Source organism: Diadema antillarum, unplaced genomic scaffold (assembly GCF_040938485.1).
Source record: "Diadema antillarum isolate AM-2024a unplaced genomic scaffold, OU_Dant_1.0 seq00000821_RagTag, whole genome shotgun sequence".
NCBI lineage: Eukaryota > Metazoa > Echinodermata > Echinoidea > Diadematoida > Diadematidae > Diadema > Diadema antillarum.
In genome coordinates, this window is record NW_027271698.1 from 359,824 (window position 1) to 627,480 (window position 267,657).

The 267,657-nt window shown below is 37.1% G+C and overlaps 3 protein-coding genes across 3 annotated transcripts; 1 reads left to right on the forward strand and 2 right to left on the reverse strand.

Moving 5' to 3' along the window:
• Positions 1-526: 526 nt before the first annotated feature.
• On the reverse strand, positions 527-37,234 carry LOC139739911 (uncharacterized). The gene is made up of 7 exons (XM_071650512.1): positions 36,884-37,234; positions 12,933-13,149; positions 10,316-10,376; positions 9,427-9,617; positions 4,735-4,825; positions 3,524-3,699; positions 527-859 (listed from the first exon to the last, which is right to left on the reverse strand). Exons 1-7 carry the CDS (start codon positions 37,232-37,234, stop codon positions 669-671), a joined length of 1,278 nt encoding a protein of 425 aa, XP_071506613.1. The 3' UTR covers positions 527-668.
• A 1,637-nt stretch (positions 37,235-38,871) lies between these two features.
• On the reverse strand, positions 38,872-39,468 carry LOC139739913 (craniofacial development protein 2-like). The gene has a single exon (XM_071650513.1). The coding sequence runs from the start codon at positions 39,466-39,468 to the stop codon at positions 38,872-38,874; it is 597 nt and encodes a 198-aa protein (XP_071506614.1).
• Positions 39,469-50,958: 11,490 nt separating this feature from the next.
• Positions 50,959-240,060, forward strand: LOC139739914 (uncharacterized). The gene is made up of 23 exons (XM_071650514.1): positions 50,959-51,187; positions 76,308-76,370; positions 133,320-133,384; positions 162,271-162,333; positions 164,939-165,003; positions 173,122-173,145; positions 186,146-186,189; positions 188,249-188,333; positions 190,972-191,015; positions 196,515-196,577; positions 202,406-202,448; positions 203,569-203,625; positions 207,884-207,954; positions 227,161-227,216; positions 228,620-228,734; positions 229,485-229,500; positions 231,024-231,064; positions 231,819-231,843; positions 233,452-234,183; positions 236,820-236,956; positions 237,664-237,750; positions 238,572-238,721; positions 239,953-240,060. The coding sequence occupies exons 1-23, from the start codon at positions 51,125-51,127 to the stop codon at positions 240,058-240,060; spliced, it is 2,217 nt and encodes a 738-aa protein (XP_071506615.1). The 5' UTR covers positions 50,959-51,124.
• Positions 240,061-267,657: the final 27,597 nt, after the last annotated feature.

A 267,657-nucleotide genomic window follows, 5' to 3' on the forward strand; every position in this document is an offset into this window, starting at 1 on the left:
TAATTTAAGGGGTTTGGAGCCCCTGGGGGCAACCAGGTGGGCCATGGTGCCCATTTGAACAAAGTGAGATCATATCCCCCTAGGGATACTACCTACCAAGTTTAGTGAAAATCAGACATGGGGATCTCAAAATAAAGATAAAAATTTACAATTTAGGCCCCATTACATGTAGAACCTCTCCCCTGGGTCCCAAGGGGGGCACCCCTGATTCCCCCATGAGAACAAACTTGAAACTACAGTCATCAATGTACTAAACTCATAGTATTAACTAAGCCCTATCACTTCTGGTTCTGGTTAAGAAGATTTTTACAGATTCCTTGTTTGGTGAAAAATCGGTCATGGGGTTCTCAAGAAGAAGATGAAAATGTAAAAAGTTTACGCATGACAGACGACGCACGATGCAAGACGGACGCCGGACGAAGAGCGATCGCAATAGCTCACTTGAGCCTTCGGCTCAGGTGAGCTAAAGATCAATTTGCATACTTTTTAAAATGAAATTTTGAAATTCTGTGTAGAATTTCAGTATACCTCTTGATTTACATGCTTGAGGGGAAAGAGATATCATTAAAATATCCATGAATACCTTTCTTAGACAAGTTTAATTTCTATCGAGGTGGAATTACCCTTTCAATGCCATATACCCACACAGGAACATGAAAAGTAAATGTTTACATCTTGGTGATAGGTTTCAACAATTTGAAAGTGTTGTCCAATCCACACAAGTTTATGGCCGCATCCTTGGCATTGTCAGCCCTGCATTTTGGGCACTGGGTTGATGTGGACCACCACTCGTCAAGACACGCAGTACACCCCAACAGGGACTTGCAACAGGCTGATGCTACAGGCTTCTCTATTCCATCTGTAAAAAGTGGATTTACCAAAGTATAAAGTAGAAACAGGTATAGTATAAATACATTAAAATCTGAGTCACTGGCCTGGTTTCTTCATTGTGCTATATTCCACCAAAAATGTTATGAAACTTTCCCCAAAATCAAGCTTTGCTTTCAAGTCTACCACAGTATTCTGTTGATTTTTGTAAAAACAAGGCACTTGAGAGAAACATGTGAAAGCAGGAGAAAATAAGAAAACAAGAGCCTCAGTGGCTCACATGATGTCAATCAACCGTCTGTTGCAAATTAGAAATGGTAATTATTATCAATTTAGCAACTTCAGATCTTTTACCCCTGAAAATGATTCATAACAATTTGGTACGAATTTGAGAGGGCATTTTGAAGAAAAATAGACAAATATGTATTTCCTTTTAAATCTCTCCCTTCAGCATGTTAAACCAATACATGTACAGGGCCCTTATTGGAACCACCCATAGAAATGGTTTGAAAAACGTATACTCTTCAAAAAATCAAGTACAGTTGAACCTCTCTTATCCGGCCTCCCTTTATCCACATCTCTCTATTATACAGACGCAATCTCGACGTGATTTTTTTTTTTAATACAATGTAATTACGGGAGGAAAGGGGGATTCCCAACTCCTTGAGAACTCCTACACAAACACACATGAATTACATATACTTGATACATTTCTTAATAATTATTTAGGTAAATCATCCCAAGAATTTATAAAAGAAAATGATTTCATTCTTGCAAACACAAACCTCTATTTTGGGGTCTGTTACTGAGTGTAACAATGAAAAGGTTGCAGTATACACATTACTACATGTGGTACTACAATGGGCTACATCAGTACATGTGTATGTATGTACATGTATAAAGCATTGAGTCTCCCGTATCCGGCCAAATCCCTTATCCGGATGAGCCCCAGTCCCGACTTGTCCGGATACAAGAGGTTCAACTGTATGTCTAATTTACAACAAAATACAAACACTGCGCTATTTCTGGCTGTTTATTTGGGGGCCCCCTAGGACCACATTTACCAACTTATGGCTTCTCTACCATTAATGATAATTCAACTTAATCTTGTGTACAAATCTGTACATTATTCATTTTGAGGCAAACAATTGAAATGGGCACTTCTTTTAATAGAGTTCTTTCCAGAACGGTACCATTCCTGGGCCCAAATGGGCTACCCACATAAATACCATGAATAACTTATATTCTCCATATATTTGAAGTATCAGTAAACATAGAACATTGACTTGTCTGGAAAATGCCTGAATTTACACATTCTTCTTTATCATTTTTGTGGCCTTCTCAAGGTTCCCTGGAGACCATACGTCATAATTCTTCAACTTTGGGTTCCCTATCCCTAATATAAAAAAAACAATTTTGGTAAAAGTTTGAGCATGTATTCTGTATTTTACACAATTCAGGTTTCCGATGTATTAATCTGAACAAAATTAGTAATAGACTATTTGAGCTATCAACGATCAAAAGTGTAAAACATTTTAAAAACCTAGTTTATGTGTATATTTGTGAGTGAGGTTTTACAAAATATCTGAGGATGTATTGTGATTTACAAGGTAACTAGAAGAAGAGTTGACAAGAGATATCACAGAGTTGCCACTTTTTGCTTAATGGCATGATTACATATTCCAAACTAGAAAAGCACTCCGAGAGCACAGACCTCCACCAAGCAGTTACTTTCTACTAAAAAAATATGATCTTGCTCTTCCACAGAGATAAGTGATTATCACCCACTGAAAATTGCCCCATTTCCGAATAAAGAAGCCTTTGTTACGTCATAAACCCTCAGATGCGCGGCGCGCCTCTCCCCAGCAGAAACTAGAGCATGCACTTTAGTGCGCGCATGCAAACCTCAAATACGTGCAGCCTGAACTCCCAAGTTCATTGACCCTACCTGCCAAAATATCAAAAATCCTTCATAAATTCCCCCAAAATTCTCAGATCACTACCAAAAGTTAATCATTTGGTACTTGTGTCATTCTCAACCTTTCCTGCAAGTTTCATCCCAATCCGTTAACTACTTTTTGAGTTATTTTGCACACGGACAAACTAACTAACTAACGAACGAACGAACGAACGAACACACAAACCAACAGTAACGAAAACATAACCTCCTCCCTTGGCAGAGGTAATAACAATTTTTGGTGCTTGTTTTTCACATGAAATTTTGATATGTTGCACAGGTAACTATATTAATTATAATTACCTCTGCAACAGATCATCCAAATTTCATGTGATATAAAAAAAGAAACACACACACACTCAAAATCATGTTATCAAGACTATAATTACAAGACAGATCCATTTTCTTGCACATGTTTTCAGAAAAGGACAGCTTGAGGACCTAGCCCTTACAGGAAGATAGATGACAGAATGTCACATGGGCGGCTACGCCTTACATACTTGGGATGGCTGCAGAGAGCCTTTGGTATTGCCCCCTTGAACTAATGAAGCGCTGCAAGAATAGAGAAGAAATGATTGTCGCACAACATCAGGATCTCATATGGCACCCAGATTGATTAATTGTGGCAATGGTAGACCCCCCTCCCCCATATATAAGCTATTGTCATTAAGTACTCAATAACAAGGATAATTTCTTTTCTTTTTTTACAAGAAAAATATAATGCACATGTAGCTATACCTTTGCAAATTACACATGACAGTGAGTCCTGCAAATGCCGCATGTCAGCCAGACTGCAAGGCAGCATGACTGACACCTTATCTTTCTGTGCTGCAGCGGAGGCACACTCTACTAACTGGAGAAGAGTATCCTCCACCTCCATCAGAGACTCTGTTGTCTCAGCTAGTTTGGGTTTCCTGCAAAGGTGAAACAAAGAATAAAGGAAATAATTCAAGGAACAATGTTTGCATAGACTTGAAGACATGCAGTGTTCCGACAAGAATTTGGTGTGATAATTTACTTCACAGTGGTTTACCCTGCAGTAAATCAGTTTTTAACAAGACGCAATCCACCAAGCAGCCATTAAAAAAGAGGAATGTTGTCATTTGGTTGAAAGTATGTTTAACACAGACATACCGGTACTTTTTATGTACGGGTGACCCAAAATGACCTTTGACATCATGGCCAAACATTTAAATATTTCATTCCGAGGTCATCACAAGTACATACCCTGCAAATCTTGCGGAAATTGGATTGTTTAAGTTGCATTATAATCCCTGTAACCTTTGACTTCATGACCCCAAAATTTTATTTAAATTTCTCCCTTCAATATAAACCCACCCTGTGAATTCATTGAAAATTCTCAAGTTATCTTGTATCAAGCTTATGACCTTTACCCTTTTACCATGTGACCCCCAGATTCAAGAATTTCTTGTTGAAGTCATGAACACATCCAGCAAATTTAAAGAAAATCCTATCATCCATTGAAAAATTACTGGGATATTAAGATTATCTAATTCACTCTATTACCACTGTGACCTTTCACCTTTGACCTCATGACCCCAAAACTTAATCGTTTATTTCTTACCACATCATACACAAATTGCATCAATCTCTTTTACCTCATTATCAACATACCCTGTCAATTAGGTGAAAATGTGATCCTCCATTGTAGAATTATCACTTGTTTTGATGCATTTTATGACCGAGATTAAACAAAATCTATCATTTTTAATAACATTTTTGTAACAGACCAACAAACCAACGTGAAAAGTGATTACTATGTCTCTGCCAGAACTTCATTCAGGCAAGTCAAAGAGCCCTAGACACAAGCTGTATAATTTTTGACATCTTGCCATATGTTTTAACTTATTTGAATTCACAATTCATTGTACTAAATTACAAACAAAATAAATTTCAATCTTTACACAAAAATATATGAAAATAGTTACTTTGCCCGGCTACTGGTCTCGTTGAAACTGGCAAAGTCCACATCTGACACTGCCTTTAAGATGCGGGATGGCATGGCCCAAAATGCCCTCTCTGAAATTGTTGAATGAATACAAAAATCAGGAAATTAGCTGTCATTTATTACTCCAAATTTTACTAGGCAGGATATCCACTTGAGATGAAAATTAAAAAAAAACCCCACATAATCAGGTGTAAAATTATGATAGTAAATGAGAGATTCAATGCAAAGTTAAGATTCTTTTCATGTAAATTCTAATTATGTACATTGTAGAGCCACCTTGCATAAGTCAACGACGCATAAGTTGAATAATCGCCTAAGTCAAAGGTCTATCCAAGTTCTCTTCTCTTTGTATTCCATTATTTTAACCCCTCATTATCAAATCAAGTAAAAGGTATTTCTTCAGTCCCTACAGATTCAACTTAGGCACAGCGCATAGTTGACTGTATCTGTGACGCACACCTCAAAACGAACATGAAGTCACACACACTGAAAATAAGTGAAATGGGTTAACCTAGCCGAACTTGACTTTTTCATATTTTCTGAAAGAGCGGGTCTTCTTTTACATTATGCTTAAATTTGGTATTCTAAAACGGGCAGGAAAGTATTTTTTTTAACAGTTTATCTCGAACATTTTTGGTAGAATAGTGTGATTAGGTGTGTCTCTAGAATCCCTTTTTCATTTCTGCAAAACCTTGTCCACACTCTTCACTTTGGAGCGTGCAACTGCTTTGAAAGTTGGTATTAATTATGGACAGAATGTGATAAGGAGGCATTTTAATTTCAATTTAATCTGATAATTCCTTCATTGTTGTTACTCTGGTGGTTTACTTCCTGTTTTTTGTCCCATTCATTGCACAGCCAGCATGGTTTGGTAAAGATTATAAAGCGCTTGAATAGACATTGTACTTCAGAGCCTCTTTTCTCAGTTCACACTTTTCCTGAGTTTGTGCTTTCTATCCATTATTTAGATAGGTTAGGAGAGTCCATTTGATTTGAGTTATACATCATTTTAAAGCTTAAAGTCTACTCTTTCAGAATATGGTCTGAACTAAAAATTCATGTCTGGCAACTTTTTATTTGTTTTGAGGTGCAGGGTCACTGTAGATTCCAATTTATGAATCCAAATTTTAAAAGTACTTCTAGACATTTGAACTGAATAAGTGATTTTGATGCCATGGAAAAACAGTGGTATAGACTTTGTATAAAAGCAAGACGCTATAGGAGTTTAATAATACCTGAGCTGAAGGATGAATTTCATGATCAACACAAGCTCACTTTGTTGCAACATCTCCTTAATGAATATTTGCATTTTGGAGAGATGCTCCAACATGTCTGCCATGTAGATCCTATTTGTGCCCCCACCTCCCATTAAAAGAAAAGAAAAATTGATCCAAATATGAGTGCCCAAACAGGGTGAATGTGAGAATTTTTATCTTCAACCTATGAAGGACCTTCATCATGAATAACTTGAATGTACTGTATATGCCATATATTTCGCGAGTCTAAATTTTCGCAAATCCGGAATTCCCGACTGTTTCGCGAGCAGTTAAATTCGCGATCATGGAGTCCTGTACTGAAAGGACATATGTACACGCGATCATAGTCAATATTTTCGCGTGTCTTTAATTTCGCAAATAGGACCCAACTTGCAAAATTCAAAGATCTTCTTCTCATATCCAGAAGCAGATTAGTCAAGTTATTTTGTGTGTAGATACCTGTATAAGTGAAGAATGAAAGTTGTTCATGACAACTCATGGGGTTGCCCCCTTGGAGCCCTATTGGGGATTCAAAGTTTGAGAATAGGGCACTTCAAAGGAAAATTATATTTGTTTACATATTTTGCAAAATACTTGGTCAGATTTTATCAAAAGTTTGTAGGAATCATGTTTATGGGCAAGGGATGTCATTTGGTCCCTGTAGTCCCATGGGACAGGGGGTGGAGGGGGGAAGGGGGGGGGGGGGGGGGGTTGGGTCCCAAGGAACAAAACTTAGATTCAATCAAGAGGTATGTCATCAATTTGAATTATGAAATTCCACACCCACCACCCAGGGGCCCATGGGGCCATTCCAGGTCATGTCATGATTCCTACCAGGTTTAAATAGAAAATGACCACCCATACTGAAAAAAAAAACTCCCTTGAAGTGCCCCACACAAACATATCACCCTCCCCCACCCCATGGGAAGTAACCCAGAAACTGTTATGAACAAACTCAATGTGTACTTAACAAAACACATGTATCTTCATACAAAACAACTTGATTGTTCAACTTTTGGATCAGCAGAAGATTTCAGAGTTTTGCACATTTTGGGCCCTCCCCCTGCACCCCCAAGAGGATCATACAGTACATATCATTAGAACTATGTGTCGCTTGCCTATGAGCAGGGCTCGACATTAGCAATGGCCCGTGGCCACCAAAAATGCATGTGGGGCCACCAAAACGTCAGAAATTAAGATTCTGGGTGGCCCGATTGGGCCACCAAAAATTTGTATTTAAGCACAATGTCAATGTGTTTTCATATCCTGAAAACAGATATCATATTTCTGTGAGATTTCAGAACTAATTAGCTAGCCATTTTGTTGCAATCGGGGCACAGATTCTAATTGTAGAAAGAAATTTGTGAGCAATTTATCACCTGAAACATCAGGTGTTTTCATGATACCCGTACCATTTAGGTATTCAATTTTTTTGAAGTTTAGCAACCGATTTAACTTACATGTTTTTTCTTTATTTCTTTTTGGGCCACCAGATTTCACTTTCATACCACTCAAAAATTAAAATCAATGATTTTGGTGGCCCAATTGTGCCACCAAGAAAAAAAAAGTTAGTGTGAAGTCATGCCATAAGGCATAAGCATGACTCCTACAAAGTGTGGATAAAATCTGACAAGGCATTTTGCAAAAGAAGCAAGCAAATTAGGGAATGGGGCATTTCAAGGTGAAATTATGACAACCCAAAAGACAACCCCAAGAGTTGTGATTAACAACTTTCATTCTTCACTTAAAAGGTGTCTACACACAAAATATCTTGACTGATCTTCGTCTGGATCTGGAGAAGAAGATCTTTGAATTTTACAGAGCTTTGCACATTGGGAGCCCTCCCCCTGAGCCCCCATGGGAGCTACACTTATCATTTGAAGAATTTTGGATCCCCTACCCATAAGGATGATTCCCTGCAAGTTTGGTTAAAATCCATCCATCCATTCTGGAGAAGATGAAAATGTAAAAGTTTATGACGCACAACGGACAAAAACGGATGGCAATAGCTCACTTGAGCCTTCGGCTCAGGTGAGCTACTGAAAGTAACAAGGGCTATTCCATATACTGGGACCCCATCGGGCCTGAACTTATCATTTGAACAACTATGAATTCCTTGCCCATAAGCACGATTCCTATGAAGTTTAGATAAAATCTGACCAAGCATTTTACAGAAGAAGCAAAGAAATACAATTTTCCTTTCAAGTGCCCCATGCCCCCCATTCCCTAATTTTGAATCCCCTATAATGCTCCAAGGGGGCCACCCAAGGAGTTGTTATGAACAACTTTGATTCTCAACTTATAAAGGTATCTACACACAAAACAACTTCACTGATCTTCTTCAGGATCTGAATTTGAATTTTAGTGAGTTTTGCACCTTGGGGGCCCTCCCCTGAGCCCCCATGGGGCTGCAGTTATCATCTGAACAAATAGGCATTCCTTTCCAATAAGCATGATTCTGATAGTTTGGATAAAATCTGATCAGGTCTTTTGCAAACGAAGCAAAGAAATATAATTTTCATTTGAAATGCCCCATTTCCTAATTTTGAACCCCCAATAGGGGTCCAAGGGGGCCACCCCTGAGCCCCCATGGGGGCTGCAGTTATCATCTGAACAAATAGGCATTCCTTTCCAATAAGCATGATTCTGATAAGTTTGGATAAAATCTGATCAGGTCTTTTGCAAAAGAAGCAAAGAAATATAACTTTCATTTGAAATGCCCCATTTCCTAATTTTGAACCCCCAATTGGGGGTCCAAGGGGGCCACCCCAGGAGCTGTTATGAACAACTAATTCTTCACTTATAAAGATATCTACACACACAGAACAACTTGACTGATCTTCTGGATCTGGAGAAGAAGATCTTTGAAATTTACAGAGTTTTGCACATTGGGGGCCCTCCCCCTGAGCCTCCATGGGGGCTACAGTTATTTTTTGAACAACTTTGAATCCCCTACCCATAAGGATGATTACAGGTCTGCAAGTTTGGATAAATCCCTCCATCCGTTCTAGAGAAGAAGATGAAAATGTAAAAGTTCATTGACGACCCTGAATGCACGGCGGACAATGGACGCCGCGGCGCGCCGGACAAAAATGGATGGCAATAGCTCACTTGAGCTGAATGCTCAAGTGAGCAAATAATTAGTAAGATGAAAATTGGCAACTCTCAAACTTGTTCAAAGTGCATACTATTTAATGTAAGGGGCACACTAAGCAGCTCTACATCCTCATTGCTTCATAAGTACTGGCAGAATCTTGGCAGACAAACATCACTTTCTTGTTTGCTTACATCATGACACAACTGATTCAACTGGACTTTCTTCAATAACTAGAAGCATTGCAATTGTAAACACAACAAAATCTCAATGCCTTGATTCCATCTAATAAACCCCAAGATTTCATGAACCATAATTGTACCTCGAGTTGCAGCAGAGTCGACAACCTCCTTGTTTCCTGAATCCAGGAGGATGAAGGCGTCGGGGGACTGCAGCTCCTCCTGAATTTTTTCTTTGACTGTCTCTACGTTAAACTCTCCTGTGCGGAGAGCAAGGAGAAGTATCTTACTTGACCTGAAGTTCCCACCCTCCAATGCAGCAAGATGAATTTTTCTAAAAATGAATGAAAAAATGAGAAACATCATGAACAGTAATGTAAGTTTCATAACACATTTCTCATATTTTCTTCGAACATTATCAAAACACTGAAACAATGCCCCTATAAAGTTTGTACTGTTACACAAAAAAAAAATTCCACAGGAATAACAACTGTGCCCCCCCCCCCACCAAAAAAAATAAAAAATAAAAAAAACATTGGTTTAACATAATATGACAAGCACTTGTACGTTCTGTGAAACAAAAAAAAAAGAAATAAAAAATGAAATGTGTAACAACAAAAGTGAGCTGTAACCCCTCATGCTAGGTAATAAATAAAAAAAAAAAAAATATATATATATATATATATGAATATATAAATATACATGTCATATATATGAAGGGTTTGTTTGCAAAAACCAATAAGACCATTTTTGAAGATTTTGAAGTACGGTTTTTGTAATAATGTACAAAATAATACCTTTTAAATGACATATTGGTCGCTACATATAAAGTTATATTTTTGAAGTTATGGTCAAAAGAAGCACAAATTTTCTCATTATTCTCTTTATTTTTCTTGACCTTTAATCGCAAATATCTCCATTTGGCAAATATGGACTTATCGGTTTTTGCAAACAAACTCTTCATATACATATATATTGTATGTATATGAACTGGCCTTTCCTGGATGATGTCAGTGGCAGAATATAACATACCGCTTTACTGGTTTACTCCCACTTGAGCGATGTGGCTGCATCAGATAGGAAGTAGATGAGCCTGAAAGAGATAAATAGAATTACTCATAGGAAACTCCGAGCAATTTGACTCCATGCAAGTCAACTTGATGCCTTCACCTGTCTTGCATCACGAGTCAAGGTATTTATTATATATCACAGTATCAACCAACCCATAGATATAATACTATGTGCATCATTTCATTGTACACAAAAATGCTTCTAATATTTCCCAATTTTGTTGCGATCAATCGTAAAAGTCAACATTGGCGGAAATCCCTTTCAAAATTTGGAGGTACTAATAAGCCTCCATTAAATCTACAATGAAATATGAATTGGTAATTGCCATGCCAGCCATTGCAACTCACCGGAGGTCAATCAATTCTCATCTATTGTACATTAAACTAATTATAATATTAGGCCCTCACCCGATGCCCCCATGCCATGGGCCACATGCATCAATTTTGTAACTTTTGATCCTATTTCCCTAATGTGTATTTCCTCTGGCACTGTCCATCTTCAGCATGTTACCTCCTGTAGTACAGGGAGCCTATGGGACCACCAAGAGGAATGTCATAAAAAATTCAGTCTTCAAATCATGAAGCATCTACAAAATGTAAAGACTGTGCTATGCCTGGATGTGGAAAAAACAAAACAAAACATTACTTTAGACATAGTTCGGTACAGGAATATGCTCATTATTTCTACAAGCAAAAAATCTAAAAATTTGAAATTTTAATGTGTAATATTTAACCCTTCTGATACGCCAGACGTCTACTCTTGTCCATAGTATTAGTTTCAATTTATAAAGCGCCTAATATAAATCACCCTTAACCCAAGGCTGATACTAGCACTTGCCCGCTTGCCCAGGGCAAGTAAAATTCCATAACAGGCAAGTGTAATATCAAATGTTCAAATATACTTGTCCAATTGGGCAAGTAGAAAGTTGATCATCAAATATGGAAGATAAAAAAATGTGTCCAAAATTGACCTAATTATTCACCATTTCATTTATACTTGGAGCTCTACTATACACGTATATAGATGCCCTGGAGCAGGCTATACAAACACCTTGTTTGTTAAAGTTAATGATGTTTATCTTCTTTTTTTTAATGTATTGCTACATTGTGGGCAAGTAAAGTTTTCATTCACACAAGTAAAAATCTGATAGTGTGATGATTTTACAAAAGGGCAAGTCATAAAAAGGGTTATGTAAATGTATGGAGCCCTGTCTATGTATTATCCCAGTCATTGGATTAATTATTATTCCTGCACTCTTAAAGTACTCATTTTCATCTCCCTTGGGAGCATACATGTACTGGCCAGGCAGCCTCTAAAGAGGAACGCACAACCAAATTAAGCTTCAATAACAATGACATTAATATCCTACTGGGTATCCAATATACTCCTGGGTGAAAAGCAGCAATGTGGATAAAATGTCTTGCTGAAGGACATTAATGGCAGGCAATGGGTGATTTCAAGTTCGGTGCTAGTGCTAGTGCTAGTGCTAGCCCCCGAATAACAGCGTTAAATCGAGCTCCAACACCGACGGTCAGATTAACGAGGCGATACCGATCAAAATTATCGATCACCAGCACTAGGTGTTGGAATCACAGCTATAGCACCGCGAGCTCCGCGGTAATTGCGCGACGAAAAAAAGTGATTGCGCGTGATTACAGTAAAATATTAAAAGATGTAGACAAAATTGCTTAGTTTTAGGGACATAGTGGGGAAGAAATATTAAAATGCCACAAATTTCATCCACTCCCCAAAATACAACTATCTTAATTTTGCTCCCAGGCTCAGATTTATGAAGCCATGTCGAGAGTGTTCGTGTACGTTACGTGGGCGACCACTGCATTAGCATAGACTTTGCACGTAAAACGTGCATCTATTATGGACGTGAATATGAGTCTCGCACGGCAACGCTAACACCAGCACCGAACTTGAAATGACGAAAATGTTAATCCCTAGGGGCTAGTGTTAGTCAATGGTGAAAAAGCACGTAAATCGCTAACACAAACGGCGGAGCTCGGTTCAGCAGACGACATTCAACACCGAGCCCAGCACCAGCAACCGGAAATACGTCATAATTTTGAGGTCAACTCCCAACACCGACGTGATTTCAAGTTCGGTTTTATCACCGGTGCTAGTGCTGAGATAGCACTAGCACTAGCACTAGCACCGAACTTGAAATCACACAGTGGGTTTGAATCCGGAACCATCTGATTGGAAGACTTGCGCCTTACCAATCATACCACAGCACTCACAGACTACAGACAAAAATAGAAGTCCTGGCAAGCCAAAAAAAAAAAAAACAATGCATGCAAATTTAATAATAAAATTCACTTTGTGAAAAGTGGATTCCAAGTGTGATGTGTGTTCCAAATATCATGCCTGGATGCGTTCAGAATGATTACGTCTGGATTTATGCAAGATTTCCTCATAGACATGGGTGGGGGTTGTCAATTAATGCAAGCAAAACATAGTTATGTGAAATGATGTGATTATTTGACTGTTAAAACATGATTATACTGTTACACTAATTGAAATATTATTAAGAACAGCTTGCCATTATGTACTAAGACAAGACATTTACCTGGCACAGATTGGGACCTGTATTGCACAGGTGCTGCGGGGGGCCTCAGCTGGCTCGTGGGGGAGACTTGAGTGCAGGTCCTCTCCTGGCTGCTGATGGGGTTCCCACGCACTCTGTAATGAGTGGTGCTGGACAGTTCTATTGATAAGAACTGTCCATCTTCAGGGAACATGGCCTGATTTGTATCAGACACTAAAAAGATGGAATCCGGTTGTAACTAGTACAAAGAGGGTAAAAAACAACAAAAGGGATCACACTTTGAAACTAGGTATATCACAGGAGAAACAAACATAAATTGATTGAATATGAATTTAGATGGGAATTACTTCAACTTTTATGGAAATTATTGAAGATTGGAATCCATTTTGCATGTTAATCACAAAGATTTAAAATGTAACCAAGGCTGTAAAATGAATTATAGGATACTGTTATTAGAATCTTCCATCAACTGCAAGTACTAAGTAGAGAAATGTGAGATTAAATGTGGTTTTGTCGGCCATTAGATTTTGATTCGAAATAGGTCTAATTGCATTAAACATATGGATGGAAGCATTAGGTTCTGCAGTGAACTAAAAGTGAATAAAAAAAGAACATGAATTCTGTTTTCCCTAAAAAGTCATTCATTGACATATTCAATTATTCAAATTCATTCAAAGTAAAGATTAACTTGATGTAAGATAACTCTAAGATTTTCTTTATAAAAGGTTTTGGACTGTATGAATTACTGGTAGGCGATTCAAAATATTTTACTGAAAAACATTTTTGTGATGTTATGACTACTCACCCCCATAGTAACAAAGACCTATCCCTCGTTCATTTTAATGTTCGCAGCATGAATACAAATTTTGATAGACTAGTTATGCTCCTTAAGAATCTACATGACACATGCTCTGTAATCGGAATATCAGAAACTTGGTTCTCTAGCCCTCCTAGTACAGTTTATGATCTTCCTGGCTATCAACTGCTATTTAACAATCGACATAGCAAACCGGGAGGAGGAGTTGCAATGTACATTCCTGTATCATTGGAGTTTCAGTTTGTATCTGAACTGTCAGTTATGAGTGACGTACTAGAAACTTTGTTTGTTAATATTGTAATTCCTGGGGTAAAGAGCATGCTAGTTGGAGTAGTATACAGGCCACCTGGTGGCAAAGTAAATGATTTTGTGGAAGAAATGTCAAGAATTTTGTCAAACCCAATTGTTAACAATAAAAATATTTTTGTTATGGGTGATTTTAATGTGAATTTATTACATTATGATAATGAAAACTCTGTAAATGAATTCTGTAATTTTTTAAGTACTTTTTCTTTAGTGCCACTGATCAATAGGCCAACCAGAATAGTAGAGAACTCACAAACTTTAATTGATAATATATTTACAAATATGTACCCTCTCCCATACGCTGGTATTGTAGTTTCTGACTTATCAGACCATTTCCCAGTTTTTGCCAAAATGCCCATGACATTAAAGCATATATATGATGCTCCAAGTGATCAATATGTGAGAAAATTTAATCAGGAGAGTATATCAAAGTTTAAGAGAGAACTTGAATCTACTGACTGGAATGAAGTCTTGAGTGAGATAGATGTTAATAAGTCATTTGAAAAATTTATGGAAATGTTTATGTTATCATACAATCACTGTTTTCTATTTGAGAAAAAGCGTAAACAAAATTATAAAACAAAACCCCGTTTGCCATGGATTACAAAATCATTATTGAGGTCAATAAATAGGAAAAATCGGTTGTTTTATAAATATAAAACAAATCAGACTTTTGAATCTAAACAAAAATATATTGTTTATAGAAATATACTGACATCACTACTGCGCAGGGCAAAGAAAGATTACTATCTTTTTCAATTCAATTCTGTATGCAATAATGTAAAGGGAACATGGAAAGTTATTCGGAATGTTTTGAATGTAAACCCCAAAACTTCGGGTATTCCAAAGCTTGTAGTGAATGAAGAAGAAATTGAAGACAAAAAAGATATATGCGAAGCTTTTAATGAATATTTTTCTAATATAGGTGTTAATTTATCATATGCAATTCCAGATATGCAGGACACATACAAAGATTTTCTGGATAATCCAAACCCCAAAACATTGTTTTTAATTCCTGTAGTAGAAACAGATGTGCTTGATATTGTAAGTAGCCTAAAGAGGAAAAAGAGTCCTGGGTATGATGGAATTAGCAATGATTTGCTAAAAGAAATTATACAATATATAGTAAGACCCCTTACTCACATTTATAATTTGTCTATCGTTTATGGTATTGTGCCCGATAAAATGAAAATCGCAAAAGTTGTTCCTATTTTTAAAAAAGGGAATCGTACAGAAATAGGTAACTATCGACCTATATCTTTACTTACAGTTTTTTCTAAAATTCTCGAAAAACTTGTATACTCTAGACTTATTGCATTTCTTAAATCATGTAATATTTTTTCTACTTCTCAATTTGGTTTTCGTGAAAGGCACACAACATCTCATGCTATCTTGTGTTTAGTAGAGAAAATAGCATCTGCCCTAGATAATCATCTTCATACTATTGGTATATATTTAGACTATTCCAAAGCGTTTGACACTGTCAATCATGATATCTTGTTGCATAAGCTCTATTACTATGGTATAAGAGGATCAGCACTTGAATGGTTTAAAAGTTATCTTAGAAACAGACAACAGTTTGTACAACTAAATGGTATTGGTTCTAGAATGCAGTCTGTCACCTGTGGAGTACCCCAAGGGTCTCTTCTAGGACCGCTGTTATTTATTCTCTATGTAAATGACTTTCCAAAATCATCAAATGTCTTTTCTTTCTTGTTATTTGCAGATGACACTAGTATTTTTTGCTCTAACAAAGACCTGCGTGTCCTGTTGGAGACAGTAAATATGGAATTACATGGATTAACTGATTGGATTCATGCCAATAAGTTATCCTTGAATCTGCTTAAAACAAAATACATGTTATTCAGTAATAGAGACACCTTAATGCCTGGTCCTGTAATTTTTGATAATGTTCAGATTGAAAGAGTTATATCAACCAAATTTCTTGGCATCCATATTGATGACAAGTTGAATTGGAAAATGCATACAACTCACCTTTGTAATCTTCTCTCTAGAAATGTAGGTATGATGAACAAACTAAAGTCTTTTCTTCCAAATAGCATTTTGGCTATGCTATATTCATCTTTGATTTTGCCTTACTTAAACTATGGTGTATTAGCTTGGGGTGCTACAGCCAAAACTCGCTTAGAAAAAATTTTGCTTCTTCAAAAGAGAGCTGTTAGGATTATGTCAGCAGCAAATGCACGTGCTCATACTGATACGCTGTTTTATGGGAATAATGTTTTGAAAATACAAGATATTTATCTATTGTATTTGGCATCCCTCATGTATCAGATCAATAATGGTAATGTGCCCCACGCAATAGCGTCCATGTTTGTTAAGAATGATAGAATACACAATTATTGTACAAGACAGGCTGCTTTATATCATTTCACATCAGTCAGAACCCAACTCAGAAATAACACTGTCGCATTGGCAGGCCCAAAATACTGGAACTCTCTGCAATCCTCTTTTAGACAGGCCATTAGCCTATCTGGATTTAAACGTAAGATGAAATCTTATCTTCTTGACAGATACAATGAATCCTGATGGTTTTTTTTTTTTTTTTGTATTACTGTACTTCAGATGAAATAACTTGCATAGTTATAGATACATTTTTGTGCATAATGTGAGTCTGTTTTATGAATAGCAATTGGGACCTTTTTCAAATTGTTGTTTACTGAGGTCCTACTGTACAAAAGATTTGTGTGACATGCAACTTGTGTCAAATATTTTGACCTTCTGTGTATTGAAATTTGAACCTGTACATTTTTTTTTTTTTTTTTTTTTAATTTTTTACACTGAAATTTGTCAGAGGGAATACATACAGGCGTGTACATGTGTTTCCACTGTTGATAAAGTTCCATAAATTGTAATCTTTAAATAGGGCTGAGTGTTAAATTCACATCTTTATGAATAATCAGATATATGTAGGCTCTTTGATATAATCTGCTTTATTGGTTGACATTTTTTTTTTTTTTTCATTGATTAATGCTGAGCTACATCTTAGTTAAGCACTGGATATCTTGTAAGTCATTGCCTTTATTTCACCCTCTTTAGTCTTGTCCCTGTAACTGTGTGTTCAAGTCCAAGTCATTTTTTTTCTTCCCATTATTCAATCCCATATTCTGTTTTAAATACATTTTTTTTTCTTTTAACATCCGTTAGTGTGCTTTCTCCCCCCCCCCCCCCCCACAATTATCATTTCATTTTCGCATATTGTATGTATATATTGTACATAGTTTTCAGGCTGAATTTTCCAGTCTTGTGTATCTGGTGTGTTTTTTGTTTTGTTTTGTTTTGTATTTGTAAATAGGAGTTTCTGCAATTTACAAGCTTTGCTTCTCAGCAGGACTCCTATCTTTTCCACCTCATGTACTAGTATATGTTAACTCTTTTTAGCTATCTGTCATGTTTGTGTAATCATTGATTTCTTGTCTTCACCCAATACTGAGGTATTACAATTTCTGTACTTTGTTTTCTTGGTGGAATTGAACAAATAAATTGAATTGAATTGAATTGAATTGTATCGTCAGATCATAATATACAGAGTAGTTCCAGTTATACTCTTTGAAAACAAAGGCATGAATTAATTCATTTTTTCATGCTCGACATGTCAGGCGCTGGTTAGACTCGTGAATTGGTGCATTGATCTGCTCAAGTTGGAAATAATTATAATAATTGGAATAGGACATATCACAATGAAGTGTTCAATTGACAAATCAAATGACCATGACTTATGTCATGACTGAGTAAAATCAGGCCGATCGAGTGCGGCATGCATGGGGCGCCAAAAGTACCAGTAGTGATTCCGTTACGAAATCAATGATTTTGTAATGAAATCAAGTTTACAAAGTGATTTTGTGAAATGTCACAATCGAAACCAATATCCTCAACTGATTTCGTGACGAAATCATTTTGTAAACTTGATTTCGTAACATAGTCCTGCCCCCGCGCCTGCGGCAGAGTCCGCCTGGGCTAGGTTAAGACTTTGCGCGGTTGCGACATTTAATCAACATCGTGCTCTAAATTAAAGTTTTTTACGACTTTGATGATGAACGATCGGAGTGAAATTTTGTGAGTTTACAATGAAGATGTGAATCCAAATGACTGAGATAAAAATGTTCTAACAATATCAATGTTTAGATTAACAACAATGTGAAGTGCGCTGATGCCTCAGGAGGGCACCGGGGGTTACTTTTGAGGGGGATGGGGTTACTCCTGAGGAGGAGGGGTTAGTCATGCGCATGGCCCCCCGTGTGAGTGGGTTTCCTGGACTGACATGGATGCTACGTACACTAGTACGTACATACGCAAAACACATGTGAAGCAGCAATCAACACCACGAACAACATCGTTCGTTTGGTGATAAAATAATGTTTTTTGAAGTCAATAGATTGATCGTTCAATGTGCCTTGTATATACAATTTTCATAATCATTGTTAATTGCATTTCTGTATTTCAATGTGCTAATCGCTATTTTGTACCATCTACAGACCTAGATCTAACGTTAGACTCTAGTAGGCTTTGAATATGGAAAACTATAAGGCACAAATTTAACTCGATTTGCATTTCATTTTCGGCCCTTTCATGCGAGAGAAAAGTGACGCTGTCGTGTCGGTGTTTAAGTCTGGTGTTTAGCTATCGATCAAGGACAAAGTAGACTCTATAGTTAAATTTACTGGAGCTTAAACCGTCCTAGCCGGGCTAGATCTAGGATTCTAGGCCTCAGCTGTTTGAGCTCAGATTATTAAGGGCTTCGGGAGGCTCATAACACTATGAAACTCTAACACTAACACCATATAGATCTAGACTGTACTGGAAATTACCCATTGAAGATCATTACAGTTTACACAAGTAATAGTAAGTTAGTACGAAAAGAAGTTCCAGAAAGGCTTAATTTCAGAATACCCCCCCTCCCCCATACGTCTTCCAGTGGACCAGACTAGAGGAACTTAATGCATTGAAGTGAATGCCTCGTATAACAACACTGTCTAAGACATATGGTCATTGGTGCAAATTTAAGTACAGTCATGTATTTACTAATGCAGTAATGGGGCCCGGGGGGCAGGGGATATTCTGCAATTGTTCCGGAAATACTCGGTCACAAACCTTGATAAAGCTTAGTCTTACCTTGAATATTCGGGAAAGGTTTTTTGCACGTCACTGTGCTGAAGGGTTAAGCGCAGCTGATCTGTGTAAAACACACTAGTAAACGCCATGATGAACTAGAACTAGCTACCTGCAGGTGGATATGATCGGAGCTGGGTACTTTCCACGTCACGTCGGGGCTAGACTGCGCTGGCTGAGGTCCTATATGCAATGCATACGGTGAGCAGCAGCGCACGGAACTCGGAGGGGACTTTTGGGGATATGGTGTTGCTGACAAAACAAAATTAGCGCGCCAGCGGGAAAGAATAGTCTCTGATCAAAGCCAGTAAACATTAATATTTTTGTGCTCTCAATCCTATTCTATTAAATGATTGAAAGTTAAATTTCCGGAATTAAATTCTGTTAAAGTGAAAAGGCCTAATAAATCGGCATTGGAACTGCATAGTTTGAAGGTACAGAAGAAAAGCAAAAATATCTTCCTTTTTTTGCACATTAAAAAAAAAAAAAAAAAATCATCGCAGAGGGCAGTCTTCATTTATTCGTTTATCCGTTTCACAGAAGCAAAAACAAATAAACAGAAAAACGAAATCTGAACAGGTATTCATTTTTTCATTTTTTAAGAAGTACAACGGAAAATTAAATCAGAAAAACGTGTTTGATTTGTTGATTTACCTGTAGAAAAAGGTAAAAAGAAAAAAAAGATTTAAATTTCTGTTTTTGTAATTTATCATTATTTCATTCCTGACAGAATTATCTACCAATGATTGTATTTCTGTTTGAAATGCCAAAAATGGAAACAGTATTTTAATCAATATTCTGTTTTTCCTTTTTCTGTTTCACAAACGGAAAAACGAATTGTCTGAATGTACCTTGATTACACTGCGCACGATTTCAGTATTCAAATTGGTTAGAAATGAGGTGCGATTGAGTGATATATCCTTTCTTACAAACGATCGAACGTGTTACCGCAAAGGATGAATAATGTATTACAACGAAACCACATCCGCTTCTTCAAAATGTGCTCAAAACATGGAGCTTTACACACTGCAAACATGGAGGTGTATAACTCGTTGATCTTCACGCTCCCCCTCCTGTGCCTCCATTTTCCATAACTTTCATCTTTTGTCATGAAATCATATTGTCGTTGGTGTAAATATCGTTGTTTTTTTCCACTGGGGTATTTATCATTCTACATAAAAAATAAATATATTCATCAAAACACATAATACATCATAATATTTCAAACAAAGTGATTTGTAAAACAGGCAATGAAATACTCAGTAGACCATCTTATCAAGAGAGCAGGTGTCTAAACACACCACATATTTTCGTAGCTTATGATTATTTCTTACAATAAGATTTTCCTTACCATAATATACCCATATACTATCTTAACATAAATCAAAACGAGGAATCATTTCTTTTACTAGTATTTTACAATCATAAATTTCATATCTCACAAGCATTTAGTAATATAATTCAATGCTGAATATTGTTAATACAAAAAAAAAATAATTCATTTTCCGTCATAAATGTTATTTTTAACATTCTAGTATAGAAATACATAATTAATGTATCTCTGAGTTCCATTCACCTCTGTTTGGAGTAAAGTTTATCGTGGCCTCAAACCCCCAATACATCATATGCGCTGTATATATAAATGGATGCTAATATTTCGAAAGGATTCGTTCTGTTGCTGCTACTAGTAAACCCTATTTATTATGTCGGACATATTTTCTAATGATTGTGGTGTTTCTTTCATAATCTTACCTCGCATGTAGCAAAAGTAAAACCACTTTAGAGTGTCAAAATGTGTGACCCAGTGTTACAATGATCGCGACTAGTGAAGAAATATTGAAACGGTTCACTGCAAAAAGTCCGGTGTTAAATAGTAAACACCGAGCTGGTGTTAAATTTTCCGTGCTCATTTATGGTGTTAAATTAACACCTCCGGGTGTCATTTCCAGATTTTAAACTGTTTTTTGAAGAGTTTCTTAGTAACTGCACTTCTTGTTGATTTTTAATTTAAACAAGACGATCAAGAATTTTACATTAAAATACTAGATTTTTGAAAAAATGTGAAAATAAATTTACACCAAAGTAACACCAGCTGGTGTGGTCTCTTATTGAAGCTGGACGGGTGTTAAACCATTGATATTAACACCAACAAATATCAAATCAACACCATGTGGTGTCATTTTTGAATTAACACCAGTACAGTGTCAAAATAACACCAGGTACAGTGTCAAATTAACACCACGAAGTGTCAGGTGAACACTTTTCAACACCATCACAGTGCATTTTTAACACCTGTGGGAGTGGTCCTTTATTGAAGTTTGATCGGTGTTAGATTTAACACCCGTGGTGTTAAATCTAACACCAATGTTTTTACAGTGTTGTTTCATTTCTGGCAGTCTCAAGAACTATAGAACCATTTACCGCTCGTCTTTCAAAATGACATCAGGCAGAACATATAGAACACACTCATAATAATTGTGCATCATGATATTACATGATGTGTCATTTTAGAAACAAAAACAAATGTAATACTAAACATGTTGTTTCAGGACGGCATAGAGCTATCGATACTAGTTATGTTCTTGAGAAGGCATTTAGCTTTTTTCTTCCGAGTCTTTTTTTCTTGTCTGTAGTTTATTAAATGTTGTTTATTGTTTGTTTGTTTTTTGCCTCGTGTGGGCTTGTCAGTACAATAGAAGGTTTTTTGAAGAGATGTCGTGTTAGGATCGAGATAACAGTGCTGTTTTATGCCTACTCAATTAGAATTCACTAATAATCAAATCGACCTATTTATATTCTAAACAACTCCTGTGACAGAGACTATGGCCGCTAAAGAGGATACTAGTATAAGGACGTGTGATTCCAGTCTTTAGAGAAAAAAAAATTCGTGAGTAGTACTATCATGAACTCTGAACATATTGGACACTATGAATGCTCACCTTGAAATAAAAACATTAAACGGAAGGTATTCCTGACAACCGGACGGATTGCCTAACATAGCAATGACTATATACAGCATATCAGTCTGGATTCCAAGAACTGTATAATTTATGTCCGTGGATAAACGGTTCTACAGCTTTATAATATGTTACTGAGCTTTCTCTTGAAAATGGGGAAAAGTGAATGATGATGATATATGATAATAATTCAATTCAATCATAGTTTATTTCCAATCAACGAAAATCAAAAACATAGTACAATGTATACATGTCATTAAATGATATTGTTCAAACGCTTGCAAAAGATTCATGTAATATACGAGACAAATTATAGAACAACATACATGTACAATAATAAAGAGGAACACTGTACAAATACTACGTGGGCGAGCGGAAAATAAATTCGATCATGGAAAATAGTGATCCACTAAAAAGCAAAGCTTGTCGGACGTGGATCGCTAGATAAATAATGAGTGAATGATATACTATTCTATAACAATATACATGTAGTTATTTTGAGATACACAGGTCGGGAAAAACATATAGAATACCAATGCTATAGTGCCCGGACACTGTTCATTGAACCACGTGTACCGGGAAAATATGACAAGGACAATACATTCTTACACACATTCAATTACCCACACGCATATACACTGTTGGACGCGAGACAGTACCGAGAGGAGAGAAGACGGTAACAATACAAGTCTACGAAGAACAATAGACAGGAAAGGAAAAGGAGAGAAGAAAGAAGAAAGAAGAGAGGTCTGCACACAGAACACGCCAAGTGCTGCGACATCAGGATAGGTGAAAGCTCAAGCATAAATTATAGCAATTTAAGTTATCTAAGATTATAAGTAGAAAGTAAATGTTTTCTGAGTTTATATTTAAATGTGACAAATTTGGGGGAATCTTTTAAACTATTATCTAAATTATTCCAAAGTCTGGGTCCGGTATAAAGAAATGTATTTTAGGCATGTGCGTTTCTCATTAACGGAAGATGGAATTCGTCGGATCGTCGCGTGGGATAGTTATGAACATGACTGTTTCGATGAAATAAATCGTGGAATATTTTAGGTAAAAAGGTACTGTTGTAATTAAACATAAACTGACCAAGTTGAAACACATACAAATCATTTACTTTTAATATTTTATGGTCAGAAAACAAAGCATCTGTATGTTCTCGGGTATGTAAATTAAAAACAATTCTAAGCGCTTTCTTTTGCAATAAAAGAAGTTTATCAAGTAACATCTGATATGTATTACCCCAAGCAAGAATCCCGTAGTTTAAATAAGGGAGTATCAAACTAGAATAAAGAGTTAATAATGCAGATGAAGGAAAATAATATTTTAATCTATTCATTACGCCAATGTTACGTGAAATAATTTTACATATGTTATCAATATGATTCCTCCATGAAAGCTTGTTATCAACGCAAACACCAAGAAATTTAAAAGAAGAAACTTCTTCTAAGGGAGTAATATCAAATGTTATATTGCCTGGGAGGCTATCTAAAGAATTACTAAAAAGCATAACTTTTGTTTTTTGAATATCTAATGACAATTTGTTTGCGTATATCCATTGTATGACCTTTATCAATTCTTCATTGACTGTTCTTATTAAGATATTTGGGTCAGGGTGGGAAAAAAAAAGATTAGAGTCATCCGCGAATAATATGAATGATAGTTTCTCCGAGGATCTATGAAAATCATTAATATAAATAATGAATAACAATGGGCCTAATAAACTCCCTTGTGGAACACCACATGCAATTGTTTTACTTTGAGAGTCAAAGCCGTTGACATGTACAAATTGGGATCTTTCTGATAGGTAACTCGTGAACCACTCCAAGGCCTTTCCACGTATTCCATAATGAGACAGTTTGGCGAGAAGTATTCCGTGGTTAATCGTGTCAAAAGCCTTGGAGAAGTCCAAGAAGATACCTATTGTGTGTGAAAGTGTGTCGAGTGCGTGTGTGACTTTGTCGATGAGGGCAAGTAGTGCGTGTGTTGTGCTGTGATTTTCCCTGAATCCAAATTGAAAGTTTGAAAATATGTCGCAGGTTTTAAGAAAACGTACTGTCCTGATGTAGACTATTCTTTCAAGAATCTTAGAAATAGAAGATAATAAAGATATGGGTCTATAGTTATTGACATCATCCTTCTCCCCTTTCTTATAAATAGGAATTACTTTCGCAATTTTCATGCTATTTGGCACATGGCCAGTTGCAAGCGATGAGTTGATAATATGTACTAAGGGATCCACTATTTGAGGAATTATGTTTTTTATCAAATAGTTGTCAATTCCGTCGTGGCCAGGACTTTTACCTTCTTTCAAATTGGCAACAATCTTTATTATTTCTTCTTTATATGTTGGGTCAAAAAATATAGTTTTAGAGTTAGGTATATCTAAAAAATCACTAAAAGATTTACTAGAAAGAGGAATATTTTGAGAAAGATTTTTTCCAATTGAAGAAAAGAAGTCATTAAAAATTTCAGCCATGCCAGCGGGAGTGTTGCTGAAGGCATTGCCCCACCGAACTTCAGAAATATTAGATGAATTGTTAGGTGTATTCATAGCATTCTTTAATGTTTTCCATGTGTTTTTAATGTCATTTTTATATTTGCTTATCTGATTAACATAAAAAAAATTCTTCTGCGTACGCAATAATTTGGTGAGTGTGTTTTTGTATGAAACATATTTTTTCTTATTTTTTTTAGTGGGATTACATCTATATTTATAAAACAAATTATTTTTCCTATTTATAGATCGTAATATAGACTGGGTTATCCACGGGAGTCTTGGAATTTGCTTATATCTATTTTTTATGTTACGCAGGGGAATATGGTTATCGATTTCGGAGGTAAGAGTAGATATGAAATAATCATAAGACAAATTGACATCGGTAGTGTTGTATACAGAAGACCAATCGAGTTCTTTTAAACTGTTTTGGAGACTTGTAAGATTATCTGCAGTAATCTTACGACGCTTATAATAATCATTTTGTTTATTCAGTTTAATTGGAACCTGTGCAAATATAGGAAAATGGTCAGTGATGTCTGAGAGGACGATACCAGACTCAGGAAGTGGAAGAACATTACAAAAAATGTTGTCTATGAGGGTAGCCGATTGGCTGGTGACACGGGTAGGCTTGGAAATTAATGGTAAAAACGAAGCAGACATTAATGTTTCTATAAATTCTTTTGAACTGTTTTGGGAGTTACATTTCATGAGATCGATATTAAAGTCGCCCATCAGAAATGTATCTTTAATAGATATCATGGGATTTTGTACTAAATCCTGCAAAACTGTCAAAAAATCATTCAAATTCGACCGAGGGGGCCTGTAAATTACACCAATCATAATGTTTTTTCCATGTGGATTTATCAATTCAATAAAAAGGGATTCGAGTACATCGCTCATAACACTAATCTCCTCATGTATAATACATTTAAATTTTTTCGAGATGTACAAACCAACTCCTCCACCAACTCTCTCATTTCTATTTCTAAATACAAATTCGAATCCGGGTAAAGAAAATAAATGACTGAGTTCAACCATGTTTCTGTTAGCCCTATGATGGAGCAAGATTTATGATCTGGGTTTTCTAAGAGTAAGCGCAACTTATCAAAATTTTTATTGATACTGCGTATGTTAAAGTGAGCTAACAAAAATGTTTCATCAACTGTATTCGTGATCCGATTTTTATACTGATTTTCGGTCAAACAAACACACGATGGACTCTGGACTGGATCATTTGAGTCAAAGTTATATTCAGATTTTGTGCTGAGGTATTGTATTTATCGGATATGTAATCTTCATATAAACTGGAGATCATATTTGCATGATCAGATTCAGAGTGCCTTACTGTGTTATAGAATTCATCATTATTCAAGGAATTAAAAGCAAAATTTATTATGTCAGCCATGGGTTAGAATATAAAACATTCGGGAATTAATAACTGGCCTCCCGCCGGGTCCTAACTCAGCAGCTACGTGGGGGTATGCAGACCTAAAAGAAGAAAGGAAACCGAAATGCGTACAGAGAAACATGAAACACAGACAGAACAAGGAAACGAACATGAACACAGATGACACAGAATCAACATCGTTGCGGATGGTACACAAGGCCATGGGCTCGTATACAATACTTAACATGAACTTATTTAACAAACAAAGACGTGTGCTACACGTACTAGGCAGCGTCCACGAGCATATTAAACTTCTCGACCACTTAATGACAAAATAAGGAACCAGTTATTGTTGTGGGTTTTTTTGGTAGTCGGATCGCCTATCCAAAATAACTAATTCTTATACCATTGGGATTTATAATCAGTACGAACAATTATATCAAAGTAATGCAAAAACACATACACACAAAAGTGCAATTCCATTGTTATTGTTAAAATTTTCATCAAACTGATATGCAAATACAAACAAAATTGCCCAAAATACGAGTACACAATGTGTAAATACATAAAATAATAGATAGCCCAATCTGTCTCACTGAGTGAGTATACCCTAGATAAAAGAGCGAGGGAGGGAGGGAGAGAGATAGAAAGAAAAAAGTGAGTGAGAGGGGGAATGAAAAGAGAATCTAGACAACAAATCTTGACGAACTGAACAAAACGGCTATGCAATTAACTTATAACATTCGTGGGTATACATGTGTCTACAGGTGTGTGTGTGTGCATAAGAAGGCAAAAGCAAAGCCGAGAATAGATGAAAAAATAAAGGCGTGTTGTCACCTGGGAAAAATGTTTGCACAATTATTACGTCATTACACTCTTGCATAAAAATAACGTTCTGACAACAGAACGCCTCCCAATCTCCAGTTATTTTAAATATGTTATGGCTTTGAATTTTAAATAACTAATACATTAAGACAACCAACGGCAGTCAAGGGGCCAACATCACCTGATATGATACAATAAATTGCCATAACTATCCATGAGTATAAACAGCACCTATAAACAAGCCCAAGTAGTACAGCAACGAAGGTTGCTGGGCGACGGTGTCCCAAAACAGGTGATCCGTGTCCCTCCCCCCCCCCCCCCTCCAGCTATACCGCAAAGTTCATAATAACAACATTCCAGAAATATAACAAATTTTGTCAAACATTACTTCTTTAGTGTTAAACGGATGCATATTTTCCGGCGGTGTACAAGTAACAAACACAACATAAGACAAATTACTGAGACAGCTTCGTGTAGCAGAGCTTTAAATCAATCTTATCGTATTACATTATACTAACAAACATTTTTGTTAAGTATAATTATATATAAAAATGATTATATGAGTTAACTTTCCCCGGAACTGTTACCAAAAACAAAACATAAAATGATAATTCTGATTACCGAGAAACTATTACAAATACAAACATGTATTTAAACCTGGTTGGTACTGGAAAAGGGGGGCTCGTACAACAAATACATATATATCTTAATTTGTGATCAACTTTATCCATTACACGAGCAAACAAATGGGGTTTATGTAGATCGTTTTCCTATTCCCTTTCTTCCTTATCATCTGATTATTTTTTTTTTCAATACTGGGTTTGATCTGAAGGTCATACATGAGAATCAGCATTCCACACGAAAAATAAAGAACTTGATGTCAACATGGACATACATTGTGGAATAGATATTATGAATAAATGCGTACTGTATGTATTACTCTGTCTTGACTAGAAAATGGAAATGAAAAGGGAAAAAGAAAAAAAAACTTCATATTATGCGTATTATGCTTGGAGAATTTTCACATAATGATATTGGTTAGCCTGTTATGAAGTTTTACTATCCTTTTCCACATGAATACGCAGAGCAGTGTATAGGAGAAATTAATCACTAATTTGCTTTGCCTGTGATTGTAGAGATCTTAACGATCATGATGACTCGGGCTTTTTTTTTCTTCTGGGAAGTTGTTTTTTGTTTTGTTTTGTGTGTGTGTGTGTGTGTTAGGGGGGGGTTCTTTATTTTTTTCCGTCTGATATAGACTGACTTCAACCTGTGACGACGATAAATTAAATCGATATAAGTAGTTCTCAAATAGCACTTTATCCTGCCTCGCCCCCAAGAAAGTTGCATGAAGTATAACACTTCATCGATCGATAATGTTTATCCGCACGGCGTAACAGGTGCAGCTGGCGGTTTCCCTCCATTCACGTTCGCGAGAAGTCAAGGTTCCTTTTTTTCCTGGTCAATATTGCAACCTTTTATATATTACTGTGCGTGCAATATCAACGATGCTTTACTTGGATCTGAGTGGGTTAGATCACTTAATTATCGCGTGTACTTTAGTCATGCGGAGACCACTGGACGGCGAAAGAGGACTTTCATGATGCTTAAGTGATGCAGCCCCACGAGATACGGGCGCACAATCCATCGTCCCCTGTCACTCCATTCAGCTGCACTAGCAGATTAATTTAGATAATCTGTTTGCTATCAATGATATCATCATCAACATCATATATTCCATAGTAGAAGACTGATAGTGATACTAAAGATACCAATGATAACGACCATAATGATAGATGATGATGGTGACGATAATGAAGATGATTGCGACAAAATTGATGTAATAAATTCCGTATGTGACCCTGCACCACAAAAGAAACAAAAAGTCGCCAGACATGAATTTTTAGTTAAGACCATATTCTAAAAGAGCAGACTTTAAGCTTTAAAATGATGTGTAACTCAAATCAAATGGACTCTCCTAACCTATCTAAATATTGGAAAGAAAGCACAAACTCAGGAAAAGTGTGAACTGAGAAAAGAGGCTCTGAAGTATTAGTCTAGCAGCCAGAAAGGGTCCCCGTGCACCCCCCTTAAAACAAAATTCTACGATATGTTCGGAGATCGTCAGAACCTGTATTTTCCGAATCCGGTTGTCGCCAGCGGAAAAAAAGGTTGCGCGCGCGTCTAATTTGCATATTTCTAAGATGGGCGCCGCCCGTTGCTAGGAGACGGATTATTTTTGAATAACTTTAGTTAGGAATAACAAATTACCATAAAAATGGTATCATTTTGAAGAGAATTAAATTTCCTACAAGCTGATACCCCATTTGATGGGATAGATAAATGTTGTCATGAAATATTAAGGAAGGAATTATGTTTTTTAGCATTTTTCTAAAAAGATAGGGAATTTGGTTATAATGTTCTTTTCCATACATTTAATATGCATTTACGAATAACATTTGAATTTTCCTATAATTATCCCCAGTCATAGCTATTATCATGTGAAAACGGCTTTCCAATACATCAATTCCTTTAAAAGTTACACGACATTAAAGGGGATATGGTTCAATAGGTTTTACAGCAATATTGAAGGGTTACAATGTCTCCGCGCGCAATTGCGTAGGTTCTGTATGTGGGGTTTGTTGTAGATCACTGCTATCTATTGATCAAATCTCATCGAAATCGGCGAAGAAAGAAAGAAAAATTACACTTTCTATTCCTTATATGAAATAAAAATGTTTTTTTTTCTATTCTGTGTTACCAAACTCAATCCATTCAGCTTCCCATATGAACAGTTTCTTGTCTTTTTGGATTCCCTCCAAGAACGTGAAATTAATCACAACTTATCTGATATTAAAAAGTTAAAGAAAATAAATTACGTGACAGTTTCCTCTTATTGTAAGATTAAAGTGAAAAAAAAAGAAGAATCTTATGCTAAAAGCCCTAAGAAATAAAGAACTTGTTAAATGGCCTTTCAGAGTTTAAAATGAAACATGGCTATCTTATTTTTTCATAACAAAATGAAGGGAATTATCTGTGTAGTTCATGTCGGCCCATACTGGGTTACATCATAAATTCTTCAGAAATGGTCCCCGTGCACCCCCCCCCCCCAAAAAAAAAAATCTACGATAGGTCAAAGGTCAAAGATCAAGTGAAATACATGCTCTCCTATTCATCCAATTAAACCTAGGTCAAGGAAGGTGACCATTCAACACATTTGTGACAAACATGCCATTATAATATTTTGCCAATTTTGTGAAAATGTAATCACACATTGTCCACATGTACTATAGACCTATTAGGAGAATCATGCATTATGGCGGAGGCATACCAGTCGTCATAGCAACATTTCTAGTTTAATATTACAACGAAGATTACGACTACTATTAGCAGTTGGTAATTAAGTGGTGTACGAAGACTAACTCAAACAATACATCATTATTTGAGTGGCTATAATGTACAATTGATAAAAACCCAATAAATCTGTTTTTTTTTCAGGTTATACAGTGCGTATCAAAAAAAGGTAATCCAACTTTGGCGGGCTACTACTTTACAATTGTCAGCTATGGAGAGCTCAATGTTTTAATTCTAATGATATCACAAACCATCGAAAGCTATGCTGCCGGCTGAAAGCAATAACAAATTTACTTATTGTATATTATAGAAAGAATGGCCACGCAAAAGTAACAAGATTAATGCTCTGTTACTGGGAATTTGAAAACAATAATGACATTGTTTCCATTCCTGTTGTGTCGTTGGTTGTTGGCGTGTTTCCTTTCAAAGAGTGAAAGTAGTAGTAGGTTAATAGATGTCGGCGTTAAAGCTTGTACAATATAACAATATTGGTCACAGTTTATTATTCCGAAGGTTCATTTTTTCCCCCAAAGGTTCATTATTCCGGAGATTCGTCATGATATAGATAAACGGGCCCAAATTAGTTATTGCTGAAAGCAATAACAAATTTACTTCTTGTATATTATAGAAAGAAAGGCCACGCGAAAGCAACAAGATTAAATGCCCTGTTACTGGGAATTTGAAAACGATAATGACATTGTTTCCATTCCTGTTGTGTCGTTGGTTGTTGGCGTGTTTCCTTTCAAAGAGTGAAAGTAGTAATATAGTAGGTTAATAGATGTCGGCGTTAAAGCTTGTACAATATAACAATAGTAGTTATAGTTTATTATTCCGAAGGTTCATTTTTCCCCCAAAGGTTCGTTATTCCGGAGGTTCGTCATGATATAGATAAACGGGCCCCAATTTGTTATTGCTGAAAGCAATAACAAATTTACTTCTTGTATATCATAGAAAGAAAGGCCACGCGAAAGCAACAAGATTAAATGCCCTGTTACTGGGAATTTGAAAACGATAATGACATTGTTTCCATTCAAAATTCAAAATGGTCACCTTCCTTGACCTAGGTCTAATTGGATGAATAGGAGAGCATGTATTTGGGAATTTTAGGACTTTAACTTGACTTTGGCCCTTTCATAAGTTTATGCATTAAGTAATTTTCAAGGTATGGAGAAAAAGTGCAATTTTTGTATTGAGTAGAAAATTGTTACCATTTTCATCTGGCCTTTGACCCTGAAATTCATAAGAGAATCACTGTCAGGCAGAACATGCATAAATATGTACTAAGTTTCAAGATACCATGAGCCACTTCCGAGACATGGAGGAAGAAGCAAGTTCAGCACTTTCTCTTGATCCTTGATCTTTGACCTTTTTGGCAAAAAAAAAAAAAGAAATTGCCAGAGAATCTCTATTTTGGGTTATAACATTGTACATGCATACACCAAGTTTAAGTCCTGCTGGCATTGCATAAATATGAGGGAAATAGTAAAATTTTGAAGTGTTGCCCTTGACCTTTGACCCCATGAACCCCAAATTCCCTAGATAATCACTTCCCGTCAGTACATGCATAATATATACTATGTTCCATGAAGATCTCTCTCTCTAGTCACGTAGCATACAAATATGCAGGTGTGGTTCGGATGAGAGAACGCCATTGTCTGCGGTCAGCGGCAGCTCTGGTAGCCTCTGTAATGCTTGCTCCAGTCACCTGTTTGATGTCATCAAGCCAGCTTGCTGCGGGTCTTCCTCTTTTACGTTTTCCCTCAACCATTCCCTGGATGATTGTTTTCTGCAGGCAGTGATGTCTGGTAGCATGGCCAAAATATGTCAATTTTCTGGCCACAATATCAGCCCGTAGTTTCTTTTCCACTCCAAGCTCCTCTAGCACCCATGTATTTGTTCTTCTTTCTTTCCATGGTATTTCATTTCACACACATGCATGTTCACATGCATGTTTTTTTATTTTCATTTCCAATCAAACACAGGTAATACACTTTGACATGATTACATATATTGGAACATAATAATACATATTGGTTCTTAAAAGAACTTCATGGAAATGGAAATTGAGGGGCTGCTAAAAAGCGAACTTGTAGATTGCAGTCCCCTCACTTACGTTACATTACTACAATACATTAATTATATATGACTTTATAACACAATACAACGATACATGTACCGTACAAGCTAATCATTGAAAGTATACAGTTTTCATTCAATCAAATCGGATGGTTACATGAAGTACAGTGTATACGCTTTCACATGTATACACATACACATAGACATACACATACACATACACATACACATACACATACACACACACATACACATACACATACACACAAGCACACACACGTACCCACATACACATACGCACACACACGCACGTACACACACATGTATGCATCCACATACATTGTGCACACACAGAAGAGAGTAGGGAAAGAGAGGGCGGGAGGGGGAGAGGGGGAGTAGAGAGAGCGAAGGGCAGGTCAACATTCTCGATACAGGGTGAAGAAAAAGAACAACAATTCCAAACAGTCAAACTAATCATGGGGTACATATGAGCTAATCAAATATTTCTTTAAATTACTAGAGAATGATTTCAAACTAATGGAATCTTTTATATTTTTCTCAAGGGAATTCCAAAATTTTGGGCCACTGTAGATAAACGTGGATTTTGTAAATAGAGTTCGGGTAAGGGGCAAATGATATTCATCTGTTTGACGAGTGGGGTATTTATGAATATTTTTATTCTTATTAAACATATTCTCAAAAACTGAAGGAAGTGACTTATTATACAAACTGTACATAAATTGACCAAGGTAATAATAATACAAATCCCTTACTTTTAAAACCTTATTCTCCACAAATAATCCGTCAGTATGGGAATATTTGGAGGTATTACATATTACTCGAAGTGCTTTTTTTTGTAACAATAATAATTTATCCAAGTAAGTTGAATGTGTATTTCCCCATACTATAATTCCATACGTTAAATAAGGTAAAATTAACGTTGAATATAACATTAGCAACTTTTTAACAGAAAAACAAAACTTTACTTTATTAATTACACCTATGTTACTGGAAATAGTGCGGCATATACAATCTATATGCTGTTTCCAAGAAAGCTTACTGTCTACAGTTACACCAAGAAATCTAACAGAATAAACCTGTTTTATCACTTCATTTTCAAAAATTATATCATGTGGCAATTTATCAAGGGTATTACTAAACAACACCACATTTGTTTTCTGCAAATTAAGCGATAATCTATTTGCTCTTAGCCATTGCATTATCTTGTTCAATTCTATATTCATGACATCAACTAATGTATGAGGATTTGAATGAGAAAAGAAAAGATTAGAATCATCTGCAAATAATATAAAAGAAAGAACATTTGAAGATTTGGGAAAATCATTGATGTAGATAATAAAAAGTAACGGCCCTAGTATACTTCCTTGTGGAACTCCACAATCAACTGAGCGCAAAGAAGATTTTTCATTGTTTATACAAACAAATTGTTTTCTGTCTTTCAAATAACTTCTGAACCACTCCAAGGCCTTCCCACGTATACCATAATGATTAAGTTTATAAAGAAGAATGTCGTGGTTAATCGTGTCGAAGGCCTTGGAGAGGTCCAGGAAGATTCCTGCAGTATGTTGAAACTTATCAATTGCTCGAGATACTTTTTCAGTGAAAGATAATATTGCATGTGCTGTGCTATGTTTCTTGCGAAATCCAAATTGATATTTTGACAAAATGTCATTTCTATTAAAAAAATCTATAACTCGAGAATATATTATCTTTTCTAATATTTTAGATATATTAGGCAAAAGAGAAATAGGTCTGTAATTATTCAATTCTTCCCTATTACCCTTTTTAAAAATTGGAACTATTTTTGATATTTTCATAACATCTGGTACCTGCCCTTGTGATATTGATAGATTAAAAATGTGAAACAAAGGATCAACAATATAAGGTATTATATTTTTTAACAGTATATTATCAATATCATCATAACCAGAACTTCTTTTAGAAGGTAAATTATGAACAATATCTAAAATCTCATATACTGTTACAGGGGAAAAAAAGATTGAATTTTGATTACCTACATCCAGATAATCATAAAATTCTTTAGTAGACAACGGAATATTTGCACAAAGATTCTGGCCAACAGTTGAAAAATGTGAATTAAATATTTCTGCTATCATACGTAAATCTTTTATTTCAAATCCATCATTCTTAATTTTAGAAATAACATTTCTTTCCTTATGCTTATTCAATGTTTCATTTATCAATTTCCAAGTATTGCGCATATCATTTTTAAACAAATCTAATTTTCTCATATAATAATTCCTTTTTTCTTTACGCAATACCATAGTGAGAGTATTTTTATATGCAGTATACTTATCACGAGATTGCTGTGTTTTTTTAGCCTTACTTACATAATACAAATTATTTTTACGATTAATTGAACGTAATAATGACTTTGACACCCATGGCAATCTTGGATCACGTTTATAACTACCCAACTTCTTTTTAACTAATGGAATATGTATATCTAACAAAATAACAATCTTATTTATAAAAATTTCATAAGCTACATTCGTATCTTGCACCACATATAAGTCAGACCAGTCAATTTCCATCAAAGATTCCTGAAACTGGGCTATATTCTGAGGTGTAAACTTACGCCTTCTTTCATAATTCTGAGGTATTTTCGTCTTTAACTGTAAAGATGAACACATATAAATAGCATAATGATCAGATATATCCGTAAGTATAATAGCAGAATCAGGAAAAGGGTTTACATTACAAAAAATATTATCTATTAAAGTGGCAGATTGTTCTGTTACACGGGTTGGTTTTGAAATCAAGGGTGAGAAATATGCAGAGAGCATAATATTGAGAAATTCCTCGGGATAATAAGAATCATTACATTTACTTAAATCAATATTAAAGTCACCCATTAAATAACATTCCTTATTCAAAACTGAAGATTCTTGTAATAATTCATTAAAATAATCAAAAAATAATTTTATATTACCATCAGGGGGCCTGTATATTACGCCTAATAAAATATCTTTCCGATTAGGCACTTTGATTTCTATAAATAAGGATTCAACAAAACTTTCCATTCGACAGATATCTTTTCGAATGAAAAAATCAAAATTGGATTTAACATAGAAGGCAACACCCCCACCACTTCTATTATATCTGTCGTTATTTATCAAATGATATCCTGGGAGATTAAATAAAGAGGCAGTATTATCAGTGAGCCATGTTTCTGTAAGCCCAATTACAGAAAAAAATGAGTCTGTAAAATTATCTAAAAAAATACGCAAATTTTCAAAGTTTTTATTTAAACTTCTTATATTCATATGCATCAGGGAGAACTTTTCTCTAACATCTTTGGACTTTAATTGATTAACAGTGACATATGGCGAAGAAATATCTTGAAATTTATCATTAAAAATATCATTTGTATGAAAATTAATATCTTTGGATATTAGGTTGTCAAATGACAGTGAAGCAGTAGCATTCTGATTATTTGAATCAAATACAAATAAATCATGAAAATCCTGTTCATTCAAACGACTGAAGTCAAAATCAAATATCGAATCAGCCATTAAATCAATTCAATGCTGGAAGACCCTGACGGTCGTAACAAAACCACCGCACGTCCTGTAATGAGAAATCTACTGACCTGTTGAAAGAAGAGGGAATGAAAAGAAAGAGTGTACATACATACACACACATGGTACATACAAACACATGCATACAAACACATACACAAACATACACTCAAACACACACACACACGTTCATATACAGACGCACACACATACAATGTACTCATACACATCAACGTCATAAGGGGACTTACACATCTATCAATTTAAGGAGTCACATCGGTCTCTCCAAAGGAGCACAGGAGTAAAATAACCTTATGTTCAAACTACAATCTTAGAATTTGTACCGTTCACTAATTTCATTGGTACTTTCATTACCTATCAATAACTATCACACACACACACAAAAAAAAATTAATGTACCATTATTACGTACAATTATTAATAACAGATCTTTCCTGGAAGCAACGAAAAGAAGAAAAATGTTGAAAAAAAAAGTTTGTAATTAAATCTCATAAAATCAAAATTATTATGGGACAGAGAAAAAAGAAGGATATTAAAAAAAGAAAAATAATAATAATAATGTTTCTTACTAAATCAATCATAACTATATCCTAATCTTTTATTGCCTAAGAGGCATATTATGAAAATGTCCTAATCTATTACAAACAGAAAAATTAAAATAAACACAGGATTTATGTGTAATGTCAGGGTTACTGCATATTTCCAATCTATTAACATTACAACTATATTTAAAAAAACACAAAAAATAAAACAAATCTCAATAACAGTACAGACTTAATAAATCGGTTAATTCATACAAAAAAATTAAAAAAATATAACACTATTCTATACTTTAATAAACCAATTTCAATATCCTCAGTATCCTACGATAGCACCACATCTCAAACGAATCCAGTCTCTTCTTGTCTGCTGACTTCATTGTCCAGGATTCTGAGCCATATGATGCCACGGCAAAGGCTGTAAATCTTAGTAGCCGGACCTTGAGGGAGGAAGGGAGTTTACTTTTCCAGAGCTTTGTCATACTTTGTACCACATTCCGGGCCATTGCTAGTCTTCGTTTAATCTCCTGTGAGCAGTCCCCTTTGGTGTTTATGATGGAACCCAGGAACTCGAAGCTTTCCACCTCTTCAATGGCATCACCATCTAGAGAAAAGACACCATCTGCAAAACTCCGTTCTCCATCTACAACCATGATCTTAGTCTTTCCAGTATGCAGCATTAGCCCCCTCTCTTCACTTGCTATTTTTACTGCTCTGAGTAGATCCATCAATTCTCTTCTGTTGTTGCAAACCAGGGTGGTGTCATCCGCATACCTGAGATTTGTTACCCGTTGGCCACCTATTGTCACTCCACCAAGGAAATCTCCCAGGGCATCTCTCATAATCCGTTCAGCATAGATGTTGAAAAGCTGGGGCAATAGTATGCATCCCTGTCTGACACCTCTACCAATCTTGAACCATTCTGTGTCACCTCTGCTTGTTCGTACTGTAGACTCTTGATCTTTATATAGCTTGCTAATGAGCTTCACTATATGGCTAGGAAAACCCATTTCTCTCATAGTGTTCCATAATTTTGCATGACAGACACAATCAAAGGCTTTGCTGTAATCTATAAAGCACAGGTAGAGTGGTACAGAGTGTCCTCGGCAATTCTCAATGATGTTTCTGATGTTGATGATATGGTCTCTCGTGCCTCTTCCTGCTCTAAAACCAGCCTGCTCTTCAGATATCTCATTTTCCATCTGCCGTTTCATTCTGTTGTTGATGATCTTGAGTAGTATTTTGCTGGCATGGCTTATCAAACTAATGGTGCGATGGTTTGAGCACTCCTTTACATTTCCTTTTTTAGGTATCGGGATAAAGACCGCTCTTCCCCAGTCCTCGGGCCATTCTACATTCCTCCAGATTCTGTCACATAGTTTCCACGTGATGTTTATGCCTTCCTCACCAGAGGCTTTCCATAACTCGCCTGGGATATCATCCCAGCCTGGTGATTTCCCGTTCCTAATTTCTCTCATTGCTTGGCGCACTTCCTCCAATAACGGGGGTGGTTCTAACTCTTGTTCCCCTAGGTTGCTGTTGGCAGAGTCTGCCTGGGTCTTCTGCTCGTAGAGCTCCTTGCAGTACTAGGCCCATCTGTTCTTTATGTCTGTGCCCTCTGTTAAGGTGGTACCATTTCTGTCATTGATGACATCTGACCTTGCTGATGGTTTTTGAGTGATTTCTTTGACCAGAGCATACACCCTCTTAGAATCACTCCCTGCTCTTTCTATCTCCTCACATTTTCTCTCAACGAAGGCACGTTGATCAGCTCTAACTGCTTTTGACACTTCTTTGTGTTGTCTTCGCCACTCAGCCATATCCCCTCTCTTCCTCGCATCCTGTCTCTTGTCAGCAAGTCAGTTCTAATGTTGTTCTGGATAACCATGGTTGCTTCTTCTTCTTCTTCTTCTTTGGGATGATCTCCTTAACTGTGCTTAACACTGCTTCTTTCATTCCTTCCCACAGTTCATTGGGAGACAGCTCTTCATCATCAATCTGAAGAAGTGCCTGAAATCTATTGCTCACACTAACAGTGTACTGTTCCGGTATGTTGTCTACATCAAACCTTAATGGTGGTGTCTCTTTCTTCTTTACTTTGAGCTTTAGTTTCAGCTGTGCAACCAGAAGCTGGTGGTCACTCTCACAGTCTGCACCTGGTCTTGTCCGAACACTGAGCAGTGAAGAGCGCCATCTTCTTTTAACGAGAATATAGTCAATCCGGTTTCTTACATTGTCCCCGGGGCTCTTCCATGTCCATAGTCTTCGGGGGTGCTGCTGGAAGAAAGTGTTTCCAACAATCAGGTCATTAGCTTGGCAGAAATCTTCCAAACTATCTCCACGTTCATTTCTTTCTCCCAATCCATATTTTCCGACGATCTTAGACTTGGTCACTGATTTGCCAATTTTTGCATTCCAGTCTCCCATTATCACAAGAACATCTTTGTTCGGAATCTTGTCAAGAGTATCTTGGAGCTGATCATAAGTCTTCCATGGCTTCATCAGATGCAGTAGATGTTGGCGCATAGACCTGGATGACGGAGATGTTAAATGGGTGACCTTCCAGTCTGAGAGTAATAATTCTTTTGCTTATTGGGTTGAAACCCAAGAAAGACTTAGCCGAGTTTTTGTCCAGGATGAAGCCTACTCTGTGTTCCCTCTTTCCGCCGTCTTTGCCTGAATACACAACTGCGTAGCCATCTTCGGTAGTGAAACGACCTTGGTTGAGCCACCAAGTCTCTGAAATACCAAGCACACTGATATTTTGTTCTCCCATTCGGGTTATGATGATCTCCATCTTGTCAGCATTCATTCCTTGAACATTCCATGTCCCTATAATTCTAGGTTTTCTCAGGTTTGTGCTGCTCCTTTCATGCACAGGATTATCGGCAGTATATTCTGCGTCCTTACAGCTGTGCCTAGTCGGTGCAACACGCTCCTCTTCCCCAGTAGCCATTGACGCATCATCTGGCCTGCGGGTCCCACCATCAGATGCCGGTTTTCCACAATGTTTACGAACTCTCATAAGAACTATCGTGGCCAAGAAAATGCAGTGGGTGGCCGGGTCCTTCTGCATTGCTGGATGGCCATCGTTGACTCTCCACAGTCGATACCCTTAAGATAGATCTTGTTTTTAGTTCCACCAGGGTGTCCAGCCACCCTCCTCACCATTCTCCAGTTGGAGACTGGTGGGTTTGCCGGTTTAGTCGCCGACAATCCGACCCTGAAACAGGTTGTACTGGGCTACAGGGTACCAGTAGCAGATCATCCTGACCTGACATGAAGATACCTTGAACAATATCCAAGATACAGAGAAAAAAAGTAAAATTTTAACATTTTCACTTGACCTTTTCACATTTGACCTTAACCTTATGACCCCAAACTTTTTACCAGTGAATTTTAATTGGGTAATACCTGTATACACTAAGTTTCAAGAAAATATCTTTAGGCATTGCAGAGATATGAGGGAAATAGTGAAATTTTAAGCATTTGACCTCGACCTTTTGACTTTTGACCTTGAGCATGTGCACCCAAAAGTTGATAGGCAGAATTTCACCCCCAATACACATACATGCCAAATTTCAGGGTTTTTTTTTTGTTTGTTTTTTGTTTGTTACGCTGTCCACAAAATTCATTACGGACGGAGAGAAGGACGGACGGAAGGACGGACAACCCGAAAACATAATGCCTCCGGCACCACTTCTTGGCGGAGGCATACAAAAGAATCTAGATTACATAGGTGAAGTAATCTTGGAAGATATGTAAATATTGATATGTACGGTATTGAAACTGTCGTGTTGATTATCCTTATGGTACGTTACCACTCTCGTGGAATTCACTAAGCTGGGTCCACTTTCTCGATTCGCCCGAAATCGTGGTCTTACTCGCGGACTAATCGTGCTGATCATCAGATAATCAAACCTTGATGTCTGTCAAAGACATTGTGTTGATCGTAGTAATTTTTCGAACAGTCCAATAATTCTTCTACGATCAACACGATTCATATACCACCATAGACCTCAAGATGTGATAAGCCATGATAAGATCACCACGGTCACTCGTAGACTAAGAATCGATTTGTGGTAGATAGTATACATGTATTAGCATATCGAGACTCGCGACAATGGCAACCTAGTGAAAGTGTTTAACGTGCAATGTCAATAATCTTTTGGGTATCGATCATGCACATTTATAGTTACTCTATCTAAAAAGGACCGGCGGACGAGTAGGGCATGGATATCTGAAAACATTGGATGGTGTATTTAACTCATGCATGAGTTGTTATTCCAGCGGAACTTACATGCGCTCTATAAAGTGGATTGCACGTCAGATGCGCCTATAGCAGATACACTTCAAATCATTTTAGCAAATTTATCTAATTATAATAGATGTCTAATTTCTGTGGAAAACATGAAAATATTGTATTCGTTGTGGTTAAACATTTACACTCTGAATATGTCTAATGTTTAACACATTAGTCATACACAAACATCCTTGAACACAAACACACACAACACAAAAGTATACAAACCTGCATAAATATAAACGTGATATATATATATATATATATATATATATATATATATATTTGTATATATATATATATATATATATTTATATATAGATATAGATATATTATATATACATAGTTATAGTATATACATGCACACATACATACATACACGCATGCATGGTTAATGTTCCCTCAGACATTTCCCTCATGTTTTATAGATCCATGGTCTACTTAACCATAACATTTTTTTTCTCTCTCTCTCATTTTTGTATAATATTGATTATTAGTCACTCCTAACGGATTTAACAACCAAGTTTACGTTGTATTGCATTTAAATCAACCCATGTGATAAAGTTAAGTGCATGAAATCATTTTTTATAAAAAAAAACAGAATTTGAAAGCGACTGGATTTGACTTGGAACTATTCGTTTTTATCAATGCCATTCCTTGGTATTTGTAATCTATCTATTAGTTTCTTGGCAATAATAAACGTGTGAGCAATATGTTTAAAAACCATCAGGCGAACCACCAAAGAATGAGAACACGTATGTGCGATCTTATCTTTAAAAAATAAATTGATTTCCTGCTAGAGCATGGTGAGAAATATTTCGCTTGTGCGGTATACATGTAACTCTTATTTCGACATCTAAATAAAGCATTCGAGTTTGATGTTCCATGAATGCATTAATGGCGTATTGAATAAATTCACGAAATTCACGACTGAGCTCATTTCCCCTGCATGAATGCCTGTGTGTGATATTGGAGGTGTGAGTATGTGTGTGAAGATGATCAGAAGAATGAGAGTTGATGAAGAGAAGTTTGATTAATATCGATATGTTGGAAACCCCTATCCAGGTAAGCCCGTTTCGGCCGTCATGAAATTACACCTCTCGTAAGGCCTTCATTCTATTTGATGAAAAAAGACGTAAACTAAAAGTGAAGCTGAGTAGATCAAAGGTGATAGCGAATAAAAAATTTAATTTGCTTTCATATTCCACAAGATTTAATGATATTTAATCAATAATTTGGATGTAAGAAGTGATAGGGTCTCATACTTGCAATGATTATTATAGTATTACACGCGTTACGCAAGTGCGGCCGTCGACATTACCCTTAAATTTCTGTATAACCGTATTGAACCTTTTCCCTTTAATGTCGTGTAACTTTTAAAGGAATTGGTGTATTGAATAGCCGCTTTCACATAATAATACTTATTTATGGGGTTTAACTTAAGGAAAATTCCGATGTTATTTGTAAACAGAAATTAAATGTATGGAAAAAACATTACTGAAATCTGTATTTCTTGGGAAAAATGTAAAAAAAAAATCCTTCCTTAGTATTTCATAACAACAACTATTTATTACATAAAACGGGGTATCAACTTGTAGGAAATCTAATTCTCTTTAATATGATACCATTTTTATGGTAATTTGATATTCTTAACTAAAGTTATTCAAAAATAATCCGTATCCTAGCAACGGGCGGCGGCCATCTTAGAAGTATGCAAATTAGACGCACGCGCAACCCTTTTTCCGCTGGCGACAAGCAGATTCGCAAAATACAGGTTCTGACGATCTTCGAACACATCGTAGATTTTTTTTTTTGGGGGGGGGGGGGTGCACGGGGACCATTTCTGAAGAATAGTAACCCAGTATGGGCCGACATGAACTACACAGATACTTCCCTTCATTTTGTTATGAAAAAATAAGATAGCCATGTTTCATTTTAAACTCTGAAAGGCCATTTAACAAGTTCTTTATTTCTTAGGGCTTTTAGCATAAGATTCTTCTTTTTTTTCACTTTAATCTTACAATAAGAGGAAACTGTCACGTAATTTTTTTTCTTTAACTTTTAATATCAGATAAGTTGTGATTTTGGAGGGAATCCAAAAAGACAAGAAACTGTTCATATGGGAAGCTGAATGGATTGAGTTTGGTAACACAGAATAGAAAAAAAAAAAACATTTTTATTTCATATAAGGAATAGAAAGTGTAATTTTTCTTTCTTTCTTCGCCGATTTCGATGAGATTTGATCAATAGATAGCAGTGATCTACAACAAACCCCAGATACAGAACCCACGCAATTGCGCGCGGAGACATTATAACCCTTAAAATAATATTGCTGTAAAACCTATTGAACCTTATCCCCTTTAATGTCGTGTAACTTTTAAAGGAATTGATGTATTGGAAAGCCGTTTTCACATGATAATAGCTATGACTGGGGGATAATTTTAGGAAATTTCAAATGTTATTTGTAAATGCATATTAAATGTATGGAAAAGAACATTATAACCAAATTCCGTATCTTTTTAGAAAAATGCTAAAAAACATAATTCCTTCCTTAATATTTCATGACAACAACTATTTATCCCATCAAATGGGGTATCAGCTTGTAGGAAATTTAATTCTCTTCAAAATGATACCATTTTTATGGTAATTTGTTATTCCTAACTAAAGTTATTCAAAAATAATCCGTCTCCTAGCAACGGGCGGCGACCATCTTAGAAATATGCAAATAAGACGCGCGCGCAACCTTTTTTTCCGCTGGCGACAACCGGATTCGGAAAATACAGGTTCTGACGATCTTCGAACATATCGTAGAATTTTGTTTTAGGGGGGGGGGGGGGGGGGGGGGGGGGGGGCGCACGGGGACCCTTTCTGGCTGCTAGACTATATAGTGTCTATTCATACCAAACCGTGCTGGCTGTGCGATGAATGGGACAAAAACAGGAAGCAAACCGCCACAGTAACAACAATGAAGGGATTATCAAATTAAACTGAAATTAAGCATGCCTCATTAACACATTCTGTCAAAAACAAATACCAACTTTCAAAGCAGTAGCACTATCCTTTCAAAAGTTATTATAGTTGAAAGTGAAGAGTGTGTACAAGGTTTTTTCAGAAATGAAAAAGGGACTCTAATGACACACCTAATTACACTATTCTACCAAAAATGTTCGAGATAAACTGCTTAAAAACACACTTTCCCGCCCGTTTTATGATCCCAAAGTTTAGCATAATGTAAAAGAAGACCTGCTCTTTCAGAAAATATGAAAAAGTCAAGATCGGCTAGGTTGACCCATTTCACTTATTTTCAGTCCTCATGCAAAATCAGTGTGTGCGACTTTATGTTCGTTTTGTGGTGCACGGTCACATATACTATTTGCTTCGGTTCATTATCTGAAACATTGATCCGAATTTAATTTCGTAATCATGCATCACTCAAGAAAGACGCCTACCCTGCTCTTGAAATCAAATAGCAGAATAATTGATTTTAACAACAGTATTATGAAGACGTATTATATCACGTACCTCTTTGAACTGCACAATACACTGACAAGTTGTTGTCAAGAGATGGCGCTGTTGAGTATCACGCTATCAGGAATACCAGTCTAGTGCAGTGCGGGCAGCGGGCAGCCACCAGTTGCACTTCGAAAAGTCTGTCAAAAAACCGTAAAGTGCGGCGTCATTTTTTATCTAGTTTAATAGCAAGTTGATCGTGTTCGACTGCAATGTCTTTGTCTGGCAATTTTCGCCTGCTGATGTGATAAACATTATTGAGCAACGACGAGACAATTTCTGCTTGGTATAATTCCGTATGTCCCGTAAATTCAGTATAATTATTATGTTGGCTCTTTTTGCTGATATTTGGACACTATCTCTTATCATTACGTATATCATGGGTTCTGCCATGATAAAACAATTAGCATAAATTCTATCTACCCTTCATTCACTGCAGATTACTTTATAAAAGCAATATCAGTGTATTCATGTTTTGACGAGAATGTGCTGATGTTGTGAGGAATAAAGAGTACGGCACTTTAGTGACATTTCCCCGTTGTTTTTGAAAGTCAGGTGAACATTTTTTTTTGTGCAAATCGAAAGTCGTGGGATTTTACGTTCAATCAGTAATAACTTAGCCTCAAATTCAAATTGGCAGAAAATTAATGATGATGTAATGCATCACCTAACAATTCACGTTCCATCAAACTATCCAAAAAGTAATCTTCTCTAAATTTTCTTTGTTAACACAAAATTAATCGAAATACAAAAATCCTCTGCATTAAGTGCAAGATTGACTCGTATTGAAATGAAGTTTTAACTTTTAACGTTACGTCATCGACGTAAAAAACATGATAGTATTTGAAAGCAATAGCAATTGAGAGTAATTCTGTGTAAAATCTAATAGGAAGATAATATGAAGTAATGACCGTCATAATCACCTAATCTGATTTGTTTGTTGTTGTTTTTTATCATAAAATTACAAAATTCTATCACTTTGTTTTTATGTAGATGTATCCAATTATGATGACACTTCTGTTTAGTCTGTTCGTCTGTCTTTATTCTTTAATTTGTTCAAATCAATATGATAATGAAATTAGATTGCACTTTAAACATGACTTCGTCCCGCTTAGCGTCAAGTTAGTTTTTTTTTGTGTAGCATTCTGGAAACGTATAGGCCGACATTCAAGAAATAAATTTCTCGATTGTCTGCCAATCGGAAAATCTTCACACGCACTCATGCTTCGCATTTTAACATAATTATGTCGCATGCCCGATTGATCAAGTTGTAGGACACAGACCTACATGTGTTTCTGTTCACACCGAGTCAACATAAATAGTCTGATTAATCATTTTATTTCGTTTTATGTCATTTCCCAACACAGATTATAATATTGTACATACAATAACACAACAATGCAAATGAAAAACAAACTCTGAACAATGATTCAATTAATTTTGTATCATTGTTTGCCCGTCAGTTAATCAGCTATGGAATAATCAACTCATTGGTTCCTTATCTATTCTATGTTATAATTCACACACCTCTTATCAATCAGTTGATTGGTTGGTTCATGGTCGGTTGATCAAGTCAATAAATCATCTAAGAATTCATTCATCTATACACAGTGCTGTAAAAAACAATGAAATATCTTACTCGTCTCGTGAGATTCGACGCATGATTTCTCCATTAATATCTCAATATCCCATAAAAAGAGGAACTGATATTTGTTTCCATGTCTGCTTTTTCAACTGCATGTCGCCATGTTTCCTGCGATACTCTTAAAAAACTAAATAAAAGGAAAATTTACACGAAGATTGTAATGTCTCGGGTGTAGGTCTTCTGATATTAATTACACATTAAAGTACCAATATAATATCTGTGATCGGCTGCCATCTACGTTGACCCTATACGTCAATTTCTTTCTCTTTCGGCCTGCCGCAACAGAGATCAGTGGTTTACCGCCAGCTCAAAGTTGGCTGGTCGATTGACTAATATTGCTGCTCTCCACATCAAGGACCAATACTCACTCAAGGCAGAATTTTGGAGGTGACTAACTTGGCTCATCGCCGTATCCTCAAGTTAGTCAGCCGTAATCGTTTCCTGATGGGGAAAGGAGGAATCAAGTTATTTCAATATAAAAACGAATTTAGATTAAAATTGAAAGGAGCATAATACAAAGATCATAAAATAAAAGTAACTTTTACATTTTAATTTCATGCTATTTCTTTTCGTTCACTTTACACCTTCCATACTATAGAGAAACTTAGATTACATAAAACATAACAAAGACGAAGAACAACAAATCACTGGTGTGAGAAATTTTGCTGTACAATCAATGTTTTATAGTAAATAAAAAACAAACAACATACCTTAAAAGAAGAAGAGGCATCGTGAAAATAATAAAGAAAAGTGTTTTTCTATAAACAGAACACATCCCCGTTGTCTTAACCAAAGTCTACTTTGTCTGTATCTTGTATGTTTATGTTTGTGTGTGTTTGTGTGTGTGTGTGTGTTTCATCAGTTTTCTTTATCAGGAACTGACTGCCTTTTGGTTTAGCTGGATTCCTATCGGCATCTTTTCGTTGAGTGGTTCAGGACGGGTAGGTCGATGAACTGTCAACAATGTGATTGTCCAGTTGTCGATATCTAAGCAAGCTCTGACGCCGCTTGAAGGGTGTGTCTGACGGGGAAACTATAAAGAGTAAGAACATATCGACAGCTGTTCCGTCACATTAGGGCTATTTAAGGGCTATTAAAGCGCCCATGTCTTTCGGAAATGACTGACCGACAGGAGTGTGCCTGCATGCATCGACTGATCTTCATTTCACGCCATATATTCAATACAAAAATGTACTCTGTCCGCGATTTCCAATGTAATGGAAATGCGTGTTGGTCACATGCTACTCCTCGTTTTGGCCATGTCACTAATATCATTATCTGCAGAAGGACCAATTGCAGCATTTTTTTTTGTATATATTATATTCCATGCATTGATATCCGCTTCATCTTCCACTTCAAATCATTATAGCATCTTGTATCTTCTTATAATATTTATTGCCTCGTTTTCTTACCTTCCCTCTTTTGTTTCGTCTCAGTATTTTTCTTCTTTCCTTTTTTCGCCCCCTTCTTGTTCATCTTTCATTATACTTCTACTGCCTTTTCTCCAATTTAATTCCAATTGGTGAATATACTGCAGATAACTTCGAATATGCCTTCATTATTATGCCGTCCTAAATCAATCCCATTATGTTGTCTAATTACTTTCGATGGCTCCATGATACTTTATATGAGCTTTTTATTTATAAGAAAGTGGCTCACACCCAGCAACAGGCATGTATTATCAGTTTCATAGCAATATTGACCCAAAAAATGAAGAGAAGTATAGGCGCTACTTGTTATTTTCAAATAATATTCACTTTTCAAACGACGTTGTGTTTGAGATATTAACACAACAAAATAATGTACGGCACATGATGCAGTTTTCTGCTTTCCAAGCTTTGTCCAGTTATGCCCTCTGCCTCGTCTGAGACCAGTTTCTTATCCATCGTTATGTAAACAGTAATGAATTCAGGGTTACAGTACGTTATTCTGAAGGTTTGTTATTCCGAAGATTCGTTATTCCGAAGTTTCTTTTAAGTATTCCAAAGGTTCGTTATTCCGAAATTCGTATATATATAATTCCGAAAATGAAATACACGGTTCCGAAGGTTAATCATTCCACAGGTTCGTTAATCCGAAAACGGAATAAGATTCATAATTTGGAAGGTTGGTTAGTCTGCACCCCCCCCCCCCCGAATTAACGAACCTTATTAGGCTTATTTCATTTCAAGATAAACTAACGTCTATATTTACGGAATCACTGTGTTACTTATTTCATTTTCGGATTAGCGAACTTTCGAAGTAACGAACATTAACCGACCCCAATGCCCGATAATGCAGAAGAAAACTTGAATGACAGGACAATCACGTTCAGTGTGCTACAGGCCTAATGGAGGAATGGGGGGGGGGATATATGGGGAGGGATTATCCATAATAACACAGCACTTTTACTACTATACATCATTACATTCAATATTTTGTCATGCGACTAAATGAAATTAGATGTTACAAACCCGCAAGATATTCAGGCGTCAACGAGAAGAGACCAGCGTGCCAACGAAGTTATTTATAGATTTAGATTCATTATCATGTCATAATCATGATAAAGCAAGTACAGGCTACGCAGAACAACAACGAAAACAAACAAACAAACAAACAAACAAACAAACAAACGCTGTTTACTACTATAGGACTTGCATGCGAACACTGTTATAATACAATAGAGTAAACGATGGCATCATAGCAATCACTTTGGAGTTCAAAAATATCGACTGTTCTGAAAAGTTTGATACACGAGAACATTTCAGAAATTGCAATCAGATGCAATTGAAAGTTCTGTTTGTTTTAAAGTGAATTCATAAACTCTGATCTGATGAGTATTTGAGGGTTAAGACAGTTCTCATCTGAGGTGAAATTTGAATCGGATCTGCAGTTGTTGAGATGGCAATCACATTCATGTGTTTATTATAATCATCGAGTCATACAGATATACTCGCCCTTTTATTTCTCTGCATATTAGGTATATACAATTGTACTACCATTGTGTTAAACAAGCACTTGTACATTACTTTGTAGAACATATATATTTTTTTCTTTATCAACCATAGTTTGTTTGTAAGTTTGATTTATTCATAGTAATAATTTTGGTTAAGTCTTGGTCCTATTCGTGGTCGCGGTGGTGGTTGCGGCCTCCGTGTCGCCGATCAAAGAAATGACTAAGTCTGTGGTTTATTCGTTGCTCTAGACCAACTGCATTTCGTGCACAGTGGAGACTAAAATACACCAATAAATGATAGAGAAGGACGATGTGTTGATGAGGAACTACAGTCAAACATATGGCAAGATAGATTAATAATGAGATAGATAAATATAATAATGATAACGTCTTCTTTTTCCAGGGTAGTCTCTTCAGTGTTGCCACTGCTCTACGCAGAGGGTCCTGCCATTATTATTACCCCAGCGTTGCCAGGTACCATTTACTAGTATACAGCTGGGTCGAGAGGGACATTGTGGGTAAAAACATCTTGTCCAAGGATGTAAAGCACTGGGCGGGAATCGAACTCGGGTGCTCCGACTGGGAGTCGGAAATCTAATTCACTATGCCACAGCGCTCCCTACAAATATACAGATATTGATAAACAGAATTGTGAATATATATATATAAAATTTTATATATATATATATATATATCAAATAATCATTTTTTTAAAGCAACGCTACCGTCTAGATAGAAGAGAAGAGAATATCATATCAAAAACTGAAGAAATTATAGAGCATGTAGACACAAACAAGAGATATCTTTCTTGGACATTTGGTATGAAAATCTGCCGGTGCGTCGACAGAACTTTTCTCAGCTGTTCTTTACGACATAGCAGTCAAATAATGGAATTGAAGAAAGGCAATCAATTTCACTTCATTTTATTGTTTCTGCATGGTACAAGTAATCAACTATGATCACTTTCGGAAATATACACATAATTCATAATCATTTTTGGCTGATTTTGCATATGAAAGGTAAGTAAATCATTGTTACAGAGATTGCAATTAATGCAATAGAACTAATAAAGAACCCGAAAATCGCAACCGAGTGACAACACTTTTAAAGAAAAGAAAAAAAAATAAAGCAAAGCAGATTTTGCTCGTGATCTTCGTTTTTCTTCATTGAGTTGTACACGCTTCCTCAATAGTCAATCTGTAAGTCCGTGTAAGTCGGGCACAAATCACACATGAGAAGAAACTTAATAAGCCAGTTCACAGTTCCACTTTGCGCATGAACAGAAAAAGGGATAAAGCGATAAGCATTTGTGATGGAATGATTATTCATGCAATCCTTATAAATGGTGCTTGCCAGCACATCCACCTGACAGAAAAAAAATGGTATTTGGCAATATCAATAGAAAGAGATTGTTATTATACATTCAGTGCAAAGTATGACGGGATGCTTTTCCAAGTGTTATTTGACGGATCATTCTGACCATCTGGTCTACAAAAGTTCATTCTTTGTTTGAACAGGATTGATGAATCCCATATTGTTATGTAAAGCTTATGCGCTGAAAACGAGTGCAGTGCCCCTAACCGACTGAGAAAAAAGAGAAGCTCATTCGTACTAATGTACCCCGATGAGCTAACTCCGAACTGGCTTATTGAATGGATATTCCAAGTCATTTTGAGAAACGGAATGCAGTATGAATCAAACAGGCGTTTGTAACCTGTGTATTAGTTACAAGGGATAAGTAGGTGAAACGAATGTTGAAATTAGGATCGTCAAGTCATGAGAGAATTCATCCCCTCACCTCCCCCTCCTATTTTGCAAGAATCTCTCCCCTTTGTCAATTAAGAGTAGGCGCTATCTCCTTGAAATCAGCTTGACTTTTTTAAAGGATTACACATGGTTGAAAAATAGAGAAGATATCTTATGATAATAGTGCATTCCTTTAACACCCTATAATGAAAATGGGTTCAAGAAAACAACAAGAGAAAACAAAAATCAAAACAAACGAAGAACGCAGAAACTGGAAATACAATCGTTGTAAAAAATAGTTTTCAAACTTTTGTCTTTGTCAACTTTTTATGCGCGTAGACATGCGCACAAGTCCGAAAAAGAAACGAGGAAGTGCAGAGCTATTTCCGTACGAAAACTACACATTGCTACGCTACGGAAGCTTTCAATTCGATGGCTGCGCGAGCCGAGTTGAAGGGAATGTGTGTCAGTATATAACTAGTAACAGATAAAAGTGACTAATGTAACTCCTTATATGTGTCACTACGCTGATAGACGCTGTTTGATTGCGGAAGGTATCAGGAATACTCGAAAATTACAGTCTTTACAAAATCATGGCGAGTATGGAAGATCCATACAGCTGGAGTGTGGACGATGTCAGCGACTGGCTTCGGCGGGTAAGAACCTCACTAGCTGCCCGGGACTTTCCCGTCCATGAAATACCGCGATGCGGTGTAGCAGGTTGTCAATCATGTGATAACTAGCTTAGCCAGTTACTTAAATACGTCGAGTAGATGAAGACAAGTGCAGTTTTTTGGACGTGCTTTGCTGCTTGACGTGCATGAACTTCTCGGGTAGAAGGAATTAGAATGCAGTCATAGTGCATGCCACTTTGTAGAAAGATAGGTCAACTGAGCAACTGGGACTAAAATCAGGGAAAGGCACAGTGTAAATACACTCTTGTGACATGATTCTGTGAATTACTTTAGTCGGCCCTTTAGTCTAGGCTTATTTCAAGGTCCAGTGGAAGGGGATATGGCCACTCAAGGCCGAAGTAAAGATGTTGAATTTGAATCCTTCATTGGCGTTATTGCCATTGGCGTTGACCTTTACGGATATTGGTGCTTACCATTTAGACCTCTTTTTCTTCATGAACATCATTAAATTAAAATTTAAATACGGTGATACTCATGTATAACCCGTTGAGGATGGGCTGATCTTGCTACAACACGCATTTCCCATTTGTATATAGACCATTGCCCGAGTATACTTGGGACTCGTCCTCAACGGGTTAAAACAAGAGCTTGTAAGAAAAAGAGGAAGTTTAATTGGCATATAAAGATTATCTCCACGTTAGGAATGTTAGTTTATCACTAACTACAAAATCAACATCATATTAAAGTGGTAACAGTAGTGTTGCAGATCACATTATATCGATGGTCATTGTTATATGTGGAAATAAGAAATTATCAGCCAGGGCATCAGTGCTGAAAGATGGCTGATGTAAACACCATTCATGGATGTTTGATTGTAAATAAGAAAGACAATAAAAAGGTTGCAAATTTAAGAGCAAAGAGGGATAAACATTGCAAGATAATATCCATTCTTTAACAGCATGTGCTGAAATATTGTTCATTCATGATAATGATAATAATCATCGAATACAAAAATACGCTTCACAAATATATAGATATTTTATGTTTATTTCTGACAATTTCACAATAGAAGTGTGCGATTGTTGATCTGCTCAGCAGATCTTGTTATCATCAGGCGGGTCAAATGCAGGATGCTGTAAAAGGTCATCCAATGCAGAATATTTTCTCACATGCTTTGTATTTTCATTTGATTAGTAGTGATAATGTTTGTTTGTTTATTTTTCTGGGCTTAATTATTTTATGTTTGTGATAGGAAGATAACAAGAAATAGCATGAAAACATTATTGTATTCTACAGTGATCTCCTTTTAAATTTCTTTTAACCTTTTGTCCTCAGGGGTGATTTTTACCCTCCCCCCTTTTTCGGTTGCAAATCATGCAAATCCCATTCACACACACACACACACACACACACATACACACACACTGCTACTGTCAAGTGAGAAATATTCACGGCATGAAATTGTCATAAATTTGGGCCGACAGCCTTTTTTGCAGCATGGAATTTTCACAAATTGCCAGTAGCATCCAATGCATTGTCCTGTAGATAAGAGCTTTCATGTGCATTTTGATTTCGCGAATATTGGCCCTTGCGAAATTTGAGAAATTCATACGCGATATGTACACAATGTAAGCCTACATGCAAACATTTCTGTTCTTAAAAGTATGCATGTTTCATATTGCGTTCTTGTACATTTTGATCATGTCGTTTGTGTCGGTGATGGGTTCTGCACATCTACTGATTGGATCAAAATACTTGTGTAACACAAATTTAAAGAGGCACACAACAAAATCAATTTCATTAATCATGCACTGCAATGAGTCAGGTGGTTGGACAATGCAGGTAAATGCACTATGAGCAGTCTCATATATATATCTGACACGTCTATATAATTATTCATTCCTTGGAGTTTGCACCCTGTCAGTCACTGATAGAAACTGTGACTCCTGTGTACTCACAGTATTTGCTTTGCTTGTTGTTATTTTAGCTTGTTCTGTTTGTCAGTTTGTTTGTCATGATCCTGACCGAGGCAGAGAGTACAAAGTCTGCCGCCATGGGGTGTACTCTCGAACAGCTGAAATTCAAAGTTGTACCGATTCCAAAATGGCAACTGTGTTTGTCATCAGGAGATAGCCAGGCTTTGTCAGTGGTTGCACAGGAACTAGAGAGACTCAATGAGTGTGCTGTTTGCCAGTATGCCATACATCATAATTTAGTATATTTTTCATTGGCTTTTGTCTCAAAGCTTTCTTTTCAAAGCTGACATACAAATTCTGCCACTGCTACTAAAATTTGTGCAAACTACTACAAACTATAAAGCATCTACAAACTATTACTTCTCATCGTATACCATTTATTTGTTGCATTTTGCGCGATAAGAAACTAATGCAAATCTTTAAACATGCATATTTTCTTGCTTTTAGGTTTAACACTATTAAAATTATGTTTAAATTCCATGGAATTAAAAAGATGCAAAATTCATCTCCAGCTGAGCGTGAGAAGTTACTTCAGCAAATTTCTGCTATTACACTAATATTGCTTGTAAAGCACAAATCACTATCACATTAAAAGTTCCTGTTACAACGCACTTTTGAGAGCATAAAAGTATGAATGATATCAGAGATAATAAAATGTGCCTGTTACATTCATTAGCTCTGATGACAACAGGCTCATTGAGTCAATTGGTTTGCCATATACAGTAAGGCACTTGTTTAGATTTAGTTGACACTACTGTTAGTACTTATAGCTTTCCACAGGGTTAATAAGTTTCTCATCATTATACGATCGTAATTTTTATTGCATGCCTCATCTTGCGGGATGCTGGAGCCATAATGTTTTGTACTGTCGTTGTCTGTCTGTTTATCTGTCTGCATGTTGGAAATCTCGTTAACAAGGTGTGATAAAAACCTTGTGGGTTTTTATGATACTAGTTTGGCTCATAGATTTGCTTTGATATCTTAATGGGAGAATTACCGGTATGACTTCATCACTTATGGTGCAACATGAAGTGATTATGAGCAACTAACTGTTTCAACAAAAAGTACGAGCCTTTAGAATTCAGTGACTACCTTTTCTTAAACTGCTGATTTGGCTAAAACTTGACTGATTTGATTGTGTGACTTCATTACTCTTTATGTAGATTATTATCAATGTAAACATGGAGTGGTGTTTCCCTTTAAAGCTGTACAGTGTAGTGGCACCTTTTTGCAGGATCTTCCACTCTCAATCACTTTTAAACTTGATAATGTATTGCATCAGAATAGTAATGGATTGCATTATTAACACCTATATCACATACAGTTTAATCATAAAAATATCTATACCACATTCAGCTTTGACTGTCATATTTAGAATGAAATCAGACAAAAGACTCGTGATGGTAAAAAGATTATATGTGTCCAGACATAAAATAAGAAAATTGTGGTATTTTAAAGTTTTACATATTTTTGTGAAATGCTAATATTGGTCACAACCACATATTTACCATATTGGCCAGCGAAAAGGCCACAATGGTGGATTAAAGCACCATCCCAACTTTGATGATGAAAAAGAGAAAGAAAAATTCTTAGGGAATTTTGTTCAGAAAGAAATTTCATTATTTTCTAGATGTTATTTTTGATGACAAACTTTGTTGTTTCTACATAAATCCTCATGTTTCCTAACAATAATTTATGTTTGTTTTATCTTCACTTTTTTCCCCAGTTGATGCAAGCTGTGTGTCAGGATTTTGAATATATTTCTGTGTGTAGGGCTCTAATGTGAAGAATGACTGAGCGTGTGTGCACTCACACACACTATTCAATAGTCCAGTACCGGTGTGTCTTCATTCTTACACACTGCAATAGTCAATAGCCAAGTATTTGCGGGAGACAGTGCTATTGTGTGATGTGTGCAGGATTGCAATTACCGCTATGGCTATGCACAACGCAACTTACAATCTGACTGTGTTTTCTTTTTCAGACTTTCTTTTCCAAATTATGAAAAAGAAAAACATGTTGTCACTATTACAGAACATAACATTGCCTGTAAGATTAATGAATTCAGTGGTTGATATTGCGTTGCTCATTGGCATATATGGTTCTGTACATGATTATGTGTGATGATAGTTAGGCTGGTGATTCTCTGCATTGGAAAGACAACAATTTGCTTTTGTTGGCGTATAGGCTCACCCCGACATTACTGCTTTATTTCTGTAAAAAATAGTATGGCGGTATTGCTGGCGAATACGGTATGCAAAGGATAAATAAGTCCACCTTCATATGCATAAGGATTGAGAGAATGCAGCTGTATCAGTAAAACACATCAGTGAAAGTTTTAGGAAAATTGGATAATCCATTTAAAAGTTATGAATTTTTGAAGTTTCAATGCTGCCATCGCTGGATGAGAAGACTACAACATACTACAGCTTGTGATGTCACATGCATAGAACGAAATAAGGAAACTATGAAGAAAATTCAACATATTTTCCCTTTTCTCGCATGATGATAGAGCACTTGACTTGCCTCTTTCAGAAGGCAGAGGGAATAATATTACCCTTAACATATACCAGTAGCGAGTCAAGTACTTTTTTCAAAAAATGAAATTTTGTCGAATTTTCTTTATATTTTCCTTATATCGTTCTATGCGTGTGAGCAGACACAGTTTTATAGTATAGTAGGTCTTCTCATCCAGCAGTGACCGTGCAGAAAATTCAAATATTCATAACTTTTGAACTGATTGTCTGATTTTCCTCAAACTTTCACTGATGTGTTCTACTGATACAGAGACTCCAACCCAAAGCACCTTCTGATCTGGAGATTCTCCCGCCCGAAACCTCTAGCAAACGGGAGACTCCAAGTTGATGTGTGCGAAGCGCGAAGTTCCTAGAGTTCTAGATGTTCTCTGGTGCTGTCTAAGGCTTATTTTTCAAACATACGATAGAAATAAGTAAGAAATCCTTTCCACCTGGAGACACAGAGCCAGGGCGGGAGAAATTAAATCTCAAGCGGGAGAATAGGAGATTTTGCAAAAATGGGCTTTCGGCGGGAGATCTCCCGTCAAAAACAGGGGAGTTGGAGTCTCTGCTGATATTGCTGCATTCTCTCAATCCTTATGTATACTGTATATATGAAAGTGGATTTGTCCTTCAAACTGTGAGGTGATGATGTCATCACCTCACAGTTTTCCTTTTGACCTATTCTCATGGCCAGACATCTGGGTACTTAGGATGTGTTTAAATGCTCAATTTGCGAAGGCAGAATCAGCGTTTTGAAACGTTGATTCAAAATGCTGATTCAAAACGCCGTTCACGGGAGCACTGTTTATGCTCACTTTCTTCGAGCCTTGGAAAGAGCATTTGCAATTGCTTCGCTGACCTCAGCAGAGGCAGGTCAAATTGAGGTGCGCGCTACGATCGGTGGCCTGGCCTGGGAGAGCAGCTGGGAAAGAAATGCGTATGCACAGTACATGGGAAAACTGCACAGGCCAGGGTAGCTGGCTGACCGGGTGCGCGCTTTTTCACGTGAACCGGAAAGGCGTTTAGATGACGTCACTCTAAACGCGTTTAGAAATGCTGTTGCGTTTATGCTTCCCCGTCAAACGTGATTAGTCAGAAACGCCGATCGTAAACGCACCTTTTTGTGCGTTTTGGATCGGCGTTTTGAATCAGCGTTTCTGTCGAAGTGAGCATGAACGCAACGGCGTTTTGCACTAATCACGTTTCAAAACGCTGATTCTGGCCCGAAAAGGGGAAGCATAAACACAGCCTTAGTGGCTGCTAGAGTGAAAACAAGCCCACAATTGGTATTTTGTGAGACAAAATTATCTGCTTTTCTTCCATGATTGGCCTTGAAATTCCATAAAACTGTCAGATATGGTACATCTTAACATTACTGATAGCCACAAGAAATGTCATCGACAAATTTTGTAAAAGAATGGTAGATTGAGGATTTTGAATACAAATGCCATGTCGCCTGTATCAATTAGATTCGTGCGCTGCATGCTTGCACGCATGCACTGCATAATACCGGAAGTGACATATCCCATCATGAGACTACACAAGTCTCTACTTGATTTCTTCTTCAAAATATACTCTGACAATGACAAAATACTTTAGCATTTGCAGCAACTTATAGTTCAAGTGTAACAATCTAACAATAATGAGCTTCTAGGGCTGAGTGGTTATAGTTTCTATAAAATTGTTGAGGAAAGCATTATTTGTAATATCTTTTATATGCACATACAGTGTATGTACACACTACTTGTGGAGGAGCTATGAGGGATACATTGTGACCACATCCGATTGGCATAGTGTGTGTGGTTTAAACCAGTGTTAGGTTAACACATGGGAAACCATGAAAGTTTATAACTCTTTCATTTTATGACGGATTTCGATGGAACTTGTACCACTACCAGTCTGTCATTTGATTTTACTCTACAGAGTGGAATTGCACTTTGAACTGAGACTGAGGGAATTTACACTGAGACCCTTGAAATAGAAAGAATTTTCATAATGCCAAATTAAAATCTGAATTAATGCCAGCCTTGAGAAAACAAATTATCCAGGATATACTGACTTCCTGCACAAAGGACAGTTTTGATTTCATAGTACACACTTAAGAAAATCTGAATGGGTATTTTGAGAGTGGGTCTTTCAGTAAATTTATTGGCAGCACTGCAGAGATTTTATGTGCAGGATACATATCTCTGTAAAACTAGAGAAACACTCTGAGAGCACAGACCTCTGCCAAGCGCCTCATTTCCACTACTGATCTTGTCCTGCAAGTGAGATCAATGATTTTTACTCATTGATGCCGAAAATTGCCTGATTTTACAATCTAAGCCTTTTGTTATGTCATCAACTTCCAGCTGTGTGGTGCCTCGCTCGTGCAAAGCACACACTTCAGTGCACGTAACCTCAGAAATGCGCAGCTTGAACTTCCGAGTTCATTGACTCTACCTGCCAAAACATCAAAAATCCTTCATAACATCCATAAAAATTCCCGGATCATTACCAAAATTTAATCATCTATTCCTTGTGTCATTCTCAATCTGTCATGTATCTGAGTTTTTTGCAAAATCTGTTCACAACTCCTTGAGTTATTTTGCACACAAACAAACAAATGCCAATGGAAACATAACCTCCTCCCTTGGCAGAGGTTAAAAAGGTATTAAAAGAAAAGGCATCTATGTAAATCATCTGGAGACTTGTGAAGCCATGACCTTTTGACCTCACCTAATTTGCATAGTTGCTGCTGATATTACTCTTTCATGAAAACATGTGATATTGTGACATTCCATCATGCTCTATATTCAGGGCTGATTTTAATGAAAGCCTATAGAGCTACCATTTTGTTTGTTAGATATCACTTCACTGAAAGTCAACTTGAATGTAGTTCAGAGTGGCAGTTTATCCCACACTTACATCATGATTAATCCCTTGCATGTTTTGAGTGCTGATTGACACAGAAAACCCCATAGCATTGTACACACTGTACAAAGTCCCTGGCACAAAAAGGGTTAAAACAGACTACTACCTACTGTCATCATTTATGACCCTGCATCACAAAACGAACAGAATGTCGCCAGACATGAAATTTTAGTTAAGAGCATATTCTGAAAGAGCAGACTTTAAGCTTTAAAATTATGTACTCAAATCGAATAGACTCTCCTAACCTATGTAGAGATATTGGAAAGAAAGCACACACTCAGGAAAAGCGTGAACTGAGAAAAGAGGCTCTGAAGTACAGTGTCTATTCAAGCGCTTAATCTTTACCAAGCCTTGCTGGCTGTGCAATGAATGGGGGGAAAAAAAGCAGGATATAAACCACCGGAGTAACAACAATGAAGGGATTATCAGATGAAACTGAAATTAAGCATGCCTTATTAACACATTCTGTCCATAATTAATTCCAACTTTCAAAGCAGTAGCATTATCCTTTCAAAAGTTATTAGAGTTGAAAGTGAGGAGCATGTAGAAGGTTTTTAAGAAATGAAAAGGGGACTCTAAAGACACACTTAATCACACTATTCTACCAAAAAATGTTCGAGATAAACTGCGAAAAAAAAAAACCCATACCTTCCTGCCCGTTTCATGACGCCAAAGTTTTGCACAATGTAGAAGAAGACTTGCTCTTTCAGAAAATATGAAAAAGTCAAGATCGGCTAGGTTGACCCATTTCAGCTATTTTCAGATGTCACACAAAATCAGTGTGTGCGACTTTTTGTTTGTTTTGTGATGCATGGTCACATTTGAGAAAAAAAAGAAGGAAGAAGCAAAATCTGTTGATTCTCGTGAGTGGACACAAGAAAGAAATCACTACCGGTAACTGTTGCGATCCCTGTCATACAAGTATCACTTCATCTTATTTTTTTCTTTTTTTCATAGCGAAAATCCTTGCAATAGTTAACCTTATAAAGTGTGCGTGAATGGCACCTTTATTTAAAAAACAGAGTGTTTAATTCCCAGGATGCAATTTGTCACCCCAAGGTCTGGTGATTGTTTATAATAGGCATGTACAGAGTGGAGATTGAAAGTACTTTGCTTGCAGCTGAGTGTTTTTTTTTTTTTTTTTGCCATGTGTGAATGATAGCAAATAAAATTAATTTTTAATAGCAGTAAGGTCCAAAAACCAATTACTCTTGTGTGTGAATGGGACCGATAATTGATTATTAAGATACCAATTGGATTTCATTAGATTCGCTCATCAGCTTCCTAACTTGGGTAATTGCCTGCTAGGTTGACAATCACACTACAAGTGTTATGTTGTTACACTTGAATAGCATCAAATTTGTGAAAGTGTTTTCACAGTTGTTTGGAATAAAAAAAAACTGATGAAATACATCTTTTGGGTTACAGAGAGCACAGCTTGTTGTCATGTGAATCAAAGAAGAAAACGTGTTAATGAAGAAAGTTGGAATTGCTTGGATTTTGATTTACAATCTTGCTATTTTTCTGAAATAGTTGTTCCAAGCATGTTCTTCATTAGTACCGCATTATATGGATGTATTGTTTTTATCATTATCATTGCTATTATTGAGTTGAATTTATGTTATTTCTATTATTCTTTTGTTTTATTCATTTCAATATATCAATATGGTAAAAAAAACCACTATCAGCCTCAGGACTGTTTTTCAGAGAGTCAGTATACCAAAGTATCCGTTTATATGCAGCATGCAACACACATGATATGGTACAAAGATACAATGTTCCCAACAAGAGATAGAACATTATTATTGTCATTATAAGTATTTTTATGTCATTATCATTCTTGTCTCTTTCTGCAATTTATTCAGTGTTCAATAGAAATTCACTGAATTTTGAATAACTGAGTAGGGATGTTAAGTGATCCCCTTTTCTCTTGACCTACATATAGGCCAGTGACATTATATACATGTATACCTGAGTGGGTTGTCCAACCTCCAGTTAGTAATAATGATATTGTGCTGCATGTATGACCATGGGGGTCATTCTCCATATATCTGACTTGCATTGCACCCGCATAAAAAAAAAAGTGTTTAAAGGGTCTGTTTTTAGATATTCTTTAATCATTGACGTTTTCTTGAAAAAGAGTTTTTTGTTTTTTTGTTTTTTTTTCTTTATGTCACCATTTAGGGGTCTATTAAACAAAATAAAAAAATAAATTGTCATTTGCTACCACATGAAGTGTTATGGAATGTCATACACTAATGACACGTGCTTAACTTAATTCCCTTGCCGGTTTAAAGCATAGACAGCATTCAATTAGTAAAAATGACAATAAGGGTAATTTGTACTTCATGAAAATACAGTAATGAAATATGCCTTGTAATTGGGTTGTGAATTTGGTACTGTAACAAAATACACCATATAGGGTCTGTGTCCTTCCTGATGAATCCATTTTTGGGGTACAAATTTGATGTACCGTATACACCATTTTGGGTTCATTTCTTAGGTGTTTGGACGCGACTCGGTATCGTGTTTGTCTAAGAGTGATCACCCCGTACATAGGAATAGGAGAAGAACTCTTCCCCTTTATAGTGTTGCAAACAATGCGTGAAGCACGATTTGTGCAAATCATCCATTTAATACATTGCCATTGCATTTGAATGTCGCATGAGAAATGGGCGGTGTTAAGAGGAATTTGCGAACAATGGCAGCATCGTGCATCTCATGAACATTAAACAGCAAAGCACGATTTTTGTGGCGACTACTTAAGTTAAGTGTGCCTTCGTGTTTTTGTAACGCCTTCATTGTGTGTCCATTGTCTTCGATCTATGTATAACTGTATGGTGTATTGTGATGATCATGATGATAAAAAGAAACAAAGGACAATATCCAGGTATGCCGGAAAAATTATTGATTCCAAGAAAAAAAAAATTTTGCATGGCAGGTAGAATTTATATATTGTTGAAAGTATCCACTGGCTCAATCATGATGATTTGAAGTCAAATTTGTTGGCCCCCCCCCCCCCCCCCATTATTTTGGTATTATATTTCGTAGAATGACTGCCTGGTAGGTTGAGAGTCTTTAATGAGATACAAATTGTACATGTACCTGTCCTTATAATGTTGAAGGTATCATAAAGTTATGGTAGTTTATTATATTTTCAACATCTTTTCATTGAAATAGTATATGTATATGACTGATATGTTGTTAGGCATGAACTTTCTTGTAAAATCATGGAAATCAGTAAAAAACAAAAGATCATAGTTCACATCAAAGTTGCCACATATCTTACAGGAATGGATCATTGAGAATAATGCTAAGTATATATTGAATTTGATGAAATATTTCATTGTCCACAAACAAAGCTGTGGAAGTATACTTTCCTTTAGTGTTACATACAAGAAATACAAATAATTATCAGAAGAACAAAATATGCATAGCATGCTACAGGGTACATCTGACAAACAGGTCTTTTACTACAATTGTCACAGAAAATCAAAAACAGTTTTTTCATGGTACCCATAATGTATATTACTTGCGTGTTGCCTGAGATCTTGACTGTAATGTAAAGTCAACAGCAACACAGTGCAGGCTGCATAGGTTTGAATTAAACGTACTGTATGTGAGAAAATCCTGCCGTATAATCTATTTGTGACGTTGCCAGGTAATAAGAGGCTTTGACGTATTCATTATGGTTATTTTGTGATAACCTTGGGGTCCCAACAGTGAAGCAAGTGATGGGACTCATTGAATTGCATACAGTGCCAACCTGAAACACAGCTAACACACAAACAAGCAAACAAACAACCAAATTCATCGTGGACAATTGTTAAATATGACATCATTCTTACTCTAAATTGAGCATTTATGGAGGGTATTAACAGAGGGGGAATAGCAGAGATGCCCACCAATATGATTTTATAGAATTTAGTTCAAAAGCATAGTGAATACATTACAGTGACTTTTCAGCGTATGAAAAAAAATGAAGCCAATATAAACCCCAGAAAACTGCAGAAAATTGCAGCAGCATAAAAGATATACTACTAAATTCCTGCATTAACAGGGGTCGCACTTAACTTTTTTTAAAACTAGCCAGGCGGACTACTTAGAATCAATTTTGACACTGAAGCAATATTTTGGCTAGCCAGACGGACTAGTTACTTCAGAATTTTATGATTTTTAGCTAGTCCGACATGATTTTGGGTGGCCAATGGCCAGCGGACCATCGCCAATTTCGAACCCTGCGCAACCCCTACAAGAACATTGAACAACGAGCCTAAATGGGCGGGAAATATGCAGATGCTTTATGATTTTCTCATCAATATTGATAAAGGAGCAACATTCTACTTGCCCGTTCTTACCAGGGAAATATTTTTTCTGATATTTTACTGGCCCAAGGCCAATGGGTTAGTGGTGGTGTCAAGATTTCTTGAAAATCTGATTTTCCTCTCCGTTCTTACCCCCCCCCCCCAAAAAAAAAGAAGAAGAAGAAAATCTGATTTTTTAAGGATATTCCATGTGTGTGTGAGTGTGCTTTTGTTTTGTTTTGTTTTGTTTTGTTTTGTTTTGTTTTGTTTTGTTTTGTTTTTTCATGTCAAAGGAGTTGGCATCTCTGGAATCGTGCAATTTGTAACCTGAGTATTGATATCTGGATTTTGTACTTTGTGTAGAGCTTTTAAGTAAAAAGTTCCTATGAATGAAATATAAGAAAATTATGAAATGAAATACTGGGAGAGTCAAGCTATTTCAGGAATAACATTCAAATTTGAGGCTAATGCTACAAATGTACAAACTATCCGTTTGATTTTTTTATCACAAATGAGAGACATGTAAATACAGCCAGGAAACACAAAAACGGAAACAAAGAAGAGGAAAAAGAAAGAAACTCACCTAGGCCAACAGTTCACGGTGCTGGCAGGATATTGAGGTCAAAGCCAACCTATTGTTTGAAAGTCATGGACGGTCTTCTCTGAGTAATTTAAGATTAAATGGATAGAGCTGTAGCCTTCAGCTGTGTGCATTGTGAAGCATACACTTTCTGTACAGCAAAGATAGTTTTATTGAGATAATTGCTTTGTGTGTTTATATCTGTTCTTTATCTGTTTCGCTTTTCATTCAGCTCTAGATATATATATCTACAAACTATACAAATCAATGCAGATGGTAGAAATGCATATAGAGAGGAGATATCTTGTTAAGTCTATGTGACCCGCTACAACAAAAGGATCCAAAAGTCGGGGGAGGATAGTTTTCTGAAAATGACATGACATTATTCCTTTACCCTTCCTCTTTAATTTCATATATAAAACAACTCATAAAAGTGCTTGGATGTGGAGATATGGATGATGTTATTAGCACATTTCAAGTGGTTTTGGAAATCAGCGTTTCGAGAAATCCACCTTCAAAGTTTTCCTTCTGACGCTGTTATGATCAAGGGGAGGCAAGACAGTTTCCACCTCTTGACAATAGAAGGTATGCTCCTGGCAACCTCTGCGATGCTCATTCAAGCTTAGCGCCTGCGGTCTACACACTACCAATCATTAACCAGGATGCCATGCACAGACCAATGAGATTGCTCCCTCATTGCCAGGGGCAGTGTCTGTATGCGGCACTAAATCCAAATCTTCGGACATGTTCCTGTTCTGTTGAAAGTTGGAAAATCATGGCCCAGAAAAATGCAAATTTCTTGGCTTTCCTTTGGCCATTTAGCTTCAAAATTTTGGCAGATGATAGACAAAGCATTTGACTACAAGATTATGCCAAATGCAGAAATTTGATGGTTTTGACCGATTTTGATGATCTGACTTCGAACTTGATTTCCTCAGCTCAGCCTTCAGCGACTTTTGGATCCTTTTGTTGTGGTGGGTCACATTTTATGATGTGGGAAAAGGATGAGCCCAGATTTAGGTGATTGATTAATTCTGGCCTAGGGAACTGCACATTTCAGAATCACTATTTCACATGCTCTGCTGGCTGGTGCGATGATAAGAAAATGGAAAGAAAGAGAAAAAGAAGAAGGAGGAGAAAGAGTAGAATAGAGAGGAATGCACATCATGCATTCCTTTTGTGTGAAAGGGTACATTTCTCAACTCACTTCTGGTGCAGAATTAAGGTTTCCAAACAACTTTCAGGGAGTTTTTGGCAGTTGATTCATTCAAAACGCAAAGCTGTTTTGATTACGGGGTTGGAAATGTGTCTCTAAAATGTAGTAAAAAGTGTGATCACACACTGTGTTTGAGCCAGAAATGCATTTCTATATAGAGTTGATAAACGCAGTCATTTTGAAATTAATGCATTTCCAGCTTGGACCTCCCATACCAACCACTGCCAACTACACATTCCTGCTTCTTGGGTCAAACTGTGCAAAGGAGTTGCGCAGTGACAAGGCCTCCTAGGGTGTGTTTATGCTCAATTTGCGAAGGCAGAATCAGCATTTTGAAGTGCTGATTCAAAACGCTGATTCAAAACGCCGTTCACGGGAGCACTGTTTATGCTCACTTTCTTCGAGCCTTGGAAAGAGCGTTTGCGATTGCTTCGCTGACCTCAGCAGAGGCAGGTCAACTTGGGGCGCGCGCTGCGATCGGTGGCCTGGCCTGGGAGAGCAGCTGGGAAAGACTTGCGTTCACAGTACATGGTAAAACTGACCCAGCCAGGGTAGCTGGCTGGCCGGGCGCGCGCTTTTTCACGTGAACCGGAAAGGCGTTTGGATGACATCACTCTAAACGCGTTTAGAAATGCTGTTGTGTTTATGCTTCCCCGTCAAACGTGATTAGTCAGAAACGCCGATCGTAAACGCACCTTTAAGTGCGTTTTGGATCGGCGTTTTGAATCAGCATTTCTATCAAAGTGAGCATGAACGCAGCAGCGTTTTGTACTAATCACGTTTCAAAACACTGATGCTGGCCCGAAAAGGGGAAGCATAAACACGGCCCCAGTCAACTCACGACAGAGTTGATAAATGCAACAACTCGAGAAACGTGATCTTTGATAGTGGGTATTGAAACATGTTTCAAATGTGGGGAAGATGATAAATGCAGCCTTGGTTTGAATTAGTGGAGACTGTGCTTTCAGTGGTTCTCTTTTATGAGGTAGTTCAGAGTATTGTGTTATAGATGGAAAATCCATTAGATGCATTAACTTCAGTTTAAAACATCATTAAAGTAGCAAGGGTTATCCTCTTGATGATCAGATTTCTTCCTTTCGATGCCTAGAGCCAGTTACTCTATTGATGTTCATAACCTTCAGTAACACAATTAGCCGGAAATTGCCTATGCCCAAGCCGAAGACAATAAAGAGCTGGAGAAAGATAGTTTCTCTCAAGCTCAGTTATACTGTTAAGTTGCTTGTCATGCAGTGTAGTGGAAAAAAAAAAGGGCTAGAGGTACCGGTATTTAGAACCATGATGTAACAGTCACTTAAAGGACAAGTCCACCTTCATATACATGTAGATTGAGTGAATGAAGCCATATCAGTAGAATACATCAATGAAAGTTTGGGGAAAATCGGACAATCCGTTCAAAAGTTATGAATTTTTAAGTTCTAAAATTTCTGCGCAGTCACTGCTGGATGAGTAGACTACTACAGTGTATGACGTCACATGCGTAGAACTATATAAAAGAAATGAGAGAATTTCACAATATTGTATTTTTTGAAAAAAGTGCACATTTCCTCAACTTGCCACCGACATATGTTAAGGGTAATATAATTTCCCCCTACCTTCTGAAAGAGGCAAGTCAAATGTGCTTTCATTATGTGAGAAAAGTAAAAATATGTTGAATTTTCTTTATGTTTTCTTAATATTGTTCTACACATATGACATCATAAAGCTGAAGTAGTCTTCTCATCCAGCAGTGACTGAGCAGAAACTTCAAAAATTAATATCTTTTGATCGGATTGTCTGATTTTCCTCAAATTCTCACTGATGTGTTCAATAAATATTGCTGCATATTTTATTTAATCCTTTCATCTGTGAAGGTGAATTTGTCCTTTGATAGGTAGCTGCCATTTAATCAGGACTGGGGGGAAGAAGGCACATGTATGGGACAACATCAGGGACACCATCACGGCAACATTTCAAAGGCATATCAATTTTGCTGCTTTACCAAGACAAGACAGTGGTTAATTTGGGCAAATTTTTGATCAGATATTCTTATGAAATGAAATTTATGACATTTGTATATATATGCAAGGGAAGAAATGAAATTAATGCACTATGTAATTTATGTAGCCATGACATATTTTTGAATCATTTGGTAGTCATATAGACTACATGTTTGAAGGATATTCATCAGTAGCTCAGGACATTTTTACATGACAAAGCATGATCTAGTCCACCAAAACTTGTAGGGTCCATCAAAATTCACCTTCAAGTAACTGATAGAAAAAGTACTTGTGGATGAATATGGAATCTGCTCTTGTCAATTATAATCATAATATACAAGAGTGTGCCAGTTACAGTTTTGATGCACACATGTCTTGACTTATAATGTATCAAACTTTTCAAAGAATTCAAATAACTCAATAATGTCTTGTGTCTTTCTTAGGATCGGGACAGTTGCTTGATTATGGACAGAGGTTTTACTCCAGGGTCGTCACAATTAAAGGACAGGTTCACTTTAATAAGCATGTAGATTGAGAGACTGCAGCTATATAGTAGAACACATTGATGAAAGTTTGAGGAAAATGGGACAATCCATTCAGAAGTTGTGAATTTTTGAAGTTTCAGTGCCGCCATCACTGGATGAGAAGACTACTGCAGCTTGTGGTGTTGCATGCACAGAACAATAAAAGGAAAATATGAAGAAAATTCAACATATGTACACTTTTTTGCATTAGAACAGAATGCTTTTTTGTTTTGTTTTTAGAATAATATTACCCATAATATGCATTTGTAACAAGTCAAAGGAATGTATACCTTTTCCACAAAAAAAAAAAATTTGTGGAATTCTGTTTATATTTCTCATCACACGAAAGAAAGATTTTGCACTTGCTGCCAATCAAATTTGAATTTATTGGTATTTAAGAAAAAACATACCCATTAACAGAAAAGCTTTTGAAAGGGGATTTATTGCCCCATTGTCAGAATTGACAATCGTGATTAGTGATTTTCAAGAGTACTTTGAAACCTGTGCAGTGTATAACAGCCTGTGTGGGTTTCGTTCACTGGCTAACTTCGGACATTCAAAAGACATGGTAGTGTAGGGATTCGTGAAATGGAAAGGCTAGCCTGATTTTGGTATATATTAGAGAATCCCCGTAACAAATTGTATACATATTCACTGATGGGCAATTCGATTCTGTCAGGGATGCTTTAGTTGTGGTTTTCTGATGTACCCCAGTGGGCAGCGAATGAATGAAGGTCAGTTCAATCAGGTCAGCCTTCTAGTCTCTCCACATGCTACTGGGTCTTTAAGTCATGACAGGAACCTACACTGGATCCTGTACTGAGTCAGAGAGGAGTTTCGAATCACTTTGAGATTGGGTTTTAGAGGAGCCATTAAGAATCTGGAGCAAAGATGCATTTATGTACAACTATGAAAGCTTATTCTCTGTGATATCTCATATAAGCATTTTTTAATCATTTTTTCAAAAAGTTAAGACCTGATTATCCGTCTCAACAAAAGCTGTACCATGCTAGTAAGTGTGGCTGACAATGACCTGAGAAAGGTGATTGTAAAATGGTAGCCATGAATCAACTGCCAAGTGCCAGTCAAGCTGTATATTGTTACTGTTGATGTATTAACCTGTTGAGGACGGATTGATTTTGCTACAACACGCATTTCCCATAGCCACCTGTCCAAGTATACTATAAAAGAATATATTTTCACGACATGAAATTTTCGCGAATTGGAGCCGACGGCCTTTTTTGCGGCATGAAATTTTCGCGAGTTGCCTCTGACATTCAATGCGTATAGTGTAGACAAGAACTTTAATGTGCATTTTAATTTTGTGAATCTTGCTCTCGCGAAATTCACGAAATTAAAATGCATGCGAACATTCCTCGTTGTACAGTACTCAGGACTCTTCCTCAATGGGTTTAAGAAGTATAGCTATGGGATCGATTCTCAGTATCGCGCTGTATCAGCGTGATATTTCTGTGTTCAATTGAATGCCTTTGTAAGAACTTACAATTCTTTATAATTTTTCATGCATGATACACCCATCACTGCACAAATCTGACCTGGTGTCCCGTTTCATGAAAGTCTCATGAAAGACATTTTATGCATAAGACACTCTTGCAAGAGACTACATGAAATGGATTTTTCTTCTCCTCTTGAAAGTCTCTCATAGCTACATACACGTATGAGCAATCTGGGCCAATTCTGAGACTGAGATTTATGTTAAGACTTTCGAGTGATGACATCATGAAACGGACCCCTGTATTGACATCTTAAATGATGTCATTGGTATGTTACCTCATGATTACAGTGCGAATGCTAACCATAGATTGTCAGGCAGAAGTTGCTAGCAAACAGCGCGATACCCTGCGGCTGGTTGATGCTCGTCGCAAGAGGAAGTTTCTCTCAACAATTACAATCTGGAGTGCAAGTGTAGTTTTTTTTTTTCCCGTTAAGGAAGTCCTAGTGATCCCTGTCTCATAACTAAAGCTCTCTGTGCTGTAGTAAGCTTTGCTTGTGGTTAATAGTGGTTGCTGTCACATGTGCATGCACGCAACCCTCACATACAGTGAAAGAGATTTGTGGCTCCCATTTTATGTAGGCCCATTCACACTAAGAATTAATGGTGTTTGCATTGTGTGACAGTGTGTCTGAACAGGACATAGGGTTATTTATGCTTACCAGGTATTTTTTTTTTTTTGGGGGGGGGTGGGGCATTGTAAGGCTTATGAAATGCGTTTTGTTCAAAATGTGGTCGAGTCCCAACTCATTTTGATATGAGTGCTGTTTCAATGTGCTGATTCAAAATGCACAAAAAGTGGGTTTACGATCGGCAATTCTCCCATAATGCAGTTCTTAGGGAAGCCTATAAGCAAAATCACATATAAAGATGTTTATTGTGAGGTAATCTCAACCCTAGTCCAGTGCACACTAAATGCGGGCATCCAGTCAGCTGGCCCTTTTGAATATTGCACAATGTGCTTTCTAGCTCCCGCTTTCTTGCTTTATTGGTACTGTTTGTAGACCATGAACAGTTTGCTACCAAAGGGGTTTATCATCTTTCAAAAGTTGTCCACAACTTCAATGTATGTTGTATCAATTTGTTACTCGATAGAGATAGAGGTCTTTTGATACTGAGAAACATCAGTGGTTCTAATCATATGGATGACAAGCTATTGACCTTGCTCCCTGCTTGGGCAGAGGCAGAAGTGTTAAGAAGAGCTGAACGGAATGTCAAGGAATAAACCGATATTTGAATGTTTGGCCAGAAAGCTTGAAACAACTTATAACACGTCAAGAAGGAGCAACACGTCAAGAAGGTGATCTCATTGATTTAAACTTTGGGATCATGTCAGATTGATATGACCTCCAAAATTCGATGTTGGAGGATTGTTAAATCATCCTAGTATTGACTGCTTAGAGCCAGACACAAAGTTTACCCAATAACAATACACCAACACTTTCTTATACTTTTGCTTGTAAGCATATCCATGATGTTTTATTCTTGTAAATATGGCAAAATGTTGATAAGAAAATGATAGAAATAGTACAGATGATAATGATTCATCTTACTATATTAATAATCGTGAATATGATTGTTATTACTATGATAATCATAATTATTGATGATAGTAGTTGTACTAATCATTATCAATGTTTTCAAAGTTCACACAAAGTTTTGCAGGGATCTTGGGATCGAAATTAAGAGGCAAGAGTCAACCTCAAAAAGCAGCAATAATAACAAGAAAGAATGAGTTGCATACAAGGGAATCTCATGGTAATAATGAAGGTGTTAGCCTGGTCTCAATGTCACCCAGTTCCTCTTCCTCAGTGGGGAAAAACATAACAGCTAGGATACCAGAAGCGTATTAAACTCCATGAACTAATTTGAAAAGGGTTAATGCGCCATTGGTTCTCAGTTGATGACATACCACATAGTTACCGTCATTTGACAGGCTCGTTAATGAAATCCTTCTAGCACGACAAGTGTTTTCTGCTGATAAATATTAACTGATCAGCTCCTAGAACCACATTTCTGTGATTTCATGCTGCAACTTTGCAAACTTTTTTCAACATTCTTTGGTAGTATTTCAGAGGGTAGATAAAAAAAAATCACATTTTCTTCATATTGAGCTTTATTTCAGTCATGTGTCATTGATTTGTTATGGTTGCTGAAATTTTATATAGCCTCAAAATGTTTCACTTTTATGTGACTGAACTCTGAATCAGCAACACATTTTAGAATCTGGTCAAAATTCATGTTTCTATGTGACAGCTGTAAATGTGACAAATAAGAATTTTTCTGTTCTGATTTTGGGCAGATTAAATGAATTTCAACCCATTCTATCTACTTAATCTTTCTTCAGAATATGTTGAAATGCAATAAATTTAGATTTGCCAATTCAGTGACAGGATGATAGTTTTTGTAGGGAATGACCCAAGGATTCAATGGGCTGTAAATTTAAAGATTCAAAAATGCAACTTTTAATTCAATTTCAGGCTACTAATATAACATCCAACTCTTCCAGTCTGTGTATGGCTGTTGACTTGGTTTTAAAGGCATTGCTTACTATTGGAAGCAGAGATTTAAAAAATTATCACATTTGATGCACATGTGTAGGTCAGTTGTATCACAAAACATCCTACCATATAAAAATTTTGCAATATAACCTACAATATAAGAAGATATCACTATTTCTCTCAATAAACCATAACTGTAGATGGTTTAATTAGAAACAATTTTATCATAACTATTGTTCACATTTTGTATATTAGACAATAATTAACGCTGATTATAATGATTAAATTTTTTACATTGATTATTTCTATCCCTGACTCACATTCTAGAACTATTTTGAAGCACTAAAGCTAGGTTTTTGTTTCATCTGCAAATGGTAAATAATGCCATTAAAGTATACACTTACTCAATGGAAGGAAATGGTTATAAATCTAGTGCAGAACATGATACATACTACACTGTATGGTTACAATGCATTCTGTTATTCAGTGTGTGATGCTGTTTGTCCATAAAGTATTGATAATACACACTATATTAGAAATACTAAACATATTACATACAAAGCCCCAAAGACAATAGATAAAACACATTTTTTTCTTGTCTTTGTTTTTAATGGCCTTGGTACTACTTGTACCAACATTGTATGTGATATGTTCCGCCAAATCGAATAGTGGTATCGAATTGCAATTGAATAGTGCCTAGCGATGTATCTAGTTAAAGTGGTATACGAATTCAGTGCTGCTCAAAGCAGACTGTGTTTATGTCATTTACTGCTGTCAGTTTCATCAACGAGTTCGTCGGAGGTTTTCACCGACAAATTTGCTATCAGCCAATCAGACCAAGGATTTCATTAGCTTTTAACAGTTGTCAGTGTAAATCCTTGCGTCTGATTGGCTGATAGCAAATTTGTCGGTGAAAACCTCCGACGAACTCGTTGATGAAACGCCCCCCTGATATGATTTAGTCTCCTCCACTGTCACATAAAATGTGATGTATTAGTTATTGAATGCACAGTGTGTGCACATGTAATAGTGTATCATTTGTGCTGGAAAGTGACATACTTTGTAATAAATGTGTCACCTTATGAATAAATATGGATGTAAATTTTGAGCAGGATACATAAATTTATTCCTATCCTTCACTCATACAAGGATCTCTAAGTGATGTACCTATCACAAACTCTTCCTTTAGCTCTCTTAAAGGAAACTGAAGCCCAAATGTGATAAATGTGGATTAAGTTAAAGCAGCAATATTAGTAGAACACATATCTGTGAAAGTTTGAGGAAATTGGACAGTCAATTCAAAAGTTATGAATTTTCAAGTTTTGGTGCCGTTATCACGAATAGGGAGGCTACAACACATTATGATGTCATTATAGACAACAATATAAAGAAAATTCAACATATTTTCACTTTACTACCATGATGAAAGAGCACTTGACTATACCTTCTCAGAAAGTAGGGGGATAATATTACCCATAACGTATGTCAGTAACAAGTTGATGGAATGTGTACTTTTAATAAACAATGAGATTTTATTGAAGTCCCCTTATATTTTCCTTATGATAGTGAAGTCATGAAATGTAGCGGTCTTCTTGTCCAGCAATGACAGTGCCAAAACTTTTGAATCAATTGTCCGATTTTCCTCAAACTTTCACTGATGTGTTCTACTGATATTACCACTTTCACTCGATCCAAATTCATATTTGGGCTTCGGTTTCCTTAAACGCTGTGGCATTTTTCCGGGGATGGTGTCTTTGTGTAGCTTGTCCACCTCAAGAAATGTCCCTGGTTTCATTTTCACATGAGCTTCAGGCTTTGCAGCCATCAATATGAGAGACACTGTAACACGTAGGCTTGAAAATATTGTCATTAGATTTCGTCATTTTAAGCACTAAATGTGACTCTTCTAACAAATACATTGTACCGTTATCATTTTTTTTTCAAGTGACTGTAAAAAGGCGTTGTACATGAATAGTTTCCGCATTTAACAGTGCTCTTGTTAAAAATTGTATTTGTATAGCTTTAGCAAGGTAAATCACCTGGTCAGAAGTGACCACCTTGTTGCATAATTTATTAACGATAAAATGGTTTGACCTCATCATGTTATCTTGCTCCTTGTTTCCACTCAGTTCCTTTCTGCCCTGCTCAAAAGGGGGAAATGAAATAAGGTTCACAATTCCAGAGGTTCATTAGCGCACACCTTCTTTCCATTTTCAGATTAATGAACCTTTGGAATGACAAACATTATTTCTTTTTAGAAATGCCAGATAATGAACCTTCAGAATAACAAACTCATTCCATTTTTGGATTAACAAACCTTTGGAAAAACAAATGGTCTTTATTCAGAATAATGAACCTTTATTAATTTCAGAGTAACTGAACTTTCAGAATAACTAACCTCATTTTATTTTTGGACCAAAGAACCTTCAGAACAGTGAACTTGATTTAGTTTTTTTTTTAAATAAGAAATTTCAGATTAATGAACTTTTTGAATAATGAACCATATCCAATTATCCTATTATGAAAAATTTAAGATTTGTGTTAGTTCATTCCTGAGACACTGGAGAATGGTTTGGTACAAACTGTCCTCACAGTGGTATGACTTGAATTTGCTATATCTATTTCAGGACTAAATTTTGTGAAGATAAGTAACTGAAGAAAGAAAAGAATACCATGTTGATGTTCATTGGTCCTTTGTATGTGTGGGGCGGGGCTAGACAGTTTGAACGTGAGTGGGATGAATATTCCACTGATGCTGTGCACAACATATGGATTTAACATTTCTCAGACTGCTATTGATCTGATATCTGATATCACACTTTTCCGTTGCTATCTAGGCAGTATTTACTTTTTGTCACCATTGCAAAGTGTGCATTATTTCTATTCAGTCATTCATACATTGTATTAAACTTTATGATTTGTATTTCTTACAAATTGTTCAGAGTATGATTTATAACAGGTATACTTTGTATTTGTATTTCCTTATGTTGGATGGAAATAAAGCACAATTGAATTGAATTGAAATGAATCTGTCTCAATAGACCTCTGTTTCAGAAAATTCAATCGTATATTTCTATGAGACGGCAAACTCTGGCACGATGCAAAGCCTAGGGCATGTATACAAGCAGACCAGATATCAATGAGAGAAAAAAGAATAAAAACTGGCTGTGTTAAGGTGCTATTTCCGTGTTTGGTATTATTTGGTGAGTCCAAAGTCTACATTGCCCTGTAGAACCCCAAAAGAAGTGGAGCCATATTATGGCAACTATGAATCCTGCTCTTACAAAAATCTTACAAAAATATCGACGTTTGTTGTCTTTGGCCCCAATTGTAGGTTTGTGCATGTATAAGTGGTGATACATTGCATTGAATGCTAGAAATATACAGACATTGCCCCACATGTAAATTGAGACGATGTGACAGCTATGTTTGCTTGTTTGTATATCTTGTTTTCATTTACGCTTTACGAGATTTATTGATGTTGGAATATCATGTGGTCTTCCCAGTGTTGCATTAAATAGAAACATTATATCATACGAACAAGGAACAATTCTGCCAAGAGTATAAGGCATCTAGTGCCAGGTTACACACAAATGTAAAGTATCTTTCTGATTAAAGTGAAATTATCTCTGTGAAAACAAACCATATAAAAAATGTTGTGAATGATTGCAGTGAATGCAATGGTTCATATTTTAAATATGAAGTTTATGAACCAAACATCTAAAGATCCTATGAAAAACTGACATTTTTATGTTCTATGTAAGCTCCTAGCTTGAATTCAGGTGCATGGGACCATCTAGTAGAGGTTGGTAGCTTGATTGTCGGGTTATATGAATTGTGAAGCAAATATAATCCAGATGAAACCTACTCTGTTCCAAGAGAAACCAGTGTACCAACAAATTGATTTGTGGCACTTATTTCCTAGTTCTCTAGTGCTGTGCACAAGAAATGGGACAATTGTTTGAATCATACATACTGTAAAATATTCTACTTTTGCAGCATGAAATTTTCGCAAATGGGAGCCGACAGCCTTGTTGGCTGCATATTAAATGTTTGCGAATTGCCTGTAACATTCAATGCATAATAGTGTAGACAAGATCTTTAGCGTGCATTTTAATTTCGTGAAACTCGGCTCTTGCAAAATTCACGAAATTAAAATGCACACAAACATTCCTCATTTTATAGTAGCTAAGGATATCCATCTATGCAAAATGAATTAACTCTTTTACTGCCACTAATAATCTGTTTGATGTGTACAACAACAGGAGCATTCATGACATGGTGTACATAAAAGGGTTACATTCAGAGACGAACTGCATTAAATGTGATGACAAGGTTTTGGAGCTCCGAGGCCAGTCATGTGAACACTGACTGCATCATGCCAGAAGTGTGCGGTTATGCAGGAAATAATTTCCCTGGTATCGCATTACAATTTGCTCTGCATTTTTCATTCCACTTTGCTACACAAACTATGTTTGTGTTGTAGTTTGCTACCATAGAAGTGTACAGGATACCAAAATACTGTTCATCAGCTGATATTGCTAATCAAATTTTTGTTGGAAAAAAATTATTCCCAGAATGAACACATCAATCATGCAAAAATCCATCTAAAGAGCTTGAGAAATGCATTGTACCTTTTAGAGCTGGCTTTTGAAGTCCCTCAAAGAACTTGTGGAAGCTGTTTACCCAATATAAATTTTTATGCATAACTACAGGTAGTTCAATTTTGTGCCTAAATGCATAACCTGCCTTTTTCAATCTTTTGTACACCTCACAAGTTTGCCATTTTGATTAATGTGTTTACATTTCCTCAAATGTATATCTACAAACTCGCTTGTTTCATTTATAATCCAAAGGTATATAAAGCACATTTACTGAACATGTACATTTATAGAAAATGTGTTACATAAATGTATTATTTTTGTTATTATTATTATTATTATTATTACTACTACTACTACTATTATTATCATTATCACTATTATTATTATTATTACTACTACTACTACTATTATTATTATCATTATCACTAATCATTATTATTATTATTATTATTATTATTATCATCATTATTATTGTCTTGTGCATTATATTTCAGGAACGCTTCAGTGAATTTGTGGAATCCTTCAGACAGGTGCGAGTGGATGGAATAGCATTATATGTAAGTATATTCTGAATAAATTAGTATCCAGGTACACATTTGTACATGTCTTTCCTGTTGTATGATACAGGATATTACAGTTCTTAGAAAAAGGATATAATATGACACGTTTGTTCTTCTTGTGAGTGGGATGCTGATGCAAAGGTACGAACAATGTACAAACAGTGCTAAATCCACTTTTGATGGTAAGGAGAACCTGGATTTTTATTTCACATGCTTCTAAGTGTGTCCATGCAATGACTCCATGTCCTATAAAAGAAAATGGACCTTGGTTATTGATTAAGCTCCTTGTCTACACTGATCTTTAAAGTATCGACATTTTGGGTGGATTTTGTAGATTTGATACCTTTTGGGGAAAAAAAATCATTTTAACACAGTGATGTGCAGCATGTAAAAGTTGTTTAAAGTGACAAGTTTCTTTGACTTCATGTTTTTTTCTTGGCAAAGAACACAACATTCTCCTTAATTTAAAAACTATTGTAGCTATCAAAATTCATGAAATACAGCTACATGTAAGCATTTCTCTCAGTAGCTGTTTAAAGGGATGGTGTAGTTTTAATTGAGATGGTGCGTCAGGTTTCCCACTTTTTGTGAGATAATGAGAAACCTCTTATGAAATATGAAAGAGCATATTATCCCATTAGAGGAATTCAAAGTTTATTGGATGAAAATTGTTTCTGAAATTAGCTTAGATATCAAAAAAAAAAAAAAAAAAGGAGGAAAGGAACCTAATAAAAGATGGGACCCACCTTTGTACCAGGATCACTTTGTTTACTTTGGTTTCAGATATCTCAACCATTTCAAAACCAATTTTCATCAAATGAACTGTGAATTCCTGGTAGAATTGCATGCTTTGTAACTTTCCATCGAGTGGTTTTTCAGTATCTCGCAAAAAGTTAAAAGCTGAATCCTCACCTCAACCAATACTATACAATCCCTTTAATTTCTCTCATTTTGATGTAGGAATTGTTTCATAGGCATCTATGGCATAAGTGACTTCTTTCGTCCAGATATACTTCTTCCAAGTGCCACAGTACCGCATTTGTATGCTCTTATCTTAAGATTAAAGTTTAGTTTTGCGACATGATACAAAAAACTATTATTTCGTGTGTGTGGACACACACAAAGAAAATTGTAATCATCGCGATGCACATCACGATTCAAAAATCAGTCCAGCCTTATTTTATTTTGGAAATTATCACAATAATATGCCTGGCATGACATTGGTGAAAGGCACACAGAGGCATTCTAGCTTTTTTCCTGATCCCATAATGCAACTCAACACAGTAGGTCTGCACACTCGGATGCCATGGGTCTCGTTTCAGTCACTGATGTAATTTTTTTTAAAGACCTCGCAATAGATTCTCGTGAGCCGTGTGTGTGTGCAGAGTGACAAATAGGACTGATTTTTGCATTGTGATACAAAAACCATTAAATCCTGCATGTGAATGCCACCAGTGAGCTACATGTAGACCTCGAGATCTGTGCTTGTGACCTCATCTTATGACAATCTGACGCGTTGGGATTTCCCCTACTTAAATGCAAAGATCAGTGGGGGTTCCGCCTCTCTCCACTCTCACTTGTAAACTGCTGTTTTTCTTCTGGAGCATAGTTAGGTCTGACCCCAGCCATTGAGGTCATCTCATAGCATGTACAAGTATATCCAATTACAAACATTCCAGCATTCTGTTGTGTGCCTGAGAAAAGCTCTTCATGAGCAGAGAGTTTTCATTCATTCATTTCATCAATTTATTTTTCCATTTCCAACAGAAACATATATACATTTTACACAGGTTTCTGTATTTCCCAGCTTCAGTGGGGGATCAACTGACTATGTCAAACACACAAATCTAAAAGCATCAAACATACATTGTGCCATCTACAGTGTACTCTGCACTGCAGTCATTGAGAATCATTTATATGATTTTGGAGATCTCTAGAATACTTCCCTAACCATCATGCTATTTTTTTTTTTTTTTTGGATACAAAGTAAAACAACATGTTGAAAAAAGGAGATACCCTCAGCCAAGATTAGAGAAGGCTATCAACTGTATTAGTATTCTGAATCAGGAACATCCACCCTTTAAAGTAGAAAAATTGTTATGCGTTATTGGGTAGTCAGTATATGTGGTTGATTTAAACTTGCATCTTCGCGTTCAAGCAGCCTTCTTGGTTTAATAAACATTACGATGATGAAATCATTTTGATGGGAGGTGGGGGTAGTTTCTCTACTTTCCCGCTTTAAAATTCAACTGGAAAATTATGCCCTCGCTCGCTGATCAAGGCACCGATATCTAACAGCTGTCGGAAAAATTTAGTTGGAGTGCCCTCTATAGATATTATCTTGACAGGGAGTTATTTCTGGCTCTGGTTAGAATGTCATTCTCTTTGGTAATGTCAATGGGGTAGGACATGTGCATGCAGAAGATTTACTTGGACAAGTTCTGAATATTCAGGGAATATCTTGAAGGCCAAATGATAAAGTATAACATTAAATCATTTCTGTAAGTGTCATCTTTTGTGACTTATTGTTTGAATAAAGGTGCTCAACTTTCACCTCCTTTCAGACATGAGTATTGTGTAATTCAAAGATGTACATGTGTGTGACATGTGGATATGAGACTTTTTTAAGTGTCTCAGTGCTCTCGAATCGATACATCATAAAGTAGGTAGAGCTTGTTCATGATGTGCACTATGGCTAGCATGAACAACCAGATGAATGCAACGCAATGTGATAAAAACACAATGCACAAAGCCCGCTAAAGTTTGTAATACACACAGGAGAGACTCAACAAGAGCTGCTGATGAAACGTGACAGCTAGTGCAGGAGGTCTGATGCTAGCTGCCATACAGTGATTATACGATAGGACATTGTGTTTGAATTATAGTTCACATACAAATGAGCCTTGACGTGAGAAGAGGGCCCTTAGCGCTGTTGCACATAAATGCCGTAAAGTGGTGTGAAAGTTTGACAAACCAATGCATGCAAACTAAAGATCAGCTAGGTATTGAAGCTGCACACACATTCAAAAGAGGCAGGATTTGGACAAAACATGCTTTTTTTAAATGTCATAATTGGGGCATTTAGGAGTAGAATGTCAGGAAACTGTTTGCATATCTAAATAAGTTCATTCCACAATGTGGCGATAAAATTTCATTTTCGGTATTTTATGTCCTGAGGGCCCTTTTCGCGCATCACGGCCCAAATACATTGTATGTATTAAAATCATATGAATGTATACAATAACTCAGTGTGTTTGATAGCAGTGCTACCTGACTAGGTAGTTAAATGCTTTGAGTTAGACACCATTTAAAGAGATAAAATATGATGATTTCTTTTTGTTGTGTCAATATTAAGAAGTAGACTATGCAGGTGTAGGTGCCTTCATTCCTTTTGAAACGAGAGAAGCACACTCTCAATTATGAGACCTCTTCATCACATGAAACTTAGGGTCTAAAAGTGTCCAGTCTGAAGTACTCTCTCAATCTCACTGACCTACAAGGAGATAATTTATTCTTTGTGACCGAATGTAGGATGCACCAGGAAATGACTGCCTTGAGTCATACAGAAAGCCAGCATACATATTGATGAGACCATTCAGACACATTGTCCTGATATAAATTATAATATTTAGATCTGTGTCGGGTCTGGGCTTTCCTGTAATATTCCGAGTGACTATCGCTTGCCTTCGCGAAACTGTCCGCACGACCGTGGAGGCTTTCAGGGAGCGTTTGAGCAGAAGAAGAGGAAGTGTTACAGAGAGGAGGGATGTCCTGACGATGTCTTGACGACAGTGCAGACAAGCTAGTCGTCAAAGGTGTAAGGAAGTCCATTTCCGCTTCCAAATTTTGGTCTCGATCATAAATTTGGACACGGAAATTTGTCCTCTCCGAAAGTGTGGAAATGCTTTGAAGTGTTTAGGAATGATAAAGACAATGAATGAAATCTAAGAACACATGGAGAGGTTGCCAAATGATTGTGGAATTACTAAATTTGCATTCCCCGTTTTGTCCGCTCCCTAGTGGATGCCAGGTTTTATCCGTCTACTTGCAAAATAAAGTTATAAATAGAGTGAAGGGCCTCTTAGGAAATTGCTAGTACCCAGTTTATCAGAATTACTTTTTAGTTTGTTAGAGTGCTTTAAAAGGTTTGTGTTTTAACATGTTAAACGTGATCGCTACAAGTATGCATTTATGCATGCTGTTTACAAACCTTTGCAGCAGTACCACACACTCTACCTAAACCGCTAGACTGAGTAAACCACACGCTTTAGAGCATGTACATGTATACAAACCTCAAATATGTGCAGCTTGAACTCCCAAGTTCATTGACCCTCTCTGCCAAAAGATAGAAAATCCTTCAAAATTCATAGAAATTCCCAGATCACAACGAAAATTTAATCATATATGTTGTGTCATTATCAACTTTTCCTGCAAATCCATTCTTAACTTTTTGAGTTATTTTGCACAGAAAAAAATAAACCAATACTGGCAAAAACAACCTTTTTGGTGGAGGTAATTATGCTGCAGAAGAATAAAAGTTTGGGAGAGAGGAAAATCTTGTTGACAAGTCATATTACATAGAGGGTGTTCAGACGCAAAAACGGTACATTGAATTTGTATGTCTGAATGCTGACTAACGAAATGACGTATAACAAAACGAAGGTCAGAGCATCATTTCGAAATAGGACTCGATGACGAATCAGCATTCTGTGTATGTCTGAACGGATGGCGATGTACCATAGAACAGTATAATTATGGGCAGGGCTTATGTGAGCGTGCATGAAAGGTGACCCTATTCCTCTCACTAGCGGTGACGTCATGACCATAACAACCCACGCAGTGGGAAATTGCGCATCTATATAACGTTTTCCAGAGCAGTCGAGATTAGCATCCGAACGGTCTGTCGGCTATACGATGATTCCTTATGCGACGTTTCTTTATCGAATTTTGGTATAAACTGGCTTGCGTCTGAACAGGAGGTATAAATGTCCTGCAACATAAAACTCACAGTCGAATGCAAATTTGTGAAATTAGGGCAAAAAAAATTGGTTCATCAGTTTTTATTTTTTTATTTTTTTATTTTTTTCGATTAGACTTTCAAAACTGCACCATCATACAAGTGGCATATGACAACGATTGCATTTTGTTTGTGTGTGCTTTACAATGTTGTGTTAATGTGACTTGTCCAAAGTACATTCAACATTCATGAATGACGAGTCTGCACTCATTCAAGCAAGGCCTTGGCATTGATTATTGACTATCCTTTGTAGTGAGTCATGCACGGTTTTCAAACATGATAAATTTGTTGGGTTTGTATGTCATTTCCTTGAAAGGATTATGAGAACTTGGGGTTTCTGTGAATGCTCATGTGCCACTTCAGACAAGTTGTGGCTGTAGTGACATACCTTGAGCACTGTGTATTATGATATACATACTAGGTGTTTCAAAAAACATTTCCCACTTTTGATCATTAATAATTCTAAAACTATTCATCCGATAAAACTGTCATTGATATGAGTAATAGCTGAATAGTGTACAATTTTGTTGAAGGTAATTTGAATGTGAAAGCATAAATCAGTTTCATTAAATCTAAGATTGATTTTGAAGTAAGGTTTCAGATTTTGGTCAAATTTTAACCCTCTGTACAAAAATGAACTTTACACAGAAACCGATGATGTGTATGTGAGTGTGTGCTGACAATGGCCCTGAACAATGGACATGCCTGAACCACCTGTTCACTAGGCGTCAGTCTGGGCTCCCTGGCACATGAATGCTTAATCAATAATTCATGTTGATTGCCCTGGGCACTGCTAGTCTGAATTCATGCACGGTAAAGGGTAAAATGCATGCACATGGAAAAAGTAAGCACATGTTTCCATGTGCTTGCAAACACCACATTTCATTCCAGCTGGCAATCATTTTCAAATTTTGCTTCACATATCACTAAATTTGGGATATAATTAAGCATAAATGATCTAAAGTTCCTCATTTTTATACAACTGTCTACTAATTAAATAGTCTGACAAATTTTCGCCTTTTCGATAAAAAGAGATCATTTTTGGTAAAGAGTTCAGCAGCATTTATCATTGGGACGATTTGTTTCACAGTAGATTCGTTTAAGGCTCCATATACACAAGTGTATACTCTAATTGATTTTCTTTGCTTCCTGTCACCTTGTTTGTGATAGAACAGAAGGTATTCATTGTAATTTCGTTTTTCAAAAGTAGGGAGAGCACTGTCGCGACTCAAAGACAGTATCGGCAGGTCGCACTTTACACAGATACTGCCAGAGGCTGAATAAAGACTAGTTGTGACAGTGGAATTTCTCATGAATAAATAATGAAGCATTTAAACCCTGGCCATTGTTCAGGACCATTGTCAGGGTGTTAACCACACACTCCCATACACACCCATTGACCCCTGTGCAAAGTGAAATTTTGTACAGAGGGTTGAAAATTGAGCAAAATCTGGAACCTAACTGTGAACTTAATCATTGATTTCATGAAACTGATTTATGCTTTCATATTTAAACCACCCTCAACCAAATTGTACAGTATTCAGCTATCACTCATATCAATGACAGTGTTATTTGATATATAGTTTATGAATTATTAAGAATCAAAAGTGGGAAATGTTTTTTGAAACACCTAGTAGGTGCATACATAGTGTTTGGTATATCTGTGACTTGAATGAAACGTGTCATCCGGTCTAAGTGGGCACACTGCTGAACCCTTTGAGAACGGACTGATTTTGCCACAACATGCATTTCCCATACACCCCTGTCCGAGTATACCCGGGACTCGTCCTCAACGGGTTAATCGGGTAAAAATGATCTGCCCAACACTACCCGATAAAGTGGAGACAACTGTAATACCACTGCGAAAAAATGGCATTAATACGAAAAGGTTTTCATCAGAACCAGTTTATAATGACAATAAACTCTCTTGAACAAAGAAAAGCATCATGTAAAATGCAGTGATTCACAAAGATCCTATTTCATTTTGTTGTTGTGAAATGGACCATGTACCAGTTAATGAGACTCTCTTTGTAATTAGTGTGTTCATTACACAAATAGTTTTTAAATGGTTAAAGTTGTGGGTGGCAGAAAAAAGAAGAAACTGAAGATATTTTTCTACTACGTGGGAGTAAAAAGAAAATGGATGGATTGTTTAAATCTGAATACCCCTTGAGATATCTTAACCATGGTGAAATCATATCCAAAGACAGAACACTTTCAGTTCTTTTGATAGCTTTAGTAGCTTATGACAAGACTCAATATTCATAACAATATTCATAACATTCATAAGGATGTTTCGAGAAGCCAGTTTTGAGTACCTCATTGTTTCGGATCACCCACATACAGGTCGACAAATGTAGCACGCAGCATTCACAACAAATTTTGGCAGACACATGGATTTTAACTTTCCTGTGCTTGTTTTGTCGACTGATGAGGCAGTCATTATTTCTTTCATTTTGAATGAAATGATCTGGAGCAGAGACTATTAATGGTCTCTTCATGTGGTTAAAATCACAACTGGAGGGAAGAATGCATACACTGTAGCTTTTCTGGGACTGACATTCAATTGTCTTACACTTCAGATGTAAGAGGACACTGTGTAATGCACATACAGTGGTAGACATGTACGTGGTTGAATACTTCGGTGAAGTTGGATTATAATGTGATCAATGCGATCTCTGCATTATACAACTGTAGGCTATCAGATCTCTTCCATTCTCTCTGTTTTATACCTTGTATATTTGTTTAAACCTTTAAATGATTGAAGGAAGATGAATATATCTTGTAGAAATAGAACATGCCTTTTTATTTAGATGTTGATAGGTATTTGAAGTGTTTGCATTTAGTTTAGGCAACTAAACTTCTTTTCCCTTTTCAGTGATATTAAGAGAATAAAAGGAATTTCACAAATATTCATTTTATAGGACTTTGAAACAACACATGACATGGCTTCTCCAGAGGGCATAGAAAATGATGTTTGCTTTGATATCACTTCATAGTAACAAGTCTAAGGAATGTGTTCTTTTTACCAAAATATGACCATTTGTGAAATTCTCTTTATATTTTCTTGATATGTTGCATTATTCTGAAGTCTCCTACAGGTGTATGATTCTAATCTTTTGTAAGCATGACATGTTTTGCCAAAATTCTGAAAATTCATCTCTTCTAGATTGGATTGTAGATTTTCTTCAAACTTTCACTGATCTTTCTATATTAACTATTATAATGTATAGTATAATGTACATGTATTTGTTTGGGAAAAATTTCTGTGAAATAATGATTTTAGTTTCTGAATGCATGAGCAAATAATTATTTTACTCACAGACATGATCCTTGAATCAGCATTTAACCCCTTTAATAACTACTAGAATAGTCCTGAGAATACTCAGACAGGTGTCTATGGGAAATGTGTGTTACAGCAAAATCAGCTCATCCTCAACATGCTAAAGAAAAATAACAGAGCAGTCAGTAGTGATATTAAGAGTGCCCTCTATTGTTCACTTGTAGCCATGCTAGATGGTACCTTTGGACCAAGAATCCATTCTTGCAAGTAGATGGGGCCAGAGGGAGAAGTGTCAGCCACTTACAGCCAGCCAGTGTTACACTATCCTCGTTTTGACTGGAACTCTTACTTTAAGAAATAATGTTATCTTGAAGAAATTTGTTTCATGAGACAAAGTGGGATTTGGAGAGAAAAAAAACAGGAAAATTTGTCATATCGTGCTATGGTAGCTGCTGTATTCTGTCACATACAGGAAGGATATCTGTCATATCCACTCCAAAAGGAAACTTTAATTGCTAATTCAATTCAACTTTTTAACTCTTAACCGGCTTCTGCTTTTTTTGGTCAGTGATTCCAACACAAACAAAGTCATCGTGGAGACATGCGCAAGTGCCCCAAAGAAGAAAAATGAGGAAATTAAAGATACAGTGCCGACCGCGGGAAACGTCACGCTTTTCCGAGATCTGGACGAGGCCACTGACGCGTATCCCCGCGGGTACCCGCGGGTATACGCGTTCAGTGGACGAGTCCATCCGCCCGCACGGAAAATCCATCCTCGGGAATATGCGTCTCGATTGACGCAGGTTGGACGAGGGTGGACGAGGGTGGACGAGGGTATTCAAGGGCACATTCCCGTTAAGCTTTATTTTGACCGCTCAATCAAAATACATTTCATGGAGTTCCGACTTTGCCCATTTTCATCAAATTGCGATTTCAGGGGCTTCTTTTCGATTTAATCACACTCTGATGTCCACTGCCTTGATTGTTCGCTACTTTCTAAAGAAGTACACCTGCGGAAGTTGTGCACATGCGTTCATCACTCAAGTATCAATAATTATTAGAACATATCGACATCGGTTACGATCATCTCGCTATTCACGACTTTTAACGACCTGCGCCACCAAAATTTCATTGCTGAAAATTCGGTGGCCCAATCGGGCTACAAAAAAAGTCGGATGTTTGCCTTTACTTTTGGAAATGAACAGCGGTAACAGTCGGCTCCGTAAGACGCAAAAATGAATGTCGCATGTTTACTTTTGATTTTAGAAATGAATCACGCTGACATTTGACTCCGTATGATACTGGAATAAATACCGAATGTTTGCTTTGGCGTTCGGAAGTGAATGATAATATTCAACTCCGTAAGACGATAAGATAAATGCCGGATGTTTGCTCTTACGTTCGAAAGTAAATAGCAATAACATTCAGCTCCGGAAGATGCTTGAGTAGGCTATATGTCGAATGATCCCTTTGACGTTCGGAAATGAATAACAAAAATATTCAACTCCGTACGATGATAAAATAAAAAGACGGATATTTGCTTTTACTTTCGAAAATAAAAAGCAATAACATTCGGCTCCGGAAAATGCTAACATAAATGTCAGATCTTTTACGTTCGGAAGTGAATAGCAGTAATATTCTGCTCCATACGATGCTAAAATAACTGTTGGATGTTTGCTTTTAGATTTCGAAATGAATAACAGTAACATTCAGGTGCGTTCGGTGGTAAAATTAATGTTCAATGATTGCTTTGATGTTCGGAAATGAATAACAATGACATTCAACTCCGTATATACGTTGATAAAATATACAATGTATATCTGATGTTTGCTTTTACGTTCGGAAGTAAATAGCAATAACATTCAGCTCCCGAAGATGCTAAAGTAAATGTCGAATGATCCCTTTGACGTTCGGAAATAAATAACAAAAATATTCAACTTCTTACGATAATAAAATGAATGACGGATGATTGCCTGTACTTTCGAAAGTAAATAGCAATAGCATTCGGCTCCGGAAGATGACAAAATAGATGTCAGATGATTGCTTTTACGTTCGGAAGTGAATAGCAGTAATATTCTGCTCCATTATACGATGCTAAAATAACTGTCGGATGTTCGCTTTTAAATTTCGAAATGAATAACAGTAACATTCACCTGCGTTCGATGGTTCGGAAATGAACACAATAATATTCAACTCCGTGTATACGATGATAACATGAATGTCTGATGTTTGCTTTCATGTTCAAGAGTAAATGGCAATAACATTCAGCTCCGGAAGATGCTAAAATAAATGTCGAATGTTTGCTGTGACGTTCGGAAATTAATAACAAAAATATCCAACTCCGTATATACGATTTTGCGTTCGGAAGTGAATAGCAGTAATATTCTCCTCCATACGATGCTATACTATAGTACCTGTCAAATGTTCGCTTTTAAATTTCGAAATGAATAACAGTAACATTCACCTGCGTTCGATGGTTCGGAAATGAACACAATAATATTCAACTCCGTGTATACGATGATAAAATAAATGTCTGATGTTTGCTTTCATGTTCAAGAGCAAATGGCAATAACATTCAGCTCCGGAAGATGCTAAAATAAATGTCGAATGTTTGCTGTGACGTTCGGAAATTAATAACAAAAATATCCAACTCCGTATATACGATTTTGCGTTCGGAAGTGAATAGCAGTAATATTCTCCTCCATACGATGCTATACTATAGTACCTGTCAGATGTTCGCTTTTAAATTTCGAAATGAATAACAGTATGCATTCAGCTGCGTTCGATGGTTCGGAAATGAACACAATAATATTCAACTCCGTGTATACGATGATAACATAAATGGCAATAACATTCAGCTCCGGAAGATGCTAAAATAGAATGTCGAATGTTTGCTATGACGTTCGGAAATGAATAACAAAAGTATTCAACTCCGTATATACGATTTTACGTTCGGAAGTGAATAGCAGTAATATTCTGCTCCATACGATGCTAAAGTAACTGTCGGATGTTCGCTTTTAAATTTCGAAATGAATAACAGTAACATTCACCTGCGTTCGATGGTTCGGAAATGAACACAATAATATTCAACTCCGTGTATACGATGATAACATGAATTTCTGATGTTTGCCTTTATGTTCAAGAGTAAATGGCAATAACATTCAGCTCCGGAAGATGCTAAAATAAATGTCGAATGTTTGCTGTGACGTTCAGAAATTAATAACAAAAATATTCAACTCCGTATATACGATTTTGCGTTCGGAAGTGAATAGCAGTAATGTTCTGCTCCATACAATGCTAAAATAACTGTCGGATGTTCGCTTTTAAATTTCGAAATGAATAACACTATACATTCAGCTGCGTTCGATGGTTCGGAAATGAACACAATAATATTCAACTCCGTGTATATGATGATAACATAAATGTCTGTTTGCTTTTATGTTCAAGAGTAAATAGCAATAACATTCAGCTCCGGAAGATGCTAAAATAAATAACGCATGTTTGTTGTGACGTTCGGAAATGAATAACCAAAATAACTCCATATATACGATGATAAAATAAATGTCTGATATTCAGTTTTACGTTCGAAATATAACAATAACAATCAGCTCCGTTCGACTTTCGGAAATGAATGATATAATATTCAACTCCGTACGATGTTTAAATAAATGTCGGATGCTTGCTTATAATTTGTATTGCTATGTACTTTCGCAAATAAATAGCAATAACATTCGGCTCCGGATGATTGCTTTTACGTTTGGAAGTGAATAGCAGTTACATTCTGCTCCGTACTATGCTAAAATAAATGTCGGATATTTGCTACATGTGTATTACATTTCGAAATGAATAGTAACATTCGGCTGCGTTTGATGGTAAAAAACAAAACAAAAACAAAACAAAACAAAACACACACACACGCACACAAACTGTCTGATGTCTGCCTTGACGTTCAAAACTCGGCCCCGTACGATATGATGAAATAATTGTCAGATGACTCATTTCACTTTCGCAAGTGGACAACAGTGACATTCGGCTCCGTACAATGATAAAATAGATGTCGGATGTTTGCTTTTATATTTGGAAATGACTAACTGTTAAATTCTGCTCCGTATACGACAGAGCTGCCAACCTTTCGAAGCACAAATTAGTACTCAGCAGCTCCAAAATTCGTATTATCCACCAGAATTCGTATTTTTTCAATCTCCCTCTTTTTGCTATGAGGCCTACAGGCTCTAAACATAACGTTATGACACATGCCGAAGCATCCAGCTGGTCACCAGCACGATAAAGATTCTAAACTACGCAATGTTCAGCGTTGATTGATTGCTTTCTCGCAATGTGTACAAGTGCAAGTTTGTACCTCCAAAAACTTTCTGGGCTGATTATGGAAGCTTCCACTTTCTAGCAGGGGACGGGGAATGCTTGATCTTCTCAAGAGAGCTTCTGTGTGAGCGGATGCAAAACTCTGTTCTGTGTTTCCAATTATGTACTATCAAAACATAATCATGCGTTGTTTTCAGGCTTTTTTCATTTTACTGGATTTTAAACATCAGTATTTTTCGAAGTATTCCAATTCCTTTTCCCCTGACTGGAATCGGAAAGTCTGCTATAACGATGATCGCAAAATGCCGCGCTGTGTGTGGAAGCGCCGATGTGGTGCAAACACGTGGCTTCATTTTCAAGTTTAAATGAATGCGCCATGTGCTCCTGCCTATAAGAGGTTACTGCAAGTTCGATGGATCGAATGCGCCATAGCTGAGCTGAGCTGAATGGCTTGTTTACGGTAAACATGCAGTTTACGTTCGATATGAAGAAATCATTACGTCTTTCACGAGGGAAAAACACACAAAACAAACAAACAAACAAAATACACCCACGAATGAATGTTGATAGCCAAAACTTTGAAAAGTAATAAGCAGTTTTGATGCGCGTGAACTGAAATTAATTGTCATTACACGTTGTATTTTGCTGTCTAACCAAGTGATGACTGCATCTCATTGGACCTTCTCGTAGTGAATTTGTCTGGGCATACGAGACCTTTCATGTATTTCTGTGATTGCATTTTTAATTGACTGAATAATCAATCCTTTTTTTTTAATTGTTCAGGGAACATTAGATATTCGATCAAGTACACTATAATCGACTGTTCGATGTTCCCTACTATGCGCCAAAAGAAAGGCTATAGACATAGAATCATGATATCTTTGGAATTATTCCTTTAATTCAACTAATGAGCTGGTTCTTCGATCGATATTTCCAGGACACTTACACGCTGTTTATTCCAATGCGCGCATTCTTTCGTCTGGCACGCACCTGGGTGTGGCACCTGCTTTTGTGGAAATTTCCACGATGGAGAGGGGTGGGGTGTCAAGTTTCTTTGAGCCGAAGAGACTGCATACACAATCTCTTCGCTTTTATTTATTGTCATTCGTGTTTTCGCCTTATTCTTTGCTGATATTGAACATTTAGATTTAACTTTACGAAAGTTGCTATAGCACATGGTTCGTTTTGTTGTGAGGTGTACGTAATTTCTTTTTTTTTAATCATTCTTGAGAGGGGAAAGAAGAGTAAGGGGGAAAGAAGACTAGAGGGAAAGGGAAATAAAACAAACGTCACGTACGCTAAGCATTCACAGGAAGCCGTCTTTTTACACCAGTCACCACCAGCATAGTTATCATCACTATCAGACATCACTCAAGATCATTTTAGCCTTTTCCTATGATCAACATTAAGAAACACGCATAACCCCTCGAGATAAATACCTAGGAAACTCAATAATAAATACAAAGTATCAACACCTCCCAACAACACAAACATTTAGAAAAGACAACAAATAGCACATCGAAGCGGCTGGGATCAAACTCCGTCGCTTCGATTGCAGCGAAGCGGAGAAATCGCCGTTACGAAAATAACAGTGCGAGACACTAAGAGAATTACGTTTAAATACTTCAAAGTATAAAGGGAACGGATAAAGTGATATAAAATGGAAGAAATCGTACTAAACGAGGTGTGAGAAACGACGGAAATAAAACGAAGTTTAGTAGTAAGCTTAGGCCCTAGTAACCGCAGCAGCGACCCCATACGGACAAATACGTACCGTAAAGGGGTCGCACAGCAAACCTATCCTGTCACGGAAGCACCTGATATGGCTAAGCATTTACGTGACCAGAGACCAAAATAGAGGGTTTTATACCGAAATTAGTGGCCTTACTCTTAGATAAGATACTTACAATCACGGCAGGCGAAGTCGATTTACAATATGATCTGTTTTGAGAGCCCTGTGAAAGAGTTTATCCGAGGTTTTTATAGTCCTACCGCATTTCGTATTGTTAGTATGACTTACACAGCGCATGCGCTAATATGGATAAAACGTAGCACATACTGTAATACGCAATGTATGCGTGTGGAAAAAAACCGGACGGCTCGCTGAGAACTGAAATGAATATTCATGAGACGTAACGAATAGAATGCATGCTGGGCTATGATTTACTATCGGGCCTACCGGCACCTATTTATTTCGTTTTTAAAGCGCATTTCGAATGTGTGGTTCATTATTTATTTGCAATAAAGGAAGTGCACACATAATGAACATCTGGAGATGTGAAGGATTAAGAAAATAATAGGTGATTTTCATGATAGAGGGTATGTTTTGTTTTGTTTTTTATTTTTTTCCCCAGTCTGCAGAGGAAATGCCCCAGATGTCTCATCTATGTAGATCAAGTTTCCTTTCACACTGTACATTATAGTTTTATTAAATGTTGTACATTCACAATGGGCTCCACTCACAAGCTCTGCTTCTTGGGGACTCATATTCATTTTTGCTTCATGTTCATTTTCTACTGTGATTTGAATTGAATACACTTCTGTTACATACATGTTTTGTTTATTTCCAATAGTTGAGAATTGTTTGATTATTTATTGAGAGACCTTCCCCCCCCCCCCAAGACTTCTATCGCATGAGAGGAGATCCTTCCTGTCTTTCTTTTTCTGTCAGGCTTGTCACTTTCTGTTTGATTGTGTGTATGTGCGTGTGTGTGTCCGCGTGCGTGTGTGTTTCATAATTATTGTGTGTAACAAGTTGGAAGAATTGGAAGCTAAATTTCTATGTACTGTGACATACAGATAAATAAAATTGACTCTTGAGTATTCATTCATTTTCATTCATTCATTCATTCATTCATTCATAGCAATGGGACAAGAAGTGTCTTCTGAAAATTTTTGAAATTTCAAATGTCATAACTTCCTTATTTTTTATCCGATTTTTATCATTCTTGCACTGTTCTGCTGGATTTTTTTAATCATTGTCGTGAAATTGATAAAATTTTAGATTGGCTTTCATCTTAAAGGCATAATGGATTGGTTAATGAAAAACTAGAAATTAACCCTTTCAGATCCATCCACATGGTCATTGGGATTGTATTCCATTGCTCCCCATGGCTTTTTTTTTTAATGTTGTCTTGCTTGATCAATACCCTTTTAAGCCGTATACATACGTGTATGTACAATACTGCTGAAATGCATGCCGGTATTCCCCAACGCGTTTACATCGTTCGTTTGCTTGCGATCGGCGGTCATGCCATCAGACAAGGAGTATGTATTCGTAGAGGCGCACGCATTTCTGTGGTCATTTCACTCATGCCTTTTTTTAACCCATGATCCGATCCCGGCTTTGCAGCAGCGTGGCAGATGACATGATAGAACGAGTTTACTTGTGCAGATTTTTAGAAAAATTGAAAAAAATTACAGCAGTATAAAGATCTGATTGCGTTTGTTTTCATTTCATTCCTTCAGAATGGTCTCATAATGAAGATAGGCACAAAAGGGATAACGAAATTTGTCCTGTTGTTTACCTTTCAAGAACGCATGCACAAAATGTGACGAGAAAAAAAAAAAAAAAAATCATAAAATCATCGCAGTCCCGTTGAAATTTGCGGAAACAGTAGGCGCGAAAAGGATCTTGAATTCGGTCCTGCATGCCATGTTGGTTATCAAAAACGCATGCACAAATGCGAAGAAATTATCGGGTAAAAAAACTATGTACTTTCAATCCTTCTTGTGCGTGCATCACAACAGATTACAGCCGAAAGAATTCACGAAATCATCGCAATCCTGCTGATATCTGAGGTATAGAAATAGGCGCAAAAAAATCGTGATATTCGAATAGTGCGAAGAGATTATTGGGGGAAAAATAAAAGACACATTTTCAACCCCTTCTGGTGGTGCATCATAAAGATTACAGCCGAATATCAAATCATGGCAATCCCATTAAAATTTGAGGAAATGATAGGCGCAAGAAGGATATCGAATTCGGCCCTGAATACTGTCTTTCAAAAAACGCATGAATAATTCCGAAGAGATTTTCGGGAGAAAAATAAAGAATGTTTTTTCAACCCTTCTGGTGTGTGCATCACAAAAGATTAGAGCCGAAATAATTCATAAAATCACCGCGATGCCGTTAAAGTTTGAGGAGACAATATAGGCGCAAAACGAATCATAAATTCGGCCGTGAATACCTTCTAATCCGAGAGGACGCGCATTTACGAAATGTGGGAGAGAATATCGGTAAAAAGTATAAAAGGACACATTTTCAACCCCTTTTGGTGTGTGCAAAGTAAAAGATTACAGCCGTAGGAATTCATGAAATTGTCACAATCCCGCTGATATTAAATTGATAGGCGCAAACAGGATCATGAATTCGGCCGTGTTATGATCTTTCAAGAACGCATTTACGAAATTCGAAGATTTTATCGGGGAAAAATAAAGAACACATTTTCAACCCCTCTTGGCACGTGAATCATTAAGATTATAGCCGAATAATAATCCATGAAATCATGGCAATCCCGTTGAAATTTGAGGAAACAATAGGCGCAAAAAGGATCGTGAATTTGGCCCTGCATGCTGTGTATCTTTCAAAAACGCATACCGCATGCACAAATTCGGGAGAAAAATAAGACACATTTTAAACCTCTTTTGGCGCGTGCATTATAAAAATTACAGCCGAAATGATTCATGAAATCATCACAATCCCGTTGAAGTTTGAGGAGAACAAGAGGTGCAAAAAGAATCATGAATTCGGCCGTATCATTTCTTCTAATCCGAGAGGACGCATTTACGAAATGCGAAAAGATTACCGGAGCAAAATAAAGGGTGCATTGTCAACAATTCTGGTGTGTTCATCACAACAGATTACATCCGAACAGTGATCCGAAGTAAAGTTCATGAAATCGTCACAATCCCGCTGATATTTGAGTTAGAAATAAGCGCAAAAAGAATCGTGAATTTGACCCTGATGCCGTATGCTGCCGTATATACCTTTCAAGAGCGCATGCACAAATGCGAAAAGATTATCGGGAGAAAAATAAAGAACCCCTTCTGGCACGTGCATCAGAAAATACTACACAGCAAAAATAATTCATATAATCATTACAATCCAGCTGAGCACCAAAAATGTGAAAAGCGCAGAACTTAAGTAACGCGTGTTACTCTACGTGCGCCGATGTTGACAAAAAGTCACAAACGCATTTGATACCATCTGATTTTGTTCATAATCATTTAACACTTTGATTCACAAACATTCAATTCTTTTAAAATGGTTCTATACACGAAGAAGAGATAGGAGTACAAAGCATTACCAATTCGACCCTGCAGTGTACTTTCAAGATTTTTGCGTGATACGTTCAAAACGGCGAACGGACAGTATCTCGACTAGACGGTCTCAAAGATGACTATTTATCTTGTTTTCGGAGGTAATGGTGAGAAATACATAGTCGTTTCTATTGTTCAACAATAATGGTTTTATATCATGTGGCTTTTCGTTGCGAATCCAAGTGTCCTTTTGAGCGGTGAGTTGTTTACGTGTTGCAGTGCATTTGAGTGCTTCCTAAAATTGCATGGGTTGCTTCGGGGCGCTGTTACTGTGTAACAGCGCCCCGCGACGGGGTTAAGGCCCTAGCAAAAGTTTTGCAGCACCGAAAGCTACGCGGAAATAAACACACATATAAAACTCGGTATTGCGACGAGATCCTATGGGATCAAGTCAATAAACGATACAAAACAAAGGAAATTGATTCATTTTGACCGGAAAATAGTTTGTTATAAGTATTCTGTTATATGAGATCTCCTTTAATAGGCCTAGAAATAATCGAGTTTCCACGATACTCGGGAAAGAAAGTTCGAACGCTTTTCACCTGCACATATACTGCAGAGGGCAGTGCACATCAGTCATCAATACACGAACAGAAACTCACCTCTACAACTTCCTCGCAGAAAATGATGCAATAGCGTTATAAAAAAACACACAACACTCTAAAAATCATTTCGTACTTGGGAGGCAAGGGACAAGAGGATGAAAAGAAGAGAAAAAGAAGCAGACATTGCACAACGGGACGCTTTCACCCCGCCTCATACGGTACTGTAGTGGCAGCTGGCTACAGTGTGTAGACAATCCCCAGCCGGCCGGCCACACATGGGGATACCACGGCGATCCATGTAAACATCCAGGGTCCGTAGGCGACAGGGATTCACGCGCGCGAAGTTCTGTTCGGTGTACACAGTACGCAAGCAGCGATATGCGTGTGCGCACATTTTTCTATTCAGCGCTTTCCACATACGGTGCGTACGCGTTGCATCGATATCCCAGCTGAATACAGATAACATGGCACATGCGACGTGCGTTTGCTATATTTTTACCCATTATTTTTCCCCACTGTGAATTCGTACTTTCTAAGGACGTTTTCATATTGTCGTATTCCCTTCGATTTTTCGTATACGAATTTTTCGGAACGGTTGGCAGCTCTGGTACAATGCTAACATAAATAACAGATTATTGCTTTCACATTTGAAAATGATTAATGGTATAAATAGGCTCAGTATGATGCTTAAATAAATAGAGGATGTTTGCTTCACATTCGGAAATCAATAAGGGTAACATTCAGCTCCATAAGATGCTAAAATGAATGTCGGTTGTTTGCTTTTATACAGTGTATTTGAAAATGATTAACGGTAATATTCAGCTCCGTAAGGTTCTAACATACTATAGTAAATGTTGGATGAATGCTTTTACAATCAGAAATGAATAGCGGTAACTTTCGGCTCTTCACAATGCTAAAACAAACAATCTGGAAATGCTCCCACTTTCTCATCCCAAAAGTAAGCTATGACCACCTAATAGGCATCAACTTTTATAATTATCTATAAGCCTATTTGCTAAATCTTAGAATTCAGAATAATAGTGATAAGATGATCTACTTTTGTATTCATTTATTTTAGACATGGGTACCTGTCACGTCAGTAATGCTTAATAATTGTTTTTAGCAGGACCGATTTAGTTTTTCCTATGTTTTTCTTGATTTTTTTGGCCACCAAAAAAAAAAAATAGAAATCAATGATTTTGGTGGTCAAAAAATAAAAATTAGTTTGGAGCCCTGCGATATCATTGGGCTCATCATTACTTAATCTTTCCCATGATACGCTAATATTTATATCATCAACCTTTTGACGTCATCCGACAATTCATGATTCAAACCTTTTTTTTTCATCGTCCGTAACCCAACTTTGAACACAGACAGGGTATTCTTTCTCATTCTAGAGTAATGAAGGAGCGCACTTTCGGCTGTGATCTAAGTCCTATTATCATCATGAGTTCATGTCGCCGTTTAGTGATCTAAACTTCAGCTTTGCTGAACTGTTCAATGTCTTGAGCAGGAAGCGAAAACAATGGCTGGACTAAGGAACCTTCGTTTTTAAAAGGGGGAAATAGAAACAAAAAACAACACTGAAACCGAACAAGCCGGCCGAGCATTGTTTAGGTTAACCACGCGTGGTGATAATCGCGCCCATTGATCGCTCTGTCCAGTTGGCTTAACCCTATTCTAACTGGGAGGAGTTTTTACTGGGAGGAGTTTTTACTGGGGGTGACCCCCCCCCCCCCTTCAGATCTCGGCCACCGATCGCGCGATCGCTGCGAAATTTTTCCTGAAGATAGAGCTGGATGTCAACTACAAGATTACATGGTCATACAATAGAAAAATATTGCCTTTCTATTTTTAATAAATTGATTATGCAAAGTTGTGCATGAAATCATATTTTCACCTATAACTCCATAAAAAAGACTGAAGTATTGCTAAATTTTTGTGTCAAAATTCCTCAAGACATATAAACCAATTTTCATTTAAAAATAAAGCACAATCAAAATCAATTTCTTTTGTTTTTTATTGTTTTGTTAATTTCTTATGTATTTTATTGTTTTTTCGACCTTTTGTTTTCTGTTGTTTTTCAAAATTTGTTGCAGGCACTTTTTCAGGCTTATCTACACTAGAATTGATTAATTTCAATGGTTCAAAGATGAAATACTCTAATTTATATAAATTTAACCAAAAAAACACAATAATAATTATGCATTCAATTTGCACACGATATCATGAATTTGAGCTGTTTTCCGGTTGACATGCATTTGCATAACATTACGTAACTTCAGAACGGTGTACTCAGACGTCGCAAATTTGGTCTCAAAATATGCAGAAGACTTCAATGAAAAAAGTTGTGAAACGACGCGGCAAAATCTTTGCGCGTTGCAGAATCGTGGCGCGAAACGTGGGGGGGGGGGTCAATTTGACCCCCCCCCCCCCAGTTATAATAGGGTTAAGAGTATGCATATTGACCAAAAATAGTCAGAGGGATGCTAATTTACTCTTACAAGCTATCGCTACTATTTAAGTTGAAAACTGGAACTTTCTGAAAGGTTAAAGATGATCGTAAAATCAGTTCTGGCTACAGGATTTTATAATAATTATAATAGCATACAACATGTACCAAGTTTTCATCGTTTACCTGTCTAGAAAAGGGGGGAATACACCCTTTCGCAATTACCCGTACTTTGCCTCATCTTTGCCTCATCGTTTTATTTATTTTTTTTATTAACAGTTGATCGTAATATTTACAAATTGTAAAGCAGTCTGCTATTATACAGTAATATAATAGTGTTACATTCGTCACTTGAAATTGGTCGGGTGACGCTCACAAAAATGTTTGAAAATCGCGCGATTATGTGGCATTTTGTTCGTTAGTTGGCGTCTTATCACTCCAAAGTAGTTCAGCTTAACTGTTGGCTTATAGAAGTGATCATCAATCGGTAAGGATTAGTCAGATGAATTCATGAATTCACTTTATGCATCACGGCTAATCAAACTATTCAACATCGTTGAAGTAACCATACTTTTTTATTTTCATAGTTCAAACTATTTCTTAACATTTATATGCAAAACGAAAGTACTCTACTCGTTTTTCAAAATGTTCAGATGTAATGAGTCAATTCCACAAAGATTGCATTACGGCAACCTTTACTGACCTAAACAAGTTTTCTATAGAGCTATCAGTTCTATTATAATGGCATTCTGATAACTTCGACTGCGTTTTGAATTCGTACCGAGCACAGCATTCAAAACAACGGGTTCCTCAGGTCCTCTTTAGGTACTGGTATACTTGCTAAAAGCATTCTCTTTAGTTTCCATTGACAACAACATGGGAGGAGAATGGAAGCGATCAACTTTCTCGGTAAATGAGGCTTTTCGTATATAGCACACATTGCGTGCCTCTTTCTTTTTTCTGTTTCTGTTGTTTCAAACTACACTGCAGCCGACACACACACAAACACACCAAAGTTTACATTCAGGCAACCGTATTTTGGTATTGGTTAGAATCGAATTATATCTGTCTTGTGATTGACTAATTATCTGTAGCAAAAACAAAACAAAACAAAACAAAACAAAAACAAAAACAAACAAACACAAAAATGCTGAAAACTGCTTATCGAATATCAGTGGCGTGCCAAAGGAGTAAAATGGAGTCTATACTCTAAAGGGGCCTGAGCTTTTGGTTCCAGAAGAATATTCGTCAGAGGCAAAATGATAATCAGGCAGGGAAAGCAATCACATTATAAAGAAGTTCACACAACACGAACAGTCAGGGACAGGCTAGGGACACGGAACAAAGAAAACAAAAGGAGAGGATGGGAGGTCATGGGCAAGGAGGCCAACAGGTGAAGGGAGGGGGATTAAAGCAGGAGGGTGGATAGACAAAAGGCATAGGAGGGTCAGTGATAATCCTGAGTGCCATGGCGGTGCATCCATTTAAGAATGAATTTTCTCACACACCCAAGCTGTCGCCATTTATGTGTGTGCGATGAAGCGTTAACGCCGTCGCTAAGCAGGACTGTTGCATCATGGGGGGGGGGGGGGAACGGGTTGTGAGCTTGAACATAACCTGAACTTTAAGGGCGATTTTCTTTTTTTTTTTCTTTTATGACTTCTAGGGATGCGGAAAGGGGTTGTTTTATATACTATTGTAAAGATAAAACTATACAATGTATGTAGAATTCAAGTATTTATATATACATGTGTAGACATGCCTAAAATTTCGTTTACTGCGACATACGCATTTCGACCGAGCGCATCACGACCTGTATGGACTACGCACATATTATATTCTTTTATCTTGCGCTCTGCTTTTTTGGGAATTTCTTCAAGCATAGGTGTCAGGTTTTCCTACGTTACGTCTGCGGTCATTAATTCCGTATTTGTTAGTTTGTCTGCTTTCTTATTCTGTGTTTTATGCATTTTACTTGAACTTAAAGGAGGTCTAGACATTTCGTTTGCTAAATGCACGCGAGTCACGTTGCATTGTATGATGTATTTTGTTTCGTTGACCATTCATGAGAAGCGTTTCTTTGAGCAAACTCTCTTTTCACACCAAAATCACTTAGAAGGTAGTCATCCACATTGGTTATCAAAATAATAATTCTGTCATTTTCCTGTCGTTCTGAAACAGGAATCAGAATTCTCAACACGTCATCCACATTGGTTATCAAAACAATTCCGTCATTTTCCTTTCGTTCAGAAACAAAAATCTGTTATTCTCTACACGTTATTACAAAAATTACATCTCAGCGATAATAGGGCCTACTAGAACCAACTCATCGCCGCAAAATGACACATTACGGTTACGAGGACATGCACAATGCTTGAACAAATTACTTTGCTTCAAAATGTAGAAACAGATGAAGTGACGTAACAAGAGAAAGGGCGCACCGAAAGAGGTACACTGTATCAAGATCAACTAAGATAAACTCTAACAAAAAAGAAGAAGGAAACTATCCCCCCCCCCCCCACACGCACACACATACACACAAACGAGTAGATACACAAAGGTCATATGTTTACCTTTGGGAGCAGTGATTTAAAAGATGTTTTAGATATCACATGTGATGCATAATAGGTCCGTTGTGCAAAGCATCCTACATATTTTTTTTTTTTTTTGTAATAAAGCCTAGAATATAAGGAGATATCAGTATTTCTCTTATAGATTGTAAAGAACCTTCGGAATTAGGACCTTTGTTTCATTTTCGGATTAACGAACCTTCGGCATAACGAACCTTATTTCATTTTTTTTGATAAATGAACCTTTGGAATAACAAGTTACAAACCTCATATTTTCGGATTAACGAACCTTCGGAATAGCGAACTGTAACCGTTCACATTGTGTACTGTATTTTCGATCATACGGATTCAATTTTTTTTTTTTTCCAGCGGTTGTTTCTATCCCTATAACTCACATTTCAGAACTATGGGGGTTTTGTTTCATGTACGTGGTGAATTAATACGCCTTTAATGCAAGAGCAAAAACATGGGAAAGCTTGAATGCTTTTCACGTGCACATCGTCACATAAAGAGAATCAGGTGCTGACGGACCATAGAAGTGTCTCAAAATCAATACTGCCATGCAGCTTGCACCAAAATCACAAGAAATACTACATGAAGATTCTGATAGGTATTATCCCGTAACAGGGGCGGATCCAGGAATTCCGTAAAGTGGGGGCGCGTTTACAAAATTAAAGGGGGGCGCACGCACCCCTCCCCCATTTTTTTTTTTTTTTTACATTTCTTTTGTTTCAACAAAAAAAATATATATAAAGGGGGGGGGGGGCGGGCGCCGGTTGCGGTCCTCCCTGGATCCGCCCCTGCGTAACCAAGTAAGTTTGAGAGAGAAAAGTTTGAGCCAAAAACACAGCGTTGACAAGTACTACCACAAATTGCATTTTAAATATGGTATATAGTGCACAGTACGAGAAAGTATACAGCACGAGATCTCTAGTTTGATTTTCATTTCGCTTCGAATAGTAGACGAGCAGTGACAATCCGTCAAAGTGCAAACTTATACAGCTAGGGCCTAGCGGCACAGTTTACAGGTCTACCTTCTGTTCACTGCATGGTACACATAAACAAGAACAAAAGCGTTTTCTTCTTTTGCATGTTAGCATGGGGACGATAGTGAATTAAGTTCACCAAGATTCAATGTTTGTAAACAAGAAAGCAGCGCGGAGCAAAGACCTCAGATCGTTGTTAAATATAGCACACGTGCATCTATTGTGGTAACATTTTAATCAACGCACTAACACCATCTGAACATACTCTACGATCATGCCACACAATCACTGTGAAGGGGAAATGTTCAGCAACAACAAGAGCACGAGTATGTAGCCTACCATACTGTACGCGCATTCATTCCGTGAGTGCCAAATACAAGCTAGAAACACACGCAATAAAGAAACATCGCAAGTTCATAAACTGAGGGCCGTGGGAACAGCAACGAAATCGGGGCAACAGCGTCTCGTAAAGAATGTTTGACACTGCCATATAAAGACCTTTTTTTTTGTCTTATATCTTAACAAGATAAAGACGTGATTTCGGGTGCTGTTCGTTATTCCGAAGGTTCGTTATTCCGAAGGTTCGTTTATCCGAAACACACAAATTCCCTAAACCATAGAGGTTCGTTAATCCGAAAACGAAAAAAGGTTCGTTAATTCGAACATTTGCGGCGTTATTTCGAAGGTTCGTTAATCCAAAAATGACATAGGGTTCGTCATTCCGAAGGTTCGTTAATCCGAAAATGAAATAGGGTTCATTATCTCGAAGGTTCGTTGATCCGAAATGATATAGGATCCGAAATGATATAGGGTCCGTAACGAACCTTCGAAGTAAGTCGAGCTTTGTTTCATTTTCGGATTAACGAACCTTCGGAATAACGAACCTTATTTCATTTTCGGATTAACAAACCTTCGGACTAAAGAACCTTACTAACGAACCTTCGGAATAACGAGCTGTAACCGTGATTTCATATCCGATTTGTTTAATTGGACCTTTTAAAAGCTATGATTGTATCGAATCATTGAGAGCAATGAAATTTAACGGCCTTCTGTCCGCCGTATCAAAAGTGTGATGATAAAGGGGATGTGCGCATTGTCATTCGAAATACATAACTACATGTAACTCTACACTTAAGTAATTAGTCTGATTACTATAGCAACTGATTCTGGGATTGATAGTCACTACTGACAGTTTTTATTCTTGTAAACGGCACCTGTCAATCTCACAGGCCTCAAGTCGAAGCACTCACACGTCATGAATTGACCATAACGTAAAAACGACAGAACTCAACACACAAGAGTTCTGTGATAAAAACACGCTGGGCACACAAGATGAGTATGTTGGAACCACATGGCGCACTCACTGCTGGCAGGGCAAGCACGTGCTTTGCTCATCGAACTGATCGTTTTTATAGCGATCATAATATCGCTGCACAGCAGAGATTCGTATTCCAATGCACAGTAGGCCTACTCTCTCTCTCTCTCTCTCTTAAAAAAAAAAAATGAAAACATTCACACTTGAAGGGGTGGATACATTTAAAACGGAGTCAATTTAGAGTGAAATTGGAGTGAATTTTGAGTGAAAATGTTCATTTTCACTCGGAGTGACCTCCGGGATCACTCGAAGATTTTGGAGTGCTATTGATGTAGCGCGATTCCGCTGCTTAAATGCATTCAGTTTTGCTCATAATCATTTCATCCTTTTTTTTTTTCTTGGAAAGCAAGCACTCCTTAAAGAGGGAAAACCCCGATTGGACAAATTGCGACGTAAACATGCATTGATATAGTTATGTGATACGTATAAACAATTTATCATGAAAGGAGAGAAGGGTACCTACAGTACATGTATCCAAGATAAACATTATGCATGCACGTGTAGTACCACTTCTCGGGGACTCGAGTAAAGTTAAACCATGGAGCTATTCTGTTAGTAGCTCCATGGTTAAACGCAGCTTTGTTGATTACATAATGCCACTCTGGTGGTTTCGCCATACCCTTCTCTCTCTCCTACGTTTTCTTTGTTTTCTCCCTCTCTTTGTCTTTTTCTTTTTTCCCTACAAATCGTGTACTTTAAGAATAGACAGACGGTGTTAAACTTCAACTCAAGTGGCTTCTTAAGATCTGCGCCTCTTTCATCCATCTTAGGGACCGTGACACTATTGTGAATGACACAATTAAAAGCATCACACAAAGACTTTCACGCCTCGTTAGACCTTTAAGACTCAGATCTTTTTCTTGTGTGTGTGTGTGTGTGTGGACGTGGACGCCATTGGGAAATATCAAGCTCGAGACAATAAGTGGCCACTTACAATATAATGACCGACCGATGTTGAAGGTAGATTAAATCAGTAACTAAGTCAGATATTGGGGAACCAGTAAATAAATAGGCAGCAATCGACACTTCGACGGTTTGCCAATCTAATGTGCTGCGATCGACGTCGAAAGTGTCAATCAAATACGTTATTTACGGTCGACGTCGAAGGTTGATAAAATCAGTAAGCAGCGATCGATGTCGAAGGTTGATAATCGGATGGGTGCTGTTCGTAATATTCCGAAGGTTTGTAATTCCGAAGGGTCGTTAAATTCGAAACACACAAATTCCCTAAACCTACAGGTTCGTTAATTCGAACGTTTGTGGCGTTATTCCGAAGGTTCGTTATTCCGAAGATTCATGAATCCGAAAATGAAATTAACGGAACAATATACCTTCTGAATAACGAATCTTCGGACTAGAGAGCCTTCGGAATAACGAACATCGGAATAATAGCTACCGATGTGTAAGGTTGATGAAATTATTAAATAGCGACCAATGACCAAAGTTGATTAGGTCATACCGTCCGACGTCAGTGATCGAGAAAACTATAAAGTAGCGGCTGATGTCGAAGGTTGATAAAATAAGGACAATTAAATCAAATAGGTATAGCGTCCATAATGTCGAGATCAAATAAAATTGAGCAGCATGCAACGAAGTGTCGAAGGTTTATGCAATCAACTTGGTATCGCACGACGTCGAATGTTAAGCAAAATTATCTGATTTATCCGACATTTGTTTTAGCATTGTAAAGAGGCTAAAGTTACCGTTATTCATTTCTGATCGTAAAAGCAATCATCCAACATTTACTAGTATTTTGACACCTTACGGAGCCGAATGTTACCGTTAATCATTTTCAAATGTTAAAGCAAACAACCGACATTCATTTTAGCATCTTACGGAGCTGAATGATATCCTTTTTCATTTCCAAACGTGAAAGCAAACATCGGCTATTTATTTTAGCATCTAACTGAGCCGATTAATACCGTTAATCATTTCCAAATGTAAAAGCAACAATCTGTTATTTATTTTAGCATCGTTCGGAGCAGAACATTACCGTTATTCATTTCCAAATTTAAAAGCAAACATCCGACAATCATTTTAGCATCGTACGGAGCCGAATGTTACTGTTTTTCATTTTGAACGTCAAGGCAGACATCAGACATTTACTTTACCATCAAACGCAGCTGAATGTTACTGTTCTTCATTTCGAAATGTAATAGCAAATATCCGACATTTATTTTATTATATGGAGCAGACTGTTACTGCTATTCACTTCCAAACGTAAAAAGCAATCATCTGCCATTTTTTTGGGCATCTTCCGGAGCCAAATGTTATTGCTATTTACTTTCGAAAGTAAAAGCAAACACCCGACATCTGTTTAATCATCATACGGAGTTGAATATTAGTGTTATTAATTTCCGAACATCAAAGGGATCATTCGACATTTATTTTAGCATCTTCCGGAGCTGAATGTTATTGTTATTTACTTTTGAACGTAAAAGCAAACATCCGGCATTTATTTTTATCATCGTACAGAGTTGAATATTATTGTTATTCATTTCCGAACGTCAAAGCAAAGATCCGACATTTATTTTAGCATCTTCCGGAGATGAATGTTATTGCTATTTACTTCCGAAAGTAAAAGCAAACATGCGACATTTATTTAATCATCGTACGGAGTATTATTGTTATTCATTTCCAAACGTCAAAGGGATCATTCGACATTTGCTTTAGCATATTCGGGAGCTGAATGTCATGGTTATTATTTTACTTTCGAACGTAAAAGCAAACATCCGGCAAATTACTGATACTTTTCAGAAGATTTTCGCGGATCGATTTCAGCTAATTTCCTTCATGTAGCCGATGGTTGACGGGAGAGTTTGATTTTCATATCATTAATTCCGCGCTGGAGCGCTCGGGCAAATGCGGGTGTTTAGACGAGCGTGAAAGTGCGGGCGACTTCCCTCGTCTGTACGCGTCCAAACGCCCGCATATAAACTAGTACGCCCGGACGAAAGGGCTTCCCGCATTTGCCCTAGGGGTTTGCGTGACGTTTCCCGCGGTCGGCACTGTAATCTTGACATGCTGCCTTTTTTGAAAGATGTCCAACTTTGCTGATAGGGAGTTTGTGCAGTTGAATAACTTTTGACTGTCTTTCATCAGCTGCAGTAAAGTTTGTGCCTCTTTACGAGCATAATTGAAGTTACAGACCATCTCCCTTTCTATGGCAATTTATGGAATGAAGGGAGGATGACCCAAATGAAAGGGATATAATTAGATTGTTTTCCAGAAAAATACAAGCTCTTTTTGGGGCTGATAAGAGCTTTAAAATATTGAACGGACTTTACTAGAAAAGCACTCTGAGAGCGCAGACCTCCGCCAAGCAGCTACTTTCCAATGGTGATCTTGCTCTTCCATAGAGATCAGTGATTTTTACCCATACGTATGCGTGCTGAAAAATTGTCCGATTTCCCAATATACACGGAGAAGCCTTTATTATGTCGTAAACCCTCAGCTGGGCGGCGCTTCACCCTAGCAGAAACTAGAGTACGCACTTTAGTGCGCATATGAAAACCTCAAAAATGCGCAGCTGGAATGCCCAAGTTCATTGACCCTTCCTGCCAAAATGTCGAAAATCCTTCATAAAATCCATAAAAATTTCCGGATCACTACCAAAATTTAATCATCTGTTCCTTGTGTCATTCTCAATCTTGCCTGCAAGTTTCATCCAAATCCGTGCCCAACTTTTTGAGTTATTTTACACACGGACAAACAAACAAACTAACAAACTAACAAACTAACTAACCAACAAACAAACCAATGGTAACAAAAACATGACCTCCTCCCTTGGCGGAGGTAATAAAGATAACGAATGAAATTGTAATGATAATATGATGTTACCAATAATGATGATGATGATAATAATAATAATAATGATAATATTACTTATGACAATACTTTTAGTACTATTATTATTAGGAGTAGTATCTTTAATATCAATGTAATTCTGTGTATGAATGTGAACACTACTTTCATGGTGGAGCTTTGAGGACATAGATACTGTATACCATGGATATGAACACACCATTATCATGTTATGGCATCTCAGACAACATCTCCATGATTCTGTGAATGGGTGATAAAACACGCACACAGACCAAGGATCCCTGTGTGATGGGTAGAAGTTCATCAGAATCTCGCCGTTGTTCGGAGGAAGTCGGGAATGAAATACAAGTAGGTGACTTCCCGACCAACTATGACGCGCAAAGCTAGGGGCAAAGTTATAGGACATTACCAGTGTTTGTATGTGTGTGTGTGAGTGTGTGTTTGTGCATGATGACCCTGTCACTGGGGAGTTTCTCTCAAAAAAAAGAAGACCTTTTTTTTCTGTATATCACTGTTAAAATGCACATTTGCGATTGGTTTCTCTTACTTAATGCCTTACATTCAAACATGGATCATGGATGGGATGTGGCAGGGAAGAGGAAAAGCATTAGCAGTAAGTTTTCAGAATTGCAACTTTGCATGTGCCTTATGAATAACAGATTCTCTTGGCAACCAAGAAGCTGTTCAAAGGCTTGCCTGACATAGTACCATCAAATGCATACAAACCTTGTAACAGTAATTGAAATCCATGTAATCAGAACTGATTAATTAATCAGAATAAATGTTCTCAGCTCCCCCTCCCCTTGCAATGCAAGAAGAAAAATAAGAAGAAGAACAACAACAAACGAAAAAAAGAATCCTGATATAACCCATTGAGGACAATTCCTGAGTATACTTGGGCAGGTGTCTATCTCTATGGGAAATATGTGTTGTAGCAAAATCAAACCATCCTCAACGGGTTAAAATGAAATCTCTCGCTTCAAAACTTGTATCATCCTAGTCAGCTCCAGCAGATGCAATTGTAGTCCTACATGATAGCGGGCGGTGCGTTGCGAGTAAACTGGCCCACTTCTTGGTTTGATTGGCTCGGATGACACACTTTGATGTTCTCAAGGTCTAGCCAAGGAAAATTTTTCAGGAAGTTGGTCTGTATATCCTGGTGTGTTAGCCATGACCACAGAGCCAAGACATATTTGCCCATGCCCGAAGTGCTAATAAAGTACTGTCTGCACATAATCACAGAATAATATTCTGTCTATGATGTTGTCTCTGCTATTTGTTTCACGAGTTATAGTATACAAGGAACTATGACACATATCCCTAGCTGTCTCCAATGGACTAGTTTGTCTGTTTGTTTGTCCGTGTGTCTTACTAAACCAATGTCAAGGACAGAAAATGTAGTATGAAGAAAAAAGTAAGGTGGATTAAACATACAAATTTGCCCAAAGTGGAACACATATAATGACTATATGGTCCCAAAGTAATCAGTTCAATGCTTTTTATACCCCCGCCAAACGAAGTTTGAAGGGGGTATATAGGAATCAGCGGACGGTCGAGCGGTCGGTCGGGCGGTCGGTCGGGCGGTCGGGCGGTCGGGCGGTCGGGCGGTTGGTCGGGCGGTCGGGCGGTTGGTCGGGCGGTCGGGCGGTCGGGCGGTCGGGCGGTCGGTCCGTTGCAAATCTTGCGTCGCGAACTACTTCCTCAGTTTTCAACCGATTCCCATAGAACTTGGCACAGATGTGTGCCTTGGGTTGTAGATGTGCAAGACATATTTTTTGACAGTACCCAAAAGTACGTTGCCATGGTAACGGCATATTATGGGCAAAAATGGGTACAAATCTTGCGTCGCGAACTCCTCCCACAGTTTTTGATCAATTTTTATGAAATTAGGTACAGATGTTCGTCTGAATATGTTAATGTGCAAGACACATATTTCCGCAGTGGCAAAAAGTGCGTTGCCATGGTAACGGCATGTTATTGGTAAAATATAGGGCAAAATGCTTCATGGCAAAACTGCTTCATCAGTGTTCTTCCAATTCTCATGGAATTCATATTGAATGTTTGTCTTAGGATATAGGTCAGCATGACACATTTCTTGACAGTGACAAAAAGTATGTTGCCATGGTAACAGCTCACATATTATGAGCCAAAATGATGGAAAATTTTGTGTTGCAAACTACTTCCTCAGTTTTCGCCCAATTTCCATGAAACTTGGTACAGATGTGTGCCTTTGGTTGTAGATGTGCAAGACGCATTTTTTGACAGTACCCGAAAGTACGTTGCCATGGTAACGGCATATTAATGGCAGAAGATCAAGGAAAGATCTTGCGGATTTAACTACTTCCTCAGTTTTTTGACCAAAGCTTATGAAATGTGGCACACACCTTGATCTTGGTGGGAAGATGTGGAAGACATATTTTTCGGACGTGTCGGAAGCTGCGTTGCCATGGTAACGGCATATAAATGGCAGAAGATCAAGGAAAGATCTTGCGGATTGAACTACTTCCTCTGTATTCGACTGAAGCTCATGAAATGTGGCACACACATTGGTCTTGGTGGGAAGATGTGCAAGACATATTTTTTGGACGTGTCGGAAGCTGCGTTGCCATGGTAACGGCATATTAATGGTGGAAGATCAAGGAAAGATCTTGTGGATTGAACTACTTCCTCAGTTTTTGACAAAAGTTTATGAAATGTGGCACACACAATAGTCTTGGTGGGAAGATGTGCAAGACATATTTTTCGGACGTGTCGGAAGCTGCGTTACCATGGTAACGGCATTTAAATGGCAGAAGATCAAGGAAAGATCATTCCTTGGGTAAGACTGTCGTCACGGGGCGGAGGTATTAATCACCTTAAGTGATATTTCTTTTTTTTCTTACATAGAGAGATTAGTGGAAACATTATTTGTATAAGTAAAAAAGTAAATTATGTTAGTAAGTCAGAGATCTTGCAGCATGCAACACAAACGTTCCAGCCGAAGCCACTCAAGGTGGTGTACCATGGACACTAGTACTGATGATCTCATGTGACTGAAACAGATTGCGTACTCTTCCAATTATTGGTGTCATAAGAAATTTTGGTGACTTCTAACTTCTTGGAATGAGTATTCACTCAATCAGTGTGTGCACCCTGTCAGAGACTCCAATCTCAAGCATCTCTTAATCCCATTGAGGACGAGCTGATTTTGCTGTAACACATAATTCTCATTGATATCTGCACGAGTATACTTGGGACTAGTCTTCTGTGAGTTAAAGTACAAGTTCACCTTCATAGACATGTAGGTTGAGTGAATGCAGCAATAAAATAGTAGAACACATCAGTAGGATTATGAGGAAAATCGGACAATCCGTTCAAAAGTTATGAATTTTTAAAGTTTCTGCTCAGTCACTGCTGGATGAAAAGACTACTATAGCTTGTGATGTCACATGAGTACAATGATATAAAGAAAGAATAAAGAAAATTCAACATATTTCCATATTTCTCGCATAACAAAAGAACATTCCACTTCTCTTTTTCAGAAGGCAGGGGGAATAGTATTACCCTTAACATACGTCAGTAACAAGTCAAAGAAATGTGCTCTTTATTCAAAAAGTAAAGTTTTCTGAAATTCTCTTTTTATTTTCCTTGTATAGTTGTACGCATGTGACATCATACACTGTAGTTGTTTCCAGCAGTGACTGTGCAGATACCGGTACTTAAAATATTCCTAACTTTTGAACGCATTGTCCAATTTTCCTCAAACTCTCACTGATGTGTTCTACTAATATTGCTGCATTCTAGTAGACGGCGAGTTGTAATGTTCTTAAAATTTTCTGTAGATTTTGATTGTTTGTGCTATTTCCCCTATTTTGGGGGTGCTGAACACGAATCCACTTGTTGCCATTTTTCTAACCGACGTCTTCACCCGTTGCCATGGCAACACATTATTTTCCTTAAAAGAACATGTATTCTTCATTAAACATCATAAAAACATGATGTAAACACCAAAATATGTCATTATAAATCATTTTTAATCAGACTTGAGAAAGTATACAATATTCATAATCTCATGGTTGCCTTATAGCAATGACGGTTACCATGGCAACAACTATTTATAGAGAAAAAATCATATTTTTCATGAAAGAGTAAGAAAACATGACAAGATTGAGTGGAATATTTATCATAACTTACTATCTAGATTATCAGCTTATTTTTCCACTATGTTAATTTCACATCATTTTCGTTGCTATAGCAACAGCATGACAAAAGCTTCCCTTTTAAAGAAAAATAAGCATTACGATTGAAAGAAAAGCAAGAATACGTCCATAGATGATAAATTTCTGTACAGTGAGATTTTTTCAGCTATTTCCTTTATTTTGTCGGTGCCAACCACGAATCGATCTATTGCCATATTTCTAAATGACATCTTTAGCCGTTGCCATGGCAACAAATGATTTTCTTTGAAATAACATGTATTCTTCAATAAACAGCACAAAAGCATGCTAAAACACCAAATAAGTCAACATAAACATATCACGCTTCAATCAAATTAAAACTCACAATTTCCGACTGTCACAGCAACCTCATAGCAATAACGGTTGCCATGGTAACAGCTAATTTTTAAAAGAAAATGATTTTTTTCATCAAAAAGCATGAAAAGATGGAAAGTTTGAGTGGCATACTCATTACAAATTGTTATGATAATTATCAGCTTTTTTCACTACGTTCATGCCACATTATTATCGTTGCTATGGCAACAACTTTTTTTCCCCTAGAAAGGAGAAGTACCCCAGTAAAAGAAAAACTAGATAGATAAATGATCAATTTTTGTAGAGTTAAATTGTTCGGCCCTTTTTTTTTTGTACTCTTTTGGGAATGCTGAAAAGGAATCCACCTATGGCCACTTTTCTAAATGAGGTCTTCAGCCGTTACCATGGCAACAAATTATTTTCTTTAAAAGAACATGTGTTTTTCATTAACATCATAAAAACATGTTGTTAAGGCCAAAATATGTCATTATATACAGTTTTCCTCAATTAATAAAAACAATCCTTTTTTATTACATTGATACCTCATAGCAATGACAGTTGCCATAGCAACGATTCTTAAAAAGAAAATACTTATATTTTAAGGAAAAAAATGAAAAAGTGACGAGATTGAGTACAATATTCATTACAAATTACTATCAACTTTTGTTTTCACAACGTTCATTCCACATCATTTCTGTTGCCATAGCAATAACATGAGAAAATGTTTTTTAAGGATTAAAGTTCTATAGCAATCTGTTGGAAATTACTATAGAGGAGGTATCATCGTCATTTAAGATTATCAAATGTCTTGGAGACATTAATGCTGAAACAGAGTACATCATGACGAGAAAATTGGAACTTTTGGGGAGGTTTTTAGACATTTGTATTGCTTACTATTTGTATTTTATGTTTCCTGGGTATATCTATAGTTTTAAAAAATCTATTCCTTAACATGTTGTTGCGATATAGGAACAGAAATGATGTGAACAGAACTATATATGGCTAATAGTCTTGCTCATTTGTAATACTTCAAAAGTTAGGCCATAATTTCACATTTTTTTCTTGAAGATTTTTTTTCTACAAAAATTGATGCATTTCCATGGCAACCATGTTAAATATTAACCGTTATTTCGGATATTTAAGATTTTAAAGGTGCAATGTGATCAGAAATTCAGGAAGCTGACTAAACTTTTTGTGTTTTTACTTACTTGTTTTTTGTTTAGTGTATTCTTTCTTTCCTTATCTAATGAGTAACGTTAATTTTTTTCTTTAAAAAGCAGTTTTCTCATGTTAATTCTATAGCAACAAGAACGAAGTGGGATGACTATAGTGAAAAAAAAGGAACTGACAGTAATTTGTTATAAATATGTTACTCAATCTTGTCATTTTTTATGTTTTTCATAATAAATTGTTATTACCATGACAACTGTCATTGCTATAAGGTAACCATGAAATTGAAAAATCATGATGTTTTACTATTAAAGAGACATGTTTATCTCGACACATTTTGGTGTTAACAGCATGTTTTCATAATGTTTAAAGAAGAACACATGTTCTTTTAAAGAAAATAATTTGTTGCCATGGCAACGGCTGAAGACATCATTTAAAGAAATGACCACGCACAGGTGCATTCCTGTTCACCATCCCCAAAAGAGATGAAAAAGCACAAAAGATTTAAACTTTTTGAAATTGATCACTTGTTTATTTTATTCTTTCTTTTCCTTTTTAATGAAACAGTTCTTCTTTCTATGAAAGAAAGTTTTCCTTATGTTTTTGCTGTAGCAACGATAATAATGTGAGATTAGCATAGTAAAAAAAAAGCTGACAATCATAGTAAGACCCTAACTGGTAATGAAATAACTTTTTCAATCAATCTTTTCATGATTTCATGCTTTTTGATTAAAAAAAAAATCATTATTTTCTTTAAAAAATAGCTGTTACCATGGTGACCGTCATCACTATGAGGTAGCTGTGATATTCGGAAATTGTGATATTAAGTTTAATCAGAGAAATATGTTCATATTGACATCTGTTGGAAATTACAATAAGTTTTTATAATGTTTAATGAGGAATACATGTTCTTTTAAAGACAATAATTTTTTGCCATGGCAACGGCTAAAGATGTCAATTAGAAATATGGCAACGGGTGGATTCGTGTACGGCACTCCCAAAATAAGGGAAAGAACAAAAAAAAATCTAAATCTTACAGAAATATATTATCTACGGATTTACTTCATTCTTACTTTCCTGTTAATTGAAATACCTATTTTTTTCTGTAAAAGGCAGTTTTTGTCATGTTGTTGCTATAGCAACGAAAAGGAAGTGAAATGAACAAAATGGGAAAGAGGTGATAGTCATGATAGTAGTTAGTAATCAATATTCCACCCGATCTTGTCACATTTTCTTGTTTTTTTATGAAAGTATCACTACTTTCTTTAAAATAGTTGTTACCATGGCAACCATCTTTGCTATGAGGTAACCATGGCGTTATAAGAATTGTGATTTTTAATTTGATTAAGGAGATGTTTAGATTGACTTATTTCGGTGTTTACTGTTTTTATGATTTTTTGATAAAGAATACACGTTCTTTTAAAGGTAATAATAAAAAAATTATATGATTATGATAAACAAAAATTTATCACTTGTTTATGCTCCTTTCTAGGGAAAAAAAAGTTGTTGCCATAGCAACGATAATAATGTGGCATGAACGTAGTGAAAAAACTCATAATTATCATAGCAATTTGTAATGAGTATGCCACTCAAACTTTCCATCTTTTCATGCTTTTTGATGAAAAAAAATCATTTTCTTTTAAAAAATAGCTGTTACCATGGCAACCGTTATTGCTATGAGGTTGCTGTGACAGTCGGAAATTGTGATTTTTTTTATTGAAGCGTGATATGTTTATATTGACTTATTTTGGTGTTTTTAGCATGCGTTTGTGATGTTTAATGAAGAATACATGTTATTTCAAAGAAAATAATTTGTTGCCATGGCAACGGCTAAAGATGTCATTTAGAAATATGGCAACAGGTCGATTCGTGTTTGGCACCGACAAAATAAAGGAAATAGCTCAAAAAATCTCACTACAGTTTACAGAAATTTATCATCTATGGACGTATTCTTGCTTTTCTTTCAATCGTAATGCTTATTTTTCTTTAAAAGACAGCTTTTGTCATGTTGTTGCTATAGCAACGAAAATGATGTGAAATTAACATAGTGGAAAAATAAGCTGATAATCTAGATAGTAATTTATGATAAATATTCCACTCAATCTTGTCATGTTTTCTTGCTTTTTCATGAAAAATATGATTTTTCTTTATAAATAGTTGTTGCCATGGTAACCGTCATTGCTATAAGGTAACCATGACATGAAAATTGTATTCTTTCTCAAGTCTAATTAAAAAGGATTTATAATGACATATTTTGGTGTTTACATCATGTTTTTATGATTTTTAATGAAGAATACATGTTCTTTTAAGGAAACTAATGCGTTGCCATGGCAACGGGTGAAGACGTCGGTTAGAAAAATGGCAACAAGTGGATTCGTGTTCAGCACCCCCAAAATAGGGGAAATAGCACAAAAAATCAAAATCTACAGAAAATTTTAAGAACACCCCAATATTGTGACAACTGGTCGTCTACTAATTCTCTCAATTCTTATGTATATGAAGGTGGACTTGGAGGTTTGCCCACCTGGATCCCCTAGCTAACTTGAGACTCTGATGACATGAAAATGCTCACAACATTATGTGCACTTATTAGCACACGTCACGAGTGGGAAGCGCAATATCCCTAGCAGCTTGGAGCTCTGGGAAGCTGTAGGGACATAAACATGCTTACTCGAACGCTATCTTAGCCTTAACCCGTTGAAGATGGGTTGATTTGGCTACAACATGCATTTCCCATAGACTCTTGCCCGAGTATACTCGCGACTGATCTTCAAGGGGTTAGTTTTGAACGTGACAAACTTAAAGTTGGAAGGGGAAAAATACATCTTAACCAGGAGACACACAGCCTGAGTGGGAGGATTTCAAACTCAACCAGAAGAGCAAGAGATTTTTAGAAAATGGCTTCAAAGTGGGACACTTCCCGCCAAATGAAGTTAAGTTGTAATCTGTGCCCTGGATCATGTGACGCTGTTAACTGTTCTCATTGTCAATGATAATTGTACCATGAAGATGCAAGAAATCAAAAAATAAAAGTCTTAGTGTTCTCATAGCTAATGATAAGCACATCATAAACATCAAAGACAAACAATGCATAAATGACATCATAGTCATGTGGCCAATGTGGTAAAATGTATATTTCAGTTGCTTATAGATTTTAGGATTCAATTAGCTGACATTTTAACAGTTCTAACTTTTCCATGGGTAGTCTGGTTTTGCTCTAGTATGGATCTGGTGTTTGTATGAGATTCTTTTTATTCCGAACAACTACCTCAACTTTTGTAACCTTCATAATACTAATAGGTAACTTCCTTAAAATTTTGCAGGGTATGTATTAACCTCATGGTAAGTGTCTATGGTGCTGGTCTATAGTGACTGTATTGATATGATCTTTGAGCAGTCATTTCATTGCATTGCTCATCTGCACTCTCTTTCTATTGTGGACAGCTGGTCCAAAATATGGGAAAAGTGGTTTTGCAATTCTGAAGTTGGCATCATTTTTTCCTATTTTTGTAATTTCCTTTCAATAACAATATGGTCAGATACGATAAAGTTTTTCTTGTGATCCCTAAAAATCTGTTTTCAAATTTCCCTTTCCTCTGAGGTCAAACGTTTAGTAGGTCACAGCAGGATTTGCCCTTTTAATTGTTTTCATGTGATAAGTAAAAGTAGGCAAGATTAGCAGTAATTTGTAGTATAGGCCCTGTTAAAAGGGAATTTCCCATAACATATTGATTCAGCAAAAAGACAAAAATTGGGGTTCGAAACACTAGGTGAAAGTATGAAGGTAAGTGGGTAATTTGTTTTAAAGTTTTGACTTGGCAAGTTTGCAATTCCATGCAATGGGAGCTCTATTATTAATTTGTGATATCACAGGTGCAGAACAATTTAAAGAATTGTATATGAAAAAAAAAACTGTCAAAAATCTTGCCTTTTTTCTGAGTGAGAAGTACACATTCCCTTCACTTGATACTGGGATTATTATGACAGGTAAATATTACTTTCCATACCTTTTTGATGAACTAGTTGGAGTGCCTTTTTGTGTCCTTAAACAAAATGAATGTTTCTGAAATTCCTCTCTTACTGTACATACTATGACGTCACACATTGGTTATGCACTTCCCTTGAAAAGAGGATGGGGCATGGAATTAACAAAGAGATTAAAATTTCATAACTTTCAAACAGATTTCTTTTTATAGTTTTCCTCAACTTTCAAGTGTTTTCTGATTTCTCTGTTTTTGATGAATCTACATAATTATGTTTGGGGAAATTTACCTTGGACCCTCTTTAGTTGATGCCTTTGACCCTGCATATATCTCAAGCTTTGCCCCCATCATTATTTCAGGGTAGTCACTTTCAGACCATACCTTGCATCATATCATCATCAATCAGGGCTCAAAACCTCTTCCACAAACTTTACTTTCTCTAATAAACATCATTTCTTCTTTCTCAGTCCGACATTTCCATTTCCTGATTACATTAGAAGTAAAACAAAGAATATGGCCCAAAAGGTTTATAATGCTATAGACTGAAACTAACAAAGGAACAGAATCTCCCATAAGTGAGTGTAAACATAATTTGAAGTTATTTGTCTTCTGTTCAGCACATCTGCTTTATAAATATAGATGCCTTGTTTGCCAATCAGCGTAGATATCCTAGACCCGAAACAAACGGGGATTATGTAGTCTTATTAGTTCGTATTGCATCAGAGTGGTGTTGATCGAGTAGGTCCATGATTTGTTAAACCTAATAGGAATTGTGTAATGTTAATACAAAGCTGCCAAGTTTTACTGGGAAATGAAACAAAGGCCAGCAAAAGCTTTTGGCAAGGTGCTGCTGCTGTTATGTAAAGGAGCATTTATGAGCACAGCAGGGATTAAGTCATCAGATATATGCATTTGTGCTGCTCGGGATTTGGGAGGTCTGTTATGGATAAAGTAATTTCCACGTGCACAAGAAAATAGCATAATCAAACGTCGTTAACAGTCACCATACGAGATTAAACATCTCTCTTTCAAAGAAATAAAGCAGACAACATATTTGCAGGGAGGTTGGTTCTGGAGGAAGCTGCAATGAATGACGTAAGAAAAACAGAACCAAATTTTGCGTAGCGGTCAGCCTTGCTTAGGACGTGTCTGGCAAATTGCAAAGTTCCTCACTTCGAGGATTACTCTCCGCTGAGAAAATAACCGTGGTGGTTGGATATGTATTATTTATAACAGAGAGAGAGAGAGAGAGAAGGAGAGAGAATCCTGACATTTGACGTAGTGTGATAGGTGTTCCACTCCTCGGTAGGATTTCAAAGCAATGCAACGCAAACCTCAACTGGGACCAAGTGGTCACAACCCCCTAGCTGGGAGCGTCAAAATCACGAGACCTCCTCGCCTCACCAAATGCCAAGCAAGCCCCCTCCCCCTCGCTCCTCTGCACAAAAGTGGGGGCAATGCTGACGGAATATCCGTGACGTTTTACGGAGTGCAAAACTTCTCATGTCGAGTTCATTGTCTAGTCACTTTGAGAAAATGTGGTAATGCGTGGCCAATTTCTGTGATGTAACTGTCCACCATGTCTGCATAATTATTTCAAGGGCATCTCTCTCTCATAGAGACACGGACAAACTTGAAGGCGTGTGTGATTTCCGCTGCATTGTGATATAAGTCAAATATATGAGTCCCTTCCTAAAGGAGTGCATTGATTGAGACTACTGAGATTAGTCCGTATTCTGAAATCATATTGAAAGAGAAAAGCCACACGCACTGGCACGTTAACGACGAACGTGATGACTGTTAGTATGGCTTCCCACACCATGGAAACAAAGTGATGGATTTTCACCTCGGATTCTACGGTCTGCACTATTAATCGTTGTTTAAGCGCGGCTATCTGACAGACTTTCACTGAATTTGGTCGCTGGCTTTGCTGGAAAGTTTTACTGCTAGTGGCAGTCCTTCAGGACCCATTGGAATCCGATAACTCTGGGACGAGACGCTGGATCGTTACTTGTTCTGCTCAAAGGAGGAAAGACAGGGTGAACCTGAGATGGGGAAGGCCAGGAAACTCACGCTGATCTTTTCCAAGAGCAACTCAAGGAAGCACGAACAAAGGCAGCGTCGCCAGTCACGAGTTTCATGTACAGAGGTAGTGATCGATTCCTTGGTTTATCTTCATACCTCGTTAACATGTGTATACCTTATCTGTGTCCATTACAATCATTTTAAATGTTTTTTTTTTGTGGTATGAGAGCGTTTTTGCTTTGTTTACAGAATTATGTAAACTCTATCTGTGTTATCTTTGATGATAGAGTTACCAGTTCATCTTGTGGTCTTTGTGAAAAGGTTAATAACGCTTTTCAGGGTCTTCATTTGCCATGGCAACAGAATTGCCATAACCAATCAGATGTGACTTTTATTTTCATTGTTGTGACAAACATAATTTATTTTGGTGACAAGTTTTCACAGGAGTATTTAGAGAAATGTTGAATATCAATTATTAAGTTCTTCACTCGAGAATAAAACAAGACCCCTTGACAGAATTATATTAAGAAGAATATACTGCAGGCATCAGTTTTGTGTTTCTTTTTGTTTGTTTTGTTCTAATTAGATACAGGTTGATATTGAAATCTCTAAGAGTAAATGATGATTTATCTGTATTTCCTTTTTTTTTTTAACTTGACTACTTATGAACATTTTCAGTACACAAAAACAACAACATAAGCTGAAACAGATTAGTTTAGCTTTTAACTAACTGCAGTGTGTATTAAGACTGACATTAATGGCTAAGATATGTAGCATCCTACGCCGATGAAATAGCGGTCTTGGCACAAATTTTCTTTTAAAAAAAGAAAGAATTGTGCTGTTGTATATAAGGTAATGAATTTGTGTGAAAAAAATTGAAATATTCTTTTTAATACCTACTTGCATTGAACACCACATTGACTGACACTAGATGACTGATGAAATTCACACAGTTATACATTTCTTGTTACTGGAGAGCCAAATTTAGTTAATTATTTTCTGATCTCTTTACTGTAATTCTCATGACTTTAGGTAGACTCACCTTGAAGGACAAAATTTCCTTAAAGCTGTGACATGTTAAGCTTGTACTTTCTGGATGTCAGTCTTTATAATCCCCGCTCTATATACTGTAAATGATATCTTAAGCTGTTTCAAGATATCTAGGAACTATCAAGTAATAGGATGAATCAAATAGTATCAATAGTAGTCTAATGCGTTAATCTGGGTTTATTCTGATTATCCCGTGCTTGATTTGGTGCAATTGATCTAGGTCTGTTATTACTCAATCAGAATTGGGAAAGGAGGGAACTGACACCACTTGTGAAACTTAAGTATTCTACTGTCGTCGCTATCGATGAACCTGCAATGTATTCACTTGTTGGATTTTGGTTTTATCGGTGGATTACTGCACCGATGCATATTCTAACTTTTATCATGTTTTCAGTAAATGAGTGCTAAAATCATATCTCCTTAGAACATTGACCTCATTTGACATTCCAACCCACAGCAGAAACATGTATGGAGGTATTATTGTCCATATGTCCATAGATGTATGTACATAATTTGTAAACTGTCCAGTTAGATCCTGTGTAGCCCGTACTATCAACTCATGTTGCAACCAGGACATGAAATTGAAATTGTTATCTTGTATCATGCTCTGGATGTAAAAAGAACACGCACTCAAAATTCATGGCATCAGTATGAGAAATGATAATGAAAATAATAGTGAAAGAGATAATAATAATGATAATGATAATTATCACGAATATGCATTTGTGCAAAGTGGGTGTGGCCTGTTCGGCCTACATTGGAGAAGAGGATGGATCAAGACGGGGGGGGGGGGGGGGGGGGGGGGGGACGATGGCACGATGGCACGATGGCACGATGGCACGATGGCGCTCGGGGGCGAGGGGAGGAATAAAGTTTTCTTGTTACTTTAAGTTTGATATCATGTTGGGGGTGATTTTTTTTTTGTCAGAATGTGTGACATGTTGTTGTGCCACTAATACTTTCTTCCCTTCCATGATATAATGATAATGATGATGATGATAATGATAATGATAATGATGATGATAATGGTAATGATAATGATAGTGCCAACGATGATATGGCCAAAATTGCCCAGAGACCAGTTTCTTCAGTATCAGCAATTAATGATCTTCAAGATGTTCTTGCCATAATCCAACCTACCGTAGTAGTCTAATAAAAGATATTCATAATAAATGCTATGCTTGAATTTTTGTTTATTGTCCCGAGCTGAGATTCAATGCATGATATTATGACGTTATTATTGACGGGATGCAAAAGTAAAAACATATTTGAAGCATTTAATAACAGAGAAAAGATAAGATATGTTTTAAAAACCTTAAGGTTGTTAAGAGGCAATGTCGCAGCACATTCAAGTTTATTTTGATTAACAAAGCACAATCTTACATACAAGATAGTAGAAGTTCCATTAAATGTGAATAATAAAGTAGGAAATCATTCAGCTTTATCTTTTCACAGACAACCATATCTGCAAATAATATGGGATGATGATATATTATCATCAAACTCTCCCATGACTTAGTATAGACAAAAACATAGAAGCATCTAGCTTTTTTTTTTTTTTGTGGGATAATGTAGTAACTACACCCCATCCCATCTAGAATTTAAGCAACAGTTCATGATTCCAAAGGTTCTTTAATTTGAAAATGAAATAACCAATTCTGTTATTCCAAAGGTTCATTAATCTAAAAATGAAATTAGGTTCTTTATTCCAAAGGTTCATTGTTCCAAAAATGGAGTAAGGCTCTTTGTTCCCCAGCTTCGTTAGTCTGAAAATGATAGAAGGTTTGTTATTCTGAAGGTTTTTTAAGCCGAGAACAAAATACGGTTTGTGATTCCGACGGTTTGTCAGTATGCACTTTCTTTTTATTTTCCAATTAACGTAACTTCTGAATAACAAACATCACCCAAAATTTCATTGTTACTATATGTTATTCCAACACAAGAATAATTTTGTGGTGTAAGACACAGCCTTTCTTTTGAGATTTCATATCATGGAGGAAAATTTGAAGATTTATAGGTAGGTCACATGACCAGGAGGCTCGTGAGGTGGTGATGTCATCACCTCAACTGCTTTGTATCTTGTTTTGGTGATTACTGTAAAAGTGGATATATTGGCGCCACAATTTTTCGCATTTGGCCGGGTAATAAGAGTTCCGTGTGTTTTTAATTGCGCGGAATCAAGACATCAACTACTGGAGCATATGGCAAGCAAAAATATTTGTATGCTTTTATTTTCGTGTTTGGCCGGGTAAGAAGAATTTCGCGTGTTTTTAATTCCGCGGAATCAAGACATCAACGCCGCGAAAATTTCCACTTTTACAGTAGCCCATTGAAGATACATAAGTCCGGAGTATACTCGAGCAGGTGTCTGTGGGATACGTGTTGCATCAAAATTTGCTTGCTTGTCCTCAATGGGTTAATGTCACTCTGTCATTTTACATTGCTATAATTTTCTGATTTTTAGTTGTATTTTTTATTTATTTATTTGTTGTTGTTGTTTTTTTTTTGGGGGGGGGTCTTCTTTGGGTGGAGCATTTATGATTGCATTTCAGTTTTTTCTTCTTTATGGAAGTCAATGTGATATTTGAGTGGAACAGCACTCTCTAGGGAAAATTTGTTTCATGAGTTATCATCTTATCATATCATCGATATTATTTTATCAAATTGGCATATATCTTCAAAATTCACTATGGGGCATCTTATCATTGGGCAAAAATTAAATGGAACTTGTGAAATTCATTTAATCTGCACAAAATTAGAAATATTCTAACAAAGATTCAACTGAAGAGGAAAAACACAAACTTTAATCTTATACAAATGTGTTACAGCCAATTTAAGCATCTGTCATAAACTTAGCGATTGTGAGGTTTTTGAAAATTCAACATGGTGCTTATACAGTAGTTAAAAGAGAATTTTTAACTCTACTTTTATATGAAACATAACATTAACAATGAATGTAAAAATTGTATGGATAAAGAGATGTATGCAGTCGAAACCAAAGATATATGCAGTTTCTTTGACTCGATCATTACTCTATGCTAAATCCACATATTGTTAGTGTTTTAGAATGTCCTCACATTCTCATTTCTTTGTTAAAGGTGACTGCAAATAACTGGAGGCATATGGTGTATAAATTACAACCTCTTGCCACACTGGCAAAACTCCGCAAATTTGACGTTCTCAAAGTTTGGCCAGTCTGAATTCAAACTTCCTGAACACTTCTCGTGAAACGTCCCACTGAAACTAAAGGGAAATTTCTGGAACCCCTTGCAGATCTTCTCGAAATTTGTGCAGTCTGCATGCACGCACTTGAAACTTTGCGAAGTTTGTCATGTGACCAGTCCACTTCCTGCCTGTGGTACCTCCGAGGCTGTCGGACAGAGCGAGCTTTCTTCTTCGTTGCCCATGAGCACCAGCGACCCAAACTGCGAGAATTAATCGAGAAAAGAAACTTTGAGAAGCTTGGCCACCGTGGTGAATGGACAAGCAAACTTCTCAAAGCGTTCTTGAGGTTAAACTTGTCAAAGTCTTGCCAGTGTGACCTCCGGTACAGACACTGTGTGCGGGGGAATTAGTCTCCATGGTGATATTACTCACGGCAGCGCGTAGTTGGGGAGGAGGATCAACAATGGTAGTTGCAGGGAATGACAGTTAAAAGTGAAAATCCACTCTATATTCAATAAAAGCAATGCCAAATCAATCAATCAAAACAGAGCAAGTTTGATTTAATCCGCCAAAAAGTTGATATCATATAGTTATGGAAATTTCAAATTTCACATTGTTTGTTTGTTTGTTTTTTTGCAAAACAGACATTTTTCTCATGTAAACATGAGTGCTAAAAAGTGTTTCTTATCATTGTAGAATGATGATTCTAGGACTGGCCTCCCTTACTGACCTTTTGCCAGGAAGTTTGAATAAAGACAGTAAAAAAATCCAGGGTTAAATGGCCTGCCAAAATAACACTGTTTGAACAAAGAACTAAATAAACCTTCAAACATTTTTATACCATTTTGTCATGACATCTGCCTGCAGCAGTTGCCATATGGTGACTGGTAATAGCAATGGTAATGACAATAATGTTGTATTAAAAAAAAGCGGACTGAAGCATTTATCGTAATTACACTGTAGGACCTATTTGCATTGAGAAACATAGTGATATTAACCTGTTGAAGACTAGCCCAAGTAAACTGGGGCAGGTGTCTATGGCAAATGTGTGATGTAGCAAAATGAGCTAGTCTTCAACAGGTTAAAAATTGCAGTGTTTGGCCTTTCCATTCACTCTGCAACAATGATTTTTTGGCACTTGGAAAAAAAATCAGAAATTTTATCCCATTGTTCCCATGTTTCCTGTGTGCAACTACAGCTATGACATAGCATTGCTGGCTAGCTGCATATTTTGCATATCATACACGTATATGACAGTGGGGATTTTGCTCAATATGGAAATTATGAGTTGTTTGTGGCGAGGGTTCACACTGCTAACTGTGGCTGTAAGCTTCACTTATTTTGAAGCATTGGACTCTTCTATTCTTCCATGTGGGTTGGAATTTGCTGTTTGACTGCAAATCATGACGATTATTAATAAACCTTGCCCAGACTTCAGCATTTATGGGTTAATTCTTACAAATTTCGCATAAAGTTTGCCAGTCACGATATGCAGCTCAACCTCCTCATTGCAGAAATTACACTCCATTGCACAGTTTTTCTGGCAATGTTTTGGACTGCCTTTGGGGTGATCGTCCAGAAGGTCTTGATTATTTTACCATCACAATTTTTCAATGTCAGCCTGAATAGCCTTCCACTACATCTTTTAACCATAGCAAGAGGATGAAACTAATGTGATATGAACATTACGAAATCGTATTGTGTTAGTCAAAAGAAGGGAACAAAGGACTGTTTGTTGAAACAAGAATGTCTTGAAGTGGTCCAAAACCCATCATAAATCTTTTGGTTCTTAACAGAGTGCGAGAGTAATTGGTTTTATATTTATCTATGTGTAACCATAGACACCTGTACATTCATTCAATAGTGGCCCAGGTGCTTCCTAAACTAACACTTCTTGATTGTGCATGGTACGGACAGTGATGAGTAACCATGAAAGCATTCAAACCATGTATTAGGACACAATACGTCATTAGCTGTAAATGCCCGTTCATGTACCACAGCATTGTACTCTAACAGGTTCAACGTTTCAGTCTCTACTTGACCTATGTACGTTGTTGTTGCTGTTTTTTCAATTCTCTTCTGGTTTTCTGCATACTATCTTTACCTTACATGCATTGATGTATGCTTTGTTGTATTTACATGCTATTTTTATGACAATTATTATTACTAGTATTTTCTTAACTATTACTGTCACTCTACCCAATAAATCATTGTTGCAAAATTGTTGCAATGCTAGAATCATATGATGCAATTAACAAATAACTTTTTTTTGCTTACTTATAAATTCCAATTTTGAAAAAAAAATGTATACATATTAAAGACTTATGTGTAGAATTTCTGTTCAGTACAAGCTTTGCTATGTTATCAAATGAGTTAGACACCGCGGTAAGTTTCAAGTTCTGTATTGTAGCTGATACCAGTTGTCTTGAGCTTGTCTGTGCGCCTGACACAGAAAGATTTGAACACCGTTGATCGTTTGATACAGATTTATGTCAGAGGGTGAGCAGTTGTTCAGCATTTGCAAAGTCGTGATGGATGAATTCAATCATCCTTTTCTTTTCAATGGCAAAATAAAAAGAGAGAAAGTAAAACTTGTGCCTTGTTTCCAAGAAGGGATTAAGTGTAGACTGGGTGATTTAATTGAGGGTTGAGTATTTTAGCTGCCATGACTCATGCGTAGAATTTTTCACTTGCACGTCGTTCACAAGCAAACTGGTTTCTAACCCCCACTCATAAGACACACATTTTCAAGGGACACATCAGCTCCATGCCATACGATATAATATAATACAATACAATACAATACAATATTTGTTGTTGACTATGTCTGTGTCGGTGACGTTGGCTACGGTACATCATGTATGAGGAAGTTAAAGTTATGGTCACACAGGAAAATAGAGCAAGAGATAGATAGATACTGTAGATAGATAGATAGATAGATAGATAGAGAAAGAGAGGGAGAGATTGAGAGAAAGAATGTGTGAGTTCCCTATGTGTACATGTTGTGTAATTGATACAGGATGTGATATAGAAATTCTAGCTGCGGAAATATACTGTGGATGTTAGAGTAAGTGTTTGTACATACTGAATGTTAGTGTTTCGGAATGGTTTTCTTCTCTGTGCAGATATATTGTTATTCCCCAAACAAACTTGAGAATTACTCTATGTAGAATTACAATTCTTGCATGTTAATGATAAAAGATATTTAAATGTTTGTTCTGTCTGTTTGAAAATTCTGTTCCTGAGGGTTCTTGAGGGTTTGACTAATTCTTGAGATCACATGTATATATTTAATTCAACTTTCTAAATGTAATTGCTTTGTACAGTAATATCACATTGACGAAGTAGTTTTTAAATTGAAATTGCTTCCCCTTTCATTTGAACTCCAAGTTCTTTTGAATTATAAATGACATGCTCTTTGAGCGGATGTCAGAGCAAACTAGGCACATTTTTTTTTTCACTGTTGAAGAAGCATGGACATTTGTGTGTATGATATTGCTCTACACCATGTTCCAATTTTCATAAAAAAGAAGGCGACGCTGGGGCGACAAGACCTTGTATCTACAAAATGTCAAATGTTCAGGAGAGCAAAAAAACATGGCAGCCAAAGCACTAAATCAAATGGGAGAGACTCTCCTGTGACATGCCGTGATGGCTTTATTTTTGGGGTAAGACAGCTAGGATTTGGACAGATTAAAGGCACATGGTCCCCGTGGTTTAGTCGAATGCGTACGCGGGCACACGGCACAAGTTTCCTATAGAGACCTACGCTATCGACTCCTCTTAGTGCTTACGCTGTGACCCATTTCCCCGAGTCCGAAGAAGTCCGATCCACTGTAGACAGTGGTCCGATCACAGTTCAACTCATGATTCCGCCAGGGGGATGACAGCTTTAGCAAAGTTCTTTTGTGATGTCATACTAAGAAGCACATATGCACGCACCCTGGCATTACTGCAGACTGCGTGATGCGTAGAGAAGACAACAAAGGCAACGTTACCTAGCAACACTTACGCGCGTTACTCTTGATGACAGCTCAACTTCGGCAATCTTTGTATCAATGCTAACGGTGATCGGCACCATCATTTAACAGCGCCCTCTACACTACCGGGACTATGCGCCTTTAATAGATTATCTGACCATTAATCCAAGAAAGTCATTTTCACCAAAATTTCAGATACGAGGTCTTGTCACCCCAGCGACGAAGGTCATTTGTGACAGTCCCTATACAAATCCAATTTCCACCTGAGTTGTGTTTTGAGATTTTTAAGTCAGTTGTCATTTGTGTAGGGTTGGTAATTACTGAAATACAATTTTGTATACTATGTCATCAGTTTTCACTACTGTTTTATTTGCATTGACAACTTAAAATGGTTTATATGGGGATTATGTTAAAAAAAAAACACCTCCGTACAGATTTGAATAATTTTCCACATTTGGGTGTTTGATGTGCTATACATAAGTGTCAGACTAACGTTGTCTTCTGGAAGCTGGGGAAGGGGGAGGGGGTTGCCAAAAAAAAAAAGATGTTTCATAAAGATGGTAGCTTTTAGTAACAGATTATGTGTTCAATTCCTGCTGGAAATTATCAGTGTTGAAATATTCTATTCGAATCATTCTATTTGAATGCTCTTGAAGTCTTTTGATCAATAATTTGTGATTATTAGGAGCCAGAATTAGCAGTTCTATGACAATAATGTAAGTGCTACTGGCTGCATGAAGAGTTTCCTGTGGCACGGAGCTGTCATTCTTGCATCAGTTATTCCTGCTAGTTGTTTGTTTGACTTCCCTAGAAAACACCCATAGTTTTTAGGAATGAGATGTCCCATCTCTAATTCTTTGTAGGTGATTTCATGATGTAATAACATATAATCTCCTTCAACGCCTGCGTGGGTGTTCTTGGGTCTTGTACCGAATAAGTTAATTCTAATATTTGGTTTTAGAATACCATGTTAAAACCTCTGTCTTCATGTACACGGATGAGAGGCAGTTTCAAGTTCACAAGAGAGGGAACAGAGGAGAAGACTTATTTCTTCCATCACATATACATACCTTAATCATTCAAACACTTTTTAATCTATTAGTGGCCTCATTAAAGGTCCTGTTTACCTTTGGGAGCAGTGATTTAACAAATGTTCAAGATATCACTTTTGATGCATACGTGTAGGTCATCAGTTGTATCGCAAAACATCCTACTATATGAAATTTTTGCAATAAAGCCTAATATATAAGGAGATATCACCATTAACAGTTTATTCTGGAAACATTTTTATTATAACTACTGTTCACAATTTGTATATTTAACAATGCTGAACATTGATTATACTGGTAACAATTTTTATATTGGTTGTTTCTATCCCTAACTCACATTTTAGAACTATTTTGAAGCACTAATGCTGGGTTTTTGTTTCATTATTATCTGCAAATGGTAAATTATGCCTTTAAGATAGATTTGCAGCAATGACATAACCTGGGTTTGTTATGAAGTTACTCGCTATGGGCAGATGACCAAACTCGTGCTTTGATCATTATGTAACTATCGTGCAATTACTGTGTCTCGCAGGTAAAAAAAAAAAAGAAGAAAAAAAAATCCCTTCTCACGTGTGACTCAGCAGTCAATTAATAGCCGTGACTAGTGCTACCGTACACTATCATACAGAGGTTGACCCATTTTCACCAGCGGGCATGGTTAAGGTCTCAACAGGAAAAAAATACTTAGACAGTCCTGTACTCCCACTCCCACCCCACCCCCCCCCCCCCCCCCCCCCCCCGCCAAAAAATGATTATTATCTGTGTGAGGAAAAGACTGCTGGGGTGCCCAATATTCAGACACGTCTTTTTATCACGTTTGCTGAGATGGTTCAAGAAAAGTCGGGACCAAATTTTGTCCTCTTTGTGGAAAGGTTGCTAAAAATCCGGTTGCCATGTTAATGTTGACTTCCTGTCTGGTCTACTCGACTGGCAATAATGGCCATCTGACACTATACTGGCCCTTCACACCATGGTTGTGACACTTCCAGATTATCTTCCTTTTTTATTTTATTTGCCAGCTGTTTCTGGACTTCTGTCCAGCAGACAACATCTAGGGTGACATTGACAGCAAGTTGTGCAAGACGTATGCAATGATGGCATCTGAGAACGGCTCATGCGTCTCCTCACTGCAAGAATATATGTCAATATACATGTATGTGGAAGGTACTTTCAACTTGCATAGCTAGCATGGTGCCTCAAAATTACGGGATGAGGGCATTGTAATCCGTGAGGCCGGATCTTCCGCTTTGAGCTGTTCGCGTCGTCGAATCACAATTCCGTCACAGTGTCCTTGCTGCGAACAGATGTAGCGTATTGTTGTCTGTTTTATATGTGAGCGTCTGTCGAGGATGTCATGTCCTTATGTGCCATCGCTGATTAGCCCATACACACACTTTATCAGCTGGTATATATATGTACGATTCCCTGGTTCGTACTCACCAGCGCTAGTTAGTGGGTCACATTTTGTCTGTGAGCCACACGACTGTGTACAGTACACATCAGCTGTTCTTATGACGTTATACAAATGTACCTAAAGTTTGTTTCCTCAGGGACGGGTACAGCAACTTTTGCAATATTTTCTGAATATGATGCTGTATTATTTACAAATATTTCAAAATATTTCCATCGCAATATTTCCGCCAAGCAATTTTGCCTGTGATCCTCTCCGCTTTTTTGAATCATGGTACAACAATAAAAGTTCAAGGCAAGTCCATACACCATTCCTTGTCAACGAATGTTGACACACATATCATTTCGCACACACGTACACACCACACATTAAACACTCACTCAACACACACATTGCTCATACCACACACACCACTCATGCATCACACATACACACACACGCACACACGCAACATGTCAGGGCTGCCAACACTGGAAACTAGTTGAGAGTGAGACTCCCATAGGCCAATGCTATAATTTAGGAGTCAAAATGAGTGAGATCAATAGAAATGCATGCAAATGAAATAAAGTTTTAGAGTGAGAAAGGACCAAAATGTGTGAGTCTCACGCTCAATGCGTGAGAGTTGGTAGCCCTGACATGTACACCACACACCGCACACTACATGTCACGCAAACCACACATGTACAAATACATTGATATGGGATGACAAATGGCAGAGACAATAATATTCACTGGTATCTTTCTCTGCATTTTTTCTCCGACTGTGTAATTGTGTTTCTCACACGTTTGGTGAGTGAATGTACCCTCTTTAAAGCTAGAACATTGTTGTCAGAATTAAGGGCTTTCAAAATTCATCTTCTGCCGTTTGGAATTTGCTTGCAAAGGTTCTACCAAGAAATTTTACATGGCTAACACAATTTGCCAGGATGATGAGTTGTGTTAGAGTATTCATTTTTTAGATCAAAAGTGCAAAATAAGTTTGATCGTAGTTCACAATTTTTATTCCAGAATAGCCCTCCCCATTCAGCATTGTTGGACTGTAGAATATTGCGTGATATAGATATTGCCCTTGCAATCACATTTTCTTACAGGCTGCGTGCAATTCACGATTTGTCAATTATCAACAATCGATTATAGAAATTATGTAGCAATCACAATCGGGTAATCTCTGAGATTGCGGACTTCTAGCGAACCTTTTCAGCTAATATTTCACATTTTTGTGATTACCCAACTGAAATTGTGTTATTACAATTATGTACAGTGTTACATGTATTTCACACATTTCTTATGCAGACGTGTACATTTAAGAGCAATAATTGACAGTTCTGCAGGCATAAGAGAACTATGATTTTGCTTTAATAATTTCACAGCTGGAAATACAATTTACTCTCTTTAAACCCATTAATTGATACCCAGAAACCACATATCTGTGATTTGATGTTTATCATTTATTGTAATTTTAATTTTTGCTACCATTTCATTTTTCGTATGAGTCCTATTTTTGGTCTTATTTTATTGTTTATGTTGGTTACAGAATTTTATCAAAAATATTGCTAAGAATTTTTAATCTAACAACATATTTTTGAAGAATAACATTAATGTGTCTGTCTTGAATTGTCAAATTTTAAAATTTTAATTATGATTTTGTGCATATTTGATAAATGAAGGCAGTTCTACTTAATTTTCTTCAGTGTGGGACAGCAGTTAGTAAAATTAATTGTTGCCAATTTGATGAGGGCAAAGTAATGATTTCTGCAGCACAATAGCCCAGGACTTGCGAGGTTGAATGACAAATATTTTGTATACATGTTTTAATAATGAGTTTCAGCCAAAATGCTGCAATTTAAATCCATTCTCTAGGTTGATGATCACTATGAAAATGTTCACAGTACTAACGTCCCCCGCAGTCCTCTACCTAGAAAGCAACCACACAATGTGGTTGGGAAATGGGTCATGACATGACAGGCTTCAGCCTTCCTGTTAGCCTGTGTGTATCTTTGTTGGGACCTTCCCATGACATTTAAAGGAGGCTTTCCCTATAAGGAGAGAGAAGGTGTGATTTAATCCAGTCAAGGCCAAAACTTATAAGAATATCAAGCAAAACACAGACAATTATTGAGATGGGCAGAACTGTTGCCAATGATTCCACGGACACTGTTTACATGTGGACTGATGAGAAGCACTGTGTATTTTCTTTGATATTTACTTTTAACATCTCAAACATTACTTGTAATATTTTTGTCAAGAGATTACTTTTCCATAAAAGGTAATATACAATTCATTCTTTTAATGCAACTGCTAAGCCATTTTTTTTTTTAATTGAGACAGTTGTTTTGATAGCACATAGCAGGTAATCTTTTTAGTTGATTGCCATTGGTACACAAGTTGTAACAAGTTTTGATATCTCTGTCAAATTTCACTGGGATATCCCCACAACTGTATCTTTTCCATTCGTACCTTCACAATTTAAATATATCTTTCTTCCTTAGGATTAATCTTTTTGATAAATGTACTTGTTTTGTATCACTTGTTGTAGAACTCTATAGTTGTAGGTGAATTGCTGGTGGTTTAGGGTAATGAACATCCTGTTCGGGATGTGGAGAGGAAAATTTGCCCCGAAGTCATCCTGTTTCAAAGAAAAAAAGATTGATAAAAAGCATGGAACTTGGTTGGGACTCCCCCTCTGTCAGCAGCTTCCTTCGGCGTATGATGTATTATGTATGAGGAAATCAGTGCTCTGTTGGTATAGAGCTAAAGTTATGGTTGTGTTAAGCTGTTTAATAGGTAATCAAAACTGTAGTCAATGGAAAGGTGGTCAGGTATGGAGTGACTTGGCCTTGTGATGACTGTTTATTACTGTCACAACGGAAAAAGACTGTCATTGGTTTTTTTTCCCCCATGAGCCCACAAACATTCTCAGTAAGACTGATTTCATGATGATTGCAAAAACAACTAATCGGCAAATGTTTAAATGTATCTGTATAATATACAGCAGAACTATGACAATGAAAAACAATTGATGAAACTGCATTTAAAGTTTGCAGATAGGCCGAAGTTCTGGCTGCTTCTAGGCTTGATGTAATGGTAATTTGTTAATTTGGACTATTTTTCATTAAGAAAGGATTACACACTGCACAAAGTGAAGGAAAAGTTACTTATTACATATGACAAATGCATGTTTGAATATCAATCATGGGGGAAAATTTGTAAATGCTTTTTTCATGCTTTCAACATTAACCATCTTTACCATCAGTCCATTAATTAGTTCTCAGGTACCATAAACCTTTTGATATGATTATCATTTTTTCTCTCTCTTTCCTCTAATTTCCACATTATTTGCAAGTGAACTAATTATTTGCAAGTGAACTAATTCAAGAGCTCTCATCAATTCATTTGTGCTCAGTAGTTCTATTTTTATTAAACCATTATCATTTACTTGTTCTGTGTGCAGTGGGTTTACATTCTGTGAGCTTTAGCAACTTATTTTTTAAATTTGTGAGTTAGGGTTTATGTTGTAAGGAGTGTGATGAAATTTTGGGTCATACCATTGATATTACATATCTTAGATATTTTGGCCTTCGGATTTGACATTTGATACTTTATGTTACCTTGCTAGCTTTCTCATAGATCTGTATCATTCTGTGGCAGCCATTTTTATTCAAGAGCAACTTTTAAAAAAAAATATCAAAGTACAGTCATGGAAAGTTTGATTTTTGAAAGTACCTTGTCTAGATTAGTGAATAGTGGGAGCATGCTTTGGACTTGTTCAAGATGGGCTAATATTTTGTAGGAAAAATGATTCTCAACCAAGGTAACACTAGGTAAGGCATAGTTTGCGATATGATCTTTCTTCCTTGTTTTCACACAAAGACAAAGGGGGAAGAACTGTCAAGGAAAGATTGAGTGTGAAAGATTACAGAATTACATTTCAAAGTTTGATACCTCTAGTAACTTAACAGATATAGTTCCAATATGAGGTGATCTCCAAATATTTTGCCACGAGTATCTATATCAAAGGCTGAGTGATATTCATGAGATGATGGATAGAAACAGCCTTCTTTGGGCTAAAACAACAGATATCTCAGATGTTTTTCCCCAGACCCCCTGATGTTGGCAAGATTCACCCCCACCCCTTTTATTCAAGGCCAGTCGATGGCGCAGACCAAGCCATTACAGAAGGGGGAAGCTGAAGAGGAAAGGCCTTTATTAGACGCAACCCTTGCCATCCACGTCATAGTTCCTAGACACCTTCCTCCCGGGCTAACCCATAATCTTAGCAACTCTCCCCCCATCATTCCAGCTCCTCTCTTCTTGTTCAAGAATTGGCGCCCACGCATGCTCCTGTGGATCTGGCTGATTTTGTAACACGCTCATCTCTTTAAGTGTGTAAAATCGTGTGTCTGTGTGTGTGTGTGTGTGTGTGTGTGTGTGTTTGTGTGTTGGGGTAAGTTTGTGAATCGCACACGCACAAGGGGGGGGGGTAGACAACAAAGTGTGACTCGTACGTTAACAGATCTCCCCCAGTGCTACACACCCTGACTTGTCCTATTCGTATCTCTTCCAAGCACAACGTGCCCCTGCGCTAGAACTGAAGGGATATTTTCGGCTGAGACGGCAAAAGGAACAGCAATGTACCATAACGGCTTTTGCATGTACAGGGCAATTACTATCGCCAGGATGTTGCACGTTGTGCCGTAAATGTAGCCACATAACCCAATTGCCGACCGTGGCAAACTCCCATGTAATTTACTGTCTGTCCGAGGCGTGCAGACTTTGCCTTTTAAGGCCGATCGCTGAAAGGTTGTCCCCGCTCTCACCCGTACGTGCAGTGACCGGGTACGTCTCCATGCTTACTGTGGATGAGACATGACAATTGTGTCCTCTTTTATCATCTCCCCTCTCAGGAATTACAAAAGGAAAAATTCGACTCCCTGACCCGGTCATCTATGGGTAGAGACGACAGAGCCAGGTAAGTTTTTGATCATCAAATTCATTATTTTACGTCAATTTTTCGGTATTCTGTTGCATCAAAAGACTCGTCCTTGTTTCCTGAGTCTTTCCTTCTTTCTACTCTGTGAATTGATACCATAATTGTTTGTATCTTGTAAAGCAATCATCCACAACTATAGTATCGTCCTGCTCATATATATTACTGTATCAAAGTTGATTCACGTAGCAAGAAGTTATGAGCAAACGGAGTGCTGTGGACAATGTTTAGAGTATTTCTGGAAATTGCAGGAAATGTTTGATATGTTTCATCATGGTGAGTCACAATGAGTGTTCTGAGAGGTCAGATTGTAGAATGGGTTTGCCTCAATTATACCTTAAAGGGTGATGGTTTTATTCATCGCCATTTACTTGTAGTTTTTAACAATTTCTGTGCACTCTGCACTGCACATGCAGATGCCAACAACATGGTTTGTTGTGCAAAAGTTGCCTGGCAGGCCAGGCGACGCGTGCATACTCTTGTGTTTACGGTAATGCATTTCCTGTTGGTGGGGTACGGGCTGGAAATGGCTCTTTGCGCCCCGTTGGCCGTCCACGACAGGCAATCTTATCAATCAATCTCTGCTAGTCTTGACGGGCCCTGGAGTCCTGTAAGACGTCAGTGCCCGGCAGGAACTGTGGCAGGGACGTTGGGGTTTCCAAGGGAAGCCATCAAAGTCAAAACGAAGACACTAACTTCAGCAGAGCCAGACGGCGCATGGTTGAACTTTATGAATATATGCCTCAAGAGAAGAATAAAGGAGATAGTATGAAATTTTGAGCTCTTACCTTCAGAGAGCCTTGAATTGTGATTAACTTTTTGTACCACCTGATGTTCAAAGTTTATTCTTGAATTCATTACTGTTTTGAATTTTTGGATTGATTACTTTAAGTCCCATGTGTCACCATAGTTTCCATTAGAATGAAACCCATAGCAAAGTCAACTTCTTTTCTTTTTTTATTTAAGTTTCAGTTCGAATCTATTCAAGTTATTTTCATTTTATGAATACAATACTTTGCTGACAACCTGCAATCTGAATGTTAGGCCTATGCAATAATATTTCAATCCTTATGTCAGTTAGACAGTATATTATGGGGTATGAGTTTTCTTCAATTTGTCTCCCTCTGTACTTGCTTTCATTTAGTAATTCAATTATATTCTGAAAAAGAAAATAAATAAATGAAGGAATGGACACTTAATGTATGGAAAATGGTTGGAAACTGTGCATCCCTTCAAGTCTTGCCTTGTATTTTCTTCAAATGTAGCTTGTCAAATCCTTTGACAAACTTGTATATCATTTGTTTATCATAATCTTTCCATATACTTGTGTTTGCCAGGTATGGGCTACTCCAAGATAATGATAATTATAATAGAACTAATGATAATGATAATGATAGCAATAACAACAACAACAACAATAATAATAATAATAATAATGATAACAGTGGCTACTTGTACAGCGCACAGGTCCACCTTTCGGTGCTCATGGTGCTTCAAAAAAACGAAAAGATAGATTACATGTTCAGACAACGTGATGCAGTGGTCACACTATGCTTAATAAAAGGGTACAGTTCAGTTTTTTTACGTACCTTTGATACTCATTCCTCATCATGTAGGGTGCTCAGTTCATGTTTTTGGATGTTCATCTGTCCATCCCATATCCTGATATAATTATTGGAATGGCTGAAAAAACAAACAAACATTCAATAGATTATCATCATACTTGGTCTCTATGGCCTGAATTCACGAAGGTGGTACAAATGAAACCATGGCTTAAACCAAGAAATTGGTCATTTCGTCGACAAAATGACCGTTTCGTTAACGAAATCATCATTTCGTGGACGAAATGTTCATTTAGCTACAAAATGTTGTCATTTCGTTACAAAATAATAATTTCATCGACGAAACAATTGATTTCGTAACGAAATATTCCATGCGACACTTGGCGCTCCATGGTTTTTGTCCATGGTTTAAACCATGGTTTCATTTGTACCACCTTCGTGAATTCGGGGCTATGTGTTGATCAAATTTTTCTAGACTATCAAATCAAGTATTGGAAGAAGTGACAGCAGATACAATATGTGACCCTGCACCTCAAAACAAACAAAAAGTCGCCAGACATGAATCTTTAGTTAAGACCATATTCTGAAAGAGCAGACTTTAAGCTTTAAAATGATGTATAACTCAAATCAGATGGACTCTCCTAACCTATCTAAATATTGGAAAGAAAGCACAAACTCAGGAAAAGTTTGAACTGAGAAAGAGGCTCTGAAGTGTAGTGTCTACTCAAGCGCTTAATCTTTACCAAACCGTGCTGGCTGTGCGATGAATGGGACAAAAAACAGGAAGTAAACCACCAGAGTAACAACAATGAAGAGATTATCAAATTAAACTGAAATTAAGCATGCCACATAAACACATTCTGTCCATAATTAATGCCAACTTTAAAAGCAGTAGCACTATCCGTTCAAAAGTTATTAGAGTTGAAAGTGAAGAGTGTGGACAAGGTTTTTCAGAAATGAAAAAGGGATTCTAAAGACACACCTAATCACACTATTCTACCAAATATGTTTGAGATAAACTGCTAAAAAAACACACTTTCCTGCCCGTTTTATGATACCAAATTTTAGCATAATGTAAAAAAGAAGACCCGCTCTTTCAGAAAATATGAAAAAGTCAAGTTCGACTAGGTTGACCCATTTCACTTATTTTCAGTCCTCACGCAAAATCAGTGTGTGCGACTTTATGTTCGTTTTGAGGTGCATGGTCACATATGATAAATTCAACAAGAAGAAACAATAAGACTAGACATAACAAGATGAGACAAATGAGAGTATGAAAAAAGAGTAAATTGCATCAGTGCTGTAAATGTGGGGTTTACAAGAAGCAAATAATTGCAAAAGCACTCAGAGAGTGCCAAGCCTCTACCAAGCAGCTCATTTCCACCCATATTGTGATGTCCCCACAATGAAGAATCTTTCAAAAATTCAAAATAATTCCTGGATCTAGACAGTGATCCTGATCACTACGAAAATTCAGTCATCTCTTTCTTGTGTCGTTATCAACTTTTCCTGAAAATTTCATCCAAATCCACTTTTTGAGCTATTTTGCAAACAAGAAGACAAACAAAAACCATCACTGTCAAAAACATAACCTCCTTGGAAGAGGATATGAAAGTTTGTGGACCAAATTTGTCGATTGGAGGGGAGGGGGAAAAAAAATCTATATATACATCTTTACTAGTTACAATAATCATTTGCCGAGGATGATACAAGAACTGTTGAGATGTGATGTAAAGAAAGGCAATTTCAACGCTTTTTGAGAGCATCATCAAATTTGTTCCAAAATGTTTGGTTATCATTCTTTTTAAATCTATGTTTTGTGGCATAATCATTTATTGTGCAAAGTCAAATACAGTTCTTGATATTTTAAGATTTTACTTAAAGGGATTTTAAGGCAAGAATTTTGGGTTTATGGACCTCTATGTTTGTGAGGAAGTTTGATTTATTTGATGTTAGATAGCAGTTTAACAGAAGTGATTGTAACTTTGGGATTGCAAGCAAACCTATCACTCATCAAGGATAGACATGAGAGAGAAGACAGCTCGTGTGTTTCTGGCTGATTGCTCGTCTTTTGCCCTCGACTTCCCATTGTTCGCCGTTAGCACCGGGGAAAACAATGGAGAATGTGTTATTTATCGTGTCATCCTTGTGTGCCTGTGTGCCCTGAGTCAAAGTGCTGTCGTAGTTTCGGTACTATTTGAAAGTGCCATAGGCATGCATGCATGTGTGTTAGCACTGCATTTAGCAGTGGTGAAATGCTGCCTTACAACCTGTTAGTGTGTAAATGTTTGTCAAAATACCAACAACATATAAATTTGAAGAGTGTGGTAATCATGATGGTGACATAAAAAAATGCTGCAAATAATAATAATGATGATAGTAGTAGTAGAAATAGGAACTGCAATTCTGATGATAATGTTGACATAATGGGAGTACAGTAGTAATAATGCTTACGATGATAATAGTGATATCTCGATATCTCGATATCTCAAGTGTGCACATTTGAAAAGCAAGACACTCTTGTTGTGCAGTTATTGAAATATATTTCTTAAACAGAAAACTAGCAAATAACCCGGACAAGCATGTCAAAAGTTATGTCTGGTAAATACAAAAAAATAGGGCTAAATTGCAAGGATGATATGAACCTGGCAACCGAACACACACATATACACACACATATGCACACACACGCACACACACGCACATAAATACACACACACACACACACATATATATACACACACACACACACATATATATATACACACACACACACACACTGAAGGGTGCCTATGGCTGGTTTAGAAAGTAGCAGCTTCATTTGTTTCTATGATCTCACGATAATCAGCATGATATTATACAAAGTGTTACCCTAACTTTATTGGTTTCTTTTATGTTCTGTGAGAAGCGCCTGTAAAAAGAGACTTGGTAATTAACACTCAGACAAGTAGAAGTCTTAAAGGGATGGTACAGTATTGGTGGAGATGAGAATTGGGCTTTTAACTTTCTGCGAGATACCAAGAAAACACTTATGAAATAGTACAGAGCATACCATTTTAAGAGGAATTCAAAGTTTACTTGATGAAAATCAGGTTTGGAATAACTGAAACATCCAAAAACAAAGTAAAACAAAGCGATCGTGATAAATTGTGGGTCCCACAATTTATTAGAATTGCTCTGTTTTGGATATCTCAGCTATTCCAAAACCAATTTTCATCAAATAAACATTGAATTCCTCGTGGAATTACATGTTCTTTCATATTTCATAAGAGGTTTCTCATTATCTCACCAAAAAATGATAGAAACCTGAAATTAGGTCTCAACCAAAACTATACGATCCCTTTAAATGTTCCTCTGGGTTCTGTGAAATGAAAAGTTTTAATCCTGTGATCATGCATAGTTCACATCCAAAATATGTACAAGATGAAAGAGAGATTTACATACATTTTAAAAAGTGTACACTGATTTGATTAGAATTTTTGTGGAGTGCCAGACTAATGTAAACTCATTGAGACTTGGGTACATTCCCTTTTATATACTTTTTTTGAATATTGCAAGTGATCATAATTTGCATCCATGCTCTGGATATTGGAAAACTCAACAGTCACTTACTCCTCAGACTCAGATGATTTGTCAATATCAAACAGGGGCAAGTCAGGGGTTCATCGCACACAGCGGCTTGTCACAAAACAGCTGACTACATTGCACAGGCTGATGTGTCCGTCTTCGCTGGAAGCACCGAGCGTTCGTAAAGCAGTCATCACAAGGAAGTCACATGGTCGCATGCCAGACAAACTCTACATGCAGGAACGACTTTTTTCTCTGGCTATGATCGTCACATCTACCCCTTTAAAACTAATATTATGTTTATGTGGACTCATTCATAGTGAGCAGGATTTGTATGCTCAGTATTCATCAACATCCCTTCACATTATATTTTGTCGCCAAAAAATCAAGTGAGTTGGTATAGATTTTGCTCTTCTAAAATTGGTGAAATGGTAAAATTATCACCATTATGAATTCACTTTTGAGGTAAACTTTACTATGAGGTAAAATTATGCCCTGTAATATGGCACAATTCCTTTAACCATGACCATTCACTCTGTCCTGTTGATAATAGAAGAGTTGTTATTCTCTTGAATGGGTGATGTTCATTATATATTCTGAAGGATTTTTGTTTTAAATTAAAAGGTGAAATAAGGTTCATCATTCCAAAATACACAAATTCTGTATACTTTATGTTCACCAATCCAGAATTGAAAAAAAGAAATGTTTGTAAATCCCAGCATTTAAAGCATTATCAATAGGCTCATTATTCCGAAAATTAAATAAGGTTTATTATTCCAAAGGCCCATTTACCTGAAAATGAAATTAGTTATTAGTTATTAGAAATTAATTATTCTGAAGATTCATTAGTCCGAATTAAAAACAAAGTTTGTTATTCCAAAAATGAAATAAAGTTCATTATTCCCAAAATGAAGAGAGGGTGGGTACTTTTAAATGAACTTTGGAATTACAAACCTTATTTCATTTTTGGATACTGAACTTGGTAATAATGAACCTTTTTTCATATTTGTTTTCAGATGTATAGACCCTTGGAATAAACAGACCTTATTTAATTTTTGGTTTAACAAACCTTTGGAATAACTAACTTTGTTTCATTTCCAGAATTAGGAACCTTTTGAATAATGAACCTTCGGAATAACAAACCTCACTTCATTTTTGGAATTACAAACCTTCCAAATAGGGAACCTTTGGAAGAACCAACTGTAACCCTCTTCAACATGTAAAGACTGTCAAGAGGAAGCTTTCACTATGTACTGCATAACTCCAGAAATTTTTGCATGCATGAAACTTTTGCAAATTTCATGAGGAGCCAAGATTCACAAAAATGATATGCCTGCAAAAGCTTTTGTCTAGACAATGCATTGCAATTCATGAAAGTTCATGCTTTGAATGTTTCTGGTTTTACAGTACTTAAAGGGATGGTAGGCCTACAGTATTGGTGGAGATGAGAACTGGGCTTTTAAATTTTTGCGAGATACCAAGAAAACACTTATGAAATAGTACAGAGCATACCATTTTAAGAGGAATTCAAAGTTTATTTGATGAAAATCGGGTTTGGAATGACTGAAACATCCCCAAACAAAGTAAAACAAAGCGATCGTAATAAAGTGTGGGTCCCACACTTTATTAGAATCGTTCTGTTTTAGATATCTCTGCCATTTTAAAGCCAAATTTCATCAAATAAACTTTGAATTCCTCATGGAATTACATGCTCTTTCATATTTCATAAGAGGTTTCTCATTATCTCACCAAAAATGTTAGAAACCTTAAATTAGGTCTCAACCAAAACTATACGATCCCTTTAAGATATTATATTGTTGTTGTATACAGTGCCTTCATGTGTCAGCTTGGCACAGTACCTCATTGTAATAGGAGCATGTTCATATTGGATACATAACATATACAATTGAACAACATACAGTAATGTGTGATATCAATTGTTTTGTGCAGTCAGAACACCAATTTTCTTTCAGTTTCATTCATTGTTGGTTGCGCTATAGTATGTAGTGAGGCTTATATTTCCATATCCTTGCATAAAGTACTGGTGTGAGATATCTAGGAAATTGTCAGACTTCTAACATACCGTATTATGTGAAACTTTTATTTTGATGCTTGTTATTAACAATGTGTGTCTACTTAAAAAACCCCAAACATATGAATTTTTTGGAGATGAAATAATCAATACGCTGTAGGGTAACTAAATGTTGAATGATATGGACCATTTGCTGTAGTGGTATTGTAGCAGCAAACAGAAGTAAGGCCTATTGGAGTGTTAGAATGTCATGCATTATGCTTCATTTCTTAAATAATTTTGTAGTGGATACTGTACTCTAAAACTATATATTAAGCTTGAGAGGTGTATGTATTACATTCATAGGAAGCCTTTAAATTCCGAAGCTATCAAGCTAAAACAATCACCCCATCATGTGGACCCTACACTATCAAAGAAAAAACAGAAAGGAGAAATGTATGCATTGAGAGCCACCAGGGGGATGTTTCTTTGTTTGTTTTTGTTTAATCCACACTAAAACACTTAAGTTTGGATGTGAGTATGGTACATATGCGTGTCATGCAGAGTTTACAGTTAACAGTTTTAGGACAATATGGCCCGGGAAAGGTGAAATCGTGCCAGATATGTTCAAGCATATAGGAAGCAGTGCTTAGTAGCTCTTTTTAAGACAGAAAAGTTTGTAAATCAAGTTTAGATCAAACCACCCTTGTACAATTGCATAGTTAAAGGGATGGTACAGTATTGGTGGAGCTGAGGATTTGGCTTTTAACATAGGTTTGCAAGATATACCAAGAAACCACTTATGAAATGGTACAGAGCATGCCATTCTATTAAGAGGAATTCAAAGTTTATTTGATGAAAATCGGTTTTGGAATGGCTGAGACATCCAAAAACAAAGTATAAAACAAAGCAATCGTAATGAAATGTGGGTCTCACATTTTATTAGTATTGCTCTGTTTTGGGTATCTCAGCCATTTCATAACCAATTTTCATCAAATATTGAATTCCTCTTGGAATTACGTGCTCTTTAATATTTTGTAAGAGGTTTCTCATTATCTCACCCAAAAATGTTAAAAAACCTGAAGTTAGTCTCAACCAAAACTGTACGAGCCCTTTAAAATAGCGAATGTTGTTTTCAATTCATAGGCAGCCAAAGTGGTAGATATTTGGGTTATGTAACCCTCTCTGTTAGGCAAGGTAATTTAAATAATTGAGGTATAATTGAGAGGTTGAGGAGCTTTTTGTCATGTTGCCAGATCAGGTTGAAAGCACACATTCAGGTTATGGGGTGTAATATTGATAAGCACTTCAAAGTGAGAAGGCATATACGGTCTGTACTATTTGCAACATGTAAAACATCATCTACAACTGATTGTTGTCAAAATCGCACAAATTGGAATGTGCTGTAAACTTTAATTGAGATAAATTGTCTCATATGGCCTGTTACAGTTTCCTGCCTGGATTTCACCAAGGAATAAATGCAGCAAATTATAAATGTGGAATGAAACCCCAATATATGGTTTCGTTTGTAGCTCCATGGTTGGATGCATCACTACTTGTATTAATAGAACACGGCAGTGAAGTTTTAGGAAAATTGGCCTATAGATCTGTTCAGAAGCTATCATGCATTTTGAAAAATTCCATTTTTCATGAAAAGTACATGTTGTTCTTTCTACTTGTTACTGATATATGTCTAGGGTAATATTGGACCCCCAACTTCTGAAAGAGGCATTTAGAAAACCAAGCGCTCTTTCAATACACTTGAAAAATGCAAAATTTATTGAATTTTGTTCATACTTTCTTTATATCATTGTCAGACTGTGACACCATGAATTGTAATGTTTTATCTACCAGTGGCAGTACATACCAAAACTTAACAAATTCATAACTTTTATACAGATTGTTTGGTTTTCCTTAAAGGGCCATTCCAGACGACTTTCATAATTTCACATCATGTGGTACATAAATCAACAGCTCCATGTATAAATTTTTGGAATTTATTACGGTTCTTAAGCAGAGAAACAATACTTTGAAAAACCTTTAAACAAATTACACTGAACAAGGATGATGATATTGGAGGCTCACATATTCAGAAATGTAGCAGTGTAATTCCATTACAAAACCGGTTGCTTGCGAGTTCACTTGTGTATAATCTATGCATGCCTTCTTCTTTTGTTCTGCTTCCTTGAGCCCCAACTCAGGCATTCTTACGGTGACCCTGCCATGTCATCATCCTTGTTCATTGCAATTTGTTATAAATTTCGAAAATATTCTTGTTCTTCATCCCAATTATCATGAATTCAGAAACTCTGTTTCAAATGTAAAAATCTGAAAATCATCCGGAGGTCTCCTTTAAACTTTGCTGATGTACGTGTTCCACTAACATGTCTGCATTAATTCTCTCAGTCTACATACACAAATGATGGGTTTTATTTTCCGTACAGCAAGACAGTTTGAAATCAAATTAAGAACTGTTTGCATATATCAGTCTGAAGATTCATAGGTGCTTATATGCTGTATGAGACTCTTGGACTTGAACTCTTTGATAATTCATTTATCAAGTAATTCATGGCTGACATAAAATCAATTTGAAGTGACACTGATTCTTGATTGATTGACTGTTTATCAAGAGGCTGTCTACTCCAGATGTCAACCAGCTCTCCATAGAGCACTCAAAATGAAGAGTTACGTACAAATGACCACATGAAGTGCAGCTTCAATCAATGCCATAAGCACAGACAGTCATATCTCTGTACCTGTTATGATGTCATCATTGATCACATGTATCATGAATATTCATAACTATTCATGAACTAATGCCTGACCAGGGCCAGAAGGTTGTAGCCTACCTCAATTCCCACTCATTTTATTCATTTTCCCCACCCAATTTGTGTTTTCTTTCTTTCCACCCCAATTTATTCATTTTTAAAAATATTTGCTTGCCATTTGATATGCTATAGTGATCCATAACTTAGTGAACAGTGATCTGAAAATAAGCACAGTAAGTGAGTTACGGTTTGTTATCCCTATTTAAAGGTTTGTTATTCTGAAGGTCAGTTTAATTCAAAAATCAAAAAGATCCATTACTCTGAAGGTTTGCAGTTCGAATAGTGAAATACATTATTCTTAGGGTTCATTAATCTGAAAATGAAATAAGCTTCATAATTCCAAAGGTTTGTCGAATCCACACTTGAAAAAAGGTTAGTAATTCTGAAGGTTTGTTAATCTGAAAACAAAATTAAGTTCATGATTTCAAAGGTTGTTAGTATACACCTTCTTTTCTTTTTCGGATGAACAAACCTTATTTCATTTTCAGATTAATGAACCTTCAGAAAAATGAGCCATTTTTCATTTTGGAATAAAGAACCTTATTTCAGTTTTGGATAAACTAGACTTTAAGATAAACCTTATTCATTTTTGGAATTATGAAACATCAGAATAAAGAATCTTTAGAATAGTATCACAAATGTTTGCATTATCAAACCCTTTTTCATGTTCGGATTAATGACCATCTTGGTATATGGACTACATGTATACCTGTTTCCGAATGACAAATTTTATTTCATTTTCAGATAAACAAACCTTCAGAATAATAAACATTACACATTTAATGGAGTTTCTCCTCCCATGTATACATATATAAAATTGACAATTAAGTTTCCCTACCTTATTTGCCTAAGAGATGGTGCCTCAGTGTTTGAAATGAAAATAGATGTTAGTTTTGTTTTTTGTTTTTTTCAGGGAAGTTACAGCACTGATTGGTAACAAGAGCATTTGGCATATTATATGGAACACGTACTGGTGTTGAAATTCAATTCATATGTTTTCAACCCTGTTTAAAAAATTCATGACAACTGTGTTTGCTTGTGTGTGCTTATAATCAATGTGCCTGGTTATGCGCATGTATGCATGTTCATGTTTGTACATGTGTGCTGTAGGTGTGTGCATTCAGGGTGTGTCCGATGACTCTTTAATGTATAGATAGATCTTGCACCATTGTCGGAGTGCAGGAAGGCAACGTCTGAAAGGCGTCCCATAGGATGTCAAAATAGAATGTCCGCAGTGTAAACAGTGTGTTCTACAAATCTTCTCATATTGTCATGTCCCACCAACCCTGGAATGAGTCATTTCTTGTGTCTTGCTCTAAACACATTAAAAAGGGATGTATACACGTAGCCCCTGAATATGGCAAAACAGAAAAGTCTGCAACCTCCTTCTATTTTAAGTCTTTGAGTGCTGTTTAGAAGTACTGTAGAAGGACTTGGTGGGAAAGAAACTAACATGACAAAAGTGTGGTTTTCCAAACAGATGTTTTATGCATTTAAATCTGATGAGTTTGTAGGCATATTCAGTGGTTACAGTTTGTTGATTTGTGTATGTAAAGGCTTAATTTACCATTTGCAGATGAAACAAAAACCCAGCATTGGTGCTTTAAAATAGTTCTAAAATGTGAGTAAGGGATAGAAACAATGACTGTAAAAATTTGAATCAGTATGATCAATGTTACTATTGCTAAATATACAAAACGTGAACAATAGTTATGATAAAAATGTTTTCAGACTAAACCGTCTACAGTTATGGTTTACTGAGAAAAATGCTTATATCTCTTTATATTTTAGGCTTTATTGCAAAAATTTTATATGGTAGGATGTTTTGTGATACAACAAATCTACACATATGCATCAAATGTGATATCTTGAACATTTTCTAAAACACTGCTCCCAAAGGTAAACATGACCTTTAAGACAAAGAATATGCCGTAAAGATCATCAGAAATTGTTCCTTGGTGTTATAATATCCATATTATCATGTGTCTCAATGTCACTGAGATACATGCTGCCGTAAGAGTGTAATTGTATCATATTCCCTGTTGCATAGTGATCATGTAGTCCCTCGTGGTTAAAGAGGAATATTTACCCCCAAACATGAAATACTGTAAAACCGGAAATGTTTGCATGCATTTTAATTTCGCAAATTTCGCGAGAACCAAGATTCGTGAAATTAAAATGCATACAAAAGTTCTTGTTTACACTATATGCATTGAATGCCAGTAGCAATTCTCAAAAATTTCCTGTCGCTGAAATATCTTGTTCAGTGAATACAGAATTATCAGTTGAACACATCAGTGGAGTTGGGGGAAAGTCAGACGATCAACTTTATAAATTCATATTATGGTTAAATTCATGTGTCACCATAACTATCATAAGAAAGCTACAGCAATTTGTAATGTCACTATAGTAGAATGATATCAAGAAACTAAGAAGTAGTGAATACAAAGTGATGGAGTGCATTGTGGGTAAGGAAAAAGAAACACCACATAGACCGGGATGTGTGGCCTCAATATTATTTGATCTTATTTTATATAGTCTTGTTTATAAACATTACATTGAATCATAATGTCACAAGATGTTGTTTTGGGGGGTCACTCTTGAACAATTGATGAATATTGGCTCTACCAGGTATATTTAGAAAAAATTCATGCACTATTGCATACTCATTGATCTCAAGCAGGAAAATTGCTATGTTTCAGCTCACTTAGTATGTGCACCCTGAGGTGTGAAACTGCCACAGTATCTGCACCATTTTCAGAGCCAGTTTCTTTGTACCTTTAGCAGGCATCACATCTGTTGAATTTAATTGATATTAAGGAGCTTTAGATTTTGACGCGCAGACGTTTGAGACGACGAGTGCGCTGGATGTTCTACTCTCTCCTGCATCGTGTAGAAAAGTAGCTTTAGATTACGCTGGGACGCAACGTATAAAAAATAAAATTGCGCCCCCATATGATCGGTGCATGAAGTAGCTCTCTACGTCGCAAACTGTGCGGACGTAAAAATAGCCCAGTACGTGTTGTGAAACACTCAGGCGACGCAAGCTAAAAATAGATCGACTTGACGCGCGCTTCTGCGCATGCTCAGAACATGTTTTTTCCCTCTGAACGTCCGCGCGTCTAAAATCTAAAGCTCCCTAATTATACCATAAACTCATAAATGTTTTTAACCCGTTGACAAGTCCCAAGTATACTCGGGCAGGTGTCTGTGGGAAATGCATGTCGTAACAAAACCAGTCCATCCTTAAACGGGTTAAGATTATAGAATGAATTTGATAATTAAGCCAAAGTAAATCAAACCTCATGTAGTACTGTAAACGCAGACATTTTCGAGGTACATTAATTTTCGCTTGTTTCACACTACTTCTGGCAAGCGGGAATTCTAAAGCCTGCAAAAATATCTTCACAAATTTTTCTGCACATTGTGAATGGATTGACAATTGTGCGACATGAATTCAACAACCCGCAAATATGTTTTGGAGCCGTGTAGCGCGAAAAATTAATCATACGAAATATTGACATTTACAGTAATTATTTTGGTGAACACAGGTGTGTACCTAACCTTTGATACATGCAAACATCAAATGGCCCAAAAGAATTTATGGCAAGTACATACATGTATCATACACACTAGAGTGTTAATGAATACTCTCAGGGGCGGATCCACGAATTCTGTAAAGGGGGGGGGGGGGGGCGTGACTAATATTTCTGGTGCCACTTCTGGGTTTCATTTCATTTTTTTTCTTTTTATTTCTTTTGTTTTTAACGAAAAATAAAGGGGGGTGTGCGCTGGTTGCGCCCCCCTCTGGATCCGCTACTTACTCTTGAAGTTAGTACAGTGGATTGTTAGGTCTGGTCATCCCCAAACTAGCATGCACTATACAAGGCAATACATCACACCTCTAATTAGTGTTCAGGCGATGCAAATTGAATTGGCATCATCAATTACTGAGTAGGATGTGTCACATCATGGAACATGGTCACTGAGCACGGTGTTATGCCCCAGATCGAGCACTGCTATTATACCGCCATCGATAGGTAGTTAGCACATTTGCCGAGAAATGGTTTGCATTGTGCTTGACAGTGATGAGACAATTACCCACTGTTGTGAGGATGGGAAATTCTCATTCTATGCACCATGCCCCTCAATTAGTTCTCCTCCCTGATGTATTAGAGATATCATTAGTGTTTAACCCATTACCTTCCAGGAACTATATTTCTGTGATTTAGTGCTGTTTCATTCTAGTATAATGTTTTATTATATTTAATTGATGATGTTCATAAGGTAGAGTAAAAAAAAAATCATTTTTCATTTTAGCATTTTTGTCATTCATTGTCTATAATTGCTTAGTTCATTTCCCAAATTCAAATTGCTAAATTTTGTATCTGATTATTAAAGGACAAGTCCACCATCATATACATTTAAGGATTGAGAGAATGCAGCAATATTAGTAGAACACATCAGTGAAAGTTTGAGGAAAATTGGACAATCCGTTCAAAAGTTATGAATATTTTAAGTATCTGCACAGTCACTGCTGGAAGAGAAGACTACTACAGTGTATGATGTCACTTGCATACGACTATATAAAGAAAATAAAAAGAGAATTTCACAAAACTTTACTTTTTGATTAAAGTGCACATTTCTTCGACTTGCTACTGATGTATGTTAAGGGTAATATCATTCCCCCTGCCTTCTGAAAGAGAGAAGTCGAGTGTTCTTTTGTTGTGCGAGAAAAATGGAAATATGTTGAATTTTCTTTATTCTTTCTTTATATCGTTGTACTCATGTGACATCACAAGCTATAGCAGTCTTTTCAGCCAGCCGTGACTGAGCAGAAACTTCAAAAATTCATAACTTTTGAACGGATTGTCTGATTTTGCTCAAACTCTACTAATATTCTTCTACTAATATTGCTGCATTCACTCAACCCACATGTCTATGAAGGTGAACTTGTCCTTTAAATTGGCAATGCATTGTAAAAGATTGAATTTCAACTTCAGATTTTCATCTCGACAAATTTCTGTTCTGATTTTCCTTCTGATTTTGTGCAGGTCCTTAAAAAAAATTAACCAGCTTCATCTAATGTTGCCAATTTAATGATGACAAATGATGATTTCTGCAGCAAAATTCCCCAGGATTTGTATAGGTTGAATAAAGATTCATCCAGGAAAAGCATAGTGTTTTGAATGACAATGCAACGAAATAAGAACAAGAGAGTATAGCAACTTGAATAGACACTTCAAAGAATTTAAAGGGATAGTACAGTTTTGGTGGAGATGAGAATTGGGTTTTTAACTTTTTGCAAGATACCAAGAAAACACTTATGATATAGTACAGAACATGCCATTTTAAGAGGAATTCAAAGTTTATTTGACGAAAATCGGGTTTTGAATGACTGAAACATCCAAAAACAAAGTAAAACAAAGTGATCGTAATTAAGTGTGGGTCCCACACTTTATTAGAATCGCTCTTTTTGATATCTCATCCATTTCAAAACCAATTTTCATCAAATGAATGTTGAATTCCTCATAGAACTACATGCTCTTTCACATTTTATAAGAGGTTTCTCATTATCTCACCAAAAATGTTAGAAACTTGAAATTAGGTCTCAACCATAACTGTACAATCCCTTTAAAGGAAAATTTTGATCTTTTGAATGTCAATTATATCAGTGATGCAACCAATAACAAATGATTGTGAGAATAATGTATCAGTCATAGCTTTATGCCCTCTAAGAAAGTTATAACAAATGCAACTCCCCCAAATATTTGGAGCACCTTAGAGTTATAATATTGTTGGCCGGTGGTACATGCATTGTATTTATCCCAGATATGCCTATGGAGTGATTAGATAACACAATAAGATTGGTAGAGTTAATTGTGTGAATTCTGTATTTTCATTCATCACATAAACATTGAAAAGGAAAATAATCGTAAAACACATAATTGTTACATACAGAATACTTGGTATTACTCTCAGCAATCTACAAAAATCCACGTAGAATTAGAAAAATGGACAATAGTTGGGGCTTATTCACAAGTGATCATATCATCTATCATACCATTATGTCTTGATACCTCTTACAAAAGGTTCTTCCACTTTATATATAGATTGACCATGTTTAATATGTCTGAATTTTTCTGAAAGTATTGACTTCTGTTTCAGAAGATATGCCAAAAATATTGTTGTTTTTGTTGTCATTGAATAATTAAGGATTTTTCAAGGGAAATGTCAAATAAAGGAAATTTGATCAACTTATCAGGTGAGGAGTATAATTCACAAGAGGTGGCCATTCTAGTTAACACCTTGACAGACAATTGACCATTAAAAATTTTCTATTATCTTATTTCACTCATCATCCTGTGACCTTAAAAAGAAATCCACTCCAAAATTTTATCAATTCCAGAGAAAAAATTCCCTGCAGAACAGTGCTGAAATGATTAAGATCAAAGAAGAAATAAGGAAGTTCTGACATTTTGAAATTTCAAGTTTTTTTTTTTGGAAAATAGTTCTTGACCAACCAATATGAATATTGAAATCACCAAGTTGTTGATGTCATGCTATCACAATTTCTTATTCATTTCATATACAGAAATGACAAAAATCTCATATTTCAGCTGTCCAAATGTAAAACTTACCTTAAAACCACCCCTGAAAAAGGGGGGAAAATGTTATCTCTGATATACATGGTATGGGAATAAATATGCTTTTGCTTGTTTTAGCTGAAAATAGTAATTTTCTGAATTGCATGAAAAATTGTGAGGGAATGACATAGCTGATGACATCATCAACTTGCTCATTTGAATATTCATAAGGATGTTTCCAGTTCTGTTATTATTAGGAAAGGTCTGAATTACCTACTTGTATAATATACCAACTTATGAAAGGAATCTAATTTTCAGGGTTGCAAATAGGGACACACAAAACTTTATTAAAATCTCCAGAAGTCAACCGAATATTCCCACCACGCTGTGAACTGCTTCCTCTCGTAACCCTGGTGCCCGCAGACGGAGGCAATGTGCACGACTCTATATTTATCTCCCGTAATCTTCATGGCTGCAATTAGCTGTGTGGCAGTGAATCATGTTGCAAGTTTATTCTCAAATCAGACCAATGTGTACAATTTTTTTTTTCCCACAACCTTTTGCAAGCATTGAAGTTGCTGCATGCAGCCTACACTGGCCACTGTGTGATTTTGAGTGACGACAGAATGTGTATTGGTATTTTGGCAAGCTCTGTGATCATGGAACAATTGCACATGGTGAAGCACAGCATATTCTGACTCACAGTTTTCTTAGTTATTTCAGATAATGTACATTAGATTTCTCAAGTTTTTTATTTTCGCGAATTTCACAAGTTAGGTGCCATTCCCTAATTTAACAGCATGCAAAGTTATTGAGTCAGACCTTGATATGAATGTGATATGCACACATACATGTACATTTCTCCCTTCAGTATGTTACTCTGTGATTTTGAATTTAACCACTTGTGAAATTGTCATGAACTTCCATTTCATGAGAAATTCGACTCCCTAAATATATGGCATATATATCTATACAATAGTAAATGCTTTTGAGGATTCTGCATAATGAAGCAGAGCTGTAACCACACACACACATACAATGTACACACACAAACCATCGTGTTTGTAATTTTTTATTCAGTTGTTCAGCATTAAAACAATTTCCTCTGTTTAGACTTGATGTGTATCCATCCTTAATGATGGCTTCTTTCACATGCTATTAAAGAAGATGCCTTACATTACAAAGTATTTTGAGGGGGGGGGGGGTTTCTAAGGAAAAACAAAAAAATCAGTTGACATCATCCACATAACACATGGTAACAGTATTTGTGTGAGTGACTTTTTTTTACTCAATTTCATTTTTTTTCTTTATTAATCCTGCATGCAGTTTACTGGTTTTATAGAGAAACCCAGTATTGGAACTATGTTTGTAAACACACTCTCACACACATACACTGTATAATTCCTATACAGTGTATAAAATGTTGTATTTTGTTACTGCAATTTAACTCTTTATGTGCCACGTTCGCACGCCCTACTTGGTCAACGGCATGCCAAGTTCACATATTCTGCTCAAACGCACAAAATCTTGCCTTAACGTATCAATAAATCGCCAAATGTCACCGTACAATGAAAGCGTTGCTCACGATTCAGTTCCTGTCACATGTAGCTTGCATTTTATCAGGTAATTGACTATCAAGTTGTGTTCCTGATTGTATTTGCGAGTAAATTCTAAGTTTATGTCACGGTTTGTGTGCAAAAGTGGAAATGCCTGTACAATAATGTGATACAGCTACTGGTCATTTGACTGAAAAACAAACATGGATTTGTCATATAATTTACATGAAAACAAAGCTTGGCATTTTCTCTGCAACATTGCTCATTGCATGTCAAGGTTAACAAAAAATCTATAAAAGTTATTTAGATTTGAAAAACAGAATGTTTTACTAAAACATGACTACATTGGTGTCTCAGAATAACATGGCACACAGGGGGTTTTCACCATGGCACATAAAGAGTTAAACTACATAGAATCACAGAAGAATAGCCATTGGCTGAAATGAATGACCCATGGTGAAAAAAAAAATACATGTATACTCAAACTCAAACTCAAACATAGAGTGAGTGGCAAGATTTACTTTATGATAGTCTATTTTATGTTGCAACATTACCTGGGGCCATCTTCCTAGTCAAGCTCTGCTTATGAAGATTGTCCCCTGAATTTCAAGTAGTTTCTCAATTTTTTGTCAAAGTGTTTGCTCTGTTAATGTACCCTCAATATGACATCGCATTGTGTCTTTGCTTTGTATGTTTTTCCTACGATTGTATTACATGTACTGTATATTGGCACGTGAAATTCATGTGGACGCATTGTTTTCTGCGAGCTAGCTTTGTACAGATACGAACTCGAGTGTCCCACTATGCAAAAGACTGACAATCAATCTTTATTCTGGATGAAGGTATTGTATATCATCATCAACACTTTTTTTCACAATGGGACGCTCACTTCACTTCACTTAAAAGAAACCTGTACTGACATTTTCTACTTGTCTGATAATTCTAATCTACATTTTTTGACGCCTACAACTGGAAAGAGAGGATTCTACAACCCAGGATAAGCCTGTAATGATTTTTTGAAAAAAATGAAAACGAGCAAGCCAAGGAACGATCCACACAATTTGGCATACGTCACAGGTGCCAACCTCCAACTTTAGCAAAACGAACTACACATGTCAATTTACTGATGAAATCTCACACGAAGTACTGCAAAAACTGTTATTTAGTAAAATTGCAATATGGAGCTGAAATAAACATGTTAAACAATATTCATTAATTTTTAAAAGGAATCTCTTCAAAAGCTTTTTATTTAGATCAAATTTGTGGGGAATATTCCAGATATGCAAAATGAAATTGGCATCATGTCCGAACGTGCTGCCCATAGAAAACTGTGTGTAAGTAACGTTGCACTAACTAGTATGCATTGATGATGAGCGATAATGGTTCGACATCACAGTTCAAACTATCTAACGAAGATGAGGACTGAGTGATTCTTAAAATCTAAATCCAAAAAATAGTCAACGGCAATCACGGTTTACGCCTAGTTAGAAGAAAACGGCACTCAGTAGAGACGCTAGACTAGAACTAGGACTAACGTTAGGACTAGTGAGCAGTCAAGGACCGAGAAGATTCTACTCGCCCGCCCGTCGACAGCTGTACGTGCACAGCGCTATATAATAGGCACAGCGTACTAGTAAACGGTTTACTAAGTAGTATGCAATACTTACCCTTGCTGCCAGAACTTGAAGAAAGTCCAGACGAAAGTCCAGACTCCAAGGTCTAGCGTTGCCGCTAGATCTAGGCCCTTGTGCTGCAGGCCCTGTTGTTTCTGTGCTGAATTTTGCAGGTAAGGTATCTGCTTTATGGATTTTCAATGTTTTTGTAGTCGAGATAAATCTCATTGTGGTCGTATTAACACCAAGGACTAACTTAGATCTAGTTTTAGTACGACCCATGGCCCATACCTCGGAAGAGTGGCCTGACCACGTAGAAACAAACAGTGCCGCCGCTTCGCGATCCAAGCGCTGGTGTAGGCATAGTGCTAGAGTACTTCCGTATCCATGTAGATATCTCAAAATTCACTTAACCAAATTGCACCAAAATCACAAGAAATATTTTATGACTCATGTCCACTTGCTCACGCTAATTGGAACCAAATAGCAAGTCGGGAAGCGTAAGTGAAGTTGTCGACTTTCCTGTCGTCGCTAAAAACAATCTGCTCTGTAGAGACTGTACGACTAAACAAGAGTTATCGCGGCGTAGTAGCCCTACTTGCCTGCGCACGCACAGACTGAAGTTAGCCATCTAATATCATGAGACAAATCTTTCAAGTACTAGCAGCACCCGTGGAAATCCACGGGTCTGAGGGGCTTAATTTTTTTTTCTCATAATACGATTTTGCACATTTTTATTGAAGAAATAAAAAGAAAAGTCTTCTCATTCTTTCGTTAATTGTGCTGTCTTCTAAATGACCATCACCCTTCCCAGAAATTTTATAATACATTTTTGTAGTATATGCCAGGCGATCCGGTCCATTGGTAGGGATCATTCCCGCCACTACTTGCTTTTATTATAGAACTTGAGTTTCGAGGGGTTATTTGCACCCGTTGAAGTCCAACAGTTGTCTTGTTGCCCCTTAGACAGAAAGATCCGTCTGTCCGGAGGACTCTTTTATATTTTGCCATTAACGCTGTCCCCCGTAGACAGACGGAAGGTTGCAGTACCCATTGCTGTGTGGATGTTCTTAACCACTGTCTCTATGGAAAATTGGGTGAGGTACCTCACCCTTCTCGATTGCGTCTAATTCACGGCCCTAGGTCGGCAAATTTAAGCTTGTATGGTGAATTTATTTTTTTATGAATACGTTACACTCACCAGATTAATGAATAATCCAACATTTTAGGAGAATTTTCAACGTAAAACACAGCCTGTCGCGTCGTCACATTCAAACTGCAGAAACATACACTATGAATCTATTAGCCAATCACATGCGAGGTAGTTTCTACGTGTTTGTTTTACTAAAACACGTACCTCGCATGTGATTGGCTTAGCAATTGTTACAGATTCAAAATGGCGACTTACTGCTCGCGAACGGCGATGTTGCGATATCGATAAAATTTCTGCATTATAACCGAGGTTATGTGAGTATTTCGATTGCACAATGTGAGAAATTTATCCCAAATATTGCTGCATAATGTGTCATGTCATGTCATACTTGTTTGAATGTAAAAAAGCTGTCTGAAATTTGGTTTATCGTAACGTTTGATCTGTGCGCGACTGCTCCACACAGGAGCCGCAATCATTGACTTCGGTCTGTATACGGAGGGGATCCGTGAAGCCAGACGCAGTCTCCGCGGAACATTCCCCGACGGACAGATACAGACCGATCTTTCGGTCAAGTTGCCCCTCACCCCTCCCCCCCCTCACGCACACACACATTTCCACCTCCGCAGGGCAAAAAACAAAAACATTCAGGGAAAAATTACCAAAAACGCAAATGAGATTCCCCGAAAGTTCTGCCCACAGGTTGCTCCCGTCGAAACGGGAAGATATTAACACTATGACTTTGATTACCCCCTGCTCTTGCATCCACGCGGGCACCCGCGGGAATCCACGGCTGGTCTCAAGGCTTCGGTTTGTTTTGTGGTTTTTTTTTTTTTATGTTTCTTTTCCCCACGTTATGAGAGAAAAATAAGATATTTTCGTCTTCATAATTTTGCTCCCTCCTTTTTGTTTTTAATCACCAAAACTTGGCTTGATATATCATATTAATATAGAACTACATCTGCTTCAGATTGTACATTATCATAATTAATATTAGGCCTACAATTATTGCTCCTATTATTGTTATTATTATATCATTATTATTATTATTATCCTTATCATTATCATTATTATTATTATTATTATTATTATCATCATCATCATTGTTATTATTTGGGGAGGGGGAGATCATAGTCATCAGGTTTAATAGGCACCCGTGTGAGTAGGTTCTCACGACCTCGTATTTTTTTTCTTTAATATTTTTCCCATGTTATGGAAGAAAGAAGAATATATACATCACTGCATTCGTCTTCATTTGCTCCCTCTTTTTTTTTTGTCACCAAAACTTGGTTTGATAGACCATAGAACCACACATTCTATTTCCACTTGCAATTTTAAAAATAGGCGGTCGGCAAAGCGAGGTTTTCCTCTACGTCCGCTCATCTTATGAATATGTATGATTACAGCAGCTCTGCAGTAAACGAATGGACACAGCTGCGCGTGTAATCTGATATGTAAGGGTACGATCGGCAAATATATTTAGCCGCGTCCTAAACAGTCTGCGTACAATGACACCGGACTTGAGATCAAACGGCGAGCAAACTAAATGACGTACCTGAGCTGCATATAGTATTCTGCAGTTGTGCAAAATACAATTACATAACCAACGTTCGTTGTTTTCATTTGGGGACGCCAATAATGGCGAACTGTACGTAAATGCCCTTGTAGTCCATATCACGCACACACAGATTCGTGTAACCATCGTCAATACATTCAGTACACGTAACAGGCGGAGGCAAAGGTACATCACAGAACTATATACACACAGTGTAGAGTGTGTATAGAGTTCTGCGAGGTACATTGTGTGTGTGCGTGCGCGTCCGCCGGAAGATGTCAGAGATTTCGCTGCACCATCATCTTTAGTATCCCCCAGTGTCTCTGCAAGCTAAAAGATGGAAGATCGAGAAAGCAGGAGGCCAGCGCAGGTTCCGTGAATATTGAAACGCTCGGCTCTTTCGTCACGCACAAAAATGCATTATGCATATAGCTAATTAATTTTTCTTTTTCGTCCTCGACGTCGACACGGAGGCGGAGAGGGGACGAAACCCGCGCCATTCGATGTAGGATACTCTCCTGCGGCCGACGGCACCGGTCGCAACTACCCGGAGCCGACGGCTCGGGAGGAGATAGAGAAACCAGCAACGCCGAAATAAAACAGGAAATACATAAGGCCGCGACAACAACAACAACTTCGAGTATTATAGTATAGGAATCGGGAGCAAAGAATCAATTTAAAAATTATTTGAGTTAAGTTGAATGAAAAATATAGTTCGTAAATCACACTAATTGCCAAAATCATGACATTTTTTAGTTTAGTTCCCGCGCAAATTCCACGTTCGCACAGGACTAGTCGGCTAACTTCAGTTCTAGATTGTGCATGTCGCGTTTACCAAGATCTCTCGCGAAGAGTGAGTTTTTTTTTTTAGTGACAACTTGAAAATCGGCGTCAATATTGATACTTCTCGATTACCGATTTCGTTCAAACATAATACATTATTTTGAAATATGCTTTGACGTATATCCTGTAATTTTGGTGCGATTTGGTTCAGCGAAATTTGAGACAGCTGCATGGATAGGACAGTACACAAGTGCCGCCTGCTAGCTAAATTGGGCCTAAGCGTCGTCTGCTACTCGGCACGATTTAACGCACGCGTATGCGAGGGCTTGTAATCAGTGATATATTTGGCACCTGTGACATCACGACATCCGGGCTCGTCAGCTCATTAGCATAATTCTCGCCCAAAAATTTCCATTTTCAAAATGAAATTACGGACTAAATCGTTATGAAATTTTGAATCTGTTTGCACCGCTGGGTCTTTTAGAATTAAAAGAACAACATATAAAAAAATAAAAAACCGGTACAATGCCCTTTTAACAATTTCTTAACTTTTGAACAGATTGTCCAATTTTGTCAAACTTACTTGATGTGTTTTTCTACTATTTCTGCATTCATTGAATCCAAATATATGTTTGGCCAAATGTCTCTTTAAGGGTCTAAGATGTCACGTGGACAAAAGTTAACCCATTGAGAATGAGCCAATTTGGCTACAACATGCATTTCCCATAGACACCTGCCAGAGTATACTTGGGACTCGTCTGCAACGGGTTAAAATTCAAAGTCTTGAATGAGTAACCAGGTCTTTTATATCATAGCAGTGACATAAGATAGTCGAAGTTAGACCTACATCTGTTCATAGGAAACTCCATTGCGGATCTCTTTTCGTAGAAGGAACCCGCAGTGTGGTCATAGGGAATTAGGTGAGAGATTATCATCACGTTAATTGCACTTTTGTGACACCGGCGACTCCGATCCGCAGAGGGAGTGGGACTTGTTAGAATTACGTTTGTTCTGCACAGTGGAATGCGTGTTTGAGGTGAGGGTCCGAGATACTTTTCCCAGCATAAAAACCTACATGCTATGTGTAGACTGTGAGTCATGCTGACAGATAGAATTCTCCAAAGAACAGTCATGGCACCTTTTTCCTTTTTCTGTGTACATTTACATTGTATTATTTTTTGCCCCCTTGTTCCAACAACCGCCTTTTATTGCAACTTCCCTCTCCCTCATTCAAAGCTTTGTGATCTTGGAAAAACTTAAAGGACTCTTGCCTTAGCATCAGTGGCACATAAAATTTAAGGGCATTTTACCTGAACCAACAATTGATAGAGCTGTGTTAGCGCAAGAAAGTCCAAATCATTCAAATCTATGGGTATTTTGGGACTGGACAACTAGCCCTTCGAGGAGACACAGAATCTTTATGCCATACTCACTGGCACTCAGAGACTTTTTTTTTTGCAATTTTGTTACACTTGTTAAAATCAATCATTATCATCAATATTGTCTATCATTTTCCATAAACCCTAAAGCCATTTCAAAGGTAACCCATCATTTGTCTGACCTAGCACCAAAATTATTCCTAGTGTGAACAGAGTCACTGAAATAAGAGGTGAAATTAATCTCTTTTATTATACGTCACTTGACCCAGAAATGTTGAGTTCACACTTACAATGCCTCTTCCTCTGTTCTGTTACTTATTCTTTCTCGCAACATCCAGATACAATAACTGACGACCTATGGATACACTAAGCAGCATTACATCTAATTGAGTAACTCCTAGAGCTATACAAATCTTTCATCAGTTTTGATTTCTCACCAATTAATTCAGAACTGATACAACTTGGAAGTATACTAAATCAGAATACTTGTGCCAAATTTTGCTTGCTGATAAAACTTACACCAAATTAGGAGTTTTTGCCTGTGTTTGCCAGTGTTGAAGGCAGGTTATGGTAACCTTTAAGAGCTGCAGATGTGCCAAAATGCCCTTCAGCAAAATGACAAGTCAGTTCGGCAGAGAACACGGCCCCTCATAGCCTTCGGCAACTGTTAGTCTTGCAGTCTGCTTCTCTTGTGCCCCGCTGTCCCACGCATGCAGCCTGATATGGGTGTTTACGATTTGGGGAGATTTTGGTTGGCTTTAGCATTCTGTCAACATGTTGCCCAGAAGGATTAAAGTTCTTGCCATGGATTCATTCATTTCGGACATTTATAAAAAGATTTTCGCCAAATCCCCAAAATATTTATGGTCGATGTTTCCTGTCTTGCTTTAAGATGTATTAATAAAGTATAAAACGTATCAGAAAAGGTTTATAACAGGTAGTCAACATAATTTTTTGATGACAATATGACCAACTATGTTGTAGATGTAAGAGATATGATTACAGTTCAAACTTTTTGTGTGTGCTAGGTCGTGATTTACAATTTGTAAAAGTGTCAGTGATTGTAATAACCATCAGACTGTAGAATATTGATTAATTGGATGTCTTCACAGCATGGAAATATAAAAGTTGTAAATCTTGTAAAGATGGAATGATGTCTTAGTTTGAAGATTGTAAAACCCCAAACGTATAGGGATATATATGAATATATATTCATATTATTCCTATGTATTCCTAGGAGTACATGAATATATATTCCTACCATTCCTACATATTCCTAGGAATATTTGGAAATAATTCCAAAGTATACTGTTGTCAGCTACATGTCAAATCTTTAAATATGGTAAACATTTTTTTAAAGTAAAAATGAGAAGTATGCAATAATTCATTGGTATTGCCTTTTGTGCCTGTTGTAAAAAATGTTGTGTTGCTCATATCTGATGTTCAACATGCTGGCCTTGAAGTAATAATTTACCTCAGAAGAAAAGCATGGTTGTCAGCACAGAGCCTGAACACAGATAATAATGTTATTTTGAGCCAAATTTCTGATATCTTCCTGAGGCCTTGGATTTGCATGATAGGGGAGGGATATTTACGATTAGAGTAACTGCGTCAGTAAGCGGCCGTGCAGCCGTTCGCGGCAGGTACAACATACACGGTAATATACAGCTAAACACAGCATTGCACTGTTACATGCACACTACACATATACTAACACACTAGCAATCAACAAAAACCAACCGATATAATGGGCACGATCTCTGACGAAAGTGAAATTTTCTCACCTAAATGACAACATTTCGCATCCAAAATGAAATTTTCGGTACTTCTTAACATAACAGTTAAGAAACAATGGTCCAAGAAACTGGATTTTTTGTCGTTTTCTCGATGTTCATGGATTTTGAAAACATATCCTCACGTAAAATAGAATTTTCGCGAGCCGATGTGGGCCGCCATTTTTTTCGGAAAGTGGATGTTACCATCGAAAAAAAATGAGAAAAACACGAGAAAGACATCAACAACACCGCCAAAATTGCGATCTTGTTTGCGGCCAATGCATGTGCGCACGCTATTTTCTCGTGCTTTCGCAATGGGAATTGGCGCTTACGCAATGTTCGCGAGACATGTGAAGGCGTTCAGCTAAAGATCGCGGAGCACGCGCGTATTGCATAGGGATTGTACATCGTGCCGCAAGCAGAAATACTACGTCGCATATCGCCCTTATCGGCGAAAATTGTGCCGGGTTTTGCCCTGGTAAATCATGAAAACTGCGTTGGTCAATGGTAAATTTCTTTCATGAAAACAATTACGTTAATGAATAATCTTGTCTATGATATATGAAATGGTTGAAAATAATTTGCCTGATTTGTTTACAAGTTGGAAAAACCCTTAACAATGCTTAAACTGCCGCAAACGGGATATTTTACTCTATACATGTAACTTCAGTGGGCATTCTAGGGTCATGCTGAACTTTTGATATTGGGATGTTTTCTCTTCTTTATGTTAATTTCTTGATTTTTTAAGTTTGGTGACCCTATATGGTGGATATGTGTGAAATGTACTATCTTTCTCAATATTCAGGATTAGACTCACACCTTTTTTTTTTTTTTAGATTATTCACTTCCACTTTGAAATCTATACGGTATTTCTTTTTAACCCGTTGAGTCTATTTGCTACAACATGCATTTCCCATAGACACTGCCTGAGTATATTTGGGACTTGTCCTCAACGGGTGAAGAGTAATGCATGAAAGCTTTATATCATCCAACACTTTGAATTACTCTTAAAACTTTAGTTAAGGTTAAAATATGATCTAGAGGAATAAATAAATTTGCTTTGTGCTTGATCTGGTGATCAGCACTGAAAGCTTTAGATGCACAGGGTATAGGAGGTTAGATGCACAAACACAAAAGGTAAAATTCAGAACACTGTCTTTGCATATTATGTGAGAAATCATAAGTTTCACATTTTAAAACATTGTTAAACTGTGAAATGGTAGTTTGCTGTATCAGTCTTTTGAGCTTTTAACTGATCAAATTTCCCTTTTTTTGTGTGTTTTTTTTCCCTTCAGTTTTCAATCATACCAATCTGCTTTTTGTAAATGCCTGTGATTTTATCAGGCTTCATAGTTACAGGACAATTAATGTAACAAAGCTGCCAGTTTTAGTCAAATGTGGCCACTTTCTGGCAAGATAACTTTTCTAGTACCCATCTGGGGCCATCAAGTCAGTGAGCCACACTTATGATGCACCATTTTCATGGAAGATGTCTACCACGTGGATGATTTTCTAGAAGCATGTCATGCTTCAGAGGATGTGAAACACTTTATCTAAGAACGTGGTTGCCTCTGAGAATAAGATTTTTCATGGGCACCGTTTCCTTTGTGCCTGAAGAGACACTTCGCATAATGCAATGCAGCTGTAAGCATTTTTATTGTAAGAGATGGGGGTGGGGTGGGGATAAGAAAGATAGGAAGACGGAGAAAAGGAAAAATATTATGTGTGAATGGAACTCTGAAACACATGTTTTTCCATCTATTTTATTCTTCAGAGATTTAAGTGTGACTACGATATCACATACGGTACCATTTAAGAGTTTAAGATTCTGGCTTGAGATAATATTATGAGATGAAGTTGAGTACTGTATGCATTGGTGATAAAAAATTAGGATAGTCCAGTTAGCGTTAAAAGTGAAGTTCCAACATAATTCCCTGCTCTCTTCTGCAGCTAGAATCTTTATGCTTGTAGAAGATCATGGGACTTATGCAGGAGAAAATCTGTATCTTTGCCGTCAACTCTACACAGTAAATATCAGATTCAGGCTCATCTATCTGTTCAGCGCCTATTTTGTAGTTCAGAATTTTGCTTCCATATCATATTGTACTATATTTCTGAGTATAATACATACCAGAAAAACAAGAACTACATCTGTTTTTACCACTGCAGTCTTTTGCATCCCAGTATTAATGTCTATTAAGCCAGAAATATATTTTAGTGGAAAAAATAAACTTTTTTTATTTAGTGGTTGCTGTCAAGTTTTGAATATTGTTAATTTGAAGCATAAGTATCATGTCAGTGGATCATTGCTTATGTCTGCACCCTTTTCACTCGTGGAGGAAGAATGAACTGTTATGTCTTTATTCAACCTTGTGATAAGTATTATTTCTCAATGATATAAGAAGTCATTGATTTATTTTGTATGTTGAATATTTGTATGTTAAATATATATATTTGTTCTGAAAGTTAATTTGTGATAATCTTATTTTTTTTTTTACACAGTATGCTATGGAGGAATATCAACATCATCAAGTCAAGAGCAAAAAGCAACCGATTACAGAAAAGGTAAGATTCCAAATTTGTGTTTAATTTTGAAGTACATTTAAGCATTGTGTGGTGGTACATTTGTTTTAAGCATAAGATGAAGAATATGCTAATTGCAATGCTGCACACTGGCATCGGTCCGATGGTCCCTGACCAGTAAAAATCACTGTTGGACCAGTAACTTTTTCAGGAATGGACCAGTAAAAAATGGAAACACTGGGTACCTACTGGTCCGACACACAGGTTGGACCAGCAAAAAATGGGTTAGTGCACAGCCCTGCTACTTGAACAATGCATGTTTATGTCTAAGAGTGCAATTTTGGATAAGAAAGAATGAAAATTGAACAGTGATATTAGCGATTTTACTTGAGGATGTATATCCATTCATTCATACCATTAAAATTGAACAGTAAGCACCTGTGCACAATTAGTTTTAAAGGGAGGAGTTCACTTCATGACATAGGACACTTTGCAAAGGATAATACAACTCTTAACATTGTGCGGAATTCCCAATTTTGGTATTTCATAGAACTGGGCATTAATTGCCGTAGGATATTTTTCCTTGTATTGTATCCTGAGAAATGTATCCTGGTATCGGAACAAATTGATATTTGGAGGGGGACATAAGATATTTTCCAAAAGATAATGGACTGTGGGCTGAGATTCATTTGATACAGCATTTCGTACATTCCTTCCAAGAAAATGTTTCCCAGTATTAGCTAGTGCAAATTTAAGTTTAATGTCTCATATAACAAAGGCATAAAGACTGGACATCACAAGTTCTTCTATGATATGATAACACTCCTTTAATAGAACTTGGCCTTTATGGGTAAAAATGTGGACTGAAAAAAAGGGCTTTGACTTTACTCTTCTTACATATCTTAGAAATAGTAATCCACTATACCGCAGCTTGATAGGCTCGTGTAGAAATCTTGCTGCAGTTACCTGTTCATAGTTATATTTTCCAGAGTGAAAAGATGGAACATGAATAAGAATGAGGGAAAAGTTCACTTGCATTTTTATTTCATTGTAAAAATATTAAAATTAAAGTCTGAGTTGTATCTTACAATAGACCGGGAGATTCCACTTTAAAAAGGGGAAATCCAGTCCAAATTTAAGTTAGTCTGATAAGAAAGAGTAAAATATTATGAGTTCAGTGGTAAAATTTTGATCAAAATTGGGTAAAAGATAAGGAAGTTATTACATCGTGAAGTTTCACTAATTTTTCAAGAAACAGTTCTTGAATGGTCAATATGGGTATGGAAATGGCAAAGTGAGTATGTCATCCCCTCACAACTTGCCATATAGTATAATTTTGAAACTTCCAGTTTTTCATTCAAACACAATTATGCCCGAGGCTTAAATCCTCCTATATCTATCTGATCACTATTCTGAAGTTATTCAACCAGGAATGACATCGTGCATCAGAATTCAATGACAGAAACATTGCACTTTCATTGTTTTTTGTACACGATCAATGGAAAATTGTGAGGTTATGACATGGTTAGCTCACTCATTTGCATATTCATATCTACTGTACAAGAACTGTTTTGCAGAAATTAGCAAAACTTCAAAATGTCATAACTTCCTTATTTTTCATCCGATTTCAGTCAATTTTTTACTGTTGAACTCGTAAGATTTTTTTAAATTACACTAACTTATATTTGGACTGGATTTCCCCCGCCTGTAAAGTTTCTTATATAGTAGGCACAGAGTGGGTATGAACTCTAAATATTCATGTAATCCAGGAAGCCAAATGTTCCAACTATCAAAGCATAACATATTGGCATTATGTTGAGAACCTTGTTTATTTGCCATAAAAGTTAACTATGCAACCAGTAAATAAAATATGTTTTTGTAATTACTCTTTTGTCAAATGAAACTGACAAATAAAACTAAATGAATAGATGAATAAATACCCATAGTCATTGTAAGGTTTGAAAATAATGTGTGATTGCACAATTTTCTAAAACAGCTCAATTTTACAATTAGTACTAATCCTCACATCACACATACATGTGTCCATTGTTGTTACTACAGAAATGATGGTAGAAATATTCAATGTCTTTTGAGCCATGTCTGGCCAATCAAGGGGCAGATGTTGTTGTTGCTGTTGTTGTTGTCGTCATCGTTGTTGGTTATCGTTGTTGTTGTTGTTGTTGTTGTTGTTGTTGTTGTCTTCTTCATTGTTGTTGTTGATGTTGTTGACAATAGACAAATATTAGGACAATATTAGAAAGTGTGCATTGTGCAATGGGAAGCATGTATTGCATTACCTCTTCTCTGAAATTCAATTTTGTTTAGGCTGGATATTCCTCTACGTGATTGTCACATACTGTAAATTTTGATCTGAATGTTGGTGTTGATTACAAAGTACAATGTATGTTGCATGGCAGACTTGGAAGTGATCTAGATGCAAAACTGTTTGTAATGTACTTTATCAGTTGCTAGTGTAAAATACCCTATACATTACCTGAATAATACCTTTGGAAATAATAGAATCACCTGTCAATTGAATTACAGAGCTTGTGTTGTAGAGGTGAGGGGTTATTTATTTGTGTTTTGATTTTTGTTTCTACCTTTGCTGATGCGGATTCATACTTTTGCTTCCTTCCCCATAAAACAGAAAACCGCCTCCGATGCAGCCAGGTCCACCACAGACCCCACCTAGAGACTACTTCCCACAGAAAGGTAATTAACTCATTTCATCCCAAATCCTTCCCTTGCTCATAGCCAAAACACATTGGGGCCAAGATTAAGGGTTAACTTTTCTCATGCATTTGTAATGTCAGTGTTGGTCACAGTTTAGAATTATCCATGTTAGGACATTGGTAACTGTACACTTGGATGTGCTTTCTGTGTGTTGTTACTGTGCAGTACTATCAAAATGTGTTCCCTAAAATGTATAAACAAATCTCAAGGAAGCCTCAGATATATTCCCACAAAAATTTGTGAAGATAGAAGGATGGAAGTGAATTACGTGACTCTGTTGTGTCTTCTTACAAATTTTGCCTATAGATCTGTTCAGTGTGTCAGACACATTGCACTGGGATTCTTCCTGCTTGTTTTTCTGAGTAAAGCTCTTTGGAATATTAAAGGACAAGTTCACCTTCATAAACATAAGGATTGAGAGAATGTAGCAATATTAGTAGAACACATCATTGAAAGTTTGAGGAAAATCAGACAATCCGTTCAAAAGTTATGAATTTTTGAAGTTTTTGTGCAGTACCCGCTGGATGAGAAGACTACTGCAGTGTATGAATAACTTAGATGTCACATGCGTACAACAATATAAGGAAAATATAAAGAGAATTTCACAAAATTCCATCTTTTGAAAAAAATACAAATTCCCCTGACTCGTTACCGATAAATGTTATGGGTAATATTATTCCCCCTGCCTTTAGAAAGAGGCAAGTCAATTGCTCTTTTATTATGCGAAAAAAGTGAAAATATGTTGAATTTTCTTTTATATTTTCTTTATGCTGTTGTACGCATATGACTCACAAGCTGTAGTAGTCTCCTCATCCAGCGGTTCCAACACAAAAATTTAAAAAATTCATAACTTTTGCATCGATTGTCCAATTTTCCTCAAACTTTCACTGATGTGTTCTACTGATATTGTTGCATTTTCTCAATCCTTATGTTTATGAAGGTGAACTTGTCCTTTAATACTTCTATCACATTTAAAAGAGGCAGGTCGGAGAATGCTTTAATTGAAGTGAAACTGTAAATAGACCCTGGGATTCTACTCAGAATGGTTTACAGTTACGAGAACATGTCCTTTTTTGTTTTTTGTTTGTTTTTTCAAAATATGATGGATGTTATTTCTACTATGCTGCCTGCTTCTCAGTTCATTACTGATATGTTGCATGCTAACCAAACACTTTGTTTTTATCAGAAAAAAAAATGTAATGGGCAGAAAGATCATTGGTCAAAACTCCAGTCATGATAATCTCTTTATCTCTTTAATAAATGTGTTAATTTTGCTCATCTTGGAAAATATTTTGAAGCCTTCCAAGCACCACTTTATACAATGCTATCAATAATGTACATAAATATGTTAATACCCACTGGAAAAAAAGAATCAATCAATTAATTTTCAATATGGCATCTTGTAGCACAAGTGTATTGGTTGTTTTGTTTTTGAAAAGAAAAGGAGGACTTGTAGTGAATGGCATCACAGAATCAAATGGAACATTTTTTAGCAGAGACAAACAAACAAACAAACAAACAAATATAATAAAAAATCAAGGACTAATGTCTGGTTTCATATTCATTTCTGCATGTTCCTGTCTTTTTTTCATTCATTCATTCTTATGATGTGTTTGCCTGGTCAATAGACAGGCTTGAGCTGACATTACAGTTTGTACATAATATCTATGTTTGTTTTCTAAAAGGTCAAGAATATAGACACACAACACATTCTTTGACCCATCCATACACCTAAAGGGTGTGTACAGCTGTGGTTGAGGTGAGGATTTAGCTTTTAAAGTTTTGCGAGATATTCACACACCACTCTATGAGATGTCAAAGAGCATGCAATTCTAAGGGGTATCAAAAGTTTATTTGATGAAAATCAGTTTTGAAATGGCTGAGATAACCAAAAACAAGGTGAAACAAAGAGATCCTAATAAAAGGCGTGGCCTGTCGCCTTTTATTATTATCACTCTTTTGGATATCTCAGCCATTTGAAAACCAATTTTCATCAAATAAATGATGAATTCTTCTTAAAACTATATGGTCTTTCATATTTCATGAGAGGTCTCTCATTATCTCACTTAGGAATGTTCAAAACATGAATCCCCACCTCAACCAGTACTGTACAGTCCCTTTAACTGCAGAACCCAACTTCTTGCCATTTCTCATATCAAGTTTTTTGAACAGTTTTGATAAAAGGCAGTGAAAGTATTCTCCAATATTTTTTCATCCGGATTCAGGTATATTTGGGCTATGATTTGAATGTTGGTATTGTGATTTCCATATCAAAATCAAAGCATATCAGTCAGTCAAGCAAAGTGTTTAATTTTCAATTTAAGCTGATAAGTGATCCAGCATCCTATGAAAGCTTTAAAGAGACCTTCAGTGCCGTTAACATCTGATGATGCATGGCATGAATGAAACCATGTGAAAGCGCACACCTAACAGATTGGCACCAAAGAGCCCAGAATTTCCTCCATTTTGACAACTGATTGAATTTGACAGGCCACTGTTTGGTATCTGCAAATTCAATTATGGCTGGGAGGCAAGAACTGCTGTAAGAGTGCGTGAAGGAGGAAAAGGCACGTACGGATGGTGTGTTTGCAAACACAAGGGGAGCCGCATCGAAAGAGTCGTCTTCAAACGAGTCACGTGTCAAGTGATGTGAGGGACTCGTAAGTTTGTCTGTCAATCGCAACAGCCTGTCAAGGGAGGGCGCTGTCTATAAAGATAAATGAAAAGGAAATTACGGCAATTTCAACAAGTTTTTATGTCTGCTTTTCCTCCTACATCTTGGCGGTCTCGACAAAATGTATCAAAGTGGATATAATTCTAATTTTGACAAGAAAACAGAAGGTGACTGATATAACCACTGAATGATAGGAGAGTGCCGAAATAATTGAGCACATTGTTATAATAGTCAGTTTAACCCATTATCTCAATACAATGATCATGTTTGTTAAAGCCATGAAACTGTAAAAGGATTTGCAGTTGATTTGGCTGAACATGAAGAATATCAGATTTTTTCAAATATCGGAAATTCGATATTTGAAATTCCTTTGTCAATTCTAAGGTCTAGGGCTGTGTTGCCATAGTGCTTAAAATTGATATGTACTGTAGTATTTGAATCCTTTGATTTTCTCAAAACAGTAGCTGCATTCACATACATGATTGAATGATTTCTGCATTGTGATGCAAATACTGATTTTATTTGCTATTAAAGTAGTGTTCAATATGCATGCTTTGCAGGGCAAATTAGAGTTTAAAAAAAAAATCAACAGTGACCAGAATGTGACCTTTGGCATCCAAGTGAGCAAACCCACTGTGGCGAGTTGCATTATTGGATTTTGAAAAAGATTGATAAAATCCCCCATGCCATTCACACACTCTGCGCAAGCAAATTATCATGATACAAAATGTATATATATTTTTGTAAATCACATGGGACTGATTTTTGCATCATGATGTAGATCCCAATAATCAATGATTTCTTATCCCATGCACAAAAATGATTGTTTTTTGCATTGCATAGCAAAATGCAAAAAAAAAAAAAAAAAAAGTTTTAATTTTGGGTCTGTGTGAAAGTGGCATTATGTTTATGCTGTTTGACGGCAGGCCTCACTGTGCCATGTCTGTGGTAGGTTTGTGGACATTATATGGGGCAAATTAGAGCCATTTTTTTGGACCTTCACTCCTGGAATATAGATTGGGCAGAGTTCTTTTACATTGCTTGCTCTAACCATTTTATGAGCCTTGCTTTGATTGAAACGTTTCTGATTTGCACTGGAGGTCCTCCAGAAAGTATTAGCGCCAAGTTCGGGCGAAGTCTTGACACTTGATGTACCATCACAGCCCCTTTCAGTTTCCCAGGGCCCTATCGACTCCTGAAAGAAAAAAGAAATTGTAAGGTGTTTCATGAGAAATGGGTGACGCAATCGGTCCTGGACAAGCACTCAGAGGTCAAACAGAAGACACACGTAGGAACTTTTCTGCGGAACATGTGTTAGGAAGTGGCCTGTCTAATTTGATATCAATCACTGTGGAAACGGGCTACTGATGAAGGGGAAATACGGTGATGCTCATTACTTGACCCTTCCTGTTAGCCAGAGGGTGGACAGCCACGTATGTCGCCAAGAGCAGGCGGGGGTGTGTTGAACCCACTAATGTAAAAACGCCCACAAATGTAAAAACGCCCACAAATGTAAAAATACATCGCCCACAAATGTAAAAATCGCCCACAAATGTAAAAAACACCGCCCATTAATGTAAAAAATTTCAACCACAAATGTAAAAACGACAGCGCCCACAAATGTAAAAAACGCTCACTAATGTAGTAAAAAATTCAAACATCAACCACAAATGTAAAAATTTTTTACATTTGTGGTTGACGTATTTCTACTAAGTGGGCGTATTATACTAAGTGGGCGTTACTTAATTGCATGTATTCCGTGTACTGTGACCTGTCGAAGCCGATCCGTTTTCAGTTACGAGCGACATATGGGGACTGGAGCTCTAAAACTAAGCAAACTAAAGCCTAGCTCACACATTTGCGTTTCGAGCTTGCGTTCAGCTGCGTATTGCCCGAACGCAGTCTAACGCAGCCCAACGCAGCACTACGCAATGAAACGAGCTAATACGAGGTTAATACGCAGACTAACGCAGAGGCTTTGCGTTCTAGCTCGCTAGTTTGAAATATTTTCAAACATCCGCAACTGAACGCAAGATCAAAATTCATACGAGCTAAGACGAGGGACAACCAGCTAGTGCGAGCAAGGACGAGCAAGGGCGAGCGACAACGAGCTGCTTAACGCAGGCCAACACAGCTTTACTTTGAACTGCGTTTCACTGCGTATGGTTACGATACCTGCTCGCTTCACCTCGACTTACCTCGCTTTCGTTCGCGTTACCTCGCTTTACCTCGCATCACCTCACGCTACTCCTAGTACTCTGCTTGCATTAGCAAGAACCGTTGCAGATGTAACTCGCTTCATTGCGAATCTAGCTCGTCCGTCGCTCGCTCCCCCTCATTCATCCTCACCTTACCTCGTTCCTCCTCGATCCTGTTCGATGCTGCTCGCTTTAGCTCGCTATGACTGCGTATACATCTGTTCATACAAAATCTAGTTAGATTTAATTAGAATTCACTTAGTTGACGAAGAAACACAATATGCTTATCAAATCATGAAGCTTTTGGAATGATTGTGTGCTTTCAGCAACATCAGATTCAAACATATCAGTTTTTAAAAACACCTCAAACTGAGTTTCCCGCTGTTATTGTAGGTTTTGTGGAAAATCTTTTTTTTTTTCTCAGAATTGTATTACCACACAATGTATATTGCTGAAAAGTAATTTTTTTAACACAGTAATATGCTCTGTTTAATCCTCAACAACTGCAGGTAATGAGCAAGGTTGTCATTCCTGTTATAGTGACCGTAGGCAAGCCATTTTGAAATAACCTGTAGTGAAAATAATGTCCTGACCCAAAGCGACATTAAGGGTGACCCTACAAGGAAAAGTTGACTTCAGACCATGAAAACAACATTCAGAATCGATTTCATTGACTCAGGAAACCTATAATACAGATTTTGAAAATTATTGTAAAATGTTTACTTTTTTAAACAATGGAAGTGACTTTTGAATTTCAGATGGCGGCCATATTGGATTTGGCCAATATGGCCTCAGGGCGCCCTTCTTGGCGCCCATCAAAAATTGAAATACACTGGTATGCTTTTGGCAACACGTGTACCAAATTTAGTGCTTTTTGAAGAATTTGAACCAAAAAGTCCTTGTGCCCCCCCCCCCCCCCCCCCCCCCCCCCCCCCGTAACTGTAAAATGTCAAAATTTTTATACCAGTGAAGCTCTCTGCGAGCTTATATGCAGGAGGGCGAATTGATACGCAGCGGATCGAGCCGGAACGAGTAACAGTCGAGTGGATGAGCAGTGAAACGAGGAGAAGCGAGTTCATGCGAGCTGCTACGAGCTAGTGCGAAATGCCAGCGAGCAACGAACGAGTGGCGAACGAGGTACACGCGCAACGGAGCGAGCAATCTTCGTACTGAATCGTACTGTTACGAGCAAAAGCGAGCTGGAGCGAGGTGAAAAGCAAACTAAGGCAACCGTAGGCAACCATTTTGTACAAAATATACGAGTTACAACGCAACAATGTGACTGCTACAAAATATTTTGCCGCGGAGTGCTGCGTTAGGCTGCTTTAAGGCTGCGTTTGACTGACGCAGCGATACGCAACTAAAACCGCAAAGGTGTGCCTTGTCACATCGTGTCTGGGGAAGCCTGCGGGTTGACTTGCAGGGAGGTAGGTGTGCCTTGTCACATCGTGTCTGGGGAAGCCTGCGGGTTGACTTGCAGGGAGGTAGGTGTGCCTTGTCACATCGTGTCTGGGGAAGCCTGCGGGTTGACTTGCAGGGAGGTTTTTTTTTTTTTTTTGGTGTGTGTGTGTGTGTTTTTTTGTGTGTTTTTTTTTGTGTTTTTCCTCCGGAGCTCCCCACAGTGGTGTTGGCCCGCACCAGTACCCGGAGATGCGCACGCAAGTCTGATTTGCCAGTGTCGCTGGTCATCTGCGTGCATGTTGAGGGTCAGTTACTGCCTCTCTGCTGGTTAGTTGAGAGTATATATATAGACATTCTGTATGACTTTCTGCCATTTCAAATTACTTCAGAGCAGGGAGGTCTCACCTCCCTGTTCAGAGGGATTCCTTTGCAGATAAGTCAGTCCTCACCCGCCGCCCAGAAACAGAAACTTGCAGGAAAACATACACACACACACACACTCGACACACACGCACACACACACACACACACACACACACACACTCACACGCAAACAGACAGAAGACAAGCATGTTATCACAGTAGTACATGCAACGATATTCTATGGCAGGTCGGCATGCATATAGCAGGTAAGTGGCACGCGTCTAGCAGGTAAAACGCAAGTACCGAACTCTTTTAACATCTTTGTCCACCCGCAGCAATTGTACTGCTCGTACTCGCAACAAGCCCGCGTAACTTGCCCGGAGGCGCAGCTGCCCGCCGGAAAGGTGTGACACGCAGCACACCGTAACACACAGACAGACACACGCACACACATCTCCCCCGCCGAACTACTGTACCCACCATAGAGATGTATGCTTATAATATATCTCTATGATACCCACACACACGCACTTGTCTCCGTACACGTACACATTATTTTACAAGAAGTGCACTGCTATAGAGAAGTGAGTCTATTTATATCAACGTACATGTACTATAGTACTTGTCGTTTTTACATTTGTGGGCGACGTTTGAAATCATTTCTACATTAGTGGGCGTTTTTTACATTTGTGGGCGATGTTAAATTTTTACATTTATGGTCGATTTTCTACATTTGTGGGCGATGTATTTTTACATTTGTGGGCGTTTTTACATTTGTGGGCGTTTTTACATTTGTGGGTTTAACAGGGTGTGACAAATGAAAAACAAAGGTTTACAAGGACAGGGTTTGTGGGAGGGTGAATAGAAGGGCTTTAAACAAACTAGCTGGGTCTATATCATGAAAACACCAGTTGATCAGGTAGGCCTACCCCCAGTTTATACTGTCACTGCGTCAGATAATTCCCAGGTGAGTGTTTGGTTACTCTTCTACATGGGTAGAATCTACTGTACAAGCAACTGGTCTTATGTTGACCTTCATTATTCATATATTGTGTAGCAGCTGAAATTGTCACCTTCACCAAGTTCACTGTCAAGGTTATTAGGGGAGGGATTAGGGTAATAAGACTGGCACACAAAAACAGAGGAAAAAAACTGAGGAGCTCCAAAACCAGCAAATGAACCAGTGACATATTGGTGTGCAATCCATGGCCATGGATTTACCAATTGATTGCCAACAAATGAAACTGCTGCCGCAAGTAAATCATCAATCAACACAAAAGCGTGTTTAGTTTGATGATGCAATTAATAGTAAAGACAAACGTGTGTGCTCTCCTCTGTGCGATGGTAATGTTTTGTGCAAACTGCTGAATCTAAAATACGAATCTATGTATTTCAGTTGTGTTTGACTATCAATTTGATTTGCATCTCCTTCATTTTTGTTTTCTTTGTAATGTACGCAAGAAGATCCCGCAGACAATGAAGAGGGTGAGAAGACAGTTTATATCTTCTTTGAGCGTTTCTTCATTTAAATGTACACTCCCATCAATCAAAAGTTCACCTTGTCATTGACTGTTGTCTTGCAATGCACCTATACATGACCCCCCTTGCCTCCGAGTTTTCTGTCTATCCAAAAAGCTGCTATCCTCAATCTGTCACTATCGCCTGTCAACCTGCCACACCCACATTTCTCTCGCACCTTCTATGTTGGCCTGATGCCCTTAGAGAGGGAAAGTCCATCCTGGGATTATGTTGCTGTGAATGACAACCAAAAAATCAGGGGAGTAAATCAGTGAAATCTTGGGAAAAACTTGGACTTGCAAAATAAAAAAGTTATGAATTATTTAAAAAAAAGTTACAAATTATAACATTTTGGAGATTAAGACAAATATTTGCAACTGTGTGATGTAGGTGATGAACAGCTCTCTGTTTTTGTTTTCCCCTCAAATTTCACTAATTCTCATGTCTCTAAAAATTTGAGCACTGACAGAACTTTTCCATTGAGGAGGACATGTTAAAACATATCATTGTTATTTCATACCTAGAACAGCTAGTCAAGAGAAAGTTTATCGTGGGAGAAAAATGGGAAAAAATTGTGTACTTTAAATTAAATTCAAAGCTATTCCATACAGAGTTGCAAATTTGTTCTACTCTCTGAACTTTTACACTTCGTAACTTTTACTTATGGCTGTGTATGGCTTTCTCCCCCAAATTTTCACTGATCTTGTTTACTAATTGTTCTGTTTTCATACAAAGCAAAATAATATCAGGATGGAAATTCCCTTTTTTAAGGTTTCTTATATCATTTTCAGCACAAAGTTTCTGTCCTAGATACCCACTGGCCATCTTTGCCTTCTATGTGTGAATTTGGTATTCAAGGCCCTGACATTTATGTCTATCAGTGGGCGACCTTTACAAGTTTTCTTTGTGCACATAATCTTTGTGTTTGAAGTGCTGCTACATGTTTCACTGTTTCCCCTCTGCTTGAAATCACACTGCACTGTACGTATGTGTTGGTAGCATGTTTGTTTTCAAAAGAGGGAATTGAGGTGCAAATGTATGAAAGAAATATTAATGCAAAAATGGAAAGTACCAATTTTCAGTGCCTAGTTTTCATCCATTTTGAATCCATAAAATACCATCAATGAATTAATACCATCTACATCTCTTTGCAGCATGTAGCACAAGCTCTACATAAACACAGCAGAAAAAAGATACAACCAAATTTGATCGATATGCGTACATGGCACATCAAATCATTAGCAAACACTTCTCATATCATTGATTTTGTCTTTGTGCACGTAGTGATTATACTTGCGAAAGTAAAATCATTTAGACTGCATATACAGCTATGGTCACTCCTCAAGAGTTCAAACTGAGACCAAAACCTTTGGATACAAAGTGCATATAGTCATTTCATCAAAACATGCTTTGACAGTGTGCCTTGACAATGCATTATCATTTTACTTGTCGTGGAGGAATATCGCATTCTATTTCATGTAGAAATTGAATCCAAAGTGCTGTCATTCACTCTTTAGTGCTGTACTTGGACTTGCACTTATTGTTTAATTCATCAGTTTTGGTTTTTGTCTTTGTGCAGGAGAAATATGTTCTCTTTCTGTGTAGAAAGTAAATTTGAAGTGTTAGCATGCACATTTCAATGCAGTACTTGAAATTGCACTTATTGCGTAAAGTTCATGTGTCCCTTTTTTGCAACCTGGAAGGTCGGTAATTCAGGCCTTTCTTCAAAATAATAAAGTTGGAAGCTTCTTTATGATGGAGGGCAAACAATACTATCATTCTTCGGTGAATGTATTTGGACCTAAAAAAAAATATTCCAACTGTTATTCTTGGTACAAAAGGGAGCAAATTCTGAAATAACATGGAGTAAGTTTTTCATTTCTTTTTAGAAAACTGTAAGGTGTATTACTATAAGATTTCATATGCAATGTTTGGAGACAGTATTCTTCAACCATGCAAAATTTTGTTGCAAATGGGATATACCACCTTTAAGTTATTAGTCATAGTTGTTATCCTAGTTCTTCTGTTACTATTTACCCCCCCCCCCCCCCCCCCGGGGGGGGGGGGGGGTTAAGAGAAGTGTTTGAAATATTTTTGTTTGAGATTATTTGAGGTTGGACTATTTTACCAGATTTCAGAAGATAAAATCTTGATATCATCATAATTTGTTTAAGTTAGTGGAAGCCCCCAAATGATTAGAAATGTTGGTATGGTATGTATCACTAGAAAATCACAGCAACCTCAAAAAAGAATGATACAATTACTACTAGTCCTGATGCAACTATCAGATGACTAACAGGCAGTGTTTTGTACACTTCTTGTACCACATGTCCCCACAAATTACCCTGAACTGCAAGTCTGACAAAAACCAGCCAGATAAAGTAGTACAGTAATTTTCTCACTGCTAACATTGCACCATTCAGAAAAGCTCACCATTTCTGGCTTGGAAGCCTGCACTGAAACTAACACCCAAATACTGCCACTATGTCTATCATGTACCTCCTAATATTTCACTAAATGGCTTCGCTCAGCTCTATACTGAATGGCCTTGTCATGAAAACAAATATATTGATGTGTACCTCACCTCAAAAAGCAAATGTGCTTTCGCTCTCTACCGGCAGCATGATCAAAAATACAATTGTCAAAAGCAACCTGACTATAAGTAACTAATGTGTCTTTGTTTTCTGCCACAGGACCATATGTCATGTGATCTTAGCATTAGTGTTGTTTTCATCATTAATTGTATTGGATGTCAGTTATCTTTAGTCCTATTGACTGTTGTAAGTGTTTGTTCCTCATGCAATTATCTTGATGTCAAGATCTCGCAGTTATCCAGTTTAAGTTTGTAATCCTTTTATGATGTACATGTAATAGAGGAAGAGTAGTTTTGAAAGATAGTCTTAAGCCTTCTCTAGACTCTTTCATAACTTCAATACTGATAGAGGTATAGATACTCTGCTGTTGTTCTGGTATCATGTTTTTCAAGCAGAAATTCCCCTAATGGTTATGCTTTGAAATAACAATACAGTGTTACTTATAGTTGCCAAAGTTTTGATGTCATTAAAAAATGAGGCCATTCACATGTCTATTCAGATACGGACATGGAACCTACTTGAGTTGCAATCACTTCTGAAAGAATAGTCCTTTCCTTTAATTATCAGTTTTCATCTTGGTGCTTGTACATAACCTTCAACAACAGCAAAGCTGACAATAGATTCCTCGAAGTTAAAGTGCTTTGATTTGCTACAGATGGCAGACATAATTAACATCAAAGTGATATGAATGTGTAAAGTTGCTGGAAAGAGTAAAAAGTGCAAGCCGTAATGAATAGAAACAAAACCTGCTGGGAAAGCTGTCTTTGTTATAAGTTTATTTTATATTTATTGTCCCTTTGCATGACTTTGTCTTTAAATGAAATACAGTACCACATAAGAAACAAATGACATATCATACATGTACATACAAATGATGATATACATGTACAATAGTCAACCATGCCTTAGTCGACCTTGCACAAGTCGAAAAATTGGCTTAGTCTAAAAACAAAATTATACCTAAATTGCTCGTTACATGTGTTAATTCTATTGTGTTATTTAGAAGAATAGTATCATAAAGTTTTCTCTAACATTCCCAAGTACACTACCATTCTATCGTTTGAAAACTGTGCTTGCACATGTGTTTGTACTTGTATCAGTACTTAATGCCTGCAGTGGAGTGCTTGTAGTTGATATCCTATTTCTGCTTCGACTGAGCTTAAATGTACCAATACCCTAAGTTATTATGTTTGCTATATTTGTAGAATATATGCTTGAGACATGCCTTCTGCAAAATATTGGAATTTTTTGTCACTCCCAGTTTTATTTATTGGGGTTTAAATGTAAGTTTTAAAGGGTATACAAGAACAAAAACAACTTGAAGTAGACTCGGTGATTACCTGATTTTTTCAATTCAGTAATTGCGCAATCGATTTTTTTTTTTCCAAATACATCTCAAACGATAGTTATATTGTTGGGTGAGAATTATAAGGGCATTTCAGGTGCCTTGAATACAATGGCTTTAGTGGCAACTTAGCGCCCATATCATTCTCAACTAACGATATGCAATGCATGTGCATGACCAGCTGCCTCTGGCCCACGCAGTTATCTTGAGTGAATTTGTAAAAATGTACGCGTAAAGCTAGAATGCGCACACATCAGTACCGGCCCTCATGGGGCAGAACTTAAACGCGTGGAGCACAAGTGCCAAATTGTTATAGAGATATGATCTGATTTATCGAAATGTGTATACTTTGGGGGCTATCACAGGTGAATTATGACCTTTTAGGTGTATTCTAGCTGTTTACAAGTTTGATTTCCAGGGTATTGGTACACTTTAAAGGGATAGTACGGTATTGGTGGAGATGAGAATTGGGCTTTCAACTTTTTGCGAGATACCAAGAAAACACGTATGATATAGTACAGAGCATACCATTTTAAGAGGAATTCAAAGTTTATTAGATGAAAATCGGGTTTGGAATGACTGAAACATCCAAAAACAAAGTAAAACGAAGCGATCGTAATGAAGTGTGGGTCCCACACTTTATTAGAATCGCTCTTTTTTGGATATCTCGGCCATTTCAAAACCAATTTTCATCAAATAAACGTAGAATTCCTCATAGAATTACATGCTCTTTCATATTTCATAAGAGGTTTCTCATTATCTCACCAAAAAAATGTTAGAAACCTGAAATTAGGTCTCAACCAAAACTATACGATCCCTTTAAAACAAACACCGCAGTCCTCACACTTAAGCACCGGGTTTGCCATGTGCATGTGCATTGATGTAATTACATGTACATGTGTACCATCTCCCTAAAATTACAAATCATCACGGATGATTATGCATTGCTATACAAGGTTATCCCATTATGATTTGCCTACCAATTAATAATTGAATGAAATATGCCATTAACAAAAAAAAAGAAGAAAAAGGAAAGAGAACTCCCACTTGTTCCTTTGCATTTATCGTACAGATCATAGTTGTGCTATACAGACTGCAAATTTGCACTTTCTGTACCCGAAGTCACTCCACTCCACAAATTAGGAATAGGAGCAGCCAAATGGCTCTCGTTAATAAAGAAAGTAGAATTACCAATAACATAATATATGAACTACTGCTTTGACTATTAACTTGAGCAAACTGTAGAATTTGCATCTGTGTGTGTGTTTGTGTGTGTGTGTGTGTGTGTGTGTGTGTGGCAAGGTGCTAATGACAGTTGTCATAATAGCATTTGATTTTTTTGTTGACTTTCTCAAATATTTTGCAACTTCTCAAGTAGGAGAAGGAGAGGACAATGAAACTGATGAGTTTGAAGGTGAGACAGAGCTTTTCTAAAGATCTCACTTGCTACGCTTCCGCTTGCAGAGAGCAGCACATTGTAATCTTTTTCTCTTTTTTAAAAAGAATTTCAGTTGGATGATATTTTTGGAGTGCTTGCAAACTTGACGTGTTCTCGCAAAGATTATTTGGTAGATGCGACTTCATCGAAAAAGGATTCAGAACTTACTCACACAGTTATTCTGTACTAATTTTGAATATTCCTGATGACAGCAGCACCACACATAAGAATCTAGGTCATTTTTATTTTTTATTTCTTCTTTACACTGTAACAAGGTGCCAGCTGCTGGTATAGCAAGAGGCAAGTTGCCTTTGTCCAGACTTTTGTTAAGTAAGATTTTCTGCAGGTCTTGGGACAATAGCCTTCTTCCAGGGCTCTGTTTCATGACACTTTCTGCAGTTGCTTCAAGCTTCCACAGACAGAAGAACTCTACTATCTTTAACAAACTGTGAAAAGGAAAACACTAAATTTTGTTAATGATACCCACATACTAACATTAAGAAGTTTAAAAAGGAAGACTAATTCCTACTGTACCAAACTGCATGAGCATGAGCTGATGACACAAGCCGGGTTCACACGTACACCAATTAGCGGGATACAAATCTCGAGATTTGCATCGCGATCGTCATCCCGAGTTTTTTGCACGTGTGGACAGAAAAAACCTGAAAATTAGCGGGATAAGCATCGCGATGCTAATCCCAAGAAATCTTGCGCTGGTTCGTCAATTAGCGGGATAATTGGCCGCGCGCTGGTACGTGTGAACGGTCGGGATTACAATCTCGAGTTTTTACATCCCATCATGCAATGCGCACATCACAACAGCGAGGCCTCTGCAAAGAGGTCCTTCACCTCTTTGGAGCACAACAACAACAGCGCGCGAACCACACCACTGACGCGTAAAAGACAATGGACAAAGGTAAGTGCGCGCAAGCAGTGATAGAGAAGGGCGCTGTGTGACCCAGTTTGCAGGCTTTGTTGTTGTCTCTATCGGCAATTAGCGGGATAATTCGGTACGTGTGGACGCTCGCCAAATTAGCGGGATACCGATCGCGATCGCCATCCCGCTAATTTGGTACGTGTGGACGCTCGCCAAAAAACTCGGGATGAGCATCGCGATCGTCATCCCGCTAATTTGTACGTGTGAACCCGGCTATTGCCTATAAGTTAGCACCCTCCCTTCTGCTCTTTAATCTTCATAATCCTAATTATAGTCCTTTTTGCACATTCTCTTAACAATTGCTAAGTTTCTGACTTAACTCTGCTATGAAATTCAAAGAAGTTGCCCCATTCTACTTAAAGCACTGGCTTTGTTTCTTATGCAGAAGACGCTCTGCTTCTCTCGAGAGCTTACTGTAGAATGCCAGCTTAAGTGTTTTTCACTCTCGCGGGTGCATGCTTGCTTTACAGTATTGAACTGATTGCTGTGGTAGATATTATATTGTTTACTTGATAACATTTTGGAAAGAAAAAAATGTCCAGAGACTTTTAGTCACCGAATATGATCACATTATTGTACCAGGTCAGCATGGCCCACTTTTAAAGGGCTGTAATTTGTGTCCTGCCTGTAGCAAAATGCTTTGACCTATACTCAAATTTTGCAGTGAATGTTCCATATGTATATATGAATGACTGATTATACCAAGTCAGTGATCAAGTATCAGTATGACAATAACACTGTCCCTAAAGTGACTGAATCAGGAGAAATCACACCATACTGAGATGTTTTAGGACATTGAGGCCATGCACATGCTGATTAATCTGGCCCAGATGTGAAAACATTATTATTGTCACTGTCCCTGGCAGCAATTAGTGACATCATACCAAACTTGATGAAGTTGAAACTTTGTTTCATGCCTGCCCCTCAGAGGATCTGGGGTGCAGTGAAAGGCAAAGTTTTTATTTGACATTGTACATATTTCTGCTAATCCCTAAACTCCTGGGGGAATTTCAACTGCAGAATTAATCTTCTTCTCATTATTAAATTGGCAACCTCGAATTTCACAGCACATCTTATATTTGAGAGAGAAAAAAAAAATGGTGTAACTGGTTGCATTAATTCAATCTGCACCAAATCAGAACAATCCTGAAAATCTAAATTTGAGAGGGAAACACTTTAACTTTAATTATCGTAAATGTACTGCCAATTTAAGGATCAGTAATTTAGCAATTTTATCGGAGGTTTTTGATATTTCTGCAACTGAAATAAATGGTATATGATCATAATAGAGCTCAGATGAAAGACATATTTGTATTCAAACATATCAAATAGTAACAATGAAGAGTAAAATTTGTGCTAAAAAGATAACAGTACCTAACTACAGAAATGCTCTAGTTGTATTTTTGCATAGATAAGACATTTCACAGATTTTCCAATTCCGCATTATAGTGGTAATGTTTTTTTATGGACCAGCCTTCGTGAAGAGTGGTCCAAAAAGGCACTTTTGTTCATTTCAAGAATTGTTGACATTATCAAAACATCACTTCAAAACTAATTATGCTTAATTTAAGTTGAAAAACAAAATATCGTAAGTTATCTAATATCTTTGAATGTGCATAAAATGACACCTGGTCCTCTTCATTCTGTATTATCATGAAATAGTGCTGTACATGTAAGTCGACCATTTACTTGTTCCCAAGTATTTTCACTATCAAATTCAAATATCACTCAATAATTTTGTTCTATTGACTTTGTGTCATAGTCATGTATGAACAAGCAATGCAGAAATAAAGTCAAATAAAATAGAATCAATTCACATCAAAATAAAATGTGGCATGAACATGTCTTACTAAAGAGTTCCTCTCCGAATGTAGTTTGTCATAATCCAATCTTTAACAAAGCTGGAAAAAGATAAGAAAAGGACCTACAATGTATTTTCCACTTGACTGATCCCTACAAGACCACCTCATGTATAGGAAGAAAAAACATGTCTTCCTTGTTTGCAGGTATTTTGTTGTAGTGATAACAGAACTGTCACCATTTGAATTATTTTTGTCAAACGTACATGACTTCTGTTGAAACCATTATTTTGGATAATACCTTGACCCATAAGTGTGTGTGTGGGGGGGGGGAGGATTTTACTGCAGAAATTTTATCTTGCCATTGAGTTAGCAACTCTAAATTTTACTGCATATCTTTTACTAAGAATGATAATGTTCAGTCCTTTAAAGTGCATATTACCATAAGTACAACAAATCAGATTTCCATGTTGGGAATGTCTTGCAGAAAAAACTTCTCACTTCAGTAGCTTGTAACTCTCCCTCCTTTTTCATTGGTCCAACTTTCTCCCTCCCTGTGACCTTCTTGCAAGAGCATCCAGTGTCATCCGCTAGGCTTCTTTCAACCCTGCTTGATTAACCCACCTGGATCTCATGCAATCGAACTTAGTTCTAAGTTCTTCTTACTAGAACTTAGTGAAGGAAATGTGTAACTCACTGAGAAAAGTTTCTTAAGCTTAAACCATTGAGGACGAGTCCCAAGTATACTCGGGCAAGTGTCTATGGGAAATGCCTGTTGTAGCAAAATCAAACCGTCCTCAATGGGTTAATGAGGTTTGATCTTTTATATAAAGCTTAATGAGGTTTGATCTTTTAGATGATTTAGGAGTGTTTCTTCAGTGCACCAGTGGTCAGGTCTGAGACTTCAAAATATATTTTTGATTCTGCATGATAAAATGTATAAAGTAGTTTTCTCTTTGTTGGTTGTTTCTCTGCACTAGTGGTAGAAGTGTAAATGCCTTTCTGTAAAGTAAGTTTACAATAATTTCAAGATATTACCAGAATTATATCAACATATAAATTAAAGGATTGTTTAACATAGAATGTACAATATCCTGCTGTAAGTTCATACTGAGAAGTTGAAGATCGTATAACCAAATTCTTATTTCCACCAAGATTTTGGAATAAACATACCAGCATCATTGAAATCTTTTTTTTTTCATTAAGTTGTTGTATGTTGATGTCTTTCTATCACATTTGTTTGTAGTTGTATGTGCTTGTCTTTCAGAAACTATTTTTAGTTTAGTAACAGTTCTAATAACAACATTAAGTATGTTATGTGCATAATATTAGAAAATGGAATATGACAAGTGTTATATAATGATGAAGATAGTAGGTATATTAGTGATCATACATGTATAATATTCATGTTATGAAATGATTAATTTTCATCTATGTCAAAGTTATGATAACTCTCATTAACTACAAGGACTTATAAAATCACATTTTTTATCAATATTTCTTCAATGATACAAATTTCAAACACTTAACCCCTGCTTATCATTCTTTCTACAACATTGCCATAAATATGGTCATCATTAATGTTGTTATGACCACTGTCACTGATAAAAATTCACTTATAAGTTGTTTTTTGGAAGTAGAAGACTGGTTATCAATGCATTTATCAAGGTATCTGGTTACCCTGGTTTATATATCATCACCTTGTGATCAGGACTAGACTGGTGTGAGACTATTGATGCTGAGTTATATTTGACAATTTCATCTCTCTACTTCATATCAGGGAGGTCCCACCTCCCTGTTCATATTGTCTTGAGGAGAATAATGTCTTGATTTTGGAGCACTGTGTTACTGTTACAAGGCTGATACAGAGAGTTAAGTGTCAAATGCTGTTCAGGTATTCATGATTGTATATTTTGTATCAAGCGCATAGAGACTTTATGATAATTACATATATCATGAGCTATATGAATATGAATTATTATGATTACATTATTATTATTATTATTATTATTATCATTATCATTATTATTATTATTATTATTATTATTATTATTATGATAATTATTATCTTATTATTATCATGATTATTATGATTATGATTATGATTATGATTATGATTATTATTATTATTATTATTATCATCATCATCATCATCATCATTACGCTTGAACACACACACAAACAGACACACAGGGAACCACCAATTAAATTGTGCCCCTGGTAGGTCACAAGTTGGCCGACATTTTCTTTACATGTCATGTTACAGAAACTTGTTTTTTTTTTTTTTTTGCTGCACTTGAAGAGGTGGGACTTATCACAAGCAGAAGTTTTTTGTGGAAATACAGTTTTTGCGAGGAATTATCAATGGCAGACATTCCAGCATGTTAATCCTGCACATTTCTGTGTCATTTTCTCACAGCTTCATTCCACAGCTTATCTCCATGTGCATGCTTCATTCAACACTGTTTTAACCACTCCCATCTATAGCATATGTGCACTCCAATAAGAAGTCTGTGCAGCAGCGGATGTCTGTGCACTGGTCTGTCTTTTTCACCCCTGGCACTCACTGACTTTAAAAGCCGGGACAAATGGTTGCATGTACTCCTGTCATAGCATAAAGTCATATCTGAAATTTGGACCTTGAGCAGCCTGAGGTCATATGAGAGAGCAATAACACATGCTGATCTTGTGTTTTCTCACTTAACTTCCTTGTATTTTGAAGGTGTGCAGTTCCCTTTACACTGACACGGTGTTATTTCAGTTTTTAAAGATTTGGTATATGTGCAATATTCTTCATTTTTTTCTCAGATGTCGTGAATGCAACATGTCATAAAAAGAATAATACGAGTCTGTAGATGTCAACTGTTATGAAATGCACTATTTTCATGACTCAGGAGGAGTCGTGAATGGTTGCTACAGTGAAGTAATTGCTTTCAATATTCAAGTGCACACTACCGCAAATATACTCATGTGAGTGCATTTATGTGTTATCATATGTCTATCTTCAGGTATCATTCCTGTTTGTGTATATCGCATCTTTATGTTTGGTAACTGGTTCGTCTACCCCTTCCTTGTTAAATGTCTTCTCTCTAGAGCTATTCTAATGTTTTTGTCTTGTCACAGTGTCTTTTGCATATGTGGTATATATATATATATATATATATATATATATATATATATATATATATGTATGTATATATATAAGGTGTCAATAATACTCATTTAACTTTATTTTTTGAATTTCAGGAAATGAAGTGAAAATGCTGTAAGAGTTTTTTTTTTGTCATTGCTGTTCAAAAAGCTTAGACAGTAAACCACACAGCAAAAAGAAAGTCATTGTCATTGCTATTTTTTGATACTGTATTCCTTCTACACATAAGCTTTCATTTTTCTTTTCTTCAAGCTCCTAGTTTGCTGTACATATACATGTAGCTTGATGGGTCATTGTGTTCATACTATATATGTGTGATACATATTTATATTCTTGCTTTACATATGGACCAGCAGTTTGTGTAGTAATTCCATTAAAAAAGATTGAGCTGAACATATCATCAAAAACATTCTTATTATTTGTTGACAAAACACAACACTTCAGAGTTTATAGCTCTTGTATGCCTCTTATAGTTGTGAGAACTTACATCTATGAGGTTTTTTGAAAGCCATTTGTGTGCTAGATCAGAATAAGAATATTGCTAACTAATTCTGGGATTGAGGTAATTCTAAAACAATTAGCGTAAAGAGATATATCATTGAAAAATGGATGTCAATCATCACATTTAAGGGTACTGTTTAACCAGGTCTTGGCATCACACATTAGCATCATAACTATAATGTTCAAAATAATGTGGTGCAGTCCTGTAGGGTTGAAAGCTTCATCAATTTCAAAGTGATTAGTTGTGTTATTTCACGTCATGTAGAAATGAACATGGAAGCAACTATTTTTGTGTTATTGGATACAGACCTGTAGATGACAAGATAAATTGATGGCAAATGCCCTTTTACAGAATGTCTTTGATGTTTTGGTGAATATCAATGGGATGGATGCAAAGGTTAGAAATCATAGCCCACTGGTTTCCAAAATAGATCACTTTTGGCAGTCATGCACCTGATTCTGATGAGATACCAAATATCTGCGTTCATGCCAAAAAGATGATATTTTGCAAATGTCACCCAAGTGTGAGTGACAACTTAGAAGGAGCAAAATATTTAGTACTGTATCAACATATTACAATGGGGCAGTAGCACATATGGATAGAAATAGGTTTTGAATAACCCAAAGATTTTGTAGTGCATTACATATATTCATTTACATATGAAGAGTTTGTTCGCAAAAACCGATAAGTTCATATTTGCCAAATGGAGATATTTGTGATTAAAGGTCAAGAAAAATAAAGAGAATAATAAGAAAATTTTTGCTTCTTTTGGCCATAACTTCAAAAAATGTACCTTTGTATATAGTGACCAATATATCATTTAAAAGGTATTATTTTGCACTTTATGACAGATACCGTACTTCAAAAACTTCAAAAGTGGACTTATCGGTTTTTGCGAACAAACTCTTCATATACACATGTATGCATATGTACGTGTAGTCATACATAAAAGAACCAATGTGTCTTTCCTAAGAGTTGAACAATCTGCCCTCTTTCTTTCTCCATAGAGTACAACTCATATGAGAGGGGAAAATACCTGCTAATGTCCAGTTCTCTTTTTAATTGACAAACAGAATATGTTCAGGATTAAGTGAGCATGGCTGGTTTTGGTTTTCTCTGGAGAAAAGCACTTCACAGCTTTGGGTCTTGAATCAAATGGACATGTCTCTTTCACATTATGTTTGTTTGTGGTTTCTTTCAGACGATGACATTGACTGTTTCACGGATGATGAAGATGATGTACAAGTAAGTTTTTTTAAATCACTTTTGAATTTCTTTGTTGTTGGTTTTTTGTTGTTGTATGGATCATATTGCCAATGGGGACAATAGACGGAAGCATTGGCTACCTAGTAATGAACATCTTCCTGCTATTGACTTGATGATGTTAACATTATTAAACTTTTCTCTTAAAGGACTTATATATTTGATTTGTTTTTAATGGGCAAATGTAACACAAGCATTGCAAGATGACATAAATTTCTTCACAAACTTTTCATGAAGGATGAAAAACAGATTGATGCTTTGCTGAAAATTTATGGTTTGGCATATCCGTCATAAATGCAGATTTTTGGAGTCGATAAGAAACAGTCTCCTTCTCAATTGTTTACTTCTCCTAACAGGCCCAGGGATTAGATATCCTTATGTGAACATTATCCCTGCAGTATTAACCCATTGAGGAAGAATGGACTGTGCTTTAACGCAAATATCTTTTAGACACCAGCCCGAGTGTTCTAGGGACTAGTTTTCATTGGGTTAAGTTATCAACCATGTGCCTCACAACACAGAAATTTCAATTCAAAGTACTGTAAAACCAGAAGCATTCATGGCAGGAAACTTTTGTTAATTGGCGCCATGAAAACAATTATGAGTGTCCTTCATGTACTAGTAATACAGGGATTTTTGTTAAACTTTCATGGGCATTTTGCTTTCGTGAATCTTGGCTCCCCTCAAAATTCACGAAAGTTTCAAACTCATGAAAATGTGTGGTTTGAACACAGTATTAAAGTCAGTTCTAATACCTAGATATGTGCATTTTCGAAGTGAATACTTGAAAGTGACTAATCAGTTCAAATTAAAACATTCCAACGTCAAACAGACATGAAACTTGTGTCATTAATTTGGTCCTCCTCACCTCATCTCGGAAAGATGTGACTATTGGAAATAAAATTTCATTTGAATTGAAATGAATTGAATCTGTCATTACATCATCAGGTGTCCTGGTATTACGCATAATTCCTTGAGTAACGACAAAATGATCCAGCATTTCTAGCTGTGACAGTGGTTGATATCAAGTCAGATTTTCTCTCACAAAAAGAATGTTTCCTTTTTTATTTATATTTTTCCCCAAAAAGAAGACTGTTTTATTGCTCTGGAAATTAAGATATACAAAAAAAAAACCCTGAATGTTTGATTGAATGAAATGAAATAAGTCACATTTGTTTTATTATTGCATCAGTCCCCTTTAAATTGGAGATCTAATATTCCAGTTATACTGCATCAGTGTCATGGTAACATTAAAATGTTTCAGGTGTATTACTTGATATTGGTTACCAACTGTTACATCAAATCTTCATAATAATTGTGGCTGATTTGTAACAGCCAGCAGCCATTGCCAACTTTGTGATACTCTGTACTGAATTGTTGAGAAAAATGTGGAGTTTGTGACACTTTGCTATGTTACTGTCCATGGACTTTGTCTGGGAAGAGTAAACAAATCAGCAGATAGTAACATGGTGATGAATTTGTCTCCGAGCTGATAACATCAATCCTGACAGTAAAACGTATGTGCACTTTCAAAAAAGGACAGCCCCTAAAAACTTTAGCTACAACTTCCACATTGCTCAAAGTGAGTTGATTACTAGTATGCAGTAGCCATTGCGCTTCTGTATTCGGACTGTCACTGTGGTAAGTATTTGTTATCAAGCATTTGGACTATAATGATGAACATCGCTATTGTTTTTCAATAGCAAGAGTTTCTCTTGAACCTTCCATCAGAGATATTACAAAATATATAATATGGAGAATGTACATTCACCTTTAAGAAATGAAAGAGTGCTATTTTTGGATTAGAGTTGACCACATTTGGGGGCAGAGTTGGGGCTGCTAAGTCTGTGGATTTATTTTCAGTGTAGATTTTGGAACTTTGAGAATTGTTCTGGTCAGTGTTATCACAAGGTACATGTAGAACTGCTCTCTCCCCTTGTTTTGAATTGTTTAAGATTTGTTTGTTTTTGTTTTTTGTCTGCTCATGTGGGTATACTCACACCTCATCCATTCATCTTTTCTCATCCATCTTTCTCTGAAGAGTGACGACTCAAACTACATGGAGCCGAGTGAAGAGCCGGCAAGAGGTCCCCCAATCCCGAGTCGGCCGGGACAAAACTTGAACGGTAATGGGCCCATATGGGCCTATGTAGATGTATGTGTGTATTTTAATACATATCTATATATTTGGGATCAAAATTTATCCTTTAGTGATTGGTTGAAAGAGCTTCACATGAATAATACTCTTTTGGAGTCACCTCTGCCTATAGTTTTAACCAGAAGTTATTCTCAAGGCAAAGCATATGCAGATGTATCTGTATATCCCTATTATTGTAAAGATCTGTAGGCAGAGCAAAGCAGCATCGGATAGGGAAGCATTGCTTCTTTACTTGCCATCGAAAGGAAAGAAAACTTTTGGAACATTGTTGAAGTGGACTCTGTTCTTTCCCTTAATGGTGGAAATTCCAAGAGTTCCAAAGTCAATTCTGGGATCAGAGCCAAAGTTACTAGGAAAGAATCATGGAATTTTAAGTAGAGTGTTATGTGTGATTAAGATTTGTAGACTTTACTTGTGAGAAGAGATGTGATTCTAAATGCATACTTGCCTTTGCAGATATTAGCTGTCATATTCTGTGTGAAAATGTGGTTTACCAAGACTATGAGAAACTGTGATTAAACTGTATCACACAGCTCACCACGTGTAGGCATTGAACACACTGTATCAACAAAAAACAAAACAAAACTGTGATAAATATAGGATGCTGACTGAAATATGATGTCGATCCCTGTATGCTTTGGAAATTTACTAAGAACATAGAGCCTCAAGAAAGCATAATGTTGACTAGGGAAGACGTCCAATGTTTACACAGTGTCAAGACCTCTGGCTCTCAGCCACATGCAAACACCTTGAGATTCATAATTTTGCAATATTCTCATGTGGCAAGCTCCATCATTTCCTTTCTTTTCTTCCTTATTTTTTTTTACTCTCTCTCTCTCTCTCCTCTCATTCATCCTTTATAATTTCCTTCTTTGCAGTCAACTCATTCCTTCCATCCTCCTTTTTCTTTGTGTGTCCGTACCTCCTTTGCGTACCATTCTTCGTCCTTTGAAGCCACAGCCTCCCCAACACTGTCTTCTTCTTCTTCTTGTCCTCCTCCTCCACTCCACTTCCACCTTCTCTCTCTCCTAACCCACCCCTTATCTTCTTCTGTCGATCCATTTCCAACATTTCATCCTTTCTAACAACTTCCTCCTTTGTCTCCATCTCCTGCTCTTGTTTCTCCATCCGTCCCTTCGTCAACCTTTCATCATCATCATCATCATCCATCTTATGCTCTTTTTTCTTCGTCAGTCCCTTCATCAACCTTTCATCATCAACATCATCATCCATCTTATGCTCTTTTTTCTTCATTTTTTTATCTTCTTCTCCTACCCTCTCCTCCATCTCATCTCTGATGTCCTCACTCATACCTCCTCTTCTATCAATCCATTGCCCATTTTCTGTACCCTGTCTGATGTCTTCTTCCTCCATCTCCTGCTCTTTCTTCTTCATGTTCCCTTTTGCTTCCACTCCTATCCCTTCTCCTAACTCTTCCATCTCCTCCCTGTCCTCATCCATGCCCTCCTACTCTTCTGTCAATCCATTTTACATTTTTTATCCTCTCCTACGCACTCCTCCTTTTCTTCCATCTCCTGCTCTTCTCTTCATCCTTCCCTTCTTCCTCCTTTTCCATGTTCCATTCTCCCACCTTTTTATCCCTTTTCCTTTTCCTTCTTCTTCTCCTCCATCTCCATCTCATGCTCTTTCTTCTTTGTGCCTCCTTCCTCTCCTATCCCCCCTCTCCTTCACTTTGTTCCCCTCTTCCTGGTATTTGAAATATACCCCCATTTCTCTGTAATGTTTTCTGTCTGTGTACCATCTCATGATGTCACTTTTGTCCTCTTTTTTCTTTCCTTTTCACCAATGGTTGTCTTTACATTCCTTCTTCTACAATTTCTTGCACATTACTTGGTACTTTATGTATCTTTTGTTCATACTTCTGTTGAAAGTAAAGCATCAATAGTACTGTCATCATTACAATCATCTTGCCTTCCTGTGTGATCGTAATTATGATTACCATAATCATCATTGTCATTATGACAGTAATCATCATCACCCATAGTCATTTAAATACTCACTACAGGTGATTTGAAATGTTTTGGCCTATCATAGGGAGAGTTTTGTTATCATGGGATGTTGTGCTAAGGGAGCTACTATGAGAGGGGCAAGTGAAATAAATGTAAAAAATAAAGTATTCAATTCCTTATCATATTCAGGTTTCCGCATGAACAGATTTTGCATTTGTTTAAAGTGATGCCATAACAAGACAAATGTCAAGTGCCTGTTGTATGAAATGTGATGTGCATGAGCTTGGACAAGTTAAGATTTCTATTAGCCACCAACCACACTCCTGAATCCTTGATTTTTGAGAAAGAAGCGGCATCAATGTTTTAGCCAGTGTCATCATAGCAATCACTCAAGGCAGGTAGCGTCATGACGTCAAATGCATTGAAGCGACCCTCAGCTAACAGATAATATTTCCTGTCTCTGGATGTACTCAGATGAACTCCTGGACAAGAATTCCTCCGGAAGTCATTGGAATTCTTGTGCAGTTGTCTGAGAATGCCCAACAGAGGGCGGCATATTGCAATGATTCTTCTCTGATGTTAATTTTGTTTCCCCTCTCTCTACTCTGTGTTTTTTCTTTCTTTTACCTTGTTCAGCCTCCTGGGGCGGATCACAGACATCTTCACAGTTGACGGAACTGGTGAGTTGAATACTCCCCCAAGGCCTCATTTCCTCCTAAAATCTCTGTCATCCCCAATCCTTCCATGAGAAGTATATAAAAAAAAACATTCTCCTTTCGTGATGTAAACTATTTGCAAAAATGGCACACTTTATGAATTCAGCTGAAATTGGTGTTAAACTTTTGATCACAATACAATATGATGAGCACATCTTGTATTGAGATCAAAAGTTTGACACCAATTTCAGTTGAATTTCCAGTACAGACAAGCTTCTACTCTATTAATGAACTCAATTTTGCAAGGTAGTTAATATCCTTTTAAATCTTCCAGTGTCACAGTGGTAGCCCCGTGTGTACCACATTATTCTGAGACTGCATTGCACAAGCACTTTTGGAAAATGCTCTGTTTTCCAAAGCCATGTAACTTTCTTATAGAAAAGTTCATTCTACATATGCATTGAGCAAAGTCAAGGAGAACCAAGAAAGTTCCAAGCTTTGCAGCAAGGTGGATTTTGTGACAAAGCTATGAATATTTTTTTTTTTTTTTGTAAATGATGAGCACAGCAGTAGCTGCTACTATGCTATGCTCTTTTCAAGGTCTGGAAGGCATGGCTTTTGCAGACAAAACAGCAAGAAAAAAATTAGAATTCACTAAAAAGAAGAAGAAAAAACAAACTTATGGAACACTGCTACATATTCAAACAACAGGCAATGCAAGCTACCTGTTTGAAGAATGGAATTGTGTGTGAAAGTGTAGGTATAGGCATTTGGCAATTTATTGATTGGTTTGGGTGGGATTAGGCGTTTGAGCAAAATATGCAAACTTGGCACCCCATCGACTGAGTTGGGCGTGCGAACGTGGCACATAAAGAGTTAACCTCCCTTGTGAAATCTTGTGCACAATTTAGCAATCCCATCGTGACCTTTTGGTACCTTTTGACCTCCGTTCACTGGTCTTATGGCTTAAACTATCTTTTGTATTCCTTGACTAAAGGAGAGTGTAATTACATGCTGTTACATTTTAGTTACCGGTGGAATTTCATTTTTGGTTTACTGTAAAGGTGGAAATTTTTGTGGTGTTGAAATTTTTCGTGCACTTGGCACTACCAGAAACTAGTGCGAAAATAAAAACACACAAATATTTTTGCTTGCCACATCTTCCAGTGGTTGATGTCTTGATTTAAAAATGTGCAAAACTCTTCTTACCTGGCAGAGTGCAAAGAATTAGTCGCCCAAAAATGTCCACTTTTACAGTATCCAGCTAGTATGCAGAGTTAAAAAAAAAATGGGAAAAAAAAGATTGGAAGCAAGGAAATGGATGAGTAGATGATAGTAAATGCAAATAGTAATCAAGAATTATGCTTATCTGTTTATCACCACAAAGACAAATATTATTGCTGCAAAAGTCATTATACAGAGCAATTGTGATATTGTGTTGAAGGACAAGTCCACCTTCGTTGAGCGTGTTTCTACTGAGCGACGAAAATTCGAGGTGATGCCAGCCGATGTGTGGTGATACCGGCCGATGCCGGCCGATACCGGCCGATGTGTGGTGACACCTCAAATTTTTCCTCAGTAGAAACAGATCGGGTAGTGGCCGATGCCCGCTGATGCGAGGTGCTCCGTCGTCCATCTATTGAGGTGGTCGATGCGTGGTGACGCGAAGGACAATTCTCAGTAGAAACACACCCGGGTAGCGAAATTCGTGGTGTATCGGACGTCTAGAATTTCTCCTACCGCTTTTCAATCGGTTCATCGCACACACTCCTTCGACACATGTGTACAAAATACGTGTGTACACACAGCGACCGTGTTCGCATCATGCTTTGTTTGTACCAACTCGCTTGTGTATGTGTTATAGGCCCTATACGTTACGTTACGTTACATGTGAATTGTGGCATTCATCGTCTATTGTTCGCGTGATTAACAGCCTAACTTATTGCATTACTAAGCCCTCATCACTTACTTGATTTTACACCGCGTTATTTCATTTTATATTGTCTCGAATCGCGAGAGTACCACATTAGTATGTCGCAGCCTTGAGAAAATCTCAACTGGACCCTCGATCTCCAAAGATTTCTCATCAGTCAGTGGCAGGATACCAGTATGTTAGTTCGGGGTATATTGGATGGGAAGACGAAGAGAAATGGCTAATCAAAAAATAGCCGACGCAGTTGTAGCAAAGCAGGCAGGGTTCGGATCGTATTAACAGGCAGTGCGCGCGTGACCCAAATCTGTGATTTAAAAATACCTGACTTCCGGAATCGCCGCATTTGCACGTCACCTTTGCATCACCTCGCATTTTATCGCTCAGTAGAAACAGCTCGAGTGGTCGTAAAATACGAGGTGCTGCGTTGGACAAAATTCGTGGCGATGCCAGGGATGTGAGGTGCTCTCAGTAGAAACACGCTCATAGACATGTGGATTGAGTGAATGCAGCAATATTACTAGACCACATCAGTGAGAGTTTGAGGAAAATCGGACAATCCGTTCAAAAAGTTAGGAATTTTTGAAGTTTCTGCTCCATCACTTCTGGATGAGAAGACTACTACATCTTGTGATGTCACATGTCTACAACGATAGAAAGAAAATAAAAGGAAATTCAACATATTTTCACTTTTCTCGCATAATGTAATCGCATCTACTTCTCATTTTCATATTTGTGTACCTTGTCAAAGTATGTTGTGCAAGTATTACAAATATTTCTTTGTTTATTTGATGGAAGTGAAAATAAAGTTGAATTGAAAATTGAATTGAATTGAATTGAAATAGTAAAGGAACACTTAACTTCCCTCTTTCAGAAGGCAGGGGGAATAATATGACAAGTCAAGGAAATATGCACTTTTTTCAAAAAGTAAACTTTTGTGGAATTCTTTTTATTTTCTCCTTATATCGTTCAACGCATGTGACATCATACACTGTAGTAATCTTCTCATCCAGCAGTGACTGCACAAATAATTTGAAAATTCATAACTTTTGAACGGATTGTCCGATTTCCCCCAAATCTTCACTGATGTTTTCTACTGATATTGCTGCATTCACTAAATCCACATGTTTATGAAGGTGGACTTGTCCTTTAATGAAGTTTTTGTTGTTCTGTTAGTTTGACATATCCTTTTTTTTCTAATCAAAGTCAATGTAAACATCGTCCGGATTTCCCCTTCAGTTGGGTATTAAGTATGAAGTGTCGAATATGAGCGCAAGCTTTAGAGGGTTTCTCTGCTCTGATATGAGTCTACCTTTCAGATTTTCCAGATTGTAGAGAGAAATAAGAAAGCCAGTGGTTTGTAGGATTCTGTACATAATCATCAGTGATCTCAACATGGATCAGCCTTGTAGATCTGAAATTTGATCTTGAAAACATGTAAAGATATCTTACTCAGAGGGAAAAAAGTAGACCCTAGAGTTAGGGTGCGTTTATCTAAAAACAAAATAATGTCTGAGGCAGAATCACCATGCTAAATGCATTTGTGGCATTTTTGGCGATAGGTTAAAGCAGTTTAGAAACACCAGTTTGAAACGTCATTCAAAGGGTAATTTGAAACGCGTTTGAGACCATGATCATCTTTCTGGGAGGAGATAAATGCAATGCTATTTTGAAATGCATATACTGTATATCTCTGAGCTGCCAAGGTCTACTTACGATATACATGCCATCGGTAATTAATACAAAAAAGTGTGTGCCTCAGTTGACCTCTCCTTCCTGGGTCAAACGACGCTAAGCAGCTCCACAGTGACAATACTCAAATCGCAATTATATGATGGTTAGATAAACGCGGCACCCCAAGAATTGTGTTTTAAAACCATGTTCGTAAACGCCATCTGAAACATCTGAAATGTGATTCTCTCTCTCTCGAGTTAGATAAATGCAGCCCAAGTCTTTAATATAACTGAGATACAAGCTATTTATCTGACTGTGTATTTTACTTAACAGCAAGAATACACAGGGTTTCTGTGATTCTGTGAAACATCTGAAATGTGATTCTCTCTCTCTCGAGTTAGATAAATGCAGCCCAAGTCTTTAATATAAATGAGATACAAGCTGTTTATCTGACTATGTATTTTACTGAACAGCAAGAATACACAAGGTTTCTGTGATACTTGTAGAGTTTCACTGTTGAAGTATAATGTTTGTAGAGTAGTTCATGATTGATAAAATGAGTTGATAGATCATGATTGATAAAATGGGTTGGTAGTTCATGATTGATGAAATAGGTTTCAGAGAAGGATACTCTTGAGCTGTCTGGTAATGACAGCGTAGAATTTTAACTTACACTCATGATAATATATTTCACCATGCACATGGATTTCTGTACATATCAATGTGTTGTTTTTTCAGTAGCTGATACTAAAGAAGAATCAAAATGATGAATGTAATTTTACGTGAAATCGATTGACACAATTTACCAGTTGCCAATATTTCAAAGAATGACATAAAAAGTGTAAATGAAGTATCAAGTAAGATAAATGGATGTTACTAAATTCATCCATGCAAGATGCAAGGAATATAATATATACAAATTTGTAATATCAATATTTCTTTTTGAGGATGAGATTTCAAATTTTGTCCATGCGATGCTTAAGTACAAGTGGGGACACCCCCACGGCTCGTTGATACAGTGCTAACCCTGAGATATCTTGCGGATAGCTGTCTTTGAGTTAACGTCAAGTTAGCTATCAAAGAGTGCGTCTACACTGTGCTTGATATACGAGCCTATCCTCGAAGATAGCTATCCTCGAGGTTAAGGATCACTGTCTGAATGTGACTAAAGAATCAAATTGTATGAAAGGCATGGTTTTCTGTTGTGTCATAGAGTTATGCATTCATGTCATGCTCAATGCACTGATTCATAAAAGCAGTCAGCAATCATGCATATGTCTGGCATGTATGCAATAGAACATGAGATGGCATGAATCATAAGAATCATTCTCTTTAGTTGTACATAGATCTACAGATATTTTCTCTCTTCTTTGTTTTATAATGCTTTGTAGACCCTGTAATATAATATATTTTTATTATAATATATGTAGTGGATTTGATTTCATAGTCGGCAGTAGGTTGTATTTTCATCAAGGTTTTATTTTCATCAAATAATACCAAGTCTTGTGATAGCGTAGTGGTGCACGGCTTTTGTGCATGTACGTGCATTTTTTGAAGTACATAACCTTCACTTCTAGATTGCAGGTCAGTACACTCATAAGTTAAATCTGTGCACACATAACTGTGGGGGAAAATATGCGGACCAACCATGCCTGCTTCTTGTGCTTAGTAATGGACATTTTCTTGTCACTTTTATGCTGTCGCCGGGATTTGTGAGAAGTTTATATCAAACTAGGCAGTGGGTCTTTGAAAAGTATTCCGCTTGTATAGTCAAACGAAAATGAGGTGGGCACCACCTGAGCCTGTACAGTTGTGTACTGCAAAAGCAGCTGTGTACCACTGTTCTGCTTTTATCGTTTATTGTCTGTTTTCTCCCATTCGTTTGTTTGTTTGTTGTTGTTTTTTGCATGGTAATCCAGCAAAGGGGCCTCATGCGCAAAATGAGCGAAAGGGGCGTTGGTAGAGTCCCGACACAAGACCAGGTGATGACATTGCTTCCTCCCGTCAAAGGGATTATGGGATCATCACAAAATGCGCTGTGATGTTTAAACACTCATATGTTCTGCTCACTATGTATCATATAAAATATAGTCGCACTGCAATGCTGCTAACACTGTGAATAGCTTTCTAACAGCTTACTTTCTCGCATCCTACTCTCATCCCACATAAATGATAGAATGTTTACAGAGAAGAGGCTGGCTTTAACTATAAGTATTTGATTTCTTATACTGTAAGAGTGGAAATTTTTGTGGTGTTAACATTTTTGCACATTTTGCGCAACCAGAAATGAGCACAAAAATAGAAGCATGCAAATATTTTCGCTTGCCATATGTTCCAGTAGTTGATGTCTTGATTCTGTGGAATTAAAAACGTGTGAAACTCATCTTACCTGCAAGAATGCAAAATCTTACTCACGCAAAAATATCCACTTTTACAGTATGTACCATCATTTACTGACTAGTACCATTCTATTTGAATAAATTCAGGCACCTATGGCTATCATTTCATTCTCCTTATTTATTACATTTTGCTGATACCTAGTTTCTGCACTTTATGCCTTTTTTTGGGGAGGGGGGAGTGGGTTGTCATGTTTAGTTGCATGTGTTCCTTGAGATTGAAGAAACTTTTAAACAAAATTTTTTGATTGACATTACAGAGGAGGCCTTAGCATGAGATTCTTTGTTGTTGTTGTTGTTGTTGGTTTTTTTTTTTGGTGAACGATTAATTATTATTTCTTAAAACTTGCGAACAAAGTTTCCACATTTACTGTGCATGCTTATGGGAAAATATTTCCAGTGCGGTGTTGGATGAAACTGTGAAGAATCAACGGATCATATCAAATCAATTTTGAATTCACCTGTGATCAGTCAATACCCAAATGGACATGATGTTAGATGTTGAAATTTATCAGTTAAGGTATAGCCACAGATAAATGCATTTTTGGATTCTTTTTTATTGGCTGAAAAGATAATAGAAATATTCCAAATACTGTTCAAGTGAAAATGCTGTCTGTACTCATCATTGTCTTTGAGGTATGAAGTATAGCTCCTTTCTAATGCTATTTTAGCAGTCGACATATCTTTGATATCTGTAAAGAAATTCTGGATAGCCCATCCTGTAGTGTCAAAAGTACTTCTGTACAGAGAATTTCAGACATATGACTGTTTCAGATCAACAAATTTCAAAAGGTTTACAAGATATTTTTCAAAGTAGAGTATGAAAATCGGCACAATAAGCTTTAACTGTCAATCAAATAAAAGTAAGACTAGAACATTTAGTAGCATTTTTATCTTGACGTCAATGATACTTTCGCAATATGTGAGACTGGTTTCAGTTATATCATCTGGTGATACTAGATTTGTAAAACTGATACTCTGAGAAAGTTACATTCACCTTGCATGTCTCAAAAACTGTCCTCTCTAATAAAAACTTTGGCAGCAATAGGAGCTGATGGAATGCTGCACCTCAAGTCTTGAATATCAAAGCTGTCATCTAAAACACCAAACCATACCAATAACTTGTGCCACATTTGATTTCGTACTTGATCAAACACCTGGTATTTTATGTATGAATTCACTGTTATGGCATTCAGTTGCCATAAACTACTTCCCTCAGTTGCCCTCTGTAGTTTTCCATTTTTATGATAACATGGGCAGTATACTTTCCATCCACCAGTGACACTCCATATGGATAATATGTCTGTTGTAATCATCATCTGTTCTCTGTTAGCGTGATGGAATCAGTTGTTTCTTTCAGTTTTTCACTATCTCTTGAGACATCATTGCTTCAATTTGTTTTGCCATGTCATGCTACACTCTTCCCATTGTTTACCAAGCTAAATTTTTTCCTTATTGCAACATTTTGTTTGTTTGACATGGAATCATATAACCAGTTTCATTTCTGGAAAAGGACCAAGTGTATCACAACCTGCTTCAGGAATTGTGCCCAGTACTGAAGGGATCATGATAATACCATACCATGGTTTATTGATGAGAACTTGTAATAATTTAATCTGTTAACCTTCCACACAACAGCAGGAAATGAGATGAAGTATTGCAATATGAAGTTTATTTTTCAATTTTCAACTGTATCTAGGAGATATTTCCCAAAGGATATGTGATAAATTTGATACTTCTTTTGTAAGATGGACAAGAACACCTTGTAGAAACTGACATGATTTTTTTAAAGGTCTAAATATGTTATTTATTTTCTTTGAACAACTTAAGATACTTTTTTTCTGTCATGCTGTGCTTTATATTGTCATTTCCCCCATAAATCTTGATGTTTTCTGCATTTAATTTAGTAAAGATTAGACAAAGTAATGAAGTACTTGATGTTTATGCATTTTCATCTCAAATACACTATTGTAAGCACAGCTTATTGCATAGTGAATAATATTGTGATGGACCAAATATTCCACTGATCCTAAATTAGGTTTTAACCTCTGTCTTCTTTATATTTTCTCCTGCTTTCTGCAAGTAGACAAGAAAATTTAGCATTTGAACAGAAAGATAATATTAAAGAGCCTATGTCTGAGCATCAGCTGTCTTATTTTTGCATTTCATGCTTTTACTTCTGCTGTGACATGAAAAATGATGTAGTACCTCTGAGAACTAATATTTCAGCTTTTGCTTTTTTCTGTTGATGTTCCTGATTGCTATTTGATAAATGCTTAAAGCTTGCTTTATCCTGATGTTCCATTTTGGCTTTAAAAGAAGGAGAAGAAGAAGATGAGAAAAAAAGCATAATCTGTAGGTTAAAGCAAGGGAGAGCTGCTGCCTCAACTACCAGTCCTTTGACAAAAGAGGGCAGTATATCACTTTTGCAAGTAGTTTGCCAACCAGTCTGTGAAATCATACTTGCTGTTCTTGGTTGGGAATCATGTGGCAATATCTATCTGTGATATTCAGTTCATAGATTTAGAGCTAAAAACTTGGATTTTTTTCACAGTTTTGTTCAGCTGTTAATGATAACAATATGTAGTTTGTGATAAGTTTTGGAAATGACTTTCAAAAATTGTGTTTTGGTCTTCTTGTGAATTTAAACTGAGATTGACTGGCATAATCTATGACGTTTCTTTTAAGCACTGTCCCATGTTTTGATATCTTTTTTCCTAAGTCAGTATCTATTGGTAAACTGATGCAGGGCAGTTGCCCAAGGTTATGAAAACCACACTTTTTAAAAAGCGAGCTTGCATAAGGTTGAGAGCCAGTCAATTCACCCAGTCTTTTGTCAACCACTGAAAAAAAAAATGCTGATGCAAACTTTCTTTCATGACATTGCAGAATTATGTTCTTACCTCTGTGATCACAAAACTGATTTCAAATTTAGTTGTGATCTTATGTGTAAATAATAAAAAAAAAATGACACTTCCTGAAAGTGAATGCGATGAGAGTGTACTGTTAAGAAGTGCAATAATTGAAAGTGAGCCACAATGCTAGATGGACAGTCATTTTGCTGTGGATGTGAGGTGTATTGGTTATCATGTAACCATCCTAATTAAGTATTTTTCAAGTATTGCTCCTCTGCATGCAAAGTCTTATCTACTAATCACCTGTTCAATTGTATGTAAGGTACTTTCGCAGTCTTATCTACTAATTACCTATTGTTTTGTATATATGGAAGGTATATATTCACATACTGCACTAACAAGTTGATCCTCTCTCATGCTTATCAATTTTGCTTGCAATCAGTCAATCAAATCAATACAGTGTGCTTGTAGGTATAATGCTACTGGTGTGAACTTTGTGTGTTATAAAAATGAGTTAAGCATGCAAATATTTGATTAAGTCACATAACCTGCTTTTTATTGGGAGAAATGGGTAGCAACACAGTAGTTCTTTGGGGGGTTTTTTAAGTATGGATGATGGAAGCATGCTTTAGGTTCTTGCTGAAGTTGTCAGGTGATCTTATCAGATGCTAAATTAAATGATACATTTAATATTGTGGTCTTACATCTATGATTATGAAATTTACAGTGAATGTACTGCAGCACTAATATGTTGGCAATGTAAAACATACTAAGTGTGTGTGATATCATTCTAGATAGTCTTTGTACAGCTTGGTCCTTAAAGGGAAGGTAAACCCAAAGAACAATGTGGATTGAGTGAAAGCAGCAACATTAGTAGAACACATCAGTGAAAGTTTGAGGAAAATCGGACAATCGATGCAAAAGTTATGAATTTTTAAAGTTTTGGTGTTGGAACCGCTGGATGAGGAGACTACTAGAGGATATGACGTATGAGTGGACAACAATACAAAGAAAATATAAAGGAAATTCAACAAAAATTCACTTTTCTAGAATTATGAAAGAGCAATGGACCAACCGCTTTCAGAAAGCAGGGGGAATAATTGCTACCCTTAACATATGTCAATATCAAGTTGATGGAATTTGTAATTTTCATGAAAAATGGATTTTTGCAGAATTTTCTTTATATTCACTTGGTATTGTTGTCCACTCATACGTCATAACCTCTAGTAGTCTCCTCATCCAGCGGTTCCAACATCAAAACTTTAAAAATTCATAACTTTTGCATCGATTGTCTGATTTTCCTCAAACTTTCACTGATGTGTTCTACTAATGCTGCTGCTTTCACTCAATCCACATTGCTCTTGGGGTTTGTCTTCCCTTTAAAGCTTTACAGTATCACCAATGAATGAAAGTGAATGGCATAGGTCTAATATTTATTCTTTGTCACATAACAAATATTATGATGCCATAAATTACTTTATGATGTGCTGTCTTGCAAAGATAATTAAAGGAAACTTTAATTACTTGCAATGGTAGTTAAAGGAAAGGGTTTTCTCTATTTGTTGGTGCTGTAAAAACCAAAATCCACTTTGAGAGATGCCTCAGGGGAATGGCAAATTTAATCAAAAGGGATTTCAGATGACATTTTAATTTCTCATTGCAATTTGGCATAATAACGTTAAAAAAAAATGATCTGACTTTTTACATCTGTTGTACTGTAAGGCTTTTCATAGGGTATTTTCAGGCCTCTAGCTCTGTACAGCGGTCACATGTATGTACACACACACACACACATGCACAGGCATGCACATGTATTTTTTTTTGATATTCTTTATTCACATTTCATTTTAATGATATCAAATCATCCAAAGGATGCGATGATCATTGAAAGAAGAATGAAGTCATTCCGTAATACTACTTAAGTGTATATACAAACTTGCAAAACTCTGCAAAGTATAACATGTGCAGCTGTAACACATGAACATGAGCAGCTGGGGCACTTTAATATGCTTTTACAAGACTCTTGCCTAACTCATGTGCAAGAGATGAAATGATAGAACAGAGTCTTATTGATGTGATATCTAATGTTGCAATACCTCTGATTCCTTGTCAAAACTGCATGCCTTCATTTCAGTGATGTATAGAATAAACATTGAAATCAATTCATACATTGCATATCTATGGCACAACAAAATTGTTATAGACACTGCTGTCTAAACATGTAAAGCATGATAACACTACACCTATTTTTCTTTTGTAGCAAGAACATTTGAATGGTATTCTTCTAATTCTGTTATATTTGGCAGTCATTCAGAGTTGTCTTTTTTGATTTATTAAAGAAAGATAAATGCTGTCATGATTCTCTTTTGTTTCACCCTGTGATTTTATCATGATGATTATACATGTGCCAGAGACAAAGAGAGTAATGATGAATATTTTACTCTGCAGGCCATGTCCGTGTCATGTTCTCCTTGAGTTTCTCATGAATTTTCTTGACCTGCAGCTTATTCAATTTCTGTATAAATGTATATTTTCCAATTGCTTCAATATTTCTTTCAGTCGGGAGCATGCAATCAGGATGATCTGTACCTGGCTCCAACAGGTATGCTCATGTTTTTAATCAATTTTACAATGTTTAGCATATCTGGTCTACAACAATTTCTTTTGGGTATGGCATACTGTATAAAACCATTATTTTCGCAAGGTCAGTTTTTTGAAACATTTCATGATTTCTCACTTGCTCGTGAATTTGACAACACATGCTAATATCAATATCATATACCTATTCAAACTGTTTAAATCTCATATGGCTTTAAAGGGAGTGTTCAGTTCTGGTGAGGTGAGGATTTAGCTTTTAACGTTTTGCGAGATATTCAGAAACCACTCTATGAGATGTCAAAGAGCATGCCGTTCTAAGGGGTATCAAAAGTTTATTCGATGAAAACCGGTCTTGAAATGGCTGAGATATCCAAAAACAAGGTGAAACAAAGAGATCCTAATAAAGTTGTGGCATGTCGCCTTTTATTATTAGCACTTTTTTGGATATCTCAGCCATTTGAAAACCAATTTTCATCAAATAAACATTGAATCCTTCTTAAAATTGTATGCTCTTTCATATTTCATAAGATGCTTTTCGTTATCTCACTTAGGAATGTTCAAAACATGAATCCCCACCTCAACCAGTACTGTACAGTCCCTTTTAAGCAATTTTGAATACGACACAGTACGGTTCATTTCAAACAACTTTGCGTAACTACTGCACTATTTTGACTGGATTCTTACTTTTCAATTCCAAATGCAATCAAGCTTTGGGATTCAACAATGCCTCCCAATTACCAATTCTATGTGAAACAGGAGCCTGACAAACCCCTATTCATCCCTATTCAAACATTTTTAAGGGGGCAATCTCGCCTGTCTGATATATATGCCATGCAAATGTTTGGTGAATTGAGCAGTCTATGATGTTATCAAACTATCCATTGAATATATTTGTGTCAATTAAGATTATGTGTTGGTGTGTGTGTTTTTTTTAATTCATTTAACAAAAAATCATAGCCAATGGCTCACAGCATTGGATAGCTATGAATATTGTGCTGCTTTTGAATGACAGGTCTAGTTTGCTGTTCATCCAAAGCCAACATTTGGCTCTTAAGGTGCCCAGTGACGTCTTAATCATGTAAACTCATAACCTTCCTCTGCTTTGTTTTTCATGTTCTGTGTAGAAGAGGATGCTGATGATGTGTACGATATTCCTGATGCGTCAGAAGGGGATGGGGATGGTAAGTCCTTCATGTGCTAGTGTGACCGTACTTCATTCTCGGTGCATTTTAAGAAAGTTTTAGGGGTCTGAAGGTTGATGTGGTGGACTCCTGATAGTCAGATCACAATTTCCTAAGCCACAACTGGTCAGTTGAAACCAGGAGGGCATTTCATGAAGTGTTTTTTTCAAATATTTTTTTCTAACAAATTGGTATAGGCTACTATCAAGTGAAATCCTCGCATCTGAATGGCTGAGAGTAAATTTGTCTGACAAGTTTGTCAGTCAAAACACTTAGCGAAATGCCCCCAGATGCTTTCTTAACCTCTTCTGTGCCAGGGACTTTGTCCAGTGTGTACAATGCTATAGGGTTTTCTGTGTCAGTTGGCATTCAAAGCACATAAAGGGTTAACAGGAGAGGTAGATGTCATCTGAAGTTTGCTGACATTTCATGAGGAGGAAGTCATGTGCTTTCATTCACAGCTTTTTTCTCTTTTCTCTCTTTTTTCAGACAAGAGATACATGTAGGCTTTGGTAAAGTCCATTGTCCTACATCTTTCCAATGTCCTGTCTTTTTTTTTTTGCTCAATATTGTACTTTTTTGATCTTGAATCTTAAATTGTCACCCTTAAGATACTAGTAATGAAGATCGTAAAGAAAAGTCAAAGATTGACTACAAATGGTACTGGTATTAGAGATATCATATGTCCTTTGAACTATGTCTGCATAGTGTTAAAGTGGCTACCATCATAGTTCTGTCATTGACTGATCTCATCGCTCATGTACTGGGACATCACCAAATTTTCAGGATTCATTGGGAGGGGGAGGGGGAGGGGGAGGGGGAGGGGAGGATTGCATCAATTTGCAAGAATAAGAGTGCCGCTCTGTGATTTGGCACATTGATTTTGCTGCCAAAGATGATGTAATTGACTTGCATACTCTGGGTTTCTACTACTCAGAGAGAAAGGGCATGAATATGTGGTATTTTCACCAAGTTGTGGGTTACCAAGCCTTATGAGTGAGCCAAGTTTCTGGTTTTGGACTAATGCCGAAAGGAAAAGAAGAGCTGTCCTCTTTGTGTGAATAGGCCTTTGCGGAAATAAATGCTGACAAAGAGAGGATGCTTTCTGAGTAATTGAAACAGTATGGCTCTTTCAAGTTTAAAGGAAAAAATAAGAAGACTACAAAATTAGCACTCTGAACTTGGCACCCGTTGGGATCTTTGTTTACCCAATAAATCTGGGCAATTTACTGTATACATTTATGTCTTTTGGTAGTGAGGCTCTTTTTGGCACCTACTGGTAGCTAATGTGAGACGTGAGCCAATCTCACTTTTTGGTCTTTAATTTGTTAGTTACAGGTATATCATGCGGCAACAACACCAAACAATGATGTGTGTAGATGGGGTGCTAAAATTGACAGATTGCTTACAAGAGAGGAAGAAGAAAGATTATACATTGAAACCTGGGCATGCATGTTGCCCAAAGGGAGACAAAAATGTCTTTATAGACAGGTTCATTTACATATGAATGTTTAATGCTCGAGAGGGAAATATAGCGATCTTTAATGGGCAAGTGGTTATTATATACAGGTGGTTGCTAAAGCAGGATTGATTGTATTTGTATTCAGATCTGATTAGATAAGATATCTTGCTGCCATTTCGTCGACTGAGAACCAGAAGGGCGCTATCATATTCTAAGATTCGAGCATAAATAAGAACAAAACAATCAATTTTCATGAAATAAAACGTTTATTCAATTAAAAGTGGGTTGAGTTATAAGCTTTGTTCCAAATATTGGGTAAAATAGTGCCCTTGTGGTTTTAATCTATAACATTTTACTGAAAAGTGAAATAATTTCAAATTGACTCCATAAGATAGAAGAGATCGAGCTCTACAACGTGATGACAATATGATTTAAAGTTAAAATCAGTTAGCAGTTGTGAAATGGACATTTGTGTGACAAGGGTATTCTTGTGTGTAGGCAATTTCAAATCATAGAGGAATATAAAACCAACCTATCATAAATTTATGAATAAATGAATAAATAGAGTGCATTTCATTGCCAGCTGTGCTATTCATTCCAGTCTAATTACTTAATTATCACTGCTAGACTTCTTGCTACACTGTCATACAAACAAAACTAGAGAAGACATAATCAACCCGTTGAGGATGAGTCCTGAGTATACTCGGGCAGGTGTCTATGGGAAATGCATGTTGTAGCAAAATCAGTCCATCCTCAATGGGTTAATGAGTGTCAAACACTGAGCACAGGTGCACCATTGCACACAAAGCTGAAGCATGCAGTCATCATCTGCATTATCATTCTTATTACCAGGGCCCCATTTTATCAAAAGGTAAAATCAATTTTAAATTTCCTTACCACACAGGCTGCCATAGACTTACAGTTGAAATCAACTATAATCGATTTTAACTCTTCATAAAACAGGGCCCTAGTACAACTAATGAGAGTAGACTGGTTCTTGCTGCACAAATGCAATATTGTTACTAAACTGGACCGGATTCTCCAATCTTTTTTCTTGGGCCTTTTTCACAGCATGAAATTTGCTAGAATTGCTACTGGCATTCAATGCATATAGTTTAGGCAAGAACTTTTTGTGTGCATTTTCATTTTATGAATCTTGGTTCTCACAAAATATGGGAAATAAAAATACACGTGAACAATTCTGGTTTTACAGGTAGTACCCTTGTGTAATGGAGGGACATGGAAAGAGTTTTCCAAAATTATTGGTAGGTCAGTTTTAGAGGGCATATCTAGACTGCTAGCCACAATCATGATGTGATCATCATGCTGCTGCGGTCACATATACCTTGAGTTACTTGTAGATGTTGTTGTATGGATTTGCTCTGAAATGCAGCACTTGTAATGCACATCTTGGAGAACCATCTTGGCATACGTGGATGCTGAGAGATATTAGACTGTATGTAGAGGCAGTACAAGACATGATTTGATAACAATGTGCATCATACTGAAGACCTTAGCATTCTTGACAAGCAGAGGGCAAGTTTTGGTGGGGAAAGGAATGTGAGAGTGTATGGTAAATATTCCTGCAAACAAGCACTTGTGGTGTACATACTAGGAGACACCCCTGTGTTATGGAGGGACCTGTAGGGAGTTCAGTAAACTGAAGCAATCCAAACAGACGGAGGAGCATCTCAGGTTGACATGAAAAATTAGTAATAGTTACAGTAGTAGTAGTAGTAGTAGTAGTAGAAGAAGTAGTAGTAGTAGTAGTTGTATAGTAGTAGTAGTAGTAGTAGTAGTAGTAGTAGTAGTAGTAGTAGTAGTAGTTGTAGTTGTAGTAGTAGTAGTAGTAGTAGTAGTAGCAGTAGTAATAGTAGTAGCTGTTGTTGTTGTTGTTGTTGTTGTTGTTGTTGTTGTTGTTGTTGTTGTTGTTGTTGTTGTTGTTGTTGTGATAATGCTAGTAATAGTAGTAGTAGCAGCAGCAGCAGTAGTAGTAATAGTAGTAGTTCCTACAGTAATTATAGTACTTTTAGTTCTCATACTGAGAAATACCCTTGGTGGTAATTACACTTCTGGCAGTATTAGAGGATAATCACAAAGATCAAACCAGAAAACTCTCAAGACTTCAATGTTAATTACTACACACTATACAGATGTATATCCAGAGCAGAATATCAGGTTAACACAATACACCATGGTGCATTTTAATGCGCAAAAAAAAAAAATACAGATTTTAAACACCATACAAATTACTGTGTACATAACTTTTTTTTAGAAATACACTCCTATCTGTGTTTTGTTTCAAAGAGATAACTTGCTTTAAGGTTTAATGTGATTATGCCAAATAATCCAAAAAGTTGCTGATATCCTTGCTGCCTGATTTAGAATTGTAAAAGTGGAAATTTTGCGGTGTTGAAATTTTGTGCATTTCACACGACCAGAAACTAGCCGAAATTAAAAGCGCACAAATATTTTTGCTAGCCATGTGTCTCTGTAGTGTCTTGATTCTGCAGAATTGAAAACATGCGAAATTTATCTTACCTGAGAGCAAAAAAAAAAAAAAATACTCACGTGAATAGATCCACTTTAACAGTGTGAGTTCCTTAGTAGCCATTGTAAGACTCCAGTCACCCTTGTTTTAGAAATAAAACCTAGTCAAAGTTTTATTAAACTGTTCAGAAGGTACTGTGTGTGGAACGGAGACTTTAGCTATCATTTTTTGTTTTTGTTTATTACATTGAACAAAATATGGTTCGTGATATTGAAGTCTCTGTTTTCTTTCTTTCTTTCTCACAGATATCTATGACATTCCAGATGATGTACCGGATACCCATCAATCAGCACCACCTCCTCGACAACCACCACCGGTGAGTGAAACTTGACATGATTGCAACAAACATGGCAACATTATGATCCTCACTTTATTGTGCTTATGTGGGGGGGGGGGGGCACTGTGGCATGGTGGATAAGACTCCTGACTCCCAGTCGAAGGACACTAGTTCAATTTTGGCCAAGTGCTGACATCCTTGGACAAGGTGTTTTTCCCACCATGTCCCTCTTTACCCAGATTTTTAAATGGGTATGTGGCAACGCTAGGGTAATGATAATGGCAGGGCCCTCTGGTAGGAGCAGTGGCAACACTGAAGAGGCTACCCTGGAAAAAGAAGACCTTCTTATAATAGGCGAATGTTGTTACCAACTCAATACTTCCTCAGAATTGATAATACAGCCTTGTGATTTACACAGGAAGAACTGCCTTTGTGGAGAACTTATGTTTTGTTTGTTGAGTAGGCTGAAAAAAAAAAGGATATTGTTCAAGGGAGGACAAGAAATATTCATTATCAGCTGCAAAGCAACATCACTGTGATATGGAAGAATGAAGTAGGCATGTGTTGCCTTCTTGAGTATTGTTCATATCGGGTATTAAAAGTTGTCTTGAATACACTTGTGTTGCTGCATTACCCCCAGAGGAATAGATTTTGCCTTTTTGAAGATCGTAGATTTTGCCTTTTTGAATATCATTGGTTTTTTTGGCAGATATTGACCATGGAAAGAAAACATCAAATGAGAAGATAAGAGTGCATACTGGTTTGGAAAAGAAAATTGTGCTGAACTATTTCAATCCCTTTGCTGACAACTTAAACACACAGTGTCAATGATAGTCTAGAATCCTAGTTCTGAGAAGAATAACACAAAATGAAGTTACAAGTACATCCTATTTTGATAATTTTTTTAAAAATCCATAACAATAGCAAATTAAAACTTCATTTCTTCACTAAGGGATTAAAAGAGTGGGCAGCTTTAAACGGGAAAAGCATTTGTGACCGGTGACAACGGTTTCAGGCAAAAGTCGGGAATTTTGAAAATTCATTTTTTCACTGAATCATATTGCCCATTTCCTAAGCTTTGCATTGATATAAAATACTTGTATTCTTCGGCACCATAAGTGGGCATAGAAAGAGAAATAAAATGCACTTTTTAAGTTGTTAGCCTGACAAAATTGCGAGAAAACAGGCTTTGAAGATTCACCTCTTTCTCAAAGACAATGTCCGAGCGGCGATGCGAGGGGAGAATCACCCATCCGTACGATGGTGCCAATCGATGTTAAGCCCCGCCTCTAGCAACCACATCGGCTTTTGATTGGCTCACTGAGAGAGTCAAATTTCCTTCCTCAGAGCTCAGCGTATGGAGCCGAAAAACAATGCGTTTCGCTAGGGTTTGTTTACCAGAACGTCTTTCAAGATGGCGAATACGATAATTGCACGTATGGTGTACATGTACATGACGTGTATGGTGCACATATTACGCAATGGCATCCACACGCCATGACTGTAACAGGAGCGGTGGCGAATCTACACATTTACAAATCGCGTTTTCATTGTGGTTGGTTTGTCTTTATCATTGGCGACCCTTTTGAAAGCAGAACTGCTAGTGCTGGCAAGGGTCATGCTTAAATAAAAAACAAAAAACAAACACGACTCGGTAGTTTGGTGTGATTTTGACGTGTAGTATTTGAATAAAATTGGTCACATGTGACCGCTCCTTTCCACTTATCTGCCTACCATTGAGTCAGTCTGCTGTCATAATCTTTACTACATATACAAGTAGACAAATTTGAGAATATTTAGTTTTCTTTCAACATGATTATGTCATGCTGCACGATTTTTGTTTCACTTCCGTTGTCGAACATTGCGGTAGAATAGTTTGAACAGAAAGCCAAACGAAGAGCACGCACTACAGAGCGAGCGTATAAACCACTATAGCAAGAACAATGCAGCATGTAATCGTGCACGCGTGGACAAAGCATTCCCCACACGCTGCAACTGGTGTCTCCGAAAGCCGAATTATGTAAATGTATGCGACGCACCAGCCAATCGCATGCGAGACCATGCGCCGTAGCAACACTGGGGATATTGGCGCGGCGTTCGAAAGAAGCTCGAAACTGACGAGTGCGATCAAACATAGGGTGCTTAAAATTCCATTTTCGATAGTAAAAAATTAGTCTTATGCTATGAAATTTAGTGTAGATGTAGAAAACATATCAAAGATTTGATTTCTGCAAAAAACCTAAATCGACAAAAATAATGGTCAAAATCTTTGTACCCCTCCTAGGAGGGAATTTGCTCTTGCGACTTTTGCCTGATACCGTTGTCGCGGGTCACATTTTCTTGAAGGGACATTCATTGTGAGCTCATGGTAGAGGTGTCAAAGCTGACTATGAAGATTTCAGGTGAACATTTTGTAGGAAATTAAGGTCATTTCCAAGTGATTAAAGGCTCAAAATGTCAAGCAAGGATTTAGAGGGAGGGTCATATTGTACTTGTAGGAAGAAAGATAGACACATAGACAGAGGGAGAGAGAATGAAGGTGGTAAATGAGAGAGGACAGTAAATGTCTGACTCGAAATCATGGAAAGAGAGAAGGAGCCATGGCAAGTTGGGATCAGTGTCAAGGTCATTAGTGAAGGGGAGCTGCCAAGTCTCCCTGATGCTGCAGGAGTCTCCCTGAAAACGTCAAAATCTGTTCATGTCTGAATAAGAGAATATCAAAATCTCCCTGATTTGGGAATTATTTTTGCCCATTGAAATGCACGTAACACACAGATATCTCCCTGATTGCTGTGTGAAATCTCCCTGATTTGGATGTGGGCATATTGGCAGACCTGGTGAAAGGGAAGCCTTCTGACGTCCGGCTAATTGTCAAACGAGGTCTCGTCCACTGGTGAAGTCATGACTAGTCTGAACATTTCAGACATAGTAATACCAATGCTTAATTAACTGAGAAAGCATTCTGCAAAAAAGAGAAAAGAGAGAGAGATGTTCACTATGGAAAGCCAAAAGGGACAGAAAGAACAATGAACCATTGGAATCAGGAATCAACACAACAGGAAATGCAGTCACGTACATGCATGTTGGAGACCGAAATTTTTGTTTCCTCAGAGGATGACACGGACGTCTTCAATTTCAGAAATGGGTCTTGATGTTGTCGCAAAGCAAGCACAGACTCTCTCTAGAGGATGGTGACCAAAGTGGTCCATCTCCAACTGCTGTCATCAGTCACGGACAAATCTACGGATGAGTCTTCTTTGTGCTGGAGGGAAAAGTTCAAGTCTTGCTTAGGATGTAAACACATATCAGACTATGAGGGGTTTCAGACTTCTAAAAGACTTCAATTGGTAAAACGTGTCTAGAAACTTGTTACTTGATTCTAGCTTATTTATAGTCTGAAAGCAATCTTGAATCATGTTTATGGCCAGTCACAGTCTGGAGGTGATTGCCATTCAAAATTTGCTCTATTACGAATGCGTGTTGACAGGTAAAACTGTAAGGTGGCTATAATAGGACTGAGGTGGAGAATAACTGCCATGGTGTTGGCATGCACATACAGTCAACCTTGCTTAAGTTGACCTCGCATAAGTCCAATAATCACCTAAGTCGAAGATCTGTCCGAGCCCTCTTCTCTTTACATTCTATTGATTTTAATCCTCATAAGTTGAACTTTCTCTAAGTTGGAGCTATTTCTTACATAATCCAAATGGATTCAACTTACCTGTAGGCAAGGTTGATTGCACATACTCTTGCAGAAAACATGTCAAGAGTGGCATGTCCGATTTGCATGCCACAGGGTTTGCAAAATGACTGCTGCTGCATTGCAGGGGATGGTCAGCAAGTCTGTGTCTTGTCTGAACAGGTCATGATTCTAAACTTGATAAGAGAGAATATGTCTCATAGATATGATTACAAAGGAGCAACATCTTACAGTCTGAAAACCCCCAATGTTTTCGACTAGAACTTGCATGGAAGTTTCAGGGCCAGGACACAGCCGTGGAAAGATAGACAAAGCACCCGGGGGAATTCTAGATTCTGTTTTGGATGCATCCAGACGCCCTTTTGCAGGTTTCGCTGCCGACTTGTATTCTGTGATGTTGAAAGAACCATTGTCTGGTGATAGAAGGCATTAGAGGTTATCCTGGAAAACACTCATGTTTGTCTTCGAGTGATACGGGATGGATGTCTATGTTTAGGGCAGCGTGGAAGCCCGATAAAGTTCATCAGGATTTTGCCTCGGGAGTGATCAAGTAGCCACGAACAAGTTTTGTTTTTTTTCCGTTGCAAGGAGGAAATTTCAATAAGAGCCGTCAGCAGACAAGTTTCACATGTTGAAGACAATAAAAGGAATCACTAAATCAGTGACATGTGATTGTCAATGAACACATATGGCACTCTGCAGCAGTGAAGTTATCACTCTTTCTTTATGTAGTATTACCTCTTTGGTAAATGAAATGTATGTTGATTAACTTTGGAATTATTTGTAATGTACAATGCTCTAATTTTTCAGTTTGTGTGACATATGAAGTAAAATCTTAAAGTTGTGTTCTTTACAGCTTTATTGGAATTAAAGCTTAGAATAGTTTATAGATAGTATCACATCCATTTTTAGCCATGCATGCTTTTCTAAATGTGTTTTCCAGCATTCTCTAGAGGGAAGCACCTAGCCTTGTACCTGACAAATTTGCTTAGAGTTATTTGCCCAAGACATGCATAATTTTTCTTTGAAAAATTTGGCAGCTGGTGAAATTGAGCACAAAATATTTCAGTTATTAGGACTGAGCTTGACAATAAAAAATTAATACAAAAAGCTCCCCAAAATGTTCTTGTATAAAGTCACCTCTGAGAAATCAGTGTTCCTTTCTGACAAGTAATCCAAGTTTGCTTGACAATTTTGATGCAATTATTACTTTGCTTTATGAGTTTGCAGTGAGCTTTATCTTGCCACCTGATGATAAGAACATGCTGTACGGTTTCCAAAAACTTAATTGAATTTATTCAAACCCAAAATATTTAGAGAGTTAAATTTGTTGTATGCCCACTACAGCTTCCTGTCCAACTTCCTGTCCAGTACAAATGGAGCATACAGATACGGCCAAGAATTTTTTTTTTTTGTATGACTGGCAGAGAGGTCATGACTGGCCCAAAATTGAGACCTCGTAAAACTTGGCAATGATTTTGAATTTGTTTGTTTTTTTCATAGCCAGTAATGGCTTATTTAATCTTTCTATAGAGGAGAAGGGGGTTTCGGAAGGATTTTGCTGTAGAGGGGAGGATGATAACAGTTTACTTTTTCATAACCTTTTGATGATGAACACTTGACGAGTCCATCTGCCACCTGTCATAGAGTTGCTATGACGACACACATAAGTGTGTTGCAGTCCCTCCCACGGATGATACTCCCACTCACCCAAATTCCTGTCCCCCCTGCCAATGGTGTCCGAAATCCCATTAGTTCTGCACGCCCAGACCCTGATGTCAAAGGACGAGGCGAGGGCAACTGCACCGCGTTTGAGTGGGGATTTTTCTGGAGTGACTCAGAGCTTGGGACTGAAGCAGCGGTTTGGGCCAGATATAGTCAGCATCACACATCGTGCCAAGAAAACCACATGTCGTGTACGGATCACTGTGCTTGCAGGAGTCCGTGAAGAGTGCACTGCACCGGCCGTGCACACATTGTATTAGGGGATGCAGTTTTGAGTTCGGTGTTGACATGGCTGCCTTCGACGTTTGGACGCCCAGCGAATACGCGCTCAGGCGCTCTCTTCGTGAGACTGCCCGCTGGCGATTTCATGTAAGCTTGATTCTGTGTTCTCTGCAAGTAGTTTTTTAGCAGTGACATGAATGTGAACTGTTGTTGTTTCGTAATTATTTGTAGCAGGGATTTGTACAAAGCAACTGTTACAAGGTAAATGTTCCTGTGTGTGCTGACAACCAATAAGGAGCATGCATACAAGGTACGGTGTATCAGAGTAACGTATGTGTATAAATGTTTGGCTCCACCCATCACCATGGGTAAGTAAAGGAATTTTACATTGTATGTACCCTTTTCTTGACTAAATTGTGGATTCTACATCATTCAGGACATTTCTGTGGATGTGTTGATTCTGTTTGTTGGTATTGCTCCATTGTCTACGGGCTGGGACAACTTATGTTTTGTGATTGTCACATTTCATCCCAGGGAATGTCTGGTCAAGTCAGACTAGATGGCAACCCCACTTAGCGGCCGCTCTCATTGGTTCCGTGGCCTTTCCTCCCATCTTACGGTGGGATTAATCAACACGCGGAGGCTGCGGCTTGTTTTAATTGAAGGAGGATGTGTTGCCACTCTATGGGAGCTTCCTGTGAAGTGTTGAGGTTCCCATCCCACTGAGGAGCATCAGAATATAGTGAAGGGTCCCCCCCACCCCTCAAGAGAACCCTAGCACTAGTAGAGGTGTGCAGATTGTTCATTCAGGCAGGTAGCGTTCATTGGATTTGATTTTGCGGCTATCCTGTTGGAAGTCACTTTTGGACAGGGCGTACCAGGGGCTAATCTACTGTTCCCCAGCAGCCTCTTTTGCCTCAGCCTTGTTTCAAGTGTGTGGGAGGACAGGTTCGGAAGCACTCTGAGGGTTCCTGTGAAAGCAGTCCTCTAGCCCTGACTGATAGGGATCATCTGGCTTTCTTGAGCTTTCCATCTTGAGAGCAGCTTCTTTTTCTCCTACTTCTTTTTTTTTTCCCCTCCTTTCGTCGGTGTGGAGATACCCTGATCTTTCAGCATCATGAAAATGCAGTCAGGAATGTACTCAGCCGAGTCGGCAGTTGCCCAGAGTTTCAAATTCTTTCAGCTTCTAGCCATGGTAGGCAGAAAATTTCAGACATACATATTTTGTTCCTGCATGTGTATGAGAGATATTGTGAGTGAGTGTATATCTGTATGCATTCTTTTTTCCCTTGCTCTGAGGAATTTATCGTTTTGCCAGCAGATGTACTGTAAAACGAGGAATTTTCGCGTGCACTTTAATTTCGCGAATTTTGCGAGCGCCAAAATTCGCGAAATTAAAATGCACGCGAAAGCTTTTGCCTACACTACATGCATTGAATGCCGGTAGCAATTCGCGAAAATTTCATGCCACGAAAAAGGCTGTCGGCTCCAATTCGCGAAAATTTCATGCCGCGAATATATCATGTTTTACAGTAAATGTACTGGCTGTTGCGTGACGTGTGCTCCATTTTTGTTGTTACATTTGGTACTGTGCACTTTAGTTCCTTGTTCATCTCAACAGTTCATTCACTGATGAGATGTTTCGTGGTAAGTTATTCATTTAGTTATTCAGATTATTTTACACCTTGCCTCCTTCTGTCTTCGATTGACCCTTTATCAACTGAAGTGACCTTGTTTGTCCTCCGTTGAAAATCACTGAACCACTGCAGCTGAGTTTGTGCATATTTTTTTTTTTGTGTGTGTATGTATGTATGGGTCTGTCTGTCTGTTTGTGGAGCATGGGAATGTTAAAAAAGTTATAATTGTTTCTTTGCCGAGTTCATATTGTCCACACTTGAGTCACCCTTCTGCGCAATTCAATGGCACTTAAAACTTAATTGGGTTTAATGGCTGGTCTTAAAGGGGAAGTTTACCCTTGATATTAATTTGTGTGGCTAGAAGCAGAAAAATTATTGGAACAGGACTGTGAAAGTTTGAGCAAAGTTTGAGCAAATTAAAAGTAAGAAAGTTTTGATATTTTGAAGTTGTGCTTTTAGTATCAAACACAAATTGGCAATTTTGTGATGTCACTCATTAGCCTATGCCCTATTTCCTCTATACTGTGGTATGAGAAATTTACTTTGCCCCATCAAGTAAATTTCCAGGGGTAAATGTGCCCATAATACAATCATTGTACACATACAAGCCCACATGGACAAAAGATATTCCATCATTTTTATTAAAAATAAACAGGAATTTTATGGCATTTTATGGCATTTGTGAGCTCACATGCTACATCACAGAGTCATCAATTTCTGTTTGATTGGTCATACCATCCAAATTTCATAACATCTTGTTTTTCATCAGAATTTGGTCAAACTATCCTGTTCCTATCACTTTTTTTTTCTTTTTTTTTTTGGGGGGGGGTTCTTTTCAAACAAACTTAATTTGAAGGTGACTTCCCCTTTAAAGTGAGTAGCCATGGATGGGTTAACATATAGATTCATAATAATCTTTCTAGGCTTGCATGGTGGTGAGAATTTGTGAGGAAGGGTTTGCTGAATATAGATTCATGTTCCGAATTTGTCCTCATTCAGTAGGCGTTTTTAATTTCTGCAGAAGAATGTGCTTGTACAACTTATTGATATTTGTCAGTGTGACGATTTTCTCCATTTGTTTCATTTTCCCCTATTTTCTGTGTATTCATATTCTTGTAGAGATATGCCATCGTGCATTTTAACCAGTTTCTTCACATTTCTCAGTTGAAAAGTGTACTCTCTTATCCATGCTTAGGTATAGCTATAGTAATCACAATGAGACCCTGCTTTTCTTTAGTTGTCCATTTAGCAATGATTTGTGCTTCTTACAGATCCCCATATACGTAAATAAAACTTTTTTGTTGTTGTTTAATTCCCTTCTGTTTTGCTAAATCTGTAAAGGTATCTTCCTTGAACTTTGTATTAAGCAATTGTCTGTATTTGCGAGATTGCAATTTCTCAAGGTATTTGAAAAGAAAAAAAAAAGACACTCTAGAAATTCTGGGGCTTCTGCATTCTATGTAAATGCATCCAAGAATAGATGTAGAGAAAGCCAATGGCAAATCAGGAGAGTCCCCATGAGATTTGAACCTCTGACCTTCCATTGGAAAGACACTTAAAGCCCTTTGCATCATCACCACTTCCTATCCGTGACATTGCCCTGCTGTTCTCTAGTGTCTACGAGCTGTCCTGAGCTAAAATGGTTTCATTCGTCATGGCCTGTTTTCTTCTTCTTCTTTTTTTCGAAGGCCATACAGGAAGTCACACACTGTAAAGTGAAAATTAGAATGTGTGAGTCAGTGGAGACCAAATTACAATGTATGAGCCTTCTGTTAGTTCACCTTGTGTTGATAGCTTGAAGTATACACACACTGTTCATCTGTCAAAACCAAGCATGAAGTCATTCCATGCAGGCATCCAAGATTAATTCTCAAGAATGGTGTCATTTTTTTTTTATGGAAAACAGAAACAAGAAACCCTTTTGCTGTTTGCAAAAGCTTTACCATTTACTTTCAGATTTCTCCACATCTTGTACAAAGTGTCATTATCAAATCATATATTCTTATTGTTGTAATCATTATCATTATCATTATTAGTATTATCATTATCTTCATTTTCTTCTTGTTTTTATCATTGTTATTCATCATTATCATCTATATAGGACGTTTTAGCGGCGCATTAAAAACGCGTATTGTAGTCCGCTCAATTTTTACTGTTCAATATCAGAGCATATTGAACGAAACGCATAGGCCAACGTATTAATTCACCATAGGCTACCGTTGTTACTTGCCGTTCAAGATCACACCATATTCAATTCTGTCTCGTCTAATGCGCGAGCGCTCGCTGAATGCGCAAACGCTTGCTACTAGTGCATGTCATTTTGTTGCAATTCACAAGCGCGCAAACATCTTGCTAGTTGTTTGTTCCCATATGAAGTTTTAGCGGCTTCCCCTTTTCAGCGCTGGGATGTGACTGCCGAGTCAACTTCAAAGACGAGTAGAAGCCCGCTAATTTTGTTTAGTTTATGCTTGCTCTGCTTGATTGTATAGATGATAATAATTATATTGGATGGCCTTGATTCATGGAATACCAGGGAATATTGCACTCGTTAGGGTCAATATTGCACTCATCTTCGATTCGTGCAATATTGGCCCTAACTCGTGCAATATTCCCTGGTATCCCATTCATAGCCATCCAATATAATATAATTATTGTCATCGTCATTATATTGGTATATTTTATTATAACCATCATCATCATCATCATTGATTGGTTTCTGTCAAAAAAATAATAATTTCATTGTTTGTGATTAAGTTTATTTTTCAATCAGTGCCATGTATAGACTGTAGAAGTAAATGCTATCACCTCTGCTCTTGATGTAGTATCATCTACAATTATGTAATAGTAACGTTCATGTGAAAGTCTGGAGCAAGCATACTGACAAAGGCAAATCATATCACATATCCAGTGAGGGTGTGCATCGCCTTAGAGGGCAGGGACGCAAGCTCTGCGCCATTTGTCATCTAAATAGCAACACTGATTTAATGAGAGGGGGATGTAATCATTTACCGGTCAAACAAAGACAGGAATGACCAGTGGGAAGTACTTAATCTGGGCAGTCCACTTTCTGGTAACACACCTTAGCCTTCTTCCAGGACCTATGGGTTTTTATTGTCCAATAGATTTCTTTCTAATTTTCAACATGTGCTAAAAGCACACTGACAGAATTCGGCATGTGAATACTGGCAATAAGATAAGCATCCTGGAAAGAGTCTACTTCAAATGCCAGATGTCAGTTGGATTAAAATCTTGAGCATAAAATGAAGAGAAATTATTCATGAAGCTCCACGGACAAGATTGCAAGTCATGGTAAAAGCAGGACAGAGTGTGCTGAGGTCCTGTCTTTGCGTGACGTGTAAAGTATGAGACTGCTGTTTGAAAAATGTCAAGTTTTGATCAGCATTAGTCAGCATTCTAGTCATGTATAAACTTGAGTGAGAGTGAAGTATTACCTGAATACAGTCCAAACAAGGCATACATGTATGGGTGTAAAATGGATGACATGTGTGAGCTCATGATGTTCAGCAGTAAGATCAATGCAAGATATGTCACGGAGAGCTTGATAGTACAGTAAACACATCATTTAAGACTCACCAGAAATTGGTATATTTGCTCATAATCCATATAGTTACATGTAGCTATCAAAGCAAAAAAGGATTCAATTCCATGATGTTGCTTTTTTACCCCATGTTATGAGCAGTCTAGCTTTTTCCGGGCTTGCTGTCCCAGCAAAATATGTGACTACTTCATCAAAAGTTACTGGACTTGGCATTTTATGTTGCCAGGATTTGTCGACTGGAGTAAATAAGATGACTTTGGGCTATTTGGAAGTGTCCATACATTTGGTGCCAGTTAGAGTTGGTTTCAATTAACCTGGCTAGATAGAGCTGACCTTATTCATTGAGTAGTTTCCTCTCATTAGCTTTGCAAAAAATTGAAATTTACAATAAAAGGACAGTAGGGATAGATGTGACCTTAGAAATGGCCTAGAAATGATGAACCATTTAATTCCAATTCATTCCACGAGGAAAACTTGTTTTTACCATCGAAAGTTGTCCCTAATGATGTCAAGATTGTGGTGATCTGCTCATCCAGCAGTGGCGGCACCAAAAATAAATTTTAAAAAAAATCATAACTTTTAACTTGATTGTCCAATTTTCCTCAAACTTTCACGAATGTGTTCCTACCAATATTGCTGCTTTCACTCAATGGAATCCACATTTATAATGTGCTTTTGGTTTTCTTCAGAAGCTATGAGGAAGTTTATACCAGGTTATCATATCATTATTTTTATCACCATCATTACCAGGTAGTGTTATCAAACAACATCTTGATTGACTTCATGTATTTTGGCACCTTGGAGTGTCCCACTGTCAATAACCATTATGTGATGATTTGATATAGGGATAATTACAGCTCCTCCTCGTGTCATCTGCTTGTGTTTATCATTTTAAAAAAATAGAAGGTAAAAACTGTCATTCCCATCACAGAAAAGGGCAAAGAGCTGCAAAGAGCCAGTTGGCAGCAGTTGACTCAGTATTAAAGTGAAATTTTGATACTTCATGACAACATGCCAAGGATGAAATTTGATGAAAGGATGAAAAATGCCGTAAACACACTGATGGCCAAGTTATCAAAATAGTTAGTCTTTCTGAAACTGCTGACAAAATCATTGTTTAAACTTGTCTGATGTTTCATAGAGAGACACCTTTACAGTTCTCGTCACATGCTGACAAACCTTAACCTGTTAAGGACGAGTCCCGAGTATACTCGGGCAAGTTTCTATGGGAAATGCGTGTTGAAGCAAAATCAGTCCATCCTCAATGGGTTAAAAGTAAAGTAAATAGGAAAAAACAGAGAAGTCTGAAGTCCACCATTGATGGGGGACAAAACACCAATAACAACCACCTTTGCTGAAAATAATAAGTAAAGATTGCCTCTTTGCTGGTTTCCATTTTTTTTAAAAGAAACCAAATGTGTTTTAGGGTCATTCACAAAGGCATGGATGCTGCTACTTACAAAGCATACGTCATGTATGTTTGTATGACCATTTTTTGGATATAATCGTTGAAGGTTTCCATGGCAATAGAATGTTTCATAGCAGAAGGCTTCATTGTACACCACATATTCTTTCTTTGGTCTGTATGTGGCCCTGAACAGGGCCTACCCATTCTCAAGGTTTGGGTTCTTATCGTTTTCTCTCCGGAGCCACACACATACCCAAGAAAGAATATGTGGTGTGCCGTGAAGCCTTGTACTACTAAATACATAGTTTTGGGGAGTGAATTATAATATTTGAGACTGGAAGATATTACCTGAATGAATTTAGCATTGACAGCAGGTATGAAAATGGTTTGGATTAACATAGATGTAGGGTTAAAAGGGTTAATATCTGTAATATTCAACTAGCATTGTTGTGATGACCTAAATGTCATAGACTGTTCTATGTGATAGTTCTGTGCTTTAGAAAGCCTTCCCTCCATTTTGCTAAATGTACCATGGTGTGCCTTTATTTCTGAGTCCTCCGTAGACCAAAGGCATAGAGCTGTTGAAAGTCATTTATATTTGGCCATTATTTCAGAGTGCAGTGAAGCATAAACTAGCCCAGAGTGAGCCACTAAAAGATGGAAAAAAAATACACATACACACGAAATCAGAATATCAGTAATGTTGAGCTGCGACACTTTTTATGGTGTTTGCTTTAACAAGGGAACCATTTCCTTTTGCAAGATGGAATTAATCATTTGCACTGATTCTCAGTAAAAAGAGGGTACACAGCTTTGGTGAAAGTTACCTAGCACCCTTCGCTGTCAGAAAACAAAATAGGAAAAAACAAAACCCTCTGTTGTATGATTTTCCAATAATTGTAGATTAGTTATATCTGCAGATTAGTTATACCTGCACTCAGTTAAACTCTTGATTGTAAATGCAAAATGAATGCAGCATATAGGTTAGGATCCATGTCATGTGTTAGTGTAGTCTTGTGTTAGTGTCATGTGTTAGTGTCATGTGTTAGTGTCTGTGTTAGGAGAGGATGGGTGTGTGCCAGTGTGGGGAGGGAGGATGAAGAATGTTAATGATTTGGGAGGGGGAGAAGGGTTTGCTTTTCTGCAGTGGTGATTCGCAGTGGACTTTGACGATTAGCAAAGTTCAGCGGGTCAGTTTATTTTGTGTCGATGACCTAACGTTGCACTTAGAAATGTCTCCAAGAATTTCCTCTGTAGAGACTGGATACATTTGCCGGAATCTGTGTCAGGTATATTTGGGAGGAGGGAAGTTTTTAGGAGGTGAGGACGGGAGCTGCTTTGGGGATCAATTATGTGGGTAAACAGGAGTCTTAAAAAGGTCTGCTGCCCTCTGGGGGTAGGAAGAGGTTTCAAGGGTAGAGGAACATCAAGATGGCATCCAGATGATGAAAAAAAATCTCTGCATCATTACTTTCCCCCTGCTTAGATGCAAGCGAGTTTATGCCAAAACTTGGTAACGAAACGACGTATAAAGAATCATCGTGTAGCATGTCAGACGCTAATCTTGACCATTCTGGAAAATGTCGAATAGATGTGCAGTTTCCCACTGCGCATGTTGTTATGGTCATGACATCACCGCTAGTGAGAAGAATAGGGTCACCTTTCGAGCAAGCTCACATTAAGTCCTGCCCAGTTATACCGTTCTATGGTTGCCATATGTTAAGACACATATGGACATGATGGAATGCTGATTCGTTATCGAGTTCTAGTTCGAAATGATGCTCTGACCGTCGTTTCATTATACGTCTTTTTGTTATACAATGTTTTATTAGTCAGCGTTCAGGCGTATAAATTCATCGCATAGCTATACCGTTTTGATACAGCTATACTGTTTTAGTATAATTTTTTTTTTTTTTTTTGCGTCTGAACACGCTGTCTAGTTCTAGCCAATATTCACATTTTCTTGCACTGGTCCCAATGACATCTGTGACCTCATGCATGTAGCAAGATCACCTTTGATCCTTCTGTTCCAGGGAATTTGGACAGTCTGCACAATGACATGGGGCTGTCTGTGCCAATCAGTACTCAAATCACACAAAGGGCTTACCAAGACAGAGTCCTGTTTAAAGTGGAACAGTAATTAAAATAATGCACTCATTTTCATGCAGGTTACATTCAACTATTGAACTCCAAGTTTTGTTAGGCTGTTAGCTACCGGTACTCATCTTTAACAAATGCAAGAAAGCTAACATACCCGTGTAATGTTGACTTGTTCCAAAACCCATTCTACCTACTCTGTGTAAGAGAAAATGGTATTTACCATTTAGTTGTATTTGTTTATGTATGAACAAGATTGTGTTTATCAGTCTCCATCTAAAGGGTGACGGGCATTGTTTGTTCAGTTTTTAATCTTAGAATTTAGTTTATATCAACATAGATTATTGTTCCCAAGATGTCACTTTTGTGTTCTTGTAGTGTTTTGAAAGACACCAACACATTTTAAGTGGGTAGCATATCTATAATTTGTCATGATGTAGTCAAATTTAGCTCAAAAGGCCACCCAAAGAATTTTGAAAACAGTATCAGTGAGACCAGGTACTCTTTACATGCCCTGTAGACCACATACAGTCCACCTGTAAAGGAATGCTACCTAGTGACTTCAGTGGACAAGTGGTCTTTACATCCAAGTGACCAATACATCAAGTTGGACCTCTCCTCTGTCAAAAGAGATGGCAGGCATTCAAATCTTAAATGTGCTCTTCAAGTTCATTGATCATTGCAATCTCTGAGATGTATGAAAAAAAAGAGCACTTCTACCATATCAACCCACTGAGCACTGGCTGATTTTGCTACAACATGCATTTCCCATAGACACTTGCCCGAGTATACTCCAGACTCATCCTCTATGGGTTAAAGGTGATGGCTAGTAACTGATTGGTGGGAATCAGTGGGAAGGCTGGGGGATGATTGTTCCAATCCTTGTGGGATTCATTTAAGAGTACAGTATATATCTGTTGTTGTGTGAAAATTATTTGCTTCAGAATGGTCTCATATTCAAGTAATGTGCAGATAAATGTTTCCCGATCGCCCCGTCACTGTACAGGCATGCTAACTTGTAAACCTTAAACTGCACATTACTTGAATATGAGACCATTCTGAAGCAAATAATTTTCACACAGCAATAGATATATAATGTACTCTTAAATGAATCCCACAAGGATTGGAACAATCATCCCCCAACATTCCCACTGATTCCCACTGATCAGTTACTAGCCATCCCCTTTAAGTGTGAGAGGAAACTCCCTCATTGGACATGATAGAGCCAATATACTGAACACTTCAGATAGCACACTGCTGAAGGGTATATAATCATCAGAAGATGTGAAACTAACAAGATTTTGACTTCCACCAGACTTGGCCACCTGCCAGTAGATGACTTGTAGTTTGTTTTCAGTGGAGCACACTTGTCCACTGTACAAGCTTGCAGTTGTAACATGTAAATTCAGATGGTGACACAACATTTGCTCCTGCGGCAATTGCTCCGGTCTTATTTTCTCCAAGGACTTAGGTTTAGGGTTGTGATAGAGTCTTATTTGAAGTTTAGTTTGATGTGAGGACTACACAGTAGGATTAGGGTTAGGGTGATGTTTGTGGGTAGTATATGTTTAGCTTAATAGTATGCAGATATCTCTTGGGAGCAGTTGTCGCAGGAGCAAATGTCATGAAGCCATTTCAGGTACATCCGTATTCAAGATGGAAAGATAAAAGAAAATATTGAGTGTGTCCATGTATTTAGATATTTTTCAAATTGCTGTCAAAGCTAGAAGGTAATGATTTATTCATTGACTATGTTGTTCTTCCCTTTCCTTCTAAAAATATTTCATCTTGAAAGGAAAACACAATCGAGGGAAAGAGACTTGTAACTTTTATGACTAATGATAACCCCTCCCTTCCCATCCCGCCCCCTTTTTTTTTGGGGGGGGGGGGGAGAAAAAAGAGTTTCGGTTGTTAACCATGCCATCAACTGAATTGACAAATGTTGATTAATAGGTTGGAACATGGCAATGCCGAGGTCCCAGTGTTATAGGTCCAGTCATATTGACATAAGAGGGAGGACTACCTAATTATGAAAATCCAGACTTGATCCCGACAAGCCTGTGCTTCCTTCCGTGCTAAGGCAAGGTAGTGGTTTTCTACCCCTGGGATAGGGAGTGGCTACTCTTTGAAAGTTTGATTATTCCTGCAGGTATGCATATTCATGTTTTTTTTAGCAGAAATGCAATATGAGTCCTAATGGTAAAAAGATATGCATATTCATGTTTTTTTAGCAGAAATGCGATATGAGTCCTCGTGGTAAAAAGATATGCATATTTATGTTTTTTAGCAGAAATGCGATATGAGTCCTCGTGGTAAAAAGATATGCATATTTAGGTTTTTTTCGCAGAAATGCGATATGAGTCCTCGTGGTAAAAAGATATGTGATGAAGAAGTGTGAGAGAGACGGGGGGGGGGGGGGGGATGAGGTCAAGTGATTTATATTTTGTTTCAACTTAAAAGAATTATCAATACACTAGCTGTTGATTAAGTGATTACATTGCTATATACAAGCACTCTTAAACCCCCGTTACTATATTTGCACATATCTTTAATGCAACTCCTCATCCGTCAGATTAATCTGCATCTGCAACTGAAATGCACAGAGTTTAGTGAGAAATTCTACCCTAAAAAGGTGACCCAATATTCTGTTCAGTGTAGGGTTTCCTGTCAAAACACCAGCATTCGCCTGTGTTATTCACTAACATAGAGCAATTACTATGTCGTAAGATTGGCATTCGTTGCAAATGCCCACAAATTATGTGGATATCCTTCGCTCATTATTCGACTTGGACGGAGCAGCCGCAAGTAGTGAAAAAAAAAAAGTTGCTGCAATTCTTCAACAAGGCAGCTGAGTGATGTCAGGAATAAATCCGTGCCCTCGGATTAATCAGCTGCTGTTCTTCGGCCCAGCCTGCCGGCACTCTCTAAAAATATCGCGCCACAGTTTTCCCCGGCGAGTACATTTTTAGTTAGGGCTCTGTCAAGCGCTGTGGTGATTGAAAGGTGTGGTGATTGTTGCATAATTGGATGTCACGACGTGATGAAATGTGACGACAGTGCGACTGAGAGTCTTCAGAGACACTTGGGTTGAGAAGTGCTAAGTGCCTGCAGGAAATAGAATATTTGGAAAGCCTGGTTGGAGGTCGTGAAGCTCTTCAGTCTATGCAGTTCAGTTTTGGTCCTGTTGCATGCTGTATCACTCTCTCTTGAATACACACATTGAGTGCTATCAACAGCGTTTTTCTTTTTGCTACAAGCTTGAACTCGACATCTGTGTGTATATATCATACAAGTGGTATGAATCAATGGTGACTCGGCCGGTACAGGTTGTGACTTCTTGATGTCATCGCATTTGTGGTCTGACTTGTGAGATAAAAGCAAAAACATTATGAATGAAGAATATATTCCCTGCTATTTCTTTTACAGAATAGGTAGAGCAATTGTAATATATAATACATCGTTTATGATACAAAGGAATAATGGTAATATATATATCATATATATTTATATAATGAGAAGTTGGAAGGAGCAGTTGACGTAGCCATAGATTTCAACAGGTTTAATGGCCACCGAGCTACACTGTATATTAGATAGATAGATAGATACTGTAAAACACGATATTTTTGTGGCATGAAATTTTCGTGAGTTTCCACTAACATTCAGTGCATATAGTGTAGACAAGAACTTTCACATGCATTCTAATTTCGCATATCTTGGCTCTCGCAAAATTAAATTGAACGTGAACATAATTCCTCGTTTTACAGTAGATAGATAGATAGAAAGATAAAGAGGATAGTGTATGAATTCACATCCAACAGCATGCTTCTTCTAAAAAAAAGTCCCTTTGATGAGATAAGGAATTCACCAATTCTTTGACAGCATTTGGATTTCATGTCTGCAAACTAAATTGCCCAGAATTGCCCAGGAAGGCCTGTGACAGCTATCCCCATTTTTTTTTGTAATTCTTTGTGGGGGAGGGGGGAGGGGAAATTAGTTAGGAGGTGAAGGAGGACGAGGAAGAGATAGACTTATCCCTTAAAATAGGGAGACATCTCCAATTGTGGCCGGAGCGCAGACAAGGCCAAGTTAGCCCGTGGCTTCCTCCCCCGGCAAGCCATCTCGGAAGCCGGTAATTATTCTGACATTTGGGCCTCGGACTTGCCCCTCCGGAGGGCGCTAATTTCAGTGGGTGGTAATTAAGCCGAACTCCTCTCAGCTCACCCCTTGGTGGGGTGTTTGGTGAGCCCCCCTTTTGCTCCATATTGTTCTAAGGGGAAACCCTCCCTGACCTCTATATGTCTGGCATATTAAAAATCAAATCATATTTGCCCACTGAAAGATTGTTTATGTCACTATAAATAAATTTCAAATGGAGCTGAATGTCTGTGCTGAGTAGATAATACGCTGAAAAAAAAATATTGAAGGAATATGGAGTGACATAATAGGTCCTTAGTACCTCCACCCTGCCCTTTGAATCCTAGTCGTTTCTGCTCTGTGATTCCTGATGCTACATACGTCCTTATTCCACTGCCTCATCTAATGCTGAATGATACCAACTCTAGAGAGTGTCAAATCATATTATCAATGATTTACATACATATATTCTAGTGTATCCATGCAGTAGGGATTGTGTATGGCCAACCCAGTGTGTGAAGCAACCACCATGGTTGCAGCAGTTCTGCCCCTAAGCAAGGCACAACTGTACAGTGTAGGGCACCTACTTCACCCTCCTTGCCTAGCCCTTTGGTGGGGACTTCAAAGCTGCTGGTTCCATGTTTGCTTGCTTAAGCCCCATGCCTCAAACACATTTAGGATCATGATTCTGCCTCAGAATTTTTTTAGATAAACACACCCTAATTTGTCTTCTTTCTTTCTCTTCTTTCTTCTGTTTCCACAGAGCCAGCAGCGCAACAGACTGGTGACCAATGCTCCAGGACCAAGAATGCCTGAAATGTATGTAGCTATACTACAAAGAAAGAAACAACTTTGCTATTTACCAGTCTGAACCAGTTTAGGATTGTTCCAACATACTTGAACCTACATGTGTATGTATGTGGAGGATGTGGTATTGGTTACCACTGGGAGCAGTGATTTAAAAAAATGTTATGAGTTATCACATTTGATGCATATGTGTCGGTCAGTTGCATCACAACACATCCTATCATCTAAAAATCTTGCAATAAAACCTGAAATACAAGGAGGTATCATTATTTTTCTAAAAAAAACATAACTGTAGACGGTTTACTCTAGAAACAATTAAAAAGTATTGCTCACATTTTGTATATTTAGCGATACTTAACATTGATTAACTGATTATCATTAGAACATTGGTTGTTTCTATCCTAAATCACATTTTAGAACTATTTTGAAGCGCTAAAACTGGGTTTTTGTTTCATCTGCAAATATGGTAGATAATGCCTTTAACCCGTTGAGGACGAGTCCCGAGTATACTCGGGCAAGCGTCTATGGGAAATGTGTGTTGTAGCAAAATCATATACCGTCCTCAACGGGTTAAGATAGTCATTAAACCTTCTCCAGTGGTCTTCTAATGGTTAATTAAGACATGGTGAAGAGTGGAATTTGTGAAGGCCCAACCTTGATCTTAATCCTACCTAATCCCAACCTTCCCACCAATCAGAGCTCCTCTTACAGTGGTACTTGCTGATGGAATAGTTTCATTGCCAGCATTAGCAAGTGGATCTCATGTGATTATCAAAGGACATTGACATATTTAGACGATGAATTTCTGGATGAACTGTTTGCCAGAGATTCAAGACTTTCTTTGTTGAAGCTGTTCAAGTTTTTAGGATGAATTTTATTCAAAGCAGCATAGAAGGGCACACATTTTTACATTCCATAATTATAAGTTCAATCTTGTATCATAATCAATTCCCACAGTATCCACCCCCCCCCAAAAAAAAAAAGAGAGATGCCAAAGAAACAAAAACTAAAACAGTTGTTTATTGAAATACAAAATATCTCGTTGCTTCGAGTCTTGTTTTGCTTTGCAGAAAAAAAAAATACTGTCAGCTTATTCATTGATTAGATATTAATTTGATATCAATTCATATAAGATATAAATTGTGTTCCTCTCATTCAGACAATGTTTTTCCTATTCTTTTTATGTAAAGTATTCTTTATGTGGATCCTGTACTTCACCACATTTATTCATGGTAGATTTTTACTTTAGGCGCAAATTGCTTCAAAGAAACAACAACAACAGCAAAACAACATATATATATACACAGTATACATTGTATATATAATAGCATCTGCTCCTCCCTAGATCACTCTTGTTATATAAAAGATGATTTTATACCTCTTTTCTTTCACTCCCTCCATCTCCACTCCCACAGACCCAAGAACAGGGTGCGTCCTCCCATCAACCGGATCAACATCCCAGTGAGTAGCGAGCCTCCGGCCCCGCCCATTCCCAGCAGAAAGCCGGTGGAACCCATAGAAACAGAAGAGGTTGGTGTCACTAGGCCCGTTGAGATGGAGAGAAAGGTCTCCCCTACGTCTCCTCTTCTCCCTCTATCATCAAATTGGACACAGCATAGCATAATTATGATATGTTAGTGCTTAATATCTTGAAACCTCTGACCATCTTACGTTCATATGACAAATTCAGGTACGGTGTAGATACAGTATCAGGGTATACAGAATATAATGTGTAAAGGGTCAGTACAACACCATACTGATGAGGAGAACTATCAAATCAGATCGCTTTAACTCAGTGAATATTGCTGTATTTCTGACCAATGATACTGATAATCATCATGATAACAATGGTGGTGATGATAATTGTAACAATAATGATAATAATTATAATAATGATAATAATAATAATAATGATAACAGTATAATTGCCACTAATAGGTAGTAGTAGTAGTAGTAGTAGTAGTAGTAGTAGTAGTAGTAGTAGTAGTAGTTGTTGTTGTTGTTGAAGTAGTTGTAGCAGTAGTGCCATCATTACTATTATCATTATTGTCATTGTCATTATCATTAGTATCTTTGTTATTTGTATTCCTCCAAAGAATCACATCATCCTGAATTTACACTTGATAATCATATATTTTTTAAAGTCATTTAGTGGTGCACATTTCTAGCTATTTCTTAAATAGGTGTGTGTGATAGAGTTTTGCATTATTAAAGGACATATGACTCATAATTGACTGTCTGTCTGTATCATTTTTCTCTCTTTCTTTCCTCTGCCATCAGGAATATGCTGTACCAGGTAAGCCAATCCATTACTGCACACATGCCAACTTTTCCCATTTGATAATTAGGAACATTTCTAATTAGTTTTTAAAGAAGAAGCTTTATACTACCTTGGGTTCTTATTTTTGTGCACACCTGCTAAAGTTAAAGATAATAAAAAGTTTCGGTACCTCAAAAGTTTCCTTGAATTTCCTTGTCTTAGTTTGTGTTTCAGGTTAAAGTACCTTTCAAATAACTAACACTGTGAGACTTACTCGCCCCAAAGTGCTCTCATGTCTTAGTAATCATGCAATTAACTGCGACCAGCAGCCCCATACGCATAGCGACCAGCAGTCCCATACGCATAGCGTAATCAGGCTTCGCATTGTAGCATTCAGGATCATGACAGATTTAGTATCGCAGAATAAATGTCAACTTAAAATCCCAAAAATTCTTCAATTTGACGACTTACCAATTAAGGTGAAGTATTGAAAACAGGCTTCGGGCAACGTTTGGTTCTGCCTATAGTCCCTTTCTGTTCGAATTGATGACTGAATGTGACTCGGTCGAGAGGACCTTGGGAGAGCTACGTACACTGAATACAGCCAGTGCATGCGAACACATCACATGCGAATAAATTTCAAATCCATCAACGGATAAGATGTTTGTGTGCGCATGCGCTGGCCGTAGTAGTCAGTGTATGTAGCTCTCCCAAGGTCCTCTCGACCGAGACACATTCAGTCTTCAATTCGAAAAGAAAGGGACTATTGGCAGAACCAAACGTTGTTCGAAGCCTGTTTTCAATACTTCAAATTAATTGGTAAGTCTTCAAATCGAAGAAATTTTTGGATGTTAAGTTGACATTTACCCGCGATACTAATTCTGTCATGACCCTGAATGCTACAATGCGAAGCCCCATTACGCTATGCGTATGAGGCTGCTGGTCGCAGTTAGCTATGCGTACAATGGGCTGCACGCTGCTGGTCGCAGTCAGTGGTTTCGTACAATTTTATCGACGCCGTACGGCGACGGCTCTGGTACGAAACCATTATTGCATGATTACTAAGACATGAGAGCACTTTGGGGCGAGTAATTCTCACAGACAACGTACTTTAACGTGAAACACAAACCAAGACAAGGAAATTCAGGGAAACTTTTGAGGTACCAAAACTTTTTATTATCTTTAATGTATGGGAGAATGGTGAAGATTCTTATTTTTGCATCATTTTCTCCCATTTTTTCCTATTTAAACTGAATTGTAGGGTTGGCAGGTGTGTGATTCAAACAGAAGCACACACACGCACACTCCGCCAAGGTGGTGTGCTTGAAAATTCCTTTCGAATTTATGCAAATTGTTCTCTTCCTATAGCAAGATTATCAATGTTCTCACATGAATATCATATCTTTAATATGCATCATTTTTTCGGCCATCAAACTGTGCAATGATTACATCATAATATGTTGAAGTGATGGTGACTGGGTGATAAAGAGTATTATATGTCAGTATTTCTTGTATTTGTGTCTCCATGCCAACCTTCTTTATTTTCTGATCTTTCACAGTAGAAGATGATGAAGCAGAGAATTACATCGAACCAGACGAAGTAAGTACAGAGCAGAATTGATTCCTGTGATGATGGTGGTGATGATGATGATGATAATGATGATGTTGATGATGATGATGAGATGATGATGGTGATGATGATGATGATGATGATGATGATGATGATGTTGATGATGATGATGATGATGATGTTGATGATGATCATAAATACTAGAAGTGCTGTTGACTTTTACATCCAGACTCTTGTTGGTGAATGGGGTTGCAGTCATGATGAATGCAGGACATTATCAGCATGTAAGAAATAATGTGAATATAAAAGGCACTTTCACTCTTTTCACCAAGCCTGTTTATTCACCAATCCGCCTTGGTAGCATGATCCACTGTGACTGCCATTGAATCAGAATGCACAAAAGATATCGCAACATGTTGCGGCCAGCCTGCGGGATACCACAGTGATGATATACACAAATTGATATCTGGATCAGTGCATAGCATACAGCTATAATTTGATACATGTTGGATGATATCTAAAGCCAACTTTGAGTGACAATGAAAGCATCACTGGGTATTTACACAAGAGGGATTAGGAGGGTGACATGTGCTTATCATTGTGGTAGTACCATACACTTTTCATCAGTATCAACCTGTTGAGGGCGAACTGATTTTGCTACAACACGCATTTCCCACAGACACTTCCCTGAGTATACTCGAAACTGGTCTTCTACTGGTTAAGAAATTGTTGTTTATCCAAATAGTTACTTACATTCTATTTCTTTCTTTCTCTTCCATTCCAGGATGAAAATTATTTGGAGCCAGGAGGTGAGAATCACACTGTATTGAACATATGTGACCGTGCACCTCAAAACGAACATAAAGTCGCACACACTGATTTTGCGTGAGGACTGAAAATAAGTGAAACGGGTCAACCTAGCCGAACTTGACTTTTTCATATTTTCTGGAAGAGCGGGTCTTCTTTTACATTATGCTAAAATTTGGTATCATAAAACGGGCAGGAAAGTGTGTTTTTTAGCAGTTTATCTCGAACATTTTTGGTAGAATTGTGTGATTAGGTGTGTCTTTAGAATCCCTTTTTCATTTCTGACAAACTTTGTCCACACTCTTCACTTTCAGCTCTAATAACTTTTGAAAGGATAGTGCTACTGCTTTGAAAGTTGGCATTAATTATGGATAGAATGTGTTAATGAGGCATGCTTAATTTCCGTTTAATCTAATAATCCCTTCATTGTTGTTACTCTGGTGGTTTACTTCCTGTTTTTTGTCCCATTCATGGCACAGCCAGCACGGTTTGGTAAAGGTTAAGCGCTTGAATACACACTGTACTTCAGAGCCTCTTTTCTCAGTTCACACTTTTCCTGAGTTTGTGCTTTCTTTCCAGTATTTAGATAGGTTACGAGAGTCCATTTGATTTGAGTTATGCATCATTTTAAAGCTTAAAGTCTGCTCTTTCAGAATATGGTCTTAACTAAAAATGCATGTAAGGCGACTTTTTGTTTGTTTTGAGGTGCAGGGTCACATATACAGACAGATGGACACACACTCACACACACAAAATCATGTAGGATTTCATAAAGCAAACAAGTCAAAATATCCAAAAGATGGGATATCTTATTTCAAAGAATAAATCCTCACCAGCCCATGCCAGAATGAGATTGTTTGAAATTCATCAGGCATAGTTATTTAATTTGCGTTACCAGAAGAGTAGTAATAATAAAGAGTATAAGTATACTCCAAGCACTGTGAGATAAATTTGTCTTTTTGTCAGTTTTCTAGGCTGATTTAGCTGAAAAAAATAACAAATTCGATCAATAATTTGACACTTTGATATTTCAACTGCATCCTCTCCAAATTTTATAGAGTGAGATTGTCTATGAATTTTGATATTTTTCATTTTTTATGGAGCTTGTTAGCACAATTTTTCTATGGGCCCGATGTATTTTTATGCCTCATTCCTGCATGCTTAAGTGTACCCACTCTTCAAATCTAATTTTCTCAAAGCTGTGTTCACTTCGTGGCTAGTTTCTTTCTGTTTCTGTGATAAGTTTTTGGAAATAAATGGGACAAATTATTGACAAGCTCAGAGTCTTGGGAATCTTGTAATTTCAGAATAGAAGATTTGGTGCTTAGCAATTTCATCAGGCTTTCTTTTGTTGACTTACAGTGTATACATGTTACTACATTGTAGTTCATTGAGTGCAATGAAATGGATAGACGTCTATATATTGATATTGGAATGTTGGCTTTGTATATTGGGCAAAATCTTTTTCACTATTATTGTGGGATAGATTTGTTTTATTATACTGGAAGCATTCTTTAAAGGAGCAACATGTTAAGATATTGATTTAAAGGGTGGGGGTAAGTAAAACTTAGATTTAAACAGGATCTCTGAATGTTTGTCTTGACTTGCAGTACAATCGCCACCACCACAGAAACCAAGCATTCAGAGAAGGGAACTCCCCTGTGTACCTGCTATGAGCATAGGGGCAAAACTCCCACCACGTCCATCAAAGCCCGGATCCCTTTCCCCCACCCAGGGAAATGCACCGCCCATTCCCCAGCGCCCCTCCCCGGCAGTCAACCGCTGGAACGCCCCGGAATCAAAAACGTCCAACTCGAATCTCCTGCCCGGCATGCCCAACGGAGACAGGCCACGATCACCACCAAACCCAAGGATACCGGAACTGCCCAAGTCGACGCAAATGAGCGACAGTGACAAGGAAAACGGCAACTTCTCTTCGGGACCTCCCGTGTCAAGCCGAGTGAACAATCTGTTGAACAAATTTGAGGGCACTGACAATAACAACTCAGACAGGCCATTTGCAAAAACTCCATGGCAAAAGCCAGAGAGGTCAAACAATTCAAGCAGTAATTTAATACAGAGAGTAACACCTCCTACTAGCAGCCCAAGGAGGACGGGCATGCCAGCGTCTACGATATCCACCACCTCTGCCTCGTCCATCGGTAGCACCAGTTCGAGCGGCAGCGAGGGCGCGCCACCACCGCCGAGGAAATTCGGAAAGCCCGGCGTCGAAGCAACCTGGTCGGACATGCCACCCCTACCAACGCTACCAACGCAACCTCCCCTCCCATCTCCCATCCCCACCCAGCCCCCTCTACCTGCTCAACCCAACCGACCTACACGTAAGTTTTGTACTCTTAAATCTCCCAGGTAATATCGGTCAATTTGTTTGGTTTTAATTGGTCAATTTGTTTGTTTTGATCCGTCAAGTCCCAATTCTTTGGTTTTGTGCTGTGTGTGGAACTTTCATTTGAGTCCTATTTAGATCATATTACCATTATTCAGTTTGGTTGCAGAATTGAGCAAGATCCTCAAAATGGCTTCTTCTATAAACTTATCCTAAAATATGCACCACTTTTTCAAGATTTATGTTAATGTTTTTGTCCATAACTGGAAAATTTTCTTCATATTTTCCTAATTTTGTACAAATTTCCTGAACATAGCCAATTCCATCTAATGATTCAAAGGGATGGCATAATTAATATCTAGAGTTGCCAATTTGATTGCGACAGGATAGTTTTTGATAATTTTGTTGATAATTAACATTTTTTCAGCAGCAAAATTACCCAGGAACTTAACAGGTTATATGACATTGAAAGTTATACTTTGTTCAGTTTGGAATGTGTTTTTAGAGCTGTGTGAGTGCGATGAAATAAAGTTACAGGTAAATTGGTTATTCGAGTGTAACTGAGTGGCTGAATCTGTGAGATATCTTAGATTGGCAGTAATGAGTAGAGAAATTATGCAGCTGTTCCAATAGTGAACATCGAAGTGTCGTTTTTGTTTTTGTTTTTTTTTTTTTAAGTGTGTGGTCACACCAATATTATATATATATTTTCCCGGCTTTTTTTTCTAGGGAGAACATTTTTATTCTTTGATCTTGGTAGGGGAAGAAAACTAATTTGACTAAGTGAGCCTTGTCAGTTTGTTTGAATTTAGAGAAGACTTTATTATCTTTGTTATATTTTTCCGTCTGCAGTTATTGGTAATATTTCTTCCTGGAGTTGTGATATACGTACCGTGTACAATTGTGCTGGAGATTAGTGGAACCAGTGATAAATGCGAAGCTTATTGCAGTGAAGTAAATTTGTCGTCCTTTGCAGTGCGTAAATTCACATTGTGGTAGTCATTGTGATTTGCAGTCTTTAATATTCTTCTTTGATGCAGGTGCTATTGTTGAACACAATACAGTATTATACTGTATGCTCCATCAGAAGAGCGCGGGCACAGGCTGTAACATGATTTCAAAATCATTATGTATTCACATATGTGACTGTGCACCTCATAACAAACAAAAAGTCGCCAGACATGAATTTTTAGTTAAGACCATATTCTGAAAGAGCAGACTTTAAGCTTTAAAATGATGTATAACTCAAATAAAATGGACTCTCCTAACCTATCTAAATATTGGATATAAAGCACATACTCAGGAAAAGTGTGAACTGAGAAAAGAGGCTCTGAAGTACAGTGTCTATTCAAGAGCTTAATCTTTACCAAACCATGCCGGCTGTGCGATGAATGGGACAAAAAACAGGAAGTAAACCACCAGAGTAACGACAATGAAGAGATTATCAGATTACACTAAAATTAAGCATGCCTCATTAACACATTCTGTCCATAATCAATGCCAACTTTCAAAGCAGTAGCGTTACCCTTTCAAAAGTTATTAGAGTTGAAAGTGAAGAGTGTGGACAAGATTTTTCAGAAATGAAAAAGGGATTCTAAAGACACACATAATCACACTATTCTACCAAAATGTTCGAGATAAACTGCTAAAAAAACACACTTTCCTACCCGTTTTATGATATCAAATTTTAGCATAATGTAAAGGAAGACCCGCTCTTTCAGAAAATATGAAAAAGTCAAGTTCGGCTAGGTTGACCCATTTCACTTATTTTCAGTCCTCACGCAAAATCAGTGTGTGCGACTTTATGTTCGTTTTGAGGTGCACGGTCACATATAGTCATATGTGACCCTGCATCATAAAACCAACAAAAAGTCACCAGGCATGGATTTTTTTTTTGAGAGCAGATTCTGAAAGAGCAGACTATCAGCTTTAAAATGATGTATAACTCAATTTGAAAGGACTCTCCTAACCTACCCCAATATTGGAACGAAAGCACATGCTCGGGAGAAGTGTGAACTGAGAAAATAGGATCTGAAGTACAGGGTCTATACAAGCGATTAATCTTTACCAAGCCGTGCCAGCTGTGCAATGAATGGAACAAAAAACAGGATGTTAAAGACCAGAGCAAAAACAATGAAGGAATTATCAAAATTAAGCTGAAATTGAGCTTGCTATATTAACTCACGCTGTCCATGATTAATATTAAATTTCAAAGTAGTAGCATTATCCTTTCTGAAGTTATCAGAGTTGAAAGTGAGGAGTATGTACGGGATTTTAAAGAAATGAAAAGGGGGCTCTATATTGAAATCACACCTAGTCACACTATTCTACAAAACGTGTTCCGAGAAAAACAGCTGAAAACACAATTTCCTGTTCGCTTTATGATCCCAATCTTTAGCAGAATGTAGAAGAAGACTTGCTCTTTCAGAAAATATGAAAAACTCAAGATTGGCTAGGTTGACCCAGTTCACCTATTTTCAGTCCTCACATAAAATCAGTGCGTGCGACTTTTTGTTGGTACTGTGATGCATGGTCACATTTTATAGTCATATATATGTAATTCTTGTCAATACAATTCTGGCAAAGCATTTGTTTTACGGCTCATTCCGCTCATATATTTCCCTGCCACAGCTCCTGCACCAGGTCTGGAACCAAACAAATCCTCCCTGATGAAGATTGCCGGAAAAAACATTCCACCTGTGCCTAGAGCAGTCACCCCACCTCCTCCCAGTGAGCCGAGCCGACCATTACCTCCTGTGAATCCTGGGGTGAGGGCGCTTCAACCTTTTTCTGGTGTCACTGTTTTTTTATTATGTCTCAATCATTTTTTTCTCTATAGCGAATGCTACATTTTGTTTATGACCCATTTAACAATATTGTATTTAGAAAAGATCAAATGTTTACATTTTTGCTTTGTGTTTACACTTCCATGACAATCGAGGGTCGCGTATCACAATACCAACCAAATGCTGCCCCGGCGGGTAAAAAGTTTCTGCAAAACTGTAGTGTAGGTCATATTCTGATGGATGAGATTCCAAGTTTTAAAATGATTTGCAGCTATTCAAAATGAGATGTTCCTTACCAGGAGAAGTAAATGGCAGAAGATCGAACTTTCAGTGACCCCTACTTTGGAGAAATGGGGCCCTGTTATTCAAACTAAGGGCCAGTGAACGCACCCTGACTCACTCTTAATTGTATACACACAAAAGGAGGTTTATAAAATCTTCTTGATTGCTTCTGTTATGAGATTATCAGGGTATTTAAAAACTTGGAAGAATCATCAGGAGGATATTTTTAATGATGTTTTCAAATCATCTTCTTATTTGAGATTGAATCTATACATTGTGGAATTGCGTTCACTTTGCACAGAAAGTAAGCCATTGTTTGATTATTCTGTTAATATTTTGTTCAGTGAAAAAAAAATGTTGTTGCAAAATTGAAATTGAATTGAATCAAATGGAATATCTTTTCTCAGCCTGACGATGGCATAGAAGGATATCCCTGGTACCACGCGGACATCGATCGGGTGGAGTCGGAAAGAATTCTGACAAATTGCAGGAGAGTGAGTATTATGCAGCTGCACTCTCGGATGTTAATTCCAATAGGAGAATGTGTCTTCCATTGAAAGATACATGCTTTTCACTGCTTGGTTAGTTTCAGAATAAATGGCTGTATGAATGAATAGAGACCAAACACACTTTTCTTTCTGTAGTCTGTTTTCATTTAAGACGTATTAATTGCACAAATGATTAACTAACATTCACTTGTATGTATATGAAACAGGCAAATGAAAATTTCAATGCAAACGTCATCCATTTGAAAACAAATTTGCATAAATCACAATAAAAGAATAATTTCTAGAGAATGAAATCATTAGTCAAACTCAAGACACTTTAAGATTCACACACACACATATGTAACTACAATGTATATCTGCTCGGAGTCTAAGGAGACATTGGTTCACAACAGTAGTCATTAAGGAAACTCTGTGAAAGACGTTTTAACAAACAAACAGAAAGAAATGTTAACCCATTGAGGACGGTTTGATTTTGCTACAACACACATTTCCCATGGATGCTTGCTCGAGTATACTTGGGACTCGTCCTCAACAGGTTAAAACAGCATCTTTCATGGAGTTTCCTTAATTAGTACTGTTATAAATATATGTTTATTCAGATGGTACATGTATGTGTAGATTTTTTCTGGCCTTGTGTGCATAGTTTGTGACCCCCTGGAGTGCTAACACGTTGATTCCTAAGAAAAGCTTTATCTTTGGAATAAACTTGATATGATCTATTTTCTACCACAATGTAATGATTTCTCTGTCTTCCCCTCCCCCCCCCCCCCATTTCTATCTCTTCCACTTCCCATACCTCGATCAAGAATGGGGCGTTTGTTGTGAGACCGGGCAAAGACAGGCAAAACAAGCCGTTTTCGCTCTCGCTGTGGTACAACGGTCGGGTGAGGAATCTCCAAATCAGGCACAGGATGGATAGGAAGTACGCCCTCGGGAGTCAGAAGGATCACGAAATTGTGAGACCCCAGGAAACAAACACACGTTAGGCCCAAATTCACAAAGGTGGTACAATTGAAACCATGGTTTATAAACCATGGTTCATGCAAATTTCTTCTGCATAAATACGATTGACATATTGCGTACGCCAACAGGCGTCCAGTAGCAAACACACATTGATATTGATACGCGCATGTCAAAGGTATGCCTATTTCACGCTTATTTTAGACTATGGTCTGAATATGTACTGCGGCTTAAGTGAAAACCACCTTTGTGAATTCGGGCTGTAATGTCCATTGCAATGCATGCATTTAAAGTAGCTTTAACATATTTATATTATCTGTAGTTCCGTAGACCGTTACCCATTCAATGTTTAATCCCACACTATGTACAAGATAGAAAGATATTTGATACATGAGTTGAATCAAAGTAAATATCATCCTTTCTGAACCAGAAGGGTATTATCACAATTTTGCGGGGTATTGAATTGTTGTAACATTGTTATATTGTAGAGCTTGATCTCCTCTACAGTGTGGTATCGACATTCGCATCCTTTGCAAATTGTTTGCGTGCTCTGTGAAAACAGGCCATTAGGTGGAAGAGTAGTAGTTTCTAAGTCATCAACCAAAAACACATATTAATTTCAATGGTAGTTTTGTGCATAAAACAGTGGGACAGTAGTGAGCTGGTATAACATCACCACCTCAGCTTATTTGCATAATTATGTGGCTGCAACCAGTATCACAATTTTTCTGACAACATGTGCACTTACAGGCTTTGTGGTGACAATTTTGTGTAGTATGAAAAGTACACATTCCTTCCACTTGCTACTGACATGTTGAGGGTAATATTGTTCCACCTGCCTTTATATATGAAAGAAGTTAATAGCCAAGTGCTTTTCATAATGGTAGTAAAATGAAACTGTGTTGAATTTTCTTCATATTTCATTTATATCAATGTTCATATTTGACATCACAAATTTTTGCCGTCTTCTTCTCTAGCGACGGTGTTACCAAAACTTAAAAAATTCATAACTTTTGCATGGATTTTCTGATTTTCATCAAACTTTGCAATATCTTCTATCAATATTTTTTGCATCCACTCAATTCTCATGTATATTTGGGGAAACATCCCCTGTAAGTTTTAAAAGAAAACCACAGGGAAACCATGAGGAATCCATTAGGGGTTCATTCACATTGTTGTTGTTCTCATGTATTTCCCATAATTCCATTCTCTCCCGTTTGTATGCAGGCATTTGACACACCTGTTCAGCTCATTCAGCACCACATGACCAACCCACTCATCTTGGCACAGGACCAAGGAAGAACAATGTTGACAATCCCGGCGCCCAGGTTCTGACAACCGATCACCTGCCTTCCGACGGACTCTCAGATCTATTTTTCCTTTTTGTCGCCTACTCCGAACCCTCAGGCAACTCTGTTTTAATAAGTGTACCGCTCGTGGAAGATATCCATACTGTGTATTGACAGTGGGGGAGGGCTGGTCCCCTGTAGGGATTGCTGTGTGTGGGACTAGTCCTGCTAGCAGCACAGGAGTTGAGCCTGTATTGGTGATGAAAACTTGGAGTCCTTGTCCAGTGGATCAAAGCGAGTTTGTGACAGCAATATCGCCTTGCACAATAGCTTCCAGATTTCTGACAGGATTACAAAAGGGAAACGTTGCTACTGCAGAGGTGAAGATGAATAATGGACAATGAAGCTTTGCAGAAAACATTTGTTTATTGCGCTGTGTTTTGAACATTGTAACCATTTCATCTATAACCTCATTGTCCCTTTCATTTGCTGTGAAATTACTGTGGCTACAGCACTGATTACGATCACACCAAGCTAGCCCAGACAAAGTAACATGTATGCGTCCATGTTTCCTTGTTGCAGTAACTCGTTTGTTCTCATTTTCATTTGAACTGTAAGGCGTGTTGTGAGTAGTGCACTGGCAACAAAAGAAATGAGAGTAGAAGATCTAGCTCTTCATGGTTTAACTATCAATTATTTTCCTTGGCTGTTCTGTAACAAGGCACTGGAAAAGTAAAGCATAGCCCCATGATGACTGCTTTCCAATATGTACTTGTAGCCTAAAAACCACAATGTTTACTCTTGATTTACTCATTTGAGGTATATCCATTATCATGTCATAATTTTTCCATTTGTGTGGTGACAAATGAAAATGTATACCCACTAAGACAGCATAAATTCATATTTACCAATATGAAATTTCCTATGTCTGTCAGAGATGGTTCCTTTTTGCTGCAGTAATTTGATGGCAGTAGGTAATTTGATGATGAAATAAGCCAGATGTGTGGAGGCTGGTCTAAAATGAGTGTCATTCTTAATGAGCTAAAAGATGTCGCAGCTCAAGATGTACTGTGATATTTATTGCACCTTGCCTTGTGACCAGCAGGTATCTGTTTTTAAAGATACAAGGAGTGGTTACATGGTGTAGATGTATCAATAGCGCTAAAGAAATCATGAGCTGATTCAAAGTGATACGGCAGCTAATCTAACATTGTTTGCTTTTCAGATCAGAGATCAAATACTCATCACATACATTTAGCTTACTAGTAGATTTTTGTCAATGATTTTAGTTTCCTTCAACAACCGAGTTTTAACAAATGCATAGAATGTTATCGCTAGTCTATTTATGATATATATTATTTTATCACATTGCGACAAGTGACTCTTTTCAAATACAATCCTATTTTGTTCCTCTCTGACAGAAAAGGCGCAGAATCATTTTATTATCTAGATTTGATGTGACATTTTTTGAGCAAGAGCACAGACCTGTAGCTCAAATGTTAGTATCCACAGTCTTTTTTCTGATGTGAGTTGAATTTCACTGCTGAAACTTCCTTTTCTTTCTCAATTTTTGTGTGTAAGAATTGCAAATACATGGGGCTCAAGCAGCAGACATTAATTGTTGGTGGTGAGTGCTCATTGACTTCTCATAACTAGTATCACTCCGTTGATGGTTAATAGGGACTAAAATAGGCCATTACATCATCACACTACCTACTGTGTACCTACGTCATTGATCAGCAAGATACCCTCACCAGTATCAATAAAGTTAAAGGTAATGATAAGCATGTCTAAATGTTGACATAGACACCCAATTGATACCCAGGAGACTTAATAAGTCGCTTATCACAGAACCAATGTCAACATGTCCAGATAGTCACAGTAAAGACCTTTTACACTGCGTCATGTCAAACCTCATGAAATTTTGTTCGAGAGTTTTCCTTTTTGGACAGTCATGAAAGTACATGTACAATACTATGAGTGAAAACCTACACAATGTTTTACAAGTTTTTCATTCCCAGCAAGTATAAACCATGCGTGAATCTTATCCATCAGTGAGTTCGTTCACACGACATCCAAAAATTCCTGCCAATTTTTTAATCTGCATTACAAGGTGTGCATTATCCACTGGTCAGTTTACATGTCCCGCTAACAAGTTCCCTGTATGAACGTAACATTCCCAGAATAGGCAGAATAATGCATCTTGGGCAAGTGCAGTGAATTCCCGATCATCAGCGAAATTCTGAGAGCAAACGCAATTGCAGCTTGTACATCGAATTTGACCAAAAGAGTTATTCAAGTGGCATGCTTATCTTTGGCAATATTAGCAAGTGAGAATGGCCCTTGCGTTAATACGTGCAAGTGGTGTAGTTTGGGAATGTACCAACAGTGCTGCGCTGGACACAGCGATAGGGCCTATATGTCCTCATGGTTCAGATTTAGGAATGAAAACTCACAAGTTCATGGAATTATTTCATTTTTTCCATAAAGATAATGCCCACGTTTTCTGTGGATCTTCATTTGATTTCTTTGAAGTTTCACCCTCACATTATTTGTTATGACCCTACTTATCAGCTCTAAAGAGCAGATGTAGTATAATATTGATATTTGGTCATTTGCAATTGAGTCATGTCATATTTTGTGCTTTCAAAGATTGCATAATCAATTTTTTAATATATATTTTGAAAAGTGATTGTGTAAATTTCATCTGTATGATATGGAATCAGATATTAAGACTACTGAAAAAAACAAACAAACATTTATCCGCGGTTTCCGTTATCTCTTGAAAACAAGAGAATGATGCTCTGAAAACTCGACCAGACATAGGGCTCAAGGAATGCCTTCATTCTTCTTGCTTTATAAGTGAAGAATCAGGTGTGAAGTCTCTTTAAGAATATCATTTGTCATTTGTGAATATACTTTTATCAACCTAGACACTCAGCAGTACTCCAAACTGTTATCTGTTGATATGCCGAGAGAGCACACATTACATAGATGATTCAATAGAGGCAAAGTCCTTGTGATACGGTAGGAAAAAAAAAAAAGGTTCTTATGATCTCCCAAATTGATTGATTGCCTTTTTAAGGATACTAACTTCTTATACAAATAAAGTTCAATACTGGCTTGTATTGCTTTCTCTTTATCTTAATACTTTGTGGCATGAACATTAATGTGAAATAGGAGGAAAAAGATTTGCTTTTCAGGAGGGGATATTTGCTTTTGTTCATATAATTTCTATGTGCCTTATGTATTCTCCTTACTCTTGCAAGCATGACCTTCCAATAAGTTGGAGTTTTGTCTGTTTGGTTTTTGCCAAATAACTGCTGCCTTCTCTTGATAAGAGGAATAAGTATAATTCACATAGATACATTTGTACCTTGGATGAATAGTCATGTAGATCTGTCCAAATGCTGTCATTTCAAACACTGTTTCTGGTTCCTGCTAGTTTTCCATAGTGAATGTTAGTTGGTGAGCATATCATCATTTCTAAGTTACTGGATCATCTCTTTGTCTGTCTGTCTGTCTGTCTGTTTGTCTGTTTGTCTGTCTCAGTCTCATTTTTGTTTTCCCTCTTCTTTTGTTCTATTGTTTTTTGGTTGTTGGTTTTAGAGGGGACTCCTTGTGTTTGGGTTTTTCTCTTTTTTGTTATGATGGTAAAGTAGGTATTATCCATGATTCAGTACCAGAATGGTGTTAGTATTAGTGATCACATACTGAAGTTCTCTACCAGAATCAGCACTAATAACTACATTGAGGATGTTTATTTTCCTATCTATTCAACGAGGAAAACTATTTTTCTAAAAATTCTGGGGCTGTGCCCAGTGTGAGAGACTTCAAATTATACAATGTATATTTGTGCCTTTTAAAAGTGTATATTTTTCTTGCATGAAAGTAAAAATGCAATAAATGTAAAATTATTGGTCTGTACATGATCATACACCCAAAGCTTGGTTTGCAAGCATTTATGCATGTGCCTTATTTTAGCAAAATGAATGCCTTGTATCTACAGATACGTACTGGTATGCACTGCATACTCTTTTAGACAGCAGTGTGTTCTCTCAGAACATGTTCTTGCAGATATACCTAGAAACACATCAGGTAGCTCCAAATCCCTTGAACATTGCAGTCTAATGTTAATTGGTCCGTGTTCTGGCACATACATCATGTGATAAGTCGTGCGTAAGCCCATAAATCTGTTTCCATTGCAAACTAGCTATGAAATATTTGCCAAAGCTGTACAGTGCTGTTGAAGTAAGGCTAATTATTGTGAGTCGAATAAAAGATTGGTCGGCCGTAGGTAGGTTCCAGCATTATTTGTGTTCTGATTCACAGGCCACAAATTACCACAATGTTCTGATATCTGATTTCATGCTATTTAATGCTTATTTTATGATCCATACTTTTGAGTTTTGACATATCCAATAGAGTTTGTACCTACTGGCAGGGGTGATGATAGGAAATTAATGTGATTGTGAACTTTTTACTAACCAATGATTTCAGATTTGTAAAGTGAGTGAAATTGTGAATGATATTGTCTTACTGATGTGATAGTGGAAAGACTTGTCAAAGCAGCCACAATGTATTGTGTGGCTGTGGGATAATGCAGCTCATGATGTTATACCATATGCTGCTAAGCTGCAAAATGCTTGAAGAAGCCCATAAAAAAGTACAAGGATAGTTGTTCAAATCCCATGTAATATAAAATCATATATGTATAGTATGGGGCAAAATAGCATTTTGCCATGCCATACGAGTAGACCCTATGTTATGTTGGCAGTCATTTTTAAAAGAGCAGCTGTACGCTAATGCTTTCAAGTAATAACTTCTTGGCTGTTTTATAATTGCTTTCAGACCAAATGATGAGAATATATACTGAATTGCTGCTGTGAAGCATTTGTGCAGCATTGACTTGCAAATAGTTATGAAGGCACTGACTGACATTTAATTCTGCTTACATATTTATGCATTATCACAATGATTATGTTTATAAAGTGGCATGTAGCTTCTTTTTTGGCCAATGATACCAGTAGAAAAGTTGATTTGTTTCATGATATTGCTTTCCACGGACATGTGTGTAGAGTTTTGTGAAGAGCAAAGTCAAATCAGGGTACATTCACGCTGCACTGTATGTCAGATACAAAGAGGCGCTTTGAATATGGAGCACTTTTTATATCCTCTTCATCAACAGCCCCTTTAAGTGTTTAGACATCATGAAAAGAAGGCAAAGTATCAAGAGGTACTGCAACTTTGTGACTTTAATTAACTTGTGCTGTTTAGAGAATGAAAAGGATACTCTTTATTGTTTTTAATGTGTCTCTTAAAGGTGTTGCCTGACGTCTGAAACTTCCATGTTGTAACTATTTTCTAAAGCAGTTTGTCTTTGGAGAAGCATTGAGTTTGTCATTAACCATTTCATTTCAAACTGGTTGTAAGAGTTAAGAAATTGATCATGCTGAACATGATGAAGAAAATGATTCAGGAAAGTTTAGATGTTCACCAAATTTTGAAATTTGATAATGGCTGTTACACTGTCTTCCAGTCCATGACAATTTTGCCTCTAGGCAGCTCAAAATCCTTTCCACTTTGAGGCTGCAATTGTTGAATTTCGTTTCATTTTGTTTTGTTTTTCTTTCAATGCAACGAGGAACTTTGTTTCTATGTCTTATTAACACTACGTATATCCTTATGGACTTTCTCTTTTACTTCAAAACTTTACAGTCTTAATCAGTGAAGGTCTTTTTTATTATTTTGATTCAACTCTTTCATAATATTTGATCTATTTCAGCAATATGCCTCTCATGTACGAAGGAACATGAATAGCGATGGAAATAGCACAGTCTGCTTTTTCACATTTTTACTTTATAAATTATTGTGTCCCAAAATACCCTTTTGACTTGTAGGTGACCTTTCATTCAGCAAAAGCAATTTTCGTAACTTATCTCTCAAAAGAAAATATGTAGTAAAATGATACAAATCCAGATGTTCACTTTCGAATTTCAGTTTCCAAGCCTTGCAATGAGTGATGAATTCCATGTATGAATGTGAATTCTAATTTTGAATGTGAATTCCACTTGTGAATGTAAATTCCACGTATGGATGTGAATTCTACTTGTGAATTTGAATTCCACATGTGAATGTAAATTCCATGTGTGAATGTGAATTCCATGTGTGAATGTAAATTCCATGTGTGAATATAAATTCCAGGTATGAATGTGAATTCTCCGTGTGAATGAGAATTCCACATGTGAATGTGAATTTCTTGTGTAAATGTGAATTCCATGTGTGAATGTGAGTTCTATTTGTGAAGGTGAATTCCACTTTTGAATGTGAATTCCATGTGTGAATGTAAATTCCACTTGTGAATGTAAATTCTGGTATGAATGTGAATTCTCCGTGTGAATGTGAATTCCACATGTGAATGTGAATTCCACGTATAAATGTGAATTCCATGTGTGAATGTAAATTCCACTTGTGAATGTGAATTCCATGTGTGAATGTGAATTCCACTTCTGAATGTGAATTCCATGTGTGAATGTGAATTCTGCATGTGACTGTGCATTCAACTCATGAACGTGAACTCCACTTCTGTGTAGCAGTGTCTTTCTCCTTCACAAGTTCACCAGGTCCAGTCAGCTCTTCTGTTAAGATGCAATCAAAAAATGATTGCAATAAGGTATCCTTGCCTGACATAGGATTTGCTCTTTGATGTGTGATTTTCTGTGATGGATATCAGGTATTTTGTTTTATCTTGTTAGGAAAATTTTGTGAAATTTTCCTGATGATTCTTGGCTGATTTGATATGATTTGCTGAAACGGTAGCACTTTTTGTTTATCGGTCTTTTGTTGTTTGTATGGCATTGTGCTTGTGCATGAATATGAATTGTGATTCCTCTTTAAACTACATGTATCTGTGACCACTTGAACACTTCCGTAATCAAATCAAATGCAATGCATGTTCAGTTATTTTTTTGTTTTAACAGCTGACACAATGACTATTTAAAAGTGGAATGTACTACAAGTTCATTTCAATGGACCAAATTGGTGCGTCTAAATGACTTTCAAAGCTGTCATTATTTTCATTCAATCTTTGTGATATGTGGAACATCAAATAAGCATTCTGCGGTATTTTGCTGAATAGAGAATTATCACCTGTACATTTTTGAACCTGCCAAGTATCTTGATTGCTAAGGTAATGTGCATAATTGATTAAGATTTATGACCATAAATTACTTCTTGCCTTGAAATCAAACTAGTGCATTTGATGACATTGAATTGAGGGTGGTGTGCCCACCGGTATAGATATTCCTTTACCAAATGTTCATGTTCATAAATGTAAGTGTTGGTTTGTTGTCATGGCAACATTCTGTCTTATTCACTTACTTTGTCGTTTGGTTTGTTAGCTTTTTCTGGGAAATGGGAGAGTATTTTACTTCTCTTCTGGGTAACATTACAAACACTCTACTTAGAATCGATAGAATGGTGCAGTATCGGTATGTTTCATTACAATACGTTTGATACTAGAACTTCTTTTGATATATTTTGTGTTATCATGAGTGATATATTTGTATCTTTTAATTAGATTTTAAGAATGAGTTTTATAGAAAAGTGATTGGAGTACTAATAGTTTTTCCTGATGCCATGTAGGCATGAGGGAAGATTTTACTGTACAGTTTAGATCACATTAGACCTGGTTTGAATGACACCGTGTTCATAATTTTTGAAATACTGTGTATAGGGCTGAACCTCCGGATGATCAAGAAGTGTACATGGGAATTACACGTATGTAGGTTAACCTTTTGCATGCTCTGAGTGGCAACTGACATGGAAAACCCCATAGTGTTGCACACATTCCCCAAATTCCTAGCACAGGAAGGGTTAATTGAAGTGCCTGGTGTATATTGTTATATTCACTGTTTTGGGGTAGGTCAATTTGGACTTGGGATCATTTTTTGACGATGTAAACGCATCACCATACATAAGCATTGTGTTATATTGCTATGTTGAAGCTAAAATTTGTCTTGTGAATGAAAGAGTTGCTCATGTTATGTGTGAGAGAAATGAAATTTAAGGCAAGTTCTGTTTTTGTTTTTGTTATACGAAGTGCAAAATGAGACAAAATGTATGTGCAACTTCAATTATGTTTTAATTCAATTGTAAAAAAGGTATAATACATTATTTAAGAACTTTGGGTATAAAGATTAACTTTGCAGTAGGCTAAATACAACTCAAAACACTGTATCCGGTGATGAGAATTTTACAGGACTGAGAGTTGATGGAAAAAGTTGGAATCTGTATCGTTGGATTTTGTCTGTGGATTGACAAAAGCACTGCAATACTTGTTACTTATGTGTCAAATTTGTTACCAAATGATACTGCGATCTTGCAATGGGCAGTTAATCGTTTGCATTTTGTCCCCCTTTAAATTCTCATCTGCCCTTTGGATAAATCCATGATAAGGTGTGGTGCAGGTCTATTATCAACAAAGATATTTGATTTATTCTTGACTGACAATACGACAAGGTGATTAACAAATCTTGCAAAAGTTTGCAATGAACATCATACCGTTTTGTCATAAGCCACAATGTCTATCAGAAATCCTAGCACCCCTTGAATAGACTAAGCGATGGATATAGTTTGTAAGATGTTTGTGTAATTTGCGCTATCATTTTGAGTAGTCGTCCTTTCTCTCAATTTGATTACATTATAAATTGGATATGTCGATATGCGTGCTTAGGTTTCTTTAATTTTAAATATATATGTGGGATTATTTTTTTTTTTTGGTCAAAATTTTGTTGTGATGTCATGCAAGAAAGCCCTAATATACAGCATTTTGTATGTTTTCAAACTACGTGAAGAAAAAAAAATATTTTGATATAGCAGCACTGGATTTGCTAGTGGTACATGCAGTTTTGTATAGATCGAAAGCCATTTGTAATTATGCGAATATCAACATATTTTTTCTGTAGTGCCTCTATAGAGTATATTTACGTACCCCCTTTCCCCACATGGTATCCACATTGGTCAATATGTATGATGAATTGAAAGAAATGTCTGTAAATCTTTTGAAATGGATTGTAATTATTCAATGCTCTGAGGGAACTATAAAATATAACTGTACTCAGAATCGAGCTTTTTGTTTGTTTGTTTGTTTGTTGTGTTCTTTGTGTTACTGTAGCTTATCAATGTCCTTTGAATAAGTGGGATACTTTTTCGCTTTTTAAATTCCAGATGATCGTGAAATTATTATGCTACGTTATTACATGCAATATATGCTCACGGGGTGAAATTATTCCACCGTCACCCAGATATTCCAGCCAAGCAGCCCTGTTGGAAAGAACAGTGTGTGTCACAGTGTGTTCACAACGTGTCCACATAATCGGCTGTGTGAAAATACTCAAATTTTACAGTGTGTAGATGATTTCACACTGTGGCGTGGTTTTTACAGAGTGTTCACATAATGACACTCTGTTTCACACTCATTTAATGATACACAATAATGTGTTCACACTGTGTTGAAACGCTCTAATTTAACGATGTGAAGAGATTTCACACTGTGTTCACAAAGTGTTCACACCGTGGTACACTATGTTCTTTTCAGTAGGGAAAAGTCTGTGGATTTTTCAACATGTTAGCGCGTTGCAGTCGCAGACTGTTTTTTAAGCCGAGCAGAATGAGTTAAAGTGATCTTCTGTGGGAGAAAACAAAGAACTGAAATATTGAAACAACGATTTTATAATATTCAAAATTTCGACGTTTTAAGAACCTCCGGTCGGGTTACAGTTTCAATTTTTTATTCTCAACCGCGACGCATGGCAAGTTTCTTTTAGGGTTGCCTGTATACCTCTTATATCGCATCGTATAGCCACGGGGCTAATTCGTCACGCATATAATGGCAATGGATTCACAATGCAACGATAATAATTTCGGATAAGATTTCATACATGCCAACAGTATTACAATTACGTGTATATGAAATCACAGTCAAATGCTATACTATATGAATTGCCATATTATCATTCAATCGTGCACACTGATGAATGATCGGAGCAATCACAAGCAAAATGATAGAAGAATGGAACGACATTACTCCAGAAGGGGAAAAATATGCTGAAACCGTGTGCAGCTCCTTCTGAGACGTCAAAGTGTCATCATCATCAGTGCTAGAAAGGCATTATCGGGGTCATCCCACTAGACCGACACCCACGAGTTATACAGCGCACGAGTTCGACATTGAAAACAGGTCCATGAGTCATACAGCTCACGATTCATACACAGCTCATGAGTTCGACACTAGGCAAATAAAGCCCATAAGTTCGACACTAGGTAAAAACAGCCCACGAGTTCGACAGATACAACACGGTGCTCAATGTGTCGGTCTCGTGGGCCTTGCTAGCTTATAGTGTCGAACTAATGGGCTGTATGACTCGTGAGCTGTATAACTCATGGGCTGTATGACTTGTGAGCTGTATGACTCGTGGGCTTGTATTACTCGTGGGTGTCGGTCTCGTGACGTGCATCCGCATTATCACCCAGCCGACGACCAGGCAACGTCTCCGATGAACTTTCGACCCGTTGCATTCTCATTAACTATGGTATCTATCTCTTCTTGAACACTCTTACTGTTTTCAACTTTACCTTTCCATGACCCGTTATTTCCCGTCCATAATAAGATTTACCAGGTAACAACCAATCATACGTGAAAGCGACCAGGGAGCCTTCATGCTAAAACCAAATAGAGAGTAAGTTAAAAGCCAGTATCCAGCTTCCATTCATAATTGATTATGTGTGACATGATAAGCAAAGAGGAAGGAAAATTCACTATGCATAATCTCGCAATCCTCTTCTGAAGGACTCCAAGGCCAGAATTAACAATGATGGTTCATGGATTAGAACCTCTACAGATTTCAACTACATGCGTAAATCTACATGAGACATCATTGTGCATCAACAAACATTTAATTTTGCACGCTGAGCTACGAGACGCAAAGGCTAAAGGTGAGAATATTCCGCGCTTATTTTTTTTTTAAATGAACTAAATACGAATCATGGATTTGATTAAAGTAAATATGTGAAATCAGACCCAAAGTTAACAGGGTACCAAGCCACTGCAAACTGGAGGGGGGTACCGGGGCATTCATGCCCATCGAAGAACAGCAGTATATACAATTGAGGCACCCCTCTTAAGAGGTATGTAGGCTACCGAAGTTCTTTTCATATTATTTCTCCATCACGTATCACATGTAAACACCTCTCTATTATTATGTGGGAAACCCGGATGTGCAAGGCATATTTGAGGTTTTCCGACGTCAGCCGGTCCAATGGGTTCACGGGCAGACTAGCACAACAGTTGGTTATTGACCATGAATATTTGTACAAAAAAAAAGGGGGGGGGGGGCTCTTGCTTAATGTCGAAGGCAATTGGACAATGCTGGAACTACGTCAGAATAGGAAAGATGATCATTGTATATACCATTTGTCGTTAGATCCTTTCTGTGCTATAAGAGACTTCGGACAGGGCGTACAATGGTATTGCGTTTCCTGTTTCAATCGGTATAGTCAAAACACACAAAAGGTTAAACACACCCGGTATATTCTGAAACTACCGGCTATCTTGACACATCATCTCACGGAAAGCTTGTTTGTTAGTCTGTTCGTTTGTTTGTTTGGTTGGTCGGTTGGCTGGTTTTGCCAAAGCCATTATTCCCATTCATTTAGAAAAAAAAAAGTTGCGAGACTTTTGTTACCACGTTTCATAGCATTTCAAAATACAAAACTTACAGTTTACAGAGCACATGAGAACTCCCCCATATGGTCAAGAATATTGAACGTAGACAGCATGCTAGGAAAATAAACGTGCTTGGGATACAAACTGGTGATTGGCCTTAATGGCTAGCAAACACGTCACTTCTCTTTGATGATTTCTGGATATGAAAAAGGACAGAAAAACAAATGTTTACATAGTTTCATCGATTAAAATTTACGCGAACTTGACGTACGCCCTACCTAGCCCCCATACCTATTACCGGCTATATTTCTTTCTTTTTTTTCCATCATTCTATCAATTTTGCCCATCGAAAGACGCATTTTGAGGACTGTACTCGATAAGGATGTGTTTACAAAGTACACAAATGATTCACCATTTGTTAGTTTCCTGATAACATGGAGTAGCTCTATGCTGACAGTACTTCTTGCATTTTGCATACACCATCATGACCATTACAATTCTAGCTGCTTGTTTTTATTAAAGTTTTCTTTTCCTTTTTCAGATCTCTCGGTCTGCACAAAAGTGTGGAATACATACACACACACACATACACACACAACACACACACACACACACGCACACACACACACGCACACACACACACACACACACACATATGTATATATATATACATATAAAATTATGTGCGGACACGTATCCACGCGCACTTAACAAAATGTAGCGTCAGCCTGCTCTGTCAATCATTTTTCTAATATTATTCTTATGTAATAAACATATTTCGCTTTCCAGCCTTCCTCCCTCAAACACACACTCACACACACACACACACACACACACTCTCTCTCCCTCATTCTCTCTCTCTCTCTTTCTTTGTCCCTTTTGTGAGTGTACACGACAGCGAGAATGTTTCTTAAACATTGAATGCCGTTTTCCTCCTGCTTCGTTTGAAAGAAAAAGACTCGTAGGTGTAGAGAAAATTCATTCCACTTCTGTCTCTCCGAAATCAAGGGATTTTTAACTCCCCCTCCATTATAACTTGTCCTCCTCTTAACTGTCTCCATGGAGAAAATCTACCACTTCATCTTTTTGATGGTCACTGTGCCCCCTTGGGTAACGCGTTCGTTTGGTATGTATTCGATTACATAATTATGACATCACAGTGAAGCATGAAAATAAGCGATATAAGTGAAATTTGTATTTATCCCTTCTTTTTACATAAATTGTAGAGAATACCTTTTCAGTGCCAGAATGAGAGCATAGGGAGATTTAATGCTTTGTACGCTTTTTTTTCACCAAATCTATTCATTGCGACAATGTCACAAAGCAACTCATTTTTTTTTTACTAGGTAGAATATTCTATAAAACAAATATCCAGGAATAATACATTTGAGCCTTCGTAAAGGAATGTTATAAAATAATGCAACGATTTGAATCTAGTAAAAGTGTTAGCGCGTCTGAAGGAAAGATGACGGTGGAACATTGTATTAAAATTTCAGTGATGATAAGCATGGGGAAGACTATTTCCCATACATCAGAGATTTGTAAAGAATGTCTTCGAAAAGAGTGAATACAGAGCTAATTGATGACCATAGAATTACACCAATCAGCTGTTTCTGTTTGCAGCTGAAAATATCACTCGCACCATAGCGGACCACGCCTGCCCCTCCGGGTGGGATGTCTTCCGCTCCCGCTGCTACTGGTACCTGGATGACACCAAGCGGAACTGGGATGGCGCCGTGGAGAGATGCGCCGAGCTGGGCGGGGCCGTCTTCGTACCCACGAGTCAAGACGAGTCGGCGCACGTCTTGGAGCAGCTGGAGTCGAGGCAGGACTACGGGGCACTCTCCGACGAGATCTGGGTGGGATGTAACGACAGAGCCGTGGAGAAAACTTATGTTTGCAACAAAGACAGCAGCTATCGAGGTGAGGCGTTACCATACACTGCATACAGCGTTTTGAAACATTTTTCAGGACGATTACGCCTTTCTAGATTTCACGACGCCACTTTTCCACCATTGTCTGTAACACTTCCTCCTAATAAAAAGAAACAAAGACAACAACAATAAAACAAAATTAATCACACACTATTAAGGATATTTGAAGGGCTTGCTTCCGAAAGGCGCTAAATCCATCGAAAATGATAGCTTTATGTTTGTATTGTAAAATGTGAATGTAAATACTTTTTTTTTGGTTTTTCTAATATGATGGCATTGTTTAAGATAATATGAGAGATCAACATAAGTAGATTAATTACGTAATGCATTTTTTGAATTTGATCAGTTATTTTGATTTTTTTAGCACTAGAATATCTTACTGACAGCAGCCGAACAGTAACAAATTACTGAGCAGTAACAAATTTAGAAACATAATTTGTAGCTGCCTAAATGTTATTGCATGTAGCCGGACTTGACTTGCATTAAAACTATTTTCTGTCTCCTATATCAAAGGGATGCAAATTTGAATCTAAATTTGATTGCAACGATGATGTATAGCTTTTGGCATGAATACAATACATTTGTCTGCAATAATAGGTTTGTGCCTGTAAGTAGCAAAAGTACCGGTAGATATCGGCTTTTGCGAAGGGTTAATTGGTGCCGATACTTTTAAAATGTGGTAGTCTTAGAAACTTCGTACATTGATGCAAGGTCTTACAAAGGATTGTGATAATTTTACTGACATTGCATCGCAATGTAATAGGCCTATTGCTCGTATAATAATAATATTATCGATTTACCCCACCACTGCCAACTCAAGGAATGGTGTTATAGACTTTTTGGATGATATTATACCATGATGTAAACTTGCCAAACAAAGCTCTATATCAAAATTTGTTGAGACGTAACAACTTGTAACAACCCTGTACATTAGCAGGAATATATGAGCAATATATGCCGATGTTGTTGTTGTTGTTGTTGCGGCTGTTACTGTTGTCGTTGTATGAGGTAAGGTAACATTGATGCATTACATAATGTTACATAATGGGATCCATTAAGTCGGCCGTATATTGGTCGAAGTGATAGAAAGATATTTGGGTGAAGATCGTGAGAGATCGCATCGAATTTGTTTCGCACTACTCTAACATTAAAGCGGAAGTCTAGACAATTTTAATAATTTCACATCATGCAGTAAATAAATCGACAGCTTCATGTATTGATTTGTGGAATTTGTTTAAGGTCCTTGAGCAGATAAACCAGTCGACTCTGAAATATCCCAAACAAATTGCACTGAACGAGGATAATGACACAGGGGGCTCACATAATTATTTCAGAAATGTAGCAATGTAATTCATTACAATACATGTATCTACCTATTTGTTTAAGGTCCTTGAGCAGATAAACCAGTCGACTCTGAAAAATCCCAAACAAATTGCACTGAACGAGGATAATGACACAGGGGGCTCACATACTAGTAATTATTTCAGAAATGTAGCAATGTAATTCATTCATTCATCTGTATAAAATGTATGCAGGCTATGCTTTCTTCTTGTATTCTGCTTCATTGAGCTCCACTCATTAGGTGGAGCTGCCATGTCATCATCCTCGTTCATTGTGATTTGCTTTAAATTGTGAAAACTATTTCGTATTCCTCATCCCAATCACTATAAATTCTGAAACCGAGTACCCAGTTTAACCAGTTTTATTTATAGTTGTTTGTTTGTTTGTTTTGATGGGCGACTTTCCCGTGACTGGAGGCAGACTGGGTACCCGGTGAGCCGAATGACCTGCTGGACGAGGACTGCATGACGATCGTGGCCAAGTCTCCCGACGACAGGACCAAAGAAACGAAGTGGAACGACAAGGATTGCGGCACGGGAATGAACACAGTCTGTGAGAGTGAGTATCGGGGAAGCTATAATAGCGACCGTCAGGGAGGGGTGGGGGGGGGGGGAGCCAGCTCAATCCATAACAATAATGTTGTATGTAGGTACGCATGTTCATTTCATTTCACTTTATTTCATTTCTAACGAAAGTATCCTCAAAACAAAGTAAAGTACGATGTATTGTATGTGTGTATTATGTATATGCACAAATCAGTATGTGCATGCACGTGTGTACATGTATGTATGCAGGGCTCGAAAATTGTTGTCCAGTAGCCCGGGGCCACTAAAAATTGGTGTCGGCTACCAAATTTATCTTTTGTTGGCCCCATCAGGTAACTATAAAATTCAAACTTGATTGTTTTGTGGTTTTTTTTTTCTGGCCACTACAAATCTTTTTCGGGCCACCAAAATTTCAGATATTAAGATTTTAGTGGCCTAAACGGGCCACCAGACAAAAAAAGTTAGTGTAGAACCCTGATATATTCTTATTATCTATGTGTGTATGAATTATTACATTATCATTAAATCGGGGCCGCGGAACCGGGGAGGATGATACGGGGCGCCAAAAAGGGGGACAACCGAAGAAAACCTTTCACAGGGTTCTACCAAGAAATTCTTCCCATGGAAACGGGGGGGGGGGGAGGTGGAGTGGGAGTGAGGTAACATTGACCCTTGACCCCACCCCCACAACATACACACACACACACACACACACACACACATACACACGCGCGCAAACACGCACACACACAACGTTCAGCTGTATCTGTGTATATCATCAATGAAATCCCACAAAATGGGGGGGGGGGATAATTATTAATTGGATCTGGGACAATATTAAATTTGAAAGGTTCTGACTTGTTAACAAATCAGTCCTACAAGTGGTGATATCTTCTCATTTCCACATTCTAGTTAAGGTATGCCATGGATGGACATACAAATCGAAAGTCATACTTTGTTAGCTCTTTGGTAAGGAGTATGATTGGATGTTTTTCGATGAAATACTGGTCTATGATTTTTGGGGTACTGGTGGTGGTGGGAAGGGGGTAGAGCAGACGCCATTGTTGTCATGTTTTCAACATGTATAATGAGAGTTCGACCCGAATAAATCGAAACTTCCTTATCAAATAAGTTTACTCAGTCATTCATGCGTGTGTTCTTTTATTTTTTTCACCCTGAATTTATTTACGTCAATTCAGGGAGGTCCTTTGTGTTGATTAACCCGTGTAGTCAAAACAGTACGTGATACAATAAGTCTGGAGGAATATGAAATCTGAAAGATTCAAAATTGCTTCAGATAGATGTGCCGAGGGTACTGAATCAAATCTTCCCGGTCGCAGACAACAAATAAGTTCACTGAGCTATTCTTGGGTGTGTTCTTCTATTTTTCCATTGTATGCATCCACAGTACTTACGTCAATGCAGGGGCGCTCTTTGTGTTACTAACAATGTAGCCCGTATAGTCATAACAATGTGTGATATTTATAGCACTTTTGGTTCCATAGTAGATTTTTTTTTAACAATCTCGAATATCAAAGACTTTGCCCCACCCCACGGGTCCTAATTGTTATTCCTTCGAATAAAATATAAAAAAAGAGAGAAAGAAAAACTCCAGGGATGCTTCCTGCCACGTTTGCTGAAAGTCTGTCATAATATTTTTGAGAGAAGTTGAAATTGCTATTAAAAAAAAAATGATCCATCTCTCCGTGTCCCCACTCCCCCCCCCCCCCCCCCAACCGTCCCCGTGCCCGGCATCCCAGGATCTGCCATTAAACTTGAAACTACAGTCATCAATGTTTGTAAAACACCACTCGGCATCCCTGAATCTGTCATAAGTTCACTTCATGCACGTGTTCTTCTTTTTTTTTTCCAGTGCATGCAACTACAGTACTACTTATATACGTCAATTAAGGGACGTTTTTGTTTTGTTGTTGTTGTTTTTTTTTTGCTTAGCCCGTGTAGTCAAAACAACGTGTGATACAATAAATCTGGAGTTGATAAAGATTCAAAATAGCTTCAGATAGATAGAACACTCTAGAGCAAGATATCACTATAGATATAAAAAAAAGAAAATGCAATTCAATGTAATATTAACATGCAATTAAGGAGATGGTATAGATTTGGTTTATAGGGCTTCATGTTTCCGACTTCTATTTTGAGAGATGATGACAAACCTCTTATGAAATATTAAGGAGCATACAATTCTAGGACGAATTCAAAGTTTATTTGATGAAATTCGGTTTTGACATGTCTGAGATATCCAAAAACAAAAAGAGGTCCTCGTAAAAGGTGGGACCAGCCTTAATTAGGACCACTTTGTTTTACATTGTTTTTAGATCTCTCAGCCATTTCAAAACCGAATTTCATGAAATAGAATTTGAATTCCTCTTTGAATTGTATGCTACGTACTATTCTATAAGTGATTTCTATATCATACCCCATGTCAACCAAAACTATACCATCCCTTTAGGCATTAATTCTAATATTAAGTTGCAATCCTGTCTGATTTGGGGGGTAAGTATTTTTTTCACACGTTCTTAACTTTGCTGTTGACATAACTCGTTTCATTATTGGGTGAACAAGAACGATGACAGGATATTCCAGAGGGTGAATTATCACTTGGTCTACTCTCACTTCGTCTAATAGCAATTTAGTCTCAACCCACATGGTCTAATCCTGTGTCGTCTACAACCAGTTTGTCTAATGACCATTTAGTCCAATAGCCACTTAGCCTCATTACCATTTGGTCTGTACTTCCTGATGGGCTATGCCCACGTCGTCTAATACCCACAATTTATCAGACAAAATTGGAAAAAGTCCAAGGAGACAAACCTGCAATTAGACCATCCGGTCATTAGACGAAACGAGAAGTAGCCAAACAGGGCATTAGACTAGGTGAGAAGTAGACCAAACGGGCATTAAACGAAATTGGTAGTAGACCAAGTGAATTTAGCCGAAGTGTTGCTAGATGAACTGGGAAGTGGACAAATTGAAAGTACACCAAGTGAACCCATTCCAGAGTTCAGCAATCGGAAATCAAACAATAGTGACGAGACTACGCTTCGCACTCATGCCCAGAGTGAAACGAAAGTAAACACAGCGGCGCGCTCTCTGATAACCATCACAAAGCATACCATTACGACCGATTTATCAAAAGAGATAGAAGAAAGCAATCCGCCATAAAAAGTCCTCTATTTGCACACTCGAATAGACTACCAAAATCATTTACGTCAGCAGGTTACCATGGAACCGAGTATTAATAGCACGGTTACCTACTATTTTATATCTAAAAGTTAGTTATCGGAAAGGCGTGACAGGAGTTCAAACGATTGAATGTTTTTTTTTTCCTTGTGGTTTCCAAGAGTTATCACAATAGACGCAAACATATACATAAAGGGGGTCATTATAATCCAGAACGCTATCTTCAGCTGATTACTGACTCGCCCTTGACTGATATTCAAAGAGATAGATCAATATTAGCTGTATCGAGGAACTAGTCCTCCTGCCTTCGATTTACTGAAGGTTAGCATATAGGCCTACTCGTAACTCAGTGACTTTTATTTTGTTTGTGTTTTGTCCTATAGTCATTGTGCAAACAGTAGATCCCAGTATCTACAACGGGTGATGTTTGTTACTCGGAATGAAGGTTCGTTAATCCGAAATTGAAATTAGATTCGTTATTCGGAAAAGCACACACACACACACACACACACACACACACACACACACACACACAGAGTTATCAAGGAAAAATCAAAATGATAAAATGATAATAGAGATATCAATGAAAGTCACTGTAATAAAAATGACAACTTTATTAGGATTATCTTGACCATGTTGCTCCAGCATGTCTGGATTATTGCCATGGCAACTATGAGCTGCAGGCTAAGACGACGCCGGAGAAAACATGGTGTAACATAATGATTTGGAAACCTAGCGTGCATAATTGAATAAAGTGGTAATGCAGGTTGTTGATTTTTGTTTGTTTTCTTTGGCTGGGGGTCATATTGCCAAGAAACTCAGTTCTCTCCCCTTGCTATCACTGATCCCTGCATGCAATGTAATCTCCTTTCGTTAATCTTGAAAGACTTTTTCGATAGATGGCCTTACAACAATTCCTCCTTCTGGAAAGCTGGCCTCGCTTGCTGTCATTGGGGTATTTTTGCTTGTGCTATTATGAGAACTTCATTGCAACACAGTTTTCGAAACGAGGGACATTGCTAACAAAGGAACTAACGGAAACTAATAGATTGAATAAAAGAGGATCAGAGCTGAACGATCAAAGCGCTTTAAGGATTCGATTTACTTTCCAAGAACGGGATACCCGTCAATAGGTCATTTGTAGGGCAGAGGAGAAATCTATTGTTGTTTTTCTATTCCTGAGGGATTATCAGTTGAAAATGTTCTTCAGCCATTAAATGAGAGCTCCTTGTCCATATAAAACCTACTCATCTGCAGTAAGGCGTTGCTTATTCTTCGAACTGCTTGAATTCCTTTTCATTTTTTCATTCTTCATTCCATGTTAAGAGGAATGATCGCTTCTCCAACCAAATCAAAACACGGCTCGTATGAGGACTTTTGATGATGACAAACAGCTAGGTCAGTTTGACACGACTTATACATAGGTCGACTTTGTTGATTCGATGACAAGATACTGAAATTGCATATCATTATGATTTATGATTCAATCCTAAATGATTTAAGAGAATGAGTTACAGTCAACATTAAGAGCAAGTGCTTTGATAGTTTAAAAGGAGACCTAAACCCAAATATACACTCAGCGAAAAAAAAGTAAACACTTTCTCGAGTTAATATTTTCCATAGAAGATTTTGCAGAAAATATTAGGAACCGAATATTATTTACAATATTCCTACCATTTCTACCATTTTTGTTAATATTGTTTCTTCTCTTATTTCATTTGAATTTGAAATTGACCCAAGATTCTTCATTTTCTCCCTTATTTTTTACCTTTATTGATATTTTGGCTTCAAAGATATAATAGAGATCAAAGGTTTATTATCTAATTGTGTTAAATTTGTCTTTTGTTCATATTGTTATATTATGGAAGAGCACTTACGTATGAATGACAACTTGTTCATTTTTGCGGGTTTTTTTTTACGTTTGTGCCTTGGAAGAGAAAAACAAAAATGTTCACTCATGCATGAAATTTGCCTTTTTATCGATCTACCAGACCGATAGCCAACTAAATTACCTTCAATATGGTATATAGTACATTAACATTTAGCCAAATGCTCTATGAGAAATATAAACTTGAAAAAGCGTTTACTTTCTTTTCTCTTTTTTTTTTTTGATGAGTGTAGATGTGGATTGAATGAAAGCAGCAATAATAGTAGAACACATCAGTAAAAGCTTCAAGAAAGTTGGACAATGGATTGCGAGAGATGTCCCTACAACAATTCGTCGTACTGGAAGGTTGACCTCGCTTGATGTTACTGGGGTATTTTTTCTTGTGTTATTACGAGCACTTCATTGCAACATTGCAGTTCTCGAAACGAGGGACATTGCTGACTAAGGAATGGAAAGTAGATTGAATTAAAGGGAATTAGAGCTGAACGATCAAAGCGCTTTAAGGATTCGACTGACTTTCCAAGAACGGGATGCCCGTCAATAGGTCATTTTGTAGGGCAGAGGAGAAATCTGTTGTTCCTGAGGGATTATCAGTTGAAAGTGTTTTTCAGCCATTTTATGGAAACTTCTAGTCCATAATATTATAAAGCCTACTAATCTGCAGTAACGCGTTGTTTATTCTTCGAAGTGCTTAAGTTCCCTTTCCTTCTTTCGTTCTTTATTCCATGATGACAAACGATTGTTTCTCCAACCAAATCAGAAGGTGACTTTTGATGACAAACTGGTCAGTTTGACACGACCTAGCTAGATCGACTTCATTGATTTGATGACCGTATTGAGATTGCATTTCGTTATGATTTATGGTTCAATTCTAAATGATTCTAGAGAATGAGTTACTGTCAACATCAAGGACAATTGCTTCGATAATTAAAGGAAACCTAGACCCAAATATAAATGTGGATTGAATGAAAACAGCAATATTAGTATAACACATCAGTAAGAGTTTCAGGAAAATCAGACAATCGATTCAAAAGTTATGAATCTTTAACGTTTCGGTGCCGTCATCCCTGGATAAGAAGACTACTACAATTCATGGCGTCATATGATTATGGACATTAAAGAGAATTTAAAGAAAATTCAACATATTTTCACGTTTCTAGCACAACGAAAGAGCACTTGATTTACTTTCAGAAAGCAGGGCAAACAATATTACCATTAACATGAATTATGTCCATGACAAATCGTTGGAATGTGTAGGCCCTACTTTTCTTGAAAAAAAAAATGTTTGTGGAATTTTTGTAAATATTCTAACAATATTGCTGCTTTCACTCAATCTATATTCATCTTTGGGTTTAGCTTTCCTGTCTTATACTTAGTTAAATAATTTTTGTCTCACTTTGCATCAAGGGGATGGTACCAGTCTGGAATCAATCACCAGGGTAATGCAAGTGGTTCGAGAACCCGGTACGGCCGGCCATTGCCTGGTCGAGGCCGGCGACTCACAGGTCAGCGGCTTCGAAGCACGGAGTTTGATCAGATGTGCCAACGCATGTATCATGGATGCCCACTGTGTCTCTTTCAACTTCCTGCGTCACTCGATGTCGGCATCGTCGGGCACTCTCTCCACCACGACGAGGGGAACCTGTCAGAAATTCAACGAGGAGTCGCTGCTGACGGCGAGCTGGATGCCTATCGAAAACTGTGACCATTACGAGTTTGTTTGAATTTGTCTGGCAACACCAGAAAACTTTTAGACATGTTAGAAGTACATGTATTTTGGTGTGTGTGTGTGTGTGTGTGTGTGTGTGTGTGTGTGTGTGTGTTTTGTAACATCTGTGTCGAGCAACTACTTATAGCAACTCCTAAAGATTTATCTGTTCAATTCTTAATTGTGAATGAAGTATGAGCATTACAATGATGTCTTTTGTACACATTACTGCAACATTAGTGTATGTTCGGTTTTTCAAGCTTATGTTCTTACATCAGTTTCGTTATGTATAAGTTGCATTTTGATTGTTTTTGTACATCATTGTTCCGATAACTTGTCGTATTTGATTATCGTATGGTTGTATTATGTACTGTTCACGCTAGTTATCTGAAAGCGCCATGTGCGTCATTTTTCATGAACTTCAGCGCTTTCCACCAAGCGTCAGAGCCTCTAATCGCCTATAGTACAGAGAGTGCCTTCTAGGCCACATCTGAGAAAAGAGGAAAATGAGAGAAGGAAATTTGAAGAGAATAAGTTTAACGTTAGCAGCCGGGGAAAAAAAAAGGGACTGATGTTACAACATGTTTAGGTGATGTATTCCCGGGGATCTACATTGTGTATCTGAAAGCATTTGCTTGCCCATGTACATTTTCTTACTTAACCGTTTGTGTGCCACATCACCTGTCCATAGGTTTGTACTTGAGATTTGTGCACATTTGACTCTATGGTACAGAAATAAGTAATAATCATACTTTTTGCTTACTAATTATTATGTGTATCAGAAAAGGACTCGATTCGTGAATTTATCATGACAACTGCTAGAATCTGATCTATGATATTTTGTTCTTACATTATCATAGAATTCTGATCGGACTGTGAAATATGAGCGCTTTTAAACATCACTATCGCTTAGACTTCCTCTACATTACTCTGAGTGCAGTTCTTTTAAAGTCCCTATGGAACACAATTGAAAGACTGTGCGTGCATGATGTATGTCTCATTGTGTATACTGCTGGCCCAAATGTAAGACGAACATACAGTACCAAAAGCAGTTGCAGCTGAATATGAGTTACCAGACCTAATGATACGTTTGTCCTTTTCCTGCTTTATGTATAATTCTAAATGTTGATAAAATTACGCGAAAATGAATAAAAAAACATTAAATAATATTTAACTCTTCGAAATGTCTATCAACACCGCCAACAATGTTGTCAGTATACCATTCAGCACCTTGTATCTTATGTCTATCTTTTCATTTATTTACATTTCTATTAATAGCAATTCATATATTTATGACAGTGTGCACGTTTTCGTAAAATACCAAATCCTAACAGGATAGTGTCATGCATGTGTCATTGTCGTCTGCAAATAAAGCTCCTTTACACGATTTCGAAAAACCAAATGAAATACCGCTGTAAGAAAATTTGCTTATTAGGCCTATTGTGGGTTCAGGATTTGTAAGTTGAAGATGACATCAAAATCGTCGAATCATGTTCTTTTTGGAAAAAAAAATAATGAATCAAATATTTGTAGAAAGTTTCTACAAGATTCTTTTTTTTCTCCTAAACATGTCTGATTCACTTACATGGTTAGAATGGCTTGTAGAGGAATGTATTACCTGAATTCCATAATGAATAGCGTCAAGGGTGAACGTTCATAAGAAATGGGTTCTCTCTTCATTTCTTTTTCTTTCTTTCTTTCTTTTTTCGCCATTACGGTGTCATCAGCATAAAAATAAAAACTACGGTAAGCAGAAAAGAAAGTTGCTCAACTCATGACCTAATAAATACAGGGGTTAAAATTGCCACACCCGCCTCAAGCGACTCGTCCAAACCAGGACAAAGCGATCTTTTCAGTAAATTACGTCAGTGTCAATAGTTATCACCATGGGAACTGTCTGTAAAGAACATTTCATAGTACAGAGACCCTATTTTAAGGAAATGGTAGCTCGACGGACCATGACGTCTGTGTTTGCTTTCATACCCGTTTGGAATGTCAGCCTGATGAATGGAATATTCCTGATCCATTTACAAATTCTCGTTTACAATCTTGTAATCCTCCTGTTTTACTTCGTTCTTCTTCTGATACGGTAGCATAACGCGTCCCAAACTTTAAGTCTGATTTGCGTGGAATGTCTGAATTTCTCTGACGCATGTTAATTAAAATTCATATATATATATATATATATATATATATATAACGCAAAATGAAATCCCTGAGGCTATTTTGAGTTGTGTGTTTGTTCGTTAAGATAAAGATTCTTCACAAGAAAATGCCAAGCAAATCTAGCTGATGTCTTTATGTAAAGAGCACATGTTAATAATTTACTTATTTATTTATTTCCAGTTTTATTTAACCAGGGTATCCTCGTCAGTTATAAATTTGCTTTCAATGAGGTCCTTGCAGAAGGGGAAAAACATGAAAAATACAATACATAACATTTAAAAGCAAAATGTTAGAGATAAAACTGCAACTGACAAAACATGGATTCAAGAAATAATTACACATTGATTAATGATAAAGTTAAAATGTCTTTGAACATAATAATAATCATTAAAATGTACGTTATATAACTCATACTTTTCTAAAATTATCAAACATTAATTTCCATAAGTAAAATGAAATAGAAATTAAATGCTCATTAAAAGACAATGCACAATTATTATACTGATCTTATCTAATTTCTTACTCCCAAAGTCACTCCAATCGTCATACATTAGCTGTAAATGTGCGGGGTACGAAGAAAAAGAAGAAGAAGAATACTGCAGAGAAGGAAGAAGAAGGAAGAAGGAAAATGCAGTAGAAAAAAAGGATGATAAATGAAGGACGGGCAAAGAAGGGAAGGAGCTCAGAAAGTATAAGTACATGTGAACGGCTTAACAAACAAACGTAGACCAACAAAGTCTGCTATCAAAAAAAAAATTATCGTAAATAACCCTATCTGATATATTATACCGTCTTCACATTTCAATATGTGCTACTACAACTCATAACCCTCTATAAGATGTAATCTATCATGGGACTCAGACACAGAAAAAGACAGTTAGTCTTTGTTTCTTGGAGCAGTCCAGGTGGCCTCAAATCATTCAATCTTGTTTTGGTGGCCCGACAATTACACCTGTTGGCCCCAAAAATAAAATGAAAAAAACATAGAAATATAATAGAAATGAACCGTGGTAATGTAGCTAAATATGAATTGACACACATGATAAAGGGGTTCAGATACCACGTACTGTGACCAACAAGTTAGAAAGAAAAGAGTGAGAATTAGATTAATGATTTCACAAAACATTAGAATAATCATAAACCATGATGATTATGTGAAATCAGCAGGTATGATAACGGCCTTCAAATGTCACTTTCTATATGACTAAGTTCACCAAGTCTAGCAAATTCAACATTTCATCGAGGCATCTCATGATTTTTTTCCATGACACCACATATACCTAAAATAATGATTACTGTATATTTAACATAGCGATTAACTCACTTCTATTTCTAGATAGATAGAATATGGCTGTGAAAAATAAAATAATAAAATCCTTTTCCGAATTGACCACAATGATATAGACTACGTTCATCACGTTTGGCTGTGAAGAATTTATACCGGCGAGCTGGCAACCCTTGTTGCGGTATAGGCTGAAAGTGGCGCAAGGAATGTGATCCACCACTGAGCCGTGAAATGTTCTCTCTTATTTTGGATGAGTGTATACACTCACAAAATTTGATGGCCATATCGGCCACCAAACTATATCATTTCTTAGATTATGGTGGGCTGACATCTATTTCTGGTGGCCGCCGAACCATCACAAAGATGTCGACAGTAGGCCTAAACTATTAACTTACCGGGTCCAAGCCCACGTCGAGGCGTACATGATGTGCCAACATTATTTCCTCAATTCCCCTATCCTTCCAACTGTATCGATCTTTATCGAACTTCATTAATAGTTCAAAGTTCAAAGTTCAAAGTTCAAATCTGATTTCATTTACATCAAATAAATAGAAATTATAAACAATGTATAAGCAGAACATATTTGTAATATTTGCAAAAGCGTAAATTAACAAAATACATTTGAAAATGAGTAATAAAATGAAGAAAACATAATAGTTCAAGGTTCAAAGTTCAAATCTGATTTCATTTCCATCAAATAAACAGAGAAATGAAATACAATGTATTAGCAGAACATATTTGTAATAATTGCAAAAGCGTAAATTAAAAAAATACATGTGAAAATTAGTAATAAAATGATGAAAACATAACCTTTTTTTAGTACTTTGCATAGTAACAGTTAAATAACAATGGGGATGGAAATGGAGGGTCCCATTAACAAGCAAAGTTTGTACGATATATAAATCGAAAGAAATCGCGTAATCGAATTTATATTACACATTCTGCCAATAAACGCTTAAAAAGTTTGCTCTAAGCTAGGTTTTGTGCTTAACAAGCTTACTTTTAAGTAGGTTCCACCATATTTCTGTAACATTTATACATAGATTCAAACTTTAACAGATCAACCACCATGTTCTATATTATGTTTGCAATATTTTGTTGTGCATCCTGGGTGGATATCACGTATCATATTATTTGGTTGTATTTGACGTATTTCTATGGAGAAATATGAAAATAAATTGAAATTGGTATTGAAATATGCAACATACTTGTGTGAATATGCGTGTATATGTGTGTAAACATGATATGCCATGATGTGTTACCAAAATTGTGTTTATTTTTTTATTTGTGTTTATTGTATTCTTGATTTTGAATATTCTTTCTCCCTCTTGTCTCTGTACGTGCGTGTACGTGAATGAGAGTGTGAGTGTGTGTGTGTGTATGTGTGTGTTTGTTTGTTTATTTGTTTGTGTGTGTGGTCTACGACAGTTATGTGTAGTAGCTGGTAGGTTTCCTACATTCGAGATTTATTTGACAATACACCTGTGATGGAAACCCACCCCTCGACAATGGCAAACCGGTAGTTTTCCAATCCTAGAGCATAACAATACGTCTAAGTTTTTTCCTATCTATTGGAGTTCACTGAAGTGTAAGCTCACGAGTCTTAGTACAAGCCGCGTTTGCTAATTCAATTATTGTCCGGAAAAGTGAATTGCCAACATGCTACCTAATAACTACGAGTAACGGTTGAAATTCACCGATATAACTCAACCAATAGTGATTCCATACTGATTATTTTAACAAAAATTATCTTTGTTCATAGCAGTTGTGTGTTATTATCAATTGTGGCCCGTGAGTGTTAATCTAAAAGGAGATATATGTACATCAAAATCAATCGTATCAAATAAAAC

Coding starts and splice junctions, on each gene's coding strand:
- LOC139739914 (XM_071650514.1), top strand. CDS start 51,125: ATGGCGAGTATGGAAGATCCATACAGCTGGAGTGTGGACGATGTCAGC. Junction 231,844..233,451: donor AAATTATTTGGAGCCAGGAG/GTGAGAATCACA, acceptor CTTGACTTGCAG/TACAATCGCCACCACCACAG. Junction 236,957..237,663: donor TACCTCCTGTGAATCCTGGG/GTGAGGGCGCTT, acceptor ATCTTTTCTCAG/CCTGACGATGGCATAGAAGG.
- LOC139739911 (XM_071650512.1), bottom strand. CDS start 37,234: ATGAGAGATGCCCTGGGAGATTTCCTTGGTGGAGTGACAATAGGTGGC. Junction 4,826..9,426: donor CGACTCTGCTGCAACTCGAG/GTACAATTATGG, acceptor CAACAATTTCAG/AGAGGGCATTTTGGGCCATG. Junction 860..3,523: donor GTCATGTGTAATTTGCAAAG/GTATAGCTACAT, acceptor CACTTTTTACAG/ATGGAATAGAGAAGCCTGTA.
- LOC139739913 (XM_071650513.1), bottom strand. CDS start 39,468: ATGCAGAAGGACCCGGCCACCCACTGCATTTTCTTGGCCACGATAGTT.